Source organism: Notechis scutatus, chromosome 2, assembly GCF_049901735.1.
Source record: "Notechis scutatus isolate UNSWTSFEM ecotype Mainland chromosome 2, rNotScu1.2, whole genome shotgun sequence".
In the NCBI taxonomy this organism is placed as follows: domain Eukaryota; kingdom Metazoa; phylum Chordata; class Lepidosauria; order Squamata; family Elapidae; genus Notechis; species Notechis scutatus.
This window is the reverse complement of record NC_142010.1, coordinates 129,326,146-129,614,503: the sequence shown is the minus strand read 5'-3', so window position 1 is coordinate 129,614,503 and position 288,358 is coordinate 129,326,146. Positions and strand designations below refer to the sequence as shown.

The 288,358-nt window shown below is 39.6% G+C and overlaps 1 protein-coding gene and 1 long non-coding RNA gene across 2 annotated transcripts; one reads left to right on the top strand and one right to left on the bottom strand.

Moving 5' to 3' along the window:
* Nucleotides 1-64,947: 64,947 nt before the first annotated feature.
* LOC148132242 (uncharacterized) lies at nucleotides 64,948-68,943 on the bottom strand. The gene is made up of 2 exons (XR_015747322.1): nucleotides 68,099-68,943; nucleotides 64,948-65,278 (listed from the first exon to the last, which is right to left on the bottom strand). It is a non-coding gene; the product is annotated as an uncharacterized LOC148132242 (long non-coding RNA).
* Nucleotides 68,944-158,951: 90,008 nt separating this feature from the next.
* Nucleotides 158,952-281,699, top strand: ANKFN1 (ankyrin repeat and fibronectin type III domain containing 1). Its single transcript, XM_087956192.1, has 18 exons — nucleotides 158,952-159,210; nucleotides 171,536-171,738; nucleotides 182,798-183,008; nucleotides 193,556-193,750; nucleotides 194,931-195,044; nucleotides 217,015-217,112; nucleotides 220,588-220,678; nucleotides 228,127-228,234; nucleotides 246,906-247,005; nucleotides 252,285-252,417; nucleotides 254,493-254,609; nucleotides 257,713-257,928; nucleotides 261,102-261,268; nucleotides 262,452-262,599; nucleotides 265,553-265,721; nucleotides 272,464-272,630; nucleotides 275,826-276,039; nucleotides 280,637-281,699. Exons 2-18 carry the CDS (start codon nucleotides 171,553-171,555, stop codon nucleotides 281,410-281,412), a joined length of 3,210 nt encoding a protein of 1,069 aa, XP_087812318.1. The 5' UTR covers nucleotides 158,952-159,210; nucleotides 171,536-171,552; the 3' UTR covers nucleotides 281,413-281,699.
* Nucleotides 281,700-288,358: the final 6,659 nt, after the last annotated feature.

The window sequence follows — 288,358 nt, the reverse complement described above, 5'->3', positions numbered from 1 at the left end:
AAGAAAACATTTGTATGCTAAGACTTTGTTGGAGCAGATGCCTTAAGGATTTGAAGACTAGAATATATTGCAATAAGATTTTAAACAGATTTGGACTTTCTTTCTCTTGGATTGATATTACCCCAGAAGGAGAAAGTGAGAACTCTGCCTTGGTTTGGACTGACTGATAACTTTGGGACTGTTTTATTTTTTTTATTTTCTTTTGAATATTCTGGTTGTTGTAAGAAGAAAGAAGGGGAAAAGAAAAGAAAAGATTTATAATGGCTCTTTCTGTTGAGGAACTAAGAAAAGAATATGAACAAGCAAAAAAATGGTAAAGATGGTGTGGAAGAAGCTTTCCTTTTCTTAGAAATGGCGCTTATTAATTATCAACAAACATTACAACAGATGAAGACAGCAGAGGAACAAGAAAGAAAGAAAGGAGCCATTTTTAATGAATCTCAGAACTTGATCCAGAAAGAAGGAAGAGAGAAAGAAAAGAAAAGAAGAGAAAAGAAGAAAATTAAAGGACTTAAGGACTTAAGATCTAAAAAAACATTTAAGAAAGGGAAAAATAAGGTGCAAAACCAATATGATGATAGTAAACAAAAGGGAAAAGGAATACGACAGAGAAGGGAAGCTGGCAAGGCAGAGGCTAGAAGAAGGGGGGTAGAAAGGTTTGTTGGGAGAAGAAAGAAAGGGAAAAGGTGGAGAAAAGCTACAATGTTTTGAAATTAAATGAAAAAAAGAAATTTTTTTTGGATAATGGATAAAGTATAATTTTTTTTAAAAAAAAAGATTTTGCAAGGTACATAAGATGAGATGGTAGTATTGTAATGATTTAAGAGTTGATAAGAGATTAAAATGTTAAAATGTTTAAAAATGATTGGCTTTAAAACCTAATAATAGGGGAGGTTTAGAATATTGTTTTAATTAAAGAGTTTAATAAGACTATGGTATTGATGTTATTATAAAATTTTTATTATAGTATCTTTTTTTAATATTTGGATTTATTGTCTAATTATGTACTTAATTATGTTGGATGTATTAGTTAGATAGAATGTACCAAGCAAAATCGGATTGGGTATTAGATATTATTTTAAAGATTAATTTGATTAACTTAGGGGGGAGATAGAAAGGCATCATACTCTGATTAATGATTTCAGGAGAAACTTATTTTCTTTTTTTTTATAAGGAATGAGACAAAGGGATGATAAAAAATGGACAAAAGATATAAATATAATGATTCAAATTAAGATGATTAATTAAGATAGAAGTAAGAAGTGTGAAATATGTGGGGAAGTTAATATAGAAGGCTTAGAATGGTAAATAAAATAAGTAATGATATGTAAGATGAGCATGAATATAATTGAAGTCCATGAAGAGAGAGACACCTGGGTCCAAGTTACTTTCCAAAAAGATTTTTTTTATGTTTTGTGTGTTGTGTGTATATGTCTTTTTTGGGGGGAGAATTAGTTAAAAATTGTAGAAATATAGATTGAGAATAATGGTAACTAAGTCAGAAAGAAACAGATGAAATAATAATAATGATATTGAATAAGAGTAAAGAGAAGTAAAGAGAAACTGAATAAGAGGTTTTGGTATGTTGTATGGAAATGGTTTAAAACAGAATTATAATTTATCTGACTTGTTAAATTGACAATGAAAAAAGGTTTAAACATGTAATGAATAATGACAATTTGTGTGTTTTAAAAATTAATAAAACTTGTTTTAAAAAATAAAATAAAATATGGAGCAAGGCTGTAGGTCTTTAAATATAAGGCTATTTACATGTGATAATATACTGTCTTTTAGAGGAAATTAAGAGAATAGCATTCTATGAATACTGGTTTTTTTAGTATGTTGACTATTAGTATTTTAGTATTTTATTGGTTATTTGATTAAGTTTGGAGGAGGTTGCTTGTATTGTTAATAACAACAAATAACTTTTGTTGTATTGGTTTGAGGTATACTTTTTGTATTTGTTTTGTTGTTCCCTTTCCCCTTTTTCCTGTATGGTAGTTTGTATTTTAATGTTTTGTGTTGAAATCTAACAAAGATATTATAAAAATAAATAAATATGGAGCAAGGCTATCTGGCTAGAGAACACACACACACACACACACACACACAGCAGAGGTGGTATTCAGCAGGTTCTGACCAGTTCTGGAGAACGGGTAGCGGAAATTTTGAGTAGTTCAGAGAATCGGCAAATACCACCTCTGACTGGAAATTTTTCAGTATCCTTCCCCTGCCACGCCCACCAAGCCACGCCCACAAAACCGGTACAAATTTTTTTTGAATCCCACCACTGATATATACACATACATACATATATACATACATACAACAAGGAGATGCAAGAGAAAATGGATTGAATAATTGAATTAATACTTCACACAGCAAATTTTGTTTAACAGTTCACAAAAAAAAACCTGAGACATCTTGGACTGTAAAATGGCAAATAAAGGGGCAGCTTTGGGAAAAGGCAGAGAAGCAAATAGCTAACCAATGGTGGGCAATAAAAAGATCCTAAGCATAAGAGGGAGGTTTAATATTGCTTTATTGAGTACAGCTATAGTAGAGCTGCACCTTTGATTGACTAGATCATAACACAATATAGAATATATTATGGCTAATGGCTGTGCTGAAATACTTATTATGAACAGTCTGAAGAATGTTTTCAGTGAAATGAGAGGTTAAGAAGTGAACTTGAGAAACAGCGATTCAGACAAGAATGCATATTGTTTCCACCTCTACACTCTCTCTCTCTCTCTCTCTCTCTCTCTCTCTCTCTCTCTCTCTATATATATATATATATATATATATATATATATATATATATATATATATGTATATGTATATGTATATGTATATGTATATGTATATGTATATGTATATGTATATGTATATGTATATGTATATGTATATATATATGTATGGTATTCGGCTTGGTTCGGGTATTTTCCCACGTCATTGTAGTTGTTCTTTTAAAGTTGTAGCAACGTTTCAGCAGAATCTCATCTGCCATCATCAGGCTTCTGTATTGTGTCCGTCTGTGGGTCAGACAAGAAAACCCCCAACAACTCACAACAACACCTGAAACAATTAGTGCACAACGTTTCCAACAGAGAACTCACCAAAACAGAAACAGATGTCCTAACCAAAGGATTCAATTATGCTATAGCACCCCAAAAAATCCCCACAGAATCCATCATATGTGCAGTAGAATCCAGCCTAACTAAATTAAATACAGATGAAGCTGATAAAATAAGACACCAAGTTACCAATATCTTATGCACAAGCAAACCACCAAAAAGCAACTTACAGAAAAATGAAATCAAAGCACTACAAACCCTGAAAAGAGATAGCAGCATAATCATCCTCCCAGCAGACAAAGGGAATGCCACTGTAGTAATGGACAGAAAAGACTACGAAACAAAATTGACAGACCTACTCCAAGACTCCACATACAAACCCATAAACACAGACCCAACCACATATCTGGAAAAATTAACCAAGAAGAAAATTATAACCAGCCACATAAGCAAAGAGATCCAACACGCGATCATACCCAGAGAGAAATCTTCCAGATGCCCCAAACTATACGGCCTCCCAAAAATACACAAAGAAGGCATACCTCTCAGACCCATAGTCAGCTCCAGAGGAGCACCACTACAAAACCTAGCTAAACACCTAGCAAAAGAGCTACAGCCCCATGCTGAAACAGCTGCTTCTCATGTAAAAAACTCATACCACTTCTTGGAAATGATCAAAGATCTACACGTGGAGCAAGAAGATCTGCTTGTAAGTTTTGACGTGGTTTCACTATTCACTCAAGTCCCGATAAAAGAGACCCTTGAAATCATCAAAAATAAATACCAACCAGCTAAACACCTCATGGAACTAACAGAACACTGCTTAACCAACACATATTTCATATACAAAGGACAAAGATACAAACAAATAGAAGGAGCTCCCATGGGATCACCACTGTCACCTGTCATTGCAAACCTGTTCATGGAAGAATTCGAATCCAGAGCCCTGGCCAATGCCATCCTCAAACCCAAACTATGGTTAAGATACATCGATGACACATTCGTGATTTGGCCCCATGGACAAGAAAACCTAAACAATTTCCTAACACACCTAAACAGCGCACACCCCAAAATCAAGTTCACCATGGAAACAGAAACAAACAAACAACTACCATTCCTAGATGTACTAATCTACAAAAAAACAGATGGCACACTAGGACACACCATATACCAGAAGAAAACCTACACCAACCGCTACCTCAACGCCCAATCCCACCACCACCCAGCACAGATAAACTCCGTGGCTAAAACACTAATTACCAGAACCAAACGCCTGGCAGAGAAGACACACATTAAGACTGAACTATGCACCCTGACTAAAGTACTGACAGCCAACGGCTTCCACAAAAGCAAAATCACCAGCTTGATCCACAAAAACACACTGAAACATAATAGAGACCCAGAAGATGAACAGACCTATGGAACAGCTGTCCTGCCCTACATAAGAGGTACTACAGACAAAATTAGTAAGGTACTACACAGACATCACATCAGGACTGCCTTCAAAACAGACAGAAAAATAGCAGCCATCCTTAGCAACCCCAAAGATAAAATTGACCTGGAAAACCAAGGCATATACGAAGTCCCCTGTGCATCATGCCCGGCCACATACATTGGACAGACCAATAGAAGAATAAGCACCCGCCTGGATGAACACAAAAATGCAGTCAAAAAGCTGGAACACACTTCCTCACTAGTCCAACACATGGAAGCCACAGGTCATAGCATCAACTTCAATGGCACCAAAACCCTGGCCACTATAGAAAACCCTAATCACAGAATCATCAGAGAAGCCATAGAGATTGAAAAAAGACCAGAAAGCATGAATAGAAGAGATGATTCCACCAGGCTGTCAATCATTTGGAAGCCTGCACTCACAAACAAAAAAATCTCCACACCACAAGCCAGGCAAACACCTGGGCACAAACAGATCCCCCTGATACCTCCAGCTCAAACACATCCCAACCAGGCACCCAGATGAAACCCAGCTTCCTAACTAATGATAGCCGTCCATTTACCCGAAGCCAAGCTGCACTAAAGGCCTCCATTAAAGCAACACAATGCTACCAGCCAATCAAGATACAAAAAGAGCCAAAAAACAGACAGAAGATATTAGAGACACCAATCAAGCAGAACACAGCAAACTCCAAGACCAATAAACACAGACCAAGACTCCCAACCAATCAGGATGAAGAAAAAAACCATTCTGGCACAGCAATAGGCTGCCCCAAATTCAAATCTGAAACCACTGTAAAAGTCTGACTCACAGACGGACACAATACAGAAGCCTGATGATGGCAGATGAGATTCTGCTGAAACGTTGCTACAACTTTAAAAGAACAACTACAATGACGTGGGGAAAATACCGAACCAAGCCGAACACCATACATGTAAGTACCGCTGAAAACTTAAGAAAACAAATATCAAACCTCTACGGGAGGAAATAAACAGCCAGATCAAAACCTACGAGAAACTGGAAATTAAAGAGCAGGAATACTATGTGACCTCCAATTCCTACGCAGCTGCAGAGACAACAATACTACACCAACCTGCTTCAAATTAACATTTCATCAAAGCACAGCAGCCACTAAACGTATCCTGAAAAGAACTGAAATGGCTTTACTAAGGAGCGAGCTCCACAATAAGAGATTCCGATTAGATCAGTTAAACAAAGATTTGCTAGCACTACACCTGGAACTGAGCAGCAAAATCCACCTTCTACTTTGGGACAAGATAAAACAACTTACAACTTGGAGAGCTGATTCTGAAGGCATTTACAAACAAGAAAAATTATTGAAAAAACTAAAGAAATTAGAACATGACAAGAAAACCCCAACAACTCACAACAACACCTGAAACAATTAGTGCACAACGTTTCCAACAGAGAACTCACCAAAATAGAAACAGATGTCCTAACCAAAGGATTCAATTATGCTATAGCACCCCAAAAAATCCCCACAGAATCCATCATATGTGCAGTAGAATCCAGCCTAACTAAATTAAATACAGATGAAGCTGATAAAATAAGACACCAAGTTACCAATATCTTATGCACAAGCAAACCACCAAAAAGCAACTTACAGAAAAATGAAATCAAAGCACTACAAACCCTGAAAAGAGATAGCAGCATAATCATCCTCCCAGCAGACAAAGGGAATGCCACTGTAGTAATGGACAGAAAAGACTACGAAACAAAATTGACAGACCTACTCCAAGACTCCACATACAAACCCATAAACACAGACCCAACCACATATCTGGAAAAATTAACCAAGAAGGAAATTATAACCAGCCACATAAGCAAAGAGATCCAACACGCGATCATACCCAGAGAGAAATCTTCCAGATGCCCCAAACTATACGGCCTCCCAAAAATACACAAAGAAGGCATACCTCTCAGACCCATAGTCAGCTCAGAGGAGCACCACTACAAAACCTAGCTAAACACCTAGCAAAAGAGCTACAGCCCCATGCTGAAACAGCAGCTTCTCATGTAAAAACTCATACCACTTCTTGGAAATGATCAAAGATCTACACGTGGAGCAAGAAGATCTGCTTGTAAGTTTTGACGTGGTTTCACTATTCACTCAAGTCGATAAAAGAGACCCTTGAAATCATCAAAAATAAATACCAACCAGCTAAACACCTCATGGAACTAACAGAACACTGCTTAACCAACACATATTTCATATACAAAGGACAAAGATACAAACAAATAGAAGGAGCTCCCATGGGATCACCACTGTCACCTGTCATTGCAAACCTGTTCATGGAAGAATTCGAATCCAGAGCCCTGGCCAATGCCATCCTCAAACCCAAACTATGGTTAAGATACATCGATGACACATTCGTGATTTGGCCCCATGGACAAGAAAACCTAAACAATTTCCTAACACACCTAAACAGCGCACACCCCAAAATCAAGTTCACCATGGAAACAGAAACAAACAAACAACTACCATTCCTAGATGTACTAATCTACAAAAAAACAGATGGCACACTAGGACACACCATATACCAGAAGAAAACCCACACAACCGCTACCTCAACGCCCAATCCCACCACCACCCAGCACAGATAAACTCCGTGGCTAAAACACTAATTACCAGAACCAAACGCCTGGCAGACAAGACACACATTAAGACTGAACTATGCACCTGACTAAAGTACTGACAGCCAACGGCTTCCACAAAAGCAAAATCACCAGCTTGATCCACAAAAACACACTGAAACATAATAGAGACCCAGAAGATGAACAGACCTATGGAACAGCTGTCCTGCCCTACATAAGAGGTACTACAGACAAAATTAGTAAGGTACTACACAGACATCACATCAGGACTGCCTTCAAAACAGACAGAAAAATAGCAGCCATCCTTAGCAACCCCAAAGATAAAATTGACCTGGAAAACCAAGGCATATCGAAGTCCCCTGTGCATCATGCCCGGCCACATACATTGGACAGACCAATAGAAGAATAAGCACCCGCCTGGATGAACACAAAAATGCAGTCAAAAAGCTGGAACACACTTCCTCACTAGTCCAACACATGGAAGCCACAGGTCATAGCATCAACTTCAATGGCACCAAAACCCTGGCCACTATAGAAAACCCTAATCACAGAATCATCAGAGAAGCCATAGAGATTGAAAAAGACCAGAAAGCATGAATAGAAGAGATGATTCCACCAGGCTGTCAATCATTTGGAAGCCTGCACTCACAAACAAAAAAATCTCCACACCACAAGCCAGGCAAACACCTGGGCACAAACAGATCCCCCTGATACCTCCAGCTCAAACACATCCCAACCAGGCACCCAGATGAAACCCAGCTTCCTAACTAATGATAGCCGTCCATTTACCCGAAGCCAAGCTGCACTAAAGGCCTCCATTAAAGCAACACAATGCTACCAGCCAATCAAGATACAAAAAGAGCCAAAAACAGACAGAAGATATTAGAGACACCAATCAAGCAGAACACAGCAAACTCCAAGACCAATAAACACAGACCAAGACTCCCAACCAATCAGGATGAAGAAAAAACCATTCTGGCACAGCAATAGGCTGCCCCAAATTCAAATCTGAAACCACTGTAAAAGTCTGACTCACAGACGGACACAATACAGAAGCCTGATGATGGCAGATGAGATTCTGCTGAAACGTTGCTACAACTTTAAAAGAACAACTACAATGACGTGGGAAAATACCGAACCAAGCCGAACACCATACATGTAAGTACCCATGAAAACTTAAGAAAACATATATATATATATATATATATATCTATATATATCTATATATATATATAGATAGATAGATAGATAGATAGATAGATAGATAGATAGATAGATAGATAGATATAGATATAGATATAGATATAGATATAGATATAGATATAGATATAGATATAGATATAGATAGATAGATAGATAGATAGATAGATAGATAGATAGATAGATATAGATATAGATAGATATAGATATAGATATAGATATAGATATAGATATAGATATAGATATAGATAGATAGATAGATAGATAGATAGATAGATAGATAGATAGATAGATAGATAGATAGATAGATAGATAGATAGATCGATCTTTGGTTATTCGGGTTTTCTCCCGCGTAAAATTGGAAGATAGGAGGAGGAGAAAACCCGAATAACCAAAGATCCACATACAAATACCCGCGAAAACCTCAGAAAACACACGCGCGCGCACACACACACACACATATATAATGTTTTCTTAAGTTTTCACGGGTACTTACATGTATGTTATTCAGGTTTGTTCAGGTATAATGACGTGGGAAAATACCCGAACAAAGTTGAATAACATATATATATATACCCTCTATACCCTTCATGTATTATAAAAAATGTAGAGTTGGAAGTGCTGATGGCTGGAATCTAAAAAGGTGGCTAAAACAGCTATTATTTGAGAGGCGCAGATGATCTTACTTTATCTACCAGAAAGAAGGAAGAATTAGGAGCAGTCACGATGAAAGTGAAACAACAGAAAGTGAAAATCTTGTGAATATGGATAGCCATTCATTTACAACCATTCGTTTAGTGACTGTTCAAAGTTATAACAACATTGGAAAAAGTGACTTGTGACCATTTTTCACACTTACATTGCCACTGTTGCAGCATCCCCCATGGTCACATGATCAAAATTCAGATGCTTGGAAACTGGCTCACAGTGTCATGCCCCTGGTGGAGACTGACTCTGTGGGACAGGAGGAACAGCCGACAGGGAGTGGAAGTGTGGCTCCGGAGGTTGTGGAGAAGTCTGGGGAAGGGCAGAGGCCGGCTGAGCAGTCAGAGGAGGACCCAGGCCTATCCCCTATCCATCCTAGGGCACGCAGGGAGGAGAGGATAAGAGAGAGATGTGATCTATTCTGGAGGAGAGGGCCTTGACCCGCTTCATGGGCTACAGCTGTGATAACTGAATACGAGTTTGGACCTGCATACTGGTGAATGCTGGAAACAAAGTGTGTAAATATCTCTAGTTTATAGTTCCTTTCTGAGTTTGGGTCCTTCTCAGTGTTATCTGTAGACATCCTCCAACCCTTATCTTGCCTGGTTTGTGTTGTTTTTTTCCTTCTTCATGTAACTGTGTGGGAGGTTTTTTTTGTCTTCCGTCAACGATATTCGGAGCTTGGAAGCAAAGTGAAGGAATAAAAGGGGCTTCACCTGTTTTCTGTGACTGTGTTTATTTTGTATCCCACAGTTGCAGTGTGCTAGAGTCATTTTGCAACCTACTGATAATCAAAGTCAGTGGGGAATCCAGATTCACTTATCAACTGCAGTGATTCACTTAACAACTGTGGCAAGAAAATTTGTAAAATGGGGCAAAACTCACTGAACAACTGTCTTGCTTCAACTGAATATTTTGGGCTTAATTGTGGTTGTAAGTCAAAAGAAGGCTGGGAATACAAGTTGCTCGATATTAACATACAGTATGTTACATTACATTACAACATTTACCTTAACATTGTAAGTCAACCACAATTGTATTCAATATTAAGAAGACAAAATACATGTCAATCAGCATGCTTAGTAAATGCCATAATTGATTACAAAGAAGCAAAGCAGAGGTGGCATTCAGCAGGTTCTGACCAGTTCTGGAGACCGGTAGCGGAAATTTTGAGCAGTTCGGAGAACCGGCAAATCCCACCTCTGACTGATGATTTTACAGGATCCTTCCCTTGTCACGCCCACCAAGCCACGCCCACAGAACTGGTAGTAAAAAAATTTGAATCCCACCACGGAAGCAAAGACTCTCTTGAGGTCAGCAAAGAGAAATTCACAAACTTTGGATGTATGAGAGTACATGAGATTTAAGAAAAACAGGTTATATTTGGCAAAGTAAATGGAAGAAAGAAAAGACAGGGGATGGATAGGATAAAGAAGAGTACAGGAAATTGGGTTCTTGGTGTTGTCGGAGCTTGGTTTTCTATTTTGCAGAGTTTCATTACCAGACTAAGATAACATCATCAGTGTTGTGAAATGGGAAAAGTTAGCTGGATGTTAATATCGAGCAACTTGTATTCCCAGCCTTCCTTTGATTTAGGCAGCAGAATGTCTTTTATTTTTAATATAATCATTCCAACTTCAGTTGAACAGTGTGTTGTCTGGGTACAAATATCTTTGTTAAACAATAATCAAAATGACAACATCCTTCGTTAAATTAATATTGATTCTGCGATCTTTAACATAATAATATTCCACATATTAATTCTACAATATTAACATAATAATATTCAACATACTAGTCATAATATTTACTCATCTCTTTTAACACATCTTATTTATTTTGTTTCCCATTTCTAACTTCCATTTTTATTATTTAACCATTGGTAAAATAGATCCCATACCATATAGTATTCAGTTTGCTCTTTCTCTTTAAGTGCCAGGGTTAACCTGTTCATTTACACACATTTTAATATTTTCCTAATCACATTCTCATCTGTAGGTATCTCGTCACTCTTCCAATTTTGTGCAAATACAATTCTGGCAGCAGTTAATACATGAATAACTCAATATGCATTTTCCTTACTATATTTTTCAGGTAGAATCCCTGGGCACGATGTCTTGATTAGATATCCTGTTTCTTCTTTGTAGGTCAAATAGGTAGAAGATTGATAGAAGGGATCCGTGAACATCAATTGACAGTCAGAAGACATTCATTAATTTCATAGCAGAGGGATAATGAGTTCAACTATAATTTCAGCTGGGAAGCTATAAACAATTTTAAGTCTAAAAATGCAAGATAATTTCTAGAAATGTATGCCATGCTAATTTGGTGCATTGGCAAATTAGCAATCAGCTACAGAAATAAGCCGCATTTATGAATTCATTAAAAGAAAGAAGTAAAAGTCAGAAAAAGGGTCAAGCAGTCCAAACACATCTAAGCTTGAGACAGAGCAACATGCTCATCTGAGGAGAAACCCCTCCACCAAGGAACACATCCTGCCCAAACCCATACAAAGCTGAGAACACATGGAGCAAAAACTTCACCGCACAAATCTTCAGTTTCCCATTTCAGAGCAGTTTACCTAACCTGGTAATGAAACATGCGCAAGAAGAAAATTAAACTTAGATAACACACACACACACACACACAAAGCAATAATTTAGTTCTGAGCTACAGAACTACCGTTACTGCAATTACAGGACTGCCGTAGGAATTCAAGATGGTGAGCACTTGCCTATGTAACCACAAAGAATCAACTTAATGATACTTAAATATCTAGCTTAAAAACACATGCATTAATTTTTATAAAGTCTAGCTTACTTTGACTTGTCATAATAATAATAATGCAGTCATTTGGGTCTCTGCATTTAGCTAACTGTAATGCATCCATCTGCTTTGCTCAGAAAACTAGAAAACTGTCAGAATAGGCATAATACACACACTGATATATTTTGACAATATATTTCAGAAATAATTAGAAGCTGACAATAAAATAATGCCACTTTGTTTTTGTGGTTAAGTTGATGGGCTGGGAAAGTGGGAGACTAGGAGTTCTAGTCTGACCTAAGGCATGAAAACCAGTTGGGTGACATTTGGCCAGTCAGTCTCTCTCAGCCCAACTCACCTCACAGGGTTGTTTGTTGTGGGGGAAATAGGGAGCATAATGTATGTCACCTTGAGTTGTATGCAATAAAGGTGACACATCAATCTAATAAATTCCTTTTATTAGCTTGCCCTCCAGAGGCAGATGTTCTTAGGAGAAGACAGCCTTCAAATAACCCGTTCTTATGCCACGCGGGTTTGTAAAGATAATCTTGAATCGATTATTTTTATATTGTATCCTGAAGACTATTGGGAAAGGGGGCAGATCAGCTTCCATAGTAATGGCCAGCATGATAAGATGTGCCCATAACTACCTGCATTGCTATAATCTGGACCAACTGAAGCTTGATCAGTGGTGGGATTCAATTTTTTTTTTACTACGGGCTTGGTGGGTGTGGCAGGGGAAGGATACTGTAAAATTCCCATTCCCTCCCCACCCTACTGACCTGCTTTCCAGCTCCGTTCTCCTGTGCAGGGCAACAAAAGGAGACCCAGCCAATCAGCTGGGACTCAATGGGAGGCAGAGAATAGATGGGGTTGGCGGGGCCAGTCAGAGATGGTATTGGCCGGTTCTCCGAACTACTCAAAATTTCTGCTACCGGTTCTCCAGAACTGGTCAGAACCTGCTGAATACCACCTCTGTTCTTGATGGTTTTCGAGAGCAGCCCCATGTACACTGCGTTGCAATAATCCAACTGAGAGGTGACTAAGGGCTGAGTGACCATGAGAAGGGACTCCCAGTTCAGGAATAAGTGTAACTGGCTTACAAGACACAGTTGTACAAAGGGTCCCCTAGCCACAGGTGCCCTCAGCTCTTTGAACAGGAGCTGTGAATCCAAGAGAAACCTCAGGATTTCTATCCTGTCTTTCATTTAAGAGCTCAAGCCAACTCTCTCTTCTTATGCTGTCTCCTGTTTTGCACATTTTCTGACCCATTGATTCTGTGTTCTGCTTTCTTGAAAGTCCTACTGAACTCCGTAAGACTCAGCTCTGATTATGCGCGATTATGCATGATTCTACTTCTCCCACCTTCATATGATGGTATGATTCAACTTCCCCACCTTAATATACACTGTAGTATAATTTAGTACAATTTGAATAAGGCTAATTTGGTTTTTGGCAAAGCATTTGTATTTACTTTAATACTTTGTCCAAAACTTCACATATCAGTATTGTTCCTTTTATTTTGAGTGTTATGACTTTAAAATGAACCCATCCTTGATTGTTTGGACATGGATGGATTCTGTCACTTCTTACATCTGGCTGGTGGGTTTTCTGAATCATTCTTCTAGTTATTACAAGTAGACTTAAGGCACCTTCTAGACAGCGTGGTTCACACTGAACCAAGTATTAGATTCACTGCAAGCTGAATTCCTAGTTGATTAAGTTAGAATGGTGCTTGAATAGGATACACAGTTGATTTATTGCTCAATATTCAGTTTTAATGTTTGGCGTTGGATGTCTGCTTTGGGCTACATCCACATACACCTATTTATACATCATGCACACCCATGCTGATACCGTGTTTCTCACATAATAAGGCCGGGCCTTATTTTTGACCCGAAAAACGGCTAGGACGTCTTTTCGGGGGTGACTTAATTCTCCCCCTTGCATCCTCGGGTGGGTGGGCGGGCGGCAACAGCTTGGATATTCGGGAGACCTTGGGGTTCGGGCCACCGTTGCTTTCCCTTCTCCCTTGCTGCCGCGGCGTTTGGCGCAGCCACATGCGGCCAGTCAGGGCTCCTCCCTGCAACCGGAGCCCTGAGGAGACACTTGGCTTCAGGCGCTCCCATCTTCCCTTTGCTTTCGAAGGTAAAGCGAATTATTTTACAAAGCCTCCCCTGCCCGAGAGGGCAGCCCAACCACTTGGGAGGCTAATTTCCCGGGGCCTCTTCCGTTCCTCCCGACCTCCCTACGCTGCGCGCCTCTGACGCGCCGCTCCCTTCAGCCCAGCGAGCTCTTCCACCTCAAAGAAAGGCCAGGCGGGCGGCTGCGGGCAGCAGCAGCGGAGTCTGAGCCGCTCGCAGCGAAACAGCCACCACCCGTAGCCCGGCGCGGGAGAACGAGCGAGCTTAGCGCCCGCCAGCCCGGGTGAGATTTGGGAACGAGGGGCAGGAGGAGGCACGCACACACCCGTGGCTCACTTTCCCAGCTTTGCCCAGCCCTTACGGCTCTGGCGCGGCCCTGGCGGGCAGCGGCGCCTCCCGCCAGACCCTCCGCTCATCCTGCCAGGGCCGCGCCAGAGCCGTAAGGGCTGGGCAAAGCTGGGAAAGTGAGCCGCGGGTGTGTGCGTGCCTCCTCCTGCCCCTCGTTCCCAAATCTCGCCCGGGCTGGTGGGCGCTAACCTCGCTCGTTCTCCCCACGTCGGGCTACGGGTGGTGGCTGTTTCCGCTGCGAGTGGCTCAGACCCGCTGCTGCTGCTCTGCAGCCGCCCGCCTGGCCTTTCTTTGAGGTGGAAGAGCTCGCTGGGCTGAAGGGAGCGGCGCGTCAGAGGCGCGCAGCATAGGGAGGTCGGGGAGGAATGGAAATTAGCCTCCCCAAGTGGGGTTGGGCTGCCCTCTCGGGCAGGGGAGGCTTTGTAAAATAATTCGCTTTACCTTCGAAAGCAAAGGGAAGACAGGAGCGCCTGAAGCCAAGTGTCTCCTCAGGGCTCCGGTTGCAGGGAGGAGCCCTGACTGGCCGCACGTGGCTGCGCCAAACGCCGCGGCAGTAAGGGAGAAGGGGCAGCAAGGGAGAAGGGAGAAGCAACGATGGAAGGTCTCCCGATATGAAGTGCCCCACCAACAAAGGCAGCACCATATCCAGGCATGCAACAAAAGTACTTACTAACGACAAGCCCCCCCCTGCTCTCCCCCCCCATTTTGCATGTTTAATATGGGGCTTAATTTGGGGGGAGGGGCTTAATTTGATTTTATGCCAATAAAACATGGTGGGGCTTCCTATTGGTGGAGGCCGTATTGTTGGAGAAACACGGTACTTGCACTTATATGACCACATTTCTGTAGAGAAAGGGAAACCTCATTTTGGAGAGTTGATTTTGACAAAGTTATTTATTATTTTATTTATATCTTACTTTTATTATATTTGTAAATGCCTCAAGGTTTGCAAACAGACCTAATAATCCTTCCTCCTCCTATATTCCCCACGACAACAACAACCCTGTGAGGTGGGTTGGTCTGACAGAGAGTGTCTGGCTCAAAATCACCCAGCTGGTTTTAATGCCTAAGGAAGGACTGGAACTCACAGTCTCCTGATTTTTAGCCTGGTGTCTTAACTACTAGAGCCCCTGAAACACTGATTAACCCATTTCTGTAGGAGTGAATAAGCAAAAACTGTTTCTTCAGCCCCAAAAAGAAAAGTCCTCAAGCCAGGGGTGGGATTCTACCAGTTCACACCTATTTGCTAGAACCGGTTGTTAACATTCTAAGCAGTTCAGAGAACTGGTTGTTAGAAGAAATTACTGGCCTAATCCTGTAAGGAAGGCAGGAAGGAAACATTCTGGTGTTGCTTACAGAAACTGCCTCTCTGTTAACCATTATTACATTCTTGGCAGAACTAAGCTTCCTGTCTCAGGAACGCCTCTGGAGTTTTTCCCCCCTCCTTTTCTGGTACTTTGCTTGTGTGGAGTGACCATTCAAAGTTACAATGGCACTGAAAAAAGTGACTTATGACCATTTTTCACACTTATAACTGTTGCAGCAACCCCACAGTCATGAGAGGCCAGGCGAGGAGATGCGTGCCTCAATGTGAGTGATATTGAGTTGGCCTCACCCAGCCAATAACATGACCACCAAGCCATGTCCACCCAATCACATGACCCCCAAGCCACGCCACCACCTAAGCCATGCCCACAGAACCGGTTGTTAAAAATTTGAATCCCATCCCTGCCTCAAGCCCATGATAGTGGGTAAGCAGGAGGAAAAAAAAGGCAGAAGACTCTAACCTTGAATTCACTTCATTTGATGCACAGCAGTTGCTTGAATTCCTCCATAACTGCTTCATTAGTTTCTTGTGATAAACTTACAGGGGTCCTTGGATGCAACTTCCAGTTCCTGTGTTTGTCAAGAAAGCCTGATCTTTTCCTCATTCCTTCCTGCTAATCCTGTTGAAGATCTGCTTTTCCAGAGCACATGGAACAGCATCTACCCCAAGATGGCAAGAGAGAAGTGTGATGGAGGAAAGGATCCTTCCAGTGCTTCTTAACTGAATCAGGAACATTTGGTTCCTGGTTTTCAAGGAAGGTTCCTTGCAATTGTCAAAATAGTGCAAGAATGCAGTTCTAAAAAGACATTTTAAGATTTTTTTTTTTAAAAAGGCATAAATGTTTCAAGATAGCACCATAGCCAGCAAATTGAAATAATAAAAACACTTCAGTTAACTTTCACCATCCAAAGTTTAGGAACCCAATACTGCCTACAAAATAGCAGAATAAATTAAAAATGCCACTTTAATGTACTTGTAAATTTTCTCTCTCAGAAAAGAGATAGTATCTGAAGATCAAGATTTCTCTGACAATCATAGCAAATGCATAAGTTCAAACTGGATACCTGTTGTGCACAAAATACAGCACAAAATGTGCTGTTGAGCATAAAATACAAAATTTTCTTTTGTTCATGCAATAGTTTGATCCAGTCATAATATCACATACCATGAACCTTTGTATTGTCTGTCTGTCTCTGTCTTTCTGTGTGTGTCTCTCTCTCTGTGTGTGTGTGTGTCTCTCTCTCTGTTTGTCTCTCTGTCTCTGTCTCTGTCTCTGTCTGTCTCCCTCTCTCTCTGCAACTCCACTCACTTGGAGAACCAGTCACTAAATTTCTCCACATGAACAGCAGAGTGCAGATGTAGAAAACGAACCAAGAGTCTCTTACCGTCACATGTTATTGTTTGATTTAAATTTGGCATGTAGCTTGGTTTATTTGTATATGTTACCTATTCAGAAGAAAGCTGTTCCGGTTTGTGGGAAATCCATTTTGTGACAGTTAAGGATCTTTACTGGTTACTCTTGCTCAGGAACAGCCTAAATGTGTAAGATGACAGCCTCCCCTCCCCTTCCCTTCCCCTCCATTCCATTCCCTAAATAGTGCAGGGTAAATAGTATAAGTGGTGTTCTCTTCCTCTGTTTTGACAGGGGCTTACTTCTTTGGTCTTGTATCCCACTTTCTAAGGCTGGGATGAGATCAGTGAGAAGTGGTAATGAGTCCATTAGCCCTTGCGCAAACTGGATTGTCTGACACATTTCCAAGACCACATAAGCAAGGGTTTCTTGCTATCATTTCTCCTGCAAATTCTAGATATGGATTCTGACAGAGTTTGAATGGTAGGGCTGGAATAAATGAGGATGCACACATGTAACATTAATGAAAGAGATTGTCAGTGATAGCTAAAGAAGTAGAAGTTCCAATCTTCTTTGGTTAAAAACTAATCTATAACAACTGTATCCCCCCAGCAAAGGGAGCTCCATGTCAGCTACTTCAGCTTTCTGGTGGACACAAGGAATTAATTTTTTGTTACTTCTCATACTAGTGACAGGATTGGAGAAAACATAATTTAAATTTGGCTAGATGATCCAAATTACATACTATTAAAAAAAGAGAGAGAGAGAGAGAAACTTATTTACTTGGTGATCCAGGATTCATTAAACTACAATACGGGGCTGTTGTGTGCACAAAATACAAAATTCTCTTTTCTTCATTGTACTGAGCTTAGAGGATGAGTGTATGTATAAATGATATGAATGCATCTAGGATAAGTACCATACTAATTGAGTAATTCAATAATAAAAATGGATAAGACTCCATTAAATATCTTTTGTGTAAAAAAACAGGTCAGTGACATGGTGGAAACTGGCAATGTTATTAATTTCCCCCCCAAAGCATAAATTAGTTGACCATATCTCTCCTATTTAGAGTCCTGAGTGTTTTTGATATTAAACATGGAATAGAAAAATAATTACATTATGGAATTGTTTCATTTGAGGAATTTTCTGGAAGTAAGCTCTGAATCATATTTCTTGTAGGTACTTTTTGAATCTTCCAGAAAGGAAAGCAATTTAGTTTAGATTGTGAGTTCCTGCCTGCTTTTTAATAAAATTATCCAATTGGGGATATAACAGGCAAAAATAATATATTCCAGGGTTATTTTTTTTCTGCTGCATTCTTTAGATGACTTAAACTTGCTTTTTATAAGTCTGCGGTGGCTGGCAAGATTGGTTGATGTCTTCTGTGCCTGTTCCCATATTAAGAAATGTAAAAAAAAAAAAAAAAAGAGTAAAATATTATACAGGGAAATGCAACTGATCTACGGATAGACAAAGGGCTTGAAAAGCATTAAGATCCTTTTTCCAGGAATCTAAAATTCCAAAAGGGGGCAGTGTTGCTCTCTGCCAAGGTAATGCTGTACTGAACTTCTATTCTAAAATATATATCCATACACACATACATATATAGGCTAAATCACATCAGTTTAGCATCAGATATCTTCTATCCATGTTACATTGTTCAGCTTACTTTTTTTTCCAGAATTATAACCTAGGAGGAAAGTATTAATTGTTCTAGCCAGAAATGTATATAAAAGAGTTCTATCAAATAAACGATTGACATAGGGAATCTAACAAAACCATATGATTTTTAGAAGAAGAAAACATAGTCCTGTCCTTTGAAATTCAGGCAGCAATCATTTCCTTATGTTTCCTTTTGTGATGTAGATTCTTAATATCCTTACAGAAAGTCTGCTGACACTACTTCACCTATTTTCTATTGAATACACCAAGTGTTCTTCTTTAACTGGCAATTAATTACAGTATATTACATAAATCACAAACAAGGTCAACCACAGCCGTTCCATGTACTATGTACTTATTTTGAAGAAAAATAGTCTCTCTCTCTCTCTCTCTCTCCTTCTCTCTTCCCCCTCCAATAAATTGTGATGTAACAAAGTTGCTTCCCCTCCCAACATCAAATGAAAAGGAATATTGAGAATAAAAGATGTAGATGAAAAAATAATCCCTGGATGAAAACAAAATAGTGTGAACACAATCGGTCCAATTTACAACAACAAAACAATAAGCAACAACAAAAGAGGATAATAAAATGAAACATCCCAACATGAAATAGAATTACAAGCTGGAAAATGAGTATTGGAAACCTATCGTTATTAATGTGGTCAGGCAGAGAAGATGGAAATGAAAATACTCGATCCATTTCCAAAATGACAAGGAAGATGGATGTGTACCTTTTTATCATTATGCTCTCTGTCTTATTAAAAAAACAAAAGGGGGTGGAGCATATCTCTCATGAAAAGTTGAATGTTGTCAGCCTCAAGGAACCAGAACAACTTCGTGAATAGGCCAGAATAGTTTCGTTATTGTTATTCCTCCATTTACAAGAATCTTGCCAGACTAACTGCCTTCTCTTGCAAACAGGCAGATAAGGCTTCACGAGTCTATCATTTCCTCCCACAGAGTGACTCCAACCTTCATGGGCTGTTTACTTCTCCCTCTATCCTAGCTGGAGATTTCACCACATGTGTTCATACAAAATGCATGCACAACATGCATTTTCCCCCCATGCAGTAGTTAATAAGTGCATTGGCCTAGTTCTATCTGATAGAACCTACCAGACAACACATCGCCATGCTATCTCAACTCAGTGATAAAAGATCCCTTTGCTTATTGTTTCAGCCATTCACATTACTAAACACAATCACCCATTATTTCATTCCATCAATGCTCAATATATCAGAGAATGGATATTTTATTCCAATATATTGCACTTCCTGCATTTTTTTTCTATGACAGAGATCAGATTTTTGACTCAACCAAAATGGAATAAAATCACAATTGCTCTTGCAAATGAGGTTATATCATTGGGGTATAAAAATGTTTGGGTTTTTAAAAAATTGGTAAAGGAAACAATCCCCTTTTTGCATCAGGTCAAGAAATGTTAATTGGATTAGTCCAATGAAAAAGGCAGACATTTTTTTTTTCAGGTTGATTCGTGAAATTTAATAATTCCTCTATAAAATGATCTGATCTGCACCTTTAAATGAACATGCAATCTGGCACTTACCGATCCACTGGGTTTTACCTTTTGCTGAATGATGCGACCCCATTTCAGCTTCAGAAATAGAATTTTGAAATAACACAAATTTAATACATTGTAAAGGCATAGGAAAATGCAGTTTTGGAAACATTAGCAAATATATTATCTTTTATTATTATCCTAGTGCCCACCGCTTTATGAAAAAAAAAACATTCATGCTAACTTTCAGTCAAAATTGATCTGTGTTGTTATTATTTTTCTGCTGCCTCATCTGTGTCATACCTAGAGTACAGTAAGTCTAAAACTTGGTAGAGTCTAATACCCAAGTCTTATATTTGGTAACTTGGTATAGTGAATGTGCAGTCTCAACATGATTTTAACCAGAGCAAAGGATTATTTTCTTAAATATAAGGTACTAAAAAATAAAATCAATCAAATATGGACCATTTTTTAAATCATGATTTTTCTGTTCAAGCCTGGATTACTAAAATAACACATATAATTTGAAATGATAACATTTACATACAAGACATAGTAGCACTGCTATTCACCCATCTGATAGTTGAATTGGGAAGATATGGGAGATAATCAGTTTTTACAGAAATAATTACCCAAACCTTTGTGGTTTGACCATCCAATTAATGAAGAAACATGGAGTCAACTTTTGTTTTGAGGATCTGTATCTAGAATCTTTTGATAAATTATCCACTGGATTTCTTAGTACTAAAGTCTTAGCAATGTTAATCAGTGGAACAATCAAAAAGTTGTTAATCAGTGGAACAATAAAAAACAATCAAAACGTTAATCAATGAAACAACTTGCCTGTTGTGAGAGCTGCAACACTAGAAGTTTTTAGAAGAGATTGGTCAACCATTCATCTGAAATGGGTTTCCTGACCAGGGGGTTGGGTTAGAAGACCTCCAAGGTCCTTTCTACCCATTTTCTTCCATTTATGGCTTTGAAGTTAATTCCTGCTTACTCCTTTAAATCAGGAAGGAAATAAGAACTAGTGAAAATCACTCATAATTGGCTTAATGTACACGTCAGACACATTTGAGGGAGCCAGTTTGGTGTACTGGCCTAGAAATCAAGAGTCTGTGAGTTCCAAGCCTCCCTTAGATGCATAAGCTGGCTGGATGACTTTGGGCCGATCACTTTCTTGGCCCAACCTATCTCACAGGAAATATAGATTTTTTTTTTAAAAAAGGGATACAAATCTAACAATAATTTGGGGAGCATGATGTGCTTCATTTGAAGAGACACTCCATCTTTAAGGGCTTTCCACATGCAATGCCTTAAGCCAGCTGAGAGTTTCCTAAACCAGCTAAAATTGTTGAAGGACAACAATCCTAAACCAGATGAAATTGTTGAAGACCCCCTGAGTATTATAGGACAAAGTTTGATCTATCTATACCCCTGGATTCATTCAAGAGCAGTATGACTCTAAAATAACAATTTAACAACCATTTTCTAGAGCTGAAACTCATTTAAGCATTGCCATCTTCCAGAATTCAGTTTTAGGTTTTGTCTTTCTTCCAGCTCATTTCCATGTCTAGACATCACTTCAGCATCTTCATAGACTTGCTCTATTCTGGTTATGAAATGTATAGGAATGAATGGATCTGTCTGGGTATCTATCTTCTTTTTTGCATCAGTCTGAAGGATCATTTTAAAGCTCATATGAATACTTGTACACATTATTTGAGCCGTGGTGGCACAGTAGTTAGAACTGCATATTGCAGGCAAACTCTGCCCACAGGGAGGAGTTCAACCCTGACTGGGTCAAGGTTGACTCAGCCTTCCACCCTTCCGAGGTCACTATAATGAGGACCCAGATTGTTGAGGTTAATATACTGACTTTGTAAGCCACCCAGGGAGTGCTGTAAATATACTGCTGGGGTGGTATATAAGTCTAAGAGCTACTGCTGTTGCTATTATTATGTTGCATTTCTGTTAATATTAGCATTTTGTATATCAGACATGAGCAATTTTCAGCCAATAGACCTAGAAGCTATCCCCATTCTAATCCCTTTCTTCCCTCTCTTACCAAGCCTCCCCTCTTTAGACCATCTATTCATCTTTCCTGTGAATTGCACCCACCAAATATTAAAGGTGAGCACTTGAGCCCAGCAACATAGAAGATAAACTCATTACTTAGAAATAATCTTGCTTCAGAGGACCAAGCAGGGCACAAGACTTTATTTCCCTCTTCTGCAGAAAGTAAAAGCTGCTGTTATTTATGCAGAGACAAACTGACTTTGATAGTTTTGTGCTTCCTGCCTACAAAAGGGAAATAGATTGGGAGGTGGGAAAGGATGGGATTTCTCCTTACATGGAATCTGATATAATCCCTTTGTCAGGTTAGTGACCAATATGTGCATTTTTGTGTCCCCTTTTCATAACTAGAGGCTTCATTTTGTTGCTGTTGTTTAACCACTAAGTCATGTCTGACTTCTTCATGACCCCACGGACCATAGCATGCCAGGCTTCCCCTGTCCTCCTGTCTCCTGGTGTTTGCCCAAATTCATGTTCATTGCATCAATGACATTATCTAACCATCTCATTCTCTGCCATCCCCTTCTCCTTTTGCCTTCAGTCTCTCCCAACACCAGGGTCTTCTCCAGTGAGTTCTCTATTCTCATTTGGTAGATGAGCTCAGTTTCAGTATCTGTCCTTCCAAAGGACAACCAGGATTAATTTCTTTTAGGATTGACTGATCTGACCTCCTTTCAGTCTAAGGGACTCTCAAGAGTCTTCTCCAATATCACAATTCAAAAGCGGTGGCTTAATAGAGATATGAAAAAAAGTAGAAGGGTGGTGGTGGTAGGGGGAATAAAAATCTGCAGGTATTCCATAACAGAAGTCTCTAGAATCAAGCAATACATATGTGAAAGCAGAATTCTGCAATTGGGGACCAATTTTTGATTTCATTTCTGGTAGTGATATATCCAAAATCAGAGCTGATATCCTATAAAAATGCATTGAAATAATCTTTTGTATCTAAGTTAAAAATTAACTTATTCTGTGCCCCTCCCCTTCTTAGGTTATTTGTTACTGTGGAATAATTAATACAAAATGCTGTGTCATGAAATTATCATCATCACAACACCTTCCTCCTCCAGTAAGACCTGTGTATTTCCAAGATCAATATTGTCAAATGAATTATGAGATGGGCAAGAAGCCATAAGTACTTGGATTGATGCCTCATCCCCTCCAATGGCCACACATATATCTTCAATGCACAAAAGCTAAAACTGTTCCTATATAAGCAGACTCTAGACTGCTCTCTTGCTCTTAAACCTCTACAGCATTGTTTCCAACAATAGTGTCAAGACTGGAGCAAATATGAACTATTTTAACCATAAAGTGTTGGGCCAACTAATCATAGCAGGAGATTAAGTGTTTATCTAACATCTACATGAAGCCGCTGGCTGAGGTTATTCCCCAGACTGGGGTTCAATATCAAAAATATGGTGATGATACTCACTTATATTTTTGAGTAGATAAGTGAGGCTTTCAAAATCCTGTCACAGTGGGTCTGGATGGGGAGGAATTGTCTCCAGTACCAAGATAGATGGTTGTGAAAATTAGGGTCACCCAGATCTGGGGACATTCCATGTTTATCCTTGAATGGGGTTTCACTTTTCCATTCAAAGTAGTCAGTATCTGGTGTTCATCTCATACTTACTGTTTCTGCAAGCCCACTGTAGGAGATGACCAGGCTGAGGCCGAGGGAAGGGTCAAATGTTTCATCAGTCTTGAGTCTCTTCACACCCACAAGAGCTGTAATTACAGCCCACCCTGAATTCCATTCATTCTTATCTACCACCAATTTGCTTTGACTATTGGTAGTTCAGATTCTTATAGAGAGTTTAAGCTTGCAATAAACCTATAGATTCATTTGAACTCCCTGGAATCTTGATTTCCCAGTGTTTGACACCCATCTGCAGCACACATACACACACTGCCCAATTTCCACCACAGCCAACCCTTCCCTGCCAACCCACACTTGCACAAATGCACTTTGCACCACTTTCCTGCCTGCCAACCAGCCTGCTTGTAAGCCACCTGAGACTTGTGACTTCCTACCAGCTTCCCCATTGACTTTGCTTGAAAGGAGTTGGCAGGAAGTCTCAAGTTGTAGTCACATGCATTCCCCACTTAATGACTTGTGATCCTTAACAACAGGGACTCTTGGGTTTGTCACCACTAAGCAATATGGTCATATGTTGTGCTTTATATCTACTGTACATCACTTAGCAACAGAAATTCCAGTCCCAATTATTGTAGTTAAGCAAGGTTTATCTTAATATTTGGGCTTCAAAGGACTATTAGCCACTACTCTTGGCAGCTTCCTGAGAATATTTTGGAATCTGTTGGATTTCCTAGATCTCTGAGAGTGGATCATCTAGTTAAGGTTTCAAAGAGTAACTAAATTTCCAAGAGTAAAACCTAGGTTACATTGATATACCTATTTATTAATGTTAATCCATGATCTCAAATACTTGCTCAGGTGTAATTTAAGCTACCATATCTGGGCTGGAAAAATTCAGCTGAACTCTAATATGCAAAAGATATAGACCACTGCCCACTCTTTGTTTGGGTTTTTCAATGAATATTTGAAGCTGGAAGTTGCTTCCCATACTGTAATTCCCATTATTTTTGTCAGGAATTTGCACAGCAGGTGTCCAAATGGAGTCAGAGTCGCTGACATGAACTTGTAGCTTTATATAAATAAATAAGTTTAACATCTATATTTACAGCAGACAGTCGGGCACATCACTACATTAGGAGGTAAATCATCAGGTAAATCAGAGAACAGCACACAGAAGAAAAAGATGGGGGAAAAGGGAAACACCCCTTCTCATCCATCAACCAATCATAATGTAGATTGCCTCATGCAGGAGCCCACACTCTCCAATCAGTCAAGTAACACTGTGTTATGGCCCATTACACACTTTATTGTTCCAGCTATTAATTATCACAATTTTGCTGACTGTTGTGAGTGGATTTCTGGAAATGAAGTCATTTGGCAGCACAGACCCAGGATGCCTCCTATAGACCCAGGATTGTTCATGTAAACTGGAATGTCTGGTCACCCTTACTTTAAAGGGACCCTTCTGCTCCCATAGAAAGCAAGAAGATGTTTCCTCATCAGGAAAAGAAACTGAATGAGTCAGAATAATAGAATTAGAAGGGACATTGGAGGTCTTCTAGTCCAACCCACTGCTCAGGCAGGAAACTATACCATTTCAGAGAAATGGTTGTCCAATCTCTCCTTAAAAACTTCCAATGTTGGAGCATTCACAACCTCTGGAGGCAAGTCGTTCCACTGATTAATTTTTCTAATTGTCAGAAAAATTCTCCTTAGTTCTAGGCTGCTTCTCTCTTTGATTAATTTCCATCCATTGCTTCCTCTCCTGTCCTCAGGTGTTTTGGAGAATAGATTGACTTCCTTTTCTTTGTGGCAACCCCTTAAATATTGGAACACTGCTATCATGTCACCCCCTAGTTTTTCTTTTCACTAGACTAATCATATGAGTCCAGATGTTCTTCCCTGTACTGTCTCTATCTCACTTATATTGTGTTCTTTTAAGCTGTTCTGATATCATAACATCATTGTGGGAAGATTCTGCTGCTAATATATTCCAAGACATCTATGTTACTTCCTCCTCCTCCTCCCCTCCGTAGTTTTTTGGTCATAACTACAGCATTTTTCACTTTTGTTGGAACAGCAAGATTGTCTTTCAAACCTCCCAGCTCCTTGGCAGGTAAATCTTCCAGGTATGATTAGGCTATTAGTCACTCAGTGCTTACTTTAGTCGGGCTTATAGCTAAACACTCCCTTTCTAATAGGGCAATCTGATTGGATCCTGGGGTTAGTTGTTGACATAACAACTTTAAACATCTGACTGCAGATATGTCCACAAACCAGTTCTCTGATGGTAATTTCTACAGTCTGTGATGTGATCATGGAAATTGCAGTAGGTCATCATTTTTCACACATTATGTTTATACACAGCGTGGGCACCTGACCACAATCCATCAGTATAAAATATGGTGTGTGACCTGGTTGTTGGGACATGAGGGTGTATTGGGGTGGGGTTGGTTACCTTTATTTCTGCTTGACAACAGGAAAAAAGCCACCTCTATTTTCATGTTTTGTTTCCTAGATGAAGCTGAATTAATTATAGAGAAGGCGAACAGCAAAGCAATATTAGAACTGCTGTAGATCATTTTCTGGGGTATTTGATGAAACTACTAATATCAGCCTCCAGGCATCTGATGATGATCTTTTAAATTCTTGAAAGCATCATCTTAATGGCTGTGTGCAGTAATGTAGACCAATAAGAGCATGTTCTAATATGCTGCACCAAGATTTGAGAGTATCAGGACTAAAGATTTCTCAATCCTGGGCCAATTGCTATGTCATACTCACAAGGTGGTGAAGAGGGTGAACTGGGAAAAAGACAAAGTCATATATGCTATTTGTATTCCTGGAAGAAATATGGGATATATTTTATCTGGAGAATCTGCAAGATTTGATTTATTACATTTTTTTAATCAGGTCTACTACAGTTATTGAGTTATTACAAGTAACTCAAAGTGGCACACATTTGTAATAACCCTTCCTCCTTCTCTTTTCCCCAAAACAACCCTGTGAGGTAGGTTAGGCTGAGAGGGAGGGAGGGAGGGAGGGAGAGAGAGAGAGAGAGAGAGAGAGATTGGTTCAAAGTCACCAGCTGGGATTCATGCCTAAGAACTCATCGTCCCTTGGTTTCTAGGCCAATATCTTAACCATCGCACCAAATTGGCTTAGCTGCAGATGACAATATTTTTAAGATAAATCTTAATACATAAATAAATTTCCTCAAAAGCAGTAATATGTCATCACAATTTAAGCTCTGCCCTTTCATACATGCATTGTGAAAATATATACAAAAAGGGTGGGGCTTGAATCACGATGAGGCAGTACTGCTTTCATCATTTGACCCCTCACTTGAGATTCTCTGCTCTGACACTTATCTATGAGGGCCATATCTATAAATAAATATGGTGTCCTTGCAATATATTCAGCTATCGATCCTGTTATCCCCCGCCATCTTCTCCTTGCCTGTTCTTTTACTCATTTATTACCTGTGGCAATTAAACATCATCTGTAGCCAGAGATACACACATTATTTATAAAAGTTGTTATAATGAACGTAAACATGGAACAAATGTTTAATTCCTCCCAGGGTTTATTTTTCTCTTCAGGACTGTGGAATAAGACTAACTTGAAATTGGTATCATTTGACAGCCAAAAGAAAATTCAGAGAGACAGCCTGAATTTCCCTTGAAGTTCACATCTAAAATAATTTCCCTTTCTTCAGATATTAGTGTCTGATAGGATATTCTGAGAGTACTTCAAGAGATACTAATTTCCAGTGCTGTGTAGCTGAGAAACCTCTACAAAGCTAGTTCTCTCTGTAAGTATTTCACTGCAAATCCTATCAGATTGAGTCATGACAACACCAACCTCCTGGGTGGGAAAGACAGATTTAAAATAATAGATATATGAACCTTGCAAAAACTTTCAGGGCAGAATATCTCCTTCTTATCCAGTAGGATTGTATGCATAATTGGGATGGAAAAAGACTCAGCAGGTTCTGACCAGTTCTGGAGAACTGGTAGTGGAAATTTGGAGTAGTTCGGAGAACCGGTAAATACCACCTCTGACTGGCCCCGCCCCCATCTATTCTCTGCCTCCCGAGTCCCAGCGGATCAGCTGGGTCTTCTTTTGTTGCCCTGCACAGGAGAATGGAGCTGGAAAGCAGGTTAGTGGGGTGGGGAGGGAATGGGAATTTAACAATATCCTTCCCCTGCCATGCACACCAAGCCACTCCCACAGAAATGGCAGTAAAAAATTTTGAATCCCACCACTGAGAAAGAGCCTATATTAAAAGGATGTGTTGCATGACCTAAGAAATCAGAGATCATATACAGCCCTTTAAGAAAAGGACTTGGGTTTTGTAACTTTATTACAGTTTTAGACCAGAGAAAAAGCAATGTATCCACGAGTGTACTGTTTAGAAATCTATCTTAAAAGACAGTAGATAAAATTTAATACAAAATTAAAATACATTTATAAGACAGTCTGACTAGAATCTGTGAGTGAAGTCCAAAAGAAGAGACGTATGTCTAGGTTATTAAAAAATATCTAAAATTAAATAAAATGCGATAACATCAAAAATTACAAAAATGTGAGGTTTTGTTTGTTAGGATGGTGAGATGTAGATCAGAGCATAGATGTCATACATTTACCCATAGAGATGTCTGCATGGGGTGGAGTTAAAAATTGACATGGAGGCCATGGTCACGTCAAAGTTTTATTTGGATAGATGTACTATTTAGTTGTTACAGGTAGTCCTCAATTTACAAGCATAATTGAGAGTAGGATTTCTGTGGTTAAGCAAGGCCATTGTTAAATGAGTTGTCCACAGCCTGGAGTTTGATACTGACTGGCTCAAGGTTGACTCAGTCTTCCATCCTTCTGAGGTCAGTAAAATGAGAACCCAAATTGTTCGGGACAATATGCAAATAATTTTTCTACATTGTACACCACCCAGAGAGTGCTGTAAAGCACTATTTGGTGGCAGTATATAAGCCTAAATGTTATTGCTATTGCTAAAGAGTAATATTGTACATCTTATGGGAGAGGACATGGGTTGGTGCTCTATGTTCAGTTGCTAACTGTAGTTGGGCAAATGCAGACCCTCTAATCTCTCTTCTCATGGTTTTTCTTTTCTTTAAATGAGATGTAGATACAATAGTTTTTTAAACAAAGGATGCTTTCAAATGGAGGAAAGTCCAAAACAAAGATAATTCCTACCTTTTTCTTCACTTTCTTCTCCCTGAGCATGTATTTCTCTTGATTTTAGGGGAGGGCAATCTTGTCTTCTCTTTCCAAAAATCTGTCTTCCTTGGCATACTTCATTGCCATTTTTTAAACAATGCATCGCCTAAAGGGTCTTAATATGTAGACATGGCACCTGTGAATACCACAAAGCAGATGGTAGCCACTGTAGCATTTGTCTATCACCTGGTTCATGCATCTTTGCCAGTTTGGTACAGTAGTAGCCGAAAGATCTTTAGATCTTCTGGCAATGTGTTGTGTAGAAGGCAGATCAGACTGACAAAGTATATTAGGCTAAGGTAAGCCCTTGCAGGTTTCTAATATGAATCAACTATTCATGGTCTTATACCAGTGGTAGTCAACCTGGTCCCTACTGCCCACTAGTGGGCGTTCCAGCTTTCATGGTGGGCGGTAGGGGTTTTGTCCTCTACTTTATAAATCACCATTACTGTGGAAGTAGTGGGCAGTTAGAGAAAACTTTACTACTAACAGAGATACAAAAGTGGGGGGAACGTATAAAAAGGTTGACTACCCCTGTCTTATGCTATCCTACTGTCCCAAAGGTGTTTTTTCAAAAGGCAACTGGACTTTCTTTCTTTTTTTACCTGAAGACATTTCTCTTCTCCTCCAAGAAGCTTCTGCAGCTCACTTCTCCAGTTGCCCTTTGAAAAATCACTTTTGGGCAGCCGTGACCTGGATGACTTGAAAATCTCCATTAGGCATAGGATCCTGTTCTTTATTTACTCTTAGCCTTGGTCCATGTTAGTTTTATGTTGAGCATTATAAAACCACTTTGGCTAACCTCCAGCTCATGATGAAAAAGAAGGAATTTGCTCTGTTTATATTTCAAGGTGGTTATTCTACATTTCTACCATTCCCTTGTCCCCCTCTCCTTTTTTTTTTTTAAAGTACAGGTTTTTTTTTCCGTATTTTTCTTTTATTGTCATGCTGAGAGCATTTGAAAGGCAAGCAGGAATACAAGCCCACTGTTATTTTAAATGCAGCGTGTTGCATTTGTCTCCCCAACATTCTGGTTTCTTAGTGCGGTGAATGGCATAGTATGGAGCCAGCCTATTAAATGGCCTTTTATGCAAGGGAATTCTGAGTCTTCCTGTGATGTTCTATTGCTTACTGTGTTCTTCCAATACGCCTGGTATTCCGTAGCCTAAATGATCATTTGTTGAACAAATTCATGTTTTTATTAGTCAAAATATAGAGAAAACAGAAGCCCCCCTATGTCATGATATTTGCTAATGCACGGTTAATTATCACATCTCCCTTTCTATAATTCATTTTACAGGGAGACCTCCTGCAGGTTACATACTCACAGTTTATGAAGCAAAATAACCTCACTGTGGATTAGGACTCTTTCACTGCTAGTCAGACGGTAGAGACTGCTAGGCCTTCTCCCTTCACCTTGCTCATTCGAACAAGGCTTTATTTTTGTATGGGTCCTCAGCAAGACTGTAGCAGGGTTGTTCAACCTCTCCCAGACCTAATTAGAGCGGCAATGCAAGCATTCATAATGAATCGTGTCCTGAGTTGGAAGAAGTAGCTGAAGGGCCATGGTAGCTTCCTGGCAGACAGTCCTGGTCATGCTAAGGCCGGGCTTGTGGCTTGCTCTGTTATGTGACTGTTGAAATGTGTGGACTCGGCTGCAGAATTACGTGTCGAGATGACAACAAGCTGGCACGGTTCATTGAGAGTCGCAGCAAATGGGCCCATTTACATACAGAGGGATGAAAAATGGGGGGGAAATGGCCAATGTCGAGACCTTTCTGTTTTGATGGGTATACTGTAGATCAGGGTTGGGGAACCTTGGCCCCTTTATGATTTGTGGACTTCAACTCCCAGAATTCCTGAGCAAAAGGGTCGAAATTCCCCACCCTTGCTGTAGATAATAGGGGCAATATCAGTCATCTGAAATAACAGGATCTTTCCCTTCTTTTATCCCTACCATATAACAATGAATGTGAATGTTATCAGTTGTTGTGCATGAAAATGCTTTGCATTGTCCTTAAGTTTTATGTAATGGCCATCCAGGTATCACTGTAAAGGGATTGCAATCTGAAGGAACGTAATGGAAGAATGATCAGATGGCAGGTTGTGTTTTTCAGGCTGGTGTGCTGTCAGGAAGCCAAGAGTGTCTGGACAGACTGTCTTGAATTTGTCACAGAGACATAGTTGGAAAAAAAAAACTGTCTAGAAAACTTTTCCTTGCAAGTGATTTGGCTGGCACCCTGTATCAGATTGATTTGTTTTTGATGCTCAAACTAACCTTTCCCTTCTCTATTTTAATCAAATAATTGATTAAAATGCCAGAAATAGTTATAAATGAGGTTGCCCCCTGTTGAAACTGAATGAGAGATTACCAGTCACAATAATATTCTTTATTAATATTTCTAGGCAGTGTTGCATGGAGAAAAAAGAAATAGGAAAGAAGGGGGAAATTTTTTATAGCATTTCCTGAAGATCTCAAACTTGAAAGAGCAATTTATACAATATTTCCTTTAAAAAAAAGCACGTACTTGTTTAATTTAGCAACTAATTCCCTACTTTACAGTTTATTTGTATCGTTCTTCATTGCAAGTCATAGAAAAGTTTATGCGAAGCCCAAGCAGCATTGATTGGTAGAATAGGAACCCTAAGCAAATATGAAATCCAGCTTGCAATAAGTGATAGGGCACATCATTATTTACAGCTTAAGATTTTCCTGCTCTTTGCTCATGCCAGCTTGACCCTAGCCAGGTTTTTTTTTTAAAAAAAAATAAAATAAAATCCTGCCCAGACTGAGACACTTTAGCAATAGTTTGTAAAGTATTGAGTCCAGACTGTAAGCTACCAAGTCCTCCCACTGGACAATCCCCCTGTTTACATGCTCTCCTATGTTTCACTTCCAATTGCTTTCCTTTCTGAGGTTTACTTACATACAGGTAAGTGTGTATGTATATAGTAGAGGTGGTATTCAGCAGGCTCTGACCAGTTCTGGAGAACTGGGAGCAGAAATTTTGAGTAGTTAGGAGAACCAGCAAATACCACTTCTGACTGGCTCCGCCCCATCTATTCTCTGCCTCCCGAGTCCCAGCTGATCAGCTGGGTCTTCTTTGGTTGCTCTGCACAGGAGAACGGAGCTGGAAAGCAGGTTAGTGTGGGGGGGAAGGGAATGGGGATTTTACAATATCCTTCCCCTGCCTTGCCCACCAAGCCACGCTATGCCCACAGAACAGAGAGAAAGAAGGAGAGAGATTTATACATATAGTGTTCTAAGCATAGTACTTCCATGGTTCTCCTCCTTTCTCAGGGCCTGGTTCCAATTGGTATCCAGGTATTAAGTCCAAGTCCTCTGCTTTATGGGGTGGCTCAGGACTCTATGCTCTCCTTGTCCTATTTATTATCTACATGAATCTCTTGAGACAGGTCATTTGTCAACATGGAATCATTATGTGATTTCATCAGCATTCTGATGTTATATAGTTGTATGTTTCTTTCCTGAGCTGACCAGGTGTTGCTGCTGAGGTGCCTAGCACCTGTGAGGGTCTGCATAGGAGAGAAGAATCAGACTCAAACCTAATAAGCGGCTGAGGGTTTTAAAGCACTCTGGTTCTGGAAACATTCCATCTTCCACTCTGCCTGGTCAAAACTGGTGCACAGTTTGGGATCCTCATGGAGTCAATGGCTCCTGCTTTAAAGAGGAGCACCAGCTCCCATACTTTCAGGAACATTTGTACAGGTCTGTCTTGTGCACCAACTGTGCCCATTCCTGGAGTGACAGGCCAGCTCAAGTACCCCATGCATCAGTCACCCTCCCATGAACTTACTGTAAGGTACATGGGGCTATCTTTGAAAACATTTGAAAGTTGCAGCTGGTCCAGAATGCAGCAGCCCAGATAGTTTTGAGTATTTCTTCTCATGTCTACACAATACTACTGCTCCACAAGCTGGTAGGCTTCCAGGTGTTGGTTCTCTCCTATCAAGCTCTACATGAAGCGCAAGTAGGCCTCGAGTTACTAACATAATGGACAATACCTACCAAGGTCATAAATTGGGATTATTAGTCACATGATCAACCAATTTTATGACCTTTTTTGCAGTGGTTGTTGAACACCAGGGTTGTGACACGAATGCTACGATATTTAAAGGAATCCATGACTTACTATGGACTGTTTTTGTCAAAGACCCGAAGTAAATGCCAGTTTCCAACCAAACCATTGTAATATGTGCCCCCAACCACGAGACATTGCAAATGGCTGTAAATATGACCAGTTGCCAAGGGCCAAAAGTGCGGTCAGGTATGCCAGGCTATTTGTGTGGCTGCCTGTCTCCCATTGTTTTTGTTCAGCCCATCAGATGTAACAAAGAGGGGTCAAGTTCCTTCAATCAGAATGTCATCTTGTTGGACCTACAAGTTGTGCTCTCTCTGTGTCAGTGCCTGCACTTTGGAGCAGTGTTGCTCCAGGAATCTGGATGGCTTTGATCTTGTTATCCATTTGTAAAGTGCAAAAGACCTCGCCATTTCCCCATTTGTTTGGACCAAAGGAGGTTAGCTTTGCTGCTATCAGTGTGCTGTATTTATGAGTTGGGTTTATTGTTTTGACCTCTGGCAATGTGATGGTTAATGGTTGTTTTAACCTTCACTGTTGTGAAATGGATGAAATGGGCAGCCATATAAATCAATTACATCAGTGGCCCCCAACCTTTTTTGTGCCACGGCCCGGTACCAGCATCACAAAATGATCCACGGCCCGGTACCGGCATCAGCATGCATGACAAGGAATTTCCTCTCCCCCCCCACCTCCCCTCCAAGTCTTCCCCAGTGACCCCTTCCTGCACGGAAGCCTCAGCTGGTGCTTTTGGGCTCTTCCTCGCCCCCCCTGCATGAGATCCTCCGAGCTGCGGGCTAAAGGCGGCAGGGCTCCTCCAGGCTGATTGCGCAGGCACCTGACAGCTGGGGGGGAGGGGGGGAGAAGAGACCCGGGGCGTGACGTGGGTCCACTTTCCTCCCCACAGAGAACTTTTTTGCGTCTGGCATGGGTAGTTCAGCGAGAGGCGGCGGCTCTATAACCCCAAAGGCAGCTCGCGCCCGGCATCAGCGTGCACGCACGCCCACACACAGAACACCCACTCAAACACCCACTCACTATCCCCACAGCGTGAGAATAACAGGAATAATAGTCTTCTCCCCCCCACTCCGCCCGCCAGTAGCCTTGCGGTTGCAACTTGTGTCCCCGCTCCTTGGCTCGGTTTTTCCTGCAACTGACTCCCGCCTCACACTTTTGAAAGAGCGAGAGCGGCCTGAGGAGTCATTAAAGCGTGCCCCGTTGGGGGGGGGTGGGGGGAGAGAGAGAAAGGCATATTATTACATGAGCCTTTTAAACTCATGAGAATGGGCTTCCGGGGCAAAAACCGTTTATTTACATCTGGGCGGCCAGGAATCGTTTGCAAAACCACTTCGCCTTTGCCAGTCCTCTTTGCAAAGCGCCGCCGCGGCTCTTCCTTTTTACCTTTCCCTTCCCGAGGCAATGTGAGACTGGAGCCGCATGAAGCCGTGCCGGGCAGTAGCAACTCCTGACTCAGGGGGCCTCCGAGGGGAGGGGAAGGAGGAGAAGAAAGGGGGGGAGGGGGGGCAGGGCTGATTCCCCCCAAAAATCAGAATTCCGAAGAATATCATGTCTGTCGAAACAAGATGGCGGCGCCCAGCAAACCGGCGGCCCGGTAGAAAATGATCCACGGACTGGTACCGGTCTGGGGCCCGGTGGTTGGGGACCCCTGAATTACATAAAGCATCAAAATATTCATATAAAACAACAAAATCCTGTCTTACTACAGATAGTAGTAGATTAACAATGGTAATGGAGATCAGTTCTGGTTGTAATTATTAAGCGAATCCCACACAATTGTTAAATGCAATATCATGTAATCACCATTTGCAACCTCCCATTGGCTTCCCCAGCAGTGAAGATTGCAAATGGCAATTATGGGACAATGGGATGCTGCGATGTTGTATTTGTGAACCAGTTGCCAATCAGATCCCAAACGGTGATCCACTGATTGTGGAGACGCTGCAGTTCCACAATTTCGCGGGGCCAGCTGTCAATCTCTTTTAAGGCTTTTGTCAGCTTTGAAATTCAGCTGCCACATTTCTTTATCCTGTCTTGATTGTTGGAAATCTTGGTAATGTACAGATTTTCTAGGTACCGTTGAAGATTTTCTGGGAATGACACCCAGTGGATAACCATTGGAAACACCAATGGCTTTATGCCACTATTTTTCAATTTTGATTTTCAGATCTTGACACTATGATTATGGTTAGTTGCATATTCAGTTTACACTAGTTTACATAGTCAGTAAACACTGATGTTTACACTGGATTTGGCATTTTTATTCACTTATCGAGTCCTTCCCAAGGATCTGGGATAAGAGATATTGTTTGATGATGTATCATGCAGGATGTAAGCTGTTCCAAGTAAAGCTGCCTTTTGCAATCAATTATTATTATTATTAATTTATGTAAGGTTCCAGTCACCCTAGAGAAGAGTCCTCACCTTCCACGTAGCCCATAGAGCCTGATTTTACATACTATTCAGCGGACTAGAAGCAACATTGTCCAGCAGCTGTATGTGTCTAATTCCAAAGCTGTAATCCTATATATGTTTGTTATTTTTATTTACTGTTATTTATTATTCATCTAGCTCAGAGGTGCTTATTCCTAAATAAATATGTAGATAATGTCAGATTTGCATTTGTGTGCATGGATGCTGTTGTTACACGAGATTCTTTGTTCCATTATGGAAATTAGCATAACAAAGCTGAATAAAATGGTAAGTGATGACAAAAGCATCCTTTTTAATTTCATTTTAAACAAATGGGTCATGGAGTCACATATAGAAAAAAAAAAGACAACTGAATAGAGATATGAGAGAAAGAAATACTTTCTACACACATACAACAAGTATTTTGCATTTAACAAGTGCCAAATTATTGTGTGAGAATCTTCATGCCAAAATACAGTAGCAGCTTTTCCCCTCTTAAAACCCGTATCACACTGAATATAAAATATTGTTTTAACTGTGCTTCACATAAGTGTAAACAAGATGAATAGGTCTATGATGTGCTGAGAAAGAGAACTAAATTTACTCTCTGGCTGATGTATTGTCAGATGTCACAGTTTAGGAATCGAAAAACAGCCTTCAGAAAGAATTTTCTTTCTTCACCTGTTCTGAAGGTAGCAATTTTCTGCTCTTTGGAAAAAGTGCTCCAAAAGTCTGATATAAAATAAAAAATGTATAGTTGGTGCATTTCTGTAAAGAATATCAGAAGCCACTTTTTAATATCTTTTTTCTTTCCTACTTTTCTTAAACTATTTTTTTCTTTTGTTGCATTTTTGTCTTCTCTGTGATTTTTTTTCTTTTTTCTTCCTTCTTTTATATTCATTTGGATTAGTTTTTATTTTGTTTTAAAGTTTCAATAAAAATCATATTTAAAATAGAAAAAAATTCTCGAGGAGATTTATAATAGCCCCAAATCATAAAAAATTTAAAAATGTCAATAATTAAATTCATGATCAAACACTGTTATGAAAATGCACAATATAAACAACAAAGCAGTAACCAAAAAAAAAAAACCCTCCAACAACAGCACTGGTGTATAAGCATGCTTGGAAGCATTAATAGCAGACAGCACCAGTAAGGCAATAAAGTTAATGCCAGCTGCACCATACTGGAGAGAGCTTTTCAGGAGGAGCTACTATTGAGATGGCCCTGTCCTAGATACTATTCACTGCACCTCAAAATTGGAGGGCACAATCCTCCCCATGCCTTTCATGACATGAGATGTTTCTTTTGGAATTTCAGCACTCACCTCTACTGTTGAAGAGGCAAACTGCCTTCTCATTCAATTTTCATAATGTTTTCAAACCAATTTGGGGAGGTGGGGAACGAACAGGCGATAGAATGCACACACACACACACACACACACACACACACACACACTACAGCCCATTTAGCATTTGCCTCCTAATTCTGAAGATAATTTAAAGTCCTCTGGTGGTCTTTGAGTCATAATTTAAGAACCTGTGGTTTAAGAAAAAGGGGGCCACTGTTATTTTGTTGAGTAACAAGACAGACTTTTATGTACTTTAATTGCATTACGTGTTGGAGGTTAATAAGTGAATTATGAGTTTTGGAATCTGACAAGAATTATTACAGCTAAAGTCTCGCTTGGGACATGATTTTGCTTGAAAGTCTGAGCAAACAGTAGCTTTACACTCAAAACCACCCACCACCCCCTACCCTGCAAAGTATTCTATTTTTGTTTTTAAAAATATCCACTAAAAAAAATAATACTTGACTGACATCCCTTAATGGAAGGCTGAATGAATGCATGCAGAAGTAAAAGATTTATGATCCTGCCTCTGAAGCAATGCACCCAGCATTTATAGAACTATTTCATCAGAAAACACATTATTGTTAGAGGGGGGAAATGTCCTGATCATATTCATGCCTACGCATGTATGGAGGGGAGTATCACATCTCATCCAACATTTGTCTGCCCTGACTCCGCTTCAGTGAATGCCACTCATGGAGACTAAGGAACTGCTGAATATAATAATGTCTCATAATTATTATTTTTTAAAAGGAGAGAAGCAAACACTATACTTTGGGGGGAATGAAAGACATGCTTGTGTGCTTCATAATTTGTTGTTAAATTTTTGAGACTCCCTAGTTTGGTTCCTCAACTCTGGCCCAGCTTGTTGTGGTTCGCTGGCAGCCTGTGCAAATGGCAGCGGAATCAGACAGTGGGGAAGAAAGGGGATCAGTCCGGAATTTGGAAAGGACTTGGATGAGGGTCCTGCATCCAATGCAGAGATGGGGCCAGGACCATCTGGGAGTGGGGTGCTGCCTCCAGAGTCTTTGGAGTCTGGCAGCAGCAAGGCAGAGTACCCAAGGGAGCCTGTTCCCAGTGTGCATGTGCACAGAGCTGCTAGAAGGCGAGAGCAGCTGAAACAAAAGGGGCAATTCGTGAGTAAGGCTGGGAGATTATTTCCCCTCCCATAAGGTTTAAAGGACAGGCAAAGATGATGAAACCTTTGCAGGAAGCAAAGTCATTTGTTCGGTTCAGATTCATTCTTGAAGCTCTTTGTACTTCATTTGGTTTTTGTTCCAGTTTATTTGACATTTCTGTTATTAGCACTTCACAGGAAAGAAAGGTGGGTGCTTATCTCGAGGGACTGTTTAAGATTCATTACCAGCTGGGAATGAAAATAATTCCCAGCATTGCAATAAAACAAGACTTGTTTTTAAAATAAGCGTGTGCGTAATTATGGTATCAGAAGCCTTGGTCAGAACACAGCTCTGAAGTGCTGGTTTCCTACTCTTGACTCACTTCTGACAACTATGTCTCAGTCTTTTCCCAAAGAATGCTTAAAACAATCAGCCTTAGTATCACAGATAGAGACGTAAGAGTTCCAGGAATAGATTTATTTCAGAGTTCATAAAACTTCAACTTCCCAAGTGCATATAACCACTGTAGCAGAATTTTGACTCAGAAATTCTATACAATGTGAACACAGCAGAGGTAGTATTCAGCAGGTTCTGACCAGTTCTGGAGAATTAGTAGCGGAAATTTTGAGTAGTTCAGAGAACCATCTATTCTCTGCCTCCCGAGTCCCAGCTGATCAGCTGGGTCTTTTTTTGTTGCCCTGGAAAGCAGGTTAGTGGGGTGGGGAGAGAATGGGATTTTGCAGTAATCTTCCCCCTGGAGTGGGGTGGGAATGGAGATTTTACAGTATCCTTCCCCTGCCACGCCCACCAAGCCACACTATGCTCACCAAGCCACGCCCACAGAACTGGTAGTAAAAAATTTGAGCTCCACCACTGGAACACCACTGGGATTGGCTTTGTAGCACAAGAAAGATTATCAATAATTAGATTTGCCAAAATTCAGTGAGGCAGGCAGCAGAGTCAGTCAAAGGCTACATTCTGTAACTCTTACTATTAACAGAATTCTATTCTGTAGTAATAAACCAGAATCTTTCAGGAATACCAGGGGCCAATACATGCGCATGTCAATTCTGTGGAGTTGGTTAACAAACTGGTATGGAAGCATTTATGGTGCTTTTGTTATACTGAAGGTGAAAGAAGAGCTCTGTATCTGTATGAGAGCACTCTAACCTGAGCAAGGTGCAGTGAAATAGGTCTTGTAGGTGTAAAAGAAAAAGTTAATTAGAGGGGAAAAAATACAGGAAAAGGCAAAGCCTGGTACCTGGTTAACAGCATCCTGATGGAAGGAAAGTTAGAGAGCATGTGCTCTATATGTGTGAATGTGGCAAGGAAGGCTGAATGAAGTGAACAAAGTCTTAGTTAAAGAGTAGGCAGAGGGACAAAGAGAGGAGACTGTTAAGGTAATTCCCCTTTAGGAGAATGAGCGCATACAGGGAGACGTATAGAGAGTAGTGTTTGAATAATGCACGCACAGCACACAGATACACTGTACGGTAAATGTAGGTTTTTACTTCCAGAAAGTTCAAGCAAAGTTCAAGATAAGCAGTCCAAAGTCATTCATAGGTAAATCAGTCAGTTTTTCAATCCAGGGATAATCCTATAACAAGTTCCAGTGTCAAAAACAGTTCAGTAACAAACTTACATCAAATCCAGAAATAGCAGTCAATTAGGAAAAATGGAGGAACGGCAATACTTTCCAACAGAAGGAAACAGAGATACACTCACACTCTCTTCTGAGACTCAGACTAAACAACCCAGGTTTCTGGCTCCATCTTATGGTCGTTTGAGAAACCACACCTAATTACAGTTTTACATTTTCTTAAAGATACAGTTTTAAAATGTTTATCCTGGTTTATATATTTCTAATCCAAATACCTGTTAGGTGACTTATATTCCTAACATTCTCCCCTTTTGGGTAAGATAATATATATAACCTTACATTTTAAGTCCATAATCTTCACAGCACACCTTATACTTTATAGAGCCTTGAGCCTTTGTAAAATGATCTACTATATTGTTTTCTGACATACAGTATTCTAGCTTAATCATCTTACTTTGCACACATTGTCTCACATTTAAATATCTTAAATCTGTGTGTTTCGTTCTTGTTTTAACAGCCATATTTCAAGCCATCTGTATTGCCAATTGGTTATCTTCATAAACAACAATAGGATGTGTTACATTAATTCCCATATCAATTAATAATTGCTTATACAAAACTAAATCTGTACATAATAAAGACAAACATGAGAATTCAGCCTCCATTGTTGACAAACTTAGATGTTTCTGTCTAATAGATCTCCATCCAATCAATGCTTTTCCCAATAATACAGCAGTACCCGATGTAGATTTTCGTGTATTTATGTCTGTAGCAAAACTTGCATCAGCATATGCAGTCAAATTCAGTTCATCTTTAGGCTCCAAATACAATGCATAATGCATTGTTTGTTTCAGGTATCTTAACACACGTTTAGCAGCTTGCCAGTGCCTTTCAGTTGGCTCAGCATTAAATCTCACTAATTGATTAACATTGTATGCAATATCTGGCCTTGACCAATTACTGAGATAAGATAAACTACCAATCAAGGACTGATAAATGTTCTTATCAAAAATAGGACTTTGAACATCACTATGGCTAAACTCCTGGCTCATTGGTGTTTTAGCCAGCTTACAAAGTTCCATTTTATAACTTTTTAGTAATTGGTTAATTTTATTTGCCTGTGAGATCTTGTATCCTCCCCTAGTTCTATCTATCTTTAAACCAATATATTGTTTGATTTCTCCTAACTGTTTTATCTTAAATTTATTTTTCAATAGTGAAATTATCTCAGTAGCTTCTTGTTCAGTTTTGGTGATTAATGCTATGTCATCAGTAAATAATAACAATAATGACACTATACCATTACTTTCCTTTTTAAACAAACATGGATCAGCCATGCCAGCTACAAAGCCTATCTTAGTTAATTCTTTAACTATACATTGGTTCCACTCATATCCTGATTGTTTCAAGCCATAAAGACTCTTTTTCAATTTCCAGCAATCGTTATTATCAGTATTATCATTTTTGAGACCTAAAGGTTTCTTTAAATATATAGTGTGCTGCAACGGTGCATGCAGATAAGCTGTCTCTACATCCAAATGATTTACAATGTATTTCTCAAACACTAATGCTGTATTTCTCAAACACTAATGCTGCCCTTAATGTAGTAGCCTTCAGACTAGGTGCAAACACCTCATCATAGTCATTTGCTGTCTGATTGAACCCTTGTGCTACTAACCTGGCTTTATGGGTAACAGTTCCATCTACACCTGTCTTCAGTTTATATATCCATTTGCATCCTATGGCATGTTTACCTGGTGGTAACTTAACATTTTCGTATACCTCCAGTCTTTTTAAAGATTCTAGTTCCTTATCCATTGCTTTCTGCCAAGCAGCCTGATCCTTAGCAGGATACAGTTTTAGTTCACTATAGTTACTTGGAACTGTATTCACTTGGCATACAACACTAGCCTGATATCTATCAGGTGGCCGTGTTACTCGGGTTGAACGTCTTGGTAATACAGGGCTTACTGGTGGACTTTCCTGTGCCACCTGCTCCTGTTCTTCTACCTCCTCCTGTGCCTGTTTTTCTACTTTCTCCTGTTCTTCCTCTTTAATGGCTATTTGGGGTTTACTGATTTTACCTTTAGGGACTATTTGGGTGTCAATAATAATATCATTGCTGGATTCCTGTTCCAGTTTATCCCACCCAATGTGCTCTAGAAATTTTGCACTAGCACTACAATAAACATGAGCTGTGCCTTGATCCCAAAATCTAAATGATCTATGGTTGGTCTCGTAACCCACAAAAAATAACTTCTTAGCTCTATGTTGCCCTTTCAGTCTTACTTGTGAGGGAATACGCACCCATGCTGGAGCTCCAAATGTGTGTAGGTAACTTAAATTTGGTTTTCTGCCATGCCAATGAGTGAATGGCAATTCTCCAGTTGTTGTATTTATTACATTGTTTAAAACATGGTTACTACACATTATGGCTTCACCCCACAGTGTTTCAGGTAAACCTGAATCAGATAACATAGTGTGAGCCATGGCTTGTAATGTTTGCCCTTTTCGTTCTACAAACGAGTTATGTTGTGGTCTGTAAGGTGCAGAATGTTTACGCTCAGCACCAGCCAATTTTAGCATAGTTTGGAATCTTTTGTTAACAAATTCAGTCCCATTATCAGTTACTAAAGTAATTACTTTACTTTTCCTTTTTCTCTCAGCAAACGTTAGCCAGTTAAAGAAATGTTGGAATGTTTCTGTTTTGTTTTTCATAAGATAGCAGAAACCGTATCGTGAGTAATGGTCCATAATACTCAAAATATAGCAGGCACCTCCTAAACTTGGTTTCTTAGGACCAATTATGTCAGCAAACACAACCTCTAAAGGTTCTTTGGTCTTAAAACCATTAAGTCTGTTTGCAGGAGTAACCTTGCTCTTCTCTTGACTACAAGCATTACAGTGTAAATACTTGCTACAGGGTTTCAATTTTACTCCCTCTGACAATTCAACAGTTTGTTTGAGCATTTTGAAATTAATGTGCCCTAGACGTCTATGTAGTAAATGTATACATTCATCACGTGGCTTAACATTGTTGTAAACTGAGTTAGCCATCTTCAACTGGTCATCATGTATTACATATAAATCATTCTCTAATGTAGCAGTAACGCTTTTACCCTCTTTCTCTATTATACAGTTATCTCCCCTGAAGGTTACTACATAACCAATATTAACTAAAGCCCTTACTGATAATAAATTAAATTTTAGTTTAGGTACATATAACATAGTTAAATGTTTGTTTATACAAGAACAATATGCAATACCTTCACCTGATGCTATAATCTTCCATCCATTTGCCAATGATACATGTTGTTTACTCATGGACATCTTTACAAACCTGTTTCTATCTTTAGTAATGCATTGTGATGCTCCACTATCAACAACCCACAAATCATGGTTTACAGTTGAATTGCTAGACATAGCTAAACTAGCATTCTTCTTAGCCTTCTGGTGATTACCAGTATTCTGTTGTTTTCCTTTCTTACAGAATTTAGCTATATGTCCCCTAGCCCCACAAGAAAAACATTTCCTAACATTATAGGCAGTTGAAGACAAATTATCTTCTTGTGGTTGTTCCTTCCTCAGTTGGTCCCTATCCAGTCGTCTTCTTGCTTCCTCTATCAATCTTCCAGTAATGTCAGTCAATGTCAGTGTATCTCTGGGCAGGACTTCCAGTGAAGATACATAATCATCATAACTTTCATCCAGTGAGGAAAGAATGATATAAACTTGATGCAGCTCTGAAAATATCAGTTCTTTTTCATGTAACTCTTGAAAAGTTCTTTTCATGAACTTTAAATGAGCTAACATATCTCCACCTTTCAGAAGACGTGCTCTAAACAGTTTACGTGTAAGATGTATGTGTACACCTACACTGTCACAAACATAAATCCTCTTCAAATTCTCCCAACACCTAGCAGCAGACTCTTCTCCACGAATATGGACTAGCTGCTGGTCACTCAGTGTTAGTCCAATTATACAAAGAGCTCATTTGTTGTTCTGTTTAAAGTCAGCAATCTTCTTGGCATCATCCTCATTTTCTGGATCCCAAGCATTTACATCTGGTGGGTCTTGAACTACATTCCATAAACCTTCTCTACGCAGAAGTAGACTGCACTTCATAGACCAGGAAACATAGTTTGTTCCATCCAATTTGATTATAATTTGAAATTGTCTGTTTTATTTTCTGTGCCAAAACCAAATTACCATGGTTTTTGATATATTCATTTTCAGGTCCATACATAAAACTTGCCACAAATTACTCTAGTTCTCAGCCAGCAAAATGGCATCATCTTCCCCAAGAGTACCTGCTATGTATTTCCTGCTTCCTGCTAAAGTGATTTGCTTGATCAGTTCTCAGTGCTAATTTCATTCCATGGGTCATCACCGAAAAAATAGTAAGTGAGCTGAAGAAAATTTGAGAGGGTTCATATATGCCATTTCAAGAACTCCCCACCCCCAGCCCCCAAAATCTGGCAAGTTATAAAACAAAGAGTCAAAGGTTCTCAGAGCAGAAATATCAGTTATGTCAAGAACTCGGCTTTAAAACTTTATTTATTATATTTACAGTCATAGATCAAAAGAATAAGAAATTAGATGCAAGAAATTAGGTTAGAAAGTGAATGTAAAAAGTAAAAAAGGAAGAAAGTAAAATAATGATAGTAACATTAACAATAACTACTGGTAACAATAAACAACAACAACAACTAATAACCAAAGGACTATGGAGTTTCATAAGTTAGTGTGTGAATCTGAGTAATCAGAACTAGCATCTTGTAACTGTAGTTCTCTAGACTGGCTTAATAGGAAAATCACAGTTTCAGATTAGAGCCAGCCCAAGCATTAGCTGAAAATTGGGGAGATTAACCCAAGGTGTGCGATAGGTGATACAGGGGCCATGGGATTCAATATTTTTTTACTACCGGTTCTGTGGGCGTGGCTTGGTGGGCATGGTGTGGCTTAGTGGGTGTGGCGTGGCTTGGTGGGCGTGGCAGGGGAAGGATACTGTAAAATTTCCATTCCCTCCCTACTCCTGAGGGAAGGTTACTGCACATCCCATTCCTTCCCCACCCCACTAACCTGCTTTCCAGCTCCATTCTCCTGTGCAGAGCAACAAAAGAAGGAGGGAGAGAATAAATGGGGGGTGGGGCCAGTCAGAGGTGGTATTTGCCGGTTCTCCAAATTACTGAAAATTTCCACTACCGGTTTTCCAGAACTGGTCAGAACTTGCTGAATACCACCTCTGGGCCATACCCAAATGACACGGGATGGACTCAGTCCGTGTACATATGCAAAGGGGATGTTCATAGGGGATGTTATGAAATCTCCCTCCCATCTCCTTTGAGGTTAGGGCATCTACTCCTACCAAAATAAATGCCTTCCTGTGTTGGATTGAGACAGCATTTTAACTATATGTGGGGATTATATAAGAAACCCCATTAAAGGTGTTATAGTAATGAAATGATGTCCTAGGTCTATCATTTTGAGTCACATGCTGTTTAACTTCAGCCATGGCTTTTTTCTAAAGCCAGGATACAGTATGTAAGGCATGGGTCTACTCTAAACCATACCACTGAAGCATTAAAGCAAAGAGTCCATGGGGAGGGAACGAAAGCAGGCAGAAAAAAACTACAGAGTCAAATAAATAGAAGTACTCTTCGACTTACAACAGTTCATTTAGTGATGGTTTGAAGTTACAATGGTACTGGAAAAAGCAACTTGTGACCATTTTTCACAGTTATGACGATTGCATCATCCCCATGGTCACGTGATTTACATTCAACCACTTGGCAACTGACTTATATTTATGATGATTGCAGTGTCCCAGGGTCATGTGATCCCCTTTTGTGACCTTCTGTTGAGCAAAGACAATGGAGAAGCCAGATTCCCTTAACAACCGGGTTACTCATTTAGCAACTGCAGTGATTCACTTAACAAATGTGGCAAGAAAAAAATGTAAAATGTGGTAAAACTCCCTTAATAAATTTCCCAGTTAGCAACATACATTTTGGGCTCAGTTGTGGTCATAAGTTGAGGAATTCTCATACTAACAGAGGAAAATCAACTTTTCACCTTTTTTTTCTAGTTTGCAATGGAGATTCTTACCAGGATTTGCTGTTTTGAGTGTGTCAAGCATTTTAGCCAAGTTTCAGCCTTGTTAAGGTCTGTAAGATAAAGCCAAGCCTTGGTACAGTCAATGTGATACAGTATGAATTGTTACTAAAGAACGGAATTCCTTAAATTAATTTAAATCTCTTGGGAAGAAATCAGGAAAGGATCTAGCTAAGTTGCTCTGCCAAGTAAGCATCTCTTCCATCTGAAACTCTTCCCCAGTATGCTTTAAAAACAATCCGTATTTCTTTCACATCATCCCCATGATCTCTGGATCTTACATGTAATGTGGGTCTTGACCTTGCAAAGAGACCTTTCAGCCAATTATTGCTTAGTCTATCTATTCAAATACCCAACTCTGAAAAAGCCTGTCAGTCACTGGGATTCTCATTTCTTCTTTAAGTAATCTCACTTTCCGAGCCCCTAAAATTCTTGGGAAACACAAGAAAAAACTCCTAAGCTTTCAGTTCATCATGACACACTTCCAGCAATCCCAATGGGTCACAATATCTAAGCAAATCCTGATATAACCCAGTCATTAAAGCTACATGATGAGGACCCAGATTGTTGAAGCAATATGCTAACTCTGTAAACCGCTTAGACTCTTAGGCTTAGAGGGTGCTGTAAAGCACTGTGAAGTGGCATATAAGTCTAAGTGCTAAGTGCTATTGCTATTGCTATTGCTGCATGCCAGGGCTTTCCCCAAAACTGAGCTGAGTGATGTAGAGGTGAGAGATAGTATTTCCAAGGGGCAGATTGTCCAATCTGAAGATAAAGGTCTAAAAATTTTTTGAAGATAAGCCTTACCTATCACTGAAAAGGGAAGAAAATACCTGGCATTGCAAAGGTGTCAAGGAATCAGAATTGTTGGAAGGCAGAAATGGTGAAACAGTGATTTTCTTCCATCACCAAAAGTTGTGTTCAAATCACTGAGAGATGATTGTAACAGGGAAGTGTTAACATATTAACATGTTAATGTTAACATCATTGGTACCATGGGCCACTTTCAGTCATGTCCATTGATTCATGCCTTGAAAAATTGTCTGGGTAGGCAGCAATTGACAGAGATTTTTTTCCTCATAATTAAGCACATAAATTATTGTTTCCAAAGGGAAGACTTTGAATCTCTTATAGCCTATGTATATATGCCTTTCCTTTCTTTGCACATGTGTGCACATAGGCACACACACACACAGACAAACAGACTGAGACTCACAATGACTTAAAAGAGCAGGACAAATGAGTCAGAATAACCTACCCTTTAGAAGGCAACCTATCACAGTAAATCATTCCTCCACGGACCCTGACTGCCTCTAGATCCATTATCTGTTCCCTCTTCTGTGCCACTGAAATTCTTGAAAAGTCGTTAATTGCAGACTTTATATCTAGTTGCTCCTTAAACAGGGAAGTACAGGACCAGGGACATAGTGTTTGCAACAGTTCCAGAAGGCTGCTTGAATGGGTCCAAAATTGTTCCTGTCATGTGAGAATCATAACCTTCCTAAAAAAGCTGGATGAATAATACTACTTCTTTTGCAGTTGTTTCTATTATAGAGAGGTTACTTTGTTCTTGCTGAAGGTAAAATTCTTGTCACCAATCAGTGGATTTCTAACTTGCATGAGTCCAGCAGTATCATTGCAAACAGGGCTATATTATTTCCCCATGAACAACATGGCTGTCTCCAACTTCACTTTGTATTAAGGTAAGAAAAATTCCCACAGGAAGGAATTATGTCCAATGGTGATTTGATCTTTGAAGAATATATTTTTCCCAAGCTCTGAAAATATCTACTATTCCCAAAGCTAATTCTTCCATCACAATAAGCCCTAATAGCAGAATAATGTTTAAAGTAACCATTTTAGAAAGCAGGCAGCTGTTTGTAATTTAACACTATTAATCCACAAGGCAATTATTCATTGCGTGTAGGCTTTTATGAAGAAACTTTTTTTACGATACATTGGAAGGACCATTTCAAAAGCAGCAAGGTAAATCTCCCTTGGAAGAGAAATTAAGATGAAGCCAAAATGGTTTTGCCTTAAAAAAAAAAAAAAAGGACAGAGTATTAAACAATTTCCAATGTTACATCAGATGATAAATCAATATATATACATATATAAAACCCTTTCATGTGATGACAAGCCCTGAATTATTGAAACTGTATATCTTGTTATTCTGAGTAATATCGAGTAGGTATTTCTCACAATTAGCATGCTTCCTCAAAGTTGGAATCCCATTAATACCCATGGCAAATTTATTTTCCTTAGATATTAAATTCATATTTCTTAGAACTGAATAGTGGAGGGCTGGGGACAACTGCTCCAGTGGTGAATGAGGCAAAATCCTTCAAGGAAGGGAAAGAAGATTTTGGTTAAAGTATCCTAAAAATTCTCTGGATTCTGGCTTAAAATCAATAATGAATACATTTAAGCTGGCATATTAAACTGATATCTGTATAGATCTGCCCTCCCATTAGCAGTGTTGTTATTCTGATTTTGGAGAGTGAATAGAAACGAGTTTGGATTATTTTATCTATTAAGGAATTGTTTACTGCAGGGGTCACCAACCTTTTGGACTTCAGGGACCACCAAACTCATATTTTTAAATCCCGTGGACCAGAGACCCTGGGAAAATCCCCAAAAAAGTCTGCAGGAAAATTCCTTAACCCATTTTCCTACCAATTGATCATTCTTTATTTGGGATTGCAGGATACCGTCTCCAGCTCCATTCTCAGGGGGAGAGAGAGAGACTTTTGGCTTTATGCAAGGAAAGCATCAGAAGCATCAGAAGTCTTTCTTTCTCTGCCCCAAACTCTGCCAGAAATGAGTCTTTGTGAGACTCGTTGCGCTGGCACAGCCTCTTGGAGCAGGATGCCTTGCAAGGTCCCAAAGACTCATTTCTGGCAGAGTTTGGGGCAGAGAAAGAAAGACTTTTGCTGCTTTCCTTGCGTGCAGCCAAAAGCAGAAGAAGAAGGAAGCAGAAAGAAGCAGCCCGGTGGCCAGGCCAGGCGCGTGGGGCGAGTGGGGCAAGTTCCCCCTTCCCTCCTTTCCCCCCTCCCCCCACTACCTTGTGTTGTTCACAATGCAAGCAATGCAAGCTTTGTGTTCCAGCGGGCCATGTGGACGACACAGCCTTGTGTTTCTGCACAGCCTGAATTAATTGCTTTGGGGGGGGGGGTGCTTTGGGGGTGACATTTCTCTGCGGACCACCAAGATTTTCTCACAGAACACCAGTGGTCCCTGGCCCACTGGTTGGTGACCACTGGTTTACTTAACTGATTAATACATAGCCTTAAAATTAAGTCATAAATGTCAGGGTGCTACAACATTATTCTCTGACTTGGTATGACTTAGACCCACTTTTAATCCCTAGGAACCTCACTGTGTACTTTGAGACAGGTACATTCTTTCTAACTAACCAACATTACTCGGTTGTTGTGAAAATAAAAGAGGTGAGCATATCATTATATACTGCTTTGGTTTCCTGGAAAAAGAAAACCTATGGTACTTTATATTTATCTGTTACTTCTGTCAGGATTTTCTTTTTGCATTTTATTCTTCAGGAGTACAAGTCATGTGAGAAATAAATGTACATCTCAAGTGTTTCTCCTTGACACTGAAATGATGATGCCGCACTTTGCAAATAAAAGGAGAGAGAGAGAGAGAGAGATCACCTGCAAGAAAGCCAACTTCCTGCACCTGTCACTTCTCAGAACCATTTGTCCAACTAAATGGCAGCTCCCTCTCCTCCAGATTGACTAAAGCTGGCATAAAAGCTTAGCTTGAAAGCCAAGGTTCCCCACACGTCTATTAAAGAAAAAATATTTAAGTCCTGGTTAGGCGAGGGTATCATGAGGCATTAGCATAGGAATGTCAACTTTAAGGCACTCACAAACCTTCAGGAGAGCCTCACGTAGGGCCATGACATTATTAATGCTAGTTTCTTCTCACCCCCGTGCCCACACATGGCTAGAAATCACCCAACACCGTGAGTAGAGTTTATTTACTTTAATAAACAAGCAGCGGAGTCTGCAGAATGAGGCTATGGAAAATCACGTTAAATTGCAACTTGGGGGTGGACCTGTCAATCACCCTTTTCACTACCAATGTCTGTCTGCTGTTTATTATTCAGGACAAAGACATTAAAATAAATATCTGTCTCCAGGTGAAAACTTTAAGAAACCAAGACATGACTGTATAATTGATCTAGAGAAGACCAAGCCAGGGCAGGGGGGAATGCACACTGTACAGTCTCATTGATGGTATAACTGCCTGTGGGAAGCAGTCAAATAAAGAGGAGTATTGTTTACACGTTCTGACGGCTAGTACAGGTCCTAGAATCACATCGCCCTGCCTTCTACACCTTGGGAATGGGTAGAAGGGGCAGTGGGCAAACAGAGCTTGTTAGCAGGCCAATCTGTGGAAGGGGATTTGGTAGCCAAATAGTGAATAGTTGTTTTAATAGCAGAATCCTTGCAAAAAGATTTGAAGAATAGCAGATCTGTCCCTTACCATTAACATGTGTTCTCAATTCAAGGAATTGGTTCAATACAATGGTTCTAGACATGGTTTATTTATTTATTTGTCAAGTATGTATTAGATAACAGATATAAGTATAATCATGATTATTAATACATGAAATGGATACAAGTAAAATTGAACATTAGGACAGGGACAGTAGGCACGTTGGTGTCAGAGGTGGTATTCAGCAGGTTCTGACCAGTTCTGGAGAACCAGTAGTGGAAATTTTGAGTAGTTCAGAGAACCGGCAAATATCACCTCTGACTGGAGATTTTACACTATCCTTCCCCTGCCACGCCCACCAAGCCACGCCTACAGAACCAGTAGTAAAAAAAAATTGAATCCCACCACTGGTTGGTGTGCTTATGCATGCCCCTCTTAGGAATGGGGCGAGGTCAACAGTAGACAGTCTAAGGTTAATTTGGGGGGGGTTAGGGAAGAAACCACAGAGTCAGGTAGTGTATTCCAGGCATTGATCACTCTGTATTGCATCTCTCAATCTAAGCCACTTCAAGGTGGGAGTTCAACTCCCAGAATCCCACACAGCTTGAATTGAGTGTGGTTGAAAAACATTTCTAGTCTAGCTGATCGGCAGGCTGATGAATTGCAAGGTATGTACTTAAACCATGACTTTGGTTAGGTGTTCTGAGACTACCAGAAGTGACATGAGTTCTTTAGATGGACTTTGACATTCACAATAGCCAAGAGAGCGGGATTTGTGGGAACTATAAAGCAAGGTATAGTCATAATGTGAGAAGGCTGTGCTCTGGGTTGTTTTCCTGCTGAGGATTTGAACATGGGAATGGCCAATATTCACAGTATTCTAGAAAATTAAGCTAGTTTCGAGGGTCAAAACTATTGGAACTGAACCTTCCATGTGTTTTCCTAATTGATCATGCATCCCAGGAGGCTGGGAACTGGACCAGTCTTGCATTACAACATCCAACCTGTAAGCCTGCCTATATGTATAATGAAAAGATAAGCCATGATATTTTTGTAGATTCCTCCCCCCCACCATCTAAATAACCCACGGCAGTAAACATATCTAATACTTCTTCCTCCTCCTATTTTCCCCACAGCAACTCTGTAAGGTGGGTTAGGTTGAAAGAGAATGACTGGCCCAAAATCAGTCAGCTTTTGTGCCTAAGGCTGAACTAGAATTCACCATCTCCCATTTCCTAACCTGGTTCTTTAACCTCTCTACGCAGTGGTGGGATTCAAATAATTTAACAACCGGTTCTCTGCCCTAATGATTTCTTCCAACAACCAGTTCACCAAACTGCTCAGAAAGTTAACAACCGGCTCTCCCAAAGTGGTGCGAACTGGCTGAATCCCACCACTGTTTCTACGCCTGTCTATTTGCCACAGATAGCCTTCATGCAGCATACTAAGTCCTGAACCATGGTTTATATACTAGCCTTGATGGCTTAGTAGATAGTCTGGACCCAGCATTCTTGCACAAGGATCTTTTAAAAATGTTCCTACAACAATGTGGATGGTTTTGCTTAGTGAATCAAAATAACCCCACATAAGTCTGAGTTGCTTTGCCACCCCTTTTTACCCTTCTGCTCTTTTTGTCTTTGCACAACAACAAAAAATTAAAGTAAACGCCAACTATCATTCCTCTAACAAAGCCAGAGAATAACTAACAGATATATCTCCTGAAACCACAGTCTCTCTGCAAGCCTAATTAAAGAATACATCAGATTTCAAAAATCATAATTATAGTTTTTTCCTTGAACACCACACAGTTGCCTCCTTTCCCTTCTGACTCTGCCGTTGCTGTTTGCAGCACTTGAAAATCAGATTGGACAATGAGGCGGACCATTCTTAAGCAGACAAAGGGAGTGGTTCCCTAGCAACCAGAATCAAATGAAAGCTTTTCTCCTCCTTACGCTTTTTCAACTTAGCATCTTTGGCACAGCAGTTGTGCATTGAAGAGATCTGGGCTTTAAACTGAGTGGGCTTTCCAAAAATCCATAATCACAATCACAATTGTTTGAAAAATCAGGTGTTTTACATTCAAAGTGAAACAAAAACAATGGTATTGGTTGGTGAGTATGGACGAGTTCCCAAATGCAGGAATGAAAAAGTTTGGGTCACTACAATTCAGATCTTGCTTTCTCTCACTCTCTTTCTCTCAGATTATATGTAATTTAGTATTGGAACAAATGTTGTAATTACAATGTCACCATATCTTGGTTTAAAAGTTTACAGCTTTGAAATGCAGAAGTAATTGGGAGACTGAATGTTTATCTGGTTCAGTCTGATCAGCCTTAAGCAAACGAACAGCCTTTTAAAATTGGAGCTTCTGTCACATCATCTATGAAATGGGTACTGTTGGCTAAAAAGCCAGGTTTGTTATATATAATTTTATACCATTTAAATTCACTCACGCTACAATCCTTTGCATTCCTAACAAGAAATAAACCCTAGCAGTGCAGTGGGATTTATTTCTGAGTAACATATGAATTAAAAATCCAAATAATTGAGTCAAAAGAACGTTTACAATTAAAAGAAATAGTAACTCCAAGGCCAACAAAAACTTGCTTTACAAGTGAATGGAAAGAGCTAAATAAGGAGGTTCTAGCTAACAGATTGAATAGAAATATAAAAGTATTAAAACTATTTGGCAGAAAGGTAGAAATAATATTTTAGTGATTTGTATGGGAATAATAGTGTACTGTTAAGGAATTAAACTGAAATGAACGCTATAAATACTACAAGAATGTTGCAAAAAGGTAAGCTATTAACATAGTTACTGCAACTGGTGAGATGTTAAAATATGGATATGGCTTGCTTATGGAGAGGCTATGCATTTGTTTAATGTGTGTAAATGAATGCTATATTCATATACATTGACAGCTATTTGAAGTGCTATCGGCTCATGCTTTAATTTATGTTTATTCTTATTACATTGTGCATCTTTGATAATGAAAACTGCATTAGCTTTACAGCTTTACTCAAATTTTGACACTAATTGAGTCCAGAATTACAGTCATAAGACATTGTGGTCTCCCTGAACCCAAGCCTTTGAGAAATCATTAGTATTTCGAAGAAAGTAAAAAAGACCAGCTTGGACTACCTAAACCAGTTTTAGCATAGCATTCATGAGATTATAAACCACCATTTGAAAGCTCACTTCATATGCTAGCCTGATGGATCTAAATCTTGGTTTCTCTTTTAAACCTAGCGTTTTCTTTGAAATTGACCATCAAACAATGGATTCCAGTATCTAACTCACCATTATATTTTGGGCTATAAATATTCATTGAAAGAATGTTCTGTTATACAACAGACAAATTTTCCTAAAATGGACAAGGCTGCTGCATCTGATGTGACATGGATATCACTGCATATTCATATAATCACATAAAGGACACATTACATCAGTGGTACAATGAGTTTGTTATACAAATGGCACATTGATGGAACTGATGTGTTTTTGTTATTTACATAATGACATCATGACTTAAATTAGATTAGTCATCATAGTTGAGGTACTTGAAGACTTAGTCAGCAATAGCAGCCTCTCTTTGATTCCCACTGGTCTGTTAAAATTAGGTTTACTGAAATCAGGAACTGTAAATAATTTTCTTTGATATTAGACTCTTGGCAACCAGCTTTACCAAGATTTTGACAAAGTCATCTTTGACAATATTTATGAAGAAGAAAAGAAAGTAGGTTACAGAAGCTTCAACAACATTTTAGATTCCAATTCATCTTTAAGTTAGTTAGAACAGAGTCTTCTCCAATCTCTTTCTAATATCCTTTTACAGTCCAGCAGACTAACTGCCCTGTTCCCAAACAACTATATACATGTCTGTTTTCCATCAATTCTTGATTTCTTACCAGGCCTAATCCTGATTGGAGCCTAATCAGCAAATTAATATTAAGGGAACATTCACCATTTTGAATGAAAAGGGATACCTTGGTTTGAAATTCTTAGGGTGAAATGCTAAAGCCAGCACTTGAAAAGAGGAATAAATGATGGAAAGGATTATGTTGGTTCCTAGTTTTTTTATTTAAAAAAAAAACACCTTAAATGATGGTTTATTAACTAGACGTTTCTCGTCTGAGATTTGTCACTTTTATTGTAGAACAAACTTAAAGAATATTGAAGATGAATGGCTTTGAAGAATAGCCTTATAATTATGTTTTTTTTCTTGACCTGAATGTTCAAAATTCATGAATCTTATTTGAACATTCTTTTTATTTTAAATGAAGTCTGCAGACTAGAAAAACTATTTTGAAGACGTTATCCCCTGCTCTGCACTTCCAACATCAGATGAAACAAATTCTGTCTCTGACTGACAGAAAATGACATTTCTATAAGTGGCTGGAAGCCAAAGAATTGAAAAATTTGCAGCCTAGAAGAAAAGATAATGGTTTACAGGCCTGTTTTCTGGCTTTTATCACTAGTGCATGATAGTGTTGTCATTGTTCAGAGAACTTAAAGATCAAATAATTAATTATCTAGACTGAATTTGTCTTTTGAAAATATACACGGTTTCCCCAGGACTCATAATGGAACATATAATAATGGGGACAACAGCTGAAGAATCAGGCAAATGTTTGGGTCTCATCAAAAGCAGTTATGATGCAGTAGCAATCTCTTTTTTTAGTGGAAGGGTGAAGAGGTGCAGTTCAGTTGGGAACTATTTTTTTCTGTATAATCCAGCAAGTTAATGCTGCCAGTGCTGTTGGATAGTGTACTTGCTATGAAGTAAATCCTTTTTGTTTGGCCAAGGAGTCGGGGAATTGTTTTGATTAGATAAAAATGGAATGAAATCCGGGGTGGGATTCTACCGGTTAGGAGCGGTTCAGGAGAACCACTAGTTCCGGCAATCATTTGGCCCCACCCATCTGCCCTTGCACTAGTCTATCCTTTATTTCCGTGTTTTACAGCTCAGCTGATTCACACAGCACAGCGGATTGCCATGCCTCATCTGTTTTACTCACCGTGGCTGCAGTAGAAGGTAAGAATTATAGCTGAAAATGCTCAAATGCTGCGCATGCGCGCTCACTGAACTGGTTGTTACACTGGTTGAATCCCACCACTGCATAAAATTCAGGAGAACTGTGAGGAGGAACCGAGGCCATTCTGAATTATTTGCAAGTTGGATAGGAATATACTACACTAGCAGGGTACCCGTGCTTCACTATGAAACTATGTGATCGGGCAAGTTTTTTGGGAGGAAAATAAGGGGAGAAATTGTGCTTCTGTCTACCAGCATCAATCAGTATTCATCTGGCTAGCGTCCTGTCAGTGTGTGAGAGAGTTCAGGGCTGTTTGTAAACTAAAACAGTATTTGGTGTGTGAGCAAGAAGGAGACAGCAAGGAACCTGGGCGTGGCGTAGCTGAACTGCAGTTGGAAGATATTTATTTTCAGGTGGGGAGGGGGAGTAGAGCTCCTTAGCATCAGAGCATGTTAAAAATAATATAGGAAATACTAATGCTGTGATGGTCATTTCGAAAAATCCTTTCTTAGCGAGCACCTAGAAGCCAAGAGGAACATACGTGCCAAATTTCAAGTTTGTAGGCTTTACAGTTCTGGAGATTTTGATTAGATAAATCAATTTTGTGATGATGCGTGAGTGGTATTTCGCTTATACATATAGAGATTCCACAACAGATGTCCCTCTCATTGTCATCATCACCAACAAAGTATATCTGGGGAAATGAAGGCTGCTGCTGAGGCCCCACCATGATACTCCCTATCCTGTGGTAGACCTGACCCTGCACTTTGAATGTTGGCATAAAATTTCCCTCCTTCACCTCTCTGGCTCCAAAAGACATCATTTGGAAGCATCTGTTGTACTTTCAGATAACAGAAAGAAAGTGCTTTAACATTGGATGCTGGGGGGTGAGAAGGCTGTGTAAGGGTTCAGGGTAGGGCTGAAGGGGTGGGAGCTGGAGTTTACCACCACATCCCAGGACTCTCATCCTGCCACTTTAGAGCACGGCACCAGGCACAAGGTAACCGAGGTCTGAGATCAACAACCTTTTTCCTGGAATAATGCATCTGAAGTTCATATTGAAAACCAGACAGATACTTATTAGTCCAAAGCATTAATCTCATTTGTGTCTGATTAACGTAGGGATTATTAGATGTATAGCAATAGAAATAACACTTAGACTTATATACCACTTTATAGTGCTTTACAGCCCTCTTTAAGAGGTTTACAGAGTCAGCATATTGTCCCCAACAATCTGGGTCCTCATTTTACCCACCTCGGAAGGATGGAAGGCTGAGTCAACCTTGAGTCTGGTGGGATTTGAACTGCCAAATTGTAGGCAGCTGGCTGCAAAAGTAGCTTGCAATACTGCACTCTAACCACTATGCCAAAGAAGCTCATATAGTTATATACTTTTTTACAGCCTGTCTACTGACTTGAGGATGAGTTTGATGATACTTGTGTGCAGCTTCTCTTATCTGTGTTTTCCTAATCACATCCGTAAATATTTTTCTGCGTTTTTTGCCTCTTTTCTCTTTAACTGGTGTTATAGTAGAAGGAACAGATTAGTCTGAACTGAGGAGGGGAATAAAATAAGAGGGGGGGGAATTCTGCCTCTGCCTACCAGCATCCATTGGTAGTCATCTGACTAGCGTCCTGCCAGTGTGTGAGAGAGTTGAGGGCTGTTTGGAAACTCAAACTGTATTTGCTGTGTAAGCAAGAAGGAGGCAGCAAAGAGCCTGGATATGGCTTAGTTCAACTGTTCTGTAATAAAACTGTTAGCTGCTGTGAAAGTAAAACTGAAACTCCTCTCCTTTGCTTGTGTTTTGCATTTGGAAAAGATTTCTTTTAGCATCAGAGCATGTTAATAATAATATAGGAAATACTAATGCTTTGATGGTCATTTTGAAAAATCTTTTCTTAGTGAGCACCTAGAAGCCAAGAGGAACATACGTGCCAAATTTCAAGTTTGTAGGCTTACAATTCAGGAGATTTTGTGATGACGCATGAGTGCTTTTTATATATATACAGGGGTGGGATTCTACCGGTTCTCACCTATTCTCTAGAACTGGTTGTTAACTTTCTAAGCAATTGAGAGAACCAGTTGTTGGAAGAAATCTCCTTTTCTTTTTTTCCACCCTTATTACATTCTTGGCAGTATGCCTAGACTTACTGTCTCTGAAGGAGGTTTTTTTTTTTTCTTTGCTGGTACTTTCTTAAAGGGGAAGGGTTGTTTTAAGCTTTTTACACTGCTGTTGGAAGAACTCCCTATTGGCTGGAAGAACTCCCTGTTGGAGTTCTTCAGCCAGGATCAGCACTTTGAAGAAATAATTGAATAACAAAGCAGAGAAGCTTTTAATGACAAGGAATCAAGATGAGTGACATTCAGCAAGGCTTCTTGGCAAGCTAGAAAGATTGACATTCAAATGTGAGTTTATATACCCTTTCTGAGTTTTGGTCTAAAACTGGTTTTTGGTGAAGTTTAATTCTGTGCTTGGTGACGTTTAATCCTGTGTTTATTGATGGGATAATTTTCCCTATTCAGCTTTGTTTGGAAGGAAAAAGGTTAATCACTGTTCCTGAAAAGAAACTGGGTTGAGAAATCTGGCTACTTCCTATGTCTATTAGTTCTGGTAATTGGTTTAACAAGCAACAACTACTGTTGTGATTTAATTATTTGTATTGTGTTTGGATTTTTTTCTTGCTTCATGGTTTCTTTTTCTATCTGGGGAGGGGGTCTTCCTTCACTGCTTTAGTGGTTCATGGCACTATCCTTTTGGGGTGTACTTCCAAGAGGCAGGATGCAAACTTGACACTGATTCTTTTACTTTTCTTGCTTTTCTAGGGGGCATGTGATCTTTCCTTAAATCTGGATTATTTCCTTAGGATATCTTGTGAGGTGAATGAGACCAGTTGGTATCTTTAAATGGTGCAAATGGATCTAAAGATTGCTTTTCCTGGGTGTGCTCTTTCTGGAGAGCTTAAAAGACCTCTCTGCTAAAGGGTTTCACTTTATGAGCCAGAGTTGGCTGCTGATATTTATCACTGTATTTTAACTATTTTAAATGCTCACGGTGCTCTGGCACCCTGCCTGATTTGTAACTCTGGCTTGCAGATATTTTCAATCTAATGGTTGGTATTTACGGCAGCTTTTTGCAAGCAAAGAAGCTTTTTGTATTTTGTATAGGTAATCCTTGACTTACAACAGTTCATTTAGTGACCATTAAAAGTTACAATGGCATTGAAAAAAGTGACTTATGACAGTTTTTCACACTTACATCCGTTGCAGCATCCCCACTGTCATGAGAGGCCAGGCGAGGAGAAGCGCCCCTCAGTGTGAGTGACGTTGAGTTGGCCATGCCTACCCAGTCACATGACCATCAAGCCACGCCCACCAACTAAGCCACGCCCACAGAACCAGTTGTTAAAAAAATTGAATCCCACCTCTGTATATATAGATTGATCAGATCAGGCCCACAGGCTGGAAATTTCAAGAGCCTTGATGTAGCATCTGCTGCTTAGATCTTGGAGAGTCTATATTTGCCATTCAGAGACTTTTTACATTTTATTTCATTTTGTTTATTATTTTTCCAACTTTATTACTACTTAAGTAATTCAAGATGGCAAATATACCTAATACTGCTTCCTTCCCCTATTTTCCCCACAACAGCAACTCTGTAAAATGGGTTGGGCTGAGAGAGAGTGACTGGTCCAAAGTCACCCAGCCAGCTTTGATGCCTAGTAAGGCAGGACTAGACCTCACAGTCTCTTGCTTTTCTAGCTTGGTGCCTTAACCACTAAATCTAATTGGTCCTCTCTCATTTTGGAGCCAAGAGCCTATCCTTGGTTTTTGCTCAGGAGCTAAGACTTCTGAGGTATGAAAGGGAAAGAAAAGCAAGTCAGCTGTGTGCCTGCTGAAGAAACAGATCATATGAAAAGGCCCCTGAAGTCAGGCCTTGTCTGTAAAAAAAAAGGAGAGCAGCTGCAATCCAGGGTTTCTATGCCAGCAGGAGTAAAACAGAAGAAAAGGTGGTGTAGTGAGTAATTCACCTCACAGTTTTCTCAGTGTTTGTTTATTGAGTTTTCTTTCAGAACCCTTGTCAGAGAAAAGTCCTTTAAAGTCGCTTACATAACATCTGAGAATTTAAATCTATTTATCTATGATAAAGTAGCAACAATGGGGAAATGCTACAAAACAGCAGAAAAATAAAAACAAACAAACCTTGAAACTCACAAAAAGCCTGGCCCTGAAAAGAGATCCAACAGTTCAGTCAAGGAAAGTTTCTTTGGGGAAGAGTGTTTTAAATTCAAAGGGCAATCCTGTCACAGATCACTACTCTGTCCTGCCTTAGATAAGGGTTTCCCAACCTTGGCAACTTTAAAACCTGTGAATTTCAGCGCCCAGAATTCCCCAGCCAACATGCTGGCTGGGGGACTCTGCTTGTTGAAGTCCACACATCTTAAAATGACTGAGGTTGGGAAACATTGATGTACAGTATCTATCTCTCACTCTCTGGTGGGATTCAAATTTTTTTGCTACTGGTTCTGTGGGTGTGGCTTGGTGGGCATGGCAGGGGAAGGAGACTGTAAAATCTTCAGTCAGAGATGGGATTTGCTGGTTCTCCAAACTACTCAAAATGAACACTACCGGTTCTCCGGAACTGGTCAGAACCTGCTGAATACCACCTCTGCTCTCACTCATATTTGAGTCAGTCTTGATTCCTGGTGATTCTCTGGACTTGCGAGTTTCTTGGCAACATTTTTGGGAAGTGGTTTTCCATTGTTTTCTTCATAGGGCTGAGAGAGAAAGAGTGACTTACCCAGTTGACTTCCACCTTCCACCTCATGATCTCCTAATTTCCAGCCTGATGCCTGAACCACTATAACAAATTGGGCCTTGAAGTAATGAAATGTATCTCCCAAACTATCATTGCATGTGGCAGATAATACTGACACAGTCCTGTGGCACCACTTTCTATACATATCACAATGCCAGGCTCTCCACACCTCTGCCTGAAACGTGTTTGCATTTTCAAAATTGTTGCCTTCTCAACAAGTTTGCCTGTAAACAAATCCTGTAGACTCTTGTTCTCAGCTTCATGTGTGAACCAATTCCACTGGGGAAGCCTTTGTATATTGGGGCAACTTTAATGTATTTTTCTCAATGCTAATTCTATCACAGTTCATACCCACCTGTAATTTGGCAATTTCAGATAATGGTAGGAATGAGGCTTTGTGTATTGGAGCTTTAAAGAAGAAGCTTCTTCCGTTGTTCTAGAGGTGATCTGAGTCTTTCTTTTGGCCAATAATTTCTGTTTTAGAGCAATGACTCTTTGTGGTGATACACAATCCTTTTGTTCTGATGGTTCTACAGCCATGAAATGGACAGGATACTTGACATAAGTACAGCGGGATCCGTATGCATATTAATTTTAAAAAGTGGATTTAATTACAGAATCAGGATCGTGTTGTGTGTTAATTTCTTCTAAATTCCATTTTTTTTATTAATGGAAGGCCACAGAATTGGAACTGGAAGAAACTATTGCTGAAGACGGCAATAGCTAGCTATTTCATAAACCCATTCTATATTACAAGCTGGCTAAATTCTGATTACAGGGGAGGTAATTGTATATCTGAAATATTTATTTCCAAATTAGATATTCACTATGATGAGCATTTTATCTTCTATTGTTATGCAGTACTGTTTGTCTGGTACAGAAGATTTTTTTGAAGAATTTTTGTTTTAATGTAGGACTGACAGCATGATGCAACACTGCTGAGAATAAGAGGAGTACATATTTCATATTGTGCAAATGGGGCTTATTGACAAGTCAATAAATGTCACACATTTTAGAACACTGTTATTTTCTTTCCAATTTGAAATAACAACATACAATTATTTAGGAAGAGAAATGAAAACCGAGAGCTTAAATTTCTCTAGAATAGTACAGTTACTTTTATTTTATCCTCACTGATCATTATAAATAAATGTGATAACTTGAATTCAATTTCAATCCAAAGTGAGCAATTGGTTCAACACAACGATACATACTAAATATTTTTTTCCCCCTAAAAATGCCCGATACACAAATTTGTAAATATATTATTTTGGAGCTACAAATATAATCTTCCTGCCCCTCCTAAAAATGGAAATTAATGTTTCACAATTTTATTAGGAGTTTGATATGTGAGTTACAGAGAACTTGAAGAAATCCATCTATCTATCAATTCCTATTTTTCAGGGTTTGTTTGTTTTTTTAAAAAACATTTTAAATGATGTTTCACTTCTTATCATGGTAAGTAACTTTTCCGTATCCATTTACATTACCATGCTACTCTACTCTTCCCTGGTTTGAAAGAGCATACTTACATGTTTCTGCACATGATAGTGACTTGCATGTCAGAGGAGAAAAATATAGTTTAAGCAGACAGGTAAATTAAGTGTATACATTATTTTACTTTGCAGCAAATTAATTTTCAGTTGCAGTTATTAATACATTTACTTTTTTGTCCTTGGCTTGGCCTGTTTTGGAGTATGGCTTATGGCAGCTTTACACAAATTGTGTGTGTGTGTGCGCGCGCGCGCGCATGCTCATTTATTGAGGGAGAACAGGGAAATTATCTCCAAGAGTCATTTCAAGATTGAAACTTGGCAATTGAAGATGGGCATTGCCACAGGATTTTTGTCTATGTTCTATTTTTTTTTATTTTTTGCTGTCTTTGCTCTTTCACATTAGGAGGGCCATCTTGAATTCAGGGTTATCTTCAGTGGTGGGATTCAAATAATTTAACAACCGGTTCTCTGCCCTAATGATTTCTTCCAAGAACCAGTTCACCAAACTGCTCAGAAACTTAACAACGGGTTCTCTCGAAGTGGTGCGAACTGGCTGAATTCCACCACTGGTTATCTTCCTTCCGATTATATAGGGTTTAATTGCAATTTGCTTTAAATGCTAGCTTGAAAAGCATGAGTGAAGCATGTCTATACTGAAGTGAAAACTGAATTCCTATTCATGATGTATATATCACAATAATTTGTGGTTCCTTTTCATTGCACAAATATTTATCATGGCCCATATCATCACTGCGTTACTGAAATGGCTCCATAGCTTGTATGTTATGACAGCCCCACAGGGATATTAATACAGCAGCTGGGTAGAGTGAGCAAGTCTTTAGTATCAAATGTGCTGGGTAGCCAATTCATATGAATCGGATGCTCTAGAAAGCCTATTTTCTTTGTCATCCGTCCACTTTGTATTCCAGCCATGACTATGGAAAGAAACAGGCAGTGAGCTGAGAACCAAGATCAATGAAAAAAAGCAGAACGTCCATACGCCCTTCTTTATAAGGGTCTGGACAAGATCCTCTGTTTTAGGGACAAGAAATCTCTGGCCCACCCTCCTAATTAGACCACCAGACTGGAGTTTTGGGTCATACTCCTCAAGTAAGACTCTTCCCCCGGGCCTCATCCTTTGCATTCCCCCACTTGAGAAGCTGGTGCTTCCAGGATATCCAATTTGAGGGTGTCCATAATTTCTAGCTTTATTTTAACTTCCTTGTCTTCTCCCTGTCTGAAAAAGAGGTGGGGAAGTAGGCACTAGGAACTAATGATGCTGGGTCACCTTCACACTTTCCTAATCGCTGATACATTTTCAGGTGCTCCATTGTCTCCTTGGAGCAGACAATGCTGGCTGTGAGGGAACCAGGATTTGGACAGGCTCCAAAGTCTTCTGTCGCACACTTTCATAAACCCAAGCGGAAAGACCTTATTGCAAACCCCCCTACTATTCCCTCCATCGTTCTCCTTATCACCCCCATATGCTGAGGTCATATGCTACTTCTGCAGAGAAAGACTTTCTGACATAGACATGGAAATTGGTATGGACTCCTGATTCTTCAAGGTCCCACTTCATGTATGGTAGGAAACTTACCTAGATATCAATAACTCTCTGCTGCCAAAGTTTGTCAAGGATGGCAATGAACTGGTCAGGACCAGCCATTTTTTCCTTACCTTCACAGTTTGTTCACGTCACAGAAGGCCTCAGCAGAGTTTACATGCATTAGTCCTCAACTTATGACAGGTTGCTTATCAATCTTTTAATGTTTCAACAGACCCCCAAAAGCTACTTTCAACCCTGTTTAGAAGTTGTGGTTGCTGCAATGGCCCCATAGTCATTCGCCCCTACAACTGACCACAGGGACTCTGTAGCTCCTCCGAATTATTTTTCCCCCCCCAAACACCATCCTGCCCCACTGGGTCCCTGCAGGCCTTTGGGCTCCATTCCCACCCCATCTTGTCCCACTTCTCTCTCTCTCTCTCTCTCTCACACACACACATTCCATTACACCCCCTTCTCCAGAGCTCCAGACCCCTGGAAAAGGAGGGCAGGCCACTGTCCCTCAGCATCCCTGGGCTGCATGGCTATGTCCCAGAATTGGCCTCCATTTTCAGAGCAACCACAATACCTTGTGGCCATGTTGAAATGGCAACTGCTTCCAAAATGCAGCCATGTGGCCCAGGTATGAAATGAAATTGACTCTGCTTCCCTAAAACAGTCTGTGCAGCCCTGCGGAAAGTTCCAGAATTTTCTGGAGCGCTGCACAGTCTGCAGAACGGACTGCTTGACCCCTGGGTCGTGTGGCTGCATCCTGGGAGCAGCTGCCATTTTCAAAGCAGGCTCCATTAGTCCAATCCAGGTTACTGACTATCATGGTATATGCATTTCCTTGTTTTGCCCTCCATTCCCCGTTCTTTTTCTATTTGTGTTTTGTCGGTTAAATTGTAAACCTGCAGGCAGAGACTGCTATATTGCAAATCTGTAGAATGCCTGGGGAATGTTAGGCACAATGGTAGCACTGAAAACAACGGAAAACCCATTTCTGCTATTTGTTGTGTGTTAGAGAAAGGCCTGGTCTTCCCCTTGAGGAAGCTTTTTAAGATTGCCCAGGAACCTCTGTCCTATTTTCTGCTAGAAAATGAGCACAAGATCTAACTCTTTGCATGACTTGTAACACATGATCCCTGATCACTGTATCTCCACCCTGTTAAGTCTTATTTGGGATCCTCTAGCAGGTATTTTGATTTCATGGAAACAGAACCAAATGGAAGCTGTGAATTTCATGAGAATGGAGAAGAGAAAAGATACAAATGCCCACCACTAAACAGAATATATTTTATGCAGTTTGAACATTTGAATCTGAACTGCCTGAACAAAATAAACTATATAAAAATGGAACATTAAAAAAAATACCTTAAGTGGATGAAAACCAGGGATGCGATCCGACCGGTATAACTACCGGTTCTGTTGCTCTGCATCGCGCGTGTGCAATTTACGACCTGCTGAGCTGCCCAGACAGCTGAGCAGCACTGTGTGCGGGTGTGCAGTGGTTGGAAAAGCCCTTTTCTCCTGCTTTTTCAACTGCAGCTGTGCCGCACAAAGTAGCTGAAGTTGAAAAAGCAGGAAATAAAGGACAGGTAAGAGCCTGGGCGGGCAGGTGGGCCAAAACAGAGCAACCGGTTCTAAAGAGGTGGACAGAACCGGTAGAATCCCACCCCTGATGAAAACCATATTCTAAGGAATATGTGAACTAAATACAAAGTATGTGTCCTAAGAAGTATTTTGACATTGGAGGACAACAATCAGATTATGGTAATCGACTTAGAATTTCTGCAGGAACTGTTAAAATTTATTACCACATTGAAGAAGAAAGACATTTCATACCTGGGAAACTATACATATGATGGTTGCAATACCATTGGGAAAAGAAAAATATCTAACTTCACTGGATGCTGCCATTTAGAAAATCCTTTTTCACTCGCCATAAAGGCAGTCATTCATTTGCCAAGCAGTTGTACCGCACTGGTTTCATCTTTGTAAAAATGTAGGGTGCAAACAGTCAGATATTGTGGATAAACTGCCTCTGCCAATCAGCTCATTTAATTATAGCAGGGGATGTCTCCTGTTCAACATTGTGAGTATCGTTCTCTCAGCAGTCCTATCAAAAGAAAAGGATAAAGAAATGAGGAACAGGAACATCTTACATGGATAGTGTTCCCTTCTAGCACATCTTAGAAGTGCAAAATAGCTTTTTGATGCCTATTTTGAAACACAATGGTTTACCACATGCTTTGTATTTATACTTAATAGCCTACTACAGTAGCCTTAATTTCCTTCATGATATACTCACGACAGGGATTTGTATCAAGATACGAAACGGACTCAGTGTTGTGGCCTTGGGCTAACAAACTAGATCTAATATGATACCCAGGGCAGTTTGGCTTAACATAATAAGGCACCTAGGAAAACACTGCCAATTCGATAAGGAAAATTCTAGATTAGTTTGACAAATAGTCTGACATGATGTAAGCAACATGCTATAGATTGCTATAAGGGATGCGGTGGCTCTGTGGCTAAGATGCTGAGCTTATCGATCAGAAAGGTTGGCAGTTCGGCAGTTCAAATCCCTAGCACAGCGTAACAGAGTGAGCTCCTGTTATTTGTCCCAGCTTCTGCCAACCTAGCAGTTTGAAAGCATGTAAAAACGCAAGTAGAAAAATAGGGACCACTTTGGTGGGAAGGTAACAGCATTCCATGTGTGCCTTCAGCATTAGTCATGCCGGCCACATGACCACAGAGACGTCTTCGGACAACGCTGACTCTTGAGCTTTGTAATGGAGATGAGCACCACCCCTAAGAGCTGGAAACGATTAGCATGTATGTGTGAGGGGAATCTTTACCTTTACCTATAGATTTCTGGATGCTCAGAAGACTTTGATCAAACCGCAGACAACAAGACCAGCGTTCCCCAAATCAGGTAGTATTTAGCATGCAAAACCCAAGAAATTTGGCCTGAGAATTCCAAAAGCATCTAGAATGTGCAAATTTGAGGAACTTCATCTATCTGATGAAGAACTTTATCTGCCTGATGAAGTGGGCATTGGACCATGAAAGTTTATGAAATAAAATATTGATTAGTCCTTCAAATAACTCAAGAGACTTTGTTGAAAAAGCATTTCTATTGGCAACATAGGGAGAATGAATTTGATATTATTAGCATACTAATTACATCAGCTTTAATCTCCGATAGGGTAACATACCCTCTCTCCAGGTGAGCTGCTCTCAGTCCTCAGAGCATGCTGTGTGAATATGGAAGCAGTAGCAAACCGAGACAGGCTGGGGTTAGTAGGAGTCAGCTGAAGGAAGAGCAAGTAGGCGGCTAATCTCACAGATAAAGCCATTCTTCAATGAGTCTGCAAAGAACAGTTTCAGAACACTTAGAAATTGTCATAAGATTGGGATGCCAAAATACTTCATGACTCTTTTTTGGAGTGATGCTTATAAATCGCTTCTCTGCTGGCATGTCTAATTTTATCACGAAACTGACACAGACTCCTATTCTGCTGCCTGGTATCTAAGTCTGCCCCAATGCTATCGAACCACTTCACGCTGAAGAAAACAAACAAGCAAAAATTCCCATTTTTCAACCCATGTCGTAAATGCTGTTTTAAAATACACTATATACGTTGTGGATAAAACAAATAGTTGGAGACTCTAAAGGCTGAAAGTGGGGAATACACCATAATTGTTGCATTGTATTGTCCATACAAAATGTATGGGGCACTCTGCCACAGTCTGCCATTGCAGTCCCTGATGGCAAATAGGAAGATTAATGCCTGCAGTTCTGACCACTGTTCATATCTTTACAGTTACACATTATTTATAGGAATCAATTAGCTCTCTGTCTCTCCTGTTTTATTACAGGACTCTGTTCAGATCTCCGGTGTGCCCTTTTAAAATAATGATGGATGATGGACTTTCAAAATGAGTAAAACTTGGACAATCCCCAGGGAACAAGCAGAGGGCAGGAGCTATAAACGATGATAAAGCACAACCTTGGTGAGACAGTAAGAATCTGTCTATGGAATGAGTGTGACGTTTGTTATGCTTGCAGCTTTTTTCCTCCTTCGGCTGAGAAGTCTTAGGTGAGCCTCCAGCTCTTTTTTTGTTTAAAGAAAATGGGAGCAAAAACTTGTTCCACAATATCTGACTTGGAAGAGTTACGCATATGTAGCAGATTTGCAAGTTCAGGAGGACTCTGGGAAACTTTTATCCCAAATATTAGAGGTGGTCTCATTTTACTTGTCTGCAGCAGAGCCCAGAAGAGTTTGTGGGGAGGGAGGAGAACCTCAAGCCAGGAAAAAGAAATACCTTTAAATAAAACTCTAGCTAACATTAATGTATTAGCTACACTGACTCCTCGTCTATTCAATAATTCCCCCTGTCCTCTGTCTAAAAATTATAATTTAGAATCAGCTTTTGAAGGCTCTCTAAGAATGTTTAGCATTTTTAGGTACTGCATTTTGTGCACTTCTGATCTTGGCTAGTGCTTGTGTTTTGAGGCTACATGGAGGTATTGCTGCAACGAAGTAGATCAAGGATTATCAAAAGTTCTAAAAAGTATATTCTCAAAGGTTTGGGATGGGTTGAGATTGTCAGCTGAGAAATGATAGATTGATTTGTTTTGCAGCTGATCAGCTTCTAATCTGAAGCAAACAGAAAAAATTAGCCATCATAGTAAAACTGTCACTAAAGGTAAAGGTTTCCCCTGTCCGATCGTGCCTCGATTCTAGGGGCTGTTGCTCCATCTCTGTTTCTCAGATGAAAGAGCTAAGTATTGCCCAAAGACATTTCTGTAGTCATGTGACCAGCATGACTATACACCAAGGCACATGGAACGCCTTGATACCTATTTATCTACTTGCACTTGGCATGCTTTCGAACTGCTAGGTGGGCAAGAGCTATAAGAGGAGCTCACCCCATCTTGCAATGCTCGGGTCTTTAAACATCCAGCTTTCCAGCTGACAAGCTCAGTGTCTTTAACCATCCACATAAAGCCAGGCCAGACCATAGACAAAAGGCAAGGAGGGAGCTTTGAGTAGGCAGTCCAGGCTAGGACTGACAGGTTTATGAATGAGAGAATTGGAAGGAAGTTCCGTTTCTGCCTGAATTTTGATCATGTGTCTGAGGAGGCTGTGACAGTCATAAGTGTGAGGAGTGGTTGCAAGTCACTCTTGTCAGTGCTGTAACTTTGAATGGTTACTAAACAAATGGTTGTAAATTGAGGATTACCTGTATGTCCTTGTAATTACCAGGAGTCAAATCCAAATCGCAGCTGTAACTTTTTATAGGTGAAGGTTTGGAATGCATTGATTGCTTATTAGATAATGATGCTTGCAGTGGGAAGGCTTTTCATTTTTGACAGATGAACTCCAAAAATATTACCTATTTTTGCTCTGAAATTGGGTGGATGTGCACTAAATAGGCTGAGTCCTTTGTCCTAGGAAATCAACTTATATTCTAAAGTCCAGCCAGTTTGGAGCTTGCAATTCTTTAAGTTATCTGTTGCTGAAGTCACAAACAGGATTTCATTGATAAAATAAAAACTCTGGGGACTCAGAGATCTCTTGCCTTTGGGCTTAACTGCACTGTCTGGTTGTCCTATCGCCAGAGTAGATAAGTACCCATTACTGGAGGGCAGACATGGATGATGTTGCTCTCTATTAATCCCCTTTGCAGCGTCAAAACTATTTCAGGGCATCTATTCTGCTTCCAAAATGCATGCTTCCATCTTCAATCACATTGAGTATTATTGTCCATTTGGGCTAGAGCGCTTCAATTTTCAGTAGAATAATCTCAACCATTCATTGTCAGCTATGCCAAGAAAGGATTGCTCCTTCAATTGAATCAATACTGCAGCTAATTCTAATAGTTTCTATGCCCTCTTTCAGCAACACTACTGAAACAGCACAATCCTTAAAATCTTTGCATTGCAGAGAGCAGGCTGCCAGTTTGGAGGCCAGCAAAAACATTTGGGGTGTATCATCATCGTTGTCATCATCATTATCTTGAGTAACATTTTTTATACATTGGCTTTTTTAAAAAGTCTATCAGTTTACAATTTTTCTAGTCTCTTGAAATAAAATGGCGTCACCCAAGCTCCTAGAGAATATCCAGTGCTAGAACAACCAATTAGAATGGTACTGTATATAATTCAAAGTAGTCATTTAGTTGGATTTTATATATCTCTATAGGGCTCATTTCCTTCTAACCTCTAAATTTTAAATTCCAAACTAAATTCTTACAGTAAACTCATTTCTTAATCCTTGGTCCATGACTTCCCCAGGGCTTGCAATCTGCTGTATTTCCAGATGGAATGGGACAACTTGCCACAGCCAACTCAACTCACCACGGCCAACTCGCTGCGGGACAATTTAACAATTCTGTTTAACTATGTACAATAAATTAAAAATTATTTTAATTGTTGCCATTCATATTTCATTCTGTCCCTCCTTTTGCATCCTTTCTTCAATGAGTCCATTCCACTATTTCTTTGATATTGGTGTAACTTTTGTCCTGCAGCGAGTTGGCCATGGTGAGTTGGCTTGCAGCATGGCAAGTTGGCTGTGGTGAGTTGGCCATGGCAAGTTGGCCACGGCGAATTGTCATAGACCCTTTCCAGATGTAGCTACAGACCCTTATAACTTTTTAAAGCAATACAACTAGTCCCACCATAACCACCATCACCACTACCACCACATACTGTACCTCCAAAGACCTGGGAAACAACCAGCGACAAACAAACAATGCAAGCGCCTCTGAAAGCAGTCAGGGGCTTCCTACAGAAAGCTACACGTTTCCCTGATTTTGGCCTCTTCAACAGCTTTTGTATGAAACACTTTGTTTCTCCTGTTTGCTGTAATTGGATGCTAAATGCTCCCCAAACAGCATATGTCTGCAGTTCTTGACAGGTTATTGTGCCCTAAATTGTATCCCGTATCCGAGAATGCTGATTGATTTTATCAACATCAGTTTCTGACTCACCAGGGTAGGCTTGTTATTGGCCCAGACATACTCCTGTATACCAGAAGCACCATCAAACTCTCCTTTATCCCTCTCCCTGGTGTGACTGAGTGAAAACAGAGCACAACAATGCCCATAATTCATTCGTCTCCTCTCCAATTGTCCAGCCTCTATCAATAGTGGATCTACAAATCTACCATCTAATGCCTGAGGTACATAGCTCTTCATGTATCCAGGTGAATGTGTGTGTGATAGCGTGTGTGAATTTCAGAACCGAATCTCAAGCTACAGCCTTGAGTTATTAGTGAAATGCAGTTAACCTTGGAATAATTACAATGGATATTGTAAATGCTTGTTTATGTATGTTTATTTGTGTATTAAAATGAGAATTTTGATGCTACCCCTGCAACTCCTGCGTGTGTCCTCTCCTTGTAACACCTTGTTTGCCTCTTCCACTCTCCTTCAATTATTGTTACTATTGTAACAGGAGGCTGTCTCCGGGGTGTATTTCAGAGGTGGTTTTCAGCAGGTTCTAACCAGTTCTGGAGAACTGGTGGTGGAAATTTTGAATAGTTCAGAGAACCGGCAAATACCACCTCTGACTGGAGATTTTACAGTATCCTTCCCCTGCCACACCCACCAAGCCACGCCCATAGAACCAGTAGTAAAAAAAAATTGAATCCCACCACTGGTGTATTTAGGTGATGTGATTTAATGTCTGTCATTGTCTGTCTCTCTATCTCTGTTTCTGTCTGTCTCTGTTTCTCTTTGTCTCTCTCTGTGTGTGTCTCTCTCTGGTTTCTCTCTCTCTCTCTCTGTGTATACCCCTCTCTGCTTGCAGTGTGTGTGTGTGTGTGTGTGTGTGTGTGTGTGTGTGTGTGTACCACTGTCTGCTTGCAGTTTTGGTTTGTAAAAGTCTGGTGGGTTTGTCTAAATAGCTGTATTGGAGGATCACTGTCCAACAGCAAAGCTTTTGGGAGGAAAGGATTATTAAAATATAGAAACCAATGAACAAATGCAGCAGCCCGCATGGTTTTGTGCAGACCCCAGTGTGCACATGTATCACCTCTCCTGTGGGAGCTGCATTGGCTGCTGATTTGCTTCCAGGTGCAATTCAAGGTGCTGGTTGTCACCTTTAAAGCCCTTCATGGCTTGGGACCAGGTTATCTGAGGGAATGTCTCTTGGGGATGGCAAGGAATGTGGTGTGTTCCATCCCTGAGGGAGATATACCTGGTGGGACCCAGAAGAAGGGCCTTCTCCGTGGTGGGTCCCTCTCTCTGGAACATCAATCCCCCAGAGATTAGAATGGCCCTCACTCTAGCACTCTTCTGGAAGGCACTGAAGACCAGGTTCTTCCAGTGGGCAACCCAGAGTAAACTGGAGCAGGATGGAGCCCATTAAATGGCTCATATGATGTGTTGTCGAGGGTTATTTTATTATATATGATTTTTTGTTAGTTTTATTGTTTTTATATGATGTTTTTATATTTTTGTAAGGCGCCTTGAGTCGCCATGGACGGCAATATAAATTCAATAAATAAATAAATAAAATATTGAGCAGACCTGTTCATACATTATGTATATTCTGGAAATGGTAGAATCACCTCGGTATTGTAGGAAGACAGCTGGGTTAATCTGTGGTAGCCTCAGATCAGGAGTTTGGTAGCAGGGGTACAAACCTGCATCTGCATAATTATCCTTTCCCACCACCCCCTCCATGTCACCCTGTTTTACGTCCTACGTCAGTTTAGCCATTCTGTAGTGAAGTAAGCTGTGTGGCTCAGAAAAGCTTCTTCTTCTTCTTTTTTTGGACTCCTTCTGACTCAATTCTGGTGCCACTGTTGTGAGTAGGATTCACACACACACACCCCTTTCTCTTTAAGAATCAGCCTCTGAGCTGCCACTGATTACTTACTATGGGTGGCATTTGGACTCATTAAAAAAAAAACTATCAAAGTTATTCATGTTATAAATGTTTACAGTCACACATTCATCATATAAAATGAGTTTAAAAAGCCAAACAATAAATAAACATTTATTAGAGTTGCTGGCAGAGAGGCAGAGAAAAGAAGTCAAGGGACGATCTGTATCAGTAGACAGGTTTTCAATTTATGGTGGAAACTTGTCATGGTGGAGCTGGCCAGACCTCCTGGGGTGGTGGGGGGCATATGAAGAGCACCAGAGCTAGCTGTGGTACAATCTGCAGGATATCAAATATTGAGAGGGTAGAAAGAATAAGTGGACTTCCATGTTCACCTCTAAATGATCAGGTACATTATTTCCGAGTGCGGCTGATCCAACTTTTGGGTCACTTCTTACGCGATGTGTGATGATAACATCTCTTCTTCTTCCTCAGCCACTGAAACCTTTCCCTGACATTTCTCACCTGAGGCATCTCTTGCTTATTGCATATATATCTCTTGCATATTGCATATATATGTCAAATAAAAGATGACAGGAATGCTGAAATCAAGATGGATGGGTCTCTGCAGAGAGGAGCTCAGAAAAAGATCAAGACAATACGGAGATGTGATTTGTGTACAGAACAAATGAAGGTCCAAAAGTTAAGCATGATTGCGTGATTCATGCCACCAATTGCACAGTTGCCAGAGATAAATAAGCATGAATGGTTTACTGTGCTAGAATCACTGCTGAACTTTACGGACAATAATCTGCATATTTTAACATAATCCTACATGCAGAAAAATGTATTTGTTTAAAATTGCATCTCTGGGAGAGGTGATAGCTAACTTTTGTTGGTTGGAATACAGAGAATAGTTAAGTTTCTAATCCTACAAACTCATTTTTTTATCTGAAATAGAATTTTAGATGGATTATTGCATAATCACACTATAATATATAACTCAGTGATCTGTTAAAGTCTTATAGTACTTCATTATAATGTCAGTGTGCAGAATACAGTTGATGGATGAGGTAGTGTGTATTATTAAAAGGCATAATTTGAAAGCCATGACCAGAGGCATAACAGATAGTAGAGAGAGAAAAAACCTGCACAATCATCCGTTGACTAACACAGCATACATTTTATTTTCTTTTTTTCCCCTAAAATCATCTTTAATTTATTTGGCTTCCTATCTCTTATTCCTTTTTTTCACTTATATGGAGCTACTTACCAAAAAGAAGCAATAGGATGATGGGGGTGGTTTGAATGGCTGATGAAGAAGAGGAACACATACATACCCAGCACAGATATAGATAGGAGAGAGAGAAAGGGTGGGGGAGACATACACACATATATACTTTATTATATTTTCCTTTATTTCTTTCAGGTGGGGATAGCTATGCCCTTTGCTGTAAAACAAAGAAACAGCAACCTAATAATTACTATTTGATTTAAAAAAAAACTGTGCAAAGTTTTAATAATTCTTTGGCTCTTAGGTGTATAGTAGTTCTTCAGAGAGTCTTAACATATTGTGCACATGATAATTAAAATGTGAAGTTCGTGACACTTATTTCATTTCATTTCTTCCTTTCCCTAGATTTTCAAGGTTTTTGGCTGGTTTGAATTGCCTTCAAAGTAATGTTTAAAATGTTGTGGGTTTTTTTTGGTTTAGATTTTTCTTAGAACACTTTAATTCACTCAGAATGTTTCTTCTTTTTTTAACTGATCCCATTTTTATATATATATATTTAAAAGTCATGAATATATATACAATACAGATAATCCTTGACTTGCAACCACAATCAAACTCAAAATTTCTATTGCTAAGCAGGGCAGTTGTTCGGGGCGTTTGGCTCCATTTTATGATCTTTCTTGCCATAGTTGTTAAGTGAATCATTGCAGTTGTTAGTGACACAATTATTAAGCAAATGTGGTTTCCTCATTGACTTTGCTGGTCAAAGGGTGTCAAAAAGGAAAAACATAACTCTGGAACAAGGCAACTCTCATAAATACATATCAGTTGCCAAGCATCCAAATTTTGATAACGTAGCCATGCTGCAATGGTCGTAAATGTGAAAAATAATCATAAGTCACTTTTTTCAGTGCCACTGTAATGTCAAATGCTCACTAAATGAATGGTTATAAGTCAAGGACTACCTGTACAATATTTTGCTCTAACTCTACAGCTATGGAATCAGATTATTGCACTTTGCTATGACTAAAAAAATGGGGATACACTGCTGAAATTATAGAAGTTGAAAATCCTAATGTGCAAAACTGCTTAGGAATAAGTCACTGCATACAGTGAGATTTAGATACAGATGTGATTTGCACTGTGAATTAATATATATTAAAATAGATTACAGTGTCTACAAGAGGGAGTGTTGGTACACAGGAGAGGGATTTATTCTGGCCAGTTCTGTAAACCCTGAGTTCTAATCCTGTCTGATTGGTTGTGCAAAAGTTCCCTTAAATGTAATCTTCACAGCCTGATGGCTTCAAAATATGACACTGGCTACATGTTCTGTAAGTTCCACTATTTCACTGAAGAGAAGGCTGTTTTGGTAAATTTGCTACTTCTTGTAGGTTAATAGGAATTTGGGATAAAGGAACAAATTTTCTGATATTATCCTAGGGCACATATAATGGTATGTGGGGCTGACTTTGAAAGACAGGAGGAAGAGCTGCAACTTAAACATTAATCTGATAATGAAATTCGAATCTGAAGGAGGAGGGATAATCAAAGACCCTTAGAAGGGGCCCACCCTGGTTTTCAGAAAAGTAAAACTGAAGGAAGGGAGGGCCTCTTTCAGACTTGCAAAACTGATATTAGTCTTATCAGATAGTCCAGACAAGAATCATAATAAGTACTCATTCGATCTTTACTGTAAGATAGACGATATGCTGAAGTTAAATTAACAGAAGTCTGAAAGTAATATCACCCTTCACTTTTAGTTTCCCCAAAACTAGGGGTGGTCCTTTCTGAGATGTGGCTCTTCCTCCTGTTCCCCAAGGTCATTCCCACAAACTTTAGAGCATAACGGTTTGTACTAGGCGTGTATATGGACCACAAGATCAAACATGGGCCCTGATTTGGCAATTTGGAGAATGATTTCGCTCAACTCACCAGGTTCATCTTGAGCTTGAATCCAGAGCCATATTCCAAAACTTAGCATACAGTGCCTCACCTTGGCTACTATGAGAAGCTAAAATTGATGTAAGAGAGTTGTTGTTTTTTTTGTCCTATCAGAGAAAATTCCTGATCCATTTCAGAAGACAGTCTGGGCATAGTGTGATCTGCTGTCGTCGGGGCAGGGGAGGTGGGAGTTGGGGGAGTTGTTATATATTTGCATACTTACCTATGATAGGTTGGTCCGTGGCGGCGGGAGATTTGAAGAGCCGTCATTGGCCACGAGCCGCAAGCAGCCGGCTATAAAAAAGGCTGCCGCAGTTTCTCCGCACGCGGTTACTAGAAAGAAAATAAAAAGAGAAAAACTCAACTGGGTCTCGAGTCTCTTTTCCCACAACACAACAGGAGTGATTTTTTATTTTTTATTTTTTTCCCAGATTTTGTTCTATTGTACTTTATTAGTTTATTTGATTCTTTTTGTTAGTTTTTATTGTTTTTTTATTTTTTTTTTGTTTTAAACATGGTTTTACATTATGTAAGCCTCCTTGAGTTACCATGGGTGAATAGGCGGCAATATAAAATAAAATAAATAGTTCCCGATTTATGAGCATGAATCTTTTAAAAGCAAGTTCCATTCTGGGAGATTTTCTTGTTTTATTTTAAAACAAAAATCAGCATCTCCTTCAGGGGCGTATATCTCTCTGTGGGTTTTTTTTTTTCTTTAATTGAGCAATTGGTATGGCCCAAGAACCATGCACCATTGACTAGGCAGTCAGATGCACAATCCTTTTTTACTCCCTCTCTCCAATTTACACTGAGTTTCTGAAGAGGGACACTGTTCAGACAACCTCAGAGCAAGAAGACAAAAGCCACCACCATTGCTAAATTGAAGTTATTCAGTTTCTGGTAGAACAGGGGTATCAAACTCAAGGCGCGTGGGCCATATTGGGTACATGTGGTACTTAGATCTCACCCATGGGGCCACCCTGGAAACAGCAAGGGACCGGCCTGCAGTGCCTCTGCCAGCGAAAATGGAGCTCTGTTTTCGCTGGCAGAGGGTTGCAGGAGGCCGTTGCAGCCGTAAACAGAGGTAAGGAGCCCATTTTTGCTGGCAGACCACTCGGGCCACCACAGGCACCCCTGACATGAGTGACATTGAGCTGGCCACACCCACCCTGCCCCCCTCAAGGTCAAGCACAACCCTGATGCAACCCTCAGTGAAATCGAGTTTGACACCTCTGTGGTAGAGGAGTTGCATTTCAAAGAATAAGTTCTGGCTCTGTCTGACTGATTAGTCCCAATAAGGATAAAATATATTGCCTCCTGATGGCCAATATATCTTTGCCTTTTGATAAATCTGTATTGGGACTCATCAGTTATATATACACACTCAGTATCAAATGTTTAACAGGACCAAGAAGTTTATTATCTTGTACAGGAAAAGACACCCTGTGGCTAATAGGCCATGTATTCCTCTTCGTACCTTATTTGTGGTTCCTGGAACCTTCAGATTGTGCTGCCAAAATTTTGCAGAAAAATGGCCAAGTTTACTTGCATGCTTTTGTTTAATTTGCCTTGTTTTTCCAAGCATTAGGGTGGCACCAGAAGTGGCAGGCCTCTGGAAAGCAAACTGATGAAGATGGACAAGCTAGGCTGGAGATCTTCTAGTGGACTAGAAGATCTCCATGGTCCCTTTACTACCATTCTAGATGAAAAAATAAGAAGCTTGCAACATTAGGTTTTAATATCATTTGTAATTTTCTCTGACATGATTTGTTTAGAAATAAAAAAGACGAGTCGCATTTAGAAACGAAAGGAGCTCTGAATTAGATTTCTGATAGAAACTTGCAAGGTTTATATTGTTAAATATAAGAGATGATAGATGGCTAGCTAGTAAGAAAGTGGGACTTAAATGGAATATAGACAAAAAGAATGTGTCAGGTGAGGCACAGTGGTCCTTTCCTTCTAACAGATCTCAACTGTGTGCTCAGAAATTTTATGTGGGTTTTAAGAATCTTTGTCCCCTTTTGTGTTTGGATCTAACAGTCTTCTCATTTTGATTTTTCATTGGAATAACACTAATCCTTTAGAACAAACTGAATTGAAAATGGCTTTTAATACACCATCCAATAGCTGGTACTTTCCACCCTTAACCACATTTTTTTGAAACTGAGACCGTTAAAAGAAAGAACCTAAAGCTGTGATTTTCAACATATCAGATCTAATCATGGCCATATAAAAGTTTGTGCTTACATAAAGGAAAACAAATAGGTAGCATAGAAGTTGGCACCTCTGAATGTCTATGCTGGTTTTACAATTTATGCCCTTGTGTGTAGGAAAGAATACATCTGCAATAAATGGTAGCCCAGAGGTAGCTTTAGTCTCATTTTTTTTATATAACTGGCTTGCATTATTTAGGGGCGGGGGGAAAACTGGTTTCCGGTTTGTTTTCTTTCTGTAAAATAAGTATACAGAGGAACAGGGCACTTGGTACCAATCTTACACATTAGTTATGTACTAATGCAGTTACTGCATATGTTATAACTAATTGCTTGGTGGAAAAAAACCCGGATACCTAAGAATGATGGTGGTTGTGATTTTGTGTGTGTGTGTGTGTGTGTGTGTGTGTGTGTGTGTTTTCTCTCCATGCATATGTAATATGCCATCTCTTGATTTCTCTTCATCTTTGGGATGGCAGATGATTGTGGGAATTAAGAACAGTGAACAGAAAATAGTTGAATGGATAAGTGTTTTTCAACTATCTCAAAGGTGCTTTTTCAATGGAGCTAATCCTTCCCTCGCTTCCACCATCCTGCCAGAACTGATGAAGCTTCTTGGGTGAGAAGCAAAGCATCTTTTTCTTCCTCCTCAAGGGAAAAAAAACACAGTCAAGTTGTCTTTTGGAAAAGCACCTTAGAGACAATGATTGTCCTGGATGACTGAGAATCTCCACTGGCATTTTGCTATTCAGATGTTTCCTGTTCACTGTTTTTCCTGTTCACTGCTTGCATTGTCTCCATACAAATACCTCTTTATGTGTCTGAAGGAGCTTTGCTTTCCAAAAACTGGACACCCCACAATCTTGAATATAATTGTACATAATGTCTTATTGTAGTGCACACCTATCCTGTTCGCCTTGGGTCAACTTCATCTTCCTAGGCTTTGCAAGGTGATGTAGCTACATAAATGAATCCTTGATGGCTAAGAGATGCATGCCTTCATTTTTGTAAAGTGGCATATAACCTTTGCCTCCCTCCAGATATTCTTACACTTGTTGGGATTAGGATCTACCTTCACATAGTTGCTACTCTTCTGATTTCTTTTTTTATATATATAAAATTTTTATTTGGGTTTTCACAAAACATAATACAAGTAAAATTTCTTTTTCTGAGAATAGCATGGTCCCGGGTTATCACTTCTCCATACAGACACAAATTCAATTTCATATTCATCTTTGTGTTCTATTCCATATCTTATTACTATTTTAACATTTTCTCAATAATTTTTCCCTTCCCTTAGTTTTCTCAATCTTACTTTTAATTATCTCATTCCTTTCTAAATTCAGTTATATATATCTTTTTCTAAGTTTCAGTACCTTTCTAGTCATCATATTTATACTTTTGTCTGTCCTGTTTCAATTTCATATTTTCTTTTCTCATTAAACAAAATTTTCCCCTGTAGTTACTAATTGGAGTATGACACCTTTGTATCTTTTAATTTTTTTTCCATTCAACTCTTATTTAAACTTCAATTTATGCCTTTACAATTATAACATTCAATATAACACATAACTTCCAGTCAAATTCTGCTTGGTACATTCTTAAAATACACACTAAGTTCTTAAAGAGAATATATATATATATATATAACAATAATAAATAAAATACTTATTCTATTCCAATTCAGCTCTATCATTAATGTTAGTTATAATCTTTGACATCTTTAACATTTCTTTTCAATAGGATATCATACATCTAGGAACACTTATAATATTTCCATATTTTTTCATGTTTCTTTCATATTCCTCTTCACTTAAGTTTTTATAACACATTTATAATAATTAAAATGTTCCCCTCCTTTCCTAATTTCATTCTCTCATTCTCTTTATTTCATTTATTTATTAAACATTCCATTACATTACAATGAGTATTTTATCTATCATGTTAATCACACTTGTTTCATATTTTCAAAGTTCATTTCTATTTCTAATATAACAGTACTATCTTATGTACCCTTGCAGAATCCCCCTTTCAATTAAGTTTTCACCCATTATCTCTGTGTCTTGTACGTTTTCCCTGTTTCTCTATGTCCTGGTTCTGTCCTTTATAATTTCTTTTCCTTTCCCTCTTCTCCCTCATCTTCTCCCTTCCCTTTTTGACCCCTTCTCTCTCTAATTCTGATCCTCTCTTTGGCAATCCTCTCTTCTGTTTCTTCCTAATGTTATAATTACTTTTCAAACGATTCTTTTTTGGGGTTGTTTTTTCAGATCTTAAATTTTTCACTCTCTCTCCCCCTTTTCCTTTCTTTTCCCCACATAGAAATACTTGGTCATTGAAGATGTCTTCTTCTTTGTCCCGCCCTTCTTGTTCTACAGGTATTTCTTGTTGTTTCTCATAGTTCAGGATCTCCATTTCTAAAAATGGAAATACGAAGCCAAAAGAACTTCTTCCTTCTTGTGCATCTTCTTTCTGTTTTTTAAGTACCATTTTCAATTCCTCCAAGAGTGATACCATTTTAAAAACTTTTAAACAATCACCCGATTAATTTTAGTCCTTTAGATCCAACAGCCAAAAATCCAAAATCACCAAGTAATCCAAATAATCCAAATAATCCAAAGCTGTTTCTTCTTGCTTCTTTTTTCCACCTTCTCTTATCTTGTTACAAAGTTTCAGTTAAAATGTATCTTTTAGGAATCTTGTTAAAGTTTCACTGTTAATTCCTTTCACTTCCAGGTGGTCTCCTCCCTTTTTCCAGATCCCACCCTTTTGTTTTTTTCCTTCTTTTAAAAGTTTTTGAGAATCCAGAAATCTTTATTATTCCTTTGACATTTTATTTTCAGCTTAAATACCTGTTACTGTCAAAGTGGATTTTTGCCGATTTCTTGCTTAAATCTCTTAGTTGTCAATATAGGGAAGAAAAGAAAAAAAACCAAATCCTTTCCCTTCCCTCTCTCATTCGCAGCTTCAAAGTCTTCTTTGGGAACAATGTTGTTCTTTATAATTCAAATTCCAGGGTACCTTGTGTTGTTGTTTTTCCAGTTTGACCTGGTCAGCCAAAAACTTTCTCTTCTTATCTTCCTCCTGCACATTCTTTTCTGGTTGAGTTCTTCTTTGAGGTGGCCATTTCTGACCACTGCTGCAACCACCTTCAGGAAAGGGAGTAATGGCCAGCTGGGGAGGAGAGATGTGGCTCTCCTCAACCCTGCTGGCAGTCTCCCACCTCTTCACCACCTCTACAGGGTGGCTTAGCCCCGAAACCAGCCAGCTCAGGGTGTTCCAGCATTGAGCATAGATCGAAACTGTGCACAATCGTAGATTTTAGTCTGTTGCCAAAGAAGCTCAAACCGGATCTCTGCTCCTCTTCTGATTTCTATCAGCCAAGCTCCAGACAGGAATCACATCACAACAGTGGTGGGATTCAAAAAAATTTACTACCAATTCTGTGGGTGTGACTTGGTGGGCATGGCAGGGGAAGGATACTGTAAATTTCCAGTCAGAGGTAGTATTTGCTGGTTCTCCGAACTACTCAAAATTACCACTACCAGTTCTCTAGAACTGGTCAAAACCTGCTGAATACCACCTGTTGAGGTAATTCCCCATTAGGAGAATGAGCACATAAAGGGAGACGTATTTGAGAGAAGTGTTTTGTATAATACACACACAGCACACAGATACACTGTACAGTAAATGTAGGTTTTTTACTTTCAATAAAGGTTTAAGCAAAGTTCAAAATAAGCAGTCCAAAGTCATTTACAGGTAAGTCAGTCAGTTTTCAGTCCAGGGATAATACAATAACAAAGTCCAGTGTCAAAAACAGTTCAGTATCAGACTTACATCAAATCCATGAATATCAGTCAATTATGAAAAATGGAGGAACGGCAATACTCTCCAACAGAAGGAAAACAGAAACTCAGACTCTCTTCTGAGACTAAGACTAAGACAACCCAGGTTTCTGGCTCCATCTTATGGCCGTTTGAGAAACCACACCCAATTACACTTTTAGGATTCTTAAAGATACAGTTTTAAAATGTTTATCCTGGTTTATATATTGTCCAACCCAAATAGCTGTTAGGTGACTTACATTCCTAACACCACCTCTGCATCACAATGGTGCATAAGCAGGGGTGGGATTCTACCAGTTCAGACCAGTTCTTTAGAACCGGTTGGTACAATTCTGTGCAGTTTGGCAAATCATGCCCCTGGCTGGCCCCGCCCCTCTCTGCCCACCCCTGTTGAGGTAATTCCCCATTAGGAGAATGAGTACACAGGGAAATGTAGTGAGAGTGATGTTGAATAACACACGACCAGCACACAGATACACTGGATAGTAAAATGTAGGTTTTACTTCCAGTAAACGGTTAAGCAAAGTCCAACAAACAGTCCAAGTCATACATGGTTAAAGCAGTCAGTATTCAGTCCAGGGATAATCCAAAATCAAAGTCCAGTATCATAAATAGTTCAGTAAATAGACTCACAGCAATCCAAGAAGAACGATGATCAGCAGCAGTCAATAGGGAAAAATACAAGAACCAAAAACATCGACCATCAGAACATCGACCAACTAGCAACTAGGAACTACAGAACTAGGAAACCAGGTTTCTGGCTCCATCTTATGGCCGTTTGAGGAAACACGCCCAATTATAATTTTAGCATTCCCTTAAAGAGACAGTATTAAATGTCTATCCTGGTTTATATATTTCCAACCCAACTGTTAGGTGACTATCAATTCCTAATAACCCCTCCCTGCCCAGTCAGTCATTATCGCACATGCACAACATCATGCACATGTCTGACATTGTTGACTGCATTCTCCCCTGCCCAGTCACTTCTTAAGGTATTTCTTTTCCCCCCCTCCCAACAATCACTGGTCTAATGATCAGCTGTGCCAGGATCCCCCTTGCTGTCTTACTGCTTTGCCCAGGAGGCAAAAAGGACTGTACGGTGGGGCTGCACACACACCCCTCCACACACCATTTTTTGCCTTTCTGGGCCTCAGGGAAGCCTTCTGGGAGCAAAAACACCCCTCAGGAGGCTTCCCTGAGCCCCAGGAGGCTTAAAAATGGAGCATAGAGAGGTGCTGCAAAAAAGAAGACAAATACAAAGAAGCCACACCCACCCAGTTACATGGCCACACCCACCTAGTCACACCCACAGAACTGGTTGTTAAAAAAATTGAATCCCACCCCTGTGCATAAGTGTACCATTATACACCATCCCTGTCCTATTGTCCCCATTTATTCGTACCTATTTCCTGTATTCTTACTCATGTTTATACTTATACCTATTATCTTGTAAGCGATTGACAAAACAAATAAATAAATAAAATAAAATAAATAATAAACAATGGGTTCTTTACCAAAGCTTGTGGTCCTGGCAATTGACTGATAACCCTCATGTTTTCCTTTTATAGCAGGGGTGTCCAACCTTGGCAACTTTAAGACTTGTGGACTTCAACTCCCAGAATTCCTCAGCCAGCTTTGCTGGCTGAGGAATTCTGGGAGTTGAAGTCCACAAGTCTTAAAGTTGCCAAGGTTGGACACCCTGTTTTATAGTCACACATTCCAGACATCGCTTTCTTGCCTCTACTTGTTATGTTCTTTTGTTTCTTCTCCTACACGACCCACACTTTTGTAGGCTAAGGACTTGGGTGGAGCAAAGCTGTCTCTAACGTCAGCGGGTTCCTTAGAAATGTTAAGGTGTGGTTCAAATAGCCAGACACCTGGAACCCCAGTGAAAGTAAATGTGAGTGGCGGAATTAATGAATGAGTGAATGAGCCCATCTCCTCTCAAGCTTCTGAGGCTGTAAACTTAGAATTAGAATAACAGAGTTGGGAGGGACCTTGGAAGTCTTCTAGTCCAATCCCCGGCTTAGGCAGGAAACCCTACACCACTTCAGACAAATGGTTATCCAACATCTTTTTGAAAACTTCCAGTGTTGGAGCTTTTACTGCCCTTTGGGAAAAAGGACAAACCGAGTCCATCCTTGGAGATGTGGGGGTGGGAATCATTTCTTCCAGTTGCACCTGCTTTTCCCAATTTCAGACAGCAACACCAGCTTCGTCGCCTTGCAACATGTATAAAAATGCATGTGTTCAAGTCATCCTATGAAGAGGCAGTCATTAAGTGTTGGACAAGCATATAAGTATTCCTCAACTTATGAGTATAATGGACCTCCAAATTATGGTCATGAATTCTGGCAATTTTTAAATAGGTCACCATATACCAGGGGTGTCAAACCCAAGGCCTCTTGGGCTAGATCTGGCCTGCAGGGTGCTTAAATCTGGCCCTCAGGGTTGCCCTGGAAACAGCGAAGGACTGGCCTGCGGTGCCTCTGCCAGTGAAAACAGAGCTTGGGAGGGCCGCACGGTTTCACTGGCAAAGCGCTCTGACCACCACAGGCGCCCCCAACATGAGTGATGTCAAGCTGGCCATACTGACCCTGGCCATGCCCACACACCCCTGAAGTCAAACACAACCCTGATGCGGTCCTCAATGAAATCGAGTTTGACACCCCTGCCATATACCATGCCTGAGTTTATCATTTTGTTGTTGTTGTTATTAAGTAAACCCTTTTACCCATGGATGTTTTTGCCAGGAACTGGAAGTAAATACTGGAAACTGGCAAAAAAATGCTGAAAATTTTCTTCATGTGACCTTGGGATGCTGAAAATAGCTGTAAATGAGAGCCAGTTGCCAAACGTGGTAGTTTGGTAGTTCATGTGGGTGGGACACTGGGTTGGAGGTTAGCAAGCCTGCGTTTGAGACCTGAGTGCTGCTGCATGGCAGGGGGGTGAGCTCCCAGTCACTCACTTCAGCTCCTTGACAGCGACATGAAAGGAGTCCCCACAGGTGTCCCTAGGGCAACAGTGATGTCACCGGCTAATCCTTTTAACCCGAAAGGTCCTCAGATCAGGAGTCACCAACCTTGACAACTTTAAGACTTGTGGACTTCAACTCTCTGGGAGTTGAAGTCCACAAGTCTTAAAGTTGCTGAGGTTGGAGACCCCTGCCTTAGACACGAACGGGATGGGAGTTGCCAAGTGCCCAAAATATGATCACATGATCATGAGTCTCAGTGTGTGGCCATCAGAACTTTGAAATCAGGTCCTAGGCAGTTTGGTGGAGATTGGTCATAACTTCAACTGGTTGCTAACTGACCAGTCATTAAGCGAGAACTACCTGACTGTGAATCAGTTGCATGTTGCCTCACAAGTTGTCTCTGTTTTGAACTACAGCTACACAATCGGGATGAGAAATGAATAATAAAATCTTTTCTTCAGTATGAGTGTGAGGAAAGCTCATTAATTTTCTACATTAATTAAACATATACTGCTATATAGTTATAAAATATATGACTTCTAAATTTCATCAAGAGGAGAAAAGGGATTTCTCTCCCAATTGCTGCAAAACATAAATATTTTAGTCTATACCAATGTCAGAGAGTTATATTGTCATCAGATCACTAGAAAAACAGTTTTCTAGAAATTCAGATCCTATCTTTCTCTATGGAAAGTGTATATCTGAATTATAATGAAAATGATGCTAAGGAATTAATGGCAGCAATAACACATATGGTATCATAATTTTGTTTTATGTGGAATATTCTTTATCCTAGTTAATTTATCTGCGACATCTATTGCAGATTAACATCTGTGTTAGCAATGAACTGTGACTATTTAATCACTGGATAATTTCTGTTTGTTTCATTAATTGTTATCCTTTTCTTCTGCAAAAAAAGGAGCAGCTTATATTGGCTTATCTAGAAAGGAATGAAAGAAGGGAAGGAATCCTTCTCTGTGGATTTACAACCTCAGACCCATAATCAAAAAAAGAAAAGAGATAATGACGAAATAGGTTTTTAAGCTTGGGGATATATATTTAAAAATTGGTAGCTTTTACGTAATGATTAGCAGGAGAGAAGGAACCAGAGAGAAGTTGAACTTTCATAAATATGAGTGGTCTACTTTCTTTCTTAGTGCCATTCATTGGGCTGATGAAGTCATTGTTGTTCTTGAAATGATTGTGAATCATGAATGAAAAACGTAGAATAAGGACAACATAAAAGGAAGTTTATTCTTCAGAGTCAGACAATATTTTATAGCTGCCTTGGCTCTTTGCTCTGAAAATGCATGTGACCTTACAGCATGTATTGTATGTCTATAAATCATTGGCTTCTAAGAAAAGGGCAATCTAGCACTACAAACGTCAAAATATCTCTTCCATTATATCAATGCATCGGTCAACATGATTTTTCCCCCTTCAAATTAATTGTATCTTATTAACAGAGCATACTTGGACAAGTCCCTGCAGTTTTCTTGTCTAAGTCCCAAAAGTGCTTTTTCAGGAGGCAACTGGGTTTTGCTTGTTTTTTCTTTGAAAACTTTTTGCTTCTCATCCAAGAAGCTTCTTCAGCTCTGACTGGATAGTGGGGAATGGAAGGATTTATATTCTTTGCAGACAGACGGTCATTTGCATCCTTTCAGAGGGTCGTTGAAGCACTTGGAGGTTTATCTGTGTCCTCAGGGTCAGTTGAGTAGTGCTCCTGGTTCCTGTAGTCTGCAATTTTTTTCCTCTGGAAATCCATTCCTACCCCCACACCATTCAAACAGATAAACCTCCAAGTGCTTCAATGACCCTCTGAAAGGATGCAAATGACCAGCTGTCTGCAAGGAATATAAATCCTTCCATTCCCCACTGTCCTGTCAGAGCTAAAGAAGCTTCTTGAATGAGAAGCAAAAAGTCTTCAAAGAAAAAAACAAGAAAAGTCCAGTTGCCTCCTGAAAAAGCATCTTTGGGACAACCATGACCTGGTTGACTGAGAATCTCTACAAGGTTTTAAAAAGTGGTTTGCCATTGACTCTTTCCTAGGGCCAAGAGAGAGTGACTGGCCCAAGATCACCCGACTAGCTTTGCACCTAAGGTGGGACTATGACTGAAGTTTTTCCATTTCTGGCCAGATGCCACAACCACTATACCAAGCTGGCTCTCAATATAATTATAGCATAATATTTAAAGACAGTTTAAAAGCTAATGAATCCTTGATTAATTATTTTGGGTCAGTATCCTTTGTACATTATACCCCCTTCCTAAATGATTAGATGTGGGCAGAATATATAAATTAGCCTCTACTTTAATCATGTACACAGTTCTTTATTTAAAAAAAAAGCCACTGCAATTTAGATGAGGTTATCTAATATTATAGATAGACAGTACAGAAGATCTAGCAGTAAGATTTTAAGCTCAGCTGGGTTAACTACATTACATGAATAATAGGATTGTATAAATATTCCATTAGTAGCTAATATTGTCTCTTCAGAGATCAGTTCAAGCTCCATTAGTTAGAAGTGAAAAAGATGTTGTCCGGTTGGGACAAGGATTTTACCTCATTAAGACATTGGTTTAAATCAACAGATTAAAAAAAATTCTTATAAAAACATACCTACTCCAGCTTTTTCATTTTAAATTATTCTCTGACTCCTGTGAGATTAAAACTGATCTAATTAACTTGATTTTGTTGCAAAATCCTTATGGTTCTGTCAAAAAAAAAAAAGTGATTTACGCATTTTGACAGAACTCCCAGATGTCAAAGTTGTATCTTCTTGTTCATGGATGTTAATTCTCTGGACTTTGGATTCGAGAGGTGAGAATGGCCTCCCTCAGAGATTAGATTGTATTTTGTATGTCCTTTAGAAGAATAAATATTCCAAAAACACGCCAGACAGCATAGTCAATTCTTGCTGCTATTAAAGCTTCAAATTCTGTACTGGAAGATATGAGAAATAATCTTAGAATAAAAGACAATTTTTAAAAATAGCATTCTTAGTAGAGATAAGCTTTGATTTATTACACAATTGGGACAACAATTTTGATTGCTTAGTTAGATGGTTGTTAAATGAATCGCATCAATTTTATGACTTAATTGCCATGGTTAAGATATTACACAAATCACTTAAGTGAATCATACAATCGTTAAACGAATCTGATTTCCCCCGTTGACTGCTTGTCAGAAGCCGATTGGTAAGGTCTCCCATGATGATCACATGACTCTGGGATGCTGCAACTGTTGTAAATATACATCAATTGCCAAGCACCTGAATTTTGATCATGTGATTATGGGGATGCTGCAATGGTTGTTTGTGTGAGGACTGGTCCTAAGTTATTTTCTTCAGTGCCATTGTAACTTCGGATGGTCACTAAACAATTAGTTTCATGTTGAGGACTACTTGTAGCATTGTCTTTAATTGTTTTTGCTTGGATCTTCATTGAATTTGAGCTGCTAATGAGGAAACTTAATTATTTCATTAGCCATTCAAATTAACCATCTTGAAGACTTTAAATGTGTTGACCAGAAATTGGGGGTTATTTTCTCATGATAAATCATATGCTTCCGCACTCAATCTTCACAATTTGTAGAATTTATATTTTCAGCGGAGAGTTGAACTTACTGCATTTAACCTTCACAATTTTTCTTACTAATGCTACGTAGAATCTTTCCTTGGGGGGTGGGGGTGGGAAGATTTCCTTTCTTGGAAATGGCTGAGAACTGTTCTGATTAAACTGGAGAACAAGCCACACTTAGCAGTGGTGGGATTCAATTTTTTTTACTACCGGTTCTGTGGGCATGACTTGGTGGGCGTGGCAGGGGAAGGATATGTAAAATCTCCAGGCAGAGGCGGGATTTGCTGGTTCTCAGAACTACTCAAAATTTCTGCTACCTGTTGTCCGGAACTGGTCAGAACCTGCTGAACACCACCTCTGACACTTAGTGAGTTATTCTAACTGCTTTTATTTTCATAAGTCATTCCAAAACAGGGGGGTTGCTGGCTGTAAGTGAATTGGGAGAAATTTGGGAAGGGCAAATTGCTGGCTGTTAGAGTTAGCAGCCAAAATCCAAAATAAAATGGAATGAAATATTATTCCTTGGACCATCTGTTAGATGTCAACCATTCAGATCATTAATTTTGCTTCAGACTTTTGACTGGTTTGTAAAACAATATTTGAACTAAAATTAGAAAAATGATTTTTTTTTTTCATTTGAAGAGTTGCTTGGAAATAAAAGACAGACTGGAGCTATTCTAATGTAAAGCAATTCTGTTTAAATATTGCACATAGAGGGGCGTTAGGAATTGTCAGAAAAATTAACCTCAATATCTTAAATAGAGACGAATAAACACCCATACATTGTGGGAAGTTTGAATGGCAATTTATATTTTTGATATTTGATATAAATTTATTTATATTAATTTTTGAGGACAAAAATGTTAAGTGTTATAGATGTAAATTTGAACAAAACCTGTGATCGTTAAAGTATGTGAGGTGCAAATAATAGAACATAATATCTTATCCTTAACATTAACTTTGATTCTAGTATCACGAGGCGTGATAGGAACTCTGGAGCTGCAGAATGTACCGACATGTGGATTTGGGTTTTTTTTTAGTCCTAGTTTGAAGAACAAACTCAATGGCCTGCTTTACTCAGAATTCTAGGTCATAAATTATATTTCTATCCCACAGCGGTTGGGTTCAAGTGTCACACAATCATATTGCAGCTTCGGGTAGTTTATGAGCCAGCCACTATGTACTTAGGTAAAGAAACCAGAATATAACACTCTAAGCCAGTGTTTCTCAACCTTGGCAACAGGAAAATCAACCAATTGCTGGCTGGGGAATTCTGGGAGTTGAAGTTCATATATCTTCAAGTTGCCAAGGTTTAGAAACAGTGCTCTAAGTAATTATGCTGCCATGGTATTTGAAGCTATCTATTTTTCCAGATCTGAATTTTGCATAATTAGATAGCTAAGTGTTTGGTTTGTGTCTGTTCTACACTTATTTTGGGTTTGAGATTATTTTTAGTTTTGCCTTGCTATCTATAAGGCTTTCAACAGCAGGGCTATTTGAATTGTTTTTGAAGTTAACAACATTTTTATAAGAGCAATTTTTCACATCCTTCAACTCCTTGAATATGTCATGCCATGGTGATGAAATTTGTTTTCCTTTCCAAGTTTTAAAAGAGGTGGCATTTATACTTAGCTGCAAAATGATGCATCCAGAGGGCACCAAACACAGGACACAACTCAAGTATGTGCATATTGATGCTCGAAATAAACACAAAAGTCAAATCTTTTGTACCATGATGCCTGTAATAACTCAAATTCCTCTTATTCCTTGTTGGTTGATGCCTATGACTGACAGGTTCCTGATATTAGGCTATCTATTTCTATGGAAAGCTATGAAAACTATCCTTGCTATTTGGAGGAAATAAATGAGCTCAAGTAGGAAATAATTGTTGTAGTCTGTCAGCAGCCTGCGGAGATGGCAGCAGAGTCGGACAGTGGGGAGGAACATAGGCCAGTCTGGGAGCCTGGGGAGGACTCAGATGAGGGTCCTGCATCTGATACAGAGATGGGACCAGGGCCATCTGGGAGTTGTGCTGACTCCCGAGCCTCCAGAATCTGACAGAGTGAGGCAGAGGAACAAGGGGAGCCTGTTCCCAGTGCGCGTGTGCACAGAGCTGCCAGAAGGCAAGAACAGTTAAGACAAAAGGGGTGACTTGGGAGTAAGGCTTGGAGGTGATTGGCCCTCCCATAAGACATAAAGGAGAAGCAAAGGGACAGGAATCTTTGCAGGAAGCAACTTTGTTCATACTGGTCAGTTTGAAACCTGAAGCTCCATGTTGAATTTGTGTTCCGTTTTGGCCTCGTATAACAAATTGGACATTTAGTTGTTGGCAGTATTTCAAGGAAGATAAAGGTGCATGCTTATCAGACTTATCCTGAAGGACTTTCATGGGACTATTTACAAACTGTTTCAGACTCATTACGGACTGTGAATGACTAAAATTCACAGCCGTTGAAATAAAAAAAATGGGTTTTGGGACTAATGTGTTTATGTTAGTGTCTCCATAAGCCTTGGTCAGAACAATAACACAAGTTTCTTCCACTATATCAGAGGTGGGAAACTATGGCCCCTTTATGAATTGTGGACTTCAACTCCCAGAATTCCTGAGCCAGCATGGAGTCCATAAGCCATAAAAGGGCAATCGTTCCCCACTCCTGCTCTATATAGATAGAAGTGGAAGAGGCAATCAAGCGTGTGTTCCATTCTGCTCTTCAGTTCAATATATTTGTGCAAAACCACACAAGGAATAATGCAGTGGAATAAGTGATGAAAGATGATTGTTCTAACCTAGCAGAATATTTTTTTAGTTGGCACAATGACTTAAAATGTTAATTTTATCATGAGCGCAGGACAAGCAGGAGGAATTGAGATTGAATTAGAACAGAGGTCTCCAAACTTGGCAACTTTAAGATTTGTGAACTTCAACTCCCAGAATTCTGCCAGCTATGGTTGCCAAGTTTGGGGACCCCTGAATTAGAAGAACAGGATCTGCTGTCTGAATGGTAGATCCCAAGAAATCATCAAGAGGTCTGCTACTAAGCCACTCAAATTGACTCTGCGCCTGTTTTTATGATATGTGTGTGGCCTAATTTGCAGGACTGAAAATTCCAACTTGTCAGATAGCTGGAATACCTCGGAGAAGGAATTTCCTGTTGTGGCCTATGGACCACCCCTCCTCACCCCATGCCATTGCAATGTCCAGTGTCCTACTCTGTCTGAATGTATTTTTATTAGGATAAATCCAGAACAGTCAAAAGGTGTTTCAGTCATATTTGGGCTAGGTGGGACAGTCTGGCCTTTCTTTCCTTGAACAGGAATGCCTGAAATAAACCCAGCATAACACTGATTGATGATGCCACAGTTTACATGCCTATCTTCTGATCGTTCAGAATTAAGGACTTATTATCAAGAAAGCATTTTACTTAGGTTCCCCCCCCCCCTTAATGGGTGATCTGTTTATATACTGCAGACAGAATCATTGGGTTTAAATAGACTGGTGGGATATTAGAAGACTAGAGTTTCAGAAATAGATTTTTGTTTTTAACAGTTTCGAGAAATGTGTCAAAGTAGACATATGACACTAGGTATCAACAGTTTATGACAAATGTGGGTATTTTTAACTTCTGAATATTAATCATCCTAAATAAAGCTTTGCTTGAAAATTCAGGTATATAATAGCGATAATTGAAAGAAACTTATAGCTCTATCTTTTACTCATAGCTCTGCATAATCTCCTCTTTCCAATGGTGGTTTTCTAAGAACTCATAAACTGATTAAAAACACTCTGAAGTTTTTTTTCTTCTTCCTAAGATTTCCCTGCAAGTACCGGGTCAAATCTTGTTGTTGTTCTTCTTCTTGTTGTTAAATGGACAAGAACTGACCAACTGGCTTGTTGCTCAAGCTGACAACATGGGCTGACAGAAAGTGACTGGCCCAAAGTCATCCAACTGGCTTTCATGGCAATGGCAGGACTGCAGCTCACTGTCTCCTACCTTCTAGCCTGATGTCTTCAACGTTAGATTCTTTGAACTGTAGGATTCTAAATGAAAGGAAACTGTTTGTAGGCTTGTTGTCTGTCTGTCTGTCTCTCTCTCTCTCTCTCTCTCTCTCTCTCATACACACACACACACACACACACACACACACACACATCTATCTATCTATCTATCTATCTATCTATCTATCTATCTATCTATCTATCTATCTATCTATCTAAGTCTATGAAAAAATTAGAGTTTTGAAATGTTTGTCTGGGGTTATCAACATTCAGATATGAATCCAATTATTTGTGATATTCATATTTGTTACATTTGCTGATCTGCTTGGGAGCATGAGCAGTGCAGCCAGCAGTCTGACATTCAATAAGAGTACAGGCAAATGTACCCTTAGTTTTCTGGAAGATGTAGAACAAAATGCATGATTTGCCAGCATTCCTAGGCTGGATTAAATGAGTTGCAGACTCCACCAGCCCTTGCCAAGTACCACCTCTGGTGCTATGCAGTAAAATCAGATTTTCTGTCCTCTGTATAAAGTTCTTATGATAACGCTGAAGAATTAAAAGCGAAAGCTTTGTTTTGCATGTAAATTGTGATCTCTTCAGGACATGTAGGTTTTATGTTGCAATCCAGTAACAACTTCCTATCTCACATTACTCTGGGAATTTAATTCAGATGTGTCACTTCGGATTTCTTGTATTCTTTAGCAGAAATTTTAAAGCCAGAATTGATGTCTAGCACAGGATCATCATTTATCAAAGAAATCATGTAAGCAGCTTTGTCTTTATTGCTATACCCTAAGAAAAAATAAAATGGTTGATTCAGGTCATAGAAATGAGGTGGAAAGGTAACTTACCTGCTACTTGATCATTTCAGAAGGCCTGCCTAAAAGCTTCTAAATTAGCTCAATGCTTTTCGGTGTGGCCCAGTCTCACCTACAGTAGATTCAATCTGTAAGAATAGAATAGAATAGAATAGAATAGAATAGAATAGAATAGAATAGAATAGAATAGAATAGAATTCTTTATTGGCCAAGGGTGATTGGACACAAGGAATTTGTCTTGGTGCAAATGCTCTCAGTGTACATAAAAGAAAATATACATTTGTCAAGAGTCAAGAATCATAAGGTACAACACTTAATAATAGTCATAAGGTACAATAAGCAATCAAATCATACTAGGAAACAGTCAATAGAAACCGTTAGGATACAAGCAACAAGGTTACAGTCATAAGTGGGAGGAGATGGATGAAAGAAAGGATGGGACGATTAATAGTAATAGTAATGCAGACTTAGTAAATACTGTAGTTTGATAGTGTTGAAGGAATTATTTGTTTACCAGAGTGATGATATTTGGCAAAAAACTGTCCTTGTGTCTAGTTGTTCTGGTGTGCAGCGCTCTATCACATCATTTTGAGGGTAGGAGTTGAAACAGTTTATGTCCAGGATGTGAGGGGTCTGTAAATATTTTCACAGCCCTCTTTTTGACTCATGCAGTATACAGATCCTCAATAGAAGACAGGTTGGTCTCAGAGTCATTTCTTTTAATACCACTCTGTCTGGCGCACCATCATGCACATCTCAGCCTTTTGTTCTGACAGATGTTGGCTGCTACTCTAAGGCAGATAGATACAGTATGTTATGCTGAAGGCATTAACATTTTCGTTATCCTGAAACACATTCAAGCCGCTTCAAATCTGAGGCACTACTTTGTACCTTACATGGAAATGCCTAATATTCAAAGGCTAGGGATTGAAGTGTACCCAGTGGGGGTCTCTGTAATGGCACCCCAAGAGATAAGGTGTTAGGTTTAGAATGTTAATCGACATGGGGAAAAATTGAATAGATGCCAAGAAGTGAAATCATGATTTTCATACACAACAACAGTTTGGCATTGTGAAAAACTCCCACAGAGTACAAAAATGTACCCTGGAAACATTGCCTTGTCATACATACATTTATTATAGGTTTCTGGATGGAAAAAAAACCATTTAAGCTCTTGAAGTGTGAAATAAAATGCTACTCCACAGGGATGGATCTCCTACATTGCAGGGGCTTATGACTTTCTTTATGGAAATACATTTTATTTTGCATTCTTTCTCAGATCCCTCCATATGATTATACACTTAATTGGTCACACCCGCAAAAATCACATAAAAGACACTGGGAGGTTTTTGTAGGCAACTCTTTCCATGCTGAATGCAAGGAACACCGTTACACGTCTAATATATATAAAAAAACCAACCCTAATTTACTGCAGTTTTCTTCCAGTGCAGAATAGCACAGACATATACTTTGCTATAATTACAGGAATCTCTTTCTTCACTACCCCCTAGCAACAGAGCATCAGTTGTTAAACTTTAAGGAAATCTTCCCCACTTTCCTTTAAACCAAAGCAATAGATGTGGAAGCTAGTTGATCAGTGGTGGGATTCAATTTTTTTTACTAACGGTTCTGTGGGCGTGGCTTGGTGGGCATGGCAGGGGAAGGATACTGTAAAATCTCCATTCCCACCCCACTCCAGGGGGAAGGTTACTGCAAAATCCCATTCCCTCCCCACCCCACTAACCTGCTTTCCAGCTCCATTACTACTCAAAATTTCTACTACTAGTTCTTCAGAACTGGTCAGAACCTCCTGAATACCACCTCTGTAGTTGACCTAGGCACATTAGCAAAGTGCAAAAATTAAGGCTTGTTTTTCACGTTGCAGGGAAGCAGCTGCCTGTGGTTTAAACAAGGTACGGTCTGCATAGGGAATCTTGAGTTTCCTGCAAAAGACATCAAAAGCCAAGGAAAAGATCATTGTGGCATGGAGATCAGACTCCTCTCCGTTTTTAATTTTTCTGAAAAAATAACTGCATATGTCTTGCAAAAGATCAAAGGTCAACTTGTTGATACGTTGTTATCTCTGGTTAAATTCAAATGGCAGGAAACATGTTTTCAGGGTTCAGTAGTGGTTCATCATCTAGGTCTAAGACTGGAAACTTGGGCAATCATTGCTGATTAATAATTTCACCCTGTTCCCCAGATGTGGTTCAATAGCAGCTGTAAGACTAATACTTCTTCACATCTGTTTCTTTCTACTTTAAAAAAAAAACCCAATCAAAAGCAGCACAATCCAATGGAGAAGATGCTTCAGCTGCTCACACTGCTCTGAACTTGGTGATGCCCCTTATACGCCTCTTCCGCAACCAATGCAATACCATACAGAACAGTAGTGGGATTCAATTTTTTTTACTACCGGTTCTGTGGGCATGGCAGGGGAAGGATACTGTAAAATCTCCAGTCACAGGTGGTATTTGCCAGTTCTCCAAACTACTCACAATTTCCGCTACCAATTCTCCGGAACTGGTCAGAACCTGCTGAATACCACCTCTGATACAGAAGATATGGTAGCTATCTTATCCTTTCCTTTATAAAGCAAATTCCTTACATCAGGGCTGTCCAACTTGTGGCCCACGGGTCGGATGCGTCATGCACTGGCCACTCCCACACCAGTTTAGCAAAGGGGAGGAAAGTCCAGATATGTCACGTGACAACGCCATGATGACTCGAGTTTGACACCCCTGCCTTGCATGCATTTTGATGTAATATGCATGGGGATAAAAATTACTTCATTTAAAGTTCTGAATGGGACCTAGGTCATCTGATCAGGTGTGAAGCTCCAAGACTGATTCTAAATTAAGCAGAATCAGACAACGGTCTTAGATGACAGTTCTGGAGAGACTGCAGAATTTTTTTTTTAAAGGGTTTTATTATCTGACCTGCATTCCCAAAGCTGTCCCACTATTCTAAAAGGTAATGAAGGATGTTATCCCAGCAGAGTAAAAATAAAATTCAGCACCAGTTGGGACACATTCTGGGTGTAAAATAGGTAAAAGATCCTTTTATCTTTTGCCTCAGACAGCAAAATGTATCGGGATCAGAGGTGGGATTCAGCAGGTTCTGACCAGTTCTGGAGAACCGGTAACGGAAATTTTGAGTAGTATTCCTTCTCCTGCCACGCTCACCAAGCCACACCCACAGAACCAGTAGTAAAAAAAATCTGAATCCCACTACTGAGCACAACTGTGTATGAATCATACAAAATAGTATTTGAAGTTGTGGAGAAAGCAGAAATAAAGGAGTGGATAGGGATTAGGGAAGAAGGAATGCCAATAGCGATAGTGTAATGGGTGCTGGTTGGAAGTCAGAGGAGCTGTTTTTCTAGCATATAATAATAAGGGGATTACATGGCTGGAGGGGAAATTGGGGTGCTTATGAAAGTGTAATAGAAAGTGTAAAAGTAAGGAACCCACTGAAAATTGTACACACAGCCCCCTTTCAGCTTGGAAGATGAGAATAATGTGTGTTCTGCATTCTGCATTGATGATACAGCTTCATGAATAAGGCAGGATCCCAACTCAGCATGAGACTGGTGCCCGTGTCAGATAACTGACACTCACTGAATTATATTGAAAAAAGATCTGAATATTTCGGTTCATTAACAATATTGAATTTGAATGCAAAACTTCAAAGAGTGATTAAAGTGAAACACTTGCTGTGGCATCTCTACGATATGTTAAAGACATTCGTATTATCTTGTTCTAATATAATGTCAGAAAGCTCTAATGCATTTCTCCTGCTCTGCAATTGATTTTCAAGACAGTCCCTGCCACTCCCTCTCAAAAAAAACCCAAAACACCTCTCATTCCTTTTCTTCCCTTCCATATTTAATTAATTATCATCCATATTTAATCATAGATATTTTGTTTCCCCGTGGAAACACTTCTGTTTCTGTACTAGCTATAAGTTAATGTGATGACCCGGGGCATGGCACAAAGGCAACACAGTCAGATAATCAGTAGGAGTCCCTTTATTAGCTCCAACTTTGCCCCCAGTGTCCTGGTTACCTTCTGGCTGGAAAAAAACTCTCCCAAGAACAGCCTTTGGCTGCAGAGAATCAAGTCCAAAACATGGTCAACAAAAACTGTAACTATAAGTCCAATCAAGGCAAAATGAGGTAATTGGTTTGGCAGGGCAGGAGCAAGAATTCCAGATGTGAAGACACAGCAATAACTCAGCACGGTTGGGAAGACGCCAGGAACACAGATAACTACAGTCAACACAAGATAAACTCACATTGCTCCCTTCTTCATTCCTCCCTGCGTGCCCTAGGATGAAGAGTGGGTGGGCCTGGGTCTTCCTCTGAACTCCCTCTCCATTGTTGGGAGTTGAAGTCCACACATTTTCAAGCTGCCAAGGTTGAGAAACAATGAAATATATAATTCCAGCAAACTGAACTCTGGATTATATATTCAAAATTGCTTAAAGGATTTCTCATTTTGTGCGTGTGTGTGCAGGGAGGGGGGTCATTTTTGTGTTGACCTCTCTGTTCTAAGGCTCAAGCCCACAACAGTTCTACTCTATAACCCCATTCTCTCAACCAACAAGGGTTGAGGTAGAGAAAGGTTCTTTATCATAAATGCCAATTCATAAGTTGTAACTTTTCTGAGGTTGAATCAACACATAGGTCTTCATCAACATGAATTAATACTGATCCTCTGCTTTATCCACATTTAAAAGTAGAAAGATGTGATTCTAGCAAGCCTCACTGGACATTATTATTTGAAAGAAAGATTATATTCAGCAACAGCAGGAAACAGTAACCTTGATGAGGTATAAAATTCTCTACCTTAGAATAAAGTACTCTTAATTAATCCTTCTATCTAGTTTCTTATATTTGTGATTCTGAACCAATAAAGGTATGATCAATTTTTGGTTCTGCCAGGAAGACCTAAATTGTTCTTGGCTTAGTCAAAAGACTACTTACACAAATCGGTGAATGAATAGCTGGAAGAAACATATCATGTTGTTGTTTAAAATACAACGTATGTAATACAATTTCAGATATAATGTCATAATCTTCAGGACTGTACAAGCACTACTTACTGACTTTTTTAGGTTCCTTGTGACAATAATTATAGTTCCTCCTCTGTTATTAAATAAGCAGTGAATAAATGGAAAACAAAGTAGGCAGGCTTAGCCTCACAATTTATGTAAGAAGCATTCAGATCTGATTGATTTCCAGGCTAAACTGAGCTGATTTGGACAATTTCTAGGGTGTTAAATCAAATTAAGATTTAGCAGGTTTGAATAACTGCCATAAGTTCCAGTGGGTTGTTTTATTAAGGTTTTGTATGATTAATGTTCCTCATGTAAAATTTGATATGAGCAGCTAGCTCCCTTTGGGAAAGTATGGGAAAATGAGAAATCAAGCAAAGGTGCCGAAGGCATTTCCTGTATGTAATGCCAGCTGCTTGATGCTTTGTTTATCCTCTTTTTGGAGGGGTAGAAACATACAACAACAACAAAGAGCACCAAGGCAATTTCCCCACTAGCAATTGACATAGCACCATTATGGAATTTTCCTTTGATCCAACAATGATTGGATGATGCTAGAAGATGCTGTAAGTTACTTTAAAAGCATTCCCAAAATTGAACTGGCAGAGCCAGATCAGAGAGATATCCAGAGCTTAATTCTATATGTATCTTTGTGAATTTAGTTGTTCACACAATGTGCTATGGTCTTGCTTTCAGAACACCTAAACTTTATAAAAAATATTTTGTGGGACCCTCACTCTAATTGATACGACTGAATCCCTTTCATCACATCACTAGCATATTTATGCATGAAAGCCAGCTGGGTGACTTTGGGCCAATCACTCTATCTCACCCCTACTCACCTCACAGGGTTGTTGTGTGGAAAATAGGAGAAGGAAGGAGTATTAGGTATGTTCACTGCCTTGAGTTGAGTTATTAAAAAATAATAAAAACAGGGTTAAAGATAATAGTAAAAAAAAATCTTCCTTGCTAACATTTCACAATATGGGGATTAAAAGAAGTAATAGTAAACTAACGGGGGAGGATGGAATACTTAATTAAAGTAGACACTTTTGGTTTGTGTGACAAGTGTTTCATCTCTTACTAGGAGTTTAAACATAATGCTATCAACAAACATTTTTTTTTCTATCAACATTATTTGGAAACACCTCATGCAGATCAGGAACTGATAAAAAAATAATTTCTTGCGTGTTTGCAGCTAATAAATGTGGAATAAAATTATATTGGCTAGGGCAGTAATCACAATAGTTCATTATTTTGTCTTCACGTACTCTCTCTTCAGAAGTTTATCAAAGCCAGACTGCTCTTGACTTGAACTCATTTCAGGAGTATTTTCGAAGGTACTTTTAAAAATAGGAATCTATGGTGATGCAAATTAAATGTTAACAGTTGAGGACTACATTTCTTTGAAATCATTCCTTTGATATCATTCGTATGAATGAAATTACTTATGTCAGTAAAGAGCTCCCTCCTTTTGAAGTTCCCCACCTGCTGTTCAGGCCCTCACCAATACTATGTATGCAAATATTAATACACTGATTTATAGTAGACTGTTGCACAGCTACTCCTGTAATGTCCTGTTTATCATTCTTGGAGGATGCAAGTAACTGCTTCTCTAATTAAGTGTCCAGAAAAGTAGCCAAGTTGTATGCTATAGAAATGGCGTTGAGATCCATTGGATTTGAACACAGCTTAGGAAGGCTTAGTTGTATGGTGTATATTTTGCATTTTAACAATTTTGTAGGAGGCTTCTGATTGTGCATATACATCTGATTGTACAATAATACACCCAGGAATTGTACATGATGAAAATAAGAGGAGAGGGGCCCGTTTGGATGAATGGGGGCTGTAATGTAAACCTTTGCGTAGTGAACAGGGCTATGTCATCCTTCTATCTGATACTTGAAGGGCTGTGACAGATGAGCTCTCAAGTTATTGAAGCAGCCAGAAAGGATCATTAAGTGGTTATGTTCCACTGAATCAATAACCAATGGTCAATGACTCTGTGAATCAAACCTCTCCAAGTTGGCCTGTCTCTTGAAGAATTTTTTTAAAGTTCTGGAAAACAAAATAATACTTGGATGTGACTCAAGCATACACTTCCCTAAACCACTAGAGTAAAAGAAGAAGAGGGGGGGAGAAGAGTACAATCAAACTTGTAAGATTCTCTTATTATAATCTATCTCAATAAAGTGTAGTTCTAGTGTTCCTGTGGAGATGATTTTCCAGTCTGGTCTGCCTACTGGGCTAAGAGGCTCTAATCTTTTCTGAAAGATTTTCAGCAGCGTCTTGCTAGCATTTGGCATTAGGGGCAATTCTCCTATAATTTTCTAATTCATTTAAATCTTTTTAGGGATTGGAATAGAGGTAGACCTTTTGTAGTTTGGCCATTGTACTTTTTTCCATACTTTTTTGGCAAAGGATTGTCATAATCATTATCATTTCCAAGCTGCCTCCCCCCCAAGAATTACATAGGGTTTCATTCACCCCTGGGACTTTCTTATTTGATGGTTGGTTAATAGCTCATCGTCTTTCCTCTTCAAGCACCACCAGTTCATCTTCAAACTCTGCTCTCTTGAATACAGTCTAATCTGAGTTGGGCTCCTATTACAGATTTTCCATGTTTTCTTTCCGTCTTTTTCAAAAGATTATGCTCCATTATTACATCTTTTCCATGCTTGTTCTTTATGACGTTGGCATTGGACTATTCCTTTGATTTCTCTAATTTTCCTAAGTAAATCCCAGTTTTGTTATTTTGTTTCATCTGTCCAAATTCAGATATTTGATCTCTTTATCTCTTATTGCTTTCAGCTGGAGGTTTGCATTAAGTTCTCCAGTTTTCCATAGTTTTCACTTATTTTCACCAGTCTTCTTTCCTTAGTTTCAATAGTTTCCATAGTTTCAATTTCTGTGATGTCTTTTATAACCAGTGTGCCCTTTATTTATTTCTAATTCTTCTTATGTGCTTTCAGGTGTTTTCCTTCAGTGTATAATAATTTTAACTTCTTCCCATATTATTTTAGTTCTATGAAGTCCTGGTCTTTGAATCAACTTGTAACCTTCATCTAATGTTGTTCAGGAATGTGTTTAAAGTTATATAAAGGATTAACTGTCTTTGGATGATCTACCACAAAGGTTGAACATCAGGTATCTTGAGAAGAAGATTTTTTTTGTCTAATTCTATTGAACAATTGCCCCATCTTGCTCATATTATGGATTGTGTGAAAGCCACCATCCATTTGCCACCTTCCTATATTTTCTGACCATATTTCCATATATTTTTTAAAAACATGAGAACTGTTAGAAAAACTGTTCGAAAAACATTTTTATTGGTAAAGCTAGGAGTTATGTCTCTAGAAGTAGACCTCAGCTGCATGACAAATGAAAACAACTTAACTCTCATTAAATATTGGCATTTTGGCGCAGAAAACTGTATTGCTGAGACAAAAGTGGGAATTAAAAGAAAATTTGTTTAGGATACTAGTGAGAAAAATGTTTGGTACTTTACTCCTACCAAATTCTAAGCAAATTCTGGCAGTTGTCTTTTAGATAGGCAGTTTTTAATAGAATTAGATAATTGAAGGTAAACCTTGCACTGCAAGAGATTCCTGGAGGTCAGTGTAAGAAAGAAGGAGGGAAGGAGGGAGCAAGAGAAAAAAATGGGAACTTCATTTTTATCTAAAATCCAAATTTCAAATCCTCTTCAAAGGCAGCTCTCTATACAATACATTGCAAAAGTAAAAGTAAAAAGTAAAATGCAAAGTAAAATAGGAGGCGTGCATAAGAGCACCAAAATGCCTTCTGTCCCTGTTGTTTCTTTTATTTTTCTTATATGTATCCATTTCATGTATTCATAACTATGTTTATTGTTATACCTATTATCTTATAAGCGATTGACAGATAATTAAAAAAAAGTCCAAACAGGAGGTGACTAAGGCATGAGTGAGCAGAGCTTCCTTTTCTAGGTTCAAACACAACTGGCGCACGAGATGTAATTGTACAAAGGCTCCCCTAGCCACAGCTGCCAACTGTTCCTTATACAGGAGCTGTGAATTCAAAAGAATTCCCTGATTGTGCACCAACTCTTTCTGGGGGAATGTTTGGCCCAGAATGCAACTGCACAAACAGTACCACCTGATCCACAACTACATAATATTAGTGGCATGTGAACTGCACTGGTTTCCAGTAGATGTCAGGTGCAATTTAAGGTGGCGACGTTTGTCAAAAATGTATTCATGCGCATTTGGTATTCAGTATTTTCTCTGAGCAAAGCTAACCGAATACATTTTCCTGTGCCCAATTGGCTACAGCAATACTGATCTTTGGTTGTTTGTTTGAGTTCAGTCTTTCATATTAATAATGGATTGTTTGTACCAGTCAGCCATGGAATCCCCATCCTAAACCAAAGTGGAAAACATTACAAATCCATGCTTGTTATGGAGTTTCCTGATTTCTTGCCATGTTTCCTTCCATCAGTTTTCTATTAGGATTGGTGCACAAATGAAACTTTTACAGCGAAATCTTGAGTTAGTCATTCACTGCTATCTGTCCCCCTCTCTTGCCTATGTATTATGCTGTTTATACTCTTTGATTGGCAGGACAGGAATATCTTCCCCTTCTTTTTCATGTTGCTCCACCCAGTTTGGCAAAATTTGAAGACCTGAATCCATGATAATGGAATTTTATTCCTTTTCTAGTCTGCTTCCTTAGAACATTTAAGACATATTGAAAACTTATTTATTTAATAACAGAATAACACAGTTACGAGTGACCTTGGAGGTCGTCTAGTCCAACTTTTTGAAAGACAAAAAGGACAAGTACAAAAAATGGAAAGAGGGTCACACAACTAAGACAGAATATCAGCAGATAGGCAGAATTTGCAAAGACAAAGTCAGGAAAGCAAAGGCTCAGAATGAACAAAGACTTGCACCAAAAGTCAAAGATAGTTTAAAAAGTGTCTTCCAACATACAAATAACAAGGGAAAAATCAAGGAAACAGTCAGTCCAGTAAAGAGAGAAGACGGCAAGGAAGTAACAGGCAACAGAGTGAAAGCAGAATGGTTAACACATTCTTTGTATCGGTCTTCACGCAAAAAGAAACTATAGCCCAGTAGTGGCTGTAGAACCTATGGCACGCATGCTACAGATGGCATGCAGAACCTCTCTGTCGACATGTGCACCCTCGCCCCAGCTGAACTCCACCATGCATGCGCACACATCTCCTGCTGGCCAGATGGCCTTCTGGTCTCTGCCATGCATGCACAGGGGCGGGGCACGTGCACAGGGGCTGGGAGCATGCATAGGGAGGCACACGTGAATATGTAGGAATGGGATGCATGCACAGGTGGAATCATGTGCAGGGGTACATCTTGCATTTTGGGTATGTGCACACGCACTTTGGGCTCCGTTTTCATCAAAAAGTTCACCATCACTGTTATAGCCCAACCTACCAAAAACATAACTGTAAAAGACAGACCAGAAATAAAAGTTAAAATAAGCAAAAAAAAATAGTAAGAGAAGACCTGTCTGATCTTGATGGATACAAATCACCGAACCTGACAGATTAAATCCCAGAGTTTTAAAGGAGCTGGCAGAGGTCATCTCAGAACCACTGCACCATATCTTTCAAAAATCCTGGAGCACCAGGGAACTACCAGAGGACTGGAAAAGAGCTGATGTAGTTCCCATCTTCAAAAAAGGAAGAAAAAAACCAGATTCAGGAAACTACAGATCAATCAGCCTAACATCAATACCCGGGAAGATACTGGAAAACATAATAAAAAAACAGATCTGCCAACCTCTAGAAACAAGTAAAGTAATAGCTAGTAGTTAGCATGGGTTTGTTAAAAACAGATCATGGCAAACCAATCTTATTTCATTCTTCAGCATAGTGACTAAATTAGCAGACCAGTGAAATACTGTGGATATAATATATTTAGATTTCAGCAAGGCATTCAACAAAGTAAACCACAATCTACTTCTTGGTAAGCTAGAAAAAAGTGGGATAGATAGCATCACCACCAGATGGATTCGCCACTGGCTGACAAATTGTACTCAGTGAGTAATCCCTAATGGGTCTAAATCTACATGGAGGGAATTGAGCAGTGGGGTACCACAAGGTTCCATCTTAGGCCAAATACTGTTCAATATCTTCATAAATGATTTAGATGAGGGAATAGAAAGGGAACTTACCAAATATGCAGATGATGCTAAGCTGACAGACTTGAACACTGGCCCCTATCTAACAAAATGAAATTCAATGTAGAGGAAAGTAAAGTCCTACACTTTGGCAAGAAAAAGAAAAAGTACACATGTAGACTGGATGAAACTAGGCTTAATGGCAGTAACTGTGAGGGGGATCTTGGGGTCTTAGTGGAAAACTAGATAAATATGAGTCAGCAGTGTGCAGTGGCAGTCAAAACAGCCAATGCAGTCCTAAGTTGTATTAACAGAGGGATACAGTCAAGATCAAGGGAAGTACTAATACCACTCTATAAAGCCTTAGTAAGATCACACCTAGAGTACTGCATCCAGTTTTGTTCACCACACTATAAAAAAGATGTTGAGACTCTAAAAAAAGTGCAGAGAAGAGCAACCAGGATGATGAAAGGACTGGAGACTAAAACATACGATGAATGGTTACAGGAACTGGGCATGGCTAGTTAGTGAAGAGAAGGACCAGGGCAGAAATGATAGCAGTGTTCCAATAGTTGAGGGGCTGCCACAGAGAGGAAGGGGTCAAGATATTTTCCAAAGCACCTGTAGGCCAGACAAGGAATAATGGATGGAAACTGAACAAGGAGAGATTCAACCTGGAAATAAGGAGAAATTTTCTGACAGCGAGAACTATCAACTGGAACAGCTTGCCCTCGGAAGTTGTGGGAGTGCCATCATTTGAGGCTTTTAAGAGGAGATTGGACTGCCATTTGTCAGAAATGGTGTAGGGTCTCCTGCTTGGGCAGGGGTGGTGGTGGACTAGATGACCTACAAGGTACCTTCCAATTCTGTTAATCTGTAACCCCCTGCTCAAGCAGGAGAATCTATACCATTTCAGATAAGTGACTGTCTAGTCTCTTCTTAAAAGCCTCCAGTGATGGAGCATCCATAACTTCTGAAGGCAAGCTGTTGCACTGGTTAATTGTTCTCATTGTTAGAAAGTTTCTCCTAGACTCTCCTTAATTAGTTTCCATCTGTTGTTTCTTGTCTTGCCTTCTGGTGTTTTGGAAAATAGATTCACTTCTCTCTTCTTTGTGGCAACCCCTCAAATAGTAAAACCCTGCTATCATATCACCCCTAGTGACATTTAATAATCCAGGTCAGTTATTGGAAGTGATTGTGGGTAGATATTGAGAATGGTAGTTAGTAAAAGTAGATAAGAGAACTATGCTGTAAAAAAAAACTTATTAGTTAGGTCATATGTCAAAGTGTCAGTTTACAGATGTAGGATGTTATGCTTCTTTAAGTGATATTTGTATGTTGACTGTAAATATATCATATTGTTGAGTTCATCGTGGTTGTGTGATTTCTGGTTTTGTTTTAGCTTAATTGATCATTATAGTTGTGATTAGACCATACCAGTGGTGGGATTCAAAAAATTTTTTACTACCGGTTCTGTGGGCGTGGGTTGGTGGGCGTGGGTTGGTGGGCGTGGCAGGGGAAGGATACTGTAAAATCTCCAGTCAGATGTAGCATTTGCCAGTTCTCTGAACTACTCAAAATTTCTGCTACCGGCTCTCTAGAACTGGTCAGAACCTGCTGAATACCACCTCTGGACCATACCCTAGGGAGAGGCAAGATTTTGGTTTGTATTGTTTACCTGTGATCCTTTATATCAGGGTTTCCCAATCTTGGCTGTTTTAACTTCAACTTCCAGATTTCCCCAGCCACCATTGGGAATAGTTCCCCAGACATTTGAAATTCACATGTCTGCAAGTTGCTAAGGTTTGAAAATCCTGCTTTACATGAAGGCAATAACAAGACTAGAATACCAAGTTTCTCAGTATTAATCAGCCTCATTGCCTCCACAATTCCTACATTGTCAGCCAGTATTATTTAACCATGCTCCAAGAAGACATATTAGTCTAATTCAAATAATTTTAATTAGAGGTAGGCTTCACATAATGTGGTTTGTTTGGTTTGGGCTTCACATATTGTATTAACTTATCAATTAAGGCCATATGGTTAAACTATGGAGTTAAAAAAAAAAAGCTTCCACCATGAAAGTTGAGAAAACACTGAAAGAAGGTAATGAAAACTTTATGGTGAGCTTGTGACTTGGGTTTGCACATTGCCCTCAGTTAGAATACTATTTGTTTGGTTTTGAGTTAGAATGGTAGGTGAGCTCAGAAATTATGATTTATAGACAATGCTTGTGGGATAGTGTGATGTGTAAAACTCAGGGAATTGTGTTTGTTTAATAGACCATATTTAAGCAAATCACAATTTCGTGGGATATATAAACCACTCTACAGTCTCAGGAGTGTATAAAGGAACTCTTTCTTGCAGGCTGCTTTTTAGCAGAATGTTTTAACTCCGCTGTTCTGTTGATGTTTTCCTGCCGGGTGAGCAACATGTTGTCTTTCTCCCTTTCCTCCAAGCCCACCCTTAAAATCGTCTGGTCAAACTCCAGCACCCTGAGAAATAGAGCTGAAAAGACTGGTGTTTGGAGTTCAGCCATTGCATTGCATTTATTCATTAAATGTGTCAAGGCTGATCATTGTTACAGCAATGGCCATCCTCACCAAGCAGATAAAATCTACCTATGGTATCAGGCTTCTTTCCTTAGGTCTCTATTACCATGCCAGGTACAGGATATGGTTTCAAGTTCCCCTGTTTACACAACAGTCAAGGGATTGTCTGGTTCTAGGGTAGAACGTAGTGATCAAGAATACATATGTAATAGGTGATATATATTGGTTAGTGTAACTTGCATTTCAGTTGTTAACCTGCCCATCCAGTCATATCAAACATGCAGGTTTTGTTATAGTGGGAAATGATCCAATTCTGCTTGATCAGGATTATGAATCTCCTGCTCTGCCTGTTTGAAAGCAGAGCAAAGCTGGTTCACCGAGAACTGAAATTGTACAATGCTCCATGTTCCTGGCAGCAGAAGCTCCTCCATTTTAGCTTTTCCAGCCTTTCAGGAAGAGAAATTTGGGGATAGAAAATTTAAGTCCTGCTTACCATGGTGGCGCAGGGGTTAGAATGCAGAATTTGCAGGCAAACTCTGCCAACTGCCAGCAGTTCAATCCTGATCAGCCTTCCATCCTTCCGAGGTGGGCAAAATGAGGACTCAGAATGTTGGGGGCCATAGGCTGACTCTGTAAACCAGTGGTCCCCAACCACCGGGCCCCGGACCAGTACCGGTCCATGGATCATTTTTTACTGGGCCGCAAAGAAGTGGGCGCCGCTATCTTGTTTCGACGGCGCTCGAGAAAGTGCTTCCGGGTGAGCTTGTCAGTCGTCGGTTGTTGGAAAGCGGTGTTTGGGTGCTGAAGGAATCCTCGCACCTTAGTTTCGTCGAAGGGGGGGGGGGCGGCTTCGAACGAAGAGCCGTCCCGATGGTGGTGGAGTCTCGCGTTAGGAGGAGATTAAGAAAGATCCCGAAAAGCCCATCGACAAAGATACAAAGGAGGAGTTGAAGGTGGCGGGGAGAAGCAGGGGACGGCTGGCTGGTCGGTCGCTCAGCTCGCCTTGCCTTGGTCGTGCATGCTGATGCCGGTACTGGTCCGTGGATCATTTTGTGATGCCGGTACCGGGCCGTGGGACAAAAAAGGTTGGGGGCCACTGCTGTAAACCACTTAGAGAGGGTTGTAAAAGCACTGTGAAGTGGTATATAAATCTAAATGCTGTTGCTAACACCAGGACTGCAGGAGCACTTGTAGCTTCATCTGCAACGCACCTTCCCTGTCCAAAAAAGCAAGGGAGATGCCTCCATTAGAACTCTCTCCTTCTTGCTGGGTCTTGTGTGAAGCAGGGAATGCAATATATAAAAGGGCTATTTCCTGGTCAGTATCCAGGTATTTTTCTATCTCATAAAGCAATGCAGGTTACTGACATTATTGACTATTGGCCAATGCCTACTGTGGCTTTATGAGGTAGCATCATTATCTTCTTTTTACCCAGTGGGACTGGACCACTTATGAGCTTCCTGCTACTAATTCATTCTTGTTTAACACAGGCAATAAAGTTCTTGTCTGCTTCCTGCCTGGGATGTCCTCTAACCCACTGCTGAAATTCAGATTTATCTGAATGCTGGTAACATCCCTGCTCATTTCCAGCATTGCTATTCAGATCATAACTGGCTTTTACAGAAACAGATATGACTATGGCTGTTTCCTTCCTCCCGTCTCTTCTAATGGCAAGTAAAAGATGCATGTTTTGGTCCTATCAGCTCATGATCTCCTTTTTTGCACTTCATTGCTTGCAAGCATTCGTGACTAACTTGTCTCTGTAATGTTTTCCCATCATGCCACTTTTAATAGCCCTTACTAGGGAGATGCAATGATCTTGCAGCAGTCATATCGTTCCTTATAAAGTATCTATTTTGGCTCTTACCTTTAAAAGGGGAGGGGGGAGATTATTTTCTTATTTGGTATATGGTATGCATTTTCTTGCTACTCTGTAATCTAGGACTATATTTTGTCCTCTTTAAGTGTATTTCTGTGATCTTACCGGGTTTTTTTTTTTTATCCTTTTTCTCAAGCAGCACCCCATAATAGTGTCCAAAGAGCAGCTTCCTGTGATCATTTTATAAGGATGTTATAAAACTAAGGTTACTTTTGTGACCCCATTTTCGTTTTCTGGCATCTGTTGTGAAATAATTGTATATGAGGAATCCCACCCACCCTTCATGCCCCCCCCCCTTTCTCTCTCCCTCTCCCTCTCTATGTCTATCTGTCTGTCTCCAGAAAACAGACAGATAGACAGACAGATATGAAAGAAAGCAGGGTGGATGGGATTCCTCAAATACAAAGAAAGAGAAACAGAGAGTATATGCACACACACATGGACACAAAACACAGAGTACACCATCAGAGAGGGAAAGACAGTGCATGAGAGGGAAATTGCTTGCCACACACCATTTAAAGCCAGGAGAGTTATTTGTGTCTGTATTGTTTCTAAAGGCTTTTGTCTAAAGTGAGCTAAAACAAAAAAACACCAACCCCAGCACCAATATTTGTAGCAGATTGATTATGTGACTGCTGATGTGTGCCTTCTCTTGGTAGTTTTAAATTTCAGTTTGCAGTAAGAGGAGCTGGAGCGAGGCCTATAAAATTATATCTTTCTTGCCTTCATTTTCCCATGCCACATGATGCTTTTATTAAGATGATATAGTATTTTTATTTGCCTTGAAATCTTAGTTTCATGACACTAATTTGGTTCAGATGGTGGCACCAGACACGAGAAATTTTGAGAACTTTGATAGTCTGCAGGACAATCCGATTTCTTTCATGCCAAAGAGGAAAAGTTTTTAAATGTACAGATAGTAACATCCATTCTTGAGTTATATTATCACATTACACATAAAGCACATGGTAGATTTAGCCCATGAAAATATCTTTCATTTCACCCTGGCAGGGAATAATCTGAAATTGTGACTGGCTATTCTATTATGGATGAAAGATTTTAGTATCCTGGAAAGAACAGCATTGATTGTTCAATAGAGTTCTAAGATGAGGTAATCCTCTTGATTATAGGATACAGGTAGTCCTCGACTTACAACCACAAAGTTTATGTTGCCAAGTGAAATAGTTGTTAAGGGAGTTTTGCCCCATTTTACAATCTTTCTTGCCACAGTTGTTAAGTGAATCACTGCCATTGTTAAGCTAGTAACATAGTTATTAAGTGAATCTGGCTTTCCTATTGACTTTGCTTGTCAGAAGGTCACAAAAGGTGATTACATGACCCCAGGACACTGCAACGGTAATAAATACAGACCACTTGCCAAGTGTCCAAACTTTGATCACATGATCGTGAGGATATTGCAATGGTCATAAATGTGAAAAATGGGGAAAAGTCATTGTTTTTAGTGCCGTTGGTAACTTTGAATGGTCACTAAACAAATGGCTGCAAATTGAGGACTGCCTGTATTCTTGTTAACTCTCATGGTCATAACCCAAATTACTTGCATGTGGGTATATTTGGAGGTAGCATGGAATCCAAACATAGGTATTACATAGGTATTATAAAATTGTTTTCCTTGCAATGGTTCCCAAGAGGTTTTTTTTTTCTTTATGGCTGCATTTGTGATCCACAAGACCAAACTGAAAGGAAATCTTTTTTGAAATGAACAATTTGGGTACTTAATTATTCTTGTTGCCTGTTTTTGTCCTTAGAAACAGTCCTAAGGAATATCCAACCCCCCATAAAGGAAACTTCTTCTTTGTTGTTCTTCAAGTAAGGCATTTGATCATTGGCACATGAACCAAGAGTGTGTTCTCTGTCTGATGAGTCAGAGCAAGCAACCATAGTTTATTGAGACTTGATTTCTGAACTGACCAAGAAAAAGAAGTAAAGCATCATGATTGACAAATCAAATAAATAAATAAAAATAAATAAATAAACATGTCACGGTAAACAGAAGCAAATCCAAGGACAAGCTGCTGTGCTTTAGTCTGTCTGTCTTTCTAGCAGGTGGGCTTGAGGCAGCTCCCTTTGGGAAAACAAGAACTCTTCAAAGCTGATTTATTAGAACATGCTAGCATGGCTGCTCAAGTTCACGCACAGGTGGACGCAACAAGACCACATAGAAATGGCAGGAGAAGTTTTGAAAATGGCAGGATTGGAAGGTGACTGAATTTAAAAGAATGAGCTCTTGAAACTGCCTGCTACCAAAGAGCCAGGAGTAGCATTTCTCATGTATGTTTTAGTTGCAGGATAAAATTTATATAGATAAAGACATGCCATTTGAACTAACCGTAGTCTTGTAGGTTTTGTGTATTCGTTAATCATTGCTTAATCATTGTGAGATCCTCCTCCAAGAAGATCAGTGTAAAACATATGGTTCTTTCACCTCCGCCTTGAAGTCATCTAAGTTTGTGAGGCAGGCTGAGAAAGCACCATGAGACTCAAACCTAACCATGACTGGCCTTCTCTCTTCTTAACCTTCATTACTGGATTTGTGTATCACGTGCATGCTGTGAGAACCCAAATGGCGGTTGTCCTGGTGTGTTTTATGAGCAAGCCTACCTTTGACTGTATCACAATAGATTATGCCTTTTTCCATTGCATCAGTTAAATATTGCTTTGAATTTATCATTTTTGTCTGGGTGGGGTTATTCTCCAGCATTTCAGTGCTGTTTCCTAGTTTGCCTGTGTGACGTAGACTTAGCTTGAAGGGGTTGGGGATGCTCTATTGACTGGACAATGGGGGTCAGGTACACTGTTTAGTGTATGCACTCAAACATGTAGCTTCAGCTAATGCTTTGCTTTGAGATTGAGCCCAATTATGGCTAAATGGATCCTTCTGCTAGAGGTGCTAGTTCTTCCCATTTATCTAACTCAAGAGAAGGGGGCCCAGAGTGGTTGTAGTCATAGGTATTTTCAGTGTTTCTTAAGAGCCTCCATCAAGCTGCTTCATGCCATTTAAGGATTGTAGCGAAACCTCAAACCTGAGACATAACTACACATACATCTTATATTTCAAAGACACTTTGGGGTGTTTTGTGATTGAAAAGAAACTGAAACCTTTATTGTTCTTCTGGAATGCTTTGTCTGTGTTGCGTACTTGCTGGGATGAATGGATGGGTGAAAAAGTGAGATACGATTAGTGTTTGGTTTTTTTTAAAAAAAACAATGGGTTGAAAAGCGGTGTACCTTCTGATGTTTAAGCCACTGAGGTTCACATAATAATGTGTCTCTTGGTGGCTGTGTTAGTGAAGTTAGGAAATGAGTTGATTTATTGATACTATAACTTTTTTTTAAAGGCTCAGATGCTTTGCTGATATAAATCATTGCTATTCTGGAAACAGCCACGTGTCCAGACTGTGTGAAGCCCACTGGTCTTTGAACTAGAAAAATATGTCAGTCCAAAATCTTTGCTTTGATTACCTAACCCTGTTTCGCCAGGTGGTGCTGTCGTAACAATTTTAATGCGGGACAAGGTCAAGGAAGTCTCTGATGGCCTCCCTAGGTTTTGTTTCCCCTCACTCTAAGTGTTGATTATTAGTGGGAAGAACAGCCACCAATCAGTCTCTTTAATCTGGCAGCATGGGGGTCATAGATGCCTACACTTTGAAACAACTTGTGGAGTAGGAAAATGGCAAAGAAATAGGAAAATGGCGACCTGACTAAAAACAGTGAAAATGTGTCAGCCCTTCCAGGTACATCAAAGTTATGAATTCTACCACTACTTTTATTATATTTATTTATTTATACCCCACCTTTATTATTATTATTTTATAAATAACTCAAGACAATGAACATATCTAATAATTCATTCCTCCTCCTATTTTCCCCACAGCAGCCCTGTGAGGTGGGTTGGGTTGAGAGAAAGTGACTGGCCCAAGGTCACCCAGCTGGCTTTCATGCCTCAGGCAAGACTAGAACTCATAGTCTTCCACTTTCTAACACAGAATCTTCACCGCCAGGTCAAACAGGCTCTCATAGAAAAAGAAGAAGAAGAAATGTAATGTTACAGTAACAAAATCTTCCAAGTCTGAATGTTTTCCATCCTCCATTTATCTTGATGAAAATCATGGAGGGTCAAGTGTGAGATGCTTTCTCAAATTACAGTTCAGTCCAAGATTTAGACTTAGTTTGCTTGACAATTGTCTTGGTTTTGCCTCTTCCTTCTGTCCCTCAAAGTTATTCCTTCTTCCCATTACAAAACTACAACGAACTGAAACTCCTTATAGCAAAACCAGTGTAATCTTTGTGATCAAACCAGCCTAAAATGCAGCTGGCAAAACCAGTATCTTTCCTATTTTTAAATCTACCATCTGCACGACATAGGACTTTTTAGGTATAGATCTACCAACAAATATGAAGCTGATCCTGTAGTTCCAACAAAAGGATTTAAATAGCCTGTTTGCCTTTACATTTTGTTTGGTTATTTCTTCCATTAATAATTTAGCAAATGAGCTTTGTGCATATCTCACCTACCCAACAAAGTATGGGAACATTTTTTTAAAATAAACTGAAACCGGGTGCAGAAATTAAAATGTTAAACTTTTAAAATAAATCATATTTGGGTTTTTCTAATAATATTTGCTGAGAAAAGAATCCAAACAGCCCAGTGTGAATAAAATAGCTTTGAAATCGCTATTTTTATGTCCACCAAGTCTCTGATAAAAACCACTGATATATTTGTTGATAACAAAAGAAAAATAATTGTCCTGAGATTATTTTTTTAAAATGGTGGGATGTACTCCCATATGGTACATCACTGAATCTTGGCAGATGACTCTGTACAATTGTGAGGTTAAGTTGAACTTATCCTTACTCAGAAGGAACAAGTTGCTTCAGGCAGCAGAATCAGAGAAATAGTGGTCCATCCTGGGCTCTTGATGTAGCTGGAGCAGTGGCATTATCCAGCAATAGCCCAAGGCACATGCTCTTCCCTCTTTGGTATTATATCTGTAAAATGAAAAACTTAGAGTGAGCAGATTGGTGGCCTTCTCCCCTTAGCTAGGCAGCCAGCTGCACCAAGATACTTGCATAATGCAATTTGATATAGCTTCTTTCCAATAATAGATTATAAAGACGAATCTTCTGTGGGAAGCCCCCAAATTCCAAGCTTCCCCCCATTGCAGCTTCCTTTGGGAAGTGTAGACCTAGTGTAGGTCTAGTGTAGACCTAGACCTGGAAATAAGGAAAAGATGGGCACTTTCCAGTTCCATCTAGATGGGAAGCAGTTAGACTTAAGGATTGATCTTGATCAGCTGCCAGGTCCATCTTCTTCTCAGGAGAGGGGCAGTTGCTTATGTGTTCAGGCCTTTGATGCATTTCCTGGTCCATCCTTGCACTTAGAAGTGATGTTGATGATGGACAAAATCAGTGGTGGGATTCAATGTTTTTTTTACTACCGGTTCTGTGGGTGTGGTTGGTGGGTGTGGCAGGGGAAAGATACTGTAAAATCTCCAGTCAGAGGTGGCATTTGCCGGTTCTCTGAACTAATCAAATTTTCCGCTACCAGTTCTCCAGAACTGGTCAGAACCTGCTGAATACCACCTCTGGACAAGAAAGAAAGAAAGGTTGGTGTGAAAGAAGGTTGGTGTGGCCTTGGGAAGAGGGAAGAGAAAAGAGGAGTTGAAGAGGTGTTTCAGGAAAGTTGACTCAGTCCAAAGAAATAGGAAAGTACAAGAATGAAAATCAAAATAACCTGGCCTTCATTTTGTTAAGAAGGGGCAGTGAGAAACTCTGAGGGGCTTTCAAGACTCTGCTATTCTATCCTACAACAATTTTTTTAAAAAAACAGCTCAAAATTCCTACTATTCCTGATTCTTGATCTTGCTTACTTCAAAGAGCTGATAGGAGAATGGGCTGGGCTGGGCTGGGCTGGGCAAGAAAGGAAAGGAGAGGAGAGGAGGAGAGAGAAGAGGAGAGGAGAGAAGAGAAGAGAAGAGAAGAGAAGAGAAGAGAAGAGAAGAGAAGAGAAGAGAAGAGAAGAGAAGAGAAGAGAAGAGAAGAGAAGAGAAGAGAAGAGAAGAGAAGAGAAGAGAAGAGACGACGAGACCTTGGAGATCTTCTAGTCCAACCCCCTCCTCAGGCAGAAAACCCTATACCATTTCAGACAAATGGTTGTCCAAGTCCATTTCGGCTAATAGAATAGAATAGAATAGAATAGAATAGAATAGAATAGAATAGAATAGAATAGAATAGAATAGAATAGAATAGAATAGAATAGAATTCTTTATTGACCAAGTGTGATTGGACACACAAGGAATTTGTCTTGGTGCAAATGCTCTCAGTGTACATAAAAGAAAAGATACATTCGTCAAGAGTCAAGAATCATAAGGTACAACATATAGTCATAGGGTACAATAAGCAATCAAATCATACTAGGAAACAGTCAATATAAATCGCCAGGTTACAGTCATACAGTCATAAGTGGGAGGGGATGGGTGATAAGGAGTGATGAGAAGATTAACAGTAATAGTAGTGCAGACTTTGTAAATAGTTGAACAATGTTGAGGGAATTATTTGTTTAGCAGAGCGATGGTGTTTGGGAAAAACTGTCCTTGTGTCTAGTTGTTCTGGTGTGCAGTGCTCTATAGCGTTGTTTTGAGGGTAGGAGTTGAAACAATTTATGTCCAGGATGTGAGGGGTATATAAAGAGATGTGATGGGCAGCATAAAATTTAAATAAATAAATCAAAGAAATCAAAAAATAAATAAATATCAGCCTGAACAGAACAAGCTGTTAGAAAAAAAATCTACGATTGTTCGGCCATTCCTTCAGCAGAGAATGCTGATTATGTAACATCAGCTTCTAACATTGGCTCCCATAAAGGATGCTACAGTCACGGTTCACCAACATTTCCAAGGCTGTGGGTTTCTTAATCCCTAGTCTAGATTAAATCACTGATTATGTCCGGTGGCCTGCATCTGACTGAACTTTCATCCTTTCTTCTTCATTGAAATCATTCTCTGACCATGAGACAATTCTGAACAATTCTTAGGTCTTTTACAGAAGGTTAATTTTCCACCAGACAGTATCATGTAACAGACAGTTCACACAGGACGACTGCGCTGAACTGTAAAAATAAATGAACTTTGGAAAAAAAGCCTTTTTGCAATTAATTTAGGGGTATGAAGTGCCTAATTATACAGTTTGGCATATAAGGCACCTCTGTGAAATCTAATATCTTTGTTTCACCCACACACACAGAGATGCACACACACACACACCCAACTGTGGCCTTTGAGTTTGATCTAATGTATGTGCAATGCACAAACATTTTGACAGACTATTCACACCTCTGATCTTGTAAATATTTGCAATAAATACCGCTGCTTAAGCAGTTATTTCAAGGCACCATTTCTCCTCCATTAAAGGTTAATTTACAGGTTAGTAACCTATAGAAAGAAGATACGTGTACTTTTATGTGAATGTGCTGCAAAGGGAGACGGGCGTCTCCAAAGGTAATTTGTAATTCTCTAGTGGCCCTTCCTTGTGGCACCACTCAAAGCTCAACGTGAATTCTTTTCATTGGTTCATGTTTATGGCAAGCTTAATCTTCTGTTTTCAAGCAGGAGTGGTGGGGGGGGGGGCAGGAGGAGGGTGGCGGAAAGATCTTAGCTGTTCCGGCTGTATTTGAAAGCATTCATGTGTTTGCTTAAAGAGTCTCACATAACACACAAACTCATTCGTCACAGTGCTCGGATACCTGCTCCTGAGCTTTGACATGGCTCACAAGGACGCTTGGATGCGGCTGAAATTGTGGAGGAGGGTGATCGAATCACAAAGGTGCCATGGCTGCACTCTCCCTCAGTACAAGATGTATCCAATTCTAAACCTGGCCACGCATTTTAAGGTGACCTATGATCTTTCCTATGGAATCCAGAAAATCTTTTCTTTTTTCTTTTTTTTTCTCCTTCTCATAATAGTCTCCTCTTTGTCACCCCCTCCCCCAGCCACTGCCTTTTCTACTCAGTCATTTGCCTGTCTCCTCTCCTTATACTACTCTAGCCAATGTTTGTTAGTTTTCTAAAAAGGAAATATCAAGTTAACCCTTTCCTAACAAGGGTAGAATGTAAATAATGTTTCATTTCATGTCAATGATATCAATGGAAAATAATTATCTAAACCAGCGGTCTCCAACCAGTGGTCCGTGGCCCACTGGTGGGCCTTGAGAAAATTTTGGTGGGCCGCAGAGAAATCTCACCCGCAGAGAACCCTCCCAAAGCAATTAATCCAGGCTGCGCCACCCACATGGCCTGCAGGAACGCTCCCCACCCACTCACTCCTTACCCGGCAAACTTGCCTGCTAAAATTGCTATTTTTCCTTTTTCCGACCATCATCTGTTCTGCTGTGCTGGGAGGTTTAGATTACCTAGGAAGCAGGAAATGGTTGGATTTCTTGCTTTCTAGCTAGTCTTTAGATCTTCAGTTCTGCTTCCCTTACAACTGAAGGTTTGCTTGCAAGCAAATTCAGTGCAGACTCTCGGCAAGCAAATTTGAGGGACTGAGCTAGCCGATGGCAGATAGTTAGATCACTGAATGATTCTGTGAGCAACTCAATCTGCCTGCTTTGCCTGATTTTGGGTAAAAATTGCTTTTTTTATAAAAAAAATTTCAATATTTACATACATGGTGTATTGTGAGTTAATTTTGTGAGTTTGCTTGCAAGCAAATTTTATGTGACAGATTGAGCTAGCCAATGGCAGATAGATAGATTTCTGAATGAATCTGTGATTCTGGGAGCAACTCAATCTGCCTGCCTGCTTTGCCTGATTTTGGGTAAAAGTTGCTCTTTTTAAAATAAAAAATTCAATATTTACATGCATGGGGTGTTATGAGTTAATTTTGTGAGTTTGCTTGCAAGCAAATTTTATGTGACAGATTGAGCTAGCCAATGAATCTGAATGAATGAATCTGTGATTCTGTGAGCAACTCAATCTGCCTGCCTGCTTTGCCTGATTTAGGGTAAAAGTTGCTCTTTTTTTTATTAAAAAAATTCAATATTTATATAAATATTTATAATATTTACATACAAGCCATGCCCAGCCAGTCACACAACCACCAAGCCACACCCACAAATTAGGCCATGCCCACAGAACCGGTTAGTGGTCCCTGGGATCTAAAATTAGGAGTTTGGTGGTCCCTGAAGTCCAAAAGGTTGGCAACACCTGATCTAAACTAACCAACCAACCAACTAACCTTTAAACAAGAGAGAGAGAGAGGGAGGGAGGAAGATGGGGGGATGGCTGGATAGATAGATGGGTAAATGGATGGATGGAGATAGACATAGACAGACAGATAGATAGAACTGTATTTTAGACTATTATATATATTTACAGCTTGTGTGTTTCTGCGACTGCAAACAGCTTTATATATATTTATAAACAAACCACAGTATACTGTTACTGATTTTTGTTAACTGATATATGTATGCACATAAAAAGACAGAAATCAAGTCTTTCCCATTTTTGAAAATACTGAGCTCAGAATTTCTGTTGCCAAGTGGCCAAATTCACTTGTTAAGTGAATTTTGACCCATTTTATGTCTTTTCTTGCCACAGTTAGAATTAGAATTAGAATTCTTTATTGGCCAAGTGTGATTGGACACATAAGGAATTTGTCTTGGTGCAAATGCTCTCAGTGTACATAAAAGAAAAGATACATTTGTCAAGAGTCAAGAATCATAAGGTACAACACTTAATGATAGTCATAGGGTACAATAAGCAATCAAATCATACTAGGAAACAGTCAATATAAATCGTAAGGATGCAAGCAACAAAGTTACAGTCATACAGTCACAAGTGGGAGGGGATGGGTGATAAGGAGTGATGAGAAGATTAATAGTAATAGTAATGCAGACTTTGTAAATAGTTGGACAGTGTTGAGGGAATTATTTGTTTAGCAGAGTGATGGGAAAAATGTTTTGTGTCTAGTTGTTCTAGTGTGCAGTGCTCAATAGCGTCGTTTTGAGGGAAGGAGTTGAAATAGTTTATGTCCAGAATGTGAAGGGTCTGTAAATGTTTTCACAGCCCTCTTTTTGACACATGCAGTGTACAGGTCCTCAATTGAAGGCAGGTTGGTAGTATTTTTTTTTTTCTGTAGTCCTAATTATCCTCTGAAGTCTGTGTCTGTCCTGTTGGGTTGGAGAACCAAACCAGACAGTTATAGAGGTGCAGATGATAGACTCAATAGTTCCTCTGTAGAAGGAATTGTTAAGTGAATCACTGCAGTTGGGAAGTTAGTAACACGTTTGTTAAGTGAATATGTCTTCCTTGATGACTTTGCTTGTCAGAAGGTCACAAAAGATTATCACAAGACCATAGGACACTGCAACCGTCATAAATATGACTCAATTGCCAAGCGTCTTGAGTTCTGATCACATGTCCATGGGGATGCTGCAATGGTGGTAAGTGTGAAAAACAATCATAGGTCACTTTTCTCAGCGCTGTTGTAACTTTGGTCCACAAGTGAAATGTCATAAGTCAAGGACTACCTGTAATTCAAGGCAGCAAATATACTTAATATTCCTTCCTCCTCCTATTTTCCCCACAAGAAAGCCACCCGTCATGCTGTGGCACCGCTTGCCTGCAAGGGAAAAAGGAGGGGTGGGTGGGCTGTTCCTTCGCCAAGGTGATGAAAATAAGTTTTTCTACCTTTCTTCTTCAAAGATTGCTGCATTGCAATGTTTCCCTCAGCCCTGCTTTGTATTTGCTTTAGTCCATTTTAACATTAAATTTATTCATGGTTAGGGAGTGGAAAGGTTTTATGGAATTGGCCAGAAAAGGCATATTCTTCCTTCCGGTGCACATTTCCAGCTAATGATATGGAGTTCATGCTCCTCATATGTATTTGTGTTCATTAGACAGCCTATTTCTACTTGAATAGGTCTTTGCCTTGTTAGTAATGCTTGCCTCAAGATATTCCTGTTTACTTCCCCAGCTGTCCTCCTCATTTCTTTTCTCTACTTATCTAATAGATAGAGCCACCCATCTTATGGATGGGGGTGGCTCCCAAACCAGGAAGGTCTCTTCATCTTCAGTCCCCTCATTCCTTCTTGACCAAAAATAGAAATTTGGAGAAGTGACCACCAGAAAAGAAGTGACAGCGACAAGCATGCCAGTGAAGTTGTTGCAGGGGTAGGAGCAGGTAAATGGAGAAAAACAGAGGCCTGAAATCTTTATAATTGTATCATGTTTTGCTTTATGTTATATGACATTAAGCTCTGAGGTGTTTCTGAGTTGTAAAATATACTGTAGCTAGCTGAACATTGAAAATAGAAATAAAACTCAGAAGAGCGTTTTGCAACAATTGAGCTCCCTTGCCCCAAGGCAACTTTTCTTTTGAATAGATGCTAAAGGTGAATTTGATTTAGGTATAGATGCATCTTGCACACTTAGCCCAAGCAGAACGGCTTCTCGTTTTCACTGCTGGAAAATTCAACCATTGATTCTCTTATCTAAATGCCCACTTTCTCAAAAGCTGGCCGTAATTTTTCTCACAAATTACTGCATATTAAAAAAATGTTGCAGGCTTCTTTATTCACAGCTACTAGCCTCATGAATCCTTCCCGCCCCCCACCAAACATTTTTCTTCCTGAAATACACTTAATACCCATTAAATTAAATGCAGTCAAATGGGTATGTCAGAATAATGAAATTCACTGTTTAAAAGGCTAATAAATCCAACTGCGATTCTGGGAAAGCTTTCGCTCTGCAAACCAGGACCTTTTGGTTTGTATCTTCAACCTTTGAAGTCACATGGAGTCCTAGAATTACATTCTTGAGAGAACAAGGATTTTCCCAGGACCAGGTGAGGTTAATAGGATGCAGATTAATATGCCAACCCTCACAACATGGTGGTGCCATAGCTTGGTGGCAGGTAGCCAAAATTTGACAGAGTATTGGGTATAGAACATGGATGTATACGTACACATGTTGATAGGTGTTAACCTCAAACAGGGGTTTCGAGTCTCCAAAATTGTGAATGAATTTCTCCCAGTTCTGAACAATAAAACAATTTTGTTCCTGCTCCTCCAGGGAGACCATTATCTCTTCTGCTAGGCTGTGAGGAAATAGGCCTGCCCTTATTAGATATGTATGTGTGTAGATACAGTACTGTATACATTTAGAATTTCCCTAAGGAGATTTACCCATCCTACTAGGTCGAATAGAGTAAGCAAGCTTCTGTGTCCTTTCTCCAAATTTTGTCAACTGATGGGAGCTAGAAAGCGTGCCTTTTCCAGGGCAGTCCCTAACCTATGGAGCCCTCTGCCCATTGAAGTTTGTTAAGCTTGCACCCTTTTAGTTTACCATAAGGCCTTTAAAACCTTGGTTTTCCCCAAGCACTGGGAGATTAGATGATAGCAATAGCAGTTAGACTTATGTACCGCTTCACAGTGCTTTATGGCCCTAAGTGGTTTACAGAGTCAATATATTGCTCCTAACAGTCTGGGTCCTCATTTTACCAACCTCGGAAAGTTGAAAAGCTGAGTCACCCTGCTGGCAGTTGGCAGAATCAGCCTGCAATGCTGCATTCCAACCACTGCCCCACCACAGGTCTTACGGTACATCAGCATAGATTGGCCCCAGGTTTTTCATTGTTTCTAATGTTTTATGTTTTAGCTGCAGGGGTGAAATTCAACCATCTCGGCCCACCTCAGAAGAAGTGGTATTTGAATCGGTAAAAAATCACCTCAATCGCCCCTGGTTGCTATTACTATTATACCAAGCCATGCCCACAGCCACTCCCACAGAGCCGGTAGGGAAATTTTTTGAATTTCACCCCTGTTTAGCTGGCTGTGTCTTATAGTTTTAAAAATGGTTTTATAGATTTTTTTTTAAATCTTTCTTTGGGGTTGCCCAGAGTTGGCTGAAAGATGGATAGCTATATTAATGTTTCCAATGAATAAATATGTAAATCTCTATGTATTGATTTTTTAAAAAGGCAACAAATAAGCTCCTTCTGTGGTTGGAAATGATAAATGTTGAAATGGAATCGTCGAGTGATTTTTTTTCACCTAACGTTTTGAATTATTTCTCAATGATTGCATACCCTGGAGGTACGAACATAGCCAAGACAAGTCTGACTGGCTTTCTCGGATCCCTTTCCCAGGAAATGGGCTTGGCTTGACTGCATTGTGAGTTAAAACAGATTTGTAGACTGAGCTGCACAAGTATTTCAGAACAAACTAGACAGTGACAAATGCAGTGCTTGGAGGGCCATTCCTAAGTGGCCAAGATGGGATGCTTGTTTGCGAAAATGGATGGGTGAAGGACCAGGCGTATTCTGTTCCTTTGGTTCGGTCTTATAGAAACATTCTGTTTCCAGTTTTAGCTGGAGTGTCTCGCTGATTGTTTTTTCAGCACCATGGATTTTTTCTCAATGGGCAAGGTAGAGTAATTACAACACAAGTTGCTTTATTTACCTTGAGCATAAGCAAGATGATAGCTATCTTAACTCTTGTTGACAATTGCTGTAAGGTTTGCCAGGCAATTTCAGATTCTATTAATGCTTTTTTTTCCCCTTTATGCCCTTTGGCAATGATATTATTTTGCTTTATCTTGTATTACATCTCACAGATAAATACCCCGTTGTGTATTTGCATTTCAGCACTGGATTTCTGTTGTTTTCAATAGTTCATTTGGTGCTGCGCATGTAATTTGGTATGAATAAAACATTTTATTCATTAAAATATATCATTTGTATTTTCACATTTGCTTTTTTATCTACTCAGACCTACTGAAATTTAGAAAGCAACTGCTGGTGCCAACGTGTAGCATAGTTTTATGATGTAATAAATAAATGCGATAGGTTTCTGCTTTTTTAAAAAAAATTAAACCATGACAATAATTTTGGGATTCTAAGAGAATCAGAACTCTAAGGAACCTGTAATTAAAACTTTCCATCCAAAATATAGTATATGTAATCTATTTCTAGTTTATTCAACTGTTTCTAAAAGATCAAAAATATCCCCTCCCCCAAAGCCTGAATTTTCAAACTAGGTACAGTAGCATGATTAAAAAACTGAATAGACAAAGGTGAATGGTGTGAAGCATACAAACCAGTGTCTGAGGAGAACACATCTTTCTCCTTCTGTCCTGGCCACTTTTTACAGAGGCACGACTGAGAATGTTTTAACAAATTGCATCACTGTTTGGTTTGGGGGCAGCAGTGCCTCAGATAGAAAGTCCATACAGAGAGTGGTAAGGACAGCCGAGAAGATTATAGGAAGTTCACTTCCTGTTATTCAGGATACTGCTTACAAGTGCTATGTGCTTGGAGTTCAAAGCATTGTTAGAGACCCTGTACATCCATTTCATGGTCTGTTTCTGTTACTCCAGTGGTGGGATTCATTTTTTTTACCACTGGTTCTGTGGGTGTGGCTTGGTAGTCGTGGCAGGGGAAGGATAATGTAAAATCTTCAGTTAGAGCTGGTATTTGCCAATTCTCTGAACTATTCAAAATTTCTGCTACCGATTCTCCAGAACTGGTCAGAACCTGTTGAATACCACCTCTGTGTTGCTCCCATCTGGGAAGAAATTTCAAAGTATTTCTAGCAGGACTATCAGATTCTGTAACAGCTTTGTTCCCTAAGCTATCCGTCTGGTAAACTCGTTTTTCTTGCCATAAACATGTATACTAGACTGTGTTGTCTCTGTGTCATACAATATATGTGGGTATACACATAATTTTGTATTTATTTATCTATCTTGTCATGTTTATGTAGTGTAAAATTGGAGGTGGTAGCCCTTGAAGAGCTGTATGCAACAAAATTTCATTTTTAATGTATGCCAATTAGTATACATTCAAAGTGACAATAAAGTTATTCTATTCTAGAAGAGAAGAAGCCAGGAAATGAATAGATTGAGAGCAAAAAAGGAAAGAAGTGTGTGTGTGTGTGTGTGTGTGTGTGTGTGTGTGTTTGTATGAAAAATATAGGAAATGAAAAGACATTTCCAAGCATGGTAGCAAGTGGGATCATTTCTATGCAGGCAGTTCTCATTTACCAACTGCAATTGAGACTGGTAACTCTGTTGCTAAGCAACATGGTTGTAAAGTGAAATATATGAACACGATGGAAGTTGTCTGTTTGGGCTATGTTCACTAAGTGAATCCCCCCATAAACACAACATCATAACTGCAACTTGCAACCTCTTGCTGGCTTCCCCATTCACTTTGCTGGTTGGACGCTGGCTGTGGAGGATGCAGGTAGTGATACCATGATCCTGGGACACTGCAGTGGCCAAAACTTTGAGGATGGGTCTGGTCTACCTAACGCAGCATTGTCATGACTTTGAATGGTCAATAAGTGAGGTCTACTTGCATTTATTTTTCCGTTTGGACATTAAACAATCAGAAATGAAACAGTTCCCAAAAACAACGCGCTTTCAATTTTAGTGCTGCAGGGGGGAAAATGCTTTCACTATTGAAATTTCCCCAGGTTAGATTGAGTATTTTCTGCTCTTCCACAGAAAGACAACAGGTCTATATTGTTAACAGAAGGTAAAACACAATAGGTTTGTTTGATTACCCTGAAGCACTGGCTTTGTTTGCTTCTTGTGAAAAACCTGCAATCCCCATCCATTAACATACATTAAACTATGAGCAAGTTAGAGTTTCAAGCCTTAGTCTTTAGTCTCAAGCCCTTTTATAGCATGGCTCCAGAGTATCTGAGGAGCCCTCTCACCCTGATGGCAGTAGCCTGCCTCCAGACCACCCATCAACTCGGTGTTTAGCTTTTCTATTTAACTCGCCTAATTTTACCTGCCTTGTATTACCCTTTTTTTCTTTTTATTATATTGTAAGCTATCCAGAGCTACTTTAGCAGAGTTGTGGCATAAAAATTCGATAGATAGATAGACAGACAGACATAGACAGACAGACAGGCAGATAGTCAATCTAGAAGGGTCATTCAATTCTATATAGGCTGCTGGGATTCTTCTCAAACTTATTCCCATTGTCTTTCTATATCCTGAGTCTCTCTATTTAGTTCCATTATTTATTATTAACTGCTCCATGCTGCCGTTTCATCATCAGGAACCCAATTCTATAGCTACTTCTCATGTTGTCAACTGAAGAAGAGAGACAATGGATCATTGGCCCCATAAATCATCAGTGTATGGGAATAGAGACTTGGGGTGAGACTTCCTTTGTTTACTTTAACTGATCATTCCAGTTTGTTAGAACTATGATTCAACACAAGAACCAAATCCAGAGATAAAGCCACCTTCTAAAGCCTGATTATCTACATAGACTCAAAGGCCAATGGTGCCTATGTCCAAGCACAGGACAGATAGATTTCAGTCATTTTTAGACATAAGGAAGAAAGAAACTGAATGTTTAAAAATAATTAGAAACTGAATTTTTAAAAATGATTAGAGGTTTAAACTTGTGGCAAGCCAAATGGCCTTGATGATCTCCCTTGAGATTATGCCCAGAATCTCAACCTGTATGAAAAAGATATACCAGACAGATAGATTTATGAGATTTTGGTATTTGTGCCCACTCATCCTTTACCAGCCAGCTAACCAAATCACATACCTGGGTCTAATCTTTTTCTTCCAAGTCATTAAACTCATAAGTGTCAAATATTCAGAGCCAACCTTGCAATTCAAAAGTGAAGCAGCAAATTCTCAGAGTGGGAATACCAAAGATGTTAACAATGTGGGGTGCACAGTGTTATTTGCCACCTCTACCAGGGCAGTAGTTAAATTGCGTCTTACTAGAATAAAGTGGCAATCTAGCTCGCCCATTGCTCGCATGAATGAGGATGTACGTGCATGTGAATGCGCTCTCCCACCGCTTCTGCAGCCCGGTTCCAAAATGCTCAAGGCCCAGTAGTGTACTGCAGCATGGGGTTAGGACCCCATGGCTACAAAAATATTTCATAGCCATGATACTTAAATGGGAGAGGGGGGTAAATTGAACCTGTAATATCAGGTAATACTAAGTCAGAGATGGCTTCAAGATCACCATATCAGTTCTGAAGCTGACCTGGCTGAAGCCATTTTTTTCCTGCCTCATAGTTGCCACAAACTTTGAAAGAGGGAAAGGAGAGGAGAAGCAGATAGACCGGCTACCGATCAAAACAAAAAGGGAACCAAGGTCATTCCAACAGATGGCAGAGGAATGACCAAGCAGCCTCCCAGCTACCTTCATTGGACAATGTGATCAGTGACACCTGGAGAGAGAATATTTGCCCTTTTCATTAGGGAAAAACTGTGGGAACCTTTAGAGTTGGTTTTCACTAGCTGTGCCAATATGATGTGTCCATATTTGACACATGTTATTTGTGGAATCTACCTACCTCAGAATTCTGCTTTTGGTGGATGCGTTACTCAGAACCCCGACACACCATGTGTCTGACAGTGCAGAAAGACAGGAGGAAGAAGCCACAAATTTAAATCCCAAGGCTATAAAAGTTATTTGCATCTTCTCACTGGCAGGGGTCAATCAACTCTTCTATTTGGTTTCATCCTTGTCTACTGAAAAAAAAGGAAGCATCTGTCAATCTTCTGTCAAGTCAATTTGAAAAGCTGACAAAGTATTAAGTGTCAGGAGATCTGTGATTCATTGCCAAGCCTTGGATTGGTGTAGTAGGTTATCCTGAACAATATAAGGGCATATGAATAATATTGAATTTTTTAAAAAAACACACAAAGCACTGATTTTTTAGGTATCTTTTGTTCTTCGTTTTTTTTCCCTGGATTTTTCTTGAAAAAGAAAGACTTTTTAAAATTATAGATAGGTTATCATGGAATAGGCTATCATATAATAATAAAGCAATGGTTTCTCTAATAAGTTAGTATCATTTCATGCATAACTGATATTGAATAACCGTTTCATTATAATTGCTTTCACACCTTAGTGCCTTTTGTATTGTATTATCAGTTTAATTTTCATATCACCTCAGTCAGTGCACACCTTTCCAATTATATCAGTGGAATTGTCCTGTGCTGCAAAATGCTACATAATAATTAAAAGCAATCATTTATAGGAAATAATATAGCAAATTATTTCTCAGATAAGGCTTAGCAAGTTTCTATTATTTTCAAGTATGCAGGAATTAAACCCTGCCATATCCTCTTAAAATATGGAATAGTATAACAAGTTTCTCAAAAATAACATCACCAAAGACCATACCATGGAAAGAAGAGATGAAATATAAACAAAACAGCTTGGAGCCCTATTAATCTACTTGGCTTTAGCTCACATTATCTCATAAGTGGTCTGCAGATGCCTCCTGTGGCAGTTGTCAGTAAGGGAGTTAGAAAGAATTCCAGTCTGCTTTTTCCTACCTTGAAATTGTTATTCAGTAGTAAATTGCTACTACTGCTTCCTTTGACTTAAAAGAGAAAATAAGAGAGCAGCGGTCTCATATACTTCTGTACCAACGGGGAGAATAAAGAATAGCGAAATCCACTTTTCAAAACAAAACTTGAACAAATTACTTTGCCATGGGGTGTAGGCTCAGTACAAAGCAGCATTCGATTTTGCTCCATTTATTCAAATTGCTATTGATGAAGCAGACTAAGGAGAACAACAGCAAACTGGGTTTTTCGGTCTCAAACATAGCCAATTGCATTGCATGGCATTGCCACGCTTTTCTCCCTCCTTCCCTCTTTGCCTGAGCCGAGGAGAAAGTAAAAATGTGTGTTCGAGATACAAAAAGAGCAGGGTTTTTCTTTTGTTTTTTGTGACTCAGTCAATACACATGGATCTGTGTCTGCAGCTGGATTATGCTATAAGCTGCAGACGTACATGGATGCAACCAGGGGTGGGATTCAAAATTTTTAACAACCAGTTCTGTGGGTGTGGCTTAGTTGGTGGGCATGGCTTGGTGGTCTTGTGAGTGGGTGGACATGGCTTGGTGGTCATGTGACTGGGTGGGTGTGGCCAACTCAATATCACTCACATCGAGGCACGCATCTCCTCGCCTGGCCTCTCATGACTGTGGGGATGCTGCAACAGTCATAAGTGTGAAAAATGGTCATAAGTCACTTTTTTCAGTGCCATTGTAATTTTGAATGGTCACTCCACACAAGCCAAGTACCAGCAAAGCAGGGAAAAAAACTCCAGAGACGTTCCTGAGATATGAAGTCTAGTCCGGCCAAGAATGTAATAAGAGTTAATGGAGAGGCAGTTTCTGTAAGCAACACCAGAATGTTTCCTTCCTGTCTTCCTTACAGGATTTGGCCAGTAATTTCTTCTAACAACCGGTTCTCCGAACTGCTTGGAATGTTAACAACCAGTTCTAGCGAATAGGTGCGAACTGGTAGAATCCCACCCCTGAATGCAACTCCTGTTTTTAACAGTGCTTTGTGTCCTAATTCTAAAGTTAAGGACGGCCTTTACGGAGGCTGATAATGAAGTTTTTCTTTATCTCAAACATTTGGGCCATTAGCCTTTTCCTGGCTGGTAGTGGGCTTTGGTCTTCTTCTCTTTCAGGCATGCCAGCATGCCCTCTCTGTTGATTAATGGTGGTCCCTTAGTGCTTTTCATTGCCTCCAGTGGTTGCCATGCATTTTTAGTACAGGTAGCCCTCGAACCATCCCTAAAGTGCTTTTTCAGGAGGTAACTGGGCTTTCTTTTTTTTTCTTTGAAGACGTTTCATTTCTCATCCAAGAAAGTGCAGGAATTGACTTTTGTGGGTCAAATCAAATATTATACTAATGAAGTCATCCTTCATTATGGGGTAGGGCTCTGACATCAGAAGTTTTAAAACTTCTCCTATGAGACCCTTTTGGGGGGAGACAGGGTGTCCTTTTCCATTTCCCTTTGTATCTTCATTTTTCCAATGATAGTGGGCCAGTTGGAACCCATTCTCTTCCTGATACAGTATTCTGACACAACAGAGGAGAAACCTTACATCTCAAAGCCCAGACATAAAAATTAAAGCAGGATCTATGCAAATGGGTGCAGGTTTAAAAGCCTAAACTGACATATTCCAGCTGGAACTGGAATTGGAAAATTCAGTAAGGATGTACAAGAAATAAGAGCCGTATATGTTTGTTTCATTTTGCCAGCATTTCCTTGGAACAATACAACCCCCGCTCAAAAAAACCCTCAGATTGTGAACCCTATTGTCTCTCCAGAACTATCTGTATTCTCGTACTTCCATATCCATATCCATTATCTGTTTCATCTTCAGCTACTGCTATTCCATCAATTACAAAAACAAGTCCGGATTACCTCTTAAAGTAATCCATGACTTCAATGGGAGTTGCAGGGGAAAAACAGAGAGAATTAGATGTCATCAGCTTTTCTGTCAACACAATTACTTACCTGGTGATTCTTCCCAAAATTTCAGTGTAGTAGTTGAGAATCATTCACATGCCACAAGGTTAAAAGTCCCTCATCCTCAGAGACAGCTTTTTTCAAAAACTACAGGAGTTTTGCTGTAGAGTAGGGGTGTCAAACTCAAGGTCCATGGGCCAGATTTGGCCCACAGGGTGCTTAGATCTGGCCCACACGGCCAACCTGGAAACAGCAAAGGGCCAGCCCATGGTTCCTCTGCCAGCAAAAATGGAGCTCGGCAGGGCTACCTGTGGCCCTCCTGAGCTCCATTTCTGCTGGCAGAGGGTTGCAGGAAGGCATCGCAACGAAAAATGGAGCTTGGAATCCCGTTTTTTTCTGGCAGAGTGCTCAGGCCACTACAGGTGCCCCTGAAATGAATGACATTGAGCTTGCCACACCCACCCTGGCCACACCCACCCTGCTCCCTCGAGGTCAAACAGAACCCTGATGCGGCCCTCAATGAAATTGAGTTTGACACCCCTGCTCTAGAGTCTGATTCTAGAAAAATGGCATGGTACTAAAAAGCCACTGAGAAGTCAAAGAGAATTAAGAGGGTTGCTTTCTCTGCTCCTGAACTAAATATGTATTTTTCTTATTTCATTTTAATGTATGTATTAAAGTTATATGCTACCCATCTTAGGTGACGCTTCCTCTTCCAGTATGTTTTTCATACTGTAATAATTGGATACTGTTAGGAATGTAAGTCACCTAACAATTGGGTTGGAAAATATATAAACCAGGATAGACATTTTAATACTGTCTCTTTAAGGGAATGCTAAAATTGTAATTGGGTGTGGTTCCTCAAATGGCCATAAGATGGAGCCAGAAACCTGGGTTGTTCTGTCCTGTTGTTGAGAGTGTTGCCTTCCTGCATTTCCCTATTGACTGGTGCTGATCATAGTTATTCTTGGATTTGATGTGAGTCTATTTACTGAACTGTTTTTGATACTGGACTTTGATATTTGGATTATCCCTGGACTGAAAACTGACTGCTTTAACTGTGAATGACTTGGACTGTTTTGTTAAACTTTGCTTAACTGTTTTATTGGAAGTAAAAACCTACATTTTACTATACAGTGTATCTGTGCTGGTTGTGTGTTATTCTTCACTACTCTCACTACGTCTCCCTGTGTGCGCTCATTCTCCTAACGGGAAATTACCTCAACAGATACTAACCTGTAAGGTTAATTACCCCTCCCTCTTGAAAATAAATTACCTCCAGCACACTTCAATAACCAGGACGGGCAGAATGTTCATAGGCTTAGGTTGCACAAAATCTGTAAGAGAAATTTGTAGCTTTGTAGTTGCTTTCATCTCTGATTCTGTTAGAAATGTGAAGTTCAGAGTGCTACAGTACAACACTGCAAATTTATGTGCAAAAAAATGTACTACAGATTTGTCTCAATGGGTCTTCAAGGGCTTGCTTTATTTTGTATTAATCGTCAGCAGTGGGTGATTATTCAAACTGGAGAAAATGAAGCCCAAAGATCTTCATGTTGGGAATGAAATACATATGAATACAATGAAATGTGCTACATTGTTCCAGGTTTTCTACAAAATCTCAGATTTTTACCCATTTCTTTCCTAGGGTGTTCAAATTATTCCATGTACAAAGAAATGTAATTGGGGAAGATTTTTAAAATATGCTGCAACAAGAAATGGACCTACGCTCAGGTCATGCCGACATATTGACTTCCAATAAATCCTTTGAAGTTTGGGGAGTTTGGCTCAAGACTCATGATTTAACTGGGGGTAACTGCCGGAATCCTGACAATGTTTTTTCAATTTTTTTTTTTCTCAGTAGAATTCCCTTCTTTAAATATTTTAAGAATACAAAAGAATTAGAGCTCCTCTAATAATTACTCAGCTAATCATTTGATAGCATGAACATGAACTGATGCAGCTGCTATTAATCAACAACTTCAGGTTCTTCCCTTGTGCTGAATACACTTTGCTTTCTGAAGGGAAATGGCACACAAGCCGCAATTCACCAGGCATAAACCCCCGTGTGCCTGTTGTGGTTTTCCCCTTTTGCAAAGGATTCCCTTACAAAGTTGATGTAAATCAGAATGAGGCATGCATTTCTCTAAATCCCTTGGTGAATCCTCTTTCCTTCTGCTGTGAGCAGTGTTAGCTGGTGCATGAGACGACGTCCCCGATGTTTGAGGTAAATTGTTAATAGACTGCATGTTTAAGGAGTGGGAAATTCTCCTGGAGACTTCTAAAGCTCCATAACAGCGATGATGTTCAGATGCAGTCTATGTCTCCTAGAAGGATAGGAGATAAAATGCCTTGAAAAACCAGACAGTTTTTCTTTGATAGCTTAAACCAGGAGCAGGAAATGCTTTTATTTCTTTGAAGACCATACGTTCCCAGAGAAAATCCTTAGGGTGGAATGGGGATTTATTTTTTTAGCAAGCATAATATGCCACCAACCACTAAAGTTTCTCCACTGAGAATTTAAAAAAAAGAACGCCATTAAAATAAGGGCTATAACAATTCTTCAAATAAAAATTGAAACAAATACAATTAATTAAAATGAGCAATTGATCCAGATAAAACCATATTCAAATTAAGGGCCCTTTTAAAAGCTGATAAAGATGCATCAGCAAAAGAGGAAAAAAGCTACTTATTAAGAGAAAAAAGAAAACACAGGTTGAGGTCATCTTCCTAGCAGCTTGAGAATGGGTTGAGAACAATATATGTTCTTGCTCTCTTGAAATAGTGCATGGCCTATCCTCCTTCAGGAAACCTCCTTAGATGATCTCTGTAAATGGGAGGTTCACCTAGAAAAAAACATGTGGTCAAATAGCCTGCACTTAAGGCATGCAGTGCTAGTGCTGGACTGAGGCATAAGCTAAACAGGCTACAACTTAGGGCAGGGCTGTCAAACTCACGTCGTCACGGCTTTGTCACATGACATATCAGGACTTTTTCCCCTTCGCTAAACTGGTCGGGGACAAGGCCAGCATGTGACACATCCAGCCCGCAGTCTGCAAGTTTGACAGCCCTGTCTTAGGGCCTCGCAAACCTACAGGGCCTCACAACATTTGAGAATATTTGATTCTGCAAATTAGTTCATTTACTGATTACTGTTCCTAATTACTTATTGTATAAACATGTACCTTAAAATTATTTTTAAAGTTACATTTAAGTGTTGTACTTATGAGAAAATTGAATATTTACTAATCCATAATGCATTCATTAGCAAATAATTTGTATTATTCGCTTTAAATTACCTGCTATTAAATAATTTAAAGACATATACATACATTCAATGTTTTGGTGGTAGGAGATTATTGTTACTAATTCTTAAGGTGATAATTAAAAAGTTAAATGATTACTGGGATTTAAAGAGGAACTAACTAAATGATATATAAGGTATAGGAAACTTTTTTGAAATGTTTGAATTGAGATAGAATTCTTGAAATGATGAAATAAGTATATGCGATGAAATTGCATACCTGACAGATAAAAGTATAAAGCACAATGAATATAAAGATATGAGAACTATTTAAAGTTAAAAGAAATAGGTTAAGAAATGAATTGAAAATATATAAAATAAGTTTGAGAAAAGTATTTGAGAAAATTAATAGAAAATATGTAAAGTAATGATAAGATATGAAATTAAATGTGAAAGCTGAATATGTAATCAAGGTCCTGTTTGTATGGACATGTGAAAACCTGGAATCGTGCTGTTCACTAAAAAAAAGATGTTATTGAAATGTGGAAAAATAAAATAAAACTTTATTTTAAAAACTGTTTTGGTGGTGACCCTATGTCCTGTTTTGGACTGAACCTTAGACCTAATCTAGGGTAGCTTTTTAACAACATACCTCCAAGCTTCACCTGAAGTTTCTAAGCTATAAAGACAGTCCCCACACAAGTGTATCTTCATTGTCACATTTGTAATTTATTGTCAGGCTTCCCTTCCACTAGACTGGAAGCAGATTATATACAAGCACAAGTTTTTCAGAACTCTGATTTGTAATATTTATTAGAAAGAGGGTTACAATTATGACCCAAAAAGTCCCGCAAGTATTCTACTTTCAAATTAAAAATGTGTGTGTGTGTGTGTGTGTATACACATACATACACATACACATACACACACATATACATACATACACATACATACATACATACATACATACATACATACATACATACATACATATATACATACACATTTACAACTTCTGGAGGCAAGTTGCAATGGAGTTGTACTGAAGGCAAGGTAGTCTGCAACTATAGATTGTTTTGGAAATGGCTCCCGGACCTTCTTATTCATGTGAGAGCCAGCTCTCACGGTTACCAGTGAAACTCATTCTCATATACCCCACAGTGAAACTGATTCTCTTTTGGAAACAAACTGCAGTTGGCATATTGACCAAAGCTTATTAGGACCAAAGTGCTGCTGGCTGTAGTTGCAGTTTGGTAAACAAGAGATATGTATGTCCAGAGCTGCCCCCCACATTGCAAAAAAAAAAAAAAATTGTAATGTAGAACAGGTAGATCTACCTCCTATCTGGAATTTTCAATCCTCACCATAACCACCTGCATCTTTGATTCAATTGCAATTTCTTTTAACATGTTCATTCCATTTCTTGTTGCATCAGCGAAACTGAAAAAGGCCCTCAACTATCTTACTCATACCCGAATAGATTAGGAAAGACATGTAAGGATTCTGGGAGGTCTGAGCAGGTGCAAGTTTAAGCAGGTGCCATTTTTCTTTCTTTTTTTTTTACATGGTAAAATCACCAATAGGTTGAAATGCTGGCCTAATACAGACAACAAAGCAGGATGGACCTAAAAACTACCCGAATTTGCCTTTTCTCAGTTGGTATAAAGATGCTTGAAATATCTTTGCTCATATTTCCTGAGGTTTTGAAAGTTATATAAGACCTGTTCATGTACAAATAATGTACAATTATTATGAAAGCACTGTTGGCAATATACACACCATTTTTCAGAGAAGGGAAAACTGAGACATTCACATCTCTTTTTCCCTGTAGTTTGGGTAAAAAGAGTCTGTAAAACAATATATTTGTGTTTGCCTACATGTCCAATCATATCCAATAATAAATTGATATCTTTTCTCTGTGTTTTATTATGCTATTTTTGTATGTAGAAGATAAGCAAATATTTTAGGGAAAAGTGGGTGGCTTTGTACTTCACTTTGGGGTGTTTTTTTTTTTCAGTAGCATTTAATCCATTTTCTCAAACTATATTTAAGTACAGAAAATTGTTCAGAGAGCTGAGTAAAAGCTGAAAACCCACCAAAGTTTGACTCAGGCGGAAATTAATTCTTAACTGAGGAATGGTCATTACAAGTATGCCATGTTTCATATCACTTTGTGCAGATTTTAGCTCAGCATTAAGACCAGCCTTCCTTATATAATGTTCTCCAGAAGACTTGAAACTTCAACCTCAGAATTTTCAACTAGAATACAATAAAGAGGAGGGTATGGGAGAGGTGGATCTGTTTGTTGTGATAGTGGTAGAGGTGGTTGTTAATCAGTCTTTCAGCACAAGTGAAATAACTCATGTCCAGAAATTGCATAAATAAAAGCTGAGGAATTTAATCAAGGTATAGTATCCAGCATCTGGTTGGTTTTCTTGAAATGCAATGTGTCAGGCGCTGGGAAATTCATGCAGTTCGAATGAGTATAAAGATTTATTGCAAGCTTAAGTTCTGAACTACAGGTAGTCCTCGACGTACAACCCCAATTGAGCCCAACATTTCTGTTGTCAAGTGAGACATTTGTTAAGTGAATTTTGCTCCATTTTACGACCTTTCTTGCCACGGTTGTTAAGTGAATCTGGCTTCCTCAATGACTTTCCCTGCCAGGAGGTCACAGAAGGTGATCGCATGATCCCAGGACACTGCAACGGTCATAAATATGAACCAGTTGCCAAGTGTGTGAATTTTGATCACATGACCACGGGGGATGCTTCAGCGTTGGTAAAGTGTTAAAAAATAGCCATAAGTCACTTTTTTCAATCCCGTTGGAACTTCAAACGGTCATTAAATGAACTGTTGTAAATCGAGGAGTGCCTGTCCTAACAATCAAAGGAAACTAGCGGCAGTTAAGAAGGAATTCAAGATGGGCTGGACTTAGATCTCTTGTGGGCATGCAGGGACTCATGACTAATGATGCATTTTGACCCTTCCCTTGAGCTCAGCCTGGTCATCTCTTACACATAGTTTTAGGCACTTGACAGAGGACCCTGTAACAGGAAAGAAACTGGGGGCAATATGGAGTATCAGCATGGTCTTCATTAGAAAGCAGTGAGGAATTTGCTCCTGTGCTTTGTTCTGAGAAATTATACTGTTGATGACCAAAAAAAAAGTGAATATAATAGTTGTTATTGATACCAAAAGAGAAGCAGCTGGGGAAATGAGAATGGTCTGAGCATCTCAGAACCATTGGTATGCTTTTTTTTTTTTGCCTTTATTTTAATTTAGAAACTTGACCATATTCCATTAAAAAATGTTAGAAATCTTTACAAACGAATAATTTCAGTGAGCTGATTATAATAGACCACTAGAAAGAGACAACACCATTTCCCTAACAAAAAGTCCAAGTGAACAAGTGTGCCTTAAGCTGTGCCAAAGCTGATGGTTGAAAATGAAGATAACTGAAGGGGTGGCTCGATTGTGGCTTTTAGGACACACTCTATGGAAGCAAACATTGGATTTCGAAGAAGCAGGCTAGCAACAGCTTTGATGCTTTTGGATTTTAGTGTTGGAGAAGTAGAATAGAATAGAATAGAATAGAATAGAATAGAATAATTGGAAGGGACCTTGGAGGTCTTCTAGTCCAACCCTGTTTAGGCAGGAAGCCCTATACCATTTCAGATAAATGGTTGTCCTATCTCTTCTTAAAAACATCCAGCGTTGGAACATCTACAACTTCTGGAGGCAAGTTGTTCAACTGTCAGTAAATTTCTTCTTAGCTCTAGGTTGCTTCTCTCCTTGATTAGTTTCTACCCATTGCTTCTTCTCCTGACCTCAGGTGCTTTGGAGAATAGCTTGACTCCCTCTTCTTTGGGGCAACCTTGAGATATTGGAACGCTACTGTCATTTCACCCCTAGTCCTTCTTTTAATTAAACTAAAGGTAAAGGTGCTCATCTCCACTAGAAAGCCGAAGAGCCAGCACTGTCCGAAGACGTCTCTGTGGTCATGTGGCCAGCATGACTAAATGCCAAAGGCGCACAGAATGCTGTTACCTTCCCACCAAAGTGGTCCCTATTTTTCTACTTGCATTTTTACATGCTTTCGAACTGCTAGGTTAGCAGAAGCTGGGACAAATAACGGGAGCTCACTCCTTTACACGGTGCTAGGAATTCGACCTGCCAAACTGATTGACAAGCTTTCTGATCGACAAGCTCAGCGTCTTATCCACTGAGCCACTGCATCCCTTTTCTAATAATTCATACCTAATTCCAGCAACTGTTCATCATATGGTGTTTTTTTTTTTGAACAAATTTTATTAATTTTTAAAGACATACAAAACATAAAACATAAGAACATAAAACCTCTTTTCTGAAAGTTATTTGTAAATTTTAAACAAATAAAACATTTTATACATCATTAACACATCTCCTTATAAACACATAAAATTCCTCATTATTTCTCCCTATACTTTTATTCAATTATATTTCTTTTCTATATTTATCTATTTTATATGTTTTTATTCACTATACTTATTTTCCCTTTCTGGCTTGCTTTATTCTCTTCTATCTTTTATTCTCCATTGTCCTTTTCTAACATTCCTCCAAGGTTTTATTAGCTCAATCAATCATAAACACACAAAAACACAAAACATAGAAACATAAAAAAAAAATCTTTTCTGAAAGTTGCTTAGTCCCGGGTTAAAACTCTTCGTACAGACACAAATTCAAATTCATATTCATTTTGTATACCATTCCATATCTTATTAGCATTTTCAATTTTCTATATAGCTTCTCCTCTCTTTTAAATTTTCTTAATTTTCTTTTATTTATCTCATCTCAATTCAAATCATAATATTTATTATTCTTTGTCTGTTCTATTTCCAGCTATCCATTTATCTTTCTTCTTTGAAGAAAACTTCTCCTGTACACTAATTGGAGTATGACGCCTTTATCTCTTTCCCCTACATTTATAATACTTAATATAGAATACATAGCTTACATTGGGATTCTGTTTGGTACATTCTAAAATTATACAATATTATCAATACCAATACAAATCTATTTATTAATATTAATATTCATTTATATCTTAAACACTTAGCACATTACTTTTCAATTAAATCGCATACTTTTATGGGAGCACCTACTTTCCATAGTTATTCCACCCCCCCACATCACATATTTTAAATCATTATTTCATTAGAATGTTCCCCCTTCTCCTACTCCAAATCTCTCATTTCACAAAAAATTTCACTAGGGTAACATAGTCTAATCATTAATATTAACAATCATTTATATCTTAAACATTTTACCCATTTCAATTAAATATCATGCCTTTATGGGAACACTTATGCTTTCCATAATTATCCCCCCCACATCACATATCTTAAATCATTGTTTCATTAAAGTGTTCCCCTTTTCTTGACAAAAATTTCACTAAATTATACTAAATATTTTATCACATTTTAAATTGCATATTGTTTCCAATTTTCTATGATTATTTCTAAGTACAAATGTAAAAATACAATCTTGTGTACCTTTCCAGAATCCCTTTTTCAATAAATTTTACCCATTATCTCTAAAAAACGTTTGTTTCTTTGCATCTTGCTCCCCACCATTGAGGCTTCTCGTCCCTTCCTTTCTCCCTTGCTTATTCTTCTCCTTGTCCTCTTTACCCCCTTGTCTCTCCACCTCCCTTTTATTCTGCTTTCCTCCTTTCTGTTGTTTTCTAGAATAATATCCCCTTTTCACCTTATTCTTCTTTTTCTTGGTTATTTTTCCAAGTCTTAAAGTCTTCTTTTCCCTTTTCTCTTTCTCCTTTCCTTCCCCAACCAAAGTCACTTGTTCATCAAAATGGCTTCTTCTTTGTCCCAGTCATCCTGTTGCGCATTCAGCTTTACATAAGTACAAACCGTCATTTCTAAAAATTGAAAAAGAGTGCCAAGAGAATCCTTCCCTTCTTGCTTTTCTTTTTCATATTTTTGGTATACAAGTTTCAATCCATCCACAAGTGATGCCATTGTAGAAAGAAAAAGTTTTTCCAAACAACCACCCAAGTGCTTTTAATCAGAGATAATTCTCAGAAGTTCCAAAATCACCAAACAATCCAAACAAGCTGTTTCTTTTAAATACTTTCTCCTTCTTCACTTTCTCTTTCTGGGGTTAAAGTTTAGTCACAAAGTTCCATTTAAAATATATCTTTTAGAAGTCTTATTAATATTTAATAACTCTTTAGAGTTCTAGGCAATCTTCTCCTTATTTTCAAGTTCTGCTCCAATTTTTTTTTCCTCTCCCTTCCCACTCACAGCAAAAAAGATTCTTTTTTTAAAAAAATGTTCAGAAATCCTTATCCCTTCAGCATTTAATTACCTCCAATGCAGGTTTTCCAATTTCTCTTATGGTTCCATCCGCTGTCACGTTAGGAAGGAGAGTAAAAAGAAAAAAAAACTTTCCCTTTTAGAGTTCCATTCGCCGCTTGTAACTCTCTCTGGATACAATGTATTTTTAGCAACTTTCAAAATTCCAGGGTACTTTCACTTGCTTTGTCCCGGTCAAAAACAACTTTCACAGCTCTTCCGACTTTCTTCCTCCTGCACAATCTTGTCCGGCTACAGGTTTCTTCGTGGCGGCCATTGCTGACTGCCGCTCCTCCGCCTTGGGAAAAGGGGGTTTTGCCGGCTGGGGAGGGGGTCTGCAACACCCCCAAACCCCTATCTGGATCCCCCCTGTCTTCAGCTGCCTCTATGGGGCAGCTATATCCCCCAAATCCAAGCGGATCGGGGGAACCTTGGCAGCGAGCGCAGCAGGGATCGCACAGTATCGCGAATCCCTGCCGCCGCCGAAGCCTTGCGAACCGGAAGTCGTTCTTCATATGTTTTAGCCTCCAGTCCCCTCATCTTCTTTGTTGCTCTTCTCTTCCCTCTTTCTAGAGTCTCAACATCTTTTTTACATCATGGTGACCAAAACTGGATACAGTATTCTAAGTGTGGCCTTATAAAGTGGTATTAACACTTTATGTGATCTTGATTCTGTCCCTCTGTTAATGCAGCCTAGAACTGTGTTGGCTTTTTTGGCAGCTGCACCACAAGAAGACTCCTGAGAATAAAATGGATAGCCAAGAAAAGAAACAAATCGATCACAGAAGAGATCAATCCAAAGTTCTCACGCAAGACAGAAATCACGAGGCTTCATATTATGTGACGGCCTAGCTCTCTTGGGATAAGATGCTGTGAAAGGTAGAAGGAAAGAAAAGGAGAAGACCCCCTAACCCTAACCAGCAGCAAAATAGATGGAATCAATGACAGGACAATGGGTGCACTATTGGAAGACCTGAAGAACCAGTTGGGGATGGACCCTCTGGAGAAAAATTTATGTGGTTGTTAAAATCAACACTCACTTGATGGCACATGATCAATCAATCAAATTCGTGGATGCTTATGTTGTAAATTGACAAAGCACATATGAGTCCTAAACTATAAAGGTCTTTATACATCATGATACTTTGTGACATGATAAGATCTTCAACTTTGCTTGATAGGAAACTGGTGGCTACTACAGAACTTTCATAATTTCTATGTGCCCAGTAGAGTCCTTGACTTACACCAATTCATTTAGTGACAGTTCAAAGTTACAACGGCACTGAAAAAAAAGTGACTTATGACTGTTTTTCACAGTTACAACCTTTGCAGCATCCCCATGTGATCAAAATTCAAGTGCTTGGCAACCGGTTCATATTTATGACTGTTGCTGTGTCTCAAGGTCATGGGATCCCCTCTTGCGACCTTCTGACAAGCAAATGGGGAAGCCAGATTCACTTAACAACCAGGTTATTAACTTATCAATGCAGTGATTCACTTTGCAACTGTGGCAAGAAAGGTCATAAAATGGGGCAAAATTCACTTAACAAATGTCTCACTTAACAACACAAATTTCTGACTCAATTGTGGTCGTAAGTTGAGGACTATCTGTACTTTGTGGAACAACCAGATCTCATATCAAGTGCATTGAAAAAAGAGTAAAGGTAAAGGTTTCCCCTGTTCTGTCCAGTCATGCTTGACTCTGGAGAGCAGGGCTCACCTCCGTTTCTTACCCAAGGAAGCCAGCGCTGTCCAAAGATGCTTCTGTGCTCATGCGGCCATCATTTTACTCATTAAAAAATAAGTTAAAAAGAGGATATATTTTATGTTATTATGCTAAACTAATCCACAAACAAAAGCACAAATACTACAATAGCATTAAACTATTAACGAGCGCATTAAAGGAGCCACAGTGGCGCAGTGAATGCAGCACTGCAGGCTACTTCTGCTGACTGACGGTTGCCTGCAATTTGGCAGATTGAATCTCACCAGGCTCAAGGTTGACTCAGTCTTCCATCCTTCCGAAGTGGGTAAAATGAGGACCCAGATTGTTGGGGGCAATAGGCTGACTCTGTCAACCGCTTAGAGAGGGCTGTAAAGCACTGTGAAGTCTAAGTGCTATTGCTATTAACATAACTTCAAAATGATAATCATATACATTACACACACACACACACACACACACACACACATTATGCACATACATATACATTGAAAGAAAAGTAAAGAGAACAACTCCCAAAATTCTACATTGTTCAAGTTTTTTTTTGTCAAATGTAAACAAAAATTTCAAATGTAAACATTGTACATATATCAACAACCCATTGCTGTAAATCAGGAATAAAGTTTGCCTGCCATAATAATTATTCTTATCAATTCCCATACACCCCAAATTCCACAGTATTTTTAGTTGTTTTCCAAATCCTTAGGGTTTAGCCAAGAACATATACATCAGTGAAATGCAACGGTTGATCTAAACTCCAGAGTCATGTTAACAAGCCTATAGATATCAGCCCAAATTCAACAATAATAAGAGAAGACTACACCGTGTGGTTTAATGTTCCAGCTCCTGATTTATATCTCCAGCAGCAGGATGATCATAGCCAACTTTTATTAAATAGTCTAAGTATACCTAAAACAAAATGATTGTTGTTTTAACCTCATCTTAAGATCATAAGAAATTGATTTGATGTTGTTAAATGTAACCTACCATTGATTTACCATGACAGGCTATTTAAACTCATTATTCCAAGGTCAGATAAATCATATCAATTTCATCAGCTTTTTCCCCCCAAATTCTTAATAAGAATGGTTACTGGCATAGGAACATCACATAATTCTTCGAGAATTTTTCACCAGCGCTGAGTTTCAGAAGCAAGAATCACATCTGGGTCAAATAAACTAAATGACGGATTCCAAATATTTGGAAGCTAATCTAGAGCCCCTCCCCAATCTCATTCCGTTATTAGAGCGTCTGGCCTGTGGAGTTTCCTTATTTAGCCTGCTTAGCATTTTCAGCAGTCTTAAACTCCACCAGAGGACAGGTCAGGAAAAGAGTTTTGATTCTCCTTTCTCTCAGATCAGGGGAAAAAAATTCACCTCTGAAAAAAATGGGATCTTCCTCAGCCCTGGGAAAAGAAAACGCCTTTACTGTATTGATCAGAAAGGGATTGGAGTTGAGAGAGATGTATGTATGCATACAGAGGTGATATTCAGCAGGTTCTGACCAGTTCTGGAGAACCAGTAGTGGAAATTTTGAGTAATTGGGAGAACCGGCAAATACCACCTCTGACTTTCCCTGCCTCCATCTATTCTCTGCCTCCTGAGTCCCAGCTGATTGGCTGGGTCTTCTTTTGTTGCTCTGCACAGGAGAACCAAGCTGGAAAGCAGGTTAGTGGGGTAGAGAGGGAATGGGACTTTACAGAAACCTTCCCTCAGGAGTGGGGAGGGAATGGAGATTTTACAGTATCCTTCCTCTGCCATGCCCACCAAGCCATGCCACACTCACCAAGCCACTTCCACAGAACTGGTAGTGAAAAAAATTGAATCCCACAACTGCTAAATACATGTGTGCATGTGTGGATATATGACATCCACGCAAACATATAGGGACCTGTGCCAGTAGTGGTGTTAGGTTGAAAATCTTTCTCTACCCTTGTGCTAAATGGTACATCAAATGGTTGAGGGTTACATCACAGTTTCATTCATGCAAATTAGTAACTTTTGACTTATCCTACCCAAGCCATCCATATTTGTAGATCAGAAAGAGTCCTTGTCACAGAAATTAATGTATCATTCTGAATCAGGTTTGACAACCTTTTGGACCTCAGAGACCACCAAATTCATAATTTTAAATCCTGGGGACCACTAATATGAATTTTGACTGACGGTGGCTTGCTGACGTTGGTGGGAGAGAGAGAGAAAGATCTGATCTAACCTCTCTCCCCTCCCCCCTCTCTCTCATACACACACACACAAACACACAGAGGCAGGGGTAGGATTCAAATTTCTTAACAACCAGTTCTTGTGGGTGTGGCTTGCTGGTCATGTGACTGGCTAAGCATAGCTTGTATGTAAATATTAAAAATATTTATATAAATATTGAATTTTTTATAAAAAAAGAGCAACTTTTACCCAAAATCAGGCAAAGCAGACAGGCAGATTGAGTTGCTTACAGAATCACAGATTCACTTAGAGATCTGTGTTTCTGCCATTGGCTGTCTGAGTCTGTCACATAAAATTTGCTTGCAAGCAAACTCACAAAATTAACTCACAACACACCATGTATGGAAATATTGAATTTTTTATTTTAAAAAAAGAGCAACTTTTACCCAAAAGCAGGCAAAGCAGGCAGGCAGATTGAGTTGCTCACAGAATCACAGATTCACTTGGAGATCTGTGTTTCTGCCATCAACTATCTGAGTTTGCAATTGAATAATAGAACCTTCAGTCCTAAGGAAGGTTTGGCTCTGCTTAAAAGCAGAGCCGAAGATCTAAAGATTAGCTAGAAAGCAAGAAATCCAACGATTTCCTGATTTCTAGCTAATCTAAGGGCACAGCAGAACGGCTGATGGTCGGGGGGAGGAAAATAGCAACTTAGCAGGCAAGTTTGCCAGGTGAGTGAGTGAGTGAGTGGGCGGGGAGGGTTCCTTCAGGCCATGTGGGCGGTGCAGCCTTGTATGCAGCCTGGATTAATTGCTTTGGGGGGGGGTGACATTCCTCTGCGGACCACCAAAATTTTCTCGCAAACCACCAGTGGACTGCAGCCCACTGGTTGGCAACCGCTGTTCTGAATGACGCCTTTCCAATAGGGCAGCCTTGTCATGTGATCTTTACGCTATGGGAAATTGGGGGGGAAAGGTATGTTAATACAAAGTACAAAAGTGTAGGAATGTGCATGACACAGGTTGTCATGATTTCCTGTGGGTTTAGAAAATAGCTAAGTCCTTGGGAGATTAAACTGATCTCAGTTTGAGGAAAAACTGTTGACAAAATTTTGAACAGTTGTCATTGTCTAAAAGTAGTCCACAACTTACAGCCAAATTTGAGCCCAGACATTCTGTTGCTAAGTGAGGCAATGGTTAAGTGAGTTTTGCCTCATTTTACAACTTTTCTTGCCACGGTAGTTAAGTAAATCACCATAGTTGTTATGTTAGTAGCTTGATTTTTAAATGAATCTTCCCCATTGATTTGGCTTGTCAGCAAGTCGCAAAGGGTGATCACATGACTCTTCAACCTTCATAAACATGAGTCATTTGCCAAGCATCTGAATTTTGATCACGTGACTATGGGGATGTTGTAATGTTCATAAGTGTAAAAAACAGTCCTAAGTCATTTTTTTCAGAGCCATTGTAACTTTGAACAGTCACTAAACCAACTGTTGTAAGTCAAGAACTACTTGTATTTGCATTGTTCGACCTAATTTGTGATGTCAATAAGGCACATATGCTATCTCCTTACCAATTTGAAGTTGATTTTAAAAGCTGGCATGGGCTTCACATATTATTTCCACCTCCTTCCGTCTCAATCCCTCCCCACTCCTTTCGCGCGCGCCCCTCAAGAAATAATACCCAGAATGAAAGCCAATTCAGACTTTTGTTTCCAAATCTGCTGAGTTGATTTCAGTAATGCAGCCAACTTCAGGGAAAGAGAAAACCTGTTTATACAAGTGGTCTACTTACTTCTATTGCCAAAGTAAGTGGGAGCCCCAGACTCATTCATGCACATTCAACACACCACAGCTCCACTTCCATTAAAAAAAAAAATCACAACTATTGGGGGTTTTTTTCTCCAAAGGAGTTGTGTAGATTTTATGTGACTTGATTTTAGCCACCTTGGATGAGATTGTCATTTGTGTGTGAATCAATTTTCCTTACCTAGCTGTTCCCAGAATATGAGTAAAAAGCATTTTGAAAATATATAAATTCTTCATGTTCACCTAATAGCAATAATTCTTTTCTATCTTTCTAAGTGCCCTTAGCTCAAGTGGTTGGCAAATCATCTGGAATTTTATTTTATTTTATCTTTGGCATCACAGTTCTATTCAGCACTAACCAGCAAGGTCAAAGGGTTGGGTTTCTGGCCACTGAAATACAAAATACCATGAAGGCATCAGGCCATTCTTTCAAAACAAGAGTTAATTTTATTAAATGAAGAGGAACCAAGGTCCTAATCCCCCATCCTATCCTAAATGCTTTCTAATAAATTCTGTTGCCAAGAAACAGTAACCAACCAACAGTGTCTCTAGGTTTGAGCTTCTGTGTACGCTGACCCATCCAAAATAAGGGAAAGTGTAGTGTGATTCCTATGCCCAACAAAGTACAGAGAGTGTTTCGGTATCGCAGTACCCAAGGCACAAATTATCTGTTTCAATTCTCAGGGTGAAGTGATGAAGAATAGCTTGAGAATCAATTGGCTGTTTCTACTCCTCAGTTGGTTTTGACTATGTTGACAGATCAATCCAACCAGATTGAGGCACAGTTATAAACTTAATTTCCCCTTTTTCTTGACCTCCATCGATGGTATTTGTTTTCTCCATGCATAAATATATTAACATCTAGTCATCTAATATGTAAAATGGCAGCAATATCAGTCTCAATAAATTGCAGAAATAAGAATCAGGAGCCCTGCATTAGTGAGAGAGTAGAAGGAAGAAACAGAATGATGAAAAGGGTAAATTATTTTGTGTAAGGATAGATTCAGGAGTTCTGTGTATGGTTGTTTGGAGATCAAAGAAGTCACATTAGATTTTCTAGCTCAGGAAATTTCAAGTGCATCGCTGTAAATAGATTAGATTCCTATAAAGAAATTGTCTCTCATAAGTGAATCATCTTGAGACTGCATGCTGACATCCCCACACACAAAAGGGGAAGAGACTAAAGGTGAAGATGGTAAGTATCAAATGAAGACCCTCACCCAAGAGTTTCATTTCTAAAAACTGCAAATGCCAGGAAGAAATTCCTGCCTCAAGGGCAATGATTTTTTGCTTGACTTTGAGAAAGAAAAATATCCTTCATTCTTCATTTTCTTGGCCTCCAGTACAATTTGTGCCTTCTGCACTAGCGGGTCACATGATAGCAGTGTTCCATCTTTGAGAGGCTCTTACAAAGACAAGGGGGTCAAGCTCATTTCCAAAGCTCCAGAAGGCCAGACAAGAAACAATGGTTGGAAACTAACCAAGGAGAGAAGCAACCTAGAACTTAGGGGAAATTTCCTAATGGTGAGCACAATCAACCAATGGAATAGTTTGCCTTCAGAAGTTGTGGGTGCTCAATTATTGGAGGCTTCCAAAAAGAGACTGGGCAGCCATTTGCCTGAAATAGTATAGAGTCTCTTACTCTAGCAGGTGGCTGGACTAAAAGACCTCCAAGGTACCATCCAACTCTATTATCTATACAGCAGGGGTGGGCTGATACCAGTTTGCACTGGTTTGCGCGAACAGGTTGTTAATTTTATGGCCACTTCGGCGAACCAGCAAATCCCACCCCTGGTTGCCCACCACCTGCCCCACCCTTCCCAGGAGTCCCCTCACATCCCATTTTGGATCGCAGGTAAGTTCAGGCCCCACACAGAGGCTCGAGGGGGGTGAAAAGTGGGCCATTTTCACCCTCTCGGAGGCTTGAGGAAAGCTCCGGAGCCTGGGGAGGGTGAAAACGCCCCCCTCCCCGCAATCCGTTTTTGCAACCAGGATGGTGCAAGAGGCCAACTAGGCCGTTCCCACCATGGCCACACCCACCCAACAACCGGGCAGAGAACCGGTTGTTAAATTGTTTGAAGCCAACCCCTGCATACAAATAATGTAAACATAATAACTCCCTCATTATGACTTCAAATCCTGATGACTTCATTGACTCTCCGTATAGTTTTCTTGTTAGCAATGTTTAAGTGGTTTGCTAGTAATATCTTCTGTGATGTTTTTTAATCTCACAGCCTATCTTATAGCTCTGGAATATCCATATATTTTTTAGAAGCAACTAAGTTAACTAGGTGCTACCACTTGCTGTGTAGGAAGAGGCAAATATAGTTATTGCTCCCATTTATCCTGATTTGTCGGTGTTGGGAAAGTTGTGTAGGAACTCTTTGCAGAAGAAATCATTAGCAAATAGAGTTAGGGTGAGGACAGGATAAGGTAGACATGAAATAGAGAAGGTAAACCTTGTTCAGGTAGTCAGTTTTTATTTCTAATTAAGATATGATAGGAAAAACATTAGAACAAACCAGTTAGTTCTCTCTCCAAATTCCTTTATGTTCCTAAGCTGGGGGAAACATATAGGTTCTTGCAAAATCAGAATTTTGCATTGCAGCAAGAACTTAAACAAGTACTTAAAATCCCCCAAACCAGATTCCATTATTTCATTAAGTATGGTAGGTAGACCTCCCTTAACAACAATAAGTGGGGCCAGCAACTCTATTGCTAAACAGAATGGCCATAAACCACAGTATCAAAGCCTATACCGACTTATAATGGCCCTTTGTGACTTCTACAGTTGTTGCAGTTGTGATAGTTGCAGCAGTTTCAGTTGTGATAGTTAAATGAGGCCTGTGCAAGTTGTTAAGCACAATGTTATGTGATCACCATTTGTGACCTCTGCTGGCTTCCCATTGACTTTGCTTGTCACCAGCAATAAAGGCAACAAATGGAATTCATGGCAACAGGATGCTGTGACCATTGTAATTGTAATTGCCAGTTGTCAAGCACTCAAATTGTAATCATTCCACCATAAGGAGCAACAGTGCAACTTTGAGAATGGTTGTAAGTTTATTTGGTGCCATCATAACTTCAAACAGTTATTGAATGAATGGTTATTAACCAAGAAATATCTGTATAGGGTTCTGTCTCCTTCAAGGGTTGATAGAAGACAACTTGCAAACATCTCAGTGGTAAATAATTGAGCTAGCTTTTATTCTCACCAGAACAGGTTTCAGGATGCTCAAAATTTGGAGAGTTCACATATGGTATTCTCATCCATTCCAATCAGATTTCATTATGATTGGCTAGATCATCACTAACGGCAAATGGAAGGATTGAAATGTACCTTGTAGTCTTAAAGTGAATTTTTATAAAATTATGTACTGTTGGTATTTGTCACCAAAGAGATTGTCTAGAATGTATAAAAGTACTTTGAATTTATGCTGGAAACATACACAATGTGAGAGAACATTTTATTATGGTGGATGTGTAAAAAAGCCCCCCCCCCAAAAAAAAAAAAAACATTGTTTACATACAGATATATACAATAATTCAGAAATTATTTAAAGATTAATATACCATTAGAACCAAGGCTTTTCTCTGGAGATTGATGGATAATCAATTAGAAAAAAATGCTGATTTTATATAAGATAACTGTGATGAGATTACTGCATGCACAACAGCGGAAAAGTTCAATCCTATCCACAATAGAGGAAAGATTAGTGAAGATGATAGAACTTACTGAGATGGCTAAATTGGCTTCCTTGATTAAAGAAAAGACAGTATCTACATTTATAACTAACTGGAAAACCCTTATAGCAGGGGTGGGATTCTACCAGTTCTGTCCGGCTCTGTAGAACCGGTAGCTCTGAAGAGCAGCAGACATAGAACTGATTTGGCCCACCCACCCACCCTGGCTCTTATCTGACCTTTATTTCCTGCTTTTTCAACCTCAGCTGCTTTGTGTGGCACAGCTGTGGTTGAAAAAGCAGGAAAAAAGTGCTTTTTCAAATGCTACACACCCACACACAGCACTGCTCAGCTGTCCAGGTAGAATGCTGATGACGATTCACATGCGCACGCAGCAAATTGTAAATCATCGAATCGGTAGTTACACCGGTCGGATCCCACCCCTGCCTTATAGACACTTTACATGAAATAGGAAAAAAAAATACACCAATGACTTGTGTTTTTTATAATTAGGGAAAAAACTAAATAATAGAAAAAGGAAGGGTTTTTTTTTATAACCATAGAGTAAGAGTTAACTTTATAATCATATTTGTATTTGCTGAAAGGAAATTGGAAATGCTTCTATCTCTTTTTATCTTTTCTTTCTGTAGTTTTTCTTTCTCTGTATTTTCATTACTCTTTATTTTCTTTATTCTTGATTATTTTCTGTTAGTTTTTATCCTTTCTTTAATCCCTTTAGCAAAATCTATATTAATAAAACCAACTATAAATGACTTCATTGAGTTAAATCTCATATAAATTATTCTTGAATGCTTTGATGATCCTTAGTTCTGTGGACAGTAATCTAATAATTTCTATTTTTGCTTGACAAGCTAACTCCATTTAAATTAGGTTAAAAGGAATAGAATGCTTTCTTGACTATCAGATCACACGCCTAATCAAGCAAACTGTGAAGCTACTTTTAATTGGATATTTAATAGACTTGGCTAAAATTGTGGTCTAATCCTAGAGTGCTCTCACTTCCATAGATAAAGCACCACTTGGGCACCCCTTGTGATACCGTTATTAGAAATCCTGCAACAAGTGATATTCAAAGCATGTTATTTGTAATATTTAGACTGTTGTGAATCAATAAAAATTACTAGCATAAATGCAAATCAGGGTTTGGAAACCTGCATACCTGATTGGCCCTTATACAACAACTAGGGATTGGTCCATAAGTAGTCCCTGATTGGCCACTATTTTGACACTTCTCATTGGTTATAAGTTGAACTTATTGCAAATGTCATTGGTTAATAAGGTAGCAGATAACCCTATAAAAGGGTTGCTGTTGCCCATAGCCTTGCTCTGTTCTGTTCTATTTACGGTTATTAAAGAGTTGAAGTCACTGGTCAGATGTCTGGTCTCCATTATTTCCCAAACTTAACACTGGCGACGAGGGTGGGATACGGAGACCGAAGAGCTGACTGAGTTACAGAGCAACCAACAGAGCACGTGGTCGAACACGCACCATCAACGGCAACATGGCCAGCGGTGCCGTACCACCCGCTCCAGTCAACCCAGAAACCGAAGACTGGGAGGCATACATGGATCGGTTCCAGATGTTTCTGGAGACCAACAATTTGAAAGATGCAACAACCGGCAAAAAAAAGAGCTATCTTTCTAACTCACTGCGGGCCTACCGTGTTTAAAATGGCAAAATCACTTGCCAAGCCAGCAGAGGTAAAAGAGATGGACTGGGACGTCCTCAAGCCTTTACTACGGGCTCACTACGCGCCCACCGTGCCAACCTTAGTCAGAAGACACAAATATTACCAGAGGGACCAACGGAAGGGCGAAAGCCTTGCCAATTACATCGCGGACCTCCGCAACCTTGGAGGCCTCTGCAGATTTGCCGACTTAGAAGAAGCCCCCCGGGACCGCCTGGTTCTGGGCCTAGAAGACGGCACGATCCAGAGCAAAATTATGGCGAAGGGGGACATCAGCCTCAATGATGCCCTTAAAGAAGCCTCGGCAGCGGAGGCGACCAAGAAGTCGGCAGCCCGGATGCGCCGCACCAACGCACCGCTACGTAAACTCGCCAATGATACCTCGCCTCGCTCAGAGAGACACCCGGTATCGACTCACCACGAAGACCTAGAGTCCCCATCAGAAAGCGATGAGGAAGAGGTCAACCGACTCCGAACGGAACGAGACCAGTTCACACAATCCTCATTCCGACTGTGTGCAGGATGTGGGGCGAATCACCCACGATCCAGCTGCAAATTCCTCGATGCACTCTGCCGAAATTGCGGGAGACGAGGTCACATCGCAAAGGTTTGCAGAAGCAAACAAAACTCCAAACCCCGACAGGCCGAATGCCAATCTTCAGGATTCTTCAGCACACACCGAGAAAAACTGAACCACCAATGGGGAAACCACTCCTACAGAAACAAACCGTCCACCACTTCCACCAGGTGGGAAGAAACCAGGCGGGAAGAGACCCACCAAACAATCACCATTGGCCACGCTACATCCCTTGATGCCGGGAAAATCCGAGTAAAGGTCGCCATCGAAAACAAACCTTGCGTGATGGAGGTAGACTCGGGATCTTCCCTCTCGATGGTGTCGTGGAAAACGCTCCAACAGCTCATTCCAACGATTCGCCGCCAAGACCTTAACCCTCAAAGGGTTATACTCAAAGACTATCAGGAAACCGAATTCCGTCGTCAGGTCCCGCAGATTCCAGATCTCTTTCAAGGACCGTGCATCGCTCTACCACTGACTGTTGTGGATCGCGACAGGCCTAGTCTTTTAGGCCTTCAATGGTTCAGGCCGGGAATTACTGTAGCCGGAGTCCACCGAACCGAGAGCAACGATTGGGAGGAGGCACTCGTGCAAGAATTCCAAGACGTTTTGCGAACGGACTAGGCAAGTACAAGGGGACCCCGATCTCGTTTAACTTGAACCCTGAGATAGCACCCATCCGCCTTAAGCCACCTCGGGTGCCATTCGCCTTGAAGCCTAAAATCGACGAACAACTCGATAAGCTAATAGCGCAGGGCGTGCTGGAACCCACCGACCACGCCCGCTGGGAAACCCCTATAGTGACGCCTATCAAGCCTGATGGGTCACTAAGAATTTGCGGAGACTACCGGGCCACCTTAAACCACGCACTACAGCAAAGTGCATATCCAGTGCCGGTAGTGCAACACTTGCTCCATTCCCTGGGTGGCGGGAAAGTTTTCGCTAAACTAGATCTAGCCCAGGCGTATCAGCAATTGCCTGTAGATCCTACCACGGCAGAGCGCAAACTATCGTAACACATAGGGCGCATTTAAATGCAACTGGCTCCAGTTCGGGGTAAGCGTTGCCCCGGAATCTTTCAGAGTTTAATGGAAAGGTTGTTACAAGGGATCAGAGGGGTCGTACCATATTTCGACGATGTACTCATCACCGCCCCTAACAAAGACATCCTAGAAAAATGACTCAGAGAGGTTTTACGAAGATTCCAAAACGCAGGCCTCAGAGTTAAAAAAGATAAATGCCAGTTATGTACCGAAAAAGTAGAATTTTTGGGATACCTCCTGGACAGCCAAGGAATCCATCCCACCGAAGACAAATTATGGACGATTAAAAAGGCCCCCACTCCAAGGAACAAGACAGACCTACAGGCGTTCCTTGGACTTATCAATTTCTATAATGTCTTTTTACCCCACAAAGCAACGGTAGCAGAACCATTGGATAGACTATTAGACAAAAAAGCAACGTGGGTTTGGGGACAACGGGAACAATGTGCTTTCCAACAAGTAAAGAAATTGCTAACTTCTGATTCTGTACTTATGCAGTACAACGAGACTCTTCCGCTCACTATCACGTGTGACACATCACCTTTTGGGGTTGGGGCAATTCTGGCCCATGTATTACCAAATGGAGCGGAAGCCCCCATCGCGTTTTTTTCACGAACCCTAGCTAAAGCTGAAAGAAATTATAGTCAGCTGGACAAAGAAGCTTTAGCTATTGTGGCTGCAGTTAAAAGATTTCATGAATATGTTTATGGCCGTGCGTTTACGATAATTACTGATCATAAACCGCTACTGGGGATCATTGCGGGTAATAAACCAACCCGTATATATTGTCCCCCAGAATGACCCGTTGGTCTGAATTCTTGGCGGCCTACAACTACACCTTGCAACATCGCCCAGGGAAATCAATTCTCCACGCTGATGCATTGAGCAGAACACCGCTCCCAGACTCTGTTGTAGATCCAGCCCCAACCATCTCAACACTACAGATCGAAGCTCTACAGGCACCACCCTTGACGGCTAGAGACATTGCCTTTGAAACGAAACGTGACCCAGTTCTGCAACACATCCTATGCTGGGTTGAACGGGGGTGGCCGACGGACCAAATAGCACCGGAATGGGCGCCTTTCAAAGCCCGGCAAACTGAACTGTTTTCCCAAAAAGGCTGTATCTTGTGGGGCGATCGAGTCGTAATCCCTGGCAAATTGCAACAAACTGTTTTGGCGGTATTGCATGAGGGACATCCGGGTATCGTGCGGATGAAAGCACTCGCACGCAGCTACGCTTGGTGGCTGGGAATCGACAAAAGAATCGAGGCCTGGGTCGCTACTTGTCAACGTTGCCAGGACGTCAGCAACGCCCCGCCTAAAGCAAGCCCAACCGAATGGGAAACTCCGAGGGGACCTTGGTCCCGTATTCATATTGACTTTGCGGGCCTACCAAAGGACACACTTTCCTTATTACTGTCGACGCCTATTCAAACTGGCTCGAGATTCATCGAATGAACACAACTACAATGGACTCAGTCATCAATAAATTAAACAGACTATTTGCCACACACGGGTTTCCGGACGTGTTGGTCTCGGACAACGGCCCACAGTTTACTGCATTACCCTTTGAACAATATCTTGCTGATCGGGGCATCCGCCATGCGCTAACCTCGCCCGCGCACCCTGCGGCGAATGGACGTGCAGAACGCATGGTACAATTTGTAAAAAAGACCCTTCACAAAATGGAATTTGGCAACATCGACGAGAAAATCAATCGAATTCTCTTGTTGCAGCACATCACGCCCCACAGCGTGACCAACAAAACGCCCGCTGAACTTCTTATGGGGCGGAAACTACGAACGCACCTTGACCGGCTCCACCCCGCATTCGAACCGGAAAAGCCCTTCGGCTCCAGCAGCAAATGCCGGGAATTTAAGGTAGGCGATTTAATCTTTGCCAAAAACTTTTCCGGCGACCCGTTATGGATACCCGCAACCGTTACCCACCTTACCAGGCCTAGATCCTACCGCCTGCTAACGGACGATGGGAGGGTGTGGAAACGCCACATAGACCAACTCCGATCGAGATTACCACCCAGCACCCATGACTCCCCGGGTTCACCAACTCAAGGGGGAGGAAATATCGAGGAAATTGACTTTGATATGACAAATAGCAGGCCAACGGAAACCCTACGGCCCAGCGAAACACCGGAACTTGAAGCGGGGAGGGAGTTGAATTTTTCAGGGAACTTTAATACGGGGGAAACCGAACTGCAAAACCCCGAAGAAACATGGAGTAGCAGAGACAACCATAGTGGAAGCAGCACGGAATCACCGTGCAGCGAAACTGTAGTTAATAAAGATCATCCAAACGCTCCACCGGAACCGGACCTTAGACCAAACCAGGTGGAACCACGGAAATCATCCAGACAGACCAAACGGCCTGTCTATCTTGAAAGTTTTATTACAGCTCCCCTCAAACGGAACCCAAGGGGGAGGGGTGTTGTGAATCAATAAAAATTACTAGCATAAATGCAAATCAGGGTTTGGAAACCTGCATACCTGATTGGCCCTTATACAACAACTAGGGATTGGTCCATAAGTAGTCCCTGATTGGCCACTATTTTGACACTTCTCATTGGTTATAAGTTGAACTTATTGCAAATGTCATTGGTTAATAAGGTAGCAGATAACCCTATAAAAGGGTTGCTGTTGCCCATAGCCTTGCTCTGTTCTGTTCTATTTACGGTTATTAAAGAGTTGAAGTCACTGGTCAGATGTCTGGTCTCCATTATTTCCCAAACTTAACATAGACTATTCAATAAAACATGACATTTACCGTATTTGCCGGCGTATAAGACGACTTTTTTGCCCTGAAAAACATGCCTCCAATTGGGGGGGTCATCTTATATGCCGGGTCGTCTTATACGCCGGCAAATAGTAATTGGGAAGCACTGCGGCTGCCCGCGGCTGAGGCACTTTTGCGCACCGTGGAAGCGAATCCCGTGAAGCCGAAAGGAGCAGCCAGCCTTCTCCCAGCTCCCAAGGAAACGAGGCTCGCACCGCCCGAGCTCCGCTGAGGTATCCGGCTGGGGCTGTCAGGAGTTGTTACCGCTGGCGCGGCTCCGCGCGCTCCAGTCCCGCGTTGCCTCGGGAAGGGAAAGGCAAAACCAGGAGCCGCTGCTGCCATTGCAAAGCGCCGCCGCGGCTCTTCCTTTTTGCCTTTCCCTTCCCGAGGCAACGCGGGACTGGAGCCGCGCGGAGCCGCGCCAGCGGTAACAACAACTGACAGCCCCAGCCGGATACCTCAGCGGAGCCCGGGCGGTGCGAGCCTCGTTTCCTTGGGAGCTGGGAGAAGGCTGGCTGCTCCTTTCGGCTTCACGGGATTCGCTTCCACGGTGCACAAAAGTGCCTCAAAAAAAAAAAAGTGCAAAAGTGGAAGGCGTGCGGAAGAGGGGCGAGTATATAACAAACTATATTTTGAGTGGAAATGTTGGGGGGTCGTCTTATACGCCGGGTCGTCTTATACGCCGGCATATACGGTAAATGGATTCACAGCTTAGCTTGAATATCATATCCATCAAAGGTTTCTGATCAAACTGAAATACAGAGTGAGATGCTATAGGATTCCATCCTGACCTTGTAGAATTCAATATTTTTATTGGCCTGCATGAAGAGATAGAGGGGTATGTTTATCAAGTATGCAAGTGGCACAAAAACAGGGTGAACAGAGAACAGAAATAAATCCATTAAAGAAAATGAGCAGAAAATATCAGGATGCAATTGAAATGAGACAAATGCAAAATTACTCGGGAATCATAAATCTAATAACCAGGTATGGAATGGCAGATATCTGGATTGGGAGCACATATGGAACAATCTGAATATGGGTTAGCATTGTAAAAAATACAAATGCAACATTAGAGTAAACCGTGAGAAATAGCAGTTTTATGCTGTGCTGCTCAGAACTCACCTTAAATATTGTATCTACTATAGTTCTGGGCACCACCCTTTATTTAGAACAGGCATGTCCAATCCATGGCCCTTGGGCCACATGTGGCCCTGCGCAACTCGTAATGTGGCCTCACAAGATTGTAAGCTTTGAACGTTACTATGTGATTTATACACATTAACTATACCTTATATTTTATATCCAGTCGATGACAATTCCTCTTCACTCAATACAGCCTAGGTAGGCCAAAAGGTTGGGTACCTGTGCTTTAGAAGATGTGGAATACATTAAGATAAGAGCAGTGAAGAGGCTCAAGAAACTAAAAACTATTATGAGATATTAAAGGAATTGGGAAAGCTTAGCCTTGAGATGGGGGTGGGGGGGGGAACCTTGAGAAAAAAAATGACCAAGGACAGATATTGTAGCCCTTTTCAAATGGTTGAAATAATATCACACCGAAGAATAGCATGACCTGCTCCTTGTGTTCCTGAAGCCCAGGATGAAGGATGATTTTAAATTACAGATTCTCATTTTATATGGGGGGGGGGGGACATCCCAACAATGAATGTAGTTCAACAGAAGAACCAATTATTCAGTGAGATGGTGGTGTTTCTCCTTCATTGTATATATTCAAATGGAGGCTAGATCTTTTGGGGGATGATTTAAGGTAGATTTTTGCACTGAGCAAGGAGTTACAATCAGTGACCCTAAAATGGCTTTTTCCAGCTCTATGATTCTGTGATCAAAGTGTTCCCCTTGCAGTTTTGTATGCTCGAATGAACCTGCTGCCTTGCATGCTGTCGACCCCCTGGGTCCCACCCATTGTAGCATGTTAGACAGCTTCATTTCAGTCTTCCTTTCAACTCGAGGCCCTTTCACATGGAGCTTTGGTGATGTTCTGAGATTGGTACCTTGTTCCTTTGATCCCATGCTATCAATACTGAGCAGCTCAGGTGCTTTTCCTTCCGCTCACCTGTAATGTAACTCTAATTGCAGTTGCTGGACCTTCAGAGTTCGGTTTCCCATTGATAAAAAAAAGAAACTCCAACTCCTTTCCTCCCCTTCATTTATTCCGCAACCGCTAAGCTGCTACATCGTCTGAGCATCGTGCACTGAGCTTTGTTAGGTAGTTTTTTGGGAGTGGCAAAAAAGATCTGCCTGCGATGCTTAAGGAAGTATTTTGAGCAAGTATCCGAACCTTGGATCGGTAACTTATTATATATTATAAAGATATGTTAGTGCTGGGGCCTGGTGGCGAAAATGATACCAAAGGTATGAAATGATGGTTTTTAAGCACATATTTCTGTAGGCAAGCAGAAAGCCTAGGGCAATGATATAAGAAGTGTGACCCAGATCCTAGCATCCCTATATTGTCCATGATGGTAGAATAATATATATTTGGGCCTTATTATGTTTGTGGGTTTCGAAGAGCAGCATGGAAGCTCAAAGCTTTTCAGTTACTTAATGGGGGAGGGGGCATTCTAACTTTTAAACCCTCCCAATGCTGAAGAAACCCAGGCTTTGGACATGGCCCTTAAGATGATGGATGTTTTGCAACCCTATCCTAGGGCATTGTGATAAGGAAGACTTCCTTGGCTCAGGAAATGGGTATGTATGGAATGATGGGAATTGCAGTCAAACACACCCAAGGGCTACAGATGAGAATAGATCACTACTGCAGAGTCTTAAACCAAGCACAACCAAATGTGTGCACATCTGGCAAATTTTCCTTCTTGTCTTTTTCTTCTAAGTTCCTTTGCCTCTTGCCCTCATTTTTTTTTTTTTTCCTGTTGCCTGACTGGGCCATCTTTTACCTCTGAAACTCAGAGAAATGTTGTAGTGTTTAGCTTTGTGAGGCTTGTTTTTTTTAATGACCATCTCCTCTTTTTATTTAGGAGATCATAAAGGTGCTTTTTCAAAAGGCAACTGGACTTTGATTCTCCTTGAAGATGTTTCACTTCTCATCCAAGAAGTTTCTTCAGTTCTCACTGAACGGTGGAGGATAGAAGGATTTATATTCCTTGCAGCTACCTGGTCATTAGCGCTTTTTCGGGGAGTTGCTGAGACCACTTGGAGATTTATCTGTGCCCTTGGGGTCACCTGAATAGTGAAAAGGGTTGTGGAAGCTTCTTGGGATTTCTGAAAGGACTGTGTTATAGTGCTAGTGACCAGATGGAATGTAAATCCTTCCATCCTCCACCATTCAGTTCAGAACTGAAGAAGCTTCGTGGATGAGAAGCAAAATATCTTCAAGAAAAAACAAAGTCCAGTTGCCTTTTGAAAAAGCACCTTTGGGACAACCATGACCTGGATGACTGAGAATCTCCAAAGATATTTGTGAGATCCAGTGGTGGGATTCAAATGTTTTTACTATCAGTTCTGTGGGCGTGGCTTGGTGGGCGTGGCTTGGTGGGCATGGCAGGGGAAGAATACTGTAAAATTCCCATTCCCTTCCCACCCCACTAACCTGCTTTCCAGCTCCATTCTCCTGTGCAGGGCAACAAAAGAACACGCAGCCAATCAGCTGGGACTTGGGAGGCAGAAAATAGGTGGGGGCAGGGCCAGTCAGAGGTGGGATTTGCCGGTTCTCCGAACTACTCAAAATTTCTGCTACCGGTTTTCCAGAACTGGTCAGAACCTGCTGAATCTCACCTTCTGGTGAGATCCCATGCTTTTAATATTCTCTCAAAATAGTTAGGAATACTCTGCTTTTTACTAAAGTGCTGGGATTCTAATCAATCCATTTTGTTCCATAGAACAAAATAGAGCTTCTGTGTGTCAGTGGCCTATATCCTGCAGTTAATTTCCCCATTTTTGTTAAAGTACAATGTAAAGTCTTCCTTGGAGAAACCCAGCTCCTGTAATGATTATTAAATGATGGCGGGGGGGGGGATTCTTTAGGTGCCAATTCAGTATCAAAGTACTTGATTAATAAGAATAAGTATCTCTGCAATCCTCGTTTACAAATTCACAATTGCCTCTGCAGATTAAGATTCAAACTGCACCCCTAAAGAGTAATTGAAATCTTATTTCTTATCTCTTCAAGTATCCTGGTTTGGGAATCTGATAAAACACATTTATAGGATAAATCCATTTTAGGAAAGGCTGAACACGTGTCATCAAACGTTTCAGAAAATACTGACAATTGTTAGGGTAGAATTGTTTCCTGTTTCACAAGGTCTCGGTCTGTCCCCAATGACTCCCCACAATTGACATTGTGTATTATGTCTTGAATAACTAAGCTACAAAAAAAAGAACAAAAACATGTGAACTTTATAAATTAATGTGGCAGACAATTGAAAATGACAGGATTGGAAACAAATGTCCTAAAGGCTTTAAATTTTGTTCTGTTGCTAGGTGCTTAAAAGGAATCTTATGGTTGGTTGCAATGAACCAAGAACATATAGCATACCTTATTTCATCACATTTATTTTAGATGTTATAAAACACAAAACAAAAAGGGGTTGCTGCATTTGTAATGTTCTGCACTCTTACAATCCTATTTCACCTAGAATTATTGTTTTCCCCAAATCTATCCTTTTACTCAAGCTCTTCTTTTCTTAATCATATAGTTTTAAGGCAGTGTGGCAGGCACGGTTTGGGGTTTGCGCTACAGCTACAGCGTGAGAGTACCGACACTGATTTCATAACCTTTCCAAAGCTTAATTTAATTAATGCTGACTGGAGGATCTGACTGTCGGATGATTCTGCAGATGTCCCGGTATGATGGATCCAATGCCTTGTTTTTGTGGCTGGATTGCAGCCAGCTTTATCAGAACCTTGGCAAATGAGAGATGGGCTTGTGAACTGCTCGACCCACATCCAGGACCTGGACTGGTTTTACTCTTATGGATTTCACATAAAACTAAGTGTTTTTAAATGGCAACTCTAAAGCCTATTTGATCTGTCTGGGTGGCAGTCACTTACAATCCTGTTTTCTCTCTTTTTTTATTCCCTTTCCTTTACTCTGGACAATGATTACTTTTTTTTTCTTCTTTCCTACTCGCTTGCTGGGCTGATCAGTTGTGAAAGACAGAGAGTGAGAGAGAAGCAAGAGGATAATTGCATATAGCATCATATAGCCAGGGCTTCCTTGACAACACAAATAAGACTCTTTGATAGCAGGTCTTGGCTACAGTGCTAGGGGAGCACCAACTGTTCAAGAATCCAGTAGTGTTTATTTGGATATTGTCTTGTGTTGCTGCAAAGGTTTTTTTCTTCTTCTTCTTCTTCTTCTTTTTCTTTTTCCTTGCTTTGTGTTTTGGAAAAGCTTTCATGCTGGCAGGCTTCAACTCCAGAAATTGCTCATAGCCAATATGCATGTATGCTTGTTTTTAATTAGTCACTCATTGTGGGGAAGAGATCCGGAGTCACTCTGTCCAGAAGCTTAATCACACTAGAGAAATCAATGTGATCTTACTGAATGAACACCGTGGACCATTAATTTACTTCACTTCAGCTTCATAATACAAAACACCGGTGAGTGATCTTTTATTCTTTTTCATGCATGTCTTCTCATTTACAGCAAGCATAGCTGGGGGAACATGTGGAGGGGGAGAGCAGAGACAAATGGGGCAAATTGATGGAGCTTATAGTAGTAGTATTATATAATGTCCTTCTACCTGTTGTGCATGTATCTTTCAGCCTTGTTCAACCACCACTGATACTCGGTGCTTTCCTGAGTTGCATAGGCTCGGCACATTGCCCTGTGGATTGATGCACGCACCAAATTTAGGAAATTTCCTCCTCTGGGCTGAGTTAGAAAACTATGTAGAAATTACTTGGCATGAGGGAGACAGACTACTTTGCCAACAGTTAGCATTCAGGTTATACTTATCTGGCATATGCCACATCTATGCATTATAAGAAGCCTATCCTGACTTCCAAAGGATGTCTGATCAGCATGATGTTTCCAGCATATCTTTTGTGCTGTGGATCATGAGAGTTGATTTGTGCTTAATTGTAGCGAGGGTGAGAAATGCAGCCTGCAGAGAGGGTTGCCTCCTCCTCCTCCTGCCCCCACTTCAGCAGCGTACGTTATCTGCAATAGTTAAGCTACTGGAATATTTACTACGGTTATCATTCCTTTATTGCCCTAATGTTTCATTCTCAACGGAAGGGACAGGCACCAAAAGAGAGATGGCTAAATGCAGTGAGCATGTCAGCAACTGAGATGCATGTTTCCCCTGCTGCGTTCCACAGATGTCCCGGCTATCTGACAGTTCCCCCAGCTCTGATTACAGCATTGAATAGCCTGGAAGAGAAGCACGAGGAATCATTTGGGAGGGTGCCTGCCATCCAGATTGCCAGTTCTCACCTGGGACCCACTCCTGATAGAGCGGATGTCTCCAGAGACGAAAGCCCTCCAGTGCATTGACTCATTGCTCCATCTAGCGTTGACTGTGGTTAGTTTGTGCAATGAGGTCGTGCCAGGTTTTTTCTTTCCACCAAGCAAGCAGTGAGATCAGGGAAGAAGGTATATTGCAGGACGAGGTGCTCAGGACACAACCGTATCTGCTGCCGTGAATGTCTTCAGTGTTCCTCGTACCAAAAAAGTAGTGCTCGTGCAGCTAGCAAGCCTGAGAAACGGGAGAAAAATAAAGCAGTCCCATTCTTGCTGGTTGAAATGGTGGGTGGGGGAAAAGGGATTAGGATGTTCTAAGGAAGGCGAGCGAGGGGAATGTGAGAGAAGGTTGGGAAGCGATTGATGGAAAGGAGATAGCGCAACAAGTAATCCACCACAAAATGTATCTCAGCATTGGGTTGAGATGCATCTCCTTCTCGAGTTTAAGAGCAGAGCTACACCCAGCTGAAAAAGGAAGCATGGACTCCATACTAGACATATGAGTTCCATCACCCCCATGCATTTGGTTGGATTTTGCTTTGTATACCAGTGATTAGGAAGCATGATTGGCTTCCTCAATTAATGAATGTTGCCCATAGTCAAAACCACTATGGAATCATTAGATTTTAGAACGACATTAGATTTTGCACGTCTTTGGAAATTCTCAGTCATGCAGGCCATGACTGTCCCAAAGGTGCTTTTCCAAAAAGGCAACTGGACTTTCTTGAGTTTTTTTTTTCCCCTTGAAAATATTTAATCCAGCTTCTCATCCAGATGACTGCAAATATAAATTTAGAGGGTGTGCATAAGCACACCAGCGTGCCTACCATCCCTGTCCTACTGTTCCCATTTATTCACACTCAATTATTATGTATATACTTATACCTGTTTATACTTATATGCTTATATGTTATGTTCATTCTTATACTTGTTTTCTCATACATGCTTGACAAACTAAACAAATAAATTCTTTCATTCTCCACCATTCACTCAGAACTGAAGAAGCTTCTTGGATGAGAAGTGAAAGGTTTTCAAGGGGGAAAAAAACCCCAAGGAAGTCCAGTTGCCTTTTTGAAAAGCACTTTTGGAATTAGGTTTTACAATGACTACTGTTATACAGTTGTGTGTTAAGTGGGCGCCAAATAAATCAGTTAAATACACCCATATCCTTATGCATACCATATTGTTCACTATATAATGGATCATCTATTACTAAGGTTACCACAAAACTTGGAGGGGCTAGATAGGCACAGCTGATGGCATGGAGATAGAGTGGATGAGAAACTTTCCTTCTTTGAAGTTCTTTAGCAATAGCAGTAGCATTTAGACTTAAATACCGCTTCATAGTGCTTTGCAGCCCTTTCTAAGTGGTTTATAGAGTCAGCATATTGCCCCCAACAATCTGGGTCCTCATTTTACTGACCTCAGAAGGAGGGAGGGCTGAGTTAACCTTGAGACGATCAGGATTGAACTGCTGGCAGTGGGCAGAATTAGCCTGCAATACTGCATTCTGACTACTGCACCACCATAACTTTAAGCTAACTTACACTAAGGTCCAAACCTGTATCTGTTTAACTGGTAAAATATCATTTTAAAAAATCATACCAGTTCCAAGGAGTTGCAGAAGATGTTGATGTGCTAAATATTATTTATTTACAGAAATATATATGCCATTTTTGTTTCAAGGGTTGTGATCCAATGAGTCTCATAATAACCTTGCAGCTTCCCAGTATAAGCTTGTGGCTGCTGATTTTCCATGAAGCAAAATATCAGGGAGGGGACAATTCTTACAAATTAGATGTTATTTTTTTCTAGGCAAACCCTACATGACTACACCTCAAAGGCAAGGAAAATCTCTGTCCTATTGCTCTAGGTCAATGTTCATGTTTGGAACAGCTTCCATCCAGGAAGTTCAGCTAACTCTGAATGACTCTCATCCATTAGAAAATCTCTTTTTGGGGACAACAGTAGCAAATATCTAGTGAACTCAGATTTCTGTATTTACCGGTAATAAGGGCAATCCATATAATAAACCTCAGCCACCATACAAAGAATGTGATAAGATGTTGAGACAGAGAAAGAGAAAGAGAGATAACCAGATGGTTTCACACCTCTCCATAATATCCTAATATTTCTTTCTTTTGGTTCTTCTACTTTCCTTTGGCTTTCTCTTTGTTTGTTTTTTCTCTGATTGTCATATTCATACCTTTCTACTATTATTCTTTAAAAATAAAAAGTGTCGCACATCCTTTGAGACCTTGCCAAATAATCCTGTTTACAGTCAAGAGTGAGGCTACCAAATTAGCTGCTCAAGCATGCATGTTCTCAATGTGATCTTGGGTACTTTCTGCACCCTGCAGATTAAGATGTAACTCAAGGCACTATAACAATCCCATTCAGTCTGACTGATTGTATGAAAGTTAAGCATATGCACACAGCACCCTTATGTCTTGTGTCTCTTGATGAGCAGACACAAAGATCTGAAAAATGTTTTTAAGTATACTTCACCTGAATTCCCCGCTTCTGACGTGATTCAGAATCCTGCCTTATATTGTGGTTCTAAAGAAGAATTGGACACATTGAGAAACATTTAAGTGCAGCCATCTGTTAACTCACAAGAAACAGTAGAGATTGGGTTGATTCACTGTAAATTGAATGTTTACCTCATTCACAGTTTCAAAATGCAAATCAAAAGGCAGATTCCTTTACCTTTGTATTATGTAGTTCTGTACTAATTTTAAAAAGCATGCTCAAAGTAAAAAAAGAAAAGAGAGAGCATGTATTATTCAAAATAAAGCACAGAAGTACACTGTGGTAGAAATGCCCATGTTTAAACAAAATTGGGTATAAAAATGTGTATGCACACACATTCAAATGGTTCTAAGTTGCAGGTTCAGCTGTGGCTCTTGGAGAGGCTGAAAAAGGCTTCTGCCTGAAATGCAGAATACAGGTAATCCTCAACTTATGACCCCAATAGGGACCAGAAAATTGATCATTCAAGCAGTCCAATTGTTGAGTGTGGCATTGCATGACTGTTCCCAATTTTATGAATGGTTGGCGCACTCATTAAGCAAATCACTGTAGTCATTAAGCAAGACATCATGTAAGTGCAAGAATCCCTGCTGGCTTCCCCATTGATTCTGCTTCATTTGGTGGAAAATTTGCAAATGACAATCATGTGACCATGGGATGCTGCAACCACCATAAGTGTGCAGCGGTTGCCAAGCACTCAGTTTTACGATCATGTAATCACAGGGACGCAGAGATGTTCACGAGGACCAATTGTAAGTCATATTTTTAGCATTGTTGTAGCTTTGAACAGTTGCTACGCTAAGCAAGAGCTGTAGGCCTGGGAAGAGCCCTAATCTGTGCACAACCCTTGAACGGGGGAGTGAACAAGATCAGGAGTTGGACTATCCCCCAACCTGGATGGTCCAAACACCCACAGCCACTCAGCTTTGATAGGATTGTTTAGAAACAGTTTGACAGGCTCCGTCATCTCAGGTAATTCAGGTACAGCTACGAAATCAATTCCATATACAACCTTAAAAGGGGTATGTCCTGTGCTGCTATGGGTTAGGCGTGGCCAGATTTAGAACTGCGTATAGGCCTGGGTATGGTGTGGTGTGTCTCATGATAATGGTAATAAAAGGAAAGGGAGCAAACTCAAACCCAACTCTAACCTTGCCTGGCTTTTAGCCTTTCTTGTCAGAGAAGTGTATTTGTTGTTTGCTAAGCTAATGAATAAACCACCATTGCATGACAAAAGAGCTGGAGTTTGTATTCATTTCAGGACAAATCTTCAATACTCAAGGACTGGCTGAGACAGTTCCTCCTCCCCATCTAAACCATCAGGAGCAAGGAACCCAGAATGGCATGAGTAATTTCTTCATCACTACTCATCTATAGACAGGAATCTTGCCAGACTAAAGCATAATCTGCATAACTATTAGATACAGTTCCTGCCTGCCAAGGATTCCAGGCTGATTTGCCTCTTAGATCCTTGGGAAAAACGCTCTCCCTCTTGTTGACTCTGCACCAGATTCCATCGCATAAACCCACATAGCCTCTAGGCACTGGGACAGAATCTCAACAGCTTTACTTGGCTGTCCTGGAGTCAAAAGATAGACTTGGGTATGTTTAGCATACTGACAATACCAAAGCCCAAATTGGTAGATGACCTCACCCAGCAGTTTCATTGTAATTGTTGAAAAGGAGGGGAGACAGAATAGAATCCTGCAGCATCTGGGCAGAAGTAGTGAGGAAACAATATCTCCCCACCCCACAACACACATACACATTGATGCTTACTGAAACCAGCTCTTGAGAAAGGAAGAGAACCTTCATAAAACTGGGTGCCCCCAATTCCTAACCCACAGAATCATCTCAAAAATTGCCGTGGTTGACACTATCAAAACCCACTGAGAGATACAGGAGAACAAGATGGATGCACCACTGCCAGCTCAGTTCTGCCATAGGTGATTGGCAAGCATGAATAAAGCTGTCTCAGTACTAAAGTCCAACCTGAAACCTGCCTGAAATGAGGATAATCTGTTTCCTCCAGGATTCTCATTTGGCCTCTTGAGGAGGGGGTGGGGAACACCATTGCCTCTTTTGAGGCAGGGGGCACCATCCTCTCTGACAGAGAGGTTTGTACCTCAGCATGGACCCAATCATTGGTGATGACCTCCCTGGCCACTTCATGACCCAGAAGAGTCCCAGATCCGATAAACGGGGCCAAGCAGACAGCAAAATGAGTCCTGCTGCCCACTTCCTCAAGGGTCACCAGCTCAAACTCATCCCAGAAAATGGGAGCTCTGCCACTGGGTAACAGCCCCTCTTCTAGTCACTTCTGGGTGAGGAATGCCTATAAGCTGCCATACTCTAGATATAATTGGAATTAGATAGAGGTGAAAGAATAACATTAAATGTAAATAATGTTACAATTTTCAAACCTTTGAAACCTTCCTTAGGAATTCATTGGACACAGTTGTTAATTCCACATAATGTATGCATTCTAAGTTTCCTTTGCAGGGTGACTGGCTCCAGATGCTCAAGATCATAAAACAGGCTTTCTGTGTTTTTCCAAGAATGTAAACACCGAAGAAAATGCATCTGTTTTCTTTTTTCAATTAGTCTGTTTCACACTCACCTGTATGGGCATGTTGAACACTTCTGCTTCTTATCAAGCTTGAGCCTAAGATTAACTACTACTACTACTACTACTACTACTACTACTACTACTACTATTATTATTATTATTATTATTATTATTATTATTATTATTATTATTATTATTATTTCCCTATCCACACACAACTTACCTTTTAAGTAGCATTGGAAGTTTTTTTCAGATCTTATTGTAGCTTTATGTGATTTCCATATGTTTTTATGTGATTCAGTAAATAAGTTGTGGGTTAAGAGTTTGATTCCATGATCGGAGGCAACTATCTAGAAAGATACCATTTATTTGGCAATCTACAGGCAAGTTGCATAAATTAGCTTTCCTAATAAAACATTTTTACCTACAGGTGAAACTCGAAAAATTAGAATATCGTGCAAAAATTCATTTATTTCAATAATGCAACTTAAAAGGTGAAACTAATATATGAGGTAGACTCATTACATGCAAAGCAAGATTGTTCAAGCAGTGATGTGTCATAACTGAGATGAATATGGCTTACAGCTCATGAAAACCCCAAATCCACAATCTCAGAAAATTAGAATATTGTGAAAAGGTTCAATGTTCTAGGCTCAAAGTGTCCCACTCTAATCAGCTGATTAAGCCATAACACCTACAAAGGGTTCCTGAGTCTTTAAATGGTCTCTCAGTCATGTTCAATAGGAATCACAATCATGGGAAAGACTGCTGACCTTACAGTTGTGCAGAAAACCATTATTGACACCCTCCATAAGGAGGGAAAGCCTCAAAACGTAATTGCAAACGAAGATGGATGTTCCCAAAGTGCTGTATCAAAGCACATTAATAAAAAGTTATGTGGAAGGGAAAAGTGTGGAAGAAAAAGGTGCACAAGCAGCAGAGATGACTGCAGTCTGGAGAGGATTGTCAGGAAAAGGCCATTCAAAAGTGTCGGGGACTTTTACAAGGAGTGGACTGAGGCTGGAGTCAGTGCATCAAAAACCACCACACACAGACGGATCCTGGATATGGGCTTCAAATGTCATATTCCTCTTGTCAAGCCACTCCTGAACAACAAACAATGTCAGAAGCGTCTTACCTGGGCCAAAGAAAAACAGAACTGGTCTGTTGCTCAGTGGTCCAAAGTCCTCTTTTATGATGAGAGCAACTTTTGCATCTCATTTGGAAACCAAGGACCCAGAGTCTGGAGGAAGAATGGAGAGGCACACACTGCAAGATGCTTGAAGTCCAGTGTGAAGTTTCCACAGTCTATGTTGATTTGGGGAGCCATGTCATCTGCTGGTGTTGGTCCACTGTGCTTCATTAAGTCCATGGTCAGCACAGCTGTCTACCAGGAGATTTTGGAGCACTTCATGCTTCCTTCCGCAGACAAGCTTTATGGGGATGCTGACTTCATTTTCCAGCAGGACTTGGCACCTGCCCACATTGCCAAAAGCACCAAAACCTGATTCAATGACTATGGGATTACTGTGCTTGATTGGCCAGCAAACTCGCCTGACCTGAACCTCATAGAGAATCTATGGGGCATTGCCAAGAGAAAGATGAGAGACATGAGACCGAACAATGCAGAAGAGCTGAAGGCCGCTATTGAAGCATCCTGGTCTTCCATAACACCTCAGCAGTGCCACAGACTGATAGCTTCCATGCCACATCGCATAGAGGCAATAATTGCTGCAAAAGGAGCCCGAACCAAGTACTGAGTACATATGCATGCTTATCCTTTTCAGAGGTCCAATATTGTTCTATGTACACTCCTTGTTTTATTGATTGCATGTAATACTCTAATTTTCTGAGATTGTGGATTTGGGGTTTTCATGAGCTGTAAGCCATAATCGTCACAATTATGACAAATCATGGCTTGAACTATCTTGCTTTGCATGTAATGAGTCTATCTCATATATTAGTTTCACCTTTTAAGTTGCATTACTGAAATAAATGAACTTTTGCACGATATTCTAATTTTTTGAGTTTCACCTGTAATATAACCACAGGGAGCAGATCAATCAAACTTGGTACTCTGGGTGCTACATTTTTCCTCATAATGGATCTCTCCAAGGATGCATGTCTTACACATCATATTTTTTTTAAACATCAGATCCCCAGTTAGTCTTAATCGGGTAGCTGTAATTAGGGGCGCCATAAACGATAATTTATTTCTCCTCATTATATTGTATTAGTGAAGTAAATGAACTCAGATGACTGCGTATGACTTGAACCCAGTCAGAGCTACCTAACATAAGATATTTCCTCATATTCAGGAGATACCCTAAGCATGTGTGAATGTTAAGAAAATGCCAAATTGTTTTATAGAAAGCAATGACTGTCTAGAGCACAGGTGTCAAACTCGCCACATCATGTTGCCATCACATGACATTTTGTGATGTTTTTCCCATTTGTTGGGGTGGGGTGGGTGTGGCCTGTGCATGACACATCTGGTCAGTTTGACACCCCTGGTCTAGAGTATTGGTAGGGGGTGACTCTAAGACAGAAAGAGTGTGGGGAGACCTGTTGAAAACAGTTGCCCACAAAAAAAATTAAAAGGTAGAAAAAGAAAAGGAACCTTAAAGTTCATAGAATTGTTAAATGTAAAGAATAGAAGGTATTTGGGAGACCATCAAGGCCAGTGGTTCTCAACCTGTGGTCTACCGGGGCGGGGCTGCGATGCCATCACAGGGGATCCACAAAGGCTTGAAGAAATGTTACAATTTAAATCTTGAGTTACTGTAAGTTTTGGGGATCCGTGGTCACAAAAGGGAGTCTGTGGTGAAGAAAAGGCTGAGAACCACTGATCTAGGCCAGGGGTCTCCAACCTTGGCAACTTTAAGACTTGTGGACTTTAACTCCCAGAATTCCTCAGCCAGCTTTGCTGTCTTAAAGTCGCCAAGATTGGAGACCCCTGGCCTAGGCCATCCCCTGTCCAGGACAAGACAGTATGGGTTCCCTAGAAAAGGATCAGTCTTGATTAAATGCCTGTTTTGCAATTTACAAAAAACAAAAAGGAAATTAATTATTTGCCTATCCCAAAGCTATTGCTAAAACTGGAGGCCAACCCAGTGAGACCTGCCAGAAAGAAGCATGCTCGGGCTAGAGAACCGAAGCCTTCATAATCTAACCTAGAGCAATAATGCAGGCGGGCTCTTCTACCATGCGGAGTCTGTCTCTGGGTATATAACATCAAGAAGGCTTTCTGTTCTAATTGGTTCTCACTCTGCTTTATAAGCTGCCAATATAATATTGGATCCAAGATCCAGGTTAGTTTCAAAATCACTCTAGTTCTGGAATGTGTACACATCCTGGAGCCCTGTCTTCATTTCAGTAAGCCTGACAAAACATTTCCATTCTTTTAGTTCTCGTTCTAAAGCTCACTTTCCCTCAATTTTCTTCCTATCAAAAATGCTCAGCCAGCTTTCTCTCCCTTGAAACAGACACTCTCACAGAGACCCCCCCCCCCAAAGTCACCTTCAGAATAAAAATAGGAAATGGCAGCAAGCCAGGCTTCTTCTGACCTACGTTCATTTGCCTAGGAAATTTTTTTTTACAAATGCAAAATTAGGTGACAGACAACATAATAAGAAGCTAGAGGGGTTAGTGAGAAGCAACCTTGCCTTTTAGTAAAGAATGAATTGTTTTAACTGGATAGGGCTACTTTGTGGGAATGTCTGTAACATGCCATCTCCAAAAGGAACCCTGCATAAGAACTACATAGTATAGCAGTGGAAAGCCTGAGATTTTTTTTAAAGGGTGGGTGTGTACTTAATAATACCCTTTGTCAATTATCTACTGCTGATGTTAATGAGGGCTGAATACAACAAGGCTCCATTCTAAGCTTCAAGGTAGATATTATGAAAATTAATATATATTTTCAAATAATAAGGATTTCTATAGTCTGTCTATCTATCCATCTATCATCTATCAATCATCTATTCCTCTATCTATCATCTAGCTATCTATTCCTCTATCTGTCTATCTAACTATCCATCATCTATCTATCCCTCTATCTACCTACCTATTTATCTATCCCTATCAACCTATCTACCTACCTACCCTTTTAATTTATTTAATAAATTGGTAAGGCCACTCGTCTCATGCAAAGTGACTCTGGACAGCATCTCTATCTCATGAAGAAAAAGATCAGGCAGCTCTTTTAAAGCCAAGAGATAATCGGGGTATTTGGAGACATAACCAAGAGATTTGCCTCTGCTTTTCCTATGTTTTAAGTTGCTACATCTTAAAAAGTCAAGATAAATTTCCACCTACCTTTTTGTTCTCGCTCCTCCTATCTTTTTCATGTGCCAGGAAGCACTTCTCAGGTTTCTTTCCATTTATAGAAACTGTCACTTGAGTTTAATGAAGCACGTTCTTCAATGAACATACCAATTATTAGCTTGTCTCCTGGCATATGTTAGCCATTTAGAGAATTCATCTGTTTACAATAGTCCACTAGCCTCAGAAGCATGCAAGGCTTTAAGCCAATTTAGGTTTCAGACATCTGCCACCACCACTTTTAACAGGTAGAAAGTTGAGAGAGATACCAGACCTTGGGCCTCTGCTGAATTGTATGATCAATTAGTGAGAAGGGTTCAGTGGGAAGAAAAATATGATGCCTGGTTATCAAGGCAAGGCTGGGACTTCATTATGGACTGCATCAAAGGCAGGATTAACATTATTCTAAGCAAGCAGTTCATCCTGCACATCCCATTGTTGAATTTCTGAATTAAGTTACACAAAAAACACTCACTGTTATAAAGCGAGCATTGAAATCTGTGTGACTCTTAAGATGCCAATTATACATCAAATGGGTGGATAGTATAGCACAGTGCTTTCTTCAGAGTGATAGAGAACCACAGAGATAAGTTTGGAAAAACTGTAACAGCAGTTTTATATGATTTAAGTCCAGATCAGGAAGAATATGGGATTCAAATTAGCTCTGCCTTAGCACTCTGGAACATAAGAGGGAAGGAAGGAAAAATGATAGCAGGCTTTTAAGATTTTATTATAATAGTCTGTATTAATAAAGCATAGGTGTACTAGTACTTGTGGAGTCTCTTTCTTGACCTCGTCCCCTTTGAAGAACTGGCCAGAAGTGTACGCAGGTAACAACCAGACTGCTGTTACACAGGGGAGCTAGAATTTTTATGGTTGTTTCCTAAATATCAACTCCTTATTTTGTGAGTCCCACCATGATCGCTCCTGCTATCATTTTATTAGACTGCCCCCAAGCTCTCAACTTTACAAAAGTGTCCCTACTGCACCAAAAGGTTGCCTGCCTCTAGAGCACAAGACAAATGTGTTCCTTATGTGCAAGCAACAGAAAATATGTGTGTTTATTTTAAAGGTTGAAAAACGTGGTTTTCTTTTTCTGCAAAAATCATTTATGGTGGATTGCTCCTACCTTTTCAAAGAAGCACACTCAGATCAAAGCCAAAGGAAAACTAGAGGGGACAGGCAGTGTCGAGACTAGAAAGAAGCAGGGCACCCTTTAACAGGGTCATGAAAGAAACATTGACAAAGTCCTAATGCAAGGCTGGCCAATTGCTCTCTCTAGCCCAGGGGTGTCAGACTAGATTCCTTCGAGGACTGGATCGGTATTGTAGTTCTCCTCCACAGTCCAGCCAGGGCGAGTGGGGGACAGATGCCTCCTGCAGCCCCCTGACGGCCAAAATGGGGCACGCAGGGGCTGTGTGTGGGCCCTCCCCTGTGCCCCATTTTGGCTGTCAGAGGCATCCTGGGCTAGTCCTTCGCTATTTCCAGGCCGGCCCCATGGGCCAGATTTAAGCACCCTGCAGGTCGGATGAGTATGTTTTAGTCAAGGCCCCCGGTGTAAACCAGTTAAAACAGAGTGCCAAAAATGCTTTTGGCACTTCAGATTTTTCTTCCCACTCTCAAGATTACTAACTTTAATAAATAAAAAATAATGGAAAATGAAATTACAGTAACAGAGAAAGCAAAAATATGAATATGGGATGAGATGGTGCTCAGATAAACACGGTACTCCCAAGGTTTTTAAAAGACCAGCATTAAAAAGAACAAGGGCATCAATCAAGACAAGGAATTTCAAAATTATTTCCATTCCAGAGAAACTGAACAAAAGTAATTTGATTTGGGACTGGGAAGGCAGGCTGAAACAGGCAAAAGATTCACCACTGGCATATTTTTTTTCTTTTGTTTGCGAAAACGGCTGTTTTCATGTAGAAACTTAGATTTCTAAGATTCTAATATAGGCTATTTCCCACGAACTCACTTGCCAGGTTCAAGAGTGTCCTTGTTCTAACAGCAGAGTTGTCCTGCCTCTTTTGTAGGAACTGCCCTGTGAAAGATGACCCAGCAAATGCAGAGCTTACAACTTTCCCAGACCAAAAAGAATAACCCTCCCTCTTCTCCCAATGCCGCCAAGCGTCTCTACCGGAACCTCTCTGAGAAGCTGAAGGGAAGCCACTCATCCTTTGATGAAGTATATTTCAGAGCCCGAACAGATCGTCTCAGTCTCCGGAAGTCTTCAGTGGTAAGTCTTTGGTATCTCCTGCATACAATTTAATGTCATATCTGTTCTCAGTTCATTCCAGTAGTTCTTACAATTCTCTCCCCAGGGGATGCCATTTAAACAGCTATTGTACAATACAGCTTAAAATTTTAAAATTTATGGGTGAGGATGTTTTAATTAAGATAGATGCATTAAACCTGGCAGAAGTTTACCATATGCACTTATTTTCCTATTTTGTTAAAAGCAAGCAATCCATCAAAATATATAGCTCTGAATTTCTTTGGCATAATCGAATATGACTCAGCCTTTATTGGTCTGGGATCATAAATAAAGAAATAGATTCTGCTAGCCTCAAAACTGGTCACAGGTTACCTGCTTTTCTTACATATGCTTGGCCCAGTTCAGAAAACCACCCAAATAACCCAACAGAGCAAACATTACCTGCTCCCTCAAGTCCATATACCAAAGTATAGGAGTGAAGACAGCCCCCGCCTCCAAATATGAATTGCAGTAATTCATTCAGTGATGAAGATACACCCAGCACAGTTCCCATCTCACAGCACCTACAATGCACAAATGTTTATACCACACTGGTTACTTTGCATCAGCCACAGGAGCATTGCCAGTCGTCTAGCTGGAAATTCAAATCCAGAGGCATCCTTTTAGGCAAAGTTTTGAACTTACCTCTCTCACACACAAATAGCAATTTTTGAACTCATCACATGAGGAATGGAAGGAGATTCCCAATATCAGCGTCCACCTCTTCCCTAGGCAGGACACTAGCAGAGATTACTTATGGGCCCTCTTGAGAAAAAGCTTCAAAGTTCCCCCAAGAGTTTCTGAATTGATTTTTGGGGGGGGGGTGTAAAGAAGGGATCAATCACTACAATAACAGACTTGATTACAGGATATTATGGGGCAATTGTCCCTGGCCTGCCACATCCATTCTATTTAAATCACATTGTTTGCCTAACTTTGCCATACATTATATCATATGGCTTCTGCCTAATGCAGAACTCCTTAGCTAATAATGTACCAGGTTTCTTTATTTATGCCTCATGCTATACTGGCATTTCTTAATGTTATGGCTCTTCTGAGTGACCGTGACTCTGAGACACCCCATTCCCCCTTATTGTATAGCCTTTCTCTCAAACACAACTCTTTGTGAAAGTGGCCAAAATTAGCTTCTTTCAGTTTCAAGTAGTGCTTCTATCCCACCCATCACAATAAACCTTGCTGTGTGATTGATCTATAATGCTTTACTTATACTTTTGATAATTGAACGTAGAATAACAGAGCTGAAGGGAATTTGGAGGTCAACTGTGTGTCGTCAGAGACTGATACCTGCTGAGCATTTGTTGGCCAGTTGATTTAATTCTGCTGCAGATATGCTGCTTTCCTGTGATCTCTAGGCACTGCCCTTTGGGGCTCTTTTGGCTTGTTTTGCAAAGAGAACAAGATCCTTGGTTTTCACAAAGGCATCTTGTTTGACCTTTGCAAAATGCCATTCAGGCAAAACAGGTCTAACAGTCTTCTGAAAATTCAGGGCGATTGGTTATTAAAAAGACATTCAGTGGTCTTTTTGTGGAATGTTTCCTTACAAACTATTGAAATAACTGCACGAAGAGTCACTTTTTCAAGGCGGTATTATATTCTAATACATTTCAGATGAGACACTATCTTGGAAGGTGGGGAAAAAATTAACTCCATAAGGGTAAAGATACTTCATCCTATTCTGCCATGCATCGAAGGATGGTCATGTCATTGTAACCCTAACCTGAAGATCACATTAGGGATAGATTATCCTGGAGAAAAATAATCAACCAATCAATGGAATTGTGTACATTGTTCATTTTGTAATCAAAAATTCCAGCTCAACCATCAACATATTAGATGCAATTAAAAGATATATGTAGACATACATATATTTGATTTTTATACACAATTTGCTTACAGAATGTTATTCATGTATCTGTTTTCTAAGAATCTGAAGAAAGTAAACCCACTGATTGCACTGAATTTTAATCAGATCCACAAAATATTTTCTCAGCAGCTTCTGCTAATCAATTACATGGATAAAACAGTGCCCTAATTAAAGGTGATAGTAAAGCTGTGGGACAATGAAAGAATCCTTAAATGAAGATCAGAAATGAAGATCAGATGGGATGTGGGACCACATCAAGAGTGCTCTCTCCAACATTCCTTGACCTCCATGCCATCTGTTCCAACCTGAATATTTTGGCAAAGATCTGAAAATCCCTTGGTTCAATGTTCCCGGGAGATTCCTGTGCAACCAGGAACCCAGATGGAATCCACTGTGTAATAGTCGGACTACAGAAATGGCAGCAAGGTCTGTTCCAGAAGTTCTTTCAACAGATTTGACAGTAGCATCTGATGCTCTTGAACCTCAGAGTCTGAGTGGCCCAGAGGGGTTGGATGCAACTCTTACTCATGTTGTTGTAGATCAGGGGTGTCAAACTCAATTTCATTCACATCAGTGTTGTGTTTGACTTCAGGAGGCTGGGGTGGGTGTGGCCAGGGTGGGCATAGCCAGCTCAACATCACTTATGTTGGCAGTGCCTGTGGTAGGCGGAGCATTCTGCCAGAAAAAATGGGCTCCGGAGCTCCATTTTCGGCTGCAACGGCCTCCTGTAATGCTCTGCCAGCTAAAATAGACCTCGCACGCGGCCCTGCCAAACTCCATTTTTCACTGTCAGAGGCACCGTGGGCCAGTCCTTTGGTGTTTCCAGGGCGGCCCTGTGGGGCAGATCTAAGCACCCCATGGGCTGGATCTGGCCCCTGCATCTTGACTTTGACACCCCTTTTGTAGATACTGAAGCAGCATCCAACTTATATTGTCTAACATTGATTGGTGCCATTATGGGCGGTATTACATAAGACATTCAGCACCTATCATGCAGCAGCATTTGTAATTTTAACTAACACGTGGAAGTAACACAGTGGTTTCCCCTGCTCTGTTACTGCAAAGGAAATGATTCCATTTAATTTGTCCCCATTTTTATCAAAATTCCCCTTTTCCCTTGTGATAGAATTCCACGTTGTATTGAAAACTGCACTTCAAGACCACGTTTCTATCATTTCCAATTAACGCCAAATACTTTGGATAAGAACATCATTTTTAAAAACAGAGTGGCATACACAATATACACATTGGGCTTATAATGCTTTATAAGACAAACCGGTCAATGTTCACATTAATTTGAACGCAGCCAAAGTTAATTAAAAGAAAGCATGTTGCTGTATAATTTCAGTATAATAGTGCAGGCAAATATTTGCTGACTAAGTGCCCATTTCTTTTCCTATGAATTTATAGGCTTTGTGGATATATTTGTGCCTGTTCTGAATTCAGACAATAAAATTAATCCTAAAACTTATCATAAAAGGGATTCACGGAGAAAGCATATGCTTGCCTTATTTATTTATATGTCTGTTTAATATCCTGCCTCCATTATTTTTACAAATAACTCAGAGCAGCAAGCCCCTCCAACACACCCCTTTCCTCCTATTTTCCCCACAACAACAACCCTGTGAGGTGGGTTGGGCTGAGGGAGAGTAATTGGCCCCAAGTCAGCCAGACGGCTTTCGTATGTGAGGCAGGACTTGAACTCGCAGCCTCCCACTTTCTAGCTTAGTGCCTTAGCCACTAGACCGAACTGGCTGTCTTTTTAGAAAATTAACTTCTTTGGATCCATTCACACACTCTGTAAACAGTGATAAAATTGTTTTGTACCACATAAGATGGCAAGTGTGAGGGACTCAGAGGAAGGAGGGGGTTATATTAGAATCCTCTATGGTGCGTAGTAGTTCGTGCTGGCTTTGAAGTGAGAGGGAGGAAGAGGATTTATTGGATTGCTCATCCGCAGCCTCTAACTAGGTCAGTTCTGCTTTTATCTGCCTTGTTTTAAGTGGAGGGTTTTCCCCACTCCCCTTAAATAGTTGCTTTTGTGTCAGTTAATTTCTCCAGAGATGCACGTTCTGTGAACTTCACAAACACATCCAACCGGAAGGCTCAAATGTGGCTCTTCGTCACAGTTCTCCAGGCAGCTCTTCCGAGCATTGTGGGAAAGCATATACATTTGTGGAATAATTTCTTCCTGCCACAAGAACATCTCATGCGGTTTTAGTTCTCACCACAGAATAAAGACGAACCGTCTCCTTTCCACCCAGGAAAGCCCATTGGATATAAGTAATGGCTTTTGGCCACTCTAACCCACATAGGGCATAAAACAAGGGAAAGCCCCTCCAGGGAGCAGAGCCTTTGTGTTCCCCTCTCCTTTAATGAGCCAACCTCACTTCCCAAAGGGAAAAGTTGCTGTGGGGATACAGGGTCTAAATCCAACATGAAACAAGCTTGCTCTTGCTTCTGCAATGGGGATTCTCTCTCTGTCTCTCTCTCTCTCTGTGTCTCTGTCTCTGTCTCTTTCTCTGTCTCTGTCTCTCTCTCTCCCCCACCCCTTTGATCTCCCTGCCTTTTCCAGAGGTTGCTCCAGTTCTCAGGATCCAGTGCTGTAAATGGGAAAAGGGCTGGGGGGTGGGGGGAAGCTATGCAGTTGCTGGGTCCTATGGCCAGAAGTGTTTCTCCACTTCTCCTTGCCAGAAGCCTTTTGCTCTTTGTATAATGTTTGTAAAAGCTCAGTGTCATCTCTAGACGAGATGGGAGATGCACAAATTTGAATGAATTAATGAAGGCAGAAAGCCCAGACATTTATTCTTTGGGCTGAGTAAAGGGGCAGTCACGGTTCTGAACAAAATGGGCTCTCAGAAAATAGTGCCTCCAGAACTTGCACACCCACAACAAAGAGAAGGGGTGAGCAATTAATGTTCCCAAGGGACCACGTGAGAAACCAGAATTGTTTTGAAGGGCTGAACCAACAATGCTGTGAAGGTGCCTAGGCATACATGCACACACATATGTAAATTGGAACTAATTTAGAAGTTATTTAGGATAGAATAAGCTGGAAGGGACCTTGGAGGTCTTCTAGTCCAGTCCCCTGCTCAAGCAGGAGAACCTATACTAATTTAGATAAGTGACTGTCTACCTTAAAAAAATCCAGTGATGAAGCACCCACAACTTCTGGTGGCAAGCTGTTCCACTGGTTAATTGTCTTCACTGTTCGGAAGTTTCTCCTTAATCCTAGGTTGCTTCTCTCTTGATTAGTTTCCAACCAATGTTTCTTGTCCTGCCCTCTGGTGCTTTGGAGAATAATTTGACTGCCTCTTCTTTTTAAAAAAAAAAAAAGTAATAAAAAGCTTATTAAAAAGTAATAGCAGTTGCCTTCAAAATAAAAGCAATCTATGTGGGCTGAACAGGGATAGCCAAAGGCCAGATGTGGCCTGGGGACCGTAAAACACCCAGATCCAATAAAGAACATGCTAGAGATTTATAACTTATGATAACTTACTTCTCATTACAATTTCTAGTGAACTTCTAATGAAAATCACTGAGGTAAAGAATCAGGTTATAAGGGGGTAAAGAAGCAGATAATGCTAAGGAAGGTAGATCTAGGGTTAAATTTTTCATTTCTGGATGTCATACAAATTTTTCAGTTTCTGGGATCCCATCTCCAAGGCAATGGCAACATTAATGGCGAAGTGCGAACAAGGGTGAATGCAGCCTGAATGCATTGGTGAGAACTCACCGGTGTGTTATGTGACAGACAAATGCCAACCCGTCTTAAATCTAAGATTTACAAGACAATTATCTGCCCCTTTACACTGTATGGCACTGAATGCTGGGCAGCAACAACAGGGACCAAAAGCTATTTCTATACCATGGAAATGTGGATATTGGGCATCCATTGGATATTGGGCATCTCCCTTCTTGACCACCTCACAAATTGACACCATTCGATAACATTTTGGTGTGGCACCAATTATAGAGAAGATTGGAGAAGGCCAACTCCGCTGGTTATGGACATGTCCATAGACCACCATGGCCAAGACTGCCTACCAATTAGAAGTCAATGGCCAGCAACCTCGCGAGCATCCAAAACAGAGATGGCAAAACATAATCAACAAAGATATGCAACCCACAGGCCTGCACCCTGGAGGCACAATTGACCATGCAAAGTGGCATTCAATGATCCAAAAAGCAGACCTTGCACCTGCAGGAAGTCGCTAGGAAGAACAAGAAGATACAAATGCAGTGGTGTCTCTGTACTCTGTGTGCAAATTTTTTTGTTTTTTACAGATCCTTACTATGAATATGGATATATGTTCTTTCCTAATGGAATGCTGCCAGGTGGAGAAGTGCATTCGGGACTCGGTGTTGGGGTTTAATTTCTCTGGACGAATGGGAAAAATATAAATGTGAGGATTTCTTGGAAGGTACAATGCAAATGTGCCTATTTATACTAAGTGAAATTTTTAAAAAAGAAACAAGTTGCCATGAAACTAAAAAAAAAGTCTCTAGCAGTGCCCTTCTATACTTTGCATTTAAGGCATTGTTACCTTAAATACAGAGTATTCACTTCCTCCAGATTCTTAGAAAACTGATATATGAGTAATATTCTGTATAAGACATCATGTTTTGATCTGCTGCTATCCACTGTTGTTTAGAGATGAAGAACTGTCAAAAAACAGAGGCTCTTGAAACTCCCACTGTCTGGATAACAGAGGAGAAGATATGCTGGTCACCGGATCCAACTTGCAGGGCTCCCTGGTTCTAAAGATGGATACAAAATGTTGGACCATGGGGGTGCTGCAATGGTCAGAATTTTCGGAGGGGGTCATATGTCCCTTTGTTCAGCACTCTTGTAATTTCAGTCACTGAACAAATGTTTGTAAGACCACCTGTAACAGAAAAACACTGATCTCCTCCTGGCTCCAGTTCCTGGAATCTCACCAAAGTAAGGGACCACCAGTAATTTCTTGTAGTACATATGTATCAGACAATCCAATTCTGATTGGAGAAGGCAATCCTGTAAGTATCTCAGCTCCAAGCCGTATAGGGCTTTAGAGGCCCAAATCTGAACTTCAACTGCACCCAGAATGAGTACCTGAGACCTGCTTACGATGTATGAAGCTACTTAGCACATGGGCTGCAACATTTTGACTGAGATGTCTTTAAAGGCAGGAGGATAATACCACTGTTCCTAATCACGTAGCAACAACTGAAGAAAGAAGCAAGCATCTCACAATATCATTGCAACCTTTTTCAGACCTCCCAATATGCTCAGCTGGATCTTGCTGTTTGCATAATATAGCTCTTGCCCGTTTTGTTTTAATAAGAAGAATGCTGCAGGCTAATTATCCCAAAGGGATACCAAAAAGGGAATTTTGTAGGACCCGCCAATTCACCACTGCTGAGTAGTGTTACTGAGATAGATGCCTTTGTAAGCAGAAATCTTATGGGTGATAATATGGTTCTATACCTGCTTCTTTCAAGCACTATTGCAAGAAGGTATGTTGATTTGCTTCCTGTGGTTGTTGTTTCCCATCTGAGCAAGCTGCCTTTTAAAGAAAGGTCTAATGATTTCTTCTTCTTTTTTTCTGGGCTTAAATACCAAGCTATGTGACATTGGGCTGTGTCAGTCCTTCCTTCTTCACGTATAGTTGTGTTCTGGGTGATATGGAAATATCAGGTCACAGGGACAATTAGTGTGACATAAAGGATGTGATGGGTGATGACATCTTTGGATCCCTGAGATAGCACTTATTTCTGCATAGTGAGATTTACTGGAAATGGCATATCATGAAATGTATGTTTTTATTCATCATTGGAGTGTGAACTTCAATTGCAGTGAATCTGTCCAAGGAGATATGGACTTAATTCTCATAACAAAGTATCAAATAATAATGGGAGATTTCTGGACCTGACTTCCTTTCTTGGGATCATCACAATCCTGATTTATCTTTTTAGTTAATGTCATTCTTTTTTATTGATTTTTATTTTTGCCAACTATACCATAGGATATTAGAAGAAACCTATTAGCATATATTTTTTATTCAACATTGTTGATTATAAACTCAAATTTTCTGAGATAAAATGTTTTAATGAGTGCTACATATAATTTCATTTCTTTGGATTTTTCCCCCTCCAGTGTAAATTATATTCTTTAATTTATGCTACCACTTTCCTGGGATTAGCTCAGGAATGAAATTGCAGAGAGAGAGACCCTCTTCTGAAGCTAGTATTTGCTTTAGGGTAAATCCCTGAACTCAGGTAATTTACATTTCAAAAGCAAAAACAAACAACTCTACATCTTCAAGGCAAAGTAGCAGGTAGACTCATATGGAATTGGATTTTAAGTTCCTTTCTCCATTCCCTTCAGTTGAAATCCATTCAACAACAAAATCTCTTAATTAAAAATAAAGCATCATCATCACCAAAAAGGCATTAATAGTTGTTAACCTAATCCTGCATAGCTTTTTCTCCGGTAATATCACACTACTAACTAGAGCATACAAAACATTTGCTAGACCAATATTTTAATACAGCTCATCAGTCTGGAATCCGCATTACATAATGGATATTAATACAGTCGAGAAAGTCCAGAAATATTTCATGAGAAGAGTTCTCCACTCATCTACTCGTAGCAGAAAACCTTATGCCACCAGACTTGAAATTTTAGATCTAGACAACCTAGAACTACGCCGCCTTCGGTCCGATCTAAGTATAGTACATAAAATTATCTACTGCAATTTCCTACCTGTCAATGAATATTTCAGCTTCAACCACAACAATACAAGAGCACACAATAGATACAAACTCAAGGTAAACCGCACCAAACTTGATTGCAGGAAATGCGACTTTAGCAACAGAGTGGTCAATCTCTGGAATACTCTACCTGACTCTGTGGTTTCTTCCCCAAACCCCAAAAACTTTAACCTTAGACTGTCTACTATTGACCTCACCCCTTTCCTAAGAGGTCTGTAGGGGCGTGCATAAGTGCACCAACATGCCTACTGTCCCTGTCCTATTGTTTCTTTTTTATTCGTATCCATTTCACGTATTCATAACCATGCTTATACTTATACCTGTTACCTAATACTTGCTTGATAAATAAATGAATAAATAAATAAATAAAATCATTTTTTTAACTGAAAGACTGCCACAATCTGAATCTCAGTCCTAAATTCTCTTCCAATGAAATCTATTCCAAAGTTATTCTACACCAACTTTCCCATTCGAGTAGTCTTTCAGATGTGCGGGGGGACCACAACATCCCAAGGGCAATTTGACTTGAAATTCAGAACTGGAGACCCACCACAGCTGAAAGATGCCAGGCTGAAAAAGGGAGAGGGCTGTTCAATTAATTAATTAATTAATACTAACGGGGGTAAATAAATTATGCATATTTTCTTTCATTTGAAATATTTATTTACAGCGATTTTCGGTATTTTTCAAAAACTAGTCAAAATTTAAAATCTCAATAATATGTAAAAAGTATGATACATGATACAAATTGATAGCCATTAATTCAGAATTCACCAAAAGAACATAGGAACTAAACTCCTGTTGCTTTTGAAAGTCACTTGAAAATAAAGATGGTCATTTGGAAGCGCTTGGAAGAAAGGCATTCAGGGCGGGCTCTGAAGAGCCTTCAGCAAAATTGGCCGATTTCCATGTCTGTGGTCCTCTGGTGTTCACTTCCAATGAATGTTGTACTAGGCATTATGGAAACCTTCTAAATGTCACCCTCTCACAGTTGAGGTGCAATTGACCAAACATATAGCACTGTTAGATTCACTCTCTGAAATAAACTATGACTCTGCTGTAATTGGCACTTACTGTGGCTTTAGAAAATGGTGAGAAAGGGAGGGAAGTGTGAGAGAGAGTGGCAGGTATCCATTTCAATCAATCTCAAGTTTCAGAACAGAATTGTGAACAAGGCCTGAGACAACAATTCTCTCAGTATTGCCCATGGATAAAGCTGGATTTATTCTTACATCCTCCATCCCCTCTCCCCCCATCCATCAGAAAAAGAGCTTCAAGCATCTTGTTTTGACACATTTCAAGATCAACCTTACACAAAATACCTAGTTGTCTACTGTGGGAAGAAATATCCATCTGGTTCAGTTCAGTGGTGGGATTCAAAAAGTTTTACCACCAGTTCAGTGGGTGTGGCTTGGTGGGTGCGCTTTGCATGAACACACATGCCAAGTGTGCACTTTGCGCAGGCACAGAGGCATTTGCGCAGGTGCAGAGGCATTCCAACTCACCTTCTGCAAGCCTGCACTCTCCTGGTTGCTTCAGCAAAGCAGCTGCGCTTCAAAAGCAGAGGATAAAAGTGAGTATGGGAGCCCGGGCAAGCAGGCAGGCCCAACAGCAAAGCAGCAGAGAGAACCGGTTCAGTCTCCATTGCTTATCACCACTACCGGCTCAGCAGAATACCACCACTGGTTCAGTTCAAGCTGGGAGGAAAGCACTGGAAATAAAATGGAGGCTGGAGGCTGATTAGAAAGAGGGTCATGAAGAGAGGGTCATGAAGAGAGGGAGGGGTTATACCTTCTCTTGGGCTTTGCACTTGAGCTTCCTGTTCTTGTGCAAGAACATGTATTCTATTTGCTGTTGTCAGACTCCCATGGACCATGTAAGGGTCATGTAGGGGTCATAGCTGGCTCTATAGGCAAAGTACAAATCCTAGGTGTTTGTCTGAGTTAAGTTTGGTTGAAGTTTGGACTGGTCTGAGGATGATGCAATAATTCCTATTGTGGCTTAACGGCTTTTTCCTGTGTTGGATCTTGGGTGATGGCTGCTTCTAATTCTACCATTCTGCCTTTGTTTCAAAATATCCTGTCTTGAAATGGATTACCAAATCTGCATTTCTAAAAGCTGGCCTCAGCATCTGCTGGGGCTATTAAGAAAATTTTGGAGGTTGCTTTCTGTCTCCAAGAGCATATTTCTCATTTTCTCCTTTAAGGAAATATAATATTCTGCCTTTTTAATATTTCCCAAAATATTTCATTCTTCTAGGAGGGTTGTCTCCCCCCCCCTAACTTTCAACAACAGTTACTGAAATGTCCATAATCAGGTTTTGCACAATGTTTTTAGTGTGATGTTTTTACAAAATTGATGTAAAGATCCATAAGGCACACCCAGTTATTTCACCAACAGAATTTCCAGTGCTGCGAAGCCATGTTCGAGGCTGTGGAGCAACAGGACCTGGACGCTGTCCAGGTTCTTCTCTACCAATACACACCAGAGGAGCTGGATCTCAACACACCTAACAGTGACGGATTAACAGCTCTGGACATTGCCATCCTGACGAATAATGTTCCCATTGCCAAGATCCTCATGAAAGTTGGTGCAAAGGAGAGCCCACACTGTAAGTATTGCAGAATACTGTACAAGCAAAGCTGTACCATACTAAAAAGATTGAATAAATCAAAGGGGAACTGGCACACAGTTCTTTAAAACCACTTGTATTTTCGCTTGTATGTGATCAATCAGCAGAAAGAAGAATCATATTCTTATCTGGATCACAGAGAACTGGTAGATATTCCATAGTCGCCTACTCAAAGGCTAAAGTGTTCAACCCAAATCATTATTCTTAAATGTACTTCCCCAGGACTTCTATGTGCCTATCCCATACATTCTAGTTTGACGGGGTCAAGATTCTTCTTTTTAATTCTGTAATGGTTTTGGAACCATTTTCAATCATGATTCTATTATTGTTTTTTTTTTTTAAATTGAACTGTTTACAACTACTGTAGCTTTAAATGGTTGCTAAAGGAATGGCTATAAGTCAAGGACTACTTGTATGCCCCTTCATTGTATTCTAACATGCTTTTTGCGTTCATATCCAAAAGCCGTGTATAACTTTACATGCCGTATAATAATTGAGCCTAATGCATATATGCCATAGTGGTATGCAAATCATGGCAAACCAGAGTTAAAAGCAACTGTAGCCTAATATAATTTATAGAGCTGGCCAGTGGGATTTTGTTTTGAACAAATATGAATGGAATACAGTGCTAATCATAAAATACCTTTTCCCCAATTCTGTAAGAAGAAAGCATATAGACCCTGCTGTTGTGGTTGCAGCCAGCTTTTGGGCTGACAGGAGGACAGAATGGAACAATGGAATAACAAACATAGAAATCATTCATTCATTCCAATGTGACTAGTAAACAAAGACCCCCATGGATATGCCTGGAAAGTTTTTATCTCATTTAGATATCAAGCTTAATACTCTTTTTGTTTTTTTTTGTTTTTGTCCCCCTGGACATCTTAAGGACATTCATTCAAATCAAAATTTGAATCTGGGATTAATGATTTGAAGGAAGTGATGCTGTGAGATGCTACAAAGCAGCATTTCCCTACATATTTCAGCTATTTAAGATGCTTGACCTGTAAAAAATTTAATTCACATTGCTCTTTTTTGTCACACCTCTTCAGACAAAGTATCTTCATGTATGTATCTGATTGGAGAAAGGATTTGATGAACTAAATTATTTTAAGCCACAACTACAGTAAAAAAAAAAAAAAAACCAGTTGCAAATCAGCATTCTTGAATAGTTGTTTGTATCACAAGCCAGACTTTCATGTGGCATATGATCATACCAAAAGGTGTTGCTGGGAAAATTTTGATGGATACACGAGCTCTTATATTAATGTGTAAGTTTCACTATCATACTAATGATGAATAAATCATAGAGATATAGAAACTTTGCAAAGATGGTTTTTGACATACTGCATTGGAAAAAAAAAACAGTAATACATAAGAATTCAAAGATTAGGCAAAAATCCGTTTCAGCAGAATCTTGCTTGGGTGAGGTACACTAACTAAGTGAAGCAATTATTAAATGAGACGTGTCCCATTTTAATCATGCGGTTGTTAAGCAAATCTAGCTTCCTGCATTGGCTTTGCTTATCGGAAGCCAGCTGGGAAGTGTGATCACATGATCTTGAGACAGTGCAACTATCATAAATACACACCAGTTGCCAAGCATCCAAATTCTGATCACATGACCATGGAGATGCTGCAACAGTTGTAAGTTGTCACTTTTTTCAGTGTTGTTGTAAGTTGTAATAGTTGAGGGCTATCTGCATAGTTGTAATAGTTGAGGGCTGTCTGTATGTGAATCTCTACCTACCAACTGTATGTGTCTGTATGGGTATGTGTTTATATGGGGGGGGGGTGTCTATACATATATGGTAGGTGTAGGTGTGGCTGTATATATATGTGTGTTTGTATATCTCAGAATATACACTTTTATATATTCACTTTTATACTTTATTTTATTTATGTACGTATCAAATTTTTGCAACAGCCCATCTCCCATCAATTCAGAGACAGGGAATCCGGGGCATTCTAAATGTGACCAAACTAAAGCTCTCCACTTTGCTTCCAATTTGGCCCTGTTGGGTCAGAGCCGTCTGGGGTTCAGTCATCACTGGCTTCAGCAAACCTCCTTCCCAGGCAGAAGGAAATCAACAACTAGCAGAGGACCTGAATGTGTTTCACTGCAGGTTTGAAAGGAAACTACAGCCACCTATCTCCACAACCCCCATCTCAAACACACCAACAACAGCCAAGCCTCCTACAACTGGCCCCAACCCATTGGGCTCACAACCTCTGGTGATCACAGAAAAAGAAGTGCAAGATCTATTTCACAGACAAAAGCCAGGAAAAGCACCAGAGCCAGACAAGGTAATTTCTTGCTTAAAACTCTGTGCTGACCAATTGGCCCCCATCTTCACCCAAATCTTCAATAGATCACTAGAGATGTGCTATGTTCCTTCCTGCTTCAAACGCTCTACTATCATCCCAGTGCCAAAGAAGCCCTTCTTTAAGGAACTGAATGACTACAGACCAGTTGCTCTAACATTGGTAGTTATGAAAATCTTTGAAAGGCTTGTGCTGTCCCACCTGAAAACCATCATGGATCTGCTGTTAGATCCCATGCAGTTTGCATACCGAGCAAATAGATTGACAGATGATGCTGTTAATATGGCTCTGCACTACATCTTACAACACCTTGAATTTCCAAATACCTACGCAAGGGTCCTCTTTGTAGACTTCAGTTCAGCTTTCAATACCATCATTCCAGGCATTCTTCTAAGTAAATTAAACCAACTAGTGGTACCTGAACACACTTGTAAGTGGATAATAAGCTTCCTAACAGACAGGAAGCAGCGGGTGAAGCTAGACAGAATCACATCTGATACCTGTACAATTAGCACACACACACACCAAGGCTGTGTGCTTTCTCCACTTCTCTTCTCCCTATATACCAATGACTGCATCTCAAACGACCCATCTATTAAAATGCTGAAATTTGCTGATGACACAACAATGATTGGCCTCATTCAAGACAACAACGAATCTGCATACAGACAGGAAGTTGTACAACTTGCCTCGTGGTGTAACCGGAACAATCTGGAACTGAACACACTCAAAACTGTAGAAATGGTGGTAGACTTTAGAAGAAACCCTCCCATACTACCACCTCTTGCAATACTAGACAACACAGTATCAACAGTAGAGACTTTCAAATTTCTAGGTTCTAAAATGGACACCTAACATCAAAAACATCATCAAAAAAGCACAACAAAGAATGTTCTTTCTGCACCAACTCAGAAAGTTCAAACTGGCCAAGGAGCTGCTGATACAGTTCTACAGAAGAATTATTGAGTCTGTCATCTGCACCTCTATAACTGTCTGGTTTGGTTCTGCAACCCAACAGGACAGACACAGACTTCAGAGGATATTTAGGACTGGAGAAAAAAAAATTACTACCATCCTGCCTTCCATCAAGGACCTGTATACTGCATGAGTCAAAAAGAGGGCTGTGAAAATATTTACAGACCCCTCACATCCCGGACATAAACTGTTTCAACTCCTACCCTCAAAACGACGCTATAGAGCAGTGCACACCAGAACAACTAGACACAAGAACAGTTTTTCCCCGAACGCCATCACTCTGCTAAACAATAGTCCAACTATTTACAAAGTCTGCATTACTATTACTATTAATCTTCTCATCACTCCTTATCACCCATCCCCTCCCACTTGTAACTGTATGATTGTAACTGTGTCGCTTGTATCCTTACGATTTATATTGACTGTTTCCTAGTATGATTTGATTGCTTATTGTACCCTATACTATTATTAAGTGTTGTACCTTATGATTCTTGACTCTTGACGAATGTATCTTTTTTTTTATGTACACTGAGAGCATTTGCACCAAGACAAATTCCTTGTGTGTCCAACCATACTTGGCCAATAAAGAATTCTATTGTATTCTATATCAGAAGGGATGCCCCATTGATTCACCACCACCAGATTAATCTGAGATTAGACTTCATTGGCATCTAGAATAGAAGACAGTCCCCAGTAAGTTCAATCGTCCATAGGATGCATTTATTTTCAATAGCAACAACACCCCCCCCCCCAAAAAAAAACAAGCAATGACAATTGTAAATAAGCAGATAATCTAGAGCCAAGAAAAGGTTTGAGGCTCATCAGACCAGTGGTGGTATGCTACTGGTTTGGCCCGGTTCAGCCGAATTGGTAGTAAAAATAAAAAAAGCCTCCGATCAGCTGAGAGGAGGGGGAAAAAGCCTCCAACAATCAGCTGAGAGGATAAAAGACTGAAAAGTGCACGAGAGGATGGGAAGGTCACTCCTAGCTTTTAGTTTCTACATCCTCTCAGCTGATTGGCTTGTTAGGGGCACGTGCATTAGAGGTGTGCATGCACGATCACCCACCAAAACGGTAGCGACTAAGGTAGGATCCCACTACTGCATCAGACCCTAGAGAAGATACCTGAGCTCTTGCTGGAAGATAAGATGGCCATCAACCACATGACTCCTTTGAACTTGCCTTTGGTGCTACACAGATTGCTCTTGATTGACCCTTGTCCAAAACATGCCTGAGGAACACCTCACCTGCTTGATGACACCGTCCACTGTTTCCATTCAGGGAACTGTCCCATTCCATTTTCCCCCCTTGTCTGTGTGTTTGCAAGGGGAGAGCAAGTGACTTGTGGAGTCAGTCAACCACAGTTTAAATTGTGGCTCAAATTCTGACATCTTATGTAGAACATAAAACATACAATAATAAAGTTGGAAGGGACCTTGGAGATCTTCTAGTCCAGCCCCCTGCTCAAGTAGGATACCCTATACCATTTCAGATAAATGGTGGTCCAGTCTCTTTCTGGAAGCCTCCAGTGATGGACCATCCACAACTTCCAAAGGCAAGCTCTTCCATTGGTCGATTGCTCTCACCGTTAGGAAACTTGTGGCTAAGAATACTGTGATGCCAATGGATTTTGCTTGCATCTCGGCAAGTCACATAATGAAACTGTGTCTTCAGGAGCTCCAATTTAGCAAACTCTGCTGTTAATTTAAAGATAGTTAAATTAATAACATTTAGTATGGATCTGCCAGTCTCCATGCTTCAGGAAATCGTATCTTGAGGCTATAATTTCCTGGCATTTTTTTTTCTCAACTGTGCTATGCCTGTATATTCTAGCCCCCTCTCTGTCTTCACCAAGTCTGTAGAATTGGTGCACTTTTATGGCTCTGTGTCGTGTCCACAACACTTATATTATCATTTAAACTGGCCTCCTTTAACTTTCCAGGGAGATTTTTTTTTACTCTCTCTCTCCTTGGTTACTGTAGCTGTTCAGTCAAGAGTTGTGTCATTTAATATTTATTTGTTTATTTTTCTGTCATGGTTCGTGACTGGAGGAGAAAAAAAAGAATCAGGGGGGACAGGGATTAAAGCACGTGATTGACGGCTAAAGTAACATTCATTAGGCATGACAAATCTGCAGGAAAACACAGCCTTGAGTGTTCTAAGCAGCAGTTTAAAAAAACCCGACTGCGCTGATTTTTCATTGACCGTCTGTAAATAAATGCAGACTGATGGCACTGAGGGGCAATCGTAAATTAGTATTCATTTCCTGCCTTTAATGCAAACATGTCTGTGAGTGCAGGCTAGACACCTATAGCCACTTCATTTCCATGGCTAAATAATGCACTGTGCTGATCACCATTTGCATTTGCTATCTCCATCCATTGGAAATCTGAATAGAATAGAATTCTTTATTGGCCAAGTGTGATTAGACACACAAGGAATTTGTCTTGGTGCGTATGCTCTCAATGTGCATAAAAAGAAAAGATACATTCGTCAAGAATCATAAGGTACAACACTTAATGATAGTCATAGGGTACAAATAAGCAATCAAATCATACTAGGAAGCAGTCAATATAAATCGTAAGGATACAAGCGACACAGTTACAGTCATATAATCATAAGTGGGAGGAGATGGGTGATAGGAAGGATGAGAAGATTAATAGTAATAGTAATGCAGACTTAGTAAATAGTTGAACAGTGTTGAGGGAATTGTTTGTTTAGCACAGTGATGGAGTTCGGGGGAAAACTGTTTTTGGAGAATTTTATAAATGGATCACTGCTGCAAGTGGAGTCCTTCTTCCAAAGCTGATAGCTAAGATGGAATGCAAATAGCTGCACATAAGCTCTTCAAATTAGCATCCACTAGATCAAGGATCTCCAACCTATGACCCATGGCCCACTAGTGGGCCATGAGGGGATTGCAATCGAGCCGTAAAAATGGCCGGCACGTGCACATGCACGTGCTCAAGCAGAACCATTCCCTCTGTCCCCATCACCACCACGCTGGTCCCCAAAGTGGGAAAAGTTGGGGAACTCTGAGCTAGATGCAGAGAGCTAATCCATTATGTGACCATTTGATTTGATTTGATTTGATTTGATTTGATTTGATTTGATTTGATTTGATTTTCAGCCAGTGCCAGCAGTTCTCGATATACAATCACATTTCTGTTGCTAGGCAAGGCAGTTGCAAAGTGAGTTGTGCCCCCCCTTATCACTTTTTACTATAGTTGTTAATTGAATCACTGCAGTTCTTAAGTGAATCATGCAGTCCTTAAGTGACTCTGACTTCTCCCATTGACTTTGCTTGTCGAAAGCCGGCTGGGAAAGTTACAAATGGTGATTCCATAGACCCCAAGACACTGCAACCGTCATAAATACATGCTAGTTGCTAAGCACCACAATTTTGATCATGGGGATGCTGCAACAGATGTAAGTGTGAAAATCGCTCATAAGTCACCTTTTTTGGTGCTGTTGTAACTTCAAACAGTCACTAAATGAATGGTTGTACCTGTATGGTTAATTTACTGTGTTTTGTGGCTTCACATCTAATGTGAGCCCATTTATTAGAGCATATTAGGCATGCTCTGTCTTACATATTGGCAAAAAATCAGAAAATAAAATACAAGCTGAATAGTCAAGATCTTGTTGATGACCCAAGCTCTGTAAAGGACCTTGGAATACTCACCTCTAATGATCTAAGTGCTAGAGCCCACTGCAACTACATAGCCAAAAAGGCATTAAGAGTTGTTAACCTAATCCTACGTAGCTTTTTCTCTGGTAATATCACACTACTAACCAGAGCATACAAAACATTTGCTAGACCAATACTCGAATACAGTTCATCAGTCTGGAACCCACATTACATATCTGATATTAGCACAATTGAGAAAGTCCAGAAATATTTCACAAGAAGAGTTCTCCACTCCTCTACTCGTTGTAGAATACCTTATGCCACCAGACTTGAAATTCTAGAACTAGAAAACCTTGAATTACGCCGTCTTCGGTCTGATTTAAGCATGGTATATAAAATCATACATTGCAATGTCCTACCTGTCAATGAATACTTCAGCTTCAACCATAACAACACAAGAGCACACAATAGATACAAACTCAAAGTTAACCGCACCAAACTTGATTGCAGGAAATACGACTTCAGCAATAGAGTGGTCAATGTCTGGAATACTCTACCCGACTCTGTAGTTTCTTCCCCAAACCCCAAAAACTTTAACCTTAGACTGTCTCCTATTGACCTCACCCTTTCCTAAGAGGTCTGTAGGGCGTGCATAAGCGCACCAACGTGCCTACCGTCCCTGTCCTATTGTTTCTCTTATTCTTCTTTTATTTTTCTTATATGTACCCATTTCATGTATTCACAACTATGTATACACTTATACTTATTATCTTGTAAACAATTGGCAAATCAAATAAATAAATAAATAAATAAATAAATATTCAACAGACTACAGTTAAAATAGACCATGGTTTAACATGCTCTGTAAACCCTGCAATTATACAATTAAATGTTGAAGAAGTTGTCGAAGTATTTAAAGTACATTTCTATAAGAAATGAAAGGGTATTTGCATTTACCATAAACTGTTGGTGACAGTGGGGTGCAGTTATAGCTTAAATAACTGCCAAGTGATTCTGCATATACTGTATCTTTTCAAAAGTTTGGTTAATAACTAAATGACCAGCATTTGGTGGTTTTGCACAACATAGTAAGTCAAAAATACTGGTTTATAAACACAGTGGCTGGTTTCAAGCCAGAACCAAATACTGTAAAACATTGTTTTGCGCTGATTGATAACATAGATTCAATCATAAAATCCAGATACATTTATATTAACATAAACAAAGAGGTTGATCATATCATATCACTGTTTTGACAAAACTTTTATACAGCTAAATGAGGAAGAGAAAGAATCTTTGAAAAATTCATACAATTCATTAAAATGCATTTATGACATCAATGTAGTCTTAAAAACCAGTGAAGCTTCAGTGTTACAATTTTACGAAGTAATATATACAGTATATTATATTGTAAAATGTAGAAAATTTAAAATTCTGAATCTAATAAATCTTTAGGGAGATTATATTCAGGTCAAATATATTATAGTAGTCTCTAAATCAGTAATTTGAACAAAGAAGGTTAAGGAAAGGAATTATCTTCATAAAGGTGCTTTCAATGTATTTAATGTGTGAGGTCAAAATCTTACAGATGAAATGTATCAACTCAAATAAAGAAAAAAATGGTTTAATATATACTTGGAACAATTTCCACATGACATTTATGTGCTGTAATCTTGCATATGAACTCAACTATATTTTAATATTTTCTTTAAAACAGTGTGGTTTTTGTTTGTTTTTAAAAATCATTCTATTCAGAAAGCTAAAATGTAGGCGAAATAGCTTGTGCTAAAATGATCATGTGGCTGCTTTTTTTGGTGCAATATTAAAAGCAGCCAAGTCCCAAGGAATTGCAAGTAAGCTGTTTAGGGGTGCTGCAACAACATTGCAGTTTCCTATAGGTCACAACTGCACAATATATCAATATAACAAATGACCAGCCCTTCAAAGGAGGCCAAATCATGAAACAAACACCACAGATTCCAGGAACATTATTAATGTAAGTATAATCACGGAATCTTGAAAGTCTGTCCAAATTTCTCTCTGTCCCATCTAGGCCAAACAAACAAACAAACCAGGCACAGTTATTTTGAGTTTCCTTCTCACACTTGTTCCCGGACTGGACTGTACAATCATAACTTCAAGTCTCTTCTTAATGGTTCTTTCATACTTTTCCCAACATCATCTCAAAACTCCTCTAATCAAATTTACTACAGAAACCATATTACTGATGGGTACCAGAACCAAAAAAGAATTGCAGCCAAAGGTCCAGGGATTCATCTCTGAGAAGATGCTCTTATTTGTAGATGCTAAAGGAGCCCTTACCAACATAAAAAAAAAACCAGCTAGTACTTACTGCAAAGTGTTAAAGGTCAACCATATATCTAGAAGACACAAATCCCAATCTTATGTGTCCTACTTTCAACTATATTCAGGTTGTCCTCACCAGTGGTGGGATTCAAACATTTTTACTACCGGTTCTGTGGGCGTGGCCTGGCTTGGTGGCTGTGGCAGGGGAAGGATACTGTAAAATCTCCATTGCCTCCACATCCCACTAACCTGCTTTCCAGCTCCGTTCTGTGCAGGGCAACAAAAGAAGACCCAGCCGATCAGCTGGGACTCAGGAGGCAGAGAATAGATGGGGTTGGTGGGGCCAGTCAGAGGTGGTATTTGCCGGTTCTCTGAACTACTCAAAATTTCTGCTACCGGTTTCTCCAGAACCGGTCAGAACCTGCTGAATACCACCTCTGGTCATTTTACAGCTTGTTCTCACAATGACAATTGTTACAGTGTCTCCGGTAGTCACATGAGTGAGAGTCAGATATGATACAACTATCAGGTTTTACCACTGTTGCTTTACCATCAGCTTCCAACAAGCAGAATCAATGGAGAAGCTGGCACTAAAACAGTATTACAAATTGCGGTCCCATGATATTTAACTTAACAACTGCATTGCACGTAGTCCTGAAACAAAACCTACCCATATTTGAATTGACTGAGAGACACTTGATTCTCTCTGGAATAGTAGATGGTATCTTTACAGGTTATTGCAAACAGACTGGTTTCCGTCCCTGGGCTTATCCACAAGTATACAGGCTAATACTCTTTAAAGTACCCATATTTCTCATACCCTATATCAGGGGCGTCAAACTCAATTTCATTGAGAGCCGCATCAGGGTTGTGTTTGACCTTGGGGAGAGAGGCAGAGTGGGCATGGCCAGCTTGATGTCATTCATGTTGGGGCGCCTGTGGTAGCCCAAGCACTCTGCCAGCAAAAATGGGCTCCCAGGCCCCGTTTTCAGCCGCGACAGCCTCCGTCTGCCAGTGAAAATGGCTGAAAATGGAAGCTGGGAGGGCCGCACATAGCCCTCCCGAGCTTTGTCTTCCCTGGCAGAGGCAATGTGGGTTGGTCCTTCACTGTTTCTAGGGTGGCCTCACAGGCCAGATCTCAGCACCCCATGAGCCTTGAGTTTGACATGCCTGCCCTACGTACTCTCAAATGTGATTTCATATATACTCTTCTGTCCTCAAAGCTGATTAACTTCCATATTTCCCTTTGAAAAGTTCCAGAACTTAACCCAGTTCCTCTTCCTAGCAGTTGTCAGCATGGAAGACAGATCCGTCCATCTGAGCAGCTTAGTCCAAGAAGCTCAGCAACGGGTGAATGACCTGTCCGCACAAGTCATGAGTGAAAGTCTTGGCGCAGACAGCTCTGAGAAGGAGAAGCAGCTGAAAGCCTGGGAATGGAGATACCGGCTTTACAAACGCATGAAGTCCACCTTTGAACATTCCAGTAAGAAAGAGCCAAGGGACAAATGCCTGGATGAGTGAAATGGGTGGAACAGAAATAATTCATAAAACAGATTGTGTTTCCAGGGATTCCTGCTCAGTGTTTCAGCTGAGCAAATAACCTGTTTGACAAATGGGTTACAGGTAGAACAGCAACCTGCCTGTTCCTAAAATAAGACAAGCGCAGCAGTGGTGGGATTCCAAAAAAATTACTACCAGTTCTGTGGGCGTGGTTTGGTGGGTGTAGCAGGGGAAGGTTACTGCAAAATCTCCATTCCCTCCCCACCCCACTAACCTGCTTTCCAGCTCTGTTCTCCTGTTCAGGGCAGCAAAAGAAGACCCAGCCGATCAGCTGGGACTCAGGAGGCAGAGAATAGATGGAAGCGGGGCAAGTCAGAGGTGGTATTTGCCGGTTCTCCGAACTACCCAAAATTTCCATTACCGGTTCTCCGGAACTGGTCAGAATCTGCTGAATAGCACCTCTGAAGCTCAGGATGAGAGAAGAATTATTTAGTTGTCTATTCATGGAGATGGACATTTATCATAAAGAAGGTTGACAGCTATTAGACCTTCTTAAGGAACCTGCTTGAAACAGTAGAAGGACACCTTGTTTTGCGATGTAATAAAATCACTTACAATGCTAATGTCAGAAAATATGAAATCTTTTAACAAATAGTCTGTGTTTTCCATGCAGGAAAGTTTAAACTGCTAAGCCAGTCTAACAAATTCACAAACCTGCATTTAAAACAGCTTATATTTGTTTTTAAAATTTAAAAAATAAATGATATCTAAACATACAGTACAATCAGTGCCTAAATAATTCTAAATATGAATATAAATTAATTAGCGCTTCTATTATTCTATCCCCTTGGCAGAACTGTGTGATTGAGGAAATGTGATGTTCTAAATGATGATATTCTAAATCTTCTACTACACTTATATAAGTACATGCCATTAGAAATACTTACACTATATTCTCCCAAATAAACAAAGAGAGCAAGAGAATCCAATGGTGTCAAACAGTCTCATTAGCATAGATGCCTTGTTTTCATTATAAACACAAGCGACTTCAGTAGAAAGCTCACCCTTGTTGCATGGCTTCAACTCATTTCTTCAATGACCCAGAGCAGTGTTTGAAAAGTATTTGTTCCGCATGAAGTATAGTGTTTTTCCTCTGTTCGCAGGAGCCCCTGAGGCACCAACCAACATCTGCCTTATGGTAACAAGCAGCACATCACTCACTGTCACTTTCCAAGAGCCTCATAGCATCAATTCAGCAGTGGTGACAAAATACAAAGGTAATAGATTTGTCTCAATTTCACAAGCTTTCATGAATGTGTGTTAAATGAAACAGGGGCTTTATATCTTTGTTGTAGTTGAAAGTAGTTCCCCAATCTGACTTGGATTAGATATGAACTATGTTTGATTTATTTTAGTAATGGGAGGACAATCTGACATCTTAAAGCCATGTGTGCCTCAAACTTACTTCCTGCCTGTCTCCCTCCCTCCTTCTTCTGTATCTCTCTTCAGTGACAGCATCTTTAAGCTCTAACAATGGCCTTGACAATAATTAAGAAAAGCTAGAAATGACACAGAACCTTCCCTGCCCAATCCTAGGAAAGAGAGGAGAGGGGAGGGGAGGGAAGGGAAGGGAAGAAGGAAAGGAAAGGAAAGGTCATAGCTCTCAGTTTCTCAACAAAACTTAAATGTATTATCAGTCACATTTACCCGAGATAGAACATCTCAATATGATATTGAAATGCAGACACTCACCCCTCAGTTGATGTTTTTCAGGATTCACCACTGAACATTTGTAACACTAAATGCTAGCCCTCCTTTCTATCAGCATGTACAGCTCACAAGTTTTACTTCCCATCATTATTTGGGGAAAATAGTATTTGGACTAAGTATATTTTGTCTTCATTTTGCTTCTGCCATAATTCCTTTATTTTTCACAAGTCCTTAAAGATTGGCTTCCATTAATTCTCCTTTCAATTGATACTATCCCAGGTGAGGAAAATATTTACAAAAGCTGAAAGTGGGGCCTATTGCTTAATGAAAGGCACAAGGTGTTGTTATGGGAAAAAGCGGGAGGAAGGATTGCTGTCTATACATTGCTCTGAATTCCTGTATGAAAGGCAGGATATAAATGAACAAACAAATAAGAGCAGGAATATTTGTTTCAGTAGTAACTAAGGATTCGTAGTAACTAAGTAGTTACTTATCTGCTACTTCCTGGTGGTGTTTAGTTTGGGGTTAATTGTCCAATTTCACTGAAATCTAGGTTTTTCAGTTTCTAGAGCCATATTCAGTTGTAACCACAAGAGAGCCCTAGCCTCAAACTGGAATTTGTTAAATTGTGTGATTGCATGTACAAATTAATTTCCCCCAATCCAGTGCCTTTTAAATGTGTTGCATGGCTCCCCTGCCATTATCTCTCAGTTTCTGTTGGTCATGGTGATTGAGAACAGTGGAATCTGGAATCTCTCTATGCAGTATTTGAGTCATTAGCTTGAATGTAGCTGTCACAAATCTTTCTCCAGATGTTATTTTATTTATGTTTTCTTGGTCAAGCTTAGGAATAAACTATACCCACATTTACAGCCTCAAATCCTCACAGCTTCAACCTCAAACTGTGTACCATGGATCTCACCCCATTCCTAAGAGGTTCTTAAAGGGGGCGTGCATAAGCGCATCAGCATGCCTACTGTCCCTTTCTTACTGTCCCCATTTATCTGTATTTATTTCCTTTGTTCATGTTTATATCCACACCTATACTTGTTATCATGTACATGTTTGACAAATAAACAAAACAAAATAAATAAATAAAGTGTACAGATTGCAAACCTCTCCTTCCTTGGGAAGACTTGCTCAAGAAACAATCTGACAGAGAAGGAATCCATCTCTCAACTGTTGCTTTTCGTAGGAATTTTTCCTACAGAAAACTAATAGACCTTGAAGTAATCCAACCTCAGAATAGCTCTTTGAAGTGTTCTAAGCCTGAAACAAAATATATACACTCCAAGGTCTTTGTTTTGAGGTCAGACCAAAATAAGCTATTTTGCTTCAAGCTCGGGATTGGAATGCTTGATTTAGGAACTTGCAGCAGCAGCGAAGGCTCATCCAATCCCTGGTGCTGTGGATTTAAATTGGATGAGGTAACATGTGAAATCTTGACAGGAAGGCAACATCTCTGCTTCATAGTTTGGAAATATTATTGATATTGAAAAATGGAAAGACTACCAATCAGTGGTGGGTTTCAAAATTTTTTCCTACTGGTTCCGTGTGAGTGTGTGCTTTGCATGTGTGCAACGTTTGCAACTCACCTTCTGCTGCAAGCCCTGTATGTAAAACAGCTGACGTGCGGCAATTGTCTGTGCCGCGCAAAGCAGCCAAAGTTGAAAAGCAGAAAATCAAAGTCAGTATAGGGCCAGGGTGGGTGGGAGGGCACAGCAGCTGATCATCGGAGCAAACCAATTCACTCACAGATGATCCTCGGAGCTACCGGTTCAGTTGAACCGGTCTGAACCGATAGAATACCACCACTGCTACCAATATAGGGTTGGTTCAATTGGCACTGGTGTGTATGTATATGTGCACATGCTGTGAATATTTCTTTGGTCCTATTGATGTTGACCTTCTAGATGCATTTGAAAATCAAAAAAGCTGCCTTGTTCATGTACGGTGCATGCCCTGCGTGAGTGCTCTTGGGTTTTGTAGCTTCTCTATTAATGCCATTCATGTGATTCAGAAACAACCATAGCCGTTGGTTGCTTTCACTGAGGTTGTGCTTGACAGATGGATGGCAAAATGGTAGCGTGCTAAACTGTAGCTTAATCTTGTTAAATAAGGGGAGTAGCAGTGCCTGCAGAAGAAGTGGCTAAGAGGATTTCAAACAGAAAAGAGAACATTAAGAAAATTTCATTGGAATAAGCGTGATGTACAATTTCTGCCTTTCTGGCTGTGTTTGTTTATCTTCAGGCAGTAATGGTACCACTGCATTGGAAAGTTAAAACAATTATCTGTTTTATCTTGTCAAGGTGTTGGCTCAGAATCTCAGGATCTGAAGAGAGAGAAGGAAGAAGTGCCTGATAATAGATTTTAAATTAAACTCAGGGATTTTGTAAGGATGGAGATGTTCCTGCAAGGATTTGTTTTCATTTTTTAAAAAGTGTTTTTTTTCTCAATTATTATATTCTTCAAGTTGACTGGCTGCTGGCAGTATATATCATAAAACACAGAATGTTGAATCATAGGGCTGGAAGGGGCTTCAGAAATCTTCTAGTCCAACTCCCTGCTCAAGGCAGGAGACTTTATATCATCCTGGTCAAATAGTTGTCCAGTCTATTCTTAAAAATATCCATTGATGGCGCACCCACAACTTAGGGAGGCTAGTTGTCCCATTGATTAATTGTTCTCAATGTCAGGAAATTTATCCTTAGTTCTAGGCTAGGTCACCAACAAGCTTCTACCCATTGCGTTCCCTGGTGTTTGGGAGAATAAGTGAATCCCCTCTTCTCTATGACAGCCCCTCAAGTACTGGAAAACAGCTATCATGTCACTCATAATTCTTCTTGTCGACAGGCTAGAACAGGGTTGTCAAACTCAAGGCCTGTACGGCCACCCTGGAAATAGTGAAAGACTGCCCTGCAGTGTCTCTGTCAGTGAAAATGGAGCTCGGAAAGCTGTTTGTGGCCCTCCCGAGCTTCCTTTTTGCTAGTAGAGGGTTGCAGGAGTTCATTTTCACTGGCTGAGTGCTTGGGCCACCACAGGCACTCCCGATAAGAGTGATAGCCCCTCCCACCCTGGCCACACCTCCACCCACTCCCACCATGGCCACGCCCACCCCAGCCCCCTGAGGTCAAACACAACCCTGATGCGGCCCTCAATGAAATTGAGTTTGACATCCTTGGGCTAGAAAATATAACTCCCTTAATTGTTTATCGTAGGGTTTAATCTTCAGGTTCCTGATCATCTTTGTTGCTCTGTTCTGCAGGCTTTCTAGGCTCCCAGCATCTTTTCGGAATTGTGGTGACCTGAACTGGATGCAATATTCCAAGTTAAGCTTCACTAGTGCAGTATAAAGTGATACTATCGCTTCTTGTGATCTTGATGCTATCCCTCTGTTGATGCAGCCTAGGATTGCATTGGCTGTTTTGGCAGCTGCAGCACACTGCTGTGTCACAAATAATAAGTCCACTAAGACACTTATGTCCTTCTCATAGTTACTACTGTTTAGCCAGGTACCAGCCTACTCTAAACCTACACATTTGGTTTTTCCTGCCTAAGTGAAGACCTTACGTATCTCACCAATGAACTGCATCTTATTGGATAGGGCCCATTATTATTGTGTCAAGATTCTTCTGAATTGCGAGTCTATATTCTAAAGTCTATTCCCCTTCCCCTAGCTTGGTGTTGACTGCAAATTTGAAGAGTTCCCCTTCTATCCCATTTAGACCATTTATGAAGATGTTGAAGAGTACGGGGTCCAAGACAGAACTTTGAAATTTGCAGTCAACTCTGAAACAGCGCATTGTGGCAAATTTGAACGACGCGCTGTCTCAGACGTTGACACCTTACTAAAGTCCACATTTACTATGGCATGTCCACAACATGTCTCTGATCTTTATCAAAATAGACAATACAATTTGTCTGCCATGATATGCTTTTAACAAACCTTTACTCAGAGGTGGCATTCAACAGGTTCTGACCAGTTCTGTAGAACTGGTAGCAGAAATTTTGAGTCATTCGGAGAACCACCAAATACCACCCCTGACTGGAGATTTTACAGTATCCTTCCCCTGCCACATCCACCAAGCCGGTAGTAAAAAAAAATTTCCCACCAGTGCCCTTACTGATGTCTAGTAAAAAGCTTGTTCATTTCTAGGTGCTCACAAATCCACTGCTTGATTATCTTTTCCAGGATTTTCCCAGATATTGATGTCAAGCTATTTGGCCTAAAATTTCCTGGATCTATTCCCCCTCCCCCTTTTTTGTAAATTAGAACCACTTCAGCTCTTTTCTATTATGCTACAGGAACTTTACATTCAGTGGCTCCAAGATTACTTCTGAATCTGCCAGCTCTTTCAGAATCCTGGGATGTAAATCATCTGGTCCACGTGATTTGTACGTGATTTGAAGGTGGATAGGTATTGTCTTACTAATTCCTTGCCTATTTTGACTTGTCTACCTGTTTATCTCCCTTAGTGCTGCTTTTGATAGGTTGGGCTATTTCTTCCTTTTGCATAAAAACAAATGCAAAGAAAGAACTAAGCAATTCTGCTTTCTCCCTGCTGCCTGTCTCCTTCTTGCCATCTGTTCCCATTAGTGGATCTGTCGTTTCCTTCACTTTCTTTCTTGTTCCTTACATATTGAAAGAAAACCCTTTTTAAATAATTTTTGGCATAAGTTGCCAGTCTTAGTTCATTCTGGGCCCTAACTTTCCTGAGTCCCTCCTTGCAGATTCAGACTCGCTGGTATTCAGTTTTAGTGTGTTCCCCTCTTTCTGTTTTCTTTTTTTTTTAATTTGACCTTTTAGTCCCTCAGTTCATGAGAGAGCTCTTTTTGCAGCCCTACCAGTGTCATCAGGTATCTTTTATTTTCTGTATCTGTCGTATTGTTTTTGCGTGGGCCTTCATTATCTCATTGTTCAGGGCTTGCCAAGCAGGAGTCCTTCTTAATCTCTCTCTCGGTTTGTTGAAATCAGCTCTCTTAAAGACTAAGATCCATTCGTCAAGAGTCAAGAATCATAAGGTACAACACTTAATAATAGTCATAGGCAATCAAATCATACTAGGAAACAGTCAATAAAATCATTAATAATAATAATACTTTATTGTCATTGTACGAATATACACAGTATACACATACAACGAAATTCACATAACACCTAGAGACCAGACCCAACACGCACACACACATGACAATCCCCAAACGCACCCCCACCCGCCAAAATTCCCCACCCCCTAAAAACACACAAGCATCCACGCAACAGACAAAGTAACACTGTCCAACAGCTCACTGATGGTGGTCCTTAAGGTCATTGTTAAGTACAATTATAGCTCTGGGATAAAAACTGTTCAGAAAATGTGTGGTCTGAGTTTTAATTGTTAGCCCGATGATATAGTGGGCAGTTTTAATAATTCTCTGTAGAGCTTTTTTCCCGCTACAGAGCTGTTCCCATACCATGCAAGAATGCCATATGTCAAGACATTCTTAATGGTGTTGTGGTAGTAGGACAGAAGTAGATGCTGAGATAGATTTATCTTCCTGAGCATTCTCAGGAAGTACAGCCTCTTCTGTGCTTTCTTCACAAGCATGTTAGCATTCATAGTCCATGAGAGGTCCTCCGAGATATAAGTTCCCAGAAATTTAAAACTACCAAGTTTTAAGGATACAAGCAGCAAGGTTACAGTCATACAGACAGAAGTGGGAGGAGATGGGTGAAAGGAAGGATGGGAGGATTAATAGTAATGCAGACTTAGTGAATAGTTTGACAGTGTTGAGGGAATTATTTGTTTAGCAGAGTGATGGCGCTCAGGAAAAAACTGTTCTTGTGTCTAGTTCAGAGGTGGTATTCAGCAGGTTCTGACCAGTTCTGGAGAACCGGTAGTGGAAATTTTGAGTAGTTCGGAGAACCGGCAAATACCACCTCTGACTGGAGATTTTACAGTATCCTTCCTCTGCCACGCCTACCAAGCCACACCCACAGAACTGGTAATAAAAAAATTTAAATCCCACCACTGGTTTAGTTGTTCTGGTGTGCAGTGCTGTGTATAGCATCGTTTTCAGGGTAGGAGTTGAAACAGTTTATGTCCAGGATGTGAGGGGTCTGTAAATATTTTCACAGCCCTCTTTTTGACTCATGCAGTGTACAGGTCCTCAGTGGAAGGCAGGTTGGTAGCAATTGTTTTTTTCTGCAGTCCTGTAGTAATTGCATTATGGTGAATTCAAGTATGACATGATCAATTTCTGCCAAAGTTCCTATAACTTCTACTTCCTCAACATTTCATCTCTATTAGTGAGAATTAAGTCCCCTATAGCTGTCCCTCCAGTTCCCTCCTCTACCTTTTATATGACAAAATTGTCAGCTAGGCACATCAAGAACCTGGTTGATCTCCCACTCACTGTACAGTTTGTTTTATTCCACCTATTCGCTTAGTCATGGAGTGAAAGAAAAACACTACTGATTATACAGTTATATAGAATCAACATTAACAGGAGCCATGGTGGTTAGAATGCAGTATTGCAGGATAATTCAGCTCAGTGGTAGGAGTTTGATCCTCACTGTCTCAAAATTGACTTAACCTTCCATCCTTCAGAAGTCGATAAAATGAGGACCCATTGCTGGGGGCAATGTGCTGATGACATAAACTGCTTAGAGTGGACTGTAAAGCACTGTAAAGCAGTACATAAGCCTAAGCGCTATTGCTATTGCTATAATACAAAAAATGGGGGGGTGGAAATAGTATGCACACAAAATCTTGTGCCCCACTAGTAATAAGCCAAGTCATGGCTATGTGTCATGGCACACCAGTTAAGAACTACTACTCTAAGGCATGTTTGTGTTTGCACAATATAACTTAAAACCTAAATAAAACCATCACCTCCAATGCAAAAGCTTTCACCACATGAATGCCTATGTAATTTGTGAAATCTGCTAGCAATCACTTTGCAATGATGTTTAGTTCAAAAGTGGTATACAGGTAGTCCTTGACCTAAAATTATTTGTTTAGTGACCATTCAAAGTTACAACTGAAAAAAAAAGTGACTCATGACCGTTTTTCACACTGTTGCAGCATTCCCGTGTTCATGTGTTCAGAATTTGGATGCCTGGTAACTGGGTCATAGTTATAATGGTTGCAGGCTCCCAGGGGTCATGTGATCCCCTTTTGCAACTTACTGTCAAGCAAAATCAATGGGGAAGCCAGATTCACTTAATAACTGTGTTGTTAACCAGTGGTGGGATTCAAATTTTTTTACTACTGGTTCTGTGGCCGTGGCGTGGTAGGCATGGCTTGGTGGGCGTGGCAGGGGAAGGATACTGTAAAATCCCCATTCCCTCCCCATTCCTGGGGGAAGGTTACTGTAAAATCCCCATTCCCTCCCCATTCCTGGGGGAAGGTTACTGTAAAATTCCCATTCCTTCCCCACCCCACTAACCCGCTTTCCAGCTCTGTTCTCTTGTGCAGGGCAACAAAAGAAGATCCAGCCAATCAGCTGGGACTCAGAGAATAGATGGGGGCGGGGCCAGGGGTGGTATTTGCCGGTTCTCCGAACTACTCAAATTTCCACTACTGGTTCTCCAGATCTGGTCACAACCTGCTGAATACCACCTCTGTTGTTAACCGAACACCTTTAGTGATTCTCACAATTGTAGCAATAAAAGTTTTTAAATGGGGCAAAACTCACTTAACAACTGTCTTGCTTAGCAATGGAAATTTTGGGCTCAATTGTGGTCATAAGTCAAGGACTACCTGTACCGTATATTCATTTATAAAAGATTGTTTATTATCATATACACATCCCTACAAGTCCCACTATTTCGGACCTGAAAATAAAATATGCATCTATAAAGGAACCATAAATACAAGCCAGAGTGTAATAGACAAATATTCATATAAAATATATAGATTATAATAATTACTGATAATTTTTTTCACCAATGTACTGAACTTTCGATAGAATGTAGCATCCTAATACTGAATGGATTTAGACTGATTTGCCCATTCCTTGTATTATCCTATTTATTCAGATAGATCATGCCATAAAAGAATAGCCTGATTCTGAGTAAAGTTGCTCCCTTGTGCCATTACATAATAATAATTGATATTAAAAAGGTTTATATTGGTGTTTATGCTTGCTTTCCCCACCCTGACCTCTTTCTTTAGTCTCGGAGGCTTCTGGTTTTCATTCTTCATCTCAAAGTCAGTGTTTTGTCAGGGAAAGTAAGATTTCACAGCTTAAAAGACCCCATGCTGAGGAGAGAATTTCTTTGATCCCCAAGCACCATCTTCAGTAGCTGTGTTTTAACAAGTATATAAGGATTTTCTTAGGCGGGAAAAAATAGCAGGAATACTCAGTGTATTCCTATCAAGAAAGACCTCCATTTTGGAGCATGTTGTTTGATGTACCTCTGAAAAAGATTTTAAAAATGTTTCATTGCATGGGAAGTTTATACATACACTGTTATTTGGCAGAGAAGGGGATTTGGTGAAGAAAATATTCTCATTTTGCAGAGGAGGATAGATAGAAGAAATTTAGGTGTAAACATGCAGACAGTTTTCTAAAACCTATAACCATGGAAATCCTAGGCAAAGTTGGTTTTTGTGGGTCTGTTCATCCACCTACTCTATGTATGAACTAACATTAGTATTACACAGTAAGTTATAAGTGCTTCAGATACATTGTCAGTTTGATATATGCTTCCTTTAACTTGAAATGGAGAAAGATGATGTGTTTCCAAGAGAAATAGGCCAATTTTTTTTTCTTTACCCAGAAAATAAGTCTCTCAGAATAGGAAAAAAATTAAATGCTTTATACCATTGTTGTTCAACCTTTGGGCTTTCTGAGTTATATTGAGTAAAAAGGAATTGTGTTGGACACATATACAATATATAATATAGTTAATGTATATAAATAATAGGAAGGTGCAATAGCTCAGTGGTTAAAGATGCTGAACTTGTCAGCTGGAGCTGACAACCTGGGTTTAAGATCTGAGCAGCATGCAATGGGGTGAGCTCCCATTCCTGCCCCAGCTCCTGCCCACCTAGCAATTCAAAAGCAGGCAAAAGCAAGTAGATTAATAGGTGCCACTTTGTTGAGAAGGTAACAGTGTTCCATGCACCCTTTGACATATAGCCATGCTGGCCACATGACCATGGAAAATGTTTTGGGACAACTCTTCTGAGGCTGCCCTATTAGCTGTCTAGGGCTGCATGTATCCCATGGTTCACGGGTTGGACACATCTGTTTTATACAGTCATCAGCTTTTGCACAGATTCTATAAAGAAAAATAACTCTAACCCAGTTTAGTTTCAATATTCCTGTTCTCCAAAACTCATTAGGCTTATCCAGATTTACCATTGAAATGATTGTGGAATCTTTGCTTGGTCAGTATCTCATCTCATCATAATTTACAGTGTCTTAAGAAGTTACTCACAGTATCAGCAAGTTTGTCATGGTCTGGCCAACTCATTCTAAGAGAGGGAGGGAGGGACGGACAGAGGGACAGAGGGACAGAGAGAGAGAGAGAGAGAGAGAAATAGTACTGGATGAGTATGTATGTTGTAGTTGAGAAATGGGAGTGGAACATACAATTTTGGCATACATACGTTCTGGGAGACCAAGATCATTAAAAGTGCTCTTATTTAAAGATTTTCTTTAGATGATGTAGTTCTTTTCCTCAACCTAATTCTTAAAATTAGATTTGAAGCCTGGAGAAGTTATAAACTTATGAATTTTTTCCCCAAATGGAATGGTGGGTGAAATTGTACAGAGCTATTTGTCTTAATTTATTAAACCTCACTGGGCCATGTCTTTTTTTAAAATTCAGCCTATGTTTCTTGCACTATGACATAGTGAGGTGATAAGTCAAGCCAATACCCACACTTGGTGCTTATTTTCTATTGGCAAATAAGCTAGAGTTAGCTAAGAGAATGGAATTCCTCCCAAAAGCTTTTCTCCAGAAAATGTTCAATGAGTTGGCAAAGCATAGGATTTTTATACTGTTGACAGGATTCATACTGCACAGATCAACGTGGCAGAACAAACCAGAGACTAATCAGAGTGTGCCAGAGAGTATGTTTTATCAGGAGTGCTGAAGAAAAAAACCTATATATTAAGACCTTGTTATTTTCTTTCTGGACACCTTCAAGAGTCTACTACAGGGGTGTCAAACTTGTATCATCACAGCAGCGTCACTGATGTATCGGAACTTTCCCCCGCCTTTGCTAAACTGAATGGGGGCTGGGCCAGCACATGACACAGCCAACCCGCGGGCCGTGAGTTTGACACCCCTGGTCTACTAGACCATGCTTTATCATTAGTCCAGAAGTTGTTCAGTTGACATGCATGACAGTGACTTTCCAGTTAGCACTATATATTTTGTTTCTTGAATATTTTGATTATATCCTTTACAAATATATGGCCTGAGAATAGTTTCCTACCCATCCATCTTTCTTTGAGTCACCCTATAATTTTTAATCTGTGAGAACAAGGGAATTTTCAATGTATTTGCAGCACTTGTATTGGTTAATTGAAATTAACTTAAATCTCAAATCAGTATACATAGAACCTCTAGTCACGAACGCTTCTGACCACGACCAAATCGGGTTCCAACCAAAAAATTCACATTTCTTTTTTTGTGGCCGATTTCCCCTTCTGTGCCATTTTCTTTGTAAGTGCCAAATTTTCAAAATTAGGTTTGGTCATGACCAAATTGTGTTGTGACCAAAGTTATGGAACGAATTATGGTCATGACGAGAGGTTCTACTGTATTATTATTATTATTGTTTTGCTTTCATCTGTCTGGGCCCTTGGCAGATAGCCATTCATAGATAGAGAGCTGCCCTTATTTTCAGTTTTGCTGCTATTCACATTTAGAGGTAGTTCCTGATTAGTGATTTTTATGCATTCACATCAGCCATAGGGTCTACAGTTGAATGATCTCCATTTGAGAGCTTCACATCTGGCTTCCAACAAGCAAAGTCAGTAGAGATGCTGACAGTAAATTGTAAGTTGTGGTGTTAAGTTAATTGTAAGAGTACACTTAATAATCACAGGTGATTTGCTTAATGACCACAGTGGAACAGATGTTGTAAGTCTGGTGTAATCACATGATGTTCCACTTAATGATCACTTCAATAAGTGAGGGAGTGTCTAGTCCATATATATTCCTGTACGTTATATATAATTTATCACTTATACCTTTTATGTAGACTGAAAGCTTATGCACCAAAGACAGATACCATGTGTGTCCAATCACGCTTGGCCAATAAAGTATTCTAATTCTAATTTTTTATTCAGTTTCACTTATAACATTTTTTAAAAGAAAAACATAGCAAGCCACGATATTGAGAATTAGGCTGCATTTCTTTATAGGCCAGTGTCATTTGCAGGTTTTTCCTGTTGTATGTTATCTGGAGGTGCATTGAATCTTTGTACATGAAAAGCAATTTTCCCCAGTTCAACTATGTCCACTCCCTGTTTGGGAGGAAGTGAGATTGTGCATGTTAGCCCATCTCTTGACATTTCTTTCACAATCTAGCAATTATCTCTCCATCTATATCTATCTATCTATCTATCTATCTATCTATCTATCTATCTATCTATCTATCTATCTATCTATCTTATTGTCAATTACATTTAGAGCCCACCGCATTTGTACACAGAAAATGTCACCATCAGTCAATGTAAACAATTCAAACCTTGATAGAACTAGATAAGTCTTGGCTTTCATGTAGGGTTTAATGCCATTTATTCCCTGTTGTGTTCTTTCTCAAAAAGTGAAACAGGGAAAGAACAGAACAAGAAACAAATGGCCTTAAACCTTACATCTCCCCCCATCAATCTGGCTTCGCTATGATGGCTAGGGGTAAAAGGAGACATAGTATTAATATATTTGAAGAGCATCAGAGTGGAAGGCTTCTTTAACATACATCTTACTGTCCTCTACCTCTCAGTCAAGGTCATTGATATAGATAGACTTAAAACAGAAGCTCAACACTGAAATAAAGCATAATAAATGGCTAATCTAAACACACACATCCCAGCAACAAGATCTCTAGAGCTTAATGACAGGGGGGAAACGAGAGCAGCCACTGACTTTTTTGGATTATTAATAAGAGGCTCTGTGTATGAACAATAAACCCGAAGTCCTATTTTAGCTAGAGAACTAAACAAAGTACCTTATGAAATACTGCAAAGGCATAAAAAATAATCAGTCATTGCTCCTGACAAATTTGTTTGTTTTCAGATAAGGAGAAAAGTTCAGCTTTTCTCTAGTGCTTACAGATAGATAAGTCCCCAATTGGGAAACTAATATCTTTGCAACATGGTATATGGAGTTTTAGGAGATGTGCATCTTGAATCTCTGAAATTCAAAGTATATTTTAATACATAGCATTCCCACTGATTTTCCTGTGTAGCAACCCTGTGAGAAAGGCTGGTCTAAGTGAGCATGGCTAGTCCAAAGTCACTCAGTAAGTGTCTATGATTGACCATGGATTAACTCTTCAGTCTCCCTAAGCTAATACTTTAATATGGCACCACGTTGGCCTTTAATGGGAGACAATCCCTATTTCTTTTGTAGGAGGCTGGATGAACAACATGTGAAGTCAAAAAATAGACTAGAATTAGACAAACTGTGATCCATTGGGTCACTGTTTCAGAAACATCAAACCCCTCAGTGCCTTAAATAATAGCAGAGTTTCTAATATACTTGAAAAGTTCTTAAAATTCAGGATACATTCAGAGATCTATTTGCCTTGAAAATGGGTCTAGGACAACTTTACGTGACCGACTCACTGTGGATGTCTGGGGTGAGATGGACGTGGCAAGTTGTCCCATTCCATTGAAAACAGCCCATGTTGAACTGTGTAGCACAGTCAACCATCAGCACAGGATGTGTTTTATGACATTTTGTATGTTGTCATATACTATTTATGATAATGTTTATATCATAGCATATTTTATAAAACTTGCTGAATTTTAATTTCACGGTAATCATGGGTTTTGGACATTGGATGCATTCTGTAAGTTTTGAAGTATTTGGTTCAAAAACTATTGCCCTATGATGCTCTGTTTTGCCAATTTAAAGGTTATTGGAATTAGAGGAATGGAATGGAATACCATGAAGAAGAAAGCAAAGCAGATATTCATCCATTTAGACCAAGAGTTTGGAATGCTCTGCATTTCAATTCATGTGCATTCATATAATAAATGTTGTACTAAATTATTGTACAATTTCCAACAGATAGAACTGACAGAAGTGTTTATTCTTTGCCTAGCTACCTCTCTTTGTTATCCGTTCTTGCTATATCCAGGCTTCGAGGGGTATCAAATTGGTTTTTATTTGGATATAAGACAGCTATTCTTATGAACAGAATTAAAAATTAGCACTAATTCACAGAGCATTTTTGAAGAGCTACTATAATGACAGCTACTTTTTAATAATGCTTTCTGAGGTCTGCTTACAATATTTAAATTCCTGCCATGAGATAATGTAATTTTAAAAAGTCATGACACGATGAAAAAAAATACACAGACTATTATTTAAGAATAAGATGCAATGTGCAATAATCATCTCAATTATTCTTTGCATTCTTTCACTGTTGCTTTGCTCCTTATGACAGTATTTGTGTGGATTACCCCATCAGATACTCAAGACAAAATTCCATATGGACTAGAGCTGTATAATTTTAGCACCAAATTGTCATTCAGTTGTTATTATGAAAAAACTCATGAATTTATTACAAATGAAGATGAATATACATACATGTTGCAGGATCTGATCTAGATCAGCCAGTGAGACCAGAGGTTTTGTCTTCTGAGCTTTTGAACTCATGCTGGAGCCCATCCTCAGGGAACTTTTTCCTAGCAAAGTGTGTGCTGTATTTATATGGTGCCTGTTTTATGTGGCTTTTTAGATGTTGATCAGGAGTGCTGATGGTTGGTTTTTAAGCTGTAAACTGTTTGCTTGTGCTGCACAGCCCTCACCTTCTAAATACTTGATAGGCTGGTGTTAAATCAGCACTTGTGTTGATTTGCTAGGGGCGTGTTTCCCAGGCTTCAATCACTTCCCTGGCTGTTTTTGTCCCTGCTCATTCAACAATCTTAGTAGCTACAAAATTTTTTTTTTTTTTAATTTTTTTAAAACAAGTTTTATTAATTTTTAAAACACACAAATTGTCATTATTCATTACATGTTTAAACCTTTTTCATTGTCAATTTAACAAGTCAGATAAATTATAATTCTGTTTTAAACCATTTCCATACAACATACCAAAACCTCTTATTCAATTTCTCTTTACTTCTCTTTACTCTTATTCAATATCATTATTATTATTTCATCTGTTTCTTTCTGACTTAGTTACCATTATTCTCAATCTATATTTCTACAATTTTTAACTAATTCTCCCCCAAAAGACATATACACACAACACACAAAACATAAAAAAAAAATCTTTTGGAAAGTAACTTGGACCCAGGTATCTCTCTCTTCATGGACTTCAATTATATTCATGCTCATCTTACATATCATTACTTATTTTATTTACCATTCTAAGCCTTCTATATTAACTTCCCCACATATTTCACACTTCTTACTTCTATCTTAATTAATCATCTTAATTTGAATCATTATATTTATATCTTTTGTCCATTTTTATCATCCCTTTGTCTCATTCCTTATAAAAAAAAAAGAAAATAAGTTTCTCCTGAAATCATTAATCAGAGTATGATGCCTTTCTATCTCCCCCTAAGTTAATCAAATTAATCTTTAAAATAATATCTAATACCCAATCCTATTTTGCTTGGTACATTCTATCTAACTAATACATCAACATAATTAAGTACATAATTAGACAATAAATCCAAATATTAAAAAAAAGATACTATAATAAAAATTTTATAATAACATCAGTACCATAGTCTTATTAAACTCTTTAATTAAAACAATATTCTAAACCTCCCCTATTATTAGGTTTTAAAGCCAATCATTTTTAAACATTTTAACATTTTAATCTCTTATCAACTCTTAAATCATTACAATACTACCATCTCATCTTATGTACCTTGCAAAATCTTTTTTTTAAAAAAATTTATACTTTATCCATTATCCAAAAAAATTTCTTTTTTTCATTTAATTTCAAAACATTGTAGCTTTTCTCCACCTTTTCCCTTTCTTTCTTCTCCCAACAAACCTTTCTACCCCCCTTCTTCTAGCCTCTGCCTTGCCAGCTTCCCTTCTCTGTCGTATTCCTTTTCCCTTTTGTTTACTATCATCATATTGGTTTTGCACCTTATTTTTCCCTTTCTTAAATGTTTTTTAGATCTTAAATCCTTAAGTCCTTTAATTTTCTTCTTTTCTCTTCTTTTCTTTTTCTTTCTCTCTTCCTTCTTTCTGGATCAAGTTCTGAGATTCATTAAAAATGGCTCCTTTCTTTCTTTCTTGTTCTTCTGCTGTCTTCATCTGTTGTAATGTTTGTTGATAATTAATAAGCGCCATTTCTAAGAAAAGGAAAGCTTCTTCCACACCATCTTTACCATTTTTTTTGCTTGTTCATATTCTTTTCTTAGTTCCTCAACAGAAAGAGCCATTATAAATCTTTTCTTTTCTTTTCCCCTTCTTTCTTCTTACAACAACCAGAATATTCAAAGAAAATAAAAAAAATAAAACAGTCCCAAAATTATCAGTCAGTCCAAACCAAGGCAGAGTTCTCACTTTCTCCTTCTGGGGTAATATCAATCCAAGAGAAAGAAAGTCCAAATCTGTTTAAATCTTATTGCAATATATTCTAGTCTCAAATCCTTAAGGCATCTGCTCCAACAAAGTCTTAGCATACAAATGTTTTCTTTTTAATCCTCTCTCTTCCCACTCATCGCTTAAAACCAATTTTCACCTAAAAGAAATAGGTTTCTTAATATCCAGTTATTTATTCCGTAGGAAAAGAGGAAAGGCTATCCTTTCAGCACCTTCAAACAGCAGCTTTTTCCTCTTCTGGCAGGTATATTCAGAAAATCATACTTTTCAGGAATTTTATTAGATATGTCTTAGAGTCCTAGGAGCCAAGAAAAACTTTCTCCTCTCAATCACTTTCTCCACTTCCTCCTGCGCATTCTTACCCGGCTGCCAGCTTTTTGTGGCGGCCATTACAGACTTCGCCACTGCACCGTCCTGGGAAAAGGGAGTTCTGCCGGCCAGGAGGGAGTCTGCAACACCCCAAACCCTTCTCCGGATCCCCCTACCTTCAGCTGCCCCTGCAGGGCTGAGCTTCAGCTCCCGTACCCGGCTGGGTCGGAGCCCCAAAACGACTAGCGCGGCAGGGATCGCGCAGCTTCGCAAATCCCTGCCGCTCGCGGCTTAGCCGACAAACCGCCTAAGTAGCTACAAAATTGAATGTGTGTGAATTTATCTCTCTTCTCAAGCTGTTTGTGTAATGAAAGTCACTGTCCAGGAGCCCTGTTCTTTATCTGACTAATGAAATGTTCAGTAGCAACAAAGAACTGGTTTTCTTTTTTTTTTTTAATAAAGTTTTATTTGGGTTTTCACACACACAAAATACAAGTAAAACATCTTTTTTGAAAATAGCACGGTCCCGGGTTACACTTCTTTCTACAGACACAAACTCAATTTCATGCTCATTTTTGTGTTCTATTCCATATCTTATTACTATTCTGCATTTTCTATATAGTTTTTCCCCTCTTTTAATTTTCTCAATTTTATTTTGATTATCTCAATTCAAATCATTATATTTATACTTTTGTCTGTTCTGTTTCAATTTCATATTATCTTTTCTCATTAGACAAATTTTCTCCTGTAGTTACTAATTGGAGTATGACACCTTTATATCTTTTAATTTTATCCATTCAACTTTTATTTAAACTTCAATATATACCTTAAGGTTATGACATTCAATATAATACATAATGCATAACTTCCAATCGAATTCTGCTTGGTACATTCTTATAATACACACTATACTCTTTAAAAAAAGGATTGTAAATATATGTAATTAAAACCCTCATTCCATTCCAATTCAGTTCTATCATTAATATTCATTAAAGTCTTAACATCTTTAACATTTCTTTTCAATTAAATATCATACTTCCTTAAAGACACGTATAATCTCCGTACTTAATTTTTCCCTTATTTCTCTTCACATATGTTTTATATTCATTTTGTTACATTTATTTATTGACAAGCATTCCACTAAGTTACAATAACTATTTTATCAAACATTTTAATCATACATTGTTTCATATTTTCTGAAATTATTTCTATTTCTAATATAACAATACTGTCTTATGTACCTTTGCAGAATCCCTTTTTCAATTAGATTTTCACCCATTATCTCTAAATAGGCCCTGTTTCTCTATATTTTGTTTCTGTCCTTTATAACTTCTTTTCCTTTCTTTCTTCCCTCTCTTCTTCTCCCTCCCCTTTTTACCCCCTTGTCTCTCTACTTCTAATACTCTCTTCTGCATTTCCCTCTTCTGTTGCTTTCTGATTTTATACTTATTTTTCACTCTATTCTTTTTTGGGGTTGTTTTTCCCAATCTTAAACTTTCCATTCTCTTTCCCCCCTTTCCTTTTTCCCCCCCACCTGAGATTACTTGTTCATTAAAGATGGCTTCTTCTTTGTCCCAATCTTCTTGTTCTGCAGGCATTTCTTGTTGTTTCTCATAGTTCCAAATCTCCATTTCCAAGAACTGAAATACGAAGCCAAAAGAACCTCCCCCTTCTTGTGCATCTTCTTTGTACTTTTTAAGTTCCATTTTCAAGTCTTCTAAAAGAGGAGCCATTTTAAACACTTTTAAACAACCACCCAATTGATTTTAGTCATTCAAATGCAGTAACCAAGAATCCAGAGATCACCAAATAATCCAAATAGTCCCAAGCTGTTTCTTCTTATTTCTTTTTTCACTTTATCTTCCTGGGGTTTTACTATTTTGTTGCGATGTTTCAGTTAAGATGTATCTTTTGAAAGTCTTGTTGAGATTTTGCTGTAAGTTCTTTTTAATTCCAGGCAGTCTCCTCCCTTCCAGATCCTGCCTTTTATTCTTTTTCTCTCCTTTCCTGTTTTCAAAATTTTTTAATTATCCAGAAATCTTTATTATCCCTATGACTTTTTATTTTCAGCATTAAATGCCTATTAATGTCAAAGTGGATTTTTTTTCCAATTCCTTGCTTTAGTCTCTTAGCTGTCAGTATAGGAAGAGGAGGGGGAAAAAACCAAATCCTTTCCCTTTTCTCTCTCCTTTGCTGCTTAGAAATCTTCTTTGGGAACAGTGTTTTTGTTTTTTTAATAGCTTAAATTCCAGGGTACCTTATTTGTTGCTTTTGCTGTTTGACCCAGTTAACCAAAACTTTCTCTTCTTATCTTCCTCCTGCACATTCTTTTCTGGTCAAGTTCTTCTTTGTGGTGGCCATTTCTGACCACCACTGCAACCGCCTTCGGGAAAGGGAGTAATGGCCAGCTGAGGAGGAGAGATGTGGCTCTCCTCAGCCCTGCAGGCAGTCTCCCCCTTCTTCACCATCTCTATGGGGTGGCTTAGCCCCGAAACCAGCCGGCTCTGGGCGCTCCAGCGGCGAGCACAGATCAAAACCGCGCAGAGTCACGGTTTTGGTCTGTCGCCGAAGAAGCTCAAACCGGAAGTCCCAAAGAACTGGTTTTCAAGACAGCTGTAGTTGGTTGAGAGAAGAACGTTGCTGCTTTAGTATGGCAAAATCAAGCTCTAAATAAACATAGTGATTTTCTTTTCTACTTCTGATAAGCAAGAGAAGCCAACATAGTGAGGTCATCCCTTTGAGGAGGGCCACCTATCAATCATAAAACAGGATATAGTTTTCATAAGAGATAATTAATATAGCTTAAAAAGAAATACTGTATATCTGACAGACAATCTTATCGACATCTCTAATCCCAAGAAAGTTTTGTGAAAAAGAAAAAAATTGCGAGCACACTACAGACAGGCAAAAGATTTTCTTTATTTTAAATACATTATTTTTTGCTTTATCTTTCCTTTTCAAAATTCATCAGCCCATTCCTTTAAAAATCACACTTGAAAGAGGCTTCTTTTGATATTCTTAGCCTGTAGTCGATATTCTCTTGCACCACTGCATTCATATTACTTTAATTCAAGCCCATTGATTATTGGCCCATTGTTGTTTTCAATGAGATTTGACTTAAGGTGGATTCTGAAACACATAGGGCATGCCATCATTATTCTTTAAGATTATAATAGAAATAGATTATAATTTTAAAATTATAACATTTTATATTCTTTTACTTCCCTTTTTTTCTCCTCTCCTCTTTGATTTCTAGTCACTTGGCCCAAATTTATTAAAATATATCTAATCCTGATTATTCTTGATGTATTGCTTCCTTTCCTTTCTATCAGTTACCTACACTGCACATTTCTATCATGTGCAATGAAATACAAAGAATGGCCTCAAATTGTAGGCTTCTTCCCCGCCCCCCCGCCCCACTCCTCCTCCCCCTAGTACAGGTCTTCTGACAATTCCTTTTGTTTGACATTAAACAAGTAGGATGATCTTCTCCAATTTATGCTGGGACTGTAATGGAGCCTGTCTGTTTTGGCAGTTTGTATATCCAGCTTTGCTTTTAGGTGATTTAATGCAGCAAATGTTATAAAGCTCAGAAATATTGTGGTTTACAATGGGAAATGTGAAAGACCATCAAATATAATGACACTTACTGGCATGTTATAATGAATGGCAGCTATGCATAGGGAAAGAGAACCCCTATAAGATGTTTGAATAACGGCCTTTCTTGATGAATGTTTTTCTTTTCCTTTATGTACACTGAGAGCATATGCACCAAAGACAAATTCCTTGTGTGTCCAATCACGCTTGGCCAATAAAGAATTCTATTCTATTCTATTCTTTCATATTGCTGGCTGGAGATAGTGCTGTAGCTCTTAGTAAAGTCACTGATACTCATGTTGTTAAAGCCCTTCGGGAATGCAAGGTTAAGAGAGAAAAGCTAACATTTATTGAACTTGGATGTATTACTTGTCACAGTAGGTTTGAAGAGGGCCAATTCTTGGAAGAAGAACTTAGATCTAAATGCCTATAGGAAGCATAATAGAGAACAATTAACCAATGGAACAACTTACCCCCTGAAGTTGTGGTTGCTCCAACACTTGAGATTTTTTCAGAAGAGATTAGACAGTCATTTCACTGAAATGAGGCAGGGCAGGGGTCTCAAACTCGCGGCCTGCAGGCCAATTGTGGCCCGCAGGACGATATCCTGTGGCCCCCACCATGATATGAAAGTATAAAATTAGTGCGGCCCGCAGGGGGAATGGACCTCTGAAGGAAGTCCCGCCCGCCGTTCCTCGTCATGGCTTCTTCTCCACCCTGAACTTTAACAAGTCCAAGTACAGGTCCAGACTTACTGATGATCATCTTCAAGCCATACTGAGGGTCTCAAGTGCCTCCTCTCTCAAGCCAAATGTGGCTCAGATATGTGAGAGGAAGCGTTGTCAAGTCTCTGGCAGCAAGGAGTAAGCTGGAGAAGCCATGTTCTGAGGAACTGTTCATGATCTTCATTCAATGTTCCATTCATGTGTTCAGGACAGTTCATGTATTGGAGAAATCATTAACTGTTGATGACATTTGAGGATATTTTTTTGACAACGTTTTTTGTGGAAACCCTTATGCGGTCCAGCCTCACCCAGACTCTGCCTCCAGCGGCCCCCAGGTAAATTGAGTTTGAGACCCCTGGTGTAGGGTTTTCTGCTTGAACAGAGCGTTGGAGAAGAAGACCTTCAAGGTCCCTTCCAACTCCATTATTCCGTTAGAAGAAATGTATCACTGCTCTTGGCAAGGATACAAGAGAAGGTTGAACTTACTTTACATGAAGGATCTCTCAGAGAAGAGGCCTTCTCGGTGATAATGCCTTATGGAGTTCCTTTCCCATTCCCATTTACATTTAACTTATGTTTTTTCTTTAGATGTGGTACCAGATTTGGGCAGTAGAAATTTGGAGGTTACTAGATGATGGCAGAGAAAACTTGAACCCTGTGCTGATATCTAGTGGTTGTCTGAATTTTTGCAGCCCAAATCTGATAACCCTACATTAGGTATCAAGCAAACATTTTCCAGTCTTTAAATGTTTTGGATTCTACTTCCATCTTTTCCCACTTCCCAGTATCGCTAGCTGAAATGGTAACTATAATTGTAAGAGCGGAAGTCCAGCAAATATAATCTATTTTCTTATATTTTACCTGTTAGGTATTGGTTTAATAATTTGATGTGTCAGCTGCAGTTTGTATTCCTGTTTTTACTTGCTAGGCTTACAGTATAATCTCATACGTATCTTAAATATAAATCCCACTGACTGCAACTAGGCTTGTGCCCAGGCCATTGGAGGTTGCATAAGATTGTGTAATTTTTAAAATTAAAAATAGTAAAAAGACTAAGAAAATTGGAAGGCAAAAATTGCCTTGAAGTGCTTTAACATTTACTCCTAAAGCAATCCAAGCCAATCTGACCTTCCCCTTTTTTGGTTTGTTTTCTAGTGGAATGGAGCTGTTCTGAAGACTTTTCTCCTTTGGCTGGAGAAATCATAATGGAAAACCTTCAGTTTCTGAGATGCACTATTACCGGCCTCACGATGGTAAATGAAAAGTTGCTAATTCAAATATATTTTTTTCCAAATGCTGGGAGAAATCTCTGCTGGAGAAAAGCAGCTGAAAGCCATTTCTCTGGCAAGTCATTGACCCCATTCTGTTTGGCATCCAGCATCCCCAAATCACCAAAGAGTAGGAAAGCAGCATCGCTTTTTGTGTGAGTTGCTATATTAGTGAGGGGAGATCAGAAAAGACTGGATTGAAAGCCGGCAGTGCCATGGATCAGGGGCTAATCTTAGGGCAGATCAAAGGCTTTGAGAGATTCAATCCTGACTCCATGTCTGATGGCTAAAATAACAATTCTGTCTTCACTGCTTCACTGGGGAAACAAAAGTCACTGGATGCACTAACTTGAAAGGGGAGAAGTATGTTTTTATAAAGATTAAAAGTGGGTGGAAGATGGGCAATCCAATGATCTCCTGACAGACAATCTGGTGAGAGTGAACACATTTACCTCCACGTTGGTCCTTCATCAGCAGCTGAGTATGGATTTGGTTGGTAGTAAAAGAAAGCAAATAGAACAGCATCAATATCAGCAGCAGAAATGAATTTATCAAAAAATAAATCAAGTACATTCTCTGTTTACAAAATGGCTAAACAAACACATGTTTATAATCCCCAAGCCCATATTGTTTACAAATACTTCCAATCAGCATTACATTTAATTTATAACGGGTTTAAACTAGGAAAAATCCCCGGGAGTCAGAATTAGGACATGAACATTACTGATTTTAAAACTGCTTACAAACTAAGAATTTAGATTATATTGATGCTGACTGTACTGAATTTTATTCTGGCATTAATCTTCCAAATTTGAATCTCTTGTTTTTAAGATGTTCTCAAACATTGGATTTGTGCCAAATTAGGCTTCTATTTATGCTTTTTGACCAATGTTTAATAGAGTAATTGAATAATTCATTAGGACCATTTTCAAGAGATTCAGGTGAACCTTAGAGCACAGATAACAACACCCCCTAAGTAGCCTCAATGGCTCTCAGAGAGAGTGCCAACGACCAGATGAGTGCAAAGAAATATGATTCTTCCATTCCCCCACCACTACCACCATCCAGTCAGAACTGATGGAGCTTCTTGGATGAGAAGCAAAACATCTTCTTCCTCAAGGGAAAAACATAGTCCAGTTACCTTTTGAAAAAAGCACCTTTGAGACAACCATGAACTGGAATGGCTGAGAATCTCCATAGACATTCTCAGAGAAAAGTTTTCAGCTTCAAATCAACAGTTGGACAGCTGCCATATTGTCCTCTTCAAGTAGTCCTCTTCAGATTATTTAGTAACCCAGTCAAATCATTGAGCTTTTTCCTTAGGCCTCAGAGATAACATGAACTTTTGTGAGAGAACTGTGGTAAAGCAGTATGCAAGATGAGTGTTAAATCTTTGAGGGTTCAGTCATTTATATCTCCAAAGTGAGATGCATCGGCAGCTGAGTTTTCAAAACACGCCCCTTGGTTCCAGATCTCTGATGGCCTCTTTCTGGCAATCAGAGATACCAGAGAATCTCATCATATCCTGGTGCCGATTATGAGAGAAAAATCTAGTTAAAACAAAGTTTGGCAGGTGTTCATCATTCCCTCAAAGAAATGTCTATTTTTCTTTTGAAAATCTACAAGGTGGTTAGGGATCTAGCCTTTATTTTTCTTTTAGCAGTAGAAACGCCTCATCTTGTCATAGCAATCTGGAGTTTTTCACAGAGGCTGCTTCTCCTTCGCAGGACTTTGTGGACTGACTTTTTGTTGTTAAAAGAAAGAAAAACACAAAGTCCCAGCCATTCTGTACATTTTAAAAAATAAGTCCAATAATTTCCCTGTCTCTAAATGGACCTTGGATGGGTTGAATCATTCATTCATTTAAAGCAGCTGGAATATAACATCAGTCCTGCATAAACAAGATTGGATTTATTCAAAATTATATATCCCTGGTTTGGGTATGAGTCTTGGGGATTTATGATGCTACCCTCTAAATAAGAAAAAAAAATGCCATTCCCTAATTGTCTTTTTGGCTTAGATTTTAAAATATCAATCAGGAGAATTTTCAAGATTTATTTCTACACTTCTCAATTTCCAAAACATTTTCCCTGATCTACTGATTTTCCCTGATCTAGCTGATCTACTGGTGTTCCCAATGCCCAGCAGTTAAGTTTTTAAACAAAGAAAGAACAGTTGATGAGAGAGGTTGTTTTGGGGATGAAAGAAATTTTGACAGGGATAAAGGGCAGGGTGAGTAAATTTCATTTTTTTCTAGACTGACTAGAAAAAAAAAAGAGAGATTTGTGAATGGGGAAGGTTTGCTCCAAATCATTACCAAACTTACACATTTTAAATGGAGTAAGAATGGAAGTAAATGCTAATTGCTTTGTTTTTTTAATATGAGGTTTTTCAATTTGCACTTCCCCAAAATTATTACTCTCGACAAACTGAAAAACTTTTTTAAAATTATGTGTTATGTATCATAAGTCCCAAAATGCTTGAGGACAAGGGGACCCAAAAATAAGTATACTTAAGGGAAAGTTATATATAGCATATTAGTACTTGCAAATGTGTGTGCTTGTATAAGGAAAAAATATATATTCAAGAATCTGTGAAAATTACAAACTTTTTTTGCTGAGTTTGTATGATAGTAAAAAAAAACATAGAAATAAACTTGTGAAAGGGAAAGTGCAAAATTGAACAATATTAAAATTGAGGTGGTTAATTTTTAGGGATAGGTGAATGTTCTGGCCTAAAGTGCATTGTATGAAATGCATTTTGCATCTAATGTATCCCAAGATGAAAAATCAATACTTAACAGAATCAAAGCAGACAGAAGTGAGATTTTAATCTTTCCTTTTGCTCTTGTGGTTTATAGGCTAAATTCTCTTTCAAAATTGTATTTGCCTTAGAAGATGCTCACAGTTTATTTTCCCCCAAAGCCAGTACTGTACTGTTTCTTTCATTTTCCTCAATAACAGAGCAGAGGAGGAAAAGGTTAAATGTCTTCTCCACAGCTACTTAGAACTCCTCTATTTTTGAATTGCTCTGGTAAGAGGCAAAGGAGGCTGAGAGAAAAAAGAAAGCAACATCTCTGTCTTTTCTCAGGTTTTTATTCTGGCGTGATCCTCTTCCTCCTTCTCTTTCTTCTTTTCCTCACATTATCCTAGGCCTCATTTGCCACCATGCTAAGTAATCCCAATTGGAGTGGAGATCTGCTCGAGTTGATATCAAGGCACTAATATCTGACATGAAATTGTCCTAAATAACAACAATAAGATGCCTCAAATGCAATGTGTTCTGTTGAATAATTTGGCTCTGACCAAAATGGCACATCCCAGTATAAATAGCTTTGGGAGGAAAAATGTGTTTTCGTCACTACATTCACCTTTGCCACTGCATAATGATGTGACTTTGGAAAATGTACCTTGGCCATGTATATAAACTTGAAGTTTTGTCTTTTATTTTTCATTTACAGGGACAAAGGTATTATGTCCAAGTGTACGCCTATAACATGAAAGGCTGGGGACAGCCTCAGACTTCCTCACCTTGCTGTGCTTCTCCTTCTAGTAGGTTCAGAGCTTGCAGTGTTGATGTTACACTTATATAACCAGTGTTTGTTCTGTGTGTGTGCGTGTGTGTCTTTCTCTCTTTCTCTCCCTTTCTCACTCATTCATTCACTCACTCACTCTCTAGCTCGTAAAAAAAATCACCTTGGAAAAAAATAGTAAAATGATGCTATTAGCAAGGGGAAAAAAGTTTAAGGCTACATCTCTACAGGGTTAAATGTCTGATTAAATGCTTTTAGTTAACTCTCTCTGTCTCTGTCTCTGTCTCTGTCTCTGTCTCTCTCTCTCTCTCTCTCTCACTCACTCTCTCTCCCCCCCTTCCCTTTCTCTCAAATTAAGGGAAGAAGTTAGACAGAGAAGCAAGAGGGAATAGAAATGAATGAATATACATGTCTGGCAGTTGAGTCATGGCAACTGGATTTTTCTTCTTCTTTGGTTTGAAACATTTCACTGCTTATTCAAGTATAATCAATTGCCATGACTCAATTTCCAGGCAACTCTACCTAGATGACTGAGAACTTTCATCAAGAAATGTATGCAATGTTAAACCAATTCATAATTTTCAGTTCTTCAGAAATGGGTGATCATATTTGGTAGTTGAGAGAAACAAACATAATATTGGCATTAGAAGATTTTTGCAAAGGGATTGCAGGACAGAGAAGGATTGTTTTCATTCTGTTGATTAATCTGGGATAGTTTTGGCAGCAAACTTGATATCATGACAGAGTGAGCAGAAGAGGTGAAGTTTTAATGTGATCCTACAATACCCAGAAAAATACACATTCTGGTGACTCTTATGTATTACCAATCCATTCTTTAAACAGTAATTAGATTCCAATTGTCATTTGAAGAAAAAAAATCAGAATATTACAAAAATGCCCAGAGATATATTTTTGTGCAGTATGTCTTTCCTTCCTGACATACTGCTGTTTATAAATCAGAATTCTGATTGTGCCCATGCTGACTTTCTTTGTTCCCACCATCTTTTAATCAGGCATTAGAATAATTTCTTATGCCTGAAACTCTAATAAATTGCAGTTGGGAACTGTTGATTCATGATCACTGAGAACTATTTATTTTTGTCATGGATATTCTCTCCAGCATTGCTGCTCACAGTTCCAATTTGTCTGCAAGTACTTTAGTACAGGACTCTCTAGAGTAGAATCCTGAAGTGGTTTCTCTCCACTTCCCATATTGTTTTTCTGGTTTCATATGGTTGGTAGATCATAGTGTATTCTTCATATGTATCTTTTATCAAAGAAAGTCCTGCTTTAGTTTACTTCTCAGTGCCCTATGTGGCATCCAGTAGCTTCAGTGTCCCCACCGACTCTTTCTGGCAATTCAAGAGTGTTTTGTTTTTTCATTCTTGGTTTTTGCTCAGTTGACAAGAAAGTGACATTGCACAAAGAAGAGCAATAAAAGGAGGGAAATTGTGGGAGCGATACATCTTATTACTGAGATAAAAGATGTAAATATCTCGCATGTGGGAAGCTACAAATTTTCAGAAGAATAGCAAGCATGATTCTTAGACTTTGGAAAGGATGGTTTATTTTCCCTTCATCTCTTTCTTAGCTTCAACATAGACACACACAGAGAGAGTTGAAGGTTTATTATTATTGTTTAACTGGCACCAGAATTGTGCAAAGATGGGAATGCAGAGAATCTAGTAGCTAAAATGGAAGGGCCTGAATGTCTTCTTGTTTTTATAGACAAGCATCCAGTACTGTAATTGTCTAGGTTTTAGAGGTGCCAGAAAAATAATCAACAAAACCTGCTGAACTCTAGCATGGATCATCATTCAGCAACTCTCATCCCAAAGCTTTGTGATGCGAAAATCAGCCTAAAATTTAGCTATTTCTAGATTACCAGATAACCCACTCCCTCCAGGGCTCTTTGGATTTGCAGGCAAATCACTTTCTCAACCACTTCCTTAAAAAGGGAAGTTTGGAGACTGAACAGAAATTGTCTAGTTCCAATGAGTCAAGTGATGGTCTCTTGAGGAGAGGGCAGATAACTGACTCTCCAGAGCAGCCAGATGCACTTCCACTTACAAGGAAACATTGAGCAGATTGAGCCAACTACAGGGGTAAGATTCTACCAGTTCGCACCTATTCGCTAGAACTGGTTGTTAACATTCTGAGCAGTTTGGAGAACCGGTTGTTAGAAGAAATTACTGGCCTAATCCTGTAAGGAAGGCAGGAAGGAGACATTCTGATGTTGCTTACAGAAACTGCCTCTCCGTTAACCCTTATTACATTCTTGGCAGAACTAGACTTCCTGTCTCAGGAACTTCCCTGGAGTTTTTTCTCCCTCTTTTGCTGGAACTTTGCTTGTGTGAAGTGACCATTCAAAATTACAATGGCACTGAAAAAAGTGACTTATAACCATTTTTCACACTTACGACTGTTGCAGCATCTCCACAGTCATGAGAGGCCAGGCGAGGAGATGCATGCCTCGATGTGAGTGATATTGAGTTGGCCATACCCAGCCAATAACATGAGCACCAAGCCATGTCCACCCAGTCACATGACCACCAAGCCATGCCCACCACCTAAGCCATGCCCACAGAACCAGTTGTTAAAAATTTGAATCCCACCTCTGGCCAACTACATGCCTTGTCCAGTGAGTGTGGGGAAGGGGGAAGCATGTACTGAGATACAGGTAGTCAGAATCACAACTACGGGGATTACATCCATTGCATCAGGACTAACAGGGTCAAACTCTGTCTGAATCACATTGCTCTCTAAGATGTCTGAATGGAAGCAAACTTCCCCTAAAGCAGAGAAAACCAGAAATTGAATCTTTCTTAAGGTTTGTTCATAAAAAAAAAGATTTATAGAGATATCAATGTTACAATATTTCGATAAAAAAAGTGTCACGTGTTAATTGTCAACTTTGTGATTACAGTACATCCAGGGATGGGCTTCAAAATTTTAGCAAAAGTTCTCTGCCCTGTTGCTGAGTGGGTGTGTGCCTTTTCTATCACAACTTCTGCTCTATGGCATCCCCCCAGAGATCCAGATGGCCCCAATGCTATTGGCTTTATGCAATGCATTCTGGCTATTCCCCCAGTTTTTTGGGGGGGGTGTCAACCTCCTGACCCCAAAGATTGAAAGAACAGCTAGATCAAATGAGCTCTATTAGTTAATTTGTTTAGTTTTGATCTCAGAATTAGAATTATCTATAGACCTCATACCTATGTTATGTTATTTGGTTTGGGGGTATTATCTTTAACATTATACTGCTCATTTGGGTTTTAATTCTCTACTTGCTGCCTTGACGGAAGCTATAAATTGTTCAAATAAATGAATGAATGAATGAATGAATGAATAAACAAACAAACAAACAAACAAACAAGCTCAGGCTTCAGAGGAATCAAAAATGTACTGCTGCTAATAACTGTATCAGCTTTTCTGGGCTGGAAAAATTACATTATTGCAATAAAGTGCATGATGTGTTAACCAGAGTTGGCAGGGTACATACCATTCAAGTGGGTGTAGAGAAAAAATGTTAATATTGAGATCAAGAGGCAGTGATTTTTTTTTTGTAATAAAGATTTTAAGCATGCAATATAATATATGAAAACCACAACTATTCACAGAGCACTGTTGATGAGAAAATAAATATCTTGACACTGCTATGTTAATTAATGTGTCACGAACACTTAACCTTCACTTGATCTGCTAATATATACGAATTCTCTAATGATTTTATATCCTCTGTTAAATGTTCTGATACAAATAAAATGAATGTTCTGATACAGATGCACAAATCAGCCAAATAAAACTTATTAACTCAGTCCAACTCAAAGAAAATGGGTTTCACTTGGTTTGTAAATTATTGCTTGTAAGAGTTATATTTCAATTTTTCCATTGATTTTGAAAGGTTTTATTTGGCCTTAGTTGTTGGTGTGTATGTGGCTATTATATTACAGAAAGGTGATTACACTGAATGTATCTGGCCTGTTAGATGAACTGTTTTGGAACTGGAGCTTGGAAATAGTTGTGTTTGTCAAAGGGTGATGGATTCTGCTCTCAAACTCATACACTAATGTTGGGGAATCCTTTTTATAACAGAGCTGATTTTGGCTTAAAGCTATAATCTAAGTTTAGAAATCTCCATACATGTAAAACTTCCATAATAATCTAGTCGTCATGTATAAAGTCCACGCAGGCATAGGGCTGGGTTATTTGAGAGACAGCCTCTCCATAATTGCCTTTATCCTGCTCCGTTCAGTCTGTTGAGAGAGGCATACTGTGGCTCCCATCAGTTTAAGGACTATCATTTTCTGGATCTAAAAAGTGTCCTTTGAATTGCAGCTCCTGCCCATTTCCTATCCCCCAAGATTGGATTGGCCCCAAAGCTGGCAGTTTTTTTCTCTCTCAGATCTTTGAAGCCTTAGATATATTGCCAAGCATCGGGGTTGGAAAGTTAGTGAGACTCAGTGAGCCTACTGACTTCTGGCAAATTTGCTTTTCTCTTGGTTGCTGTTACGTGCCCAGCATCATCAAAGTGAGAAGGGTGGCCATATAAATTGAATAAATAAAATAAACTGAAAATTGGTGATGTGACTCGGGCAAGTTTTTGGATTCCTACCTTCGGGTTCAAAATGGCCAAATTCATTACTGAATGCTTACAACAAAGATGCGATTTGAAGCCAGATATGTTTTACATTGAATGCCCAATTGAAATTTATGTCATCTTGGTTAGTAGTTTTGATGGTAATTCAAAAGTCCAGACTAAGTTTACACCTCAAGCTAACAAGACCTCTGCTACAGTATTTAGTATTTGGGAACTGGCAAACTAAAGAGGAGCTTCATATGTAACAATGAAGAAGAAGAAAAAGAAAGCAAGATTAATCTGTGGAATCAATAATGTGATTCTGGAACAATGGATATTGCCTCATTTAGATTGAATGATCTGTTGCCTAATACTTGCTTTCCAACGTGCTGCTTTCCTGATCTATTAGTACTGCAAATTTCAAAATTCTCTAGGCATTTTAATGGATGCTAGCAATGGGGAATTGATGTTCGGTTGGCTCAATTTACAGACTCAAATTGAACAGGGATGTTCGGTTTAAGGCCAAGGATCACTTGCAACCTTCCCAGCCCTTGGAAAAGTTGACAACGATATTTAATTTTTAATGTGGCAAAAGGGCTGAAATATTAAAGACATGGAGAATAAATATATTTAAGTCAAATTCATTTTAGATTTAATGAAATCAATTTTAGTTTGGTCTATTTCAGAGATCCCCAAACTTTTCAGCTCATCAATCCTTTCATGAAGTTTCAGATTGTTTATCGATCCCCCAAACATTTATTATGTGATTAATAATTAAATTAATACTACTTTAACTAATAGTACTATGAATAACGGCAACAACATTGACCTTTTGGATAGTCTCAATAACCCACTTGGGTGGATTCTGGTGATGATGCTCAACAGAACACTCAGAGCTCAAGTATAGGCATACCTCAGAGATATTGGGCATATGATTCCAGACCACCACAATTTATTTATTTGTTTGTTTGTTTATTATTACAATTAAATTTGTTTGCCACCCATCCTGCTGCAAGGCAATCCTGCAGAAAATATCATATAATATGAGTCACGTGAATTGTTTGGTTTCCCAGTGCATATAAAAATTATGTTTACAACATGATGCTCTATTAAATGTGCAATAGCATTATAGCTAAAAACAATATACATATCTTAATTAAAAAATACTCTACTGCTATTTTTTTTTTTTTTACTAATTGTCATCTGAGCCTGCAGCAAGTTGTAATCTTTTTGCCTGTGGAGAATCTTGTAAAAATTGCAATGTCTGCAAAGCAAAGCTAAACCAAACGCAATAAAGCAAAGTATATGCCTCTACATACCTTGTTCTGAAGAGGAGCATTTTGAAGGAATCCAGATGATTGGATAACTTATAATTTCAACAACAAATTGAAGTCCCCCACTCACATGGTATTTATAGGCCATTTCCCAATTTCTCCAAAAATATTATCTGAGTGACAAGCCTATAAAAGATTGTCCTTTTTAGTATTCTGTATGTTTCTTAATTAAATTACTATGTCACATTTTCACCGGGAGTTCGATACTTAACATTCCCTTCGGCCAATTTATCTTTAAAACCATCTTGACTAATCGTTCTGGCTAAGATTGGGATAAATAGTTTCTTCTAAATTAGGAGCTGCCACTTGGCCTCCTGAACTGTTGATTGGCCAGAAAAGGCGCAGATACAACATAGTCATGTCATCAAAAAGGGAAGGGTGAAAAAAATGGGTCTATATTAAATCTGCTTGGGGTTGGGCTACTAGGGCAAGAGTATGAGAATGGAAGTGTTTCTTGCATAGATTTCTGCTCTTTCTCCCACTCCTGAAATCTCCTTCAAACATCAAGACGAAGTAGAAATTACACTACTAAAACTGGCCATTTTCTCACTGCATTCCAACAGTGTAACCTCGGGGTGATTCAGAGACAATGGAATGACGTGTAACTCACAGGCAATGGATTGGTCCCCTCTTGACACAGAGGTTGGTTCAAAGTCACTCTGAATACTTCCAGAGCTGAATGTGTGAACTCGAACCTGGCCTCCCCAGTACTAATTCAACACCTTAAACTAGTGTACATCAGATGGGCTTTGTGCTGTCCAGACCGTTTAGAGTTAATGGGATTTGGGATAGTTAGTTAGGATTTGAGAGCTGTCCCCTTAAGGGAATGCATCATGGTAAATGTAGTTAAGGTATCCTGGAAAATGTAGTCCATGTCATGTGGTCACATCTGTAAACCTGATTGGTCACTAAATTGACCCCTGTTGGGTTGGGGGAGGCTCCCTCACTCTTGCCTGAACACAGCCTCATGGTGGCAGCTCTACCCCCTGCTTCTGCGACTCTGGGGTAGAAAGATTAATATCATTTACACTATGATTTCAACTATGCAAAGAATTGGACATTAGATGCATCTCAACTGTGAGTCACCTTGAGGATACCTAATATAATCCAATAAAAGAAACTTTGTATGGAAGTGAATTATAAGACAGAATAGGCTTTATCCTTGGCAGCTTATTTTTGCCCTCTGACCATGGCAGAGAAAGAGAGGTTTATCTAAAGCAACACACTCCCTTTGTGACTGGGTAGAAAAATGGGGAATTTCCCTGTTCTCAGCTCGTGCTAAAGGGATGCCCCCAAAATATAATTCCAGGAGAGGAAACCCTCTTCTTTAAAGAGAGAGAAAGAAATTTCTTTCAACTTAGAAAGGGACAACAAAGAAAGCTGGCAGGTAGCCATTTGTATTTTACGCCTAGGAATCTGATCAAGGGCAGACATTAAAAACAAGCGCACTGGGCCCTGAGCTCATGTTCTCTCGGGCGCCAGCAGACACGGGATCAGGGCCACTGCTCTCCCCTTTGCTCGACTTTCATTCTCTTTGTTTCTTTTGTTCACCAGACTGGAAAGACTGTGATGGCAGAGAGCCTAAGCACCGGGGACAGATTGAAGCCCTGGAACGTTTGCTGCAGCAGGTTAGAGCGTCTCGTCCGAGCTACAGTTGCCGAGGTAAGAGTAAAATATCTATTGGGCAGGGGCACCAGGCGAGGCCTCCGTGGCGCCTGTAATTTCAGCAGCCTTCTATCTGGGTTATATACCTTCCCATTCATCAGGAAAGGAGAGATATTAATATTGGCCCATCTGGAATCACTTTAGCAGACTATCTCGCTCTGGCTTCTCCAAATTGGCAACATAGCAAACATTTGGGGGGGGGGAGGTAAAGCTCAACAATACAACAAAGTAATCTCCTCCCTCCTTCTCTAACCCACCCAGCCTCACCTCATCACACCCTCTTTTTGCTCTCTCCCTCCCTCCCCTTTCCCTCTCTCTGTCTGTCTCTCTCTGTCTGTCTCTGTTTCTCTCTGTCTCTCTGTGTCTGTCTCTCTGTGTGTCTCTCTCTGTGTGTCTCTCTCTCTGTGTGTGTGTCTCTCTCTGTGTGTGTGTGTCTCTGTCTCTCTCTGTGTGTCTCTGTCTCTCTCTGTGTGTGTGTCCCTGTGTGTGTGTGTGTATCTGTGTCTGTGTCTGTGTCTCTCTCTGTGTCTGTCTGTGTTTGTGTCTGTGTCTCTGTCTGTCTGTCTCTCTCTCTCTTTCTCCCTCCCTCATAAATGAAAACCATTCAACGTGTTGAAAGCCTTGCTTGCATGTTTGCAAGAATGGATAACAGAAAATGTTGGAAATGATGCTTTGCTTTAGCCATTTCCTGGACAAATGACAAAATCACTGCATTTGGCAATCCAGAAAAATCAGTGGTTCTTGTGAATCAATAAGCACCAAAGTTCATAATCTACACTAGGAATTCTCAACCCTGATATAGATTAAGATGTGTGGACTTCAACTCCCAGAATTCTGCAAGCCAACTGGGGAATTCTGGGAGTTCAATCCACACATCTTAGAGTTGCCAAGGTTTGAAACACTGGCCTACACACACAAGCTAACAGGAATTAGTGGGATACAAATACTTCATAGGACTTCTATGATAGGGTTGTGCAGATGTTCAAAAATCCTAGTCATTCAAACACCTACATTGTTAGGACAGTTTTCAGGGAAGGAATAGAAAGGAACTGTGCAAACTTTTACAAAAAATGTAAAAGGAATGCCTTCCACATTGATTGAAACTTTTCAAAGTTTAACCTGTTTATAGCAGCAGTAAGCCTTTTACAAAAAAAAAAGTTTCTTCACTTCTGCAGCAGTTCCTGGAGTTGACCACATGACTATACAGTTTTGCTTCTATATGTCATGGGCATCAGAAGCTTAAATAAAGCTTTGGTCCTCTTGCAGTCCTTTCACAACTTTTGGTGAGGGAAATCTCAATCAGGTGATTATGGGGATGCTATGGCGGTCGTAAATATAAGGTCATAAAAACACCTTTTCAGCACTGTCATCAGTTTGAGACAAGACAAGAAGTAACAGATGGAAAGTTATCACAGAGAGAACCAACCTAGAACTAAGAAAAATATTTTGTGACAGTAAGAACAATTAATCAGTGGAACAGCTTGCTTTCAAAAGTTGTGAGTGCTCTAGAGGTTTCTAAGAAGAGATTGGACATCCATTTGTTCAGAATGGTATGGAGTCTTCTCCTTGGGCAGGGGGTTGGACTAGAAGACCTCCAAGGTCCCTTCCAACTTTGTTATTCTGTGCTCTCTAAATAGCATAGTTGCTAACTGAAGGTTATCTCTGAAGAATCAACACAATACAGCTTGTCAAAATGATGTCAGGCCTTCAGGGTAGACAGATCAAGAAACATTGGAAGAATTGAATTATACCTTAGTAAGATAGGATGCAGGAGCAGAGTTTTGCAAGCTTCCTTGTGCTTTTCCCCCCTCCCCCTTAAATCCCAATAATGTGCTACTTTTCTGTTCCATCTGTTGTGTTCAAGTAGGCTTCACCTATTTCTCTACCTAATTAATGGTCTGATCAATGAAACAGTTTTGTAGATGCTGCCTCCTAGAGCTTATTTGGATTATTACTGATTGGAAACTGAACAATCTCAATATGAGTTGTCCCTCTGCGCCATCATAATCTGCAGGTGAATCAAAATTCTTGCAATTTATTGACGCACTATAAAAAAATTCCTAGGTTAAGGTCACAGGATAGAAACTTGATTCTTTTGTATGCTGCTACGCAACAGTTCTGACTATCAAAAGTCTGATGTTCCCATTTTTGTAACTATGGTAACATCCATGTGAGAAGAACATGCCTTTTGAAAAGGACTGGCAACATTGCCTAAATAAGTGGGTTCTTACCATCATTATCATCCCGTCATCAATAAACAAAATTATTTTTGCTGTCTTGGGAGAAAAGTGCGATATAAATTGGCTAAACATTAAATAATAAGGAGAAAATGGTCTGGAAAATGCATTTGGAGTGCAGTGTCCAGTTGAGTTATGACTATTCAAAGTTATGATGGCCACAGAATGGGTGCTTTAGATCCATAAGGCATGGGCCTTTGTAGATGGTTGTGTTCCCCCTTATGGGCACGTGACCACATGTTGGGCAGGTTACCTTTACAACTTATCACTGATTTCTGTGATCATCTGTTTGTGATTCACCTTGGTTTTTTGCTGATTTAAGAGCTGTGGTGGCGCAGTGGTTAGAGTGCAGTACCGCAGGCTACTTCTGCTGACTGCCGGCTGCTTGCAATTTGGCAGTTTGAATCTCTCCAGGCCCAAGGTTGACTCAGCCTTCCATCCTTCCAAAGTCAGTAAAATGAGGATCCAGATTGTTGGGGGCAATATGCTAACTCTGTAAACCTCTTAGAGAGGGCTGTAAAGCATTGTGAAGCAGTATATAAGTCTAAGTGCTATTGCTGTTGCTTTTTCCAGCATTTTCTGCCAATTTCCAGTAAAAATACATATTCTACGAAAAAGAAATTCCCTGAGGATGGGCTCCAGCATGAGTCCAAAAGCTCAGATTAAACCTCTGGTTTCGGTGACCGACCCAGATTGGATCCTGAAAAAAACACTCAGTTAAATGAATGGTTTTGCTTAATGATTGCTGCCTTTACTTAATGGCCACATTGTTCACTTAATGACCACCATAAAAAAGCCAGATATTTACTTTCGGTCTTGTGGGCGCCTCAACTTACAACTGTAATTCCAGGGTTAAGTTGAGGATTACCTGTAGCTCCTACGGGTTGGATATATGTGGGATAATATACTGTAGACACAGAGTCTGATTTCTGAAACAAAATATAACACCTGGAAGACATGATCTCTCTCACACACAATACAACACACACACACACACACACACACACACATTAAACAAACAGCAGTAGGGCTTGAGAGAGTAATACCTAATAATGGGTCCTTGTTTACTGGTCATCTGTTCATTGACCATTCAAAATTACAACAGCAACTTACAACCAGTCCTCAAAGATCCAGTTGTTGCAACGCTCCCACAGTCACATTTTCACAATTCAGGTGCTCGCACTTACAATTGCAGGGTTGCAGGGTCCTCCCATGACACCATTTATAATCTTCTCTGCTGGTTTCCCATGAAGTCAAATGGGGAAGCCAGCAGGGAAGGTTTCACATTGCTTTGGTATGTCCCTTCTGCCTTCCTATACTTGCACTGTGCCACACCATCCACTCCCTCTCCTTCCTACACACCGTACACACACACACACACACACACACACACACACACATGGCCTTCCTGCACTCGCACACAGCCTGCACCAGGCCTTCCAAGCCCTCACTCTACACGTACAGAGACTCTGCCAGCCCTCCCAGTGCCTTCTCCAGTTTTTCCCAGACCCCTGCAGCAACTCCGTGGCACCCCCATGCTCCTTACCTGGGAGTCCTACCACTTCCCACTTAATGACCCACATATCTTGGGGTTAATGATGACAACTGGGACTGCTGGAATTGTCATCATTAAGTAATGCGGTGATATGTCATTGCAGTTTACAATCATATTGCTTAAGGATGGCAGTCCTGGTCCCAATTGCAGTTGAAACCTGAGATCTACTAGGTATAGTTTTTGTTTTCCTTCCAGGAGCAGAGGTGCTGTAACCATGAGATGCCACTTGAAAGGGTAATGCATGAATCGCCTAAAGGAAGCTTCAAAGATCTTGTAGTATAGGGCAAACTATTTTTTAAAAGCTGCTTAACCCTGTCCTTCCCAGAGTAGAATAAGTGTTCGACACAGAAATGGAAATCCTACACCAGCTTCTTCACAAGCAGAGAGTGGGGCTCCCTATGTGCCTTAATATCTCTGGGGTGACCAAAGATGGGAGCAGCCCTACCAGCACCTGCAGAAGGAGCCCTGCATGTTAATTTTTAATAGGACAAAAGGAGGACATTATAAAGGGATGGAAAAATAGGATACATTCTGATTTTAATTATTCAAATCAAATTTAGTTTTAATTCTGGTGTTATTTGCTTCCTTGTTTTGGCTCCTCCAGTTCTGTGTGTTTGTGGGTGAGAGACAGAGAGAGAGAGAGAGAGAGAGAGAATATTTGTGAAAGAGAGAGAAAGAAACAGAGAGAGAGAGGGAGAGAGAAAGAGATCATCAGTACATGATTCAAAGATACACCTCTGCTCTAATAATATAGATTTGTAGCTGGAGAACATATGCAGGAGAAAATTGTCAACAGAAAGAGATGCTTCATTTAGAGGTTTCCAATTGGAAGTGAATATGCATCCCTCCCTCTTCCTGTCAGATTCTATAGTGGTCTCCAAAGCAAGCTGTGGGGGGAAAATGTTTTAAAATAACCTTGGCATATTTGCAAGAGAGAATTGGTTGATGACAGAAGGCTTAAACATCTCTCTCTCCAGTCACTTTTCTTCAGCAAACGGCCTTTCATCTCCTGCCTTAAAATAACTTAGATAAAAACTCTGTAGTTCTTTGTCAGTTCTTATGAGCAGGCTTATTTAATTTTAGTAAAATTTAGTAAATAAAATGTAAATATTTAAAATAAATAAATAAATGGGGAGGTGAAAGGATGGATAGATAGAGCTGGGGGGAGAATTTTCTTATGTAGTTTTGCAGTTAGTGATGGTAGAGCTTTCACTATAGGTTTCTAAGGATTGTTTGTCCTCTGGTGGGGGGCGGGCGGAAATGCTGTATATAGGAATTGTAGTTTTCACCTACACTACAGACAAGGAAGAACCAGAAATCACTAATAGAGAAAGACACTTCTTTGCCAACATATAATTTCTAAATACAGACAGAAAGTCAAAAGAATAAATCGGATTTAAAGATGACCTAATGAAATAAATCCAATTCCAGGAATTGGAAAGTTGCACCTTTCCAACTCCTGGACCATCCATCTTGCTTGCACTTTGAACTCTTTAAATGCCTTGCTGTAGATGCTTACCATAAGATGTGGCCCCCTGGATATAAATTATTTTGATGCTATGTCCAACTGAGAAAGTCAAGAAATGCCAAGTTCTCTTCTACATTTGAAAGTAACTTTGAATCTTTTCTCGTTTAAAAGTAGCCAATGGTTAGGGATTTTTGCTTTTGACTATAAGTTACAGACTTACCCATTGTCTTCTATATTTAAGCAAAAAGCAATCTAACAATTTTTCTAGAAACTTCCATTTTGTGTGTTGACTATGCTATACAAACTGAATTTTTTTGAGGGCCGGATCAGCATTGTACTTCTCTTCTGTGGGCTGACCCGGGGGGGGGGAGATGGGACGGATGCCTCCTGCAGCACCTTGCTGGCCAAAATGGGGGTGGGGGGCGCATGCAGGCCCCAGACACCCCCATTTTGGCTGGCAGAGTGCTGCAGGAGGCTGTCCAGGCCAAAAATGGGGTGTGGGGAGGGCTGTGCACACCCTCCCGTGCTCCATTTTGGCTGCCAGAGGCATGGACCAGATTTACAGACAGAAATCTGGCCCATGGGCCTTAAGTTTGACACCCCTGCTATACAGATATCTAACAATGTAATGTCATTTAGTGTCTTCTCCAGTTGAATGTTCTTATTTTTCCAGGATAAGAACAAGAGAAATACCTGGATTGCTTTAAATTGTTCTAAATGCAAGATATCTACTTGTTTTCCAGCTATGAAACATTCATTCATGTATCGCTAGTTACCTCCTGGTATATCTTTTTAAATGTATTTAAATGTATTAGTCTTTGTGGCTTTGAATCAGTTTTGCCTCCTGGCAACTGTCTAGAGACATTCAAGTCACTGCAGTTTTCTTGGAAAGGTTTCAGAGATGGTTTACTATTGTCTGCTTTTTCAGGCTGAGAGAGACTGATGGGTCCAAGATCACCCAGCTGGCTTCATGCCTAAGGTGAAATTAGAATTCATGGTCTTCCAGTTTCTAGCCTCAGCCACTACCCAAATGGCTGTCTTTACATAGATACATAGACAATGCATTGAAGTCTCTCAGTTTCTAGCAGGGGTGGGATTCTACCGGTTCTGACCGGTTCTGACCGGTTCTATAGAACCACTTGTTAATTTTCTAAGCAGTTCGGAGAACCAGTAGTTAGACGCAATCTCCTTTTGTTTTGTTTTTCACTCTTATTACATTCTTGCCAGTATGCCTAGACTTCCTGTCTCTGGAGTTTCTGGGGCTTGACTTTCTTAAAGGGGAAAGGTTGTTTTAAGATTTTTACGCTGCTGTTGGGAGGAAATACTTCCCTGGACAATCAGCACTTTGAAGAAATAATTGAATAATGAAGCAGAGCTGTCAGAAAGAAGCTTTTAATGACAGGGAACCAAGATGAGCAAGGCTTCTTGGCTAGCTAGAAAGATTGACATTCAAACTTGAGCTTACATATTCTTTCTGAGTTTTGGTCTAAAACTGGATTTTGGTGAAGGTTAATTCTGTGCTTTGTGACATTTAATCCTATTAACTATTATCCTATCCGTATTGATAGAATAATTTTCCCTATTCAGCTTCAACAAGCAACAGCTACTGTTGTGACTTAATTATTTGCATTGTGCCTCATGGTTTCTTTTTCTATCTGGGGAGGGGTCTTCCTTTACTGCTTTAATACTATCTGGCACTGTCCTTTTGGGGTATATTTCCAAGAGGCAGGATGCAAGCTTGGCACTGATTTTTTTTACTGCCTTTCTTGGGGGCATGTGACCTTTCCTTAAATCTGGATTATTTCCATAGGATATCTTGTGAGGTGAGTGAGACCAGCTGGTATCTTTAAGTGGTGCAAATGGATCTAAGGATTGCTTCTCCTGGGTGTGCTCTTTCTGGAGAGCTTAAATGACCTCTCTGCTAAAGGGTTTCACTTTATGAACAAGAGTTAGCTGCTGATAGTTATCACTGTATTTTAACTATTTTAATTCCTCAAGGTACTCTGGCACCCTGCCTGATTTGTAACTCTGGCCTGCAGGTATTTTTAATCTAATGATTAGTATTTAGGGCAGCTTTTTGCAAGCAAAGAAGCTTTTTGTATTTTTTTTATAAAAATTTTATTTGGGTTTTCACAAAACATAATACAAGTAAAAAAAAATTTTATTTTTTTTTGAGAATAGCATGGTCCCGGGTTATCACTTCTCCATACAGACACAAATTCAATTTCATATTCATCTTTGTGTTCTATTCCATATCACTATTTTAACATTTTCTCAATAATGTTTCCCTTCCCTTAGTTTTCTCAATCTTACTTTTAATTATCTCATTCCTTTCTAAATTCAATTATATATATCTTTTTCTAAGTTTCAATACCTTTCTAGTCATCATATTTATACTTTTGTCTGTCCTGTTTCAATTTCATATTTTCTTTTCTCATTAAAATTTTCCCCTGTAGTTACTAATTGGAGTATGGCACCTTTGTATCTTTTAATTTTTATCCATTCAACGCTTATTTAAACTTCAATTTATGCCTTTACAATTATAACATTCAATATAACACATAACTTCCAGTCAAATTCTGCTTGGTACATTCTTAAAATACGCACGAAGTTCTTAAAGAGAAAATATATATATAACAATAATAAATAAAATACTTATTCTATTCCAATTCAGCTCTATCATTAATGTTAGTTATAATCTTCGACATCTTTAACATTGCTTTTCAATAGGATGTCATACTTCTAGGAACACTTATAATATTTCCATAATTTTTTCATGTTTCTTTCATATTCTTCACTTAAATTTTTTATAACACATTTATAATAATTAAAATGTTCCCTTCCTTTCCTAACTTCATTCTCTCATTCTCTTTGTTTCATTTATTTATTAGACATTCCATTACATTACAATGAGTATTTTATCTATCATTTTAATCACACGTGTTTCATATTTTCAAAGTTCATTTCTATTTCTAATATAACAATACTATCTTATGTACCCTTGCAGAATCCCCCTTTCAATTAAGTTTTCACCCATTATCTCTGTGTCTTGTACGTTTTCCCTGTTTCTCTATGTCCTGGTTCTGTCCTTTATAATTTCTTTTCCTTTCCCTCTTCTCCCTCTTCTTCTCCCTTCCCTTTTTGACCCCTTCTCTCTCTAATTCTGATTCTTTCTTCTGTAGTCCTCTCTTCTGTTTCTTCCTAATGTTATAATTACTTTTCAAACTATTCTTTTTGGGGGTTGTTTTTTCGAATCTTAAATTTTTCACTCTCTTTCCCCCCCCCCTTCCTTTCTTTTCACCACATAGAAATACTTGGTCATTGAAGATGGCTTCTTCTTTGTCCCACCCTTCTTGTTCTACAGGTATTTCTTGTTGTTTCTCATAGTTCAGGATCTCCATTTCTAAAAATTGAAATACGAAGCCAAAATAACCTCTTCCTTCTTGTGCATCTTCTTTCTGTTTTTTAAGTTCCATTATCAATTCTTCCAAGAGTGATACCATTTTAAAAACTTTTAAACAACCACCCGATTAATTTTAGTCCTTTAGATCCAATAGCCAAAAATCCAAAAATCACCAAGTAATCCAAATAATCCAAAACTGTTTCTTCTTGCTTCTTTTTTCCACTTTCTCTTCCTGGGGTTCTCTTATCTTGTTACAAAGTTTCAGTTAAATGTATCTTTTAGGAATCTTGTTAAAGTTTCACTGTTAATTCCTTTCACTTCCAGGTGGCCTCCTCCCTTTTTCCAGATCCCACCCTTTTGTTTTTTTCCTTCTTTTAAAAGTATTTGAGAATCCAGAAATCTTTATTATCCCTTTGACATTTTATTTTCAGCTTAAATACCTGTTACTGTCAAAGTGGATTTTTGCCGATTTCTTGCTTAAATCTCTTAGTTGTCAATATAGGGAAGAAAAGAAAAAAAAAACCAAATCCTTTCCCTTCCTTTTGCAGCTTCAAAGTCTTCTTTGGGAACAATGTCATTCTTTATCATTCAAATTCCAGGGTACCTTGTATTGTTGTTTTTCCAGTTCGACCCAGTCAGCCAAAAACTTTCTCTTCTTATCTTCCTCCTGCACATTCTTTTCCGGTCGAGTTCTTCTTTGGGGTGGCCATTTCTGACCACCGCTTCAACTGCCTTTGAGAAAGGGAGTAATGGCCAGCTGGGGAGGAGAGATGCGGCTCTCCTCGACCCTGCTGGCAGTCTCCCCCCTCTTCACCACCTCTACAGGGTGGCTTAGCCCCAAAACCAGCCAGCTCGGGGCACTCCAGCGGCGAGCACAGATCAAAACTGCGCACAATCGCAGATTTCAGTCTGTCGCCAAAGAAGCTCAAACTGGATCTCCCTAGCTTTTTGTATTTTTGTATAGGTAATCCTTGACTTACAATAGTTCATTTAGTGACCATTCAAAATTACAATGGCTGAAAAAAGTGACTTATGACCATTTTTCATACTTTTGACCATTGCAGCATCCCCACTGTCATGAGAGGCCAGGTGAGCAGAAGCACCCCTTGATGTGAGTGATGTCGAGTTGGCCATGCCCACCCAGTCACATGACCACCAAGCCACACCCACCAACTAAGCGATGCCCACAGAAATGTTTTTAAAAATAGTAAAGAAATGAATTGCATATTATCAGAAAATATATTTGTTGTGATTTGCATTTTCCAAATAATACAACGAAGCAAGAATACTTGGGAATGTCTTCAGATGGCCTCACACTGGACCAGGGTTTCTAAATAAGGCACACATTTTTTTTCTATTTTTTTTCAGTGGTATCATGCTGGACCACTTTTATGATCGTATTTTTCAGAGTTTCCCATGCTTCCTGAGTTGTTTTCCCCTTTAAGGCTTTTCATCCATGAAATCTTTCCTAGGCTTTTGTGTGTTTGTTACAATCAGCTCTTTTGAAGTTAAAGACATTTGGTTGGGTTATGTTCTATTGTTTGTGTTTACTTTTTATTGAATTCCAATATGACGTGGTCACTCTTTCCCCAAAGTTCCAGCAACTTCAACTCTCTCTATCACTTTTTCTTTATTAGTAAGAATTAGACCCAGTATAGCTTTTCCACTAGTTCCCTCCTCTACCTTTTGGATGGCAAAGTTGTCAGCTAGATTGGTTAGGAATCTGTTCAATCTCCCACTTGCTGCGGAGTTCGTCTCCCAGTTGATATTAGCATAGTTAAAGTCTCCCATTATTACTGTGATGTGTTTCCTTCATACATTTGCTAATTGATTAGCAAAAAGTTCATTTATTTCTTCTGCTTGGTTGGATAGCCTGTAGTATAATCCTAGAGCAATGTCATTCTTTTTTCCTTTTTTCCTAAACACTAATAAAGCTAAGTGCATTCCATGTACTTTTGTAAGTGTGCTGCAATTGTGTTTGACCCATCTTCTGTAGTTTTGGTACCAATGAAAGATACATCAAACCCACAGTGCAGGCAAATTCTGTAGTAATTTCCTCTTTATCCACTAGAAATCCTTCTTAATTTCTCCTCTCCTTATCCACTGTATCAGTTATATTGCTTTTATTTAGTGACATAATGAATATTTGTTTTAATGTCACCATTTAACTACAAAACCATTTAACTACTCAGTATGGAACAGATTTATGTCTTGTGTCTTTCCAAAAAAAATTAAATGCTGACTGGTAACCCATCTTCATTTTTTACTGTTAGACAGGACAACTGATTAAGATCATACTGTTGGATGACTATACATAATCATCAACATCAGAAAGGCTATGCTTCTCAATTAACCTTTTCGCATTTATACCTAATCACAATACTGTATAAACATGTCTTGGCGACATCTTTCTTCCACCCTGTTCTTACAGAGTTGCTTTCACTTCATTGCTTGCCTTTGAGTGAGAGTATTGAGTCAATGTACCAGGCAATTACATGAAATGTATACATTTCTTTGCTCACTCATTCACCTGTCAAGTTGGAGAAAACAACTCCAAAGCACCAGAAAGCCAGACAAGAAACAATGGATGGAAACTAGTCAAGGAGAGAAGCAACCTAGAACTAAAGAGAAATTTCCTAACAGTGAGAACAATTAACCTGTTAAATGGCTTGCCTTCAGAAGTTGTGGCTGCTCCATCACTGGAGGCTTTTAAGAAGAAACTGGACAAATTGTATAGGGTGTCCTCCTTGAGCAGGGGGTTGGACTAGAAAACCTCCGAGGTCCCTTTCAACTCTGTTATTCTGAAATCAGATGGCTAGCAACAGAAGCAATCAAGGCAAGAGAGGCAATGGGAATGGCAAACTGCATGTTGGTATAGTTTCCTGCCAACTCTAGGGTGGTGAGAGAATGCTTTGCAGCAAGGAAAGTTCTTGTATCTATGCAAAGGTTCATGTGCGAAAACATGCTGTTATTTTATTAGTAGGCTTTGCACTGATCCACAGACAACACCAGGTTACCCAGAAGTTACAGAGGGTCCACAAAACTCCTAGACCTTCATTTAAAAATGGATTAATGACATTAATAGGATTGTAGCATTCTCGCGTGAAATCTCATATGAGAAAATCTCACACATGATTATTGGGAAAGAGGTGATCATTGAAATCTAATGAGATTTAAGAATTTAAACTTATATTGTTTGAACTAGCAGGGCTGTTTTTATTTTCTTATGTTAAGTATTTTGCAGGGTTTTTTTTTTGTTTTATAGCTTTATAGCTCACTCACCTAATCATTTATTGATGCTGCTTTGCCTTTGGATACAGCTTTGCTGTCATACAATTAGTATCACACTATGTTATTTATTAGCTAATTAAATGGTAGGCTTTTCAATGTTTCTTCCTGTGGAACTCAAATTATTTTTTAATCCCACTCGAGTATTTCTGGCTCCTGTTTATTCAAGATTATATAAACAAAGCCTAACATCAGGGTGGGAATAGCTGTGGCAATGCTCATGTTTTGGTTCTTTAATAATGGCCATTAAGATCCTCATAGAGTGAAGCCAAATCATTTGATTAACCAAGTGGTGTACTTTCCCTCTATAAATGCACCCTGTGTTATAGCCAAAAAAAAAAAAATCCCACTCTGCAATTTTATCAATAGAATAAATATTGATATAATTGGATCATATTTTTTCCATAATACATTATAAAAAGAGAGGGGGGAGAGAGAGAGAGAAAAGAAGGAAAGAAGGAAGATATAAATAAATATACTGTATATATTAATTTTTTATTATAATAGTAAAATCTAATAGCAATAGCACGTAGACTTATATACTGCTTCACAGTGCTTTACAGCCCTCTCTAAGCAGTTTACAAAGACAGCATATTGCCCCCAATGATCTGGGTCCTCATTTTACTGACCTCGGAAGGATGGAATACAAAATAAACTTTAAAAAAGAATACAAAGTAGAAGACAAATGCAAGGAAAAAAGACTAGAAAGAGAAAAGCAGGGATACTACTTTTGTAGGGACAATAAACAGAAAAGAAATATAGACAGAAATTACTTCCAACCTGCATCACAACAGGTATACAGAAATTTAGAGCCTCTTCACTCCCTCCAATGTTACAAATATTTATCTCTTCTTCTCATATCCCTTGTGCATAAATAAATCCATAAAGCATCATCTTCTCAGTCCTGGTACAGATGGGAAGTCTATAAAGGGTTGCCAGATGTAAGAATTTATCTTTTTTTTTAACCTTGATCAAATAAAGTATGTGTATATTTCTTCCTTTTACTTCTAACAGTCATAATTTTAGTTCATTCAAATATTGTTGTACACTTTGATTTCTCTTCATTTTTCTTTATCCCATTACACAAAGTTCTTCAAGCCTTGAATAGCTCTTTTGTATCCAGTAGGAAAAAATTATCAGGATCACTCTCTTGGTTTGTCATTTATATTTCCTCTCTAAAGTTTAAGGCCTCAGCCAGTTTCTTTGGTAGGTCCATAAAACATTATTTTTGTAATTCATTCTCTTGGTCTTCAGTTGTAAATCCACTTTTGATGACATCTCTATCTTGTCAGCTAATTTTTTTTTTCTACATGTGTCATTTCTTCAATAACATTCTCTGGACATAGTCTCTTCAGAGACATCATTACTAACATTGTTGATACTGTGGCTACTATTTTCTGATTCTATTCTTCAAAAGTTTCATTCAATATTTTCATACTTAAAATGTTTTACATTTTGCAGATTTAGGTAAATCTTTACCTAAAACCTTCAGTCCCCTCTAGTGTCCAGTTTATTAAATATAAAATTTCATATCTTTGTTTTTTCTTATAAACACTAGAACAGAATCTATTAAAATCTTATTGAACTTTTTGTTCTTTATTTCAACCTTTTTAACTTTTTTTAAGCTTATGATTATTATTTTTTCCATTCAGGATTAAAGGCAGACTCACCCAGCATTTTCAAACATGACAGTCCAAAGATCTTAGAAATAGTTAATAAGCAATTTCTAAAAAAGATTAAAAAGTGAGTTTTGCAAACTTAATGTTTTTTAAAATTATCTTCCATGGATGCAAGCAAAACAACTGATCCCATCACTTCCCAGTTCTAAAAACCCATGGAAAACCCCTGTCTTGAAGTTTTCTCTTGAGCAGTGGTCGCCAACCAGTGGGCCAGGGACCACTGGTGGTCTGTGAACAATTTTGGGTGGTCCACAGAGAAATGTCAACCCTAAAGCAATTAATCCATGCTGCGTGGGAACACAAGGCTGTGCCACCCACATTGCTTGTGGGAACACAAGGTTTGCGTCGCTTGCATTGCAAACAACACAAGGTAGTGAGGGGAGGGGGGGGAAAGGGCGGAGGAGGGGAACTTGCCCCACTCACTCCACATGCCTCACCTGGCCACTGGGCTGCTTCTTTCCTCTTCTTTCTTCTTCTGCTTTTGGCTGCATGCAAGGAAAGCAGCAAAAGTCTTTCTTTCTCTTCCCCAATCTCTGCCAGAAATGAGTCTTTGGGACCCTGCAAGGCCTCCTGCTCCAAGAGGCTGCGACAGTGCAACAAATCTCACAAAGACTCACTTCTGGCAGAGTTGGGGGAGAGAAAGGAAGACTTCTGCTGCTTCTGCTGCTTTCTTTGCATGAAGCCAAAAGTCAGTCTCTCTCTCTCTGTCTCTCTCTCTCTGTCTCTGTCTCTGTCTCTCTCTCTCTCTCTCTGAGAACAGAGCTGGAGATGATAAAGAATCATCGATCAGTAGGAAAACGGGGTGGGGAATTTTCCTGCAGATTTTTTGGGGGATTTTCTCAGGATCTCTGGTCCACGGGATTTAAAATTATGAGTTTGGTGGTACCTGAGGTCCAAAAAGTTGGTGACCCCTGCTCTTGAGGACCAACTGTCCAAAGAACATGTGGGCGATCTCCCGTTTTCTCCTTATCTGGAGAGGTTCCTTATCTGGAAATGGTCTACTACCTTCTTTCTTGGTCTTTGCCCAAGTCATTAGCTCTGCTTTCACAAAGCTGTCTTCAATTCACCACAGCTCCCCTGGAAGTCCAAGGAAGGAGATTCCTGATTGGAAGCTTCCTCCTAAGTGTTTCCTCAATGTCCTGAAGTTAATAGACTCAACTATCACTTGTCTCCCAGGTGAAAATAAGCATTAAAAAACTTGCCAGGATACCAAATTTTATTCTAATCTCCTTCCACAAAATACAAAATAATAATACATGTTTTGATTGTTCAGATTTTGAGCAAATAGATCTGCATTTAAACTGAGGAGTGGCTCCTCCTGTATTCTTTGGCACCGTTTTAGATCTTTATATATTCCAGATCCAGGATTCTACAGAATCTTGTTCAGCTGCATCTTTCTCTTGTCACCTAGAGTCAGAAAGGGAATAGTGAGCCAGATTGTAGTGATGAGAGTAAGCCTAGCAGCCATCTCAAATTTAATCAGAATATTTGTGCAGATGTTATTTTGTCAGTTGAAACAGCTGTTGGAGTAAATTAAAAAAAAGTCTAATTGTCTCCTTATGTTTTTCTTAACAAAGGAGAGTGGGAACAAGCAAGAACTACAGGGACAGAGGGAATTCTAGTCTTTTAAACTGTGGTTAGTCATTAATGATTTCTGCTAGGGTGAGACTGCTATAAATTCCCAATGTTTTGGAATTTGACATGAATGGCTTTAGAGAAAAAAATGATCTGCCTAAGCCTATCCATGTCCTCTATCTTCCATGAGTTTAAAAGACTCCTGCACTACATTGCATATTTTATTTTTATAAATGTTCTTAAAGGTTTAAAAGGGAACATAACATTAGCACAAACTAATACAGAACAAAGAAAACAAAGAAAGAGAAAGAATTGGTGGGGAGGTGGAAACTAAAACGCAGAAAGAAACAGTAAAAAGGAATAGAAAGAAAAAAGCTTCCAGTTTTGCAACAAACGTGATTAGAATATTATCTTATTCTATAAAACACTTCCTTTTTTCTATTATCCTTTTTTAGAATCATCAAAACTCACAAATCCTAAATGCATTTTTTCTGCTTCATGCAAAAAGTCTATAAGGGGTTTCCAGTCAGCCATAAATGCAGATACTGCACCATATTTCAGACTGTTTTTTTCAGTAGGCAAATTTTTTACAGAACATGTTTTCTGGGAATCCTAAATTGTGGCCTGAATATCTTTATATTTTTATTTCTATTCAGTAACAGTTAAGCCACAGCGAGTTCTGCTTTTATTAAAGCTGTAGGGTAGATGTTTGTAGTGAGAAACATAAATTATGGTAGGATTTATTCCTATTATTGTCTTAAACCAAAATCTCCCCTCAAAGCTATGTTGTGGGAAATTGTCCTCTTTCTGGATTACCTTTTATGCTTTCTGTCAGTTTTCTTCTTTTCCTTACTTTAAAGACCATACTTCAGAATAAAAAAAAACATTAGGAATATACAGGTAGTCCCCAACTTACAACAGTTCATTTTCAATAGTGGCAAATATCTGTAGCTCAGGTATAGGATGAGGGTGAAGGTTCATTCTCTGAGCTTGTGAGTTGGTTTCCAAACATTTCATTACCAGGCTAGGTAACATCTACAGCAGAGTTTAGGGGATGACAATGCCAATGTCAGTGTTCTTCTGTTTATAAGGGCCTCATGTGGTCAGTAGGTCTTGTGATGGGTCAGGTGTGGGTGTGTCAAGTGAGGGTCCTGCGATGGGACTCATGAGGGGTCAGATGTGTGTCATCAGTGAGAATCTTGTGATGGGGAGTTACATCAAGTGAGGGTCATTGGGAAAGAAAATAATGGAATGTGCAGAAATGAGTAAATTGACATTTGCTATTAGAAAGCAAGAAGAAATTTATTTTATCATTGGCTAGATAAGAAAAAAGAGAAATAAAATACATTTTATTTATTTATTTATTTATTTATTTATTTATTTGGTTTGTCACTTGCTTACAAGATAATAGGTATAAGTAAAAGGATAGTTATGAATACATGGATGCATATAAAAAATAAAAGAAATAAAAGAAACAATAGGGCAGGGACGGTAGGCACGTCGGTGCGCTTATGCACACTCCCTAAAGACCTCTTAGGAAAGGGGTGAGGTCAATAGTAGACAGTCTAAGGTTAAAGTTTTTGGGGTTTGGGGAAGAAATCACAGAGTCAGGTAGAGTATTCCAGACATTGACCACTCTGTTGCTGAAGTCGTATTTCCTGCAATCAAGTTTGGTGCAGTTAACCTTGAGTTTGTATCTATTGTGTGCTCTTGTATTGTTTTGGTTGAAGCTGAATTATTCATTTGCAGGTAGGACATTGCAATGTATGATTTTATATACTATATTTAGATCGGACCGAAGGCAGCATAGTTCTAGGTTTTCGAGGTCTAGAATTTCAAGTCTGGTGGCATAAGGTATTCTGCAACTAGTAGAGGAGTGGAGAACTCTTCTTGTGAAATATTTCTGGACTTTCTCAACTGTGTTAATATCAGATACATAATGTGGGTTCCAGACTGATGAGCTGTATTCGAGTATTGGTCTAGCAAATATTTTGTATGCTCTAGTTAGTAGTGTAATATTACCAGAGAAAAAGCTACGTGAGATTAGGTTAACAACTCTTAACGCCTTTTTGGCTATGTAGTTACAGTGGGCTCTTTTATTTTATTTTATTTTATTGATATTATAGTATCAATACAATATAATAGTAAAGATAATACAATGTAATGATAGGTTTGCTTATTGTGAAATGAATGACAATATGAATCTGGTTTTGCAAAAGTTGAGACTTGCTCGAAAAGGATGATGTAAATTTGTAATCACAGTCTAACAATGATTTGATAATAATATAATATCGAGTGGACAGTAGCTTAAAACGTTATGAAATGTAACATAAATTAAGAGGGAATGACTGTTGATATTGTGCCCAAAAGATATGTACAACCGACACACTGCACAATGGAAAGAAGATTTTATTTTGTGTTTTGTATTTTTGTGTTTGTTTGTTGTTAAAAATAAAATTAAAAAATTTACAAAAAAAAGTGAGGGTCATTGGGAGATGAACTGCTGGTTGGAAGGGAAGGCTTGCATGGGTTGGTTGAGGCTCGGTTGGCTGTTATGGTTGATTTAGATTCTGAGAGGTTCATAGGCCGGTTGTAGGTCGATGAGTCTGTTGGTGGAATTGCTTGTGGAGTGCCAGGCTTCGATGAACTCACGAGAGTGGTGGGTGGGTAGCATGGCTGATGATTTTTGTGTTGCTCCAATTGAACTGGTGCTGTTTGGTGTCGGTATGCATAGAGATTTAAAAGTTGGGACCGTGGTGCTTGCAGCAGTGGTGGTATTCAGCAGGTTCTAACCAGTTCTGGAGAACCTGTAGCGGACAGTTTGGAGAACCGGCAAATACCTCCTCTGACTGGAGATTTTACAGCATCCTTCCCCTGCCACACCCACCAAGCCATGCCCACAGAACCGGTGGTAAAAAAAAATTGAATCCCACTACTGGTTTGCGGATCCTGGTTTTTAATTGACATGATATGCGTCCCATGGAGAATTACAAGAGTTGATTAAGTGACTGTTCAAAGTTACAACAGCACTGAAAAAAATGAGTTAAGAGCATTTTTCACACCTATGACCACTGCAGCCTCCCCAGGGTCACGTGATCAAAATTCAGATGCTTGGCAACTGGTTCATATTTATGACGGTCGCAGTGTCCCGGGGTCATGTGATCACCTTCTGACAAGCAAAATCAGTGGGGAAGCCAGAATCACTTAACAACCGTGTCATGAACTTAACAACTGTGGTTCATTTAACAACTGTGGCAAGGAAGGTCATAAAACGGGGCAAAATTCACTTAAAAATTCACTTGCTCAGCAACAGAAATTTTGGGCTCAATTGTGGTCATAACACGAGGATTACCTGTACATAAATGTATAGCTTTATCATTTCCACTATCACCTCCATAAAAATACATCCAATGCTCCAGAGTTGTGCCAATTTCCTTTTGTTTTCTTTCCTTAAACACTTCAGATAATGTTAAATTGCAGAATGCCGGTCGCAAGCAGTCTGTCTCCAGAAGCCTAAAGCATCTCTTCCATTCTTCAAACAAGTTTGTGAAGACTTTGAAAAGGTTTGTTTGATTGAATAGTATCACAGTTTTATATCTGAAACTGCCAGAAGTCTCTCTCTCTTACATAATCTGCATTCTGTACTCTGAAATTGTTTAGTATTTTGGAAAACAGTTGAGACGGTAACCACAGCAGGATTTGGAAAAAAATGTGCTAAGATATATTAGAATCTTTACTCAAATTTCAGCTTTCATTTCTATTGCAGTTCGGGTCTCTTCAGTATAACAGAGAACAGATAATCAGAGTTGGAAGGGACCTTGTAGGTCACAAATCTCTTAGCTGTAAAGACGATCATTAATTCAATACAGTATAATTCTCCCCCAAAACAAAGGGTAAAGAAGAGAAAACTTCATGCACACAGACCTAAATCCTGGCTAATACCCAGCTTCTGACCTTATCAATGTAAGGTTGCCAATTCTAAAACCACTCTTGGATATTCCTCTCCCATTCAATTAATATATGCATGCAACACTTGTAAATATGCATGTGTTATGGCTGGCTGGATATGTATATCTGCCAAAAACAGATTCCAAAATATGGCCAGGCCAGGAGAAGTTGATGATGCTTCAAAGTGTTCCCCAAAAGTGATATGTGTACATCCAAAAAATTTTTGCTCTTAGATCTAGATTTCTGCACAGCCTTAGTAAGTCCCTGTAAAGGGAAAGAAATGAAAGGATGAACTGGATGCAGAGAAGATAAAAGGAACAGAGTAGGATAGGTAGGGATGGAAAGGAAGAAGGAAAGAGGAAGGGGGAAGGGAAGAGAGGGGAAGGGAGAGGAGAGGAGAGGAAAGGAAAGGAAAGGAAAGGAAAGGAAAAGAAAGGAAAGGAAAGGAAAGGAAAGGAAAGGAAAGGAAAGGAAAGGAAAGGAAAGGAAAGGAAAGGAAAGGAAAGATTATCTGGGTGTGACAAAGAGGATTAAATTTAGCAGACAAGGAACCCCTTCTAAACAGCAGCCAATCTTCAGAGTAATTTTCAAAAGCATCCATGCTTTCTGGTGACACTGTTCTTTTTTTTTTTATTTATTTATTTATTTATCTGATTTGTCAATCGCTTACAAGATAATAGGTATAAGTATAAACATGAGTAAGAATATAGGAAATAGGTACGAATAAATGGGGACAATAGGACCAGGACGGTAGGCATGATGGTACACTTATGCTCACCCCTTACAGACCTCTTAGGAATGGGGTGAGGTCAATAGTGGATAGTTTGAGGTTAAAGGAGTGGGGGTTTGAGGATTTAACAACAGAGTCAGGTAGTGCATTCCAGGTATTGACCACTCTGTTGCTGAAGTCATACTTTCTGCAATTGAGTTTGAAGCAGTTTACATTGAGTTTGTATCTATTGTGTGCTCTTGTATTGTTGTGGTTGAAGTTGAAGTAGTCATTGACTGGTAGGACATTGTAGCAGATAATTTTGTATACTACGCTTAAGTCCAACCATAGGCGGCATAGTTCAAGGTTGTCCAAGCCCAAAATCTCAAGCCTGTTGCGAGCAGAGGAGTGTAGTACTCTTCTTGTGAAATACTTCTGGACTCGCTCAATTGTATTAATGTCTGATATACAGTGTGATTCCAGACTGATGAGCTGTATTCGAGTATTGGTCTAGCAAAAGTTTTGTATGTTCTAGTTAGCAATTCAATATTTCTGGAGGAGAAGCTTCATAGGATTAGATTTACAACTCTTAATGCCTTTTTGGCAATGCTGTTACAGTGAGCTCTGGCACTTAGGTCATTTGATATGAGTACTCCAAGGTCCTTGACAGAGTGAGAATCATCAATGAGGTCATATCCATCTAGTTTGTATTTGGTGTACTGATTTTTTTTACCAATGTGTAGGACAGAGCATTTGTTGGTCGAGATTTGGAGTTGCCAATTGTTTGACCATTCAGACACATAATCTAGGTTGCTTTGAAGGACAGTAGCATTGTCAGTAGTGTTGAATAGTTTTACATCATCCACGAAGAGGATGCAGTTGCTTATAAGGTGATCACAAAGGTCATTTATATAAAGTTTAAAGAGTGTGGGTCCTAGAACGCTGCCTTGGGGGACACCGCTGTTAATTTGCCTGATCCTTTGTTTCAACAGCTTCTTTGTCCTTACCAGCAACATAAGACCCTCTAATTTCACAGGTAACGATTTGTTTCCTTGATAAATTCAGGGAGCTTCTGAGTCTGGATAAAGCTGCATGCATGAAAAAGTAAAGATAACCTTGGGTCCAACTTAACACTTGGTGGCTACCAGGACACTTCCATGCTGTTTTCTCAGTAACAATATGAGAGTGATTTGCCACGGCCTCCTTCCAAGATGCTTTTTGAACTTCCCAGTCCAACTGACCGCCCCGATAATCTCCCATCCAAGTACTAACTAGGCTCACCCTGCTGAGCTGCTGAGCTCAGACAAAGCCAGCCACCCACTAAGACCAATCAAAGGCATGCTTACCAGGAATAACTGCCTTTGAATAGAATCTGCATAGGATTGTACCGCATGTACAATCTAGAAAGAAAGGGGGAAAATGCAGGCTATCTCTGCTATCTAATTTCTCACTGTGAAGCCAATTTGTCCCTATTTTTTACCATTTGGGCCAGTAGTTATTTAGATGGTAGACAATTATAGTAATTTTCCTCAACTGATGTCTTCCAGAGAGGTTGGGTGTCAGCTCCCATGCTGGCTGGGACGCTTACACGAATCGTTCTAGTATTTGGAGAGCCCCAGGTTAAGCAAGGCTGACTTTACCCTCTAATAAAGGATGAATTGTATGTCAGGGGAGTAGAAAAGTTGGAGCCATCTCTCCACTCCTTTCTGGCCCTTTTCCTGCTCTCCTGTATGGACATGGGATGGATTGAAAACTACATAAGAGGCAGAGAAAGGAATTTCTAGTGAAGCTGATTTTTTTTTTGTGTTCTCTCTAGAATATTGTCCTAGTCTCAGAAATGAGAAGAGTTAATTATCCTGTAAACAAGTTCATGACATGAAAGCAAAGTTTGTTAAATGGATCACTTGTATGAATTAGGGCGCTTTCATAATATATCTGACTCTCCCCCTCCTCGAATCAATTAGGCCAGTGTTCCTCAACCTTGGCGCCTTTAAGGTAGGTGGGCTTCAATTCTCAGAATTCCCCAGCCAGCTTTGCTAGATGGGGAATTCTGGGAATTGAAGTCCACCCATCTTAAAGGTGCCAAGGTTGGGAAGCACTGAATTAATCTGTTACACAAACATAACCATTGCGACACATTGTGTGCATGCAGATTATTGGTTTATGAAGTCAGATCCAAATTTGCTTTAAACATACATTAGTAAACCTTTTTAAATAACTCTTGATTTAGCAAATCTGAAGCTGACATTTTGGATTGTCTCCTGTCCCAGGGTAATTTACCTAATCTTCTGAATCTCAAAACTTTGGTCCTGGACAATATCTTCTTTCATCACTGGCAGTGTTCTTTTTGTCTTCTTTGTATTTTGTATTTCTTTCCAAAGAGAGGCTCTGGTGGTCATTCAATTAGCATAAGCAAATCTGCTGATTAATCTATATAACTGGTTATAAATATAAATGTTTTAAAGGGTTGGATTGTGTGTAAGCAATGAATACAATAGTGCTGGACCAGATGATGGGCTATTATACAGAACAAAATCCAGAATAACCTTATTGATTCATGGGGTTGTTATGTTAGATCATCTTGCTATAAATAGCAATGTATAGTACCATTTAGAGTTTTTACACTGGTGTTCCAGGTAAACCACAGAAGGGCATCATAGGAGTCTTAAATATTAAATTCCACAATGGAAAAATTGGAAATGTGAGACAAATATTCATCAAAACCACCATAAGAAGTCTTAAATGTGGTTTTTGACACACTGAATCAAAGTAGTTCAACAATAAGGCCTAACAGATTGGATAGCACCTAGGAAAAATTGAGATTGTATACTCCAAACTACTGTATATCCTAGAATCTTCTGCAATGCAGAAGTTTCTATATTAGACCCCCTGCAGCCTCCACTTCCATTAGATAAATAAATTTATGGAAATTGTTACCTGGAAGCAGGAATTTAAAAAATAAGAATTCAAAAGAAAGAGTTATAATAAAAGAAAATTGAACCCAGCAGGTCTGTTTCGCTCAACTTTCATTTATTTCAAAACAAAAGATGCAACAAATGAATGGCTTTTATTAGTTCCATTTTTCCATTATTTCCCAATTATTTGCAACCCTGTAATATATTTTTTTTGCTGAGAGCGCTGGACTTGATTTTAAGTTGCCAGTTCCTATATTCCTGTATTCTTTTCCCGTAACAACTTGTTTGGACATCCTTCTGAGTTCTGCATTTCTGATAGTAGTCAGGTTTTTTTAAAACAATCTGAAGCAACATGCAAGATTTTCTGGAGAAACAAAATTATGGGTGCTGGAAAACAACTGGAAACATATCACTGTTGCCATTGTAATAAAATAATTTAAAAGTGGAAAAAGACAGGTGTTCATATTAATGGAAGTAATAAAAATTAATGCAATAACTGACTCATATTTAATTTAAAATATTTTAAAATGGAAAAAAAAAATAAACTTAAGGGGATATTTTACTTAAGAAAATGACTACCATAAGAAGATAACTTGTTGTTTTTTTTTCACATTGGATTAATAAAAAGCAAACTCGGCAAGCTGAACTTAACTTCTGGTAACTTTACAAGTACATCCATATACTATAGTTTTCTTGATAACAAAACCAGTGGTTTGCTGTTGCTTTTTTCAGCTTAGTCTACAACAGTCTTTCTTAAACTTGGCAACTTGAAGATGTGCGGTCTTCAACTCTCAGAACTCCCCAGCCAGCTTAGGTATTGAAGTCCATACCTCTTAAACTTGATGAGATTGGGAAACAATGGTCTACTACAGATTCGGGACTCTTAAAAGTCTTCCATCCAAATATTCCCCAGACTTTATTCTTTTAAGTCCAAACTAGGCTAGTTAGCTCTCAGAATCTGATGCTCCATGTTGATATGTCATTTTTCCAAATCCAAATATTTTGTTACTACTTGTCCAATTATAATTCAGATGAAAATTACACGGTGAGTAGCTTTGCCCATACATTTATGGAGTTATTCTGCAGATTTGCTAGTGGTTAACATTATCACATTTCTGGGAAATTCTCCTTCTTGGGAGCAATGAGTTGAATTCTATTGTTTCAATCATGTGCTAGGACGTCTTGCTTTGCAGAAACGCAAATCACTGTCTTTTTTGAGCTAGACACCTAATTGTTCTCTTTTTCATTCTTCTCATTTATTCCAATGCAGAGGGCTTTATTTAGCTGTGATATTTTATTACAAAGACAACATGTTAGTAACCAATGAAGATCACATACCAATAGTGGAAATTGATGATTCTCATGCCAGTTCTATCATGCAAGATTTTCTCTGGTTCACAAAGGTAAGTCAGAACTGGCCATTTACCAAAAAAAAACCAAAAAAAACCAACAACCCACATTTCAGGTAGTAAATTGCAAGGATGTACTAACCCCAGTGCAGCCTTCAGTTCTTCTTTTCTTTCCATGAAATGAAAGGAATTCTACCTTTAAACCAGTGAATTTAGTAGTGATGTTGCATCTCGTTTAACCTGAGGGTGTAGAAGTGGGTGGGGAGAAGCTATCATTTAAAAGAGGAGAATTTGGGGTTTCTGTGCTGAGAACCAGAGGAAGATCTTGAACTCCTGAGGATGGTTCCAAGGGTAACTGTTACATCTATTTGCCAGGAAAGGATGCATACTGCAAAACTTGTTTCCAACTAAAGGATAGGATAAAAGCAGGTTAGAAGCAAACCCATCCTTCCTTGGTGTTATAGCATATGTATCTAGCTAAGAACAATTTTCATCTGAGTTTCATAATGTATCAGTAATGGACTCTTGTTTGTATCAACACTATTTTTCTATATCTATTTCTAGAAATTAGTATTAAAATTTGTATGCTGCCTGGCTCCCAATAACTAGAGGCAGTTCACAAGTAAGAACTTTTTTAAAAGAAATACAATAAGAGAGAAAAATAAAGATGACAAGAACCAGACAGGAACAAAAAACACACAATCCAAGGGGGACTCACTCACTTTTGTCAAAGGCTTGGGCAAAAGGCCAAGACTTCAAGTCTCTTAGAAACACTAGCAGGGTGAGGGCCACTCAGATTTTGGGAGGGCCTCATTCAAGAGTTCAGGTGATGTTGAAGAGAAGGTGAGCTTCAGGAGAAAGATGGCATTGTTTAATTGAAGAAACCCAGAGCGCACCAAGATTGCATTGGCTGGGAAGCAACTGTATGAGATACATGTCCCTCAGGAACCAGGTCCTAGACCATGATGACTTTATAGGTAACAACCAGTTCCCCTGGAAAGAAAAAGGGGCAACTAATGCAGCTCACAAAACATTGTGGATGAGTTGAAGCTTCTGGGTAGTGTTCAAGGGCAGCCCCTTGAACAGTCTGTTACAGTAGTCAGGCCATGAGGAGGTAACCAGGGCATGAATGACTCTCTGAAGATCTTTCTGACCTAGGAAAAGGTGCAACTGACATAACAGATGAAGATATGGAAATGCCTTCTTGCCCACAGCTAGCCCCTACTCATTGAACATTAGCAGTGAGTCCAGGAAGACCCCCAAATTGTGTCCTACACTTGAAGGAGGTGCAACCCCATCCAAGATCAGAGATGGAATATCCCCAAATCCCCAGAGTATGGGGGATAGAATGGGAAAGATAATAGTTATATTATCTATATCATAATAGTTATATTATGGGACAATAGTTTTAAAAAAGCTGTTGGGTTAAAGAAGATCCTTTTGAAGAGGGGTAGGAGAAGGACTACCTCCTCTGTCAAAGAGACCAACACCAGCGCATGGGTCCAACTGCAGAAGGCATCCTTGGCCACATTTATGACCCAGATCCAAAAAAACAGGGGATTTGCTCCTAGCAGAGTGGATCCTATCCACTTCCTCAGGAGTCACTGGCTCTAAATCATTCCAGATCATACCCAATCTTGTTTATTTCTTACCCCTACAAACCTGCTTTAATTGATCCAGGATTTAAATAAATCCAGGGAAGTCCCTTTCTTCCCATTAATTTGTAAGGGTACAAAATGGATCTTGGAATTCTTAAACTACTAATGCCGATAAGTATTGGCATTGGAATTAACTGAAGTCTGATTGGAAGGGAAGATCCTTAAGAATGCTCAGGATGTTTAATACAAGTCAAGGGGTGCAGATGCAAAAGTACATCCTTCTTTCTCTCCATATTTTCTTTACTGATCATTTTGATAGAACGGCACACAGGTGTATTAACAGAGATAAATGGTACGCATGCCAATTAGATGCAATGCAACTCTGCTCATTTAATAATTTCTTGTCAACACACTGCCACCCACAGAATCATGGCATGAACAGCAGCTACATTTTGGGAAGATAACGTTCATTCATCCTTCCTGCCTTTTTCTCTCCTGCCCACCCCACCTCCTGTCCCCTGTATTTTGCAGCTGTCTTGTATGTGGGATGAGATCAGATGGCTGAGGCAGAACATGTCTGTCTCTATGTCCTCCTCCACAGCACTCCAAGCTAGGCAGAAAATGCTGTCTGCAGCAGCCCAGTTACAGGTGAGTGGTAGCATCCGCTTTCCGTGGCATATCTCGGCAAGGGTAGGGTCTCCAAGGGAATCACCTGCCAGCTGTCCCCTGCTTTAGCGCTTCCTTCTGGCATGGCCTCAAGGGGAGAATTATATGCTGCAGGGCAGGAAAGCAGCAGCAGAGTCTGAGAGCCCAGCCAGAGCTAACAGGCCATCAATAAACTTGCAAAATGGGAAGAAGTCAGAGAGAGCAGAATTAAATGTGACACGGTAAATAAATAGTCGCCTGCCCAGGAGGATAATCTGAAAAGGCAAATAAGCTGTTCAGTCACATCGCTGGTGGAGATGCTTGATTATGATGTTGGCAGCATTCAAGGCAGCAAATCCAGGCCAGCATCAAACAAAAAAGCATCCTAAATCATTAATTAGGTGACAAAATAATGATCCCTGGGGCACCTGCTCATTTTTATCCCCTTGGAGGATATCCCCTTCCACTTATGGCGGAATTTCAGACAAAATATCTTTTCTATCCCGATATGCCAAGATATCTTCTCTATCAATTTTTCTCCTAGTGCCTCATCCTTAACGCTAAGGTGTGTTTGCAGATTCATACCTATACGTGCCTCCTAACCTGCCAGGCAGATTCCAAAGCCAAACGCCTCATCCTAAATGTGCTCTCCATTGTGTGTGTGTGTGTGTGTGAAAAATAAACTCCCCAAAAACCTGGTTCTAAATTTCACGTGCTTCTTGGTAACATAGACGTGGACATGTCTAGCTGCAAAAACAGGTCTGACTTACAAGCCTTGTGTTCTTTGCATTCCTGCCCTCCTGGGGGGGCGGGAGGGAGGGAGGGAGAGAGAGAGAGAGAGAGTTAATCAAGTTCTTGCAATCTCCAAGTGATTAAAATAAATAAATAAAAATAAAATTAAGTCTATCTGATTCTAAGCAAATCTGTATACAGGCAGCAAAAGAGCAGAGGGCCTATAAGGATACAGAACGCCTACTGTGTGCCTTGGACAGGGATGCCTAAAGCTAAAATAGCTACTTAAAGCCACTTCTAAATGGCAGCCAGTGTGCCTGGCTGTTCTGAGTGCTTTGGTTATAAACAATCTTAATAATGCTGCTCAGAGGTAAATAGTGGCTGCTAAGTGCAGATAGAGTCAGCTCAGGGTGGCTTTATCTATCAAATGAGAATGTCATTAAGGTTAATGTACAGCCCCTCTGCTTTCATAATGAACAATGTGCCACATTGTCAATTCAGCTTTGCCTTTTAAATCACTCCTCCTGCCCCCCATTACTTGCATACTGTAGACCTTTTGAAAGCTCCCAGAGTCATGAGCATATTTAAAATGCTAGGGATTTTTCTTTGAGACATCTGGACATCTCTTCAGGAGACAAACACTGGTCCTCAGCCCTAGGTGAGTTACCCAAGAGTACGAAAAAGCTAAACTAGACCTAATCAAAGAGTCCATTTTAGAAAATCTTGATCCCAATGCTGGGAGCAGTCATGTTTTTTCGAGAGTTGGCCTGAATGTTCTGCCATGAAATTGTTCCTGCACAAACCACAAAGATGCTGAGATAATGCTAAATATGGTAACTGTTGTTGCAAAAAAAATCTGTATCCAATGTCCAATATCAAAAAAAGCAAACATAAATTATATATGCTCCAGATGGACTGCCATGGATATCTCAGAGAACAGTCAGAAAGGGCACCAATTTTCCTTCCTAGATGATTCTGTCTCATTGCCTTTTATTAAGTGTTCATCATTCTGTTGTAATGCTGCTGAGCTCTGCAGGAATGCATTTTGACCTAGAAATTATACATAGTCTAATAGTTTTCTGAAATACAGATATTTCTCTCTTGTATACATTTGTAATTGATATTATACTTGGCATCAGTCAACTCCCAGCTTTGTAGCTTTCAAAGTCAACCATAATGCTTATGCCCTTCAAAATGAGGATTGGAGAGAGGGGGGAGGGAGAGGGGGAGGGAGGGAGGGGAGAGAGAGAGAGAGAGATCTGCACATAAACAGCTCCATCAGTGCTTGTGATCTCAAGTCCTGCATTGTCAATATATGTATGGCGACTAATTCAGAGGCTAACAGGTGAACCAAGCTTATAGAACTGGAAGACTCTTCCCAAGTCTAGAGTCCTCCAGGTGTGCTAGGACAGGAACTCGCATAATATGTGACCAGCATGGACATTCTAGGAATTTCCATCACATCTGGAGGTCAACATGATGGGAAATATTGGTATAAACCATAACGTCCATATTCTACCCAGCTGTCCTGACAGAAATGTTCCTACATCTCACTGAGGGGCGCAGAAGGCATTTCAAATTTCAAAGAATCACCATGTTGGATTAATTCTCTTTGCTGTGAAGAAAATGCTCAAGTTCCCATCTGTTAGAAGAGATTGAAACTTATGGATGTGGTCCAATTCCATTAAAGCTTCCTGGGAACATTGTCATTATAAGATTTTATAGTCTTATGCAGACCCTCTTATGAAATTCCTGCCTTTTGTCAATTGATTAACAGCAATAGAGCTATATAGAATGTTTCCATCATTTTCTATTTAATGCCATAGAAAAGAATCCAACTCAGTGATAGAAATCCATACTGTCTCACAGAAGGTACCAGACTCCAGTTAAAAACATCTCAAATAGGGGAAGCATTAGGAATCTGCCCCAAGCGCTGCTGCTACTTATCAGAGCAGGTAATGCTGAGCTAAATGGAGCGGTGACTAGATTCAGTACAAGGTAGTACAATAAAATTATTATTTTACCAGTGCATCTCAGTGCTCCATCCAACACATTCTATTTTGTTAATAAATGCTTAATTCTGTTGATATAAAGATAGTGCAGACACCATCAATTTGGAATGGACAGAACTGTTGGGTCTCCCTCATTGTGATAATTGTGACTCTGACTTGTGATTTATCACCCTGTTGAAACATGAAAGGCTCAACATTAAACTGATGATCATTTGAAGGGCTTAGCTGGTTACACTGTTTTTATTTCTGTGAACAGCTGTTGAACGCTTATTCTGCTATTCGAAAATGTGCATTATGACCTGTGAAAACGAGTCAATAATTGTGTGTTTTGTGGCCTTCACCTGTTCCCTCTTCAACCACAGAACCTGTTAGGTACACACAACCTGGGCCAAGTCTATTATGAACCAATCAAAGACCGTCATGGCAATGTTATCATAGTGACAATCAGAGAAGTGGAGAGCCTCTATTCCTTTTTTAATGGCAAATGGATGCAGATATCTAAGCTACAAAGCCAGAGGAAATCCCTTTCGACACCAGAGGAGCCAACGGCATTAGACATCTTGCTTATCACGATCCAGGTAACCCTCTTTTTCTCCAAATTTCAACAAATAAGCAAAAATTCCTTCTGATAAGCTTGCAACTTACCAGGCACTGTGTGCTACATATTCAAAGGACATATTTGTTGACTTGTTCCAATTTGTCCCTTAGTCAGGAGGTGTGGATACTGGAAGTCGGTTCAATTAAAAATGCAGGATTAGCTAATCTTCATTTATTTGATTGATTGGTTGATTATGGATTCCCAGCCCAAAAGACTGTCCCCATCCTGCATCCAAACCAAGTTAATCATGCATAGTTCTCTCTAAATTTGAAAGCATGAAATGAAATCCTTATGAGAGCGAGGCTGATATCATGATTAGTCATTGAGTTGAAGTAGGAAACACCAGTGCAAGTCCACCCTTACCCATGAAAGCTCAATGGGGCCAGATACTCTCTCTCCAAGCCCAGCCTATTTCTTAGTGGGGAAAATAAGAAGTGGAAGCATAGTATATGCTGCTTTGAGGAAGAAGGATCTACATCTAATCAACAAACCAATTAAATTACTCAGAAATCTGTTTAAAATATTTAAATTCTTAAAATGATTAAAAAATACAACAAAACAGTAATCAAGACAATAAAATTAAGGTCACTCAAAAGACAATGAATGTCGGGAAACTAAATAAAACTAGTCCTGCTTTGAAAATTGTCCCATCCACCAGTTTTTAAGGGCACCAGCAACTGGGGAAAGAGATGGTATTTGTTTTTTCACCTGTGGTACCAAAATGTGTAGGACATCTTACCCAGAAAAAAAAAATGACAAATTTTGTCAGCCTCAGCATAATTTGTTTATAAATACTCCATCTCAAAGTCAAGAAGACCCTCAAAATTTAAAGTATTTTCAGAAACAATTTGAGGTTGATTTGAGGCTCTTTATATGTCCGCATTGCTGAGATGTGGCATCTGACCTGAGCAAGGATTGGTGGAGCAGGTTTTAAAGCAGGGCTGTCAAATTTGCAGCCCACAGGCCCAGGTGCATCATGCACTGGCCACGCCCACGCCTGGTTTAGCAAAGGGGGAAAAAGTTGTGATATGTCACCATGACTATGCGAGTTTGACACCCCTGTTTTAGAACTACAAAACCATGATAAGATAGACAAAGCCTAGCACTTGAATGACTACATCCTATTGGGACCAGAGTTGGATCTGAGGTTGCGTGCCCAAAGAAGAAAAACAGAAGGAAGTGACCTCAAATTAGCAGTATGTTAAACAAAAAATAAGCAATGATAGGCAGAGAGAAACCATTTTTTTAACTTGCCATCCACACTCCCACTGTCTCCTTGTGGTCAGTCAGTCTCTAGGTGCCCCTGGAATTACACCTTTGACACATTGACCAGCAGCTAAGGGATACTGCAAATTTTCTCCTCCACCTGGAAAAAAAAATACCAATAATTTTTGGATTTTAGAACCTGAGCAGGGGAAGCCTCTGTGTCCCTTTTTGCTGAGAAGAGACCAATGTCAGCTTCGGGAAGCACAGCCACTCCTGTCGCATACCATGTTTAGTACCATAAGCTTATTCTGACAGCTGCTGACACCTTTAATTTTCTCCCTCCACTCCCTATTCTGTCTTTTGAAATCCCTTGGCAAAATCTGCCAAATTCATTTTCAGGTTACATTCTAAAGCAACAAAAATGCTATAATCTTTTTTCTTAGGAGGAAAAAAAAAAGGAACAGTTAGAAAATCATGTGAACTCTTTTTTTCTCCAGATCACACACATTTATCTATTAATAACGTTTATTTATTTATTGCTTGTTTGTTTAATAAATTTATATAGCTGCCCAAGTGACACACAATGACTCCATATCCCTTCCCTGCAGCTCCTTGGTCTCAAGAGACCTCTCCATATTCACACCAGATTTTTTTTTTTAATGGTTTAATTCCAATACTGTTTCCCCGTTCATTTTCTTTCCATTTTAAATGCTTGAACCCATCTCTCAATGATCGACAACAGAGAATATTAGCAAAGAAACAAAAGATAGGACCTCATAATCATGGCTTTCAGACTCTGGTAAATAAGCTAAATTATTATTTAAAATGTTTTCATCATCCATTTAGAACAAGTTAGGATTAGGAATATTTCCAGTTCCAAATGCAGGGCTAAAAGAAGGTAAGGAGTTCTTTCTGAATACCTTGGCAAATTCCTTCTGCTGTTGCAGTTGAATCACTGCTGGAAAACTGTCACTGAATTTATTTAGTCTACCAATGAACATACAAATAGGGAATTGGGGTCATGTATCTGATACCCACATATCGAAGTCACTTTCTGCACAGTAGCTTCTACCCATACCTTCCTCCCTAGGCTCCAATTGAGAGCCAGTTTGGAATAGTGGTTAAGACATCAGGCTAGAAACCAGGAGACTGTGAGTTCTAGTCCTGTCTTAGGCCTGAAAGCAGACTGGGTGACTTTGGACCAGTCACTCTCTGGGAAGCAGGCAAAGGCAAACCATTTCAGAAAAACTTTGGCAAGAAAACTACAGGGATTTATCTAGGCAGCCTTCAAGAATTGAACATGATTGAATGAAAGAAGAAAAATGTTCCAATTATAAGTTGGAAGGATTACTTCCATAAATTCCAAGGAAAGTGGGGCCATTAAATGCCTACTTTGTAACAAAAGCTTTTTTTCTTTCTTTTTTTGTAATCATGGAGTAAGAGATAACTGTAATTATTTTTGTATTTACTGCAAAGGAAATCAGAAGCTTTATTCTATTTTTAATCATTTCTTTCTGCACTTTTCTCTCTCTTTTTCTCTTTATTCTGTATTAGTTTGTGTTACTTTATATTTTTCTCTGTAAAAACTTTTAATAAAATGTATGGATAAAAGGAACAAAGCACAGGATTTGGAAAACAAAGTAGTACTTCTGCTTCTGCTGCTACTATTACTACGACTACTACTAATATCATTAATAGTCTGATGAACCATAATAATAATAAATGTGACAATACCTTTAACACCCATCAAACAACATCTTTGGATGTTAGGAAGGATTTGATAGGTGGATAAAAATGGCAAATGGCTGACTGAGCAACAAACCATAATAATAAATAAAACATAGTATTGCCCACTACTTGGTGAGTCATTCCTTCATTTTTTTTATATGGAAGAAAAGACAAAAAAAAAATGAACCTCTTTTCCCCCCCCTCCTTTTTTTCCAACAGGACACACTTTCCTATCACAGAAGGAGCCAACAACGTCTGGCTCCAGGCCTCTATTTGGGCTACTTAAAACTCTGCAGTTCTGTCGATCAGATCAAAGTGCTTGTGCTACAAAAGCTGCCCAACATTCTGTGTCATGTTAAAATCCGAGACAATTTCAATGTGTCCAAGTAAGTAGAAGAAAATCTCCCAATCATGCTGATTAGAATTTGCTTCTGAGTTGATGTGGTCTGGATTCCCTTATTCATTCACTGTGAATTTGCTTTCCCATTGGAATGGTGATCTCTGAAAACATTTTTCATCATTAGGAATATTAGGGCATATGCCAAGATTTCTTATCCTCGTCTGTCATTTATCTACACAGTTTGCAGCAATCAGCCAGACTAATGCAACCTGACAAATAAGGAAAGAAATAACCAACTCTATATCCCAAGAGTAAGATCCAGGGATACAGTTCCTACTTGCTTTCACCCAGGGACTAATAAAATAATAATAATTAATAATAATAATAAAATAATAGAATAATAAAAGTAGGTGTGCATAAGGTCACCAACGTGCCTACCGTCCCTATCCTATTGTTTCTTTTTATTTTTCTTATATGTATCCATTTCATGTATTCATAACTATGTTTATACTTATACCTGTTATCTTTTAATTGCTTGACAAAATAAATAAATAGCCCTTTCACTGTAAATCCAGTTGAATGGGTACTTATCAAAGATAGGCCAGACTTGAAGAGATGTTGGGTTTACTTGTTTTGCCTACCTAAAGCCCAAGTCTTCCAATGGCACGTACACCTTGACCAAGGCAACATCACAGTGTTGTACCTTAAATTCTACCCCTTTCAAGTGCTAGGCAACATAATGATAAATGTAGAAAATGGGTGGTACTTGCATCACTCCCCTTGCCCTCCTACTATAGATGCTTCCGTCCACCATTACACAAAAGTACACATACTCCAACAATCCCCTTGTTTCAGCTTGATGCCTTCAATCTTAAGAAAAGAAATAAAAACCCAGGCTGGCTACCCCACAATGAAGAAACTAAATGACTTAATGAGAAAATTGAGCCTACCCGCCCACCTGAAACCGCTAGGAATGTGCATTAAAATTTTTAGAAATATGGAACAGCCTGCATGTCAAAGAAAGTCTTCAGCTTGATATGCACACGCGGAATAAAATCAGAAAGTTGGCCCTTTTTTAACCACAAATAATTGGGCTTGTTACAAGTTTAGAAAGTTTTACTATTTGAGAACAAAAAAACGCAACAAAGCCCAAACGTACATTCAGTAAATTCTTCCTTGTGCAATGAACTTTTGTTATATTTCTAATTTTAACTTCACTCCCTATACAGAGAGGAATGGGAATGGATCCAAAGACTTTCTGGCTCAGAATCCATGGAAAATATGGATCATTCTGCAGATGGTCCAACTCGACTGTTTTTTGAGCTCCAAATGGCAATGAGAGCTCTTCTTAAACAGATCAATCTACCTCTACAACAGGTATTATTTATTAATTAAATTTATTTGCCACCTATCTTGCCATGGGGCTATGCAATGTGACTCTCCTCATCTATCTCATTTCAAGTACTTAAACTTACAGGTGGAGAAAATATCAGTAATATTTGCATGTCGTGTGTATTTGTGCATATGTGCATGCATTTGTATGCATGTATATTGATCAACAACACTGAACCTGAGCTGATTCAGTATCAAATTTGATTTGTGTGCATTTTGCTACCAACTAGGGAAAGATGGAGTTGTATTAAGCTTGCCTCAGGACAGATTTATGAAAGCTGTGTTATAATTCATAGCCTCATTGCCTTTGCAAGCTTCCAAAAATGATGCTTTCAACTACAGCGAGCTCACGGTGAAACCCTGTATAAAACTTAATTTAAGTCAAGATAGTAATCAGTGCCATAAAACAAATGGCCAGCTGTAAGTGGCAATAGAGCTTGCTCTTATATACCTCTGAAAGTGTGTGAAATATGTTTTGAGTTGGAGATTGAAATGATCTATATGTGTATATATGAAAGAGCATTCCTGAGAGCAGGAATTTCACCTGGGCAAGATTAGTGAAGCAAGTTTTATGACTGTAGCAGAAAAGTGATTTATTTAGACGGAATAAATGATACAGATCGGCAATGCCTAACACTTAGCCAATCACATCTCCTGGGAAGAGTGTCCAAGAGCACGTGCGCTGGATGGGTGTCCGTGGGAAGAGGGAGGGAAGGAAGTGACCTTAGACTAGCAACCTCTTAAACAAGAAGTGTGTGAACTGAGAAATAGAATGGGAACATAGGGTAAATCTTTAACTCTCTGTCGTCACCCTGCTAATCTTGTGGCCAGCAGGTCATGAAGTGGTGAAGGGTCATTGCCATTGGTTTTGTACCTTCAAAAGTTGGGTGAGATGTTGGATGAGCACCAGTATATAGTGAAACAAGTGGATGAGTGCTTCTCATATGTCCAGGCACCAAGCCTTTACTCCAAGGTGCATCTCACAGTGCTGTGTTAAAAATATGTTGTTATACAACCGAGCTGTCACCAATGCCTTTGCCGTACAATCAGATTCAACTCACAAGAGCATCACTTGCCCATCCAAATGCAATTGTCTTCGGTTGTGATCTGTTGTTGCACTCTGCGTAGTTTCTTGAAATGATTCTGATAAAGATAGTTCCTTTGGTTAGTCTTCTATTTAATCAGTCCTTTTTTTTTTCCACTGTGCTTCTTGGCTTTCCTTACTAGAGATTGGAGATCATTTGCATTTTCAGCCTTCAGTGTAGTATTATCAGCATAGCACAAGGTATTCCACCTGTTTATTCCAGTAATATAATCAATTTTATTTCAGGCAACAATCCAATATATGGGTATCGTTCTGATTGTTGGAAGACTGTAAGCCATGAAATCACTGACACTGGATTGACATAAATTAATCAAGTTGTTCTCCTGCTTCATTTTAGTGTTCTAGGCCATAAAACTCAATTATTATTTTGCTCCTTAATACTTCCAACTTTGGCACTCCAGCCCAACAACAACACGCACATCTTGCTTACAAGGTCTGTGAGTTCAAAATGAACATCAAGTTCATCAAGCTCCTGTTCTTTTGGATCAGTGGTTGGATAATCTGGAGAAAATTAGGTAGCACGCTGGCTAGGGAATAGTGGGAATTGAAGTTCATACAAGTTTAAGTTGCTGCATAACCAGTCCCGAAGGTTTTTTTTTTTCCTTTTCTTCTTTTCTTTTTCTTTAGTGCAAAGCTACTTTGTATAAACTCATTTATTATGGCTACACAAAGATGACCAAGGATATAGAGAACTCCAAGCTATGTTCCATTCCAATTTAAATAGTTTAAATAAGCATAAGTGCACCAATGTGCCTACTGTCCCTGTCCTATTGTTTCTTTTTTATTAGTATCCATTTCATGTATTCATAACCATGCTTATATTTATACCTGTTATCTAATACTTGCTTGACAAATTAATTAATTAATTAGTTAATTAATTAATTAATTAGAAAAATTCACCCATGGGGCATATTGTGTTGAGTGGAATCTGGCCTGATTCTGTAGGCCTTTAAAAAAGTTAAAGCTAAATTGATAAATGAGGGAGATTTGGGTTGAATCATTGTAGGCAGCAATATCTCAACTTTTAAGAGTTAGAATTTCTTACCAGCCAGTACTGGACATCTGCTTCTCAAATATTTGTACAGCATTCATCCAATTTTGAAATAAGCGGTGTTTCTTCCCTTTTTCTAGAAAGATCGCATCCTGTAATGGGAGCAATGTTTTAGGGAAGAGTAGACCAGGGTAGATATAATCCATAATTCAGTTTGGGGTAAAAAAAATAGAATCCTTAATTTAAAAAATACACTGCCATTTTACTTTCATGTTTTTCTCTAGTGCAGCTTGTTAATTTTGAGAGGGGGGTTGTTTTTGTATTGTCCTGATTTGTGGCAGGCCGATACAAGAGCAAGGGAGCAGAGAAAACAACCTCCAGAACTTTACCCAGGTTTGTTTTTTTTTAAATACAGTTCTGAATATTTGAACCAAACTGATTTTCATGTTTCCACATAAATGAAAACATTGCAAAGATCATGGAGTGGCTTTTATGGTTAATAAGTACCATGGATGTTATTTTGAGGGTGAGAGGCTGGGGTTGTCTCCATATATGTATGTTTGAACGTGGAACATTAGAGCGCAAAACCTTTTCTGAAGCAGGATTAAGAAAAGCACACCTCAATGTATATGTGCATGTGTGTTATACACATATGTTTGCATGCCTTCACCCACACCCAAATGCCTATGTTTTATAGACATGCCTATCTGGTACTGTAGATGTTGTGAGAGTTTAATGTTTTATATCATTGTGAGGGAGGGGTATTGCTATAAATGCCATGTTATAACTTTCTCCTTCCCCCGCCCACCCCCTATTTCTTTTCTGTGCGTGTCCCTCTGTAGGCTAAGCTGTTCCGTCTGTATACACAGGAGGTGTTGGAACTGGGTCACAATGTTTCCTTTCTTCTCCTGCTCCCTGCCTCAGACGATGTCTGCACTGCCCCAGGACAGAACAACCCTTACACCCTGCACACAGGATTCCTTAACCTCCCTCTTCAGATGTTTGAGCTTGGTATACTACCTTGGTTCTCCTAGAAATGTTATAACCCACTTGCCTTACAATAAAATCACAAAGTTGCATCTGTTTCCTCCCATCCAGTCTCTGCCTCCCCTTCCTCAGCAGAGAGTCAATAAATCATGTGATTTCTTGGCCACCTCACTTTTTCTCTCTGACTCCAGATAAGAGAGAGAGAGAGACCCGCTAATCGGGTTACATGGGCTACTCATCATTCCCAGCCTGAAAAAGCTGGACAGATATCACACAACAAACAAGCCTTGAGTGTAGTAAAGCATGCAGAATCAGGCCAGTAGTGATATGCTATCGGTTCGGACCGGTTCGGCAAAAAAGGCCTCCGAGGATCAGCTGAGAGGATAAAGAAGAGAAAAGCGTAGGATCGGCCCTCCCACCTTCCCCTGTGCTTTTCTCTTCTTTATCCTCTCAGCTGATTGGTGCTGCAGGCCTCAGCTGGTGTGGGGAAAGCTGCGCACGTGCGTTAGATGCCCGCCCATGCATGCGTGATCACCGAACCGGTATAGTGGAACAGGTAGGATCCCACTGCTGAATCAGGCCATTCTGAAATGGGTTAATCAGCAAAGCAACGTAGGTCAGTCTGGCCTAGCGGTGATTTCGATGTTCTTCATAATTGCCGCTATTTGCCTACGCAGACCAGTTGGAGTCCAGACAAATACATCCATTATGTACGCATTGGTCATTTTATATAGGAGAGAAAGCATTTCTGTGACAAATGTTGCTAATTAGGAGTCATTCTGGAGGAGAGCAGTGGTTTTTTGAAAAAATCCATTTCATTTGTTTGGAAGAATAGCTGCCCTGATTACCAGTGCTGGGGAACAGCAGGGGAAAGAGGCTGCTTCCTCCATATCTAGATTCCCAGATGCAACCAGAAAAAATAAGAAACTTAACTAGATCGACTTTGATTCCATTGGGTCAGGCAGGGACACATTTGTAATTTTGAGAGCATCTGATGAGCACACTCACAAAGTGATTTTCTTATTCCCAATCTGCTGGCAAGAACTGTGGTGACACGGTGGTTAGAATGCAGTATTGCAGGCTGACTCTGCTGACTGCCAGGAGTTCGATCCTGACTGGCTCAATGTTGACTCAGCCTTCCATCCTTCTGAGGTCGGTAAAATGTGGACCCAGATTGTTGAGGGCAATACACTGACTCTTAAACTACTTAGAGAGGGCTGTAAAGCCACTACAAAACACTCATTAACCAAGAAGTCAAACTAGCCCTAGGGATGTTACCATTATTGTAAGGCAGGATTGTCAACACTTGTGTTGCTAGATGTCCCTTCAGTGTATTGCAGCATTCTGTTTAATTCTTAAATTAAATAATGTTTTGGTAAAGGCTTGGAGTTTGATGGACTGCCGATAAATATCCCTGTTGTTCATGGCTCCATGCTGCCCATTCCCACAATAAAATATTACTTGTAGGATTCAAAGCAAATGGTTCCCAGCTGGTACTCTCCAGATGCCTTGGGACTACAATTCACAGTTTTCCCTGCCAACAGGGCCAGTATCTGGTGTTCAACTTGGCATTAAAGGATTGGCTTTGGCCATGGAGACTTTGCGCTTTCCTTATTCTTTTTTGTAAAACCCAGGAAGTCCCTAGAGGTGCTCCTAAAGTTTGGTAGCAAAATGCAGAGCTTCCTAGAAAGGGAAAACCTTTTTTTTTTTTTCATATTTTTCATGGGGAAAAAGAAGGAAAGTAGGTTCACCAAGCTCAACTCCAGAGATGCCACCCTCATCCTCAGTAGCCATTTAAGTGCACTCCAAGCTACTGTTCAAAAAAGTAAATCCAGAAATCGTGATGTTTCCAGTGGGATTAGAAGCACATTTGATATCGGCTATAGCTCTGCGCAGACAGCAGAGGTAGTAAAAGCAGTTTGACGTAAACATTAAGAATTGCCGCTGCTCTTCTCATTTGTCTCAATGCAGTGAATTTATAATGGAGGAGTCATAAGCACTCCGGGGAGAATTCTACTAACAGCTCAATTTTACTTTCCAAACAAAAAGGAACTGATCTCATGCCCTCGAGCAGAGGCCATTTTCTGATTTATAGCACATTTTCCCCCAGTGCCTATAAAATAGCTGTGATTCACCTCCCAAATATTGGAAACTTCCACTCCCTATTAGTTGGTGGCTACTGGATTTTTAACTGTGAAACCACAGATGACTCTGCTAAAGTTAACATTTGTTACCCCAACATTATAGGCCACGGTAAAGGAAATGCAGCTCTGAATCTAAAACAGCAGTTGTCATTTTGCTAAAGTGCCACCTGTGTAGGGTAAGCTGTGAGTCTTCCAAGATGCTCAGAGAGTCCTTTAGAAATTAGCCCCATTGGAAGATGACGAAAAATGTCAGTACTGCTTCTTTTTTTCATTTTTTTCAAACATGACTGAAAAATATATTGGCATGACCAAAGAGGGATATAGGGCTTGGGAAGATCTTAAAATATATATCTAGGTTAAAAACAACCCCAAGGGTTTTCAAGCAATTAAAAAGAGATTGTGACATTTATTTGCAGGTATAACTTTGTCAAGCCTTTAAAACAACAAAAAACCTGCTTAACAGGGAAATTAAAATTCTATTAAGAAGATTACTAAAATGTTTCAAATATTCAGTGCTGATATCACCCACTGAATATGCACTGTGACTAGTTATTAGCACTAGGCTACTACCCATGTTAGGTTAGAGCAGGGGTGTCAAAATTGATTTCATTAAGGGACGCATCCAGTGGTGGGATTCAAAAAATTTTATTACCGGTTCTGTGGGCATGGTTTGGTGGGCATGGCATGGCTTGGGGTGTGTGGTTTGGTGGGCGTGGCAGGGGAAGGATACTGCAAAATCTCCATTCCCTCCCAACTCCTGGGGGGGAGATTACGACCGGTTCTCTGAACTACTCAAAATTCCCACTACCTGTTCTCTAGAATTGGTCAGAACCTGCTGAATACCACCTCTGCCAGTATCAGGGTTGACCTTGGGGAGCCAGGGTGAGTGTGGCCAGGGTGGGCGTGACATCACTTGTGTCGGGGGTACCTGTGGTGGCCCAAGTGCTCTGCCAATAAAAATGGGCTCCCAGGCTCCATTTTCAGCTGCTATGGCTTCTTGCAACCCTCTGCCAGTGAAAACAGAGCTCCAGAAGGCCACCCATGGCTCTCGCAAGCTCTGTTTTCAGCTCCAATGGCCTCCTGCAACTCTCTGCCAGTGAAAATGGAACTCCGGAGGGCTACCTGCGGCCCTCCGGAGCTTTGTTTTCACTGGCAGAGGCACCACAGGCTGGTCTTCGCTGTTTCCAGGGCAGCCCCACAGGCCATATCTAAGCAACCCAAGGGCTGGATCCGGCCCACAGACCTTGTGTTTGACACCCCAGGGTTAGAGGCAGGACCATAAGAATCTATTGCAGTTTTCCTATTACTGCGACTTCCCTTGTATTTTTGACACTACTGATTGGAAGTGGGTTGCCAAGATTTTCAGGAGGATTCTTTAATAATTGTTTCTGGAGATGCTGGACATTCAGCGTGGGATGTTTTGAGGCAAAATATGGGCTGAGCCTAAACAAACAGCATAATCCATCAAAGGCTAACCCTTTGTTCAATTGAGAGCTTTGTTGAGAAGATGGCTCTGTTAAAAACACATTAACACATTTAGATCAGCTTACATAAACCATCATGACATTGAGAAACTTTTTATAGAAACTTCCCTAGCTGTTCTCAGAGCATGACAGCAACACCTGTCTGAAACTTCTTAAAGCAGCCTAATCTTTTCCTTGGATCCTGCAGCACCTGTAAAAGACAATGGCATGTTTTTGGGAAAGCTGCTTAATAAACTATGTAGAGATGCTGCTGACTTTGTGCTCTTGTGTGCACCAAGGACCTTTTGGGAGATTAAATCCAATGTGGCGAAAGCCTTTTCCTTATACTATTTGTTTCCATTGCACGTGAATAAATATTCAGTATTAACCCGCAGTGGTTATAGTTTGTGTAAGAAGAAGCCAGTGTGTGTAGAGCTGATACTATCTGAGAAAGCTGTGATGAAACACACATAATTGCCTATAGGATGTCCTTCATGATTGCCAGTACTAATTGTTCAGAACAGAAAGCGGTCAAAGAGTGAGGGGGTGATCCAAGTTTAGCTCTGCAGTATCCCTTTCTATTGTGGAGACAGAAATAATGCTTGATGGAGTTTCTCTGATCAATATATTATCACACCAAAGATGTAGAGCTGGCAACATGCTTTTTATAAATGCAGCATGAACAGAAATTCAAACTTGTACCCCTTCATTTTTTGTTATTGCTGTTGTATTTTCTTTTTCAGTTTTATGGGTAGGGGAGGAGAGAAGCACCATGATTGACCAGAACTGAAAATCCATATTCAGAAAGATATACACAATTAGGTAAGGTGATATTTTTTATTGGGCCATTATCTGTAGATGTAATGAAAGTTTGTGCATTTTCAAATTGCATGGGATTCTTTATCAGGCAGAACATAGACGGTAGTGTTCTTCAATAACTCTTCACAAATCTGAGTCTCATCTCAATCCATATTCTTCATTAACCTGGTATTTTCCAGATGTACTGGCTGGGAATTATGAGAGTTTATTCTAACACATCTGGATGACACCAAAGAGGGAAGAACATTCTCTATCATGATCTAAACCGATAGTGTTCCAAGGGCAAGCTGTTCCATTGGTTGATTATTCTAACTGTCAGAAAGCTTCTTATTTCTAGGTTAAATCTCTCCTTGTTCAGTTTCCATCCATTATTCCTTGTCTGGCCTACAGGTGCTTTAGAAAATAGCTTGACCCCTTCCTCTCTATGGCAGCCCCTCAAATATTCGAAGACTGCTATCATGTCTCCCCTGGTCCTTCTCTTCACTAGACTAGACAAGCCCAGTTTCTGCAACCGTTCATTGTATGTTTTAGTCTCCAGTCCCCTAATCAAGATGTATGTCATTGAGGGGTAGGAGAAGAAAGCTACGACTTTCAAATTCAAAAGAAATATAGTACCACCAAACTTTCAGCTTGTAAAATACAGAGATCAGGGTTTGCCAGAGCATCTGTTTCAAAAATATGAAACATTTGGTGAGTAGATTAGTATCTCTGTGAGTGGATTGGAAGGTTCATAGTTCACAGATAGAACACCTATTTTTAGTGCAGAAGGTATGGGTTCAATTCCTTGCAATCCACATTAAACAATAACAACATGGGATTAGTTACCTGATAATTGAACAGACCTTCTACTTATTTCCTGCTGTAGGCAAGATTGAAAGCATGGAGAAGTGGACAAAGAATTTGATATGGTCTATGACAGTATCCAGTGTTCTTTTCTTGATCCATTATATAGCTGAACTCCAATTCTTTCATAACACATTTATACATCTTGGTCTTTTCTTATGTATAAGGACTTGATGAATTTGTAATGAGGTAATTGCTACCCTGAGTGGGCTGAGATCTTAATTATCACTACCTCTTGTGTGTCTTATTGAGACAGAAAAATATTATGGCCCAGCATCTTCATCTGTAGGAAATTCTTATAGATAGGTATGAACCTCTACTTCACTAGAGGAGCAAAAATGGTGTAAGTGTACTGAGTATAGGAAGCTGTGCTTTTCAGATGGATTAGAACTTCCATTATCCATGGATGTGGACTATGTTAACCATAACAAAGCATGGGAGGCCTGTTTAGCAATGTTGTTGTTGAGTTAGTTGTGTAGTGTAGCCCAAGGAGTCAAGTACAATTTAGAAAGGAATTTACTGCTCATTTGATACACAACTGAGGCAAAACAGTTATTCATTGGCATAAACTCATGAATGATGAGATTATGCTAACATCAACACAACTTTGTACATTTTACTCAAACAATGCATGAATAATCCTTGGTCATTTTTCAGTCTATGAAACATAGTGTTTGAAGCAGAAAGCTTTATCTGGCTTTCCATACCTAATGAACTCCTATGTCCAAGCTTGTGTGTTTCATTCTGCCTGATTGAGATTTCTATGTACATTTGAAGCTTGCATACTCTTTACATCAACAGGAAACTATCCAATAGAAAAAAATCACTTTGACCTTTCCTAAGTACTCAATAGATAGAGCACGAGTGTCAAACTCGATCACGTCACAGGCCAGATGGCGACATATCACGATGTGTCATGGCATTGTTTTGCCTTTGCGGAGATGGGGTGGGCGTGGCCTGTGCGTGACATATTTGGCCGGTGGGCCGCCAGTTTGACAGGCCTGAGATAGAGCATGTGTGGCAAAAGCTTTTAAATGTGGTAAGATGCAGAGATGCTTAGGGGGCCATTGACAATGCAGAGCGATGCAGTTGAGACCAAGTGGAACAACATATCGGACAATGATGAGGAATCACTTTGTAAAATTTCAAGGCAGATCTTCACTGCACCCAAAATATAACAATAAATACAGCCAGATATGTAAGTGAGATTATGACCGCTATCTTTTTAGTCTACTAATCTAATTTAATACCTGTGGTAGTCTCTGATCCACAAAAGCTTAAGCCATGTAAATCTGTTTGATGTTAAGGCCCTACACGATGTTTTTGTGTTTTCACTGTAACAGTGAAAACCCTTTTGTAGTTTTAGCTCTTCACATAATCCTTGTTTTTTAGGGAATAATGTAAGCTATGGCAACTGATCTTGATTAAGCTCCTTCAAAAGGTAAGTCTTCCCCCCCACTTTAATACACTTACTTCTGTGCTTTGTTGTCTCCGCAGTTCATTTCTGCAGTTACAAGGAAAAATTTATTAGTCTCTATTGCCGCCTTTCCGCTGTCATAGAGCTAGATTTTCTGAGCACCCAGCAGTCCCTGAGGGAAGCCATTTCAGACAGTGAAGTTGCTGCCGCTAAACTAAGACACCAACAAGTCCTAGATCACATACAGGTAACCATCTGTTTTCTCAACTAGTCAGGGTTAATTTGTGGCAGGGGTGGTGTTTGGGCACCAAAGCAGAGAATAGTTGGGTGAGGCAAGGCATAAAGAGGTGACTGTTAAAATACAACTTAAGTTTTATGAAGTTTTTATTCCACTTTTCTCTCCCATCTTGTTCAAATTGCTTACTTTATGAGTGAATCTCAGAGATGAAATCATATGATTGAAGTGTAATTTTAAAAAGTCTGTCAATTGGGGTGATACAGGTAGTCCTTGAGTTACAACTGGTTGCTTAGAAACCATTCAAAGTTACAAGAGCCCTCCCCCCCTCAAGTTACTTACAACCTGCTTCCAAAGTTTGGGTGGCTGCGGCCATAACCTGTGTTCATATTATTATATTTCGGGCATACAACACTTCTTCATTTATGGCTCTTTGCAGTGTCTTGCAATCACATGTCCACAGTTTACAACAACTTTGCCGAAAAACAGCGTTTACTTCTGGGTTTTTGTGGGTTTTTTTGCAAAAATACACTTGATAGCAAACAATGGGTTCACTTAACAACCATGGTGATCTGCTTAATAACTACCACAAGCAAAGTATAAAATCGCACCAATCACATGACAACCTGTGTTACAGCTTTCACAACTTACGATCATTATGCACTTATAGTACGTGACAACAAAAAGGTTAGCCATCACTGTCCTAGAGAAATCTATCAGTGGTCGCTATGAGTCAACCCCAGTTTGATGACATCAAATCAATCCATTTTTTTTAGTATAGTTTATATTGGCAGATTTCTCTAGTCACTTCTGATGGTTTCAAGTAATCTTAAATTTGAATCCAGGATGCAATCCATTTCTTTTCTGTGATATTACTGTCACATTATTTACATTCTGTAAATAAATAATTAACTCTATTAAATAGGCCTGGCTTTAAAATTCTGAAACAAATGCCTTTTTTTCCACACCACTTAATATACAAAGTTTTTAACCATGTTTAAATTTACTTGCTTTAATCTCATTTTACCCATATCCCACCTGTTCACTAATTCTCTCCATCCAGATAGGTCATTTCATAGGTTATCTATTCCCCCAACTTTTAACTCTATCTTCCCAGCAGTTTCATTACCCCATAAAGAGATTTCATTTTATGCCCATCGTTGTACTGATTACTTCTTCCTTCTTGGTGCTTTAGTGAGTACAGTGTGGTTTAAGAGAGATGTGTAAATAATTGTTGGCAATTTTTTCGTTTCTATATTTTTAAAAACAAACTGCAGTCAAAAACTTGATAAATGAAGACAACGAAACCTTGTACATATGCCAGAAAAATAGAAGACATAAATTATTATATACATTCACACACTGTTAATTGTTTTAAAACTTTAAAAAAAAAAACATACCGAATGCTAAAGATTCTAACAAGTGAGGAGGTCTGTTCTGCTCCTGACAAACATTTCATAGAGAAGACAGAAACTTATGTCCCAGATTGCATGATTGTTTATGATTGATGAAAATGTGGCCATTTTTTAAACCACCATGTTTGTACCAAATTACTGTGACAGCATATTGGACCTGTCAGGTTCCTTCTCAAATGAAAACCAGCTGTATTCCATCTACTGGCAACAGAAAAGGGGGGAAAGAAACACTAATTCACTCCACCACATACCACAATCTTCAGCCGCAACCGCAAAACCACAAGAACATTTGTATGATTCTAGATCTAAGTCAGTCACTATACAATCCAAACACTGTAAAGAATCAAGGAGTCCATAAACCGTGTTCAGAAACGGGAACTGGTGAGAAACTAGACAGTAAAAATTATATACAGGCAATGAATACGTTGTAGCAAACTAGGCTATTGAATTGTGAGAAAAGAACTTTTTTCAGGATTGACTGAGATAAAATAAATATCTGAATTTAAAAGTAAAACTTTATTTAAATGTGTGCAGTATTATATGTCAGGCACTCTTAAAGACATAGTCAGAATCATGTAGTTGTACTTTTGTTCTGTTATTTCCATCAAAATAGACTGGATCACATGAGAGGTAAAGATTTATTTGGTTGTTTATTCGTTGAAAAAATTTATATGGCTGCCCATGACTCTGGATGGCAAATAAGCTAGTTTACAAAAGAAAAAACACATATTAAAGAACCCACAAAATTTTTAAAAATCCAAACAGAAAAGCATGGCACCATGTAACAAACTTGGAAAATATTGTGAATACTGTTCCAATCAATAGTTGTTCAAAGATTTTCAAGAATTATAGCAATGTTCCATTATTTATTTACAAATTTGAGTTTTGCTTTCCATGTTTTCTCTCCTAAGTTTTGGTTTAGAGGATTTTGATTAATTTCCCTATTTTATTTATAAGCAATATTAATGTACCTTTAAAAAGCAGATCATAAGGGGTTATGAATATCGCTGAACTTGTAACAAACTGGAACATCGCTACGTATGTGTGGTGATATCTTCTCACACGTTTTAACATCCCCCCACAACACCTTTAGGAGATGCCCACATGAAATAGCTGTGTCTCCATCTGTCAAGGCACAGCTTAGTATGTACCTATGGATACTAGATCACAGGTGACAATGTGCACTTCTTCCTTGTTTTTAAGGAATTGTGCTAGACCTTGATGGTAATTGCCAGGAAATGTATATGATATGCTTGACTATATGCTGAGGATATCATTATATGCAGAGGACATAATTAATACCTTAAATCATGTCCAGGATGTGAGAATCATTTTTAGTTAGTTAGTTAGTTAGTTATTTTGAAGATTTTGCATAGAATAAAAAACAAATCTAAAGAAAAAGAAAAAAGAAAAGAGGTGCCAGAAAATAAAGAGAAGAAAAAACAAAGTTATGAAACATAATTACTTCTGACCCTTTTTTCAACAGATATTTAAAAAGACCTATCGTCTCTCCAAAAAAACTCAGAAAGTCAGAACTCATAGAAATTTGGGGATTGCTCTGGTTTCCTATCTAGGCCAAAAATATTCATGCAAATAACATGCAAATACCCTGGGAATTGGAAGGAGAAGGTACAGTGCAAAAAATCTAGAGTGCATGAAAAGGCAGTTCACCTTGAAGATCATTATCAAATTCTACTAGGATTATCTTTCTCTTGCAGTTAACAGAAATCAATTAAAATTGTCAAGATAAGATTTGCTTGTGAAACTATGTCTGTATTACTTCCTCATGCAGCAAATTGATGAGATCTGGCGTGAAATGAGGTGGATCAATGAAGCATTGCAGTATGCACGGTACAGACCAACAAACTCAGGCTTGCCTCTCGTGAAAATTCTGGATTTGTCAGAGGAACCCCTGCAGAAGAAAATAAGCTCAACATCCTCCCATCTTGACTGTCTTCCATCCCCACCTCCTTCCCCAGAGATGGAGATGCCAAGAAGAAAAGCTGGTAAGGGGAAAATATTGTTGTCTCTTTCATCAAGGGACAAGGCTTTCCACAGTTCTGATTCAGTAGGACTTAGTCACCACTGTAAGCTAGGGCTGCCTAAAAAACTCAAAGTGGCTGTGTTACATTTCCCACTGGATTTGGCATCTCTATAATAGGTCTCCACTCCAGACATATTCAGTCAAATCAACCAGGGAAGCATAATCCATCCATCCATCCTTCCTTCCTTCCTTCCTTCCTTCCTTCCTTCCATCCATCCATCCATCCATCCATCCATCCATCCATCCATCTATCTATTCATGATGGCACAGTGGTTAGAATGCAGTACTGCAGGCTACTTCTGCTGATCATCGGCTGCCAGCAGTTTTGCAGTTCGGGTCTCCCCTGCTCAAGGTTGACTCAGCCTTCCATCTTTCCGAAGTCGGTAAAATGAGGACCCAGATTATTGGGGGCAATATGCTGACTCTGTAAACCACTTAGAGAGGGCTGTAAAGCACTGTGAAGCGATATTGCTATTGCTACCGTGTTCCCCTGAAAATACTACCTACTCCAAAAGTAAGTTCTAGCTTCATTTTTACATATGTGCCCAACATAAGCCCTACCCCCCAAAATAAGCCCTAATTAAGACCCTACCCACTCTAGGATGCACAAGTAAAAATTAAGCTAAGGTGGGGATGGGGGGGCTGGTGCTGCCCTACTACTTACCTTCAGACAGTTGCAGCCAGGCCTTGCACACCTTGGCCCATTTCTTCTGCAGCCAGCAAGGCTTTCCTGAAGGCCTCTGTAGCTGATAACAGAGCTCCCAATCGATCTGGAGGCCTTCAGTAAAGCCTTTCTGGTCTTGCCAGCCAAAGAAGTTCCTGAAGGCCTCCAGGGGCAATGCGTGCAAATGAGGTGAGTCAGTGGATGACATCCCCCCCAAAATAATAAGACCTGGTGCCTTTTTTTGGTGGCAAAAATATAAGACAGGGTCTTATTTTTTGGGGGGGGGGGAAGGGGACAATTTATATATCACTGGCTCAAAGTTGACTCATCCTTCTATCCTTCCATAGTTGGTTAAATGAGGACCCAAATTTTGGGGGCAATATATTGACTCTATAAACCACTTGGAATACTGTGAAGCAGTATATAAGTCTAAGTGTTCTTCCCTTCTCTAATTTGGCATCATTCACAACCTTGGTTCCTAAATTCCCCCGTCAATGTGATTAAGCACAACTTAACATAAGCATAACTCATATGCTATATTCTAATCAGTATTAAAACTGTTCTGCTTGAGCATCTCTGGGTATGTCACATCATATTCAACCCTTGAAAATGTTTTCACGCTGCACCACAAATCTCTTCTGCGTTGCCACGCAATGAGCTAACCAGTGCTACTTTTGCTGACCAGTGGTACATAATCATCCAATAATTGCCTTTTTTCTAAGTCATTATCCCTCTGTGTGTGTGTGTGTTGGTAGGTTTTAATGACTAGAGCTGATACTCTGCTCAATAGGCCCATTAACATGAGCACAAAAGCTCAGCTTAGTTTAAATAAATATCATCTTCCTGATATTGGAAACATAACTCAGAAGCTAAAATATTAACCTATTTGATCTGGACTTGTTTTGTTATTCTTGCATTCAGAGATGACATCCACAGAATTATTAACATGTCTCTGGATCAATCCTTGTATGTTAAAGATGTTCTTCATTCCTGGGACTTGATCAAAATATGAAGAATTACGCATTGGGGAGGCATGGGAGTTGCCTAAAGGAATTATTATACAATACTGGAATGCAAAATATGTAATACCTAGACTTGTAACAATGGATAATAATAACAACAACAACCATATGGCACTGTTACATTAGCCAGGAGACTACAAGGCTATGATAGAGTTTGTCTTTAGAACAGCTTGGCTTCAGAAATTATCACTGGAGGTTTTTAAGAAGAGACTGGACAGTCACTTGTCTGAGATTGTATAGGTTCTCCTGCTTGAGCAGGGGGTTGGACTAGAAGACCTCCAAGGTCCTATTCTATTCTATTCTATTCTATTCTATTCTAGAGCAGCTGTTTGGCTGCCTGGTTACCAGCTGTCAGATACACTCTTGCGCGCTTCCCGTGATGTGCCACAAGAGGGTGAGCTGGCTTTGCACCAGACAGAAAGACAAGCAACTCTTTGTGTAGTTTCATCCTAGGCTTCCTCCATTCCTCGGAGCCGCCTTGTAAACATATGCCATAACCATTTGACTGCCTGCACAGAGCACCAACTCATCTCCCTACCAAGTGGTACCTATTTACCTACTCGCACAGAACATGCTTTTGAACTGTAAGGTCAGCAGAAGTTGAGGCAAATTACGGGAGCTCACCATCCTGCCACGCAGTGCTAAGATTCAAACCACTAGAGCAAAGACCATCTCCAGTGTCATTAAGCCACTGAGCAACTGCTCTTCACATGATTTTAAAAATGTAATAATAACAAGGAATAAAATGGTAAAAAATATGTATGTTAGCCTTCCCCAACCAGTGCCCTCCATATATATTGGATAACAACTATCCTTTCTATCTTGAAAAGGACCAGACAGAGGAACACAAGTGTCAATTATCACTGTCCTGCTAAGCACAAGGTAGGGGTTAATGTTCCATTGAACTCAGTCGCCCACAGTACAAAAATTCCAATTCTTCTACCTCCTTCCATTCTGACCAATTTGTCCTGGCAGAATATATACAGTATATCCTGTATCCATCCAGCATACAACTCCAGAAACACACTATCCATACACAATACTCTTCACTTCCCCACCCCAGTAGATAGTTCAGGTAACAAATTGATATGAATTATTTCCCATGTCATACAGACTGAAAACTCAGATCTGTACATAAATACAGAGTCTCTTTCACAAACACCTAGCATCAGAATAAATCTACTGTAGGAAGCCCATGCAGCTGATGTTTGCATTCTGAGATTGAAGGCTTGTTTTTATTTTGGTTTGGTTTGGGAGCTTTTATCGGTGCTTGCCTGGTCTCTCCATTTTGTGTTGGGAACAGATGAGTGGCAACACGTACCAGCCATGGGACTTTCCAAAGAATCCAAGCTCCTGTGGCTGGCAAAAATCCCAAAAGGTTAGATCAGCTGTCTAGAGCCAGGCAGTCCAGAAAATGCAGGAAAGAACAAGCAACAAGCAACACTAAGCCATAGTTTTAATCATGGTTTGTTGAATAAGCCATGCCAACTAGATTCGCCCATAAAACTAAGCTCCAGACCACAATTTATAAAACAAAACCGTTGGATTTAGTCATCCTATTAAGCCAAAATTAAATAAACTATATTCTGATTTAGGACAATATGTGAACAAAGTTCAATGTTTATAGAAAGCAGTAATTTAGAAGAGAAGACTGAGCTATCAGAGCTCCATAACAGGCTCAGTTAAAGAGCCTTAGAAAGGGCTTCACCCCACAAAAAGGTGAGAGGCTGAATAAGAAGCGTAGACTATTCCTGGGTAGATTTTTTTTCAGAAGAAGCCCCTTTTGTTATGTCTTCAATGGAGCCTTCTGTATTTAATGGGCAAGTAATTCTACACAGTCTTGAGACCAGCATGCTTAGCTTTCTTCTCAAAAAACAAAAGAGTCCAGATATACCGTGTTGCCGGTATAAGAGCGACCCGGGCGTATAAGAGCGACCCCCACCACCACCGGAAACGCCCTCCAGAAATCCCCTGGGGCTGCAGCGGCAGGGCAGAGTGCCAGGGGCCGTGGGAAGAGCAGTAAGGCTGCAGCCTCGAGGCGGAGCGAGGCGAGCGGGATGAAATGCGGAAGCGACGCGGGGATCCAGGAAGCCAGAGGCGCCTTCGCTCGTCAACAAGCCTCAGCCGGCAGTGGATATACCGGCGTATAAGGCGACCCCCCACTTGGAGGCATGTTTTTCGGGGCAAAAAAGTGTCTTATCACCTGCGCCGGCAAATACGGTATCTGAGCAAGCAGTGTAAAGTTATCTCGTCAAAGGATCATGATCCCACCAACCCCATCCTGATCAACACCAGTACTTTTAGTAATACTAAAATACTAAAAAATACTCCATATCCTCTACCAAAGAGAAACATCAGAAATGGTCCTTAAGTTCTCCTCTTCATATTTGTAGAAATGTAGAAATGTATTCAGTAACAATGGCAGTGCAGTGGCTCGGCAGTTAAAAAGTAAGACATCAGCTGAATTCATGTATCATACTAAGCCGAGATTGTTAGTTGGAAAGATGGCAGCCCAGATTTGAGACCTGAGTGCTGTGTGATGGAGTAAGCTTTCATCCTTGCTTCAACTCCTGTCCACCTAGCAGTTCAAAAGCATGTCGATGTGAATAGATAAATAGGTACCATTATGGTGGGAAGGTAACAGCACTTCGTCATGCTGCCACATGACTTCGGAAATGTCTTTGGATAGCAATCAATGGCCTTGAAACAGAGGTGAGCACTGCCTCCTATAGTCGACAACAACTAGCGGAGTAAAATCCCTTATTCAGTAACAAAGAAACCTATTTCAGGTTCATTTTGCTGTAAAGGGTAGTTAGGCACACAGTTAAGACATGCGGTCTGTTCAGGATTAATCCTTTCTATTCTCGTTGCAGATTCCCTGCCATATTCCGATGAAGAAGGTTGCTCAGAGGTGTTCCTCCCAACCGACAGTGACTACGATTCCAGTGATGCTTTGAGTCCACGAGAACTGGATTTGGTTTATTCATCCTCCCAGGATATCTCCCATCAGGCTGTGAGTTGTTTGAGTGGTAGTGCCCCAGATGTCCTCCAAGTCCATGACATCAAACGGTGCTTGACTCCAAAACAAAACCCAAGAGGGAGCAGTGTCTTAGAGGCAGAGGTTGATCAGTCTACAGAGAATATGCAGAGCCTGTCAATTGGAAGGCTTTCACCCAAAAACCCAGAAAAGAATTCCAGCTCAAAGCAAACTTTGAGCTTTCTAGGGAAGAAAAAACATGGGAAACATCAGCACTACAATTATTTCAGCCGACACCATCGCTGGCTCCGTGTACACAGCGAAACCCAGTCTATCTCTCTTTCTGAAGGCCTCTACACTCCCCATCTCACACAAGCCATGGACTACTCTCAAGAGCCCACTCCTGGTGAGCAGATCAGCATTTCTATCGATTGTCCCCGCAGTACTTTCTTACCTCATGCTTCAAGTCTCCCAGAAGAAGGAAAAGACAAATACCAGGAACTGAGGCCAAACATCCGCAGAATATATGTTGAGCCTTACAAGACCACATTATCCAGTGAAGGTAGCAACCAGTCTGGAGATCACACAGATTTGCACAGCCCTTTGGGTCAAGGCAGGATTGCAGATCAATCTTTTTCTAACATCCCTGAAGTGTTCAGTAGTGATCTTTAAGAGATCAAGTTGCTCAGTGGCCCTGCTCCTCTGCCCTGCCTTTAAAATACGATCACACTTACCACAAATGGAAGACTAGTTCTTCAAAACAAACTTTGCATTCAGAAGTCCCAGTTCATGTCTTTACCAAATGGAGAGCAGACTTTCAGCATAGTTTTCTAAGAAAAGACATTGGGGGCGGGGGGGAAATTAACTTTTGCATATATGCTTACTTGCACTACAACTTCTAAAGTTAGGTGGCCAATTCCTGACTCTTTATTTGGTACTTAACAAAGCAGAAAAAAATGTTATCTTTTTCACATGAAAAAGAAATTTTCAGGAAACTTAAAATGTTTCACTATGGAATTTTCCCATCCTAAATAGTCAGTTTTGTCCCTCGTTTATTGAGTAGCATTCATGGCCCCAGGAGCTGATTTTTTAAAAAAAAATTCTCTGAGCATCACTGACTTTATTGTGTTTCACCAGACTGGGCAACACAACATCAGTAAGGACAAATGTGGATATTTCACAGCAATTGCTCGGAAAAAATAATGTTGCTTTTGAAGAATAACATGATGCCAGTGGTATGGCCAAAAAGGTCTCTGCAAACAAATTTGAAGATTATCTGATTTTACCCTTTTCCCTCCATTGTAACCTTCTGTGGGAAAGATCACTGAAAAGGATCTTTTCCTTGATCCTGAAGTTTTACTGGGAGACAAAAAAAATCCCACTGTTTTGTTTTTCTTTTGTAGTTTTCATAACTACAAGCGTTTGAGCAGTTTTGCTCCTACAGCATTTTTCAGTTATACCATTTGAATGGGAGAAGTATTTCACGGTATAGCTACCCTAAATCATTAAATCAAACCAATTTCTTTCTTCAAGATCATTTTTGCACTTTTTGGGTTGACAATTCCCAACATTCTTCAGCTGGAAACCCAGCTAGTGACATAAACAGTTTTTGAGACAGGAAGTAAAACAGACTTTTGGAAAGAAGTCTTTCACCTTATCCTTTCTTTTATATTTCAGCTGTTTGATCAATGGGATTTGACAGTTCACCCTACCAAAAACGTGGAATGAGCACATAAATTTGTGGGCAGATTCAGTAGTGGCATGGTTTACTGATTAGCCATTTTGAAGAGGTGATCCCCCAATTACAGTTTATCTTTCTTGTTTCTGGTGAAATCTACTGATCTCAATATTTTGAATGAATGAAAGTATACCACTGGGACTTGAATCCCCTTTAATTTATACAATTCCTCAGTATGCATTTAGGATCTCATCTCCAGGTGGCTCAGATGGCCAGGTGATGGGAAGTTAGACTTTTGAATACTGCCTTGGATCACTTCTTAAATGGAAATGTATCATGGGGCTCATCAATGTATCTTATAGGACCCGGAAAGGCAATGGTACTATTAAACAATTTTGCTGTTAAGGGTATAGGCCATTCTGGGTAAGTTTAATTGATAACAAAATGAAAGTTTTACTCAAGTTAATGTGGCCATCATCAAGTCAATATGGCCATCATCAAGTCAATGTGGCCATCATCAAGTCAATGTGGCCATCTTCAAGTCAATGTGGCCATCATCAAGTCAATGTGGCCATCATCAAAATGTTTTTGCACAGAATTTAAAGTATCAACTTGCACTATTCACAAGAGCATGGGTACCTTTGTAGTTCTCTGCCTACTGGGAAAGCAGAAGGAACCAAGCATGCTTACAAGTCATTCAGTCAAGACCCCAACCTTATCAGGAAACACTCAGATCCTGGAGCCATTTGAATGCACTAAATCACATCTACAGAAGTTGTTGACTGCACTGATGCGTACAGAAAAACTGGTAATCTCTTGCATATGCAGAGGTGAATACTTGCAGCATGCTACCAATTTTAAGGGGAAAATGCCAGGTTTTCCGTGTTACTATCAAGACTTGCAGCTAGCTAGTGTCTGCTCAATTGCAGGAAATCTGTCCCCCACACACACATACAAAAAAACCCAACAGCAGTCAGTTTTCTGCTGGATTAGTTACCCACATCTTCATTAATGCTTAGAAACTACAGTGAGCATGCAGAAAGTTATGTCTACTTCTTGGTTGAAGTGTAAATATTTTTTTCCCAGTGGAGCCAATGAAAATTTGAAATGCTGTGAAGAGAAATGAGAGTTCCATATGTATGGGTGTACATAAATACATACATGCATACAGGGAAGGGAATGTTTTATTCCCAAAATGAATACCAAGAGTCTTTAAATATTAATGCTTTGAAAAAATATATGCATCTTTCTATTCTAAATCTTACATACGTGCTCACCAAAATGATGTATTCAGTTGCTGGTCAACTCTTTAAATGCTTGGCTCATGACTGTTATGGGATGTAGATAGATGGCATAGATATGTAGATGATTTTGTACATACAGGGGTTTATATAAATGTAGATATAGCTAAAGATAGATTATATAGATATGCTGCCTTATGGAAAGGTTTCTGGTATATTTGAAAAAAAATGTACAATTCAGAGTTTCTTCAGGAGGAATTTATTTTTGCCATCAACAAGAACAACAACCCTCCCCCGCTCCACACAAACATATACATACCCAGACTAAGCACTTTTTTTATTATTTGTATCTATTTCCTGCAGCAAATGGTTTCTTCTTTCACCCATTGCAATCTCACCTCACATAGCAGTAACACTTCTGATGTTACTGTCCTACAATTTTTTTAAAAAAATCCCTTCAATTAGTAAAACAGTCAGAAACTTAGTGCCACAGTTACGATCCCCATGTTTTCTTCAGTACAGTTGATGACAAAAGCAAAATGCTCCATAGTATGCATACAGTAGAAATGTGTTGCAGTTCTGGCCCATTTTGAGTTGTTTTTTTTAAAATAAAGTTTTATTTGAGTTTTCACACACACAAAATACAAGTAAAACATCTTTTTTGAAAATAGCATGGTCCCGGGTTACACTTCTTTCTACAGACACAAACTCAATTTCATGCTCATTTTTGTGTTCTATTCCATATCTTATTACTATTCTGCATTTTCTATATAGTTTTTCCCCTCTTTTAATTTTCTCAATTTTATTTTGATTATCTCAATTCAAATCATTATATTTATACTTTTGTCTGTTCTGTTTCAATTTCATATTATCTTTTCTCATTAGACAAATTTTCTCCTGTAGTTACTAATTGGAGTATGACACCTTTATATCTTTTAATTTTATCCATTCAACTTTTATTTAAACTTCGATACATACCTTAAGGTTATGACATTCAATATAATACATAATACATAACTTCCAATCGAATTCTGCTTGGTATGTTCTTATAATGCACACTATATTCTTTAAAAAAAAGGATTGTAAATATATGTAATTAACACCCTCATTCCATTCCAATTCAGTTCTATCATTAATATTCATTAAAGTCTTAACATCTTTAACATTTCTTTTCAATTAAATATCATACTTCCTTAAAGACATGTATAATCTCCATACTTAATTTTTCCCTTATTTCTCTTCACATATGTTTTATATTCATTTTGTTACATTTATTTATTCCACTAAGTTACAATAACTATTTTATCAAACATTTTAATCATACATTGTTTCATATTTTCTGAAATTATTTCTATTTCTAATATAACAATACTGTCTTATGTACCTTTGCAGAATCCCTTTTTCAATTAGATTTTCACCCATTATCTCTAAATAGGCCCTGTTTCTCTATATCTTGTTTCTGTCCTTTATAACTTCTTTTCCTTTCTTTCTTCCCTCTCATCTTCTCCCTCCCCTTTTTACCCCCTTGTCTCTCTACTTCTAATTCTCTCTTCTGCATTTCCCTCTTCTGTTGCTTTCTGATTTTATACTTATTTTTCACTCTATTCTTTTTCTGGGTTGTTTTTCCCAATCTTAAACTTTCCATTCTCTTTCCCCCCCTTTCCTTTTTTTTCCCCACGTGAGATTACTTGTTCATTAAAGATGGCTTCTTCTTTGTCCCAATTTTCTTGTTCTGCAGGCATTTCTTGTTGTTTTTCATAGTTCCAAATCTCCATTTCCAAGAACTGAAATACTAAGCCAAAAGAACCTCTCCCTTCTTATGCATCTTCTTTGTACTTTTTAAGTTCCATTTTCAATTCTTCTAAAAGTGGAGCCATTTTAAACACTGTTAAACAACCACCCGTTTGATTTTAGTCATTCAAATGCAGTAACCAAGAATCCAGCGATCACCAAATAATCCAAATAGTCCCAAGCTGTTTCTTCTTATTTATTTTTTTCACTTTCTCTTCCTGGGGTTTTACTATTTTATTATCCCTTTGACTTTTTATTTTCAGCATTAAATGCCTATTAATGTCAAAGGGGATTTTTTTTCCAATTCCTTGCTTAAGTCTCTTAGCTGTCAGTATAGGAAGAGGAAAAAAAAAAACCAAATCCTTTCCCTTTTCTCTCTTCTTCGCTGCTTAGAAATCTTCTTTGGGAACAGTGTTATTTTTTTTTTAATAGTTTAAATTCCAGGGTACCTTATTTGTTGCTTTTGCTGTTTGACCCGGTCAGCCAAAACTTTCACTTCTTATCTTCCTCCTGCACATTCTTTTCCGGTCGAGTTCTTCTTTGTGGTGGCCATTTCTGACTACCGCTGCAACCGCCTTCGGGAAAGGGAGTAATTGCCAGCTGAGGAGGAGAGATGCGGCTCTCCTCCACCCTGCTGGCAGTCTCCCCCTTCTTCACCACCTCTACGGGGTGGCTTAGCCCCAAAACCAGCCGGCTTGGGGTGCTCCAGCGGCGAGCAGAGATCGAAACCGCCCATTTTGAGTTTTATTCAAGGAGATAATTGAGGGTGAAAAAGAAAAATCTATCTCGCACTTACCAAGAGGGATGGGCAGACATGGTTACTGAGCCACTTTTTTGGGGGAGGGGGTTGTTCCTATTTTTTAAAATATCTGGAAAATAGCTGGGATGAATTCCTAAACTAGCTATTCCAGAATAATTCCTCTGAAGCCAGGTACCATGGTGGTATATTTGGGTAGCAAAGAAGCTATCTAAAGGAAGAAACCAGGTAATATTTCCCAATTTTTACTCTCTTGTCTGAAAGTTTAGCCACTAGACAGAATAATGCCTACTCTTCTCCCTTGGGGGGGAGGGGGAAGCATCTTAGGAAAGACAAAAATGTAAATGAGATTTGTAAGACATTAAAAGTAGGATTAGCTTGATCACAAAAACAGCCAGAATGGCTATCTGCAATGGCAATATTTTGAAAATTGCCACTAAACCAGCATGAAATCCCAAAAATGCACCCCCAGTCCTTTGCAATGTCTCAAGAAGGAATGCTAGGGCACAACCTTTGGTTTTGTGTGTGCGTGTGTGTGTGTGTGCGTGCGCGCGCATGCGCGCAGCAACTTGGGAGGCATTTGTCTATATAAAGCAATTTGGCCATTGATTGCTTGTCCTTGTTCTGATTCTTATTGTAATTGTTGCTGTTCATGCAACTGTGTATGTTAAAACTTTCAATTGTACATTAAATGCACAATTTTGTGTGCTTTAAATTTCTGTACATACATGGATGCACAATACTATAAATACTGTGTGTTAATTGTCTTTGGGGAATTTTGCCTCCCAAATAGTATTTTCATGTATATGTCTCTTTTAAAAAATGTTTAAAATACTGCTGTATTTTGCGTGCCTCTCCACGTCTGTGTTTTGAAAAGAGGACTGACACAGAATATTAAAGGAATCTAATTTTCGACATATATTTTTGATAACTTGAAATATACAAAATACTCTTTTAATGGAAAATTTGATTAGCCTAAAAAATACTAAATCTATTTGAGTGAATGGTATTCATAGCCATAAATTATTTTAGTTTTTAATTAGAGTATGATTTTGTGTACAATAAGGTAATTGAAATTTAAAAAAACATAAAAGTATTTTTTTAATTGCATTTTCAGTTGATTTTACTCTCCAATTTTAGAGTCAGGTCATTTGTTCAGTTCCATACCAATTTGCTTTTGGTCCATGCTTTTGGAATTGAGCTAGATGTTACCATATATACATGTGCTACCTTTCCCCATTACAACTGATTCTAGCATTCTTTGCAAATCGACTGATTCCAAAACATTTTTACGCCAAGCCAAAGAAAAGTAGTAATTGGCGTGGCCTCAAAAGAAGCTGAGCATTTATTAATTGCTTTTGCTGTGTCAGTGAATTATGGGATTCTCCCCAAGGAGAACTAAATGTTTCAGGAAGCAGATTATTATGTAGAATTTTATGAGCTACCCACATTTATCCTACAAAATGTCCTTAAAGACCTCTGTTGTTCCAGTTCTACTTTTATTTATTTATTACATTTGTTTGCCATACACCACACCACGAGGTGACTCTGGCTTCCCACAAGCAGAGTAAATGGGGTATTAGCTTAACAAAAGCATGATTCACTTAACAATTACAGTGATTCACTTAACAGCCGTGGCAAAAAAGGTCATATGATTGACTCATTTAACAACTGCCTTGTTTAGTGACAGAAATTTTGATCCCTATTGTGATCGTAAGTCAAGGACTACTTGTATGGATTTCAGCTGGTTTACCCTGAATTTCAGTTGCATGATCATTTTACAAATTGTTTGATGAGTGGTGACAACATGCCCAGGGGTGGGCTGCTACCAGTTCACCCGGGTTTAGTTAAGTTTAGTTTACTTTATTGTGATTGCACCTCGTAGAACTGGGTGAACCAGTTGTTAATTTATGGCCGGTTTGGCAAAATGGCAAATCCCACCCCTGCCCTGCCCCTCCCAGGAATCCACACAGCCCATTTTGGATCACAGGTAAGTGTGGGGCCCGCACAGAGGCTCAGGGAGGGCAAAAAACAGGCCTCCCGGAGGCTCTGAAAGGCCAGAAACAGGCCTGTTTCCAGCCTCCAGAGGGCCACCGGAGCCCAGGGAGGCCGTTTTCGCCCTCCCAGAGGCTCAAGGAAAGCCTCTGGAGC

Bases quoted from the DNA above. Each gene is read 5' to 3' on its own strand.
- ANKFN1 (XM_087956192.1), top strand. From the start codon at position 171,553: ATGACCCAGCAAATGCAGAGCTTACAACTTTCCCAGACCAAAAAGAAT. The intron at 183,009-193,555 runs GTAAGTATTGCA...TCTTCCTAGCAG, and splicing joins TGCAAAGGAGAGCCCACACT to TTGTCAGCATGGAAGACAGA. The intron at 193,751-194,930 runs GTAAGAAAGAGC...CTCTGTTCGCAG, and splicing joins GTCCACCTTTGAACATTCCA to GAGCCCCTGAGGCACCAACC.